Source organism: Aotus nancymaae, unplaced genomic scaffold (genome assembly GCF_030222135.1).
Source record: "Aotus nancymaae isolate 86718 unplaced genomic scaffold, 86718_ANA_hifiasm-v0.15.2.pri h1tg000028l, whole genome shotgun sequence".
Classification (NCBI taxonomy): Eukaryota; Metazoa; Chordata; class Mammalia; order Primates; family Aotidae; genus Aotus; species Aotus nancymaae.
In genome coordinates, this window is record NW_026988441.1 from 6,740,953 (window position 1) to 7,018,338 (window position 277,386).

The window sequence follows — 277,386 nt, forward strand, 5'->3', positions numbered from 1 at the left end:
GGATATCTGGGGTCTACAGGGTCAAAGTGAACACGGTAGCCGCTCCTACTCTGTGTCTTTTGGGCCTGGGGTGCTCCCAGCACCATCCTCACCTGTCCCTGGCACTCTCCTGTCAAACGTCAGGACCAGCCAAACCAGCTGTGCCAGTCGGGCATCCCCCAGGCCCCCCCATGCTCTCCCTTCCCTGCTGTGGCTTCAGGGAGCCTGGGCCCAGCCCGAGGGTGGCGCACGGGTGGGGAGGAGGTGGGATTACGTGGGAGAACAGGACGCCCCAATCCCTGCTTCATCTTTCCACCTCCCACCCTCCTCCAGCTCATCCCTGTTCCGTTCTTCCTCCTCCTGCCCCAGGCCAGGGCACTGCCCCCACTTCCTCCTTGGGCCTCAGTCCTGGAAAACAGGCTCTATGACACATGCACCGGCCCTTCTGGCCGCCGGGTCCCATGCATGCACGTTCCTTCCTTCAGCAGCTCCTCCCCAGCACCTGCTGGGTGCCAGACACCGTTCCAGGCGCGGGAGACACAGCGGCAAACAAACAGTGAGAATGGACGGCGGTGGGGAGAACACGCCCCCCAGAGATGTTCGGGTCCTAACCCCGGAACCTTCGAACACGTCACCTCCCACTGCAGGTGTGATGGAGTGAGGATTTTTTTTGAGGCAGTCTCGCTCTGTCTCCCAGACTGGAGTGCAGTGGTGCAATCTCAGCTCACTGCCACCTCTTCTTCCTGGGTTCAAGCAAATCTCTTGCCTCAGTCTCCTGAATAGCTGGGATTACAGGCACGTGCCCCTATGCCCAGCTAATTATTTATTTATTATTATTATTATTTTTTGAGACGGAGTTTGAGTCTGGTTGCTCAGGCTGGAGTGCAGTGGCGCAATCTCGGCTCACTGCAACCTCCGCTTCCCAGATTCAAGCGATTCTCCTGCCTCAGCCTCCTGAGTAGCAAGCTACCACACTGGCTAAATTTTTTTTTTTTTTTTTTTTCCCAGACAGAGTCTTGGTCTGTCGCCCAGGCTAGAGTGAAGTGGCCGGATCTCGGCTCACTGCAACCTCTGCCTCCTGGGTTCAAGCGATTCTCCTGCCTCAGCCTCCCCAGTAGCTGAGATTACAGGTGCGTGCCACCATGCCCAACTAATTTTTGTATTTTTAGTAGAGACGGGATTTCACCATGTGGCCCAGGCTGGTCTTGAACTCCTGACCTGAAGCGATCCACCTGTCTTGGCCTCCTGAAGTGCTGGGATTTACAGGCGCCCAGCCATCACTTTTATAATATTTATCAAACACTTTCATGGCCTATACTCAGTAGCTGGCACGGTGCCAAGAGCTCTGCACAGCTACGCACTTCAGCCTCATGATGATCTTATGAGTAGACGCTATTACTATCTCCACCTTACCAATGAGAAAACCCAGACACAGAGCACTGATGTCACTTGCCCAAGTCAAAGCTGGTGGAGGGCAGTGCTGGGACTAGAACCCAGTGGCCTGGGCTTCTGATGGAGACATGAACTGGATTCAAGGATAAAACGTTTTGGCTGGGCGCGGTGGCTCACACCTGTAATCCCAGCACTTTGAGAAGCTGAGGTGGGCGGATCACGAGGTCAGGAGTTCGAGACCAGCCTGGCCAATATGGTGAAACCCCGTCTCTACTAAAAATACAAAAATTAGCTGGGCATGCTGGTGCATACCTGTAATCCCAGCTACTCAGGAGTCTGAGGCAGGAGAATCCCTTGAACCCAGGAGGCGGAGGTTGCAGTGAGCCAACACCACTGCACTCCAGCCTGGTCGACAGAGTGAAGTTCTATCTCAAAAACATTTTGCACCTTTCCTAGCTCATAATAAATGCTTAATGAGCAGTAGCTCTGGGCCAGTAACTAAAGGTTGGGCATCAGAACTTCCAGGGCAGGTTTTTTTTGTTTTGTTTTGTTTTTTTTAAAGACAGAGTCTTGCTCTGTCGCCAAGCTGGAATCCAGTGACGCCATCTCACCAGGCTGGAGTGCGGTGAGGTGATCTGGGCTCAATGCAACCTTCACCTTCCAGGTTCAAGCGCTTCCCCTGCCTCAGCCTCCCGAGTAGCTGGGACTACAGGCACGCGCTAAGATTTTGTATTTTAGTAGAGACGGGGTTTCACCATGTTGGCCAGGATGGTCTCAATATTCTGACCTTGTGATCCACTGCCTGGGTCTCCCAAAGTGCTGGGATTACAGGCATGAGCCACTGCGCCCACCCTTTGGCTTTTATTTATTTATTTTGAGACGGAGTTTCGCTCTTGTTACCCAGGCTGGAGTGCAATGGCGAAATCTCGGCTCGCCACAACCTCCGCCTCCTGGGTTCAAGCAATTCTCCTGCCTCAGCCTCCCGAGTAGCTGGGATTACAGGCACGCGCCACCATGCCCAGCTAATTTTTTTGTATTTTTAGTATAGACGGGGTTTCACCATGTTGACCAGGATGGTCTCGATCTCTTGACCTCGTGATCCACCTGCCTCGGCCTCCCAGAGTGCTGGGATTATAGGTGTGAACCACCACGCCTGGCCTTATTTGCTTATTTTTAAGGCAGAGTCTCGCTCTGTCGCCCAGGCTGGAGTGCAGTGGTACGATCTCAGCTCACTGCAACTTCTACCTCCCAGGTTCAAGCAATTCTCGTGCCTCACCTTCCTAAGTAGCTGGGATTATAGGCACGCACCACCATGCCCAGCTAATTTTTTGTATTTGTTTTAGTAGAGATGGGTTTCACCATGTTGGCCAGGCTGGTCTTGAACTCCTGGCCTCAAGTGATCTGCCTACCTCAGCCTCCCAAGGTGCTGGAATTACAGGTGTGAGCCACCATACCCGCCCTAAATATAATTTTTTTTTTTTTTGGAGATGGAGTCTCACTATACAGCCCAGGCTGCTCTTGAATTCCTGGGCTCAAGCAATCCTCCCACCTCAACCTCTTAAGTAGCTTCCTCCCAAGCACCTACAGATGTGGATAAATTTCTAGGAAGATTCCACCAAAATATTTGTATGATTACCCCCGTGGGTACGAGGAGGGTGATGGGGACACTTATTTCTTTTCATCTGCCCAGAAGTTTGTTTTCGTTTTGGGGTTTGTTTTTGAGATGGAGTCTCTCTCTGTCACCCTGGCTGCAGTGCTGTGGCGGGGTCTCAGCTCGCTGCAACCTCCGCCTCCCGACTTCGAGCAATTCTCGTGTCTCGGCCTCCTCAGTAGCTGGGATTACAGGCACCTGCCACTACCGTGGGGAGATGGGCTTCATGGCCAGACTCCAGGCCTCTGGGGGGGATCAGAGACCAATAGCCGGGGAGGACTGAGTCCAGCTCGGCCGTAGAGACCCTCACCCCGGCGGCGCGGAAGGCATTAAGAAGCAGACGCCAGATAGAACAGCAAAGTGGGACCATCCCGGGGGACCAACAGCCTTACCGAGCCGAGTCCGGGCCGAGGGCCTCGAGCAGACGCTGACCCAAGTAGTTCTTCTCTCTGAACAGGTGATGACCGTTAACAGCAGGTGTTCGGCGTCTTCTCATAGACCCAGGATAAACGAGGTGGGCGGCCGGTGCCTGCTTAGCACTGATCAAGGAACAGCCAGAAAGCTTTCTCCACGGGGGAGCCCCGGGCAGGGCCACGGAGCCCGTGCTTAAAGAATTGTTGTAACCTGCGTACGACAGACGTACACTGTTCTGCTACTTTAGAATGCCCAAGTAGTTTTCCACCGGGGGGGCAACCAGGTTTCCCTTGCCATGGTTCTTAGCAAACAATATATTTTATCATCACTCAGCATTTCTCAGCAGGGGAAGGGCCAGGGTTTGGGGTGGGGCAGAACAGAAGGGAACCCCATCTCTGCTGAGCCCACTGTGCACCAGATCCTCCACCCCGCAGCTGAAAAGCGTCTTCCTCAGTCCTCACAACGGCCCGAGGAAATGGGCGCCATCTGCAGATGGGAAGACCAAGGCGAGATGAGCCTGTGAGCCTGGCTTTAGGCCCCACGGCGGGAGGCGCTGGAGCTGGGATTTGAACCAGGGCTGTGACCTTCAAACTCTCACGCCCAACCATATCTGGCCGTCATCTCGTATCTGTGTCTCTCCCTGTCCCTTCTGCGTGTCTCTGTCTCCTTTGGGTCTTTGTATCTCTGTTTCTTTTGAGTCTCGATGTGTCTCTGTCTCTGCTCTCTGTGTATCTCTGTCGTGTCTCTCAAGGTCTCTGACCCCGTCTCTGCCCTCTGTGTATCTCTGTCATGTCTCTCAAGGTCTCTGACCCTGTCTCTGTCTCTGCCCTCTGTGTATCTCTGTCGTGTCTCTCAAGGTCTCTGACCCCTGTCTCTGTCTCTACCCTCTGTGTATCTCTGTCGTGTCTCTCAAGGTCTCTGACCCTGTCTCTGTCTCTGCTCTCTGTGTATCTCTGTCGTGTCTCTCAAGGTCTCTGACCCCGTCTCTGTCTCTGCTCTCTGTGTATCTCTGTCGTGTCTCTCAAGGTCTCTGACCCCTGTCTCTATCTCTGCTCTCTGTGTATCTCTCGTGTCTCTCAAGGTCTCTGACCCTGTCTCTGTCTCTGCTCTCTGTGTATCTCTGTCGTGTCTCTCAAGGTCTCTGACCCCTGTCTCTATCTCTGCTCTCTGTGTATCTCTGTCGTGTCTCTCAAGGTCTCTGACCCCTGTCTCTGTCTCTGCTCTCTCTGTATCTCTGTCGTGTCTCTCAAGGTCTCTGACCCCTGTCTCTGTCTCTGCCCTCTGTATCTCTGTTGTGTCTCTCAAGGTCTCTGACCCCTGTCTCTGTCTCTGCTCTCTGTGTATCTCTGTTGGGTCTCTCAAGGTCTCTGACCCATGTACATCTCAGTCCTCTCCTGGTATCTCCCCCGCCATCCCCCCCAGCCCGCTCCGCCCTCTCCCTCTCTCCCCAGGGCTCCCGCCCTGTCTGAGGGGCTGTGGTCCCAGCTGTGCCTCTGTCCGTGTCTGTTCCAGGGTGCCCCTGAAGCATCAGCCCGTGAGGGCGAGTTTCTGTCTGCCGGTCCCCAGTGGTGGCCTAGTACTTGGATCGGTGCCTGGCAGGCGGGAGATGCTCAGTAAATATTTCTTGAATCAATGAAGGAATTAATGAATGAACTCCCTGAAATAGATAAGATCAGTTCCATTTCCCAAATGAGCCACGTAGGCTCCAGGTGGGAGCCCACAGGCCCAGAACTGCTGAGAAGGTTCCGGTGTGGGCTTAGCACTGACCCCCTGGAATCTGCCCCCAGCTGAGCACCAAATGCCAGGACGTGCCCATCACTGCTCCTCCCCACCCTCGGTGCCACTGTACTCCAGCCTGGGTAACAGAGACTTCATCTCAAAAACTAATAATAATAAATAAATAAATAAATAAATAAGAAAAATGTCCGGGCACGGTGGCTCACGCCTGTAATCCCAGCACTTTGGGAGGTTGAGGCGGTGAGCGGATCACCTGAGGTCGGGAGTTGGAGACCAGCCTGACCAACATGGAGAAACCTGGTCTCCACTAAAATTACAAAGAATTAGCTGGGCGTGGTGGTGCATGTGGGCAATCCCTGCCACTCGGGAGGCTGAGGCAGGAGAATCACTTGAACCCGGGAGGCGGAGGTTGCTTGAGCCGAGAACGTGCCATAGCACTCCAGCCTGGGTGACAAGAGGGAAACTCCGTCCCGCCACCCCCCAAAAAAAGGAAGAAAAAATAATAATAATACAGGCTCAAAATGGAAAACCTGACAATTGCAAAACAGTGGGAGAGGAGGACGTGCAGTCTCTGTGGAGGCCACGGGGCAGGTCTGCTGACATTAGATATGGGCCCCTTTGGTTCCTGAATTTCCACATCTCCAAATCTCCCTAGAGACACACGTGAACATGAACTCAACGATCTTCACTGCAGGGCTATTTATGCTTATCACGGGAAAGAAGCTGGAAACAACGCAGATGCCACGCATAAGGGAAAAATTAAATAAACCAAGACACAGCCATTCTCGGACATGCAATGGAGCCGATTTTCTTTTTCTTCCGAGACAGAGTCTCGCTGCTTCCACGCTGGAGTGCAATGGCATGATCTCAGCTCACTGCAACCTCTGCCTCCCGGGTTCAAGTGATTCTCCTGCCTCAGCCTCCTGAGTAGCTGGGACTAGTAATCAGTGCCTGGCCAATGCAGCTGATTAAAGTGATCAAACCGAGGCCAGGTGAGGTAGCTCACATCTGTAATCCCAGCATTTTGGGAGGCCAAGGTGGGAGGATCGCTTGAGGCCAGAAATGGGAGACCAGCCTGGACAACATAGTGAGATCTCACTGCTACAAAATCAAAAAATTAGCTGGGCACGGAGGCAGGCGCCTGTAATTTCAGCTATTCAGGAGGCTGAGGCAGAGAACTGCTTGAACCCTGGAGGTGGAGCTTACAGTGAGCCGAGACTGCACCATTACGCTTCAGCCTGGGCGACAGAGCTAGACTCTGTCTCAAAAAAAAAAAAAAACCTAAATAAATTAAAAATAAATACGTAGGGAAAATTTACAGAAAAAAACTCTGTGAGGAGACACATCCCACAGATAAGCGTGTGTCCCCCCGCAGCGGCCACGTTTTCCCACCAGTGACAGCGCTCTGACACGTCTATTTCCAGGGTTCCAGGCTTTATCTTTATGAAATTGTGTGGTTAGCATCCTGTTGTTGTCCCACCAATTTCACATGTGTATATGAAAACTTACATTTCCACTACGTGGACATATAGAAATAAAATCCCCTCTCTATATATAGAGAGAGGAGGTGCTACTGCGTACCAGTTCCGTGGGTTTCTACATCCGTGGATTCAACCAACAGTGAATCAAAAATATTCGTGAAAAAAATTTTGTCTGTACTGAATGTCTACAGACTTTTTTTCTTGTCATGATTCCCTAAGCAATACAGCAGAACAACTATTTACGTAGTATTTGCACTGCGTTAGGCATTCCGAGTAATGTGAAGATGATTGAAAATATATAAGAGGAGGCTGGGCGAGGTGGCTCTTGCCTGTAATCCCAGCACTTTGGGAGGCTGAGGAGGGTGAATCACTTGAGGTCAGGAGTTCGAGACCAGCCTGGCCAACATGGTGAAACCCTGTCTCTATTAAAAATGTAAAAATTAGTCGGGTGTGGTGGTGTGTACCTGTAATCCCAGCACTTTGGGAGGCCAAGGTGGGTAGATCACCTGAGGTCAGGAGTTCACAACCAGCCTGGTCAGCATGGGGAATCCCCGTGACTAGTAAAAATACAAAAATTAGCCCGGCATGGTGGCGCATACCTGTAATCTCAGTTACTTGGGAGGCTGAGGCAGGAGAATTGCTTGATCCCAGGAGGCAGGGGTTGCGGTGAGCTGAGGCCACACCATTGCACTCCAGCCTGGGCAACAAGAGCGAAACTCCATCTAAAAAATAAATAAATAAACAAATAATAAAATAAAAATACAAAAAATAGCCAGGCATGGTGATGCCCACAAGCTAGCTACCCAGGAATCTGAGACAGGAGAATCACTTGAACCAGGGAGGTGGAGGTTGCAGTGAGCCAAGATTGCGCCGCGGCACTCCAGCTTGGGTGACAGAGCAAGACTTCATCTCAATCAATCAATCAATAAACATACGGGAGGAGAGGCGCAGGTTCTGTGCAAACACTATGCTGTTTTATATCAGGGACCTGAGCATCCTCAGGCTTTGGTATCTGCAAGAGGTCCTGGAACCAATCCTCCATGGATTTCAACAGATGATCATATATCATTTTATATCCTGCTGTAATACACATGATTTTTTTTTTTTTTTTTTTTTGAGGTGGAGTCTCGCTCTGTTGGCAGGCTGGAGTGCAACGCTATGATCTCGGCTCACTGCAACCTCCGTCTCCCAGGTTCAAGCGATTCTCCTACCTCAGCCTCCCTAGTAGCTGGGATTACAGGCACGTGCCACCACGCCCAGTTAATTTTTGTATTTTTAGTAGAAACAGGGTTTCACCATGTTGGTCAGGCTGGTCTCGAGCTCCTGAACTCAGGTGATCTGCCCGCCTCAGCTTCCCAAAGTGTTAGGATTACAGGAGTGAACCACTGTGCCCAGCCGTCATAAACATAATTTTTAACGCCTGCCTAAGGTTCTTCAGGGGCCCGTAACCTACTCCCCCAATTCCCTATTAGTGAACATCTGGTCCTTTTGCAAGTGCTTGTTGGGATAATCATGCTGCAGACAAGCCTCTCTGCATTTTGGACCCATCTCCAGGACTGCAATCCCTGACTGGTCTGAGGAGGTAAACTCTTTTTTCTGAAGATGATTTTTTCTCTCTTTCCATTTTATAAAAAAAGAAAAATCACATCCGTGTTTACATAGAAAGTTCGGAAATTACAGATAAGTAAAAGATGAAAAGAAACGCCACTGGCAATTCTATCACCATCCTTCCTTGTAATCAATTTTTTTTTTTTTTTTTGAGACAGAGTCTGGCTCTGTCACCCAGGCTGGAGTGCAGTGGCGCGATCTCGGCTCACCTCAACCTCCGCCTCCTGGGTTCAAATTCTCCTGCCTCTTCCAGAGTAGCTGGGATTACAGGCATGCACCACCATGCCCGGCTAGTTTTGTACTTTTAGTAGAAACGGGGTTTCACCACGTTGGTCAGGCTGGTCTCCAACTCCTGACCTCAGGTGATCCACCTATCTCGGCCTCCTAAAGTGCTGGGATTACGGGCATGAGCCACTGCACCCAACCCATTACAAGCAAGATTACTTGTAATCTTAAAGTTACAAGTAGGTTTTCTCTGTTTTGTGTTGAGGGCACATTATCTGAAGCACTTTTGCATCCTGCGTATTTATACTTTTTATTTTATTTTATTTTTGAGATAGAATGTCACTCTGTTCCCCAGGCTGAAGTGCAGTGGTGTGATCTCGGTTCACTACAACCGCCGCCTCCTGGGTTGAAGCGATTCTCCTGCCTCAGCTCCACTAGTAGCTGGGATTAAGGTGCACACCACCACACCTAGCTAATTTTTGTATTTTTAGTAGAGATGAGGGTTCACCATCTTGGCCAGGCTGGTCTCGAACACCTGACCTCAGGCGATGCACCTGCCTGGGCCTCCCACCGTGCTGGGATTACAAGGGTAACCCACCATGCCAGGCCCTGCATATTTATACTTAATTTATCATAAAACTTTTTAAAATTGTATCTAAAGTAATTACATGATATTCTACAATACTGCTGTTCTGTACTTTACAAAGCCTTTCTCTAGACCTTATTGTTAGAAATATATAAAGTTTTTGCCGGGAGCAGAGGCTCACGCCTGTAATCCCAACACTTTGAGAGGGCAAGGCGGGCGGATCGCCTGAGGTCGGGAGTTTGAGACCAGCCTGACAAACCTGGAGAAACCCTGTCTCTACTAAAAATACAAAATCAGTCGGGTGTGGTGGCGCATGCCTGTAATCCCAGCTACTCAGGAGACTGAGGCAGGAGAATCGCTTGAACCTGGGAGGCGGAGGGTGCTGTGAGACAAGATCATGCCATTGCACTCCAGCCCAGGCGACACGAGCAAAACTCTGTCTCAAACAAACAAACAAAAAGTTTATGATACAAATATTCAAGCTATTTGTATTATTTTTGCTGTTACAAATAGTGCTATAGAGAAAATCTTCGTGCGGAAGCTTTTGTGCACATCATATATTATTTCCTTAGAACAAGTCCCAGAAATGGAATTACTCGGTAAGAGTACCAAGCTGGCATCTAGAAAAGTTAAAATAATCTCCACTCATTCACACTCACGGCATCCTCGCTGGCACTGAATTTAAGCCTTTTAGAGAGCTTTGCTAATTTGGTAAGTGAAGAGTTGACTCTCATTTTCATTTATGTATTCACTCATGGAGTCCACAAATAGTTTTCTGAGCACCTGCTATATGGCAGGCTGTCTTCTAGGTGCTGGGAGACAGGACTGAGCAAGGCAGACGCAAGCCCTGCTCTCGGAGACCTCATTTCCCTTTCCCCTTTCCTTCCCTTCCCTTCATTTTCCTTTTGGTTTTGAGACAGAGTCTCGCTCTGTTGCCCAGGCTAGAGTGCAGCGGTGTGATCTTGGCTCACCACAACTTCTGTCTCCCGGGTTGAAGCGATTCTCCTGCCTCAGCCTCCCATACAGGTGTGCGCCACCATGCCTGCCTAATTTTGTATTTTTTAGTAGAGACGGGGGTTTCTCCGTGTTGGTCAGGATGGTCTCAAACTCCCAACCTCAAGTGATCTGCTCGCCTCAGCTTCACAAAGTGCTGGGATCATAGGCGTGACCCGATGCACCCGATCAAGGCTAATTTTTGTATTTTTTATAGAGATGGGGTTTCACCATGTTGGGCAGACTGGTCTCAAACTCCTCACCTCGTGATCCACCAGCCTCGGCCTCCCAAAGTGCTGGGATTACAGGCTTGAGCCACCGCGCCCTGCGGGGACCTCATTTTCTAAGGGATGAGAAGAGAGGAGATGGTCAGTAAACATACAGACAAATAAGTGGACTTGGTTACTTCAGAGGGTAACGTATGCTATTAGGTCAGTTACTGCTGGGCCGGGCGCCGCGGCTCCCACCAGTAATCCCAGCACTTTGGGAGGCCGAGGTGGGGGGATAATGAGGTCAGGAGATGGAGACCATCCTGGCCAACATGGTGAAACCCTATCTCTACTAAAAATACAAAAATTAGCCGGCTCACTGCAATCTCCTTCTCCCGGGTTCAAGCAATTCTCCTGCCTCAGCCTCCCTAGTAGCTGGGATTACTGGTGCATACCACCATGCCCAGCTAATTTTTGTATTTTTTTAGTAGAGACGGGGTTTCACCATGTTGGCCAGGCTGGTCTTGAACTCCCGACCTCAGGTGTGTGGCCTTGGCCTCTCAAAGTGCTAGGATTACAGGCATGAGCCACTGCACCCAGCCTTCCTTCTTCATTATTTTTTGGCATAACAGTTCTTCATTTTTTTTTTTTTTTTGAGACAGAGTCTCGATTTGTTACCCAGTGCAGTGGCTCGATTGGCTCACTGCAATCTCTATCTCCCAGGTTCAAGCGATTCTCCTGCCTCAGCCTCCAGAGTAGCTGGGATTACAGGTGTGTGCCACCATGCCCGCCCAGCTAATTTTTGTATTTTTAGTAGAGACAGGGTTTCTCCATGTTGGTCAGGCTGGTGTCGAACTCCCGACATCAGGTGATCCGCCCACCTCAGCCTCCCAAAGTGCTGGGATTACAGGCATGAGACACAGCACCTAGCCTCTTCCTGGAATGTTAAATCAGTCTTCCTTAGGCCGTGCCCAGTGGCTCACACCTGTAATCCCAGCATTTTGGGAGGCTGAGGCAGGCGGATCACCTGAGGTCAGGAGTTCAAAACACAGTTTTTTCTCACTCTGTGGCCCAGGCTGGAGTGCAGTGGCACAATCATAGCTCACTACAGACTCGAACTCCTGGGCTCAAGTGATCCTCCTGCCTCAGCTTCTCAAATAGCTGTGACCTCAGGTGCGTGCCACCATGCCCCACTCATTTTTAAAAAAAAAAATTTATAGAGATGGGAGTCTCACTATGTTGCCCAGGCTGGTCTCAAACTCTTGGAATTAAGTGATCCTCCTGCCTTAGCCTCTCAGAGTGCTGAGATCACAAGTGTGAACCACCACACCCAGTCTTAAACTCAATTCTTAATCATATTTCCAGTTTCTCATTGTTTAAGGTAGACTTAGGTGTTATCTTCATTTCATACAACTCGAGGGACAGAGAATTTGAGTAACTTACCCAAAGCTACCCAGCCTTGGAGGCACACTGGGATTCAAATATAGACAGCCCAGGCTCTTAACCATTGGATAATTCTGTTTCTAAAAAAGTCTTTGAGTCTAAATTGTTATCTTATTTGTTTTCTGGTCAATTACATTTTTTACGGTTTTTATTGGGTTATACTGTACAAACCTAAGACAGCACCGCGCCTGCAGTCCCAGCTACTCAGGCGGCTGAGGCAGAAGAAGTGCTTGAACTGGGAGGCAGAGGCTGCAGTGAGCTGAGATTGCACCACTGCACTCCAGCCTCGGTGACAGAGTGAGACTCTGTCTCAAAATAGAAAAGAAAAGAAAAGAAAAGAAGAGGCTGGGCGCGGTGGCTCATGCCTGTAATCCCAGCACTTTGGGAGGCCGAGGCAGGCGGATCACTAGGTCAAGGGATCAAGACCATTCTGGCCAACATGGTGAAACACCGTCTCTACTAAAAACACAAAAATTAGCTGGGCATGGTGGCGTGTGCCTGTAGTCCCAGCTACTTGGGAGGCTGAGGCAGGAAAGTCGCTTGAATCCAGCAGGTGGAGGTTGAGTGAGCCGAGATCGCGCCACCGCACTCCAGCCTGATGACAGAATGAGACTCTGTCTCAAAAACAAACAAAAAGGCACCACATTTCAGAAGTGTACAGCTTGATGAATTAATTCCAAATGGACACATCAGTTATCCTGCAACCAAATTAAAAAAAAAAAAAGAACATTCCCAGCCTCCCAGGAGCCCATCTCCATCCCTCATCCCAGAAGTCCTCATTCCCGTTCCCTTCACCCCCAAGATAACCATACCTCCTACTTCTCAAATCCGGTAATCACGCCTGTAACCCAGCTCTGAATTCCAAAGGCATACTTAGAAGATATCTTTGTCGAGCCAGCAGAGGATTGTTAGCATGCATCACGCTCTTTTCCCTTTGTAATAAAGGTAAAATAAACCCCACAACTCTGTATTCTCTGCACTCAAAGAGAGCGAGGATCTTCGTCTCATTTAAATTAACAGCAGATGTGCAAACACACAAGCACAAAGCCGGAGGTGACATTGGGGTGACCGGCTGGACGCATCAAGGCAGCGAGGTCACTGGGAACAGAGCAGTGTGGTCCCCCAGGGGCCGTCAGTAGTGTCATTGGTCACTGGGGAACATTTCAGCCACAGCTTTGAAAGATAAATCAGAGTGTCCCAGACAATTGGGGCTGGATGAGTTTCAGTTATTTATTTTTATTTTTATTTTTTTTTGAGACTGAGTTTCGCTCTTGTTACCCAGGCTGGAGTGCAATGGTGAGATCTCGGCTCACCGCAACCTCCGCCTCCTGGGTTCAGACAATTCTCCTGCCTCAGCCTCCCGAGTAGCTGGGATTACAGGCATGCACCACCATACCCAGCTAATTTTTTGTATTTTTAGTAGAGACGGGGTTTCACCATGTTGACCAGGATGGTCTCGATCTCATGACCTCATGATCCACCCGCCTCGGCCTCCCAAAGTGCTGGGATTACAGGCGTGAGCCACCGCGCCCGGCCCGAGTTTCAATTATTTTAACTGCATGTGATATCAGCCCCAGATTGCCGCAGACAGACTCCAAGATGCCGACCAATGATTCCCGCCACCCCGTGGTCACATCTTTGTGTAGCCTCCTCCCTACTGAATCAGATGTGGCTTATAGGATCACAGGAATGTAACAGAAGTGACAGTAAAAGAAATCTGAGACTAGGTCACAAAAGGCATTGCAACTTCCACCATGGTATCTTGGATGACTTGCTTTGGGGGAAACTGGCTGCCATGTTGTCAGGACACTCAAGCAGCTCTGTGGAGAGGTACCATCTCACCAGTTTTATTACTGTACTATCATTGCACACCTTTTTCTGGGCATGTGTGTGCCTCAAAAAACATCTTTGAAAGGCCATGCATCGTGGCTCAAGCTTGTCATCCCAGCCCTTTGGGAGGCCAAGGTGGGTGGATCACCTGAGGTCAGGAGTTTCAGACCAGCCTGGCCAACATGCTGAAACCCTGTTTCTATCAAAAACATAAAAAATTAGCCGGGCATGGTGGCGCTTGCCTGTAATCCCAACTTCTCAGGAGGCTGAGGCAGGAGAATCACTTGAACCCAGGAGGCGGAGGTTACAGTGAGCTGAGATCACACCATTGCACTCCAGTCTAGGCAACAAGAGCAAACTCCATCTTCAAAAAAAAAAAAAAAAAAAGCATCTTTGTGGCCAGGCTCCGTGGCTCACACCTGCAATCCCAGCACTTTGGGAGGCAGAGGCAGGCGGATCGCTTGAGTTCAGGGGTTTAGGACCAGCCTGGCCAATATGATCAAACCTCGTCTTTACTAAAATACAAAAATTAGCAGGGCATGGTGGTGCATGCCTGTAGTCCCAGCTACTCAGGCAGCTGAGTTACGAGAACCACTTGAACCCGGGGGATGGAGGTTGCAGTGAGCCATGATCGCACCACTGCACTCCAGCCTGGGCAACAGAGGGAGACTCCGTCACCAAAAAAAAAGAAAAAGAAAAAAAAAGCAGCTTTGGTTTGTTGTTGCTTTTGTGGTTTTCTTTTTTTCAGAACGAGAATGAGCTCTTCCATTGTCGCCTGGGCAGGAGTACAGTGGCACGATCACAGCTCGCTGCCACCACAAGTTCCTAGGCTTAAGGGATCCTCTTGCCTCAGCCTCCTGAGGAGCTGGAACTACAGGAAATGTTCCCACGCCCGGCTTGTTTTCTCCTTATGTAAATTGTATCACACTATTCTCATTGTTCTGGGACTTGATTTTTTTTCACTTCACATTATATCTTGGAGCTTTTTCTTCCCAGACCATCGTGTTCTTTCTCTTTTTTGGGTTTTTTTTTTTTTTTTTTTTTTTTTTTTTTTTTTTGAGACGGAGTCTCACTTTGTCGCTCAGCGTGGAGTGCAGTGGCATGATCTCAGTTCACTGCAACTGGCATCTCCCGGGTTCAAACGATTCTCCTGCCTCAGCCTCCTGAGTAGCTGGGATTAGAGGCACACGCCACCATACCCAGCTAATTTTTGTATTTTTAGTAAAGACGAGGTTTTACCGTGTTAGCCAGGATGGTCTGAACTCCTGACCTCGTGATCCACATGCCTCAGCCTCCCAAATTGCTGGGATTACAGGCGTGAGCCACCGTGCCCAGCCTTCTTTTTTTTCTTTGTTGAAACGGGGTCTCACTCTCCCAGGCTGGAGTGCAGTGGTATGATTTTGGCTCACTAAAACCTCTGCCTCCCTGCTTCAGGCAATTCTCCCAACTCAACTTCCCTAGTAGATGGGATTACAGGTGCGCGCCACCACACCAAGCTAATCTTTGTATTTTTAGTAGAGATGAGGTTTCATCATGTTGGTGAGGCTGGTCTTGAACTCCTGACCTCAAGTGATCCACCTGCCTTGGCCTTCCAAAGTGCTGGGATTGCAGCCGTGAGCCACCACGCCCAGTTTTATAGTTTAGTTTTTTTTTTTTTTTTTTTTTTTTTTTTTTTTGAGACGGAGTTTCGCTCTTGTTACCCAGGCTGGAGCGCAATGGCGCGATCTCAGCTCACCGCAACCTCCGCCTCCTGGGTTCAGGCAATTCTCCTGCCTCAGCCTCCTGAGTAGCTGGGATTACAGGCATGTGCCACCATGCCCAGCTAATTTTTTGTATTTTTAGTAGAGACAGGATTTCACCATGTTGACCAGGATGGTCTCGATCTCTTGACTTCGTGATCCACCCGCCTCGGCCTCCCCAAGTGCTGGGATTACAGGCGTGAGCCACCGTGCCTGGCGTCCCCCTTTTTTTTTTTTTTTTTTTTGAGACAGGGTCTCGCTCTGTTGCCCAGGCTGGAGTGCAGTGGCGCGATCTCAGCTCACTGCAACCTCCGCCTCCTGGGTTCAGGCAATTCTCCTGCCTCGGCCTCCTGAGTAGCTGGGATTACAGGCACGCGCCACCATGCCCAGCTAATTTTTGTATTTTTTAGTAGAGACGGGGTTTCACCTTGTGACCAGAATGGTCTAGGTCTCTTGACCTCGTGATCCACCCGCCTCGGCCTCCCAAAGTGCTGGGATTACAGGCGTGAGCCACCGCGCCCGGCCCCCCCTTTTTTTTTTTTTTTAAGAGACAGGGTATCATTCTGCTGCCCAGGCTGCAGTGCAGTGGTACAATCATAACTCCCTGCAGCCTCCAACTCCTGGGCTCAGGTGATCCTCCTGCCTCAGCCTCCTGAGTAGCAGGAACTACAGGTGTGCACCGCCATGCCCAGATGATCTTTTAATTTTTATTTTTGTAGAGCCAGGGTCTTACTATGCTGCCCAGGCTGGTCTCAAAGTTTCCAACTTTGCACCAAAGTGCAAAGTGCTGTGATCACAGGCATGAGGCATCGTGCTTGGCCTCAAACTGTACTCTTGAGATCCATACTTGTTATTATATGTAAATTATACCTCCATTAAAAGTGAAATAGGCCAGGCTGCAGTGGCCCACACCTATAATCCCAGCACTTTGGGAGGCCAAGGCAGGCAGATCACTTGAGGTCAGGAGTTTGAGACCAGCCTGGCCAACATGCTGAAAACCTGTCTCTCCTAAAAATACAAAAACAAGCAGGATGTGGTAGTGGGCACCTGTAGTCCCAGCTACTCGGGAGGCTGAAGCAGGAGAATCACTTGAACTCTGGAGACAGAGGTTGCAGTGAGCCAAGATCGCGCCATTGCACTCCAGCCTAGGTGACAGAGCAAGACTCTGTCTCAAAAAAGAGAGAGAGGCCGGGCGCGGTGGCTCACGCCTGTAATCCCAGCACTTTGGGAGGCCAAGGCGGGTGGATCACGAGGTCAAGAGATCGAGACCATCCTGGTCAACATGGTGAAACCCCGTCTCTACTAAAAATACAAAAATTAGCTGGGCATGGTGGCACATGCCTGTAATCCCAGCTACTCAGGAGGCTGAGACAGGAGAATTGCCTGAACCCAGGAGGCGGAGGTTGCGGTGAGCCATTGCACTCCAGCCTGGGTAACAAGAGCGAAACTCCGTCTCAAAAAAAAAAAAAAAAAAAAGAGAGAGAGAAGAAGAAAGAAAGAAAGAGAAAGAAAAGGAAGGAAGGAAAGAAAGAAGAAACAGGTTAAGAGACAGAAGAGGGAAGGGTCAGGGCTGCTGCCTTGGTGGCCAAGGAAGTAATCTCTGGGGAGGTCACACGTGGGCAGAGGCTGACTGAAACAAAGACGTCAGGCAGGTGCAGACCTGGGGAAAGGGGAGTCCCCAGAGAACAGGGCACTGAGTGCAAAGGGCCCGAAGCTGCTTCTCGCCTGTGAGGTGTTGGAGGAACAGGGAGGAAGCCAGTGTGGCTGGAAGGGAATGAACAAGGGGAAATGAACCAGAGAGCAGGGCAGAGAGACGCGGAGGGGTAGGTCATCTAGAGTCAAGTGGGCCATGGGGAGGATGCCGCGCTTCACTCCAAGGGAGACAGGAGCCCTGCAAGGGTGGGTTGAGAGCAGAGGAGGGACAGGAGCTAACTCGGGAGTTAAGAGGCTTCCCTGAGCTGAGCGTGGTGGCTCACGCCTATAATCCCAGCACTTTGGGAGACTGAGGCGGGCAGATCATGAAGTCACAAGTTTGAGACCAGCTTGGCCAACATGGTGAAACCCCGTCTTTACTAAAGATACAGAAATTAGCTGGGTATGGTGGCATGCACCTGCATTATTAATAATAAGAGGCTTCCCAGGCTGCCACAGCAAGAAGAGACGATGGTGTGAGGGGCAAGGGTGGAGCTTGTCAAGGAGGCTACTGCAACAGTCCAAGCAAACAATGACGGCGGAGGCAGAGGTGGTGACAGGTGGCCGGATTCTGGGAATATTTTGAAAGTAGAGTCAGCTAATGGGCTGGATGTGGAGGTGTGGGAGAAAGACAGCAATGACAGGGAGGTTTGGGCCGGAGCCAACGCACTGGGAGGCTGTAGGCAGCGGAGGTGCAAGTTTTTAAAGGTCCCAAGTGGTTCCACAGCTGCAAGCCTCCGTGCCCTCTGTGGCCCCTGCCTGGAACACCCTCCTCCCTGCTTGGCTCCCCATCCCCAGCCTCAGCCTCTCCCTGGCTCCCGGCCACAGCCGGGCGTAAATGTCATCCTCTCTGGAGGCTTCTCTGCAAGGGACCCTGGCTCAGTGCAGCGCACCCTTCTGTGTCCTCACGACCCCTTGCTTTTCCTCCTCCCTGCGATGGACAGTCCTAGTCCATGTGCTGGGAACTTGTGCTGAGTGGGCGACACCCAAGGGACAGGGGAGTGGTCTTGGCTTGAATCAGTCATCAAATGCACCTGCAGGAGATAACCTCATTCTTTCCTTCATTCAGCAAATTTGTTGTTGTCGCTGTTGTTGAAACAGTCTCGCTGTCGCCCAGGCTGAAGTGCAGTGGCGTGATCTCGGCTCACTGCAACCTCCACCTCCCAGGTTCAGGCGATTCTCATGCCTCAGCTCCCCGAGTATCTGGGACTATAGGTGTGCGCCACCATGCCTGGCTAATTTTTGTATTTTTTGTAGAGATGGGGTTTCGCCATGTTGGCCAGGCTGGTCTCAAACTCCTGATCTCAAGTGATCCTCCCACTTTGGCCTCCCAAAGTGCTGGGCTTTCATTGCAAGTTAATGTATAAACCTATTTTTATAAAAATAACTATTCAGCCAGGCGCGGTGGCTCACGCCTGTAATCCCAGCACTCTGGGAGGCTGAGGCAGGTGGATCACAAGGTCAAAAGATCAAGACCATCCTGGCTAACATGGTGAAACCACCCCCCACCCCGTCTTTACTAAACATACACAAATTAGCTGGGCATGTTGCCACATGCCTGTATTCCCAGCTACTTGGGAGACTGAGGCAGAATAATTGCTTGAACCAGGAAGGTGGAGGTTGCAGTGATCCGAGATCATGCCACTGCACTCCAGCCTGGCGACAGCGCGAGACTCCATCTCAAAAATATAATAATAAAATAAAATAAAATATAAAAGTTTTATATATGGGCCAGGAAGAGTGATTCAGGCCTGTAATCTCAGTGCTTTGGGAGGCTGAGGCAGGAGGATCGCTTGAGGCCAGGAGTTCAAGACCAGCCTGGGCAACATAGGGAGACCCCATCTCTACAAAAATAAAAATTTAAAAATTATCCAGGCATGCCCCTGTAGTCCCAGCTACTCCAGAGGCTAAGGTGGGAGGATTGCTTGAGCCCAGGAGTTTGAGGCTGCAGTGAGCTATGATTGCACCACTGCACTCCAGCCTGGGCAACAGAGCGACACCCTGTCTCAAAAAAAAAAAAGTTTCATTTTCTTTACACTCAGCATGCACTCTGCTATGGATGGAGCTCTAGTTTATTCGATTTCGTTAAAAAAAAAATGCTGGTTGCCACCGAGGATTTTTTTGTTTCTTTCTTTTCAGAGAGTGACTTTGTTTCTGAGACTACCGAGAATCTTGATGTCACCCCTGCTAATGGCTGGGTGCTCACGGTTTGAAAAGCTCTAGGGAACCCTCTGTTACTCCGTAGACAAGCCCCACCCCATCCCCACCCTGGCTCAGAGGTGCCTGGCAGGGCTAAGTCCTGTTGTGCAATTATTCCACTCCTGGCTGCTTTTCTTGAACCCCCGAGACTCCCAGAGGGGCAGGGAAAGCGTCTCATTTGCTTCCTGCTGCGCCCCCAGCTTCTGGCTCAGGGCCTGCTTAATCACATTGTGGGCGCTTAATAAACGTTTGTCGAGTGAATACATGAACAACAAACGAGCTGGGGCCAGAGTCAGGACTGCAGCCCCGCCTGTGCCGCTCCCTAGGATAATTCAGTCCACATCACTTCCAAAGACCCAGACAGCGGACCCTCCCTCGGCCCCTGCGACCCGCATCTAGATACTGCTTAACCTGAGCCTCCTTGCTGGGTCGGCCAGGACTACATTTCCTACAAGTCTCAGGGGCAGGACTACACCTCCCATAAGCCTCTGCTTCCGCCAGGTTCTGTGCCCTTCAGCCACCAGGGCAGCGAATTGCGTCTTTTCTCACTCCCCGCCCCCCGATTCCATCCCCTCCACCCTGAAGCCCCGGCCGTGCGCCCCCTCCCTCCCGCGATGAGCCTGCCTCAGTTTCTCCAACGAGACACCCAGAGGGCAGCCCCTTTCCCCTTCCCCGGAGCCCCACGATGTGGAGGGCTGCGCTCTGCAGGGAGTGTGCACTGCCCGGCCGGTGTGCACCACGGCTGCGCATTTTGGTGGAAAGCCCTGGGCCCCTACTGGGGGTTGGGGTGGGGGGCTGGGTCGCCTGCGCCGAGTGTTGCTGAGGCTGCGTCTTGGGTGCGCAGCTCCGGCCCAGCCTCACCCAGGGGGACGCCTCGCAGGTGCTCACGGACGATGGAGAGGTCCGCGCCCAGGGTGGGAGTCCGCGCTTCCGGGTGTGTCTGCAGCTCGGGGCGCTGGAGGGTGGGATGTGACCCCCAGACGGCGGCGGCCTGGCACGTGATGTATGTGTGTCCTTGTCTGATGTGTCGGTGTCCCCGATGGACCGGGTTCCAGTCCCAGCTTTGCCACTCCCAGGCTTGTGTGCCTTGGGGCAGGTGACTGCCCCGCGCTGTGCCTCAGTTGCCTCATCTGTACAATGGGCATGATTTAAAAATACCTATCTCAGAGGGCGGTGGTGAGGATTGAAAGGTAATTCTGTACGTGTAAAACGCTGCGGACGATACCTGGCACAGATTAAATGCTCATGAGAATAAATACATTAAATAAACTATGATCATGTATCTTTTGTATGAGGCAAGTGCTTGTGGTTGTGTAATGTCTGTGTAACCTCACGGGAAACGTGGGTATTTGAGATCCGTGTGTCTGTGCGTGTCTGTGTTGTGGGTGTGTGAGTCTTTGTATGTTATGTGTGCCGGTGTGTTTATGTATGTGATGTGTGACTGTGGTGGGGTTCTGTGTCTTTGTAACCTTGTGTGAAAAGTGTGTGTATTTGTGTTGTGTGTGTCCATGGCTGTTTAGTTGTGTGATATGTGCATCTCTGTGTGTCTGTGTATTCAATCTGTGTGCCCATGTCTGTGCTTATGTATAATGTGTGACTGTGCATATGTGCATGTTATGTGTATCAGTGTGTGATGTTTATGTGTTATTTCTGCAAGTGATTTATGTAGCCCTGTATGTATGAGTTGTGTGTGCCCATATGCATGTATATGTAATATGTCTGGTGTATCCACGTGAGTGAAGCATGTGTCCGTGTGAGGCATGTTACGTGTCCATGTACATGGCATGTGTTATGTATTTCTGTGTGCCCATGTATGTGATGTGCCTGTTTGTGTAGCGGCTGTGTCTGTGTCCATGTTAGTTCATGTGATGTATCTGTGTGACATGCATGTATGTGATAATTGCGTCTGTGGGTGTTCTTTGTTGCCCATGTGTCTAGGGACTGTCTGCGTGGCTGCGACTATGAGTGTCAGCATGTCACGGTGGTGTCCGTGGGGATCTTTGTCTGTGGCGTGTGCGTCTGTGGATGTGGGGCTTTACTTTGTCTGGGGCATGTGTGGGTCTTTGTGATGCTTTGACGTTCCTGCGTGGCCGGGTGCATCTGTGCTGGAAGCGGGCCTGCCTGTGCGTTTCCAGTGCGGCCGTCCCTGCGTCTTTGTGTGTGACGTGTACGTGTCCCCGTCTGCTGATGGCTGTCCACCTTTGTATGTGATGCGCTTGTCTACGAGGGTCCCTGCGCCTGCGACGTGTGTCAGCTGTGTGTGGGCTGCGCGTGCCTGACAGCTGCATCTTGGCGTGTAGCACATGTGTCCATACTGGTGGCATGTCACAGCGGTGTCCGGGCCAGGCACCCGTGGGCCCTGCCCCCCCCGCCCCCCCTCAAGTGTGTGCTGGTCCCTGTCTATCCCTCCCCCTCCCCTTTCCTCCCCTCCCTCCTGGCAGCCAATGCTACGGGGGAGCCAGTTGCCATGACGACGCTCCATCCTCCCTCCTCCCACCCTTCCTGTGACAGGCTCTCTGCTCCCCCAATCCCGGCTGCCCTCGGGGGCGGGGCCCTCTTTCTCGCCCCCCCCATCCTACCCTCTCCCCCCCACCCCAGCAACCCCGGCTCCCCAGCTCCTCTCCTCTGTCCGCCTCTCCATCCCTTCATCCGTCTGTCCCTTCAAAGAGGGGGAGGGGGGTACCTGAGCCAGCAAGCAGCCCCTCCCTCCCCCTGTCCTGCGTCTCCAGCCCCTCTCCTGGGCCGGGAGGAGGCCAGGGTCGCGCGGGTCCCCATGGCTGGGGGCTGAGGGCCCGCCCCCCCCTCCTCCCCAGCCGCCACCACCTCCACCTCCCTGCCATCCTCGACAAGATGCCTGCCCCCGGCGCCCTCATCCTCCTTGCGGCCGTCTCCGCCTCCGGCTGCCTGGCGTCCCCGACCCACCCCGGTGAGTCTGTCGGGCCATCAGTCTGTCCGGCTGCCCCCACCCCCGCGGCAGCCTCGCTGTCTGCCCAGGGGTCTGTCTGCGGGTCCCGGCCCGTCACCTGGTGCGCGTCTTCCCGCAGCCCAGTCGGGCCCGGAGCGGCGGGGACGGTGCCTCTGTCAGCAGGGCCTGTGGGAGGGAGGCTGGGGGCTGGGTGGGGAGGGGGCTCCGTTTGGGCAACGTGTGTGTATGCGTCCACGCATGTGTTTGTGCAGGTGTGTGCAGGAAGCCGGGGACGGACAGGGCCTCTGGGAGAATTGGGGGCAGAGGACAGGAATACTATTTCTAAGGGGGACACAACACGGGAGGCTGTCTCTGGCTTCTGGAGAGACCCCGGGCTTGCGGAGTTCCCTTCTCGCGGTCTTGTGCTGGGGATAGAGGACATCGGTGTGCACCAAGCGTCCCTAAAAAAGACAGATCTCAACCCCACAAACTGGGAGGTTCCAGCATGGGGCAAGAATCTTCTCCCAGCCTGCAGCTGAGAGCTCGTTCTCCTCCCCAGTGAGGGGTAATGGGGCTGTCCATGGGAGCGTATTTTAAATTCTGCAAGTTCCAAGCTTCACTATTACTCCTCCTTCCCTCAGCCCTCACTGGAATTCATCCAAGCCTGGGGTGAGAGGATGGGGTGGGATGAGGTTGGGGGGGGGGTCCCTGTTTGGGACGAGGAGACCCCACCCCCAATCCAACCACTTGGGAAGGCCCCAAACTACAACTCCCACAATGCCTTGGGACACTCTGCACCTCTGCCAAGCGGCCCCTGGTCGTAGAGCATCATGGGAGTTGTAGTCCAAGACGTGCTGGTACGGGAGGGGGCCATGATTCCAGGATCTAGGGACTTGAAGCTGGGACCCCAGCCCAGCCCTGTGCCCACAGATGGATTCGCCCTGGGTCGGGCTCCTCTGGCTCCTCCCTACGCTGTGGTCCTCATTTCCTGCTCCGGCCTGCTGGCCTTCATCTTCCTCCTCCTCACCTGTCTGTGCTGCAAACGAGGCGATGTCGGCTTCAAGGTGAGGTGCATGAGGGGTTTCAACTTGGAGAGGAAGACTCCAACAAGGCCTTTACCCCCAAGCCAGGTGGTTAGTGGGGAGAGGGGGGCAGTCAACCTGAAAACACCTTCTAGCTTGAAGCTATGGCAAGATCTGGAGCCTTGGGATGGAGAAATGGGGGATGGAAATTGGGCCGGGACTGGGGGACAGTTACGAGAATGAAGGGGAAACAAACTTGAGAGAAAGATGATGGCGTGTCTCTCAGCCCTGCGTTCTCCCACCCCTCCTCGTCCCTCCTGGCCCTAGGAGTTTGAGAACCCTGAAGGGGAGGACTGCTCCGGAGAGTACACTCCCCCGGCGGAGGAGACCTCCTCCTCGCAGTCGCTGCCTGATGTCTACATTCTCCCGCTGGCTGAGGTTTCCCTGCCAATGCCTGCCCCGCAGCCTTCACACTCAGGTACTGCCCCACGCCATGACCAGAATTCCATGGTGTCCAGGAAAGGCCAGAAGATGTTGAGTGTCTTCCTTCAGGGCTGGGGCGGCTGACAGCAGGGACGGCCAATGGGAAATGTATAGGTGGGAGTCCCAGAATCTTGGAAGCAGCCTACGGGGAGGCAGACAGAGATCATCTTGGTAGAAGCCCTCGCTTAATCCAAAACCAGATTTGAGGATTCTTGTGGGGCAAGCAGTGGTGAGATCAGCACAGAGCACAGTCTCAGAGGCAGCCAATGGGAGGCTGAAATCACATCGTAGGAGCTTGGGATGCCAAAGAGAAGGACTGATTGGATGCTGGAGTCTTGTGAGCAGCCAATGAGGAAGCTGATATTCTGACATGGAATATGGGTGGCAGCCAATGAAAAGAGAGTGATGTCTGCTCTGACCCCAGTCCCCACTGACTTGGGTTGTGTTGGTGGCACTCAGGAAGGGGGAGAGGCTCAGAGACTTCCCACTCTTGCCCTCCCCAGACATGACCACCCCACTGGGCCTTAGCCGCCAGCATCTCAGCTACCTGCAGGAGATTGGGAGTGGCTGGTTTGGGAAGGTGAGTGGGCTGCGGAGGGGAGGCAGGGCTCCATGGATCCCGGGTTGTCCTGTTCTGTGTCCACACCCCTGCTCTCACCACTTCTCATCTGTCCCTCGCCTGCTCCCCGTGCCCCCTCAGCCTGCCATCCCCGCTCCCACCTGCCCCATCCCGACATCTGTCAGTCAGCGCCTCCCTCCTCACTCCATTGACCACTCGGCCGCGCCACCCGGCTCTCCACGCGTCCGTCCGTCTGTCCATCCTTCCATACGTCCCTGCGTCCATCGGACTCTGGGCCCGTGAGTGTCTCACCCCATGTCTGGTGGGGGTCAAGGGTGGTGGGATGTGAAGGAACAATCTAGAAAGGAGCCGGGGGTGGGGAGCTGCGTGGTGGAGTGGAGCTAGTCCCAGGGGACGGGGCTGGGGAAACTGCACTCGCTGACTCCTGGGCGCTCCTTGACCAGGTGATCCTGGGAGAGATTTTCTCCGACTACACCCCCGCCCAGGTGGTGGTGAAGGAGCTCCGAGCCAGCGCGGGGCCCCTGGAGCAACGCAAGTTCATCTCGGAGGCACAGCCGTACAGGTACTGGGGGCTTCTCAGGGGGTGTGCGCCTTGTCCAGGTGACATTCAGGAGTGGAAGGAGCACTGTATGGGGTCAAACCTGGAATGTACCTCTTCCCAGCTGTGCAGCTGTGGCAGGAGAACTTCCCCCCCTGAACCTCAGGTTCTTCCTCTGGACCGAGTAAGGGGTGGGAAGTGAGAGGCAGGATGGTAGAGGAGCGGGGAGCACAGAAGCTGAGCTAGAGGCCTGCTCCTCTCCACTCTGAACCTCCGGATCTTCATCTGTAAAGTCAGTCCAGGAAGCCCTAGTGTCCTCCTGAAGGGGGCAGCTGAGAGGATGTGAGATCCCCATGTTCAGTGCTGGGTACCGGCTGGTTCTTCCCTTCCCCATTACACTGACCAGGTCCCCAAGTCGGTGTGCATGCAGGCCACTGAGGAGCTCTGTCCCTGCTCTGCTTGGTCTGTTCTCCACTCTAATTGCTTCTAGGATGGGGTCTAGGTAAACATTTGCCAGATAAATTCCTTGCGAGGTAGTGAGTTCCCTGTTTTGGAAAGGGTGTGTTCGCAGAGACCCCTTATCAGAACAGTTGTAAAGGTGGGCTTTACCTTGAGACACACTGGATGTTGGCACTCCCTTGCTCCAAACCCTCCCATGGCTCCCTACTGCCTACAGGACACATCTGCTCTTCCTGACAGCCCACAGGCCCTTCACAGTCTGACGCTGTCCCCTTCCTGCCACTGTCCCCCTCACTCCAGCCACCCTGGCCTCCTCACTGACCCTCACCATGGAAGCCTCTTCCCTGCCTAGTGCCTTGGTCCTTGCTATACCTCTCTCTAGAATATCACTTCTTGCTCACCCCCAGCTGTGAATGGGGCCCCTTTCCTTCCTCAGGTCTCAGCTCACAGAGACCTTCCCTTAATCCTCCCCTCCTTCCAAAGAGGGTCCTGGGACGCTCTGCCACATCACGGCGCGTGTGTTTTCTTCATAACCCGTATCCCAGGTTGTCACTATATTATCTCCTGATGTGCTTATTGCCTATCTCTCCCTAGACCTGTGCTGGCAACCACTGGCCGCCTATGTCGGTCAGATTTAAGCTAAGATGGGCACAGTGCTGCGTGCCTGTAGTCCCACCACTTCAGGAGGCCAAAGCAGGAAGATCGCTTAGGCCAGAAACTGGAGGCTGCAGTGAGCTATGATTGCACCACTGCACTCCCCCTGGGCAACAGAGCGAGACCCTGTCTCTATATAAATAAATAAATCAAATTTGAGCTAATTAAAATGCAATGACATTTAAAATCCTCATCATATCTCAAGTGCTCGATAGCCACCTGCAGCCAGTGGCTCCCTGATAGGCAGGCCTGGTCTAGAACATTTCCACCTTTGCAAAGTTCTGTGGACAGTGCAGGTCTATACTAGCAGCAGCTCAGGGTCCGTCTTGTTTCCCAAGCACAAGTTCTGTTGGCTCTCAGCAGGCGTTTGCTGATCGAGCCCCAGACCCGAGATCAAATCCCAACGTTGCCATCGTTACCAGCTGTGTGACTCTAGGCAAGTCACTTCACCTCTCTGAGCCTCTGTTTCCATCTGGATCAAATAGGGATCATCATCCTGCCTAGCAGGTTGCTGGGGGGATTTGACAGCAGAGCGGCCAGCCTTGGCCAGATTCATGGGTGGTGTGCAGTGAATCCTGGCTTCTTTCTGCACCAGCCATCCCAAGTCTCCCATGCTGGGAGCTCCAGCCACTGTTCAAGCCCGGCACATGGCAGGAGCCTCATGAACACTTTGTTGGGGCTGGTGCAGTGGCTCATGCCTGTAAACCCAGCACTTTGGGAGGCAGAGTTAGGCAAATCATGAGGTCAGGAGTTCAAGACCAGCCTGGCCAACATGGTGAAACCCCGTCTCTACTAAAAATGCAAACATTAGCCAGGTGTGGTGGTGGGCACCTGTAATCCCATCTACTCAGGAGGCTGAGGCAGGAGAATCATTTGACCCCCGGAGGCAGAGGTTGCAGTGAGCCGAGATCGTGCCATTGCTGTCCGGCCTGGGAGACAGAGCAGGAAAACAACACCACTTTGTGGCATGAGTCTTCTGCCAAGCAGGAGCAAGAGGCCCTGCTCTCCCGAGAAGGACACACAGCGTGACAGCAGAGCCTGGTTACACACAGGCAGTAGACGGCCGAGTACTGGCAGTGACCTCACACCACACACGTGACTCTGCCTCCCTCCAGGCCCCCAGTGGGAAAATAACTAGTAAGTTCCTGTGCACCCACTCCTGTCCGGACTCTGGACTGCAAGCCTGAAACGTCTCACCCTCCTGCAGACCTCCAGTCCTTCTCTCTGCATGTGTTTATTGAGCATCTATTAGTCTAGGCACCCGGGACATCAGGCAGGAAGAAGACACACCAAATTCTCATCTTAGGAGAGCTCACCCCCTAGTGGAGAAGACACACAATAGATAAATGAAGAAAAAAAATTTTTTTTTCCAAGGCTCACTGCAGCCTTGACCCCCTGGGCTCATGATCTTCCTGCCTCAGCTGCCTACATAGCCAATCTGCCTGGCTAATTTTTTTTATTTATCTATTTTTTTTTTTTTTTTTCAGATGAAGTCTTGCTCTGTCACCCAGGCTGGAGTGAACTGGCACAATCTTGGCTCACTGCAACTTCCGCCTCCTGGGTTCAAGGGATTCTCCTACCTCAGCCTCCCAAGTAGCTGGAATTACAGGTGCACGCTACCATGGCAGGCTAATTTTTTGTATTTTTAGTAGAGATGGGGTTTCACCATGGTGGCCAGGCTGGTCTTGAACTCCTGACCTCGTGATCCATCCATCTCAGCTTCCGAGTGTTGGGATTACAAGTGTGAGCCACTGCGCCCAGCCTGGCTTTTTTTTTTTTTTTTTTTAATTGTAGAGATGGAGTCTCACTGTGTTGCTTTGGCTGGTCTCAAACTTCTAGGCTCCAGCGATCCTCCCGCCTCAGCCTCCTAGAGTGCTGGCATTTCAGGCAAGAGCCACCATGCCAAAGCCAGAAATGCATCTTAAAAAGAGAAACTGTCAGAGAATGATAAGTACCATAAGGAAATGAGGGAGTATGTGACAAAGATAAGGGCCACCTTGGACAGGACCATCAGGGAGGCCGGGTTGACTTGGAGGAGTCAGCCATGCAAAGCACTGTGGGAAGTGCGTTCCAGGCAGCAGGAACAGGAGGTGCAAAGGTTGTGAGACAAGAAGTTCATGGAGAGTGAGCAGCCCTGGAAATGCAGTTTGAATGCAGAGTGAAAGCTGGACTCGGTGGCTCATGCCTGTAATCCCAGCACTTTGGGAGGCTGAGGCCCAGGGATCACTTGAGGTCAGGAGCTTGAGACCACCGTGGCCAACATGGCAAAACCCCAGTCTTTACTAAAAAATACAAAAATTAGCCAGGTGGCAAGGCGTGGTGGCTCAAGCCTGTAATACCAGCACTTTGGGAGGCCGAGGCAGGCAGATCACCTGAGCTCAGGAGTTCGAGACCAGTCTGATCAATATGGTGAAACCCTGTCTCAACTAAAATACAAAAATTAGTCAAATGTGGTGGCGGGCGCCTATAGTCCCAGCTACTCAGTTTCCCTTTTACAGATGAGGGAAACTGAGGCAGGGAGTATCGAAGTGATTTGCCTGAGATGACACACCTAGGAAAGTGGGAGTCAGGGTTCAAACCCCTGAGCCTGACGCTTTCCCACAGCATGAGGGTAGAGCAGGGGCATCCAGCCCAGCACTGGGGGGCAGCAAAGCTTCCTGGGGAGATGCTGATGCAGAGGCCCCGGGGGGCCAAGAGAACTCGATGAGAGGAGGGCATTCTGCAGGCCGGGCACAGTGGCTCACGCTTGTAATCCCAGCACTTTGGGAGGCCAAGGTGGGCGAATCGCCAGAGGTCAGGAGTTTGAGACCAGCCTGGTAACATGGAGAAACCCCATCTCTACTAAAAAGACAAAAATTAGCCGGGCGTGGTGGTGGGCACCTGTAATTCCAGCTGCTTGGGAGGCTGAGGTAGGAGAATTGCTTGAACCTGGCAGGTGGACGTTGCAGTGAGCTGAGATTGCACCATTGCACTCCAGCCTGAGTGACAAGAGCGAAACTCCATCTCAAAAAAAAAAAAATTTTTAAAGGAAAGAAAAGAAAGAAAAAAGAGAGAGGGAACTGTAGGTGCAAAGGCCTGGGCCTAAGCAAGGGCCTGCAGGTTGGGAAAACCCACATGGGCTGAAGCTGACCCCTGGCCCAGCCCGAGGGACAGGAAGGATCAAAGTGCCAGCGCTCTGTCCTGGGGTGCTGGGGAGCCACAGAGGGTAGTGTGCAGTGAAAAGCAGGTCAGGGGCAAAGGGAAGGAGGGAGACTGGAGCCAAGGAGGCCAGGAGGAGGCTGGGGGGAGGAAGAGGAGGAGACCGAGAAGAGTCGGGGGCAGGAATGAAGATGGAGGTGAGGTATAAGGAGAAAGGAGAGGTACAGGGGTGCCTGGGTATCTGGCCCCAGGAGCAGGTCAGTGAGGGCCATCCAGACAGAGACGGGGGCGAAAGAGCAAGACTCTGTCTCAAAAAAATAAATAAGTAAATAAAAAATAAAAGGAGTGGAGGAGTGGGGTGTGGTCAAGGAGAGAGACTCTGAGGTGAGGAGACCGAGATCCAAAAGGTAAAGTGGTGCGCGGGCTCACACCTGTAATCCCCACACTTTGGGGGGCCGAGGAGGGTCCATTGCTTCAGGTCACAAATTCGAGACCAGCCTGGCCAACATGGAGAAACCCCGTCTCTACTAAAAATACCAAAATTAGCTGGGTGTACTAGCACGTGCCTGTAATCCTGGCTACTTGGGAGACTGAGGCAGGGCTCCCGCCCAGGTGACAAAGTGAGACTCCATCTCAAAAAACCAAAACAATAAAAAAGGGTGGAGGCAGCAGTTTGGTTCAGCTGGGAGACTGGGTCGGCATGAAGAGGAAGGGGCTGCCTCCCCGACCCGTCACATCCTCACTCCGCAGGAGCCTGCAGCATCCCAATGTACTTCAGTGCCTGGGTCTGTGCGTGGAGACGCTGCCGTTTCTGCTGATTATGGAGTTCTGTCAACTGGTGAGGGTCTTGGGTGGTTGGGGAAGAGCAGAGTGGGGAGCTGGATGGGGCGGGGCCAAGCCTGATGCCCTTGGACTTTGTCGTCAGCATCATCATCATCATTGTAGATGATGCGTGGCATGTGCCAGCATTTCTTGAGTGCTGTCTGTTCTGGGCGCTGCCCTGAACAAGCAGGCAAGATGGACTCTTATTACCTGCTTCAAGCAGCAGGGGAATCTGAGGCTCAGAGGGGCTACCTAGTGCCAACAGAGGCCACCCCATCCTTGGGGCAGATTCAGTGGAGGTGTGAGGGGCCAGTGGTGCTGACCTTCCTTGCCTCCCTCCCAGGGGGACCTGAAGCGTTACCTCCGAGCCCAGCGGCCCCCTGAGGGCCTGTCCCCTGAGCTACCCCCTCGAGACTTGCGGACGCTGCAGAGGATGGGCCTGGAGATCGCCCGCGGGCTGGCGCACCTGCACTCCCACAACTACGTGCACAGGTGGGAGGGCCGGGGAGCCGCGGGAGGAGCTACTAATGGGAAGGGGGAAAGAATGGAGGCTGCAGAGCAGGGGTTAAAGTGAGGGCGGACGCATGACTGGCGGACACAAAATAGGAATGAACCAAGGGGGGTCTGGAGGAGGAGGGGCCAGGGGGGAATGGGAGGAGCCAAGTGAGAGGGAGGCAGGGTCAGGTGATGAGGGGAGGGGCCAGGAGAGGAGGAGGAGGAGGAGGAACCAGGGGATGGGAAAGGGTCAGGAGAGAAGGAAGAGGAGCCAGGAGAGGAAGAGGGACCAGGAGATAAGGAGAAGCCAGAGGAGGGAAAGGAGGAGCCAGGGGAGAGTGAGGGGTCAGAAGAAGAGGAGAAACCAGGGGAGGGAGAAGGTTCAGGAGAGGAGGAGGAGCCAGGAGAGAAGGAGGGGCAGGAGATGAGGAGGAGTCGGAGTCGGGGGTGGGGGGGAGGGGCCAGAAGAGGAGGAGGGGCCAGGAGAGGAATGGAAGGAGCCAGGTGAGGGGGATGCAGGGTCAGGTCGTGAGGAGAGGGGCAGGGAAGGGGAGGGGGAGGAGTCAACAGAGAAGGGTCAGATGAAGAAAATGAGCCAGGGCAGAGGAAAAGGAGAGGAGGCTTGGAGGAACCGGGGGAGGGGAGAAGACAAGACAGCAGGGTAGAATGAAAGCAGTCAGAGTGAAGAGGCGGAGTCGAGTGAAGGGGCGGGGCCAGAGTGAAGAGGTGGGGCCAGAGGCAAGGGCATAGCGTCATGGGGCGGGGTCATGTGAGGGGCGGAGTCAGATGGAAGGGGCATGGTCAGGGGTGGCATAGGAGGGCTGTCCCTTCGCCCACCTCCTCGCGTTCTTCCCGCAGCGACCTGGCCCTACGCAACTGCCTGCTGACCTCGGACCTGACCGTGCGCATCGGAGACTACGGGCTCGCCCACAGCAACTACAAAGTAGGGCTGCCCTCCGTCGGGATGGGAGCTATGGGGTGCCCTGACCTGCCTGACCCTGCCCTGGCTTCCCAGGAGGACTACTACCTGACCCCAGAGCGCCTGTGGATCCCGCTGCGCTGGGCAGCGCCCGAGCTCCTCGGAGAGTTGCATGGGACCTTCATGGTGGTGGACCAGAGCCGTGAGAGCAACATCTGGTGAGGACCCTGGGCCACGGGGTCGAGGCAGGCAAGGAAGGTGGAAGGGTTACTAGATGCCACCGGTTCTACAGATGGGGAAACAGGCCCAGGCGGGTCAGGGCTGGGCTGACATCTCTCTGCTCTCCACAGGTCCCTGGGGGTGACCCTGTGGGAGCTGTTTGAGTTTGGGGCCCAGCCTTACCGTCACCTGTCAGACGAGGAGGTCCTCGCCTTTGTGGTCCGCCAGCAGCATGTGAAGCTGGCCCGGCCGAGGCTCAAGCTGCCCTACGCAGACTACTGGTGAGGGCTGGCCCATCCGGGGCTCTGGGCCTGCCACACCCCACCCAAGATGGTTCCACACCCCCACCTCATTTCCCACAACACCCACATCCTGTTTGCCCTCCATACCCCTGAAGAGTGAAGTGGGGATGTCCCCATCCTCTCTGCCAGCATCTGCTACTTGGAGGGGCACACAGGCAGGGGGTGGCGGAGCTGTGACCTGAACCCGCTTCACCCTAAGAGATCCCTGCTTCTTACCTGATTCCAGAACTCACAGCCCAAACGAGGACACCACACACACCAGCTGCTCCTCACATCTGCTGCTGTGTCCCCTCTCCCTCCAGGTCCCTGTCACCCACTCTCTATGGGCATCTTCCCCCGACCCCTGCTTCTCTGGGTCTTAATACCCAACCCCCCAGCCCAGTTACCTCCTCTGAATCTCTGCCCTCTTCTGTCCCCGCTTCTTCCTGGATCTCTGCCCCACTTCCTGGGTCTCTGTCTTCCTCTCTCTGGGTCTGTCACCCCTCTTTCTGGTTGTCCCCTCCCTGGGTCTCTACCCTGTTCACTCTGCCCCACCTCTCCCCAGGTATGACATACTTCAGTCCTGCTGGCGGCCACCTGCCCAGCGCCCTTCTGCCTCTGATCTCCAACTGCAGCTCACCTACTTGCTCTCCGAGCGGCCCCCCCGGCCCCCACCTCCGCCACCCCCACCCCGAGACGGCCCCTTCCCCTGGCCCTGGCCCCCTGCACACAGTGCACCCCGCCCGGGGACCCTGTCCTCCCCCTTCCCCCTGCTGGATGGCTTCCCTGGGGCCGACCCTGATGATGTGCTCACGGTCACCGAGAGCAGCCGTGGCCTCAACCTCGAGTGCCTGTGGGAGAAGGCCCGGCGTGGGGCTGGCCGGGGTGGGGGGGCGCCTGCCTGGCAGCCAGCGTCGGCACCCCCAGCCCCCCACGCCAACCCCTCCAACCCTTTCTACGAGGCGCTGTCGACGCCCAGCGTGCTGCCTGTTATCAGTGCCCGCAGCCCCTCCGTGAGCAGCGAGTACTACATCCGCCTGGAGGAGCACGGCTCCCCTCCTGAGCCTCTGTTCCCTAACGACTGGGACCCCTTGGACCCAGGAGTGCCCGCCCCTCAGGCCCCCCAGGCCCCGTCCGAGGTGCCCCAGCTGGTGTCCGAGACCTGGGCCTCCCCTCTCTTCCCGGCCCAGTCCTCAGCGTCAGGCAGCTTCCTGCTGAGCGGCTGGGACCCCGAGGGCCGGGGTGCCGGGGAGACCCTGGCAGGAGACCCTGCCGAGGTCCTGGGGGAGCGGGGGACCGCCCCGTGGGTGGAAGAAGAAGAGGAGGAAGAGGAGGGCAGCTCCCCAGGGGAAGACAGCAGCAGTCTTGGAGGTGGCCCGAGCCGCCGGGGCCCCCTACCCTGTCCCCTGTGCAGCCGAGAGGGGGCCTGCTCCTGCCTGCCACTGGAGCGGGGGGACGCCGTAGCAGGCTGGGGGGGCCACCCTGCTCTTGGCTGTCCCCACCCCCCCGAGGACGACTCCTCGCTGCGGGCAGAGCGGGGTTCCCTGGCCGACTTGCCTATGGCCCCCCCCGCCTCGGCCCCCCCCGAGTTTCTGGACCCCCTTATGGGGGCGGCGGCGCCCCAGTACCCCGGGCGGGGGCCACCTCCCGCTCCCCCCCCCCCCGCCGCCACCTCCTCGGGTCCCCGCGGACCCGGCCGCGTCCCCCGACCCCCCTTCGGCCGTGGCCAGTCCCGGTTCAGGCCTCTCATCGCCGGGCCCCAAGCCGGGGGACAGCGGCTACGAGACCGAGACCCCTTTTTCCCCCGAGGGAGCCTTCCCAGGTGGGGGAGCGGCCGAGGAGGAAGGGGTCCCTCGGCCGCGGGCTCCCCCCGAGCCACCCGACCCAGGAGCGCCCCGGCCACCTCCAGACCCGGGTCCGCTCCTGCTCCCGGGGCCCCGGGAGAAGCCGACCTTCGTGGTTCAAGTGAGCACGGAGCAGCTGCTGATGTCCCTGCGGGAGGATGTGACAAGGAACCTCCTAGGGGAGAAGGGGGCGACAGCCCGGGAGACCGGACCCAGGAAGGCGGGGAGAGGCCCCGGGAACAGAGAGAAAGCCCCGGGCCTGAGCAGGGACCCGACAGCCCTCGGCAACGGGAAACAAGCCCCAAGCCCGAGCCTCCCAGTGAACGGGGTGACAGTGCTGGAGAACGGGGACCAGAGAGCCCCGGACATCGAGGAGAAGGTGGGCACCGAGGAGAAGGCGGCGGAGAATGGGGCCCTGGCGTCCCCCGAGAGAGAAGAGAAAGTGCTGGAGAATGGGGAGCTGACACCCCCAAGGAGGGAGGAGAAGGCACTGGAGAATGGGGAGCTGAGGTCCCCAGAGGCCGGGGAGAAGGTGCTGGTGAATGGGGGCCTGACACCCCCAAAGAGCGAGGACAAGGTGTCAGAGAATGGGGGCCTGAGATTCCCCAGGAACACAGAGAGGCCACCAGAGACTGGGCCTTGGAGAGCTGCAGGGCCCTGGGAGAAGAAGCCCGAGAGTTGGGGGCCAGCCCCCACGATCGGGGAGCCAGCCCCAGAGACCTCTCTGGAGAGAGCCCCTGCACTCAGCGCAGTGGGCTCCTCCCGGAACGGCGGGGAGACAGCCCCTGGCCCCCTTGGCCCAGCCCCCAAGAACGGGACGCTGGAACTCGGGACCGAGAGGAGAGCCCCCGAGACTGGGGGGGCGCCGAGAGTCCCAGGGGCTGGGAGGCTGGACCTCGGGAGTGGGGGCCGAGCCCCAGTGGGCACGGGGACGGTCCCCGGCGGCGGCCCCGGAAGCGGCGTGGACGCAAAGGTCGGATGGGTAGACAATACGAGGCCACAGCCACCGCCACCACCACTGCCACCGCCACCGGAGGCGCACCCGAGGAGGCCGGAGCCAGCGCCCCCGAGAACCAGGCCGGAGGTGGCCTCCGAGGGAGAGCCCGGGGCCCCAGACAGCAGGGCCGGCGGAGACACGGCACCCAGCGGAGACGGGGACCCCCCCAAGCCCGAGAGGAAGGGCCCCGAGATGCCACGACTGTTCTTGGACTTGGGACCCCCTCAGGGGAACAGCGAGCAGATCAAAGGTGAGGAGGCTGCGGGACACAGTCAGGGCCGAGGTCCGGCTGTTTCTAAGGCGTGCGGCGGGTGAGCATGGGTAAAGATGTCAGGTCAGGCTGGCAGTGATGAATGCAGGCCTTGGAACCCGCACCACCTGGGCTCACATCCTGGCTCGGTCCCCTCCCTTGCTCTTTGGCCTTGGGCAAATGTCCTTGCTGCACAGTGCCTCAGTTTACCTATCTGCCCAAAACGGATGTCAGGGATAGAAGGGTTGCTGTGAAGGTTAAATGACTTAGGAAGCCCAAAGCACTACACCAGGGCAGGGATTTGGTAAGCACCTGCTCTGACTATTGTAATTCATTTAGACAGGGGTCTCATGCCCACAGGGGCCAGACGACATAGGGAAATGGATGAAGCATGCTGGGGAGGCAGAGTGGGGCTTCAGAAGAAAACGCCCTGTGTAGACACAGCAGCTGCTTCTCAGGAATGTGCACCTGGTGCTGGCGAATCTGCCACTTTTCCCTTTTTTTTTTTTAAGACGGAGTTTCACCATGTTGGCCAGGGTGGTGTCGAACTCCTGACCTCAGGTGATCCGCCTGCCTTGGCCTCCCAAAGTGCGTGAGCCACCGCGCCCGGCCACTTTTCCCTTTTAAACCAGACCTCTAGTTTTTGTTTTGATGGTTGCAGCCAATTCAAAGGAAGCCTGTCTGGGTGGCTCAAAGGCCCCAGGCGGCCAGCATGTGCTGTGTCGTTTAAACTTTCCAATAAGCTGGTCAGGCACAGTGGCTCATGCCTGTAATCACTGCACTTTGGGAGGCCAAGGCAGCAGGACCACTTGAGGTCAGGAGTTTGAGAGCAGCCTGACCAACATGACGAAACCCCATCTCTACTAAAAATACAAAAATTAGCCAGGCATGGTGGTGTGCACCTGTGGTCCCAGCTACTTGGGAGGCTGAGGCTCGAGAATCGCTTGAACCTGGGAGGTAGAGGTTGCAGTGAGCCAAGATAACATCACTGCACTCCAGCCTGGGTGACAGAGCAAGACTCTGTCTCCAAAAACTTTCCAATAAGCTAAGGCATCTAACCAGTGTGCCAGGCCTCCTGTGTGCCAGGCCCTGAGCTGCCCAAGGCTGGGACCCAGGGAGCTTCAGACGCAACGCCACCACCATGGAACTAGTGAGCTACAAGGCAAAGAAATCCCTTTTCTGAAAATTGAGTTTTGATAGGAACACAAAAAGTGTTTTGCCACAGAGGAAACTATTTAAGATAAACAAAGGGTAAAAGTAAACAGCCCTTGTTGAGATGTGGACATAGGAAATACAGTTCCAGCAGGATCTCTAGGAGGTGCAATTTCCTTAAATACTGGTATGAAAAAGCCGGGCATGGTGGCTCATGCCTGTAATCCCAGCACTTTGGGAGGCTAAGGCAGGTGGATCACGAGGTCAGGAGTTCAAGACCAGCCCGAGCAACATGGTGAAACTAAAAATACAAAAATTAGCTGGGGGTGGTGGTGGGCGCCTGTAATCCCAGCTACTCAGGAGGCTGAGGCAGGAGAATTTCTTGAACCCAGGAAGACAGAGGTTGCAGTGAGCCGAGATCTCGTCAGTGTACTCTAGCCTGGGCAACAGAGTGAGACTCCATCTCAAAAAAAAAAAAAAAAAAAAACTGGTATGAAAGTTATAAGTGGCTGAGTCCTGTTTTATATTGGCAACCTCACAGCCACACTTTAGGCAAGAGGAGCCTGTAGCTCAGTGGGCAAGGGTCAGGAAGCAGGCTGGACATAGGACATTTCTTCCTTAAAGCCTGTGGTGTTTGAACACTGTCATTTCCTTGAGATTGTTGTAGGGAGTTTGTGACCAGCTGTATCAGGAAACAGTGCAGGCAGCGTGAAAATGTTGGGAGATGAGCAGCTAAGATGCCTCAGAGGATCCGGGTTGGATTAGGATTGCTGAGAAGAGGCAGAGAATGGCCTGCTTTTTTCCATCAAGTGAACTCTTACTCATCCTTCAGGACCCCACCCAAATTTGCCCTTTTCAGGAAGTCTTCCTGATTTTTAAAGGTTGTCACCGTGACCTTTATCTGGGTACTCACAGCCCCCAGAAAAACTCCCTTTATGCTGCATCCCCCATAAATCCATCATCCTGAGGTGTCTGGTCCACAAAAGCATGAAGGAGGTGGTCATCAAGGGGGGGACAGTGTTCTAGACAGAGGGCACTGAGATGGGCACTGGCTCAGCATGTTTAGAGAATAGCAAAAGGTAGTAAAACTTGAGTAGAGAGAATGAGGACCAGAGAGGGACCATGTGCATTCATCTTTCTCCCTGCGGCACCTCAATCCTCCTCTTGCCCCTGCCATCTGCCAGAACAGGGCCATTCACTTATGCAGTAATGGAGGGATAAGTGATCCCTGTTCATCTGCCAGTGAGGAAACAGGCTCAGAGAGGCAGATCTGGCCAGGTGCAGTGGCTCATGTCTGTAATCCCAGCACCTTGAGAGGACCAGGGAGGCGGATCGCTTGAGGTCAGGAGTTCAAGACCAGCCTGACCAACATGGTGAAACCCCATCTCTACTAAAAAAGACAAAAATTAGCCAGGTGTGGTGGCATGTGCCTGTAGTCCCAGCTACTCAGGAGGCTGAGGCAGGAGAATCGCTTGAACCCGGGAGGCGGAGGTTGCAGTGAGCCGAGATCGCACCACTGCATTCCAGCCTGGGTTACAGAGCGAGACCCTGTCCCTCCCAGCCAAAGAAGAGAGATCTGTTTGCCCAGTGACACACAGCAAGTGAAGATAAGCTTGAGATTCCAGGCCAGGTTTTCTCCTCCAGGGACCTCAAAGTTCTTCCATCCCAGTAGGCTAAAATTGGAGAGTCTTGGGGCAGGAAAGGGGTCTGGAGATGGTTAGACACCCCAAATTTGGCAATCAAGCGCCAGAGAGAGGAAGTAACTTGGTCATTGTCACACAGCAGGTAGCATTCACACATTAATCCTACAAATAGTGACCGAGTACTTCTATGTGCTTGGGGCCTGGAAATGAGGCTATGAATGAGTCAGACTCAGTCTCTGTTCTTTAGCAAGGCAAACGCACCACCACAGAAGTATAATTACATGCTGAGAAAATCTGCTCAGGAAAGGTGCTTGGTGGATGGAGTGCAGAGTGGGTGCTCGTGACCTCCTGGGAGATTTCTGAAGGTTTTGAAAGCCCGAAGCTAGGGGATGCGCAGGACTTGTGTTAGAAAAGAGTCCAGGCTGGGTGAGGTGGCTCACACCTGTAATCCCAGCACTTTGGGAAGCTGAGGAGGGTGGATCACGAGGTCAGGAGTTCAAGACTAGTCTGGCCAGCATGGTGAAACCCCGTCTCTACTAAAAATATAAAAAATTAGCCATGCATGGTGGCACACCTGCATAGTCCGAGCTACCTGGGAGGCTGAGGCAGGAGAACTGCTTAAACCGAGGAGGCCCAGGTTGCAGTGAGCCGAGATGGAGCCATTGCACTCCAGCCTGGGAGACAGAGCGAGACGGTCTCAAAAAAAAAAAAAAAGAAAGAAAGAGTCCAGGCTGGGCGCGTTGGCTCACGCTTGTAATTCCAGCGTTTTGGGAGGCTGAGGTGAGAGGACTGCTTGAGGCCAGGAGTTTGAGACCAGCCTGGGCAACACAGTGAGACCCCTGTCTCTTAAAAAATAAAAAAGAAAGAAAAGAAAAACAAAAGGGAGTCCAAGCAGATGGAACGCACGTGCAAAGGCCTGTAAGTGTGAGGAATGGTGTGGTGGCCCATGTGGCTAGATGGAGGTCAGGCCAGAAGGAGGTGGGGACAGAGGCCAGAGAGGCCAGCTGGGCCCGGGCACGCGGGCCTGGTGGGCTGTGGGAAGTTGGGGCTTAAAGCCGTTGGCATCGGGGAGCTCTGGGAGGTTGAACACTGGAGAGGCCCTTTCCCACCCTGCCTGGAGAAAGGCCCCGGTGCAGCCCTTCCGAGGCCCAGATTGTGCGGGGGACTTTTACCTGAAGCCACACAGCTAGGTGGGAGGGCCTGCCTCAGTCTCCTCGGGACAGGGGCTCACCGGGTCTCTCCCCTCGCAGCCAGGCTCTCCCGGCTCTCACTGGCGCTGCCGCCGCTCACGCTCACGCCGTTCCCGGGGCCGGGCCCGCGGCGGCCCCCGTGGGAGGGCGCGGACGCCGGGGCGGCTGGCGGGGAGGCCGGCGGGGCGGGGTCGTCGGGGCCGGCGGAGGAGGACGGGGAGGACGAGGACGAGGACGAGGAGGAGGACGAGGAGGCGGCGGCGTCGGGCGCGGCGGCGGGGCCGCGGGGCTCCGGGAGGGCGCGAGCAGCCCCGGTGCCCGTCGTGGTGAGCAGCGCCGACGCGGACGCGGCCCGCCCGCTGCGGGGGCTGCTCAAGTCTCCACGCGGGGCCGACGAGCCAGAGGACAGCGAGCTGGAGAGGAAGCGCAAGATGGTCTCCTTCCACGGGGACGTGACCGTCTACCTCTTCGACCAGGTACGGAACCCGAGAGGGCGCGGATGTGGGGGCGCGGCCTGGAGGGAGCCTGGCCTAGAGCGGGGTGGGGCCTGGAGGGAGGTCGAGCTGGAGCGGGGCGGGGCCTGGAGGGAGGTCGAGCTGGAGCGGGGCGGGGCCTGGAGGGACGCCGAGCTGGAGCGGGGCGGGGCCTGGAGGGAGCCTGGCCAAGAGCGGGGCGGGGCCTGGAGGGACGCCGAGCTGGAGCGGGGCGGGGCCTGGGGCGGGGCCGAGCTAGAATGGGGCGGGGCCATGAGAGTGCGCCCTGGGCCTGGGGCGGGGCCTAGACGAAGGCTGCGCTTAGACTGAGGCGGGGTCTAGAGCAGAGTTTGGAACTGGCCGAGTCTAGAGACGGGGCGGGGCCTGGAAGGAGACCACGCCTAGGATTGGAACAGGGTCTGAAGGGGGCCTGAAGGGAGACCAAGCCTACGGCGCCACAAGAGGAGGCCTGGAGGAAGTCTAAGGCTGGAGTGAGGGCGGAGCCTAGGGCGGGGCGGATAGAGCAAGGCGCGGGCAGGCCCTGGAAGGTGAAGGCGAGGTCTGGGGAGAGACTGATCAGGGAAATGGGGCAGGACTAGGAAGATGGAAGGAGACTTTGAATGTGAGGGCAGGGCCTGGCAATGGGGCAGGTTCGGGAGGACGGGCCGAGACTAGAGCTGGGGTGGGACCTGGGGCGAGGGCGGGGCTTGTGATGGGGGCGGGGTCTAGAGGGCGGGGAGAGGCCTGGAGTGTGAGAGTGAGGGTGAGTCTGAAATGAAAGAGGGGAGTACTGGGTAGTCAAGTATGGGATCCTGGAGCGGCTCGAGAGGAAGTGTTGAGAAGAAGATTGGGGTGTGGCCTGGATGGTGTGAGCGGGGCCTAGTGAGAGTTTGGGCATGGTTTGTTGAGTAGAGTTCTAGTGTCTGTAGGGCTGACTCGCTATGGAGCAAATCTTACCCACTAGGGAAGGGTCATGGCTAGGCTGCAGGTGGGCTTCAGAGATGCAGCGGGCAGTCTTAAGGTAATTGGGGTGGGGTCAGGGATGGGCAGACCTAACTACTGGGACTTGTCTTTAAAGAGATGGGTTGAAAATTTTGTTAAGAGTTAGGCCACGGCCAGTCGCGGGTGGCTCACACCTTTAATCCCAGCATTTTGGGAGGCCGAGGTGGACGGATCACCTGAGGTTGGAAGTTCGAGACCAGCCTGACCAACATGGAGAAGCCCCGTCTCTACTAAAAATACAAAATTAGCCGGGCGTGGTGGTGCGCGCCTGTAATCCCAGCTACTCGGGAGGCTGAGGCAGGAGAATTGCTTGAACCGGGAGGTGGAGGTTCCAGTGAGCCGAGATTGCGCCGGTGCGCTCCAGCCTGGGCGATAGAGCGAGACTCCGCCTCAAAAAAAAAAAAAAAAGGCCAGTCGTTGTGGCTCACGCCTGTAATCTCAGTATTTTGATTACAGCATTTTGTGAGGCCAAGGCAGGAGGATCGCTTGAGGCCAGGAGTTCGAGACCTGCCTAGCCAACATGGCAAGACCTTGTCTCTTAAAGAAAAAAAAAGTATCTGGGTGTGGTGGCGCGCACCTGTAGTCCCAGTACTCAGGAGGCTGAGATAAGAGGATCACTTGAGCCCAGGAGGTCGAGGCTGCATTGAGCCGTGATCGCAACACTGCTCTCCAGCCTGGGTCACAGTGAGATTCTGTGTAAAACAAAAACATAGGGGATGGTGTTGAAGAGAAAAAGGGAGGGTGAGTGGTGCTTAGGGACTGCAGCCTTGTCTAGATGAACCTGGGGCGGGCGTACCCGGCTGAGATTATGAGAGGAATGGAAGCAAGGCCAAGAACTGGGGCCTGGGCGACTGAAGTGTATTCAGAGGGGTGAGACTTGGAGGGCGGGAGCAGGTCTACTTCTGAGGGAGGGCTCGAGGGCAGGGTCACAGCGTCCAGCACGGGATGCGCTCAGGATGGGGTAGGGGTTGGGAGGGCCACGGGAGCCGGTTTAGATCTCAGAGATGGTGGGACTGATGGGGACGGGGTGGGGCTTACGGAGATCACTTTGAGTTAGGGGATCCGGTGGAGGCCGCGCATTAAGGAAACAGGAGAGAATCCCTGCTGTGGGCTACTTAGCTGTGTGTAGGGCTCCGCTGTCAGGTAAGGAGCCTCGGGCCGGGTTGATGTTAAGGCTGGCCCAAGGCTTCGAAGCCAGATCAAGAGTTCCACCCACCTCTCCAGAGAGTGCGAGTCAGTGATTACAAACTGGGATTCCTAGATCCCCAGAAATATTAGCGGGTTTTGTTGCTTTTGGGGGATGCAGTAAATGGGACATGACGGTTTGTCCCCTCTGGCTTCCCCCTAACCTGCCTTCACAGGAGACGCCAACCAACGAGCTGAGCGTCCAGGGCCCCCCCGAGGGGGACACGGACCCGTCAACGCCTCCAGCGCCCCCGACGCCTCCCCACCCCGCCACCCCCGGAGATGGGTTTCCCAGCAACGACAGCGGCTTTGGTGAGGGCGGGGCCTATAGGACGGGAGGGGGCCGGAGGGGGCGGGACCCATGGGGCGGACGGGGCGGGAGGGTCTTGGTCGGGAGGGGCGGGGCCGGAGGGCGGGAGCGCCGCAGGTGCCTGCGGTCTGACTGAGGTCTTCCTTCCCGCCGCAGGAGGCAGTTTCGAGTGGGCGGAGGATTTCCCCCTCCTCCCCCCTCCAGGCCCCCCCCTGTGCTTCTCCCGCTTCTCCGTCTCGCCTGCGCTGGAGACCCCGGGGCCACCCGCCCGGGCCCCCGACGCCCGGCCCGCAGGTATCATGTTCAAGGCCTCGGCCCTGCCCCTCCTCTGCCCGTCTCTGTGCCTCTATGTTCCACTGCCAATTTCTTGTGACCATCTTTGAATGTCCCTGCCTCTCTTCCCAGTCTCTTCTCTCTCCTCTCTCAGTCGTCAGACACCCCACCCAGCTCTGGAACCAGTACAGACCAGGCGGTGTCCATCAGACGGTCGTAGGCAGGCCGGCCGCCCCCACCCCTGAGCCTCAGTTTCCCCTTCTGTAGGGATTCCCCCCACCCCCGACTCTTGCCCATCTTTGTCCCATCTCCGGGCTCAGACTCCGGCCTGGCACTTGCCAGATCCTAATCCCACCTCCGTTTGGGGAACACGGTGCTCAGAGGCAGACCAGGAGAGAGGAACCCAGCGTGCTCAAAGCCGGCTGGTGTGAACCAGAGCAGAGAGGACACGGCTGGGGTTAGGGAGCAGTCACAGCGGCACCGCCTGGACTCTGCAGTGCCTCACCACAATTTAACCCATTTAATGTTCAGTTCGATCCCATGGGATGGATTCTAGTCTCGTCCTCATTTCTTTTCTTTTTTTGATACAGAATCTCGCTCTGTCGCCCAGGCTGGCATGCACCACCACACCCAACTAATTTTTTTTGTATTTTTACTAGATATGGGGTTTTACCATGTTGGCCAGGCTGCTCTCAAACTCCTGACCTCAAATGATCCTCCCGCCTTGGCCTCCCAAAGTGCTGGGATTACAGGCGTGAGCGACCCGGCCCGCCCAGTCTCACCCCCATGTTACAAAAAAGAACACCGAGGCATGGAGAGAAGTGAGGAGCCAGGATTCAAACCTGCAGCTGCTCAGCCTCTGAGCCCGCGCCCTCGCCAGTAGTGAACATTGGTCTGGTTTCTTTCCTGGCATTTCACATGTGCCATATCGCTAATCCTCGTGGCCACCTTGGGAGAGGGGTCATGTCACCCAACTCTTGGTAATGCTCAGGCCACTCTCAGGGAGAGGAAGGCACAGGCAGGTCCCAGCGCAGGACTGGAACAGGACTGGGCCCTCTGCTGCCCCCTGCTGCCGAGCCAGGGGACACCACAGGATACAGAGCTTGTGCCCAGCCTGACAGGGCAGGTGGTGCTCCCGGATATCCGAGCTAAGGTAGAAGGTGCCACTGCAGAGTTTCACTCCTGCTTCCCCAGTCTTGCCTGAGTCCAGATATTGTCCCTGCCATTTATCAGCTGTGTGACCTGGGCAAGTCGCTTTCCCTGTCTGTGCTCATCTGTAGAGTGTGAATGATAACAGGATCTAAGTCATGAGATTGCTGAGGGGATTAAATGGCTTAATCCTCCCGCGTATGCAGCACAAAGCTTGTTCATGCAGCAGCGGTCTCTAACCATTAACGATTAATTTTGAGATGGAGTTTCACTCTTGTTGCCCAGGCTGGAGTGCAGTGGCTCAGTCTTGGCTCACTGCAACTTTCACCTCCCGAGTTCAAGCGATTTTTCTGCTTCAGCCTCCTGAGTAGCTGGGATTACAGGTGCTTGCCACCACACCTGGCTAATTTTTGTGTTTTTAGTAGAGATGGGGTTTTGACATGTTGGCCAGGCTGGTCTTGAACTCCTGAGCTCAGGCAATCTGCCTGTCTTGGCCTCCCAAAGTGCTGGGATTACAGGCGTGAGCCACTGCGCTTGGCCCCATCAGCTATTATTATTATTAACTATGATTGTGCTTAATTAAGTTGATGTTTGCTGAGCATCCCCTGTGTGCAGGCGCTGTGCTGGGCACAGGGGATTCAGTGTGGAGCAAGTGTGAGCCTGGTGGCCCTGCCCACAGACGCTGACAACACACTGCCATGACAGATGAGTAACTGCAAACTCAGGCTGGCAGGAAAAGCAGATGACAAGAGCAAAGGACTTTGTTTCCCCCTTAGAAGTGTCATTAACTGGGGACCAGAAGGGTTGCTTGTCATGAACTAGGCAAAGGGGACGGCGTGCTGGCAGAGGGGACAGCTTGCACACAGGGCCTGAGGCAGGAGAGAGCTTGGCCCGCTCAAGGAACAGAAGGAGATTGGTGTGGCTGGGGGTTACATAGCGAGCATGGAGGGCTGGGGAGAGAGGGAAGAGCAGAGCATGGAGGGCTGGGGGTGCACTGAGGAGCTGGGACTTTGTCCTGGGGGTGCTAGGGAGCCATGGAGGACTATCAGCAGGGGAGGGAAGTCAATGTTGGGTGTAGGAAGATGCTCTGGGGCCACTTGGGGCCAGAAGAAGGGCAAGAGTGGGAGCTGGGAGGCTGGGGAGAGGCTGGGGAGAGGACAGTGAGCCAGGGCCATGCGAATGGAGAGGCTGGACAGGGCAGAGTCAAGGGCAGGCGGGATGGTGCTGGGGCTGACTCTTCCTTCACTTGGCTGCATCCTCAGGCTTCACTCTGAATGTCACTTCCTCCCTGAGGCCACCATCGAAGGGTCTCTGTGAGGACAGGGTGGGGCGAATTCCAGGGTGTGGGGACACCGGCCAAGTGGTGAGTCAGGGCTGAGCTGGCAGGGCCAGCAGGCCAGGATGACCTCACCTTTAATCACCAGGAGAGAAGACAGAGGGCGCAATCGTGGGAAACCCCAAATCCCTTCACTCAGTTGACAAATATTTCTGCGGCAGTGTGATCTGCGAGCTGCTGAGCCTGTCTGGCTCCCAAGACCATGGAGTGGGGCCCTGAGGCCGATCCTCCCCTCTGCCCTGCTCAGCATGGCTCTGTCCACTTAGTAAAGGTTTACTGGGTGCCGAGAGATGCCACATGTCCTCCCAAAGTCTCCATGAAGCATGAAGGTCATGCTTTCCATTTAAAGAAGAGGGAAACTGGCCAGGTGAGGTGGCTCACGCCTGTAATCCCAGCACTTTGGGAGGCCGAGGCGGGTGGATCACCTGAGGTCAGGAGTTCGAGACCAGCCTGACCAACATGGTGAAACCTCGTCTCTACTAAAAATAAAAAAATTAGCTGGGCATGGTGGCGCATGGCTGTAATCCCAGCTACTTGGGAGGCTGAGGCAGGAGAATTGCTTGAACCCGGGAGGCGGAGGTTGCAGTGAGCCAAGATCAAGCCACTGTGTTCTAGCCTGGAGACAGAGCAAGACTCTGTCTCAAAAAAAAAAAAAAAGGGAAACTGAAGCTCAGGGACGGGGAGTGAAGACTGACCTGACCAAGGGAGCATGAGGGAGCCTGATGTAAGACCCTCAGCGAGAACCTGCTCCTCACGGACCTTTGTTTTCTGGTCTGTGCAATGCATGGGGCTTTCATTCCACTTGCCTGGGGAGGCCAGAGCTAGAGTCATGGGGATGTTTGGTGGGAGTTTCTGGGGAGAGTGCTTTGACCAGGAAAAGGAGTGCTTTGTGCCAGGGGGATGCTGGAGACTCAGCAGTGACCACAGCCCCTGTTGTCACTGAGCTTACATTCTACAGGAACACGCTAGACAGGAAACTCTCAACAAGGACGGGCTAGGCCGAGTGCAGTGGGTCACGGCTGTAATCCCAGCACTTTTAGGAGGCCAAGGTGGGTGGATCACCTGAGGTCAGGAGTTTGAGACCAGCTGAGCCCACATGGTGAAACCCTGTCTCTATGAAAAACACAAAAATTAGCTGGGCGCGATGGCCAGCATCTATAATCCCAGCTACTCAGGAAATTGAGACAGGAGAATTGCTTGAACCTGGGAGGCAGAGGTTGCGGTGAGCCAAGATTGCACCACTACACTCCAGCCTGGGCAAGAGAGCGAGACTCCGTCGCAAAACAAACAAGCAAACAAATAAAAACCAAAAAAAACCAAGGACAGGGTCATCCCAGAGTGAGAACCGCAAAGCCATCAGAGGAAATGAGCAAGAAAGGCTGGAGCATGCAGGGGTGACTGCCTGACTCAGAATGGTGGGGGGGGCCTCTGTGGAGGAAACATTGCAGCTGGGGTCTGAGTCACATGGCAAGAGTGTGCCGGGCAGCCGGAACAGCACGTGTGAAGGCCCTGGGGTCAGACCGTGCTGGGAGCACTGGAGGAAGAGCAGGAGGCCCAGTGGCTGGAGCAGAGGGGAGAAGAGGGGTAGGTGAGGACAGAGAGGGCCCAGAGCAGATCTTTCCAGCCACAGTGGGTGAGGGCTTTGCTTTTCTGCTGAGTGACATAGAAGCCATGAGGCTGTCCCCCTAGTAATTTCATTTCTCTCCTCTGTCCATCCTCAGGCCACGTGGAGAATTGATTCCCCGAAGACCTGACCCCCCTGCACCCCCAGAAGAGGGGTTGAGAATGGAATCCTCTGTGGACGACGGCGCCACTGCCACCACCGCAGACGCAGCCTCCGGGGAGGCCCCTGAGGCCGGGCCCTCCCCCTCCCCCTCCCCCACCATGTGCCAAACGGGAGGCCCCGGCCCCCCGCCCCCCAGCCCCCCAGACCGCTCCCCTGACCCCCCTGACCCCCTCGGTGCCAAATGAGGCAGGAATCCCCCCACCCCTCCCTAGAGAGCAGCCTTTCTTGGAACTGAACTGAACTCTTTTGGGCCTGGAGCCCCTTGACAGCGGAGGTCCCTCCTCACCCACTCCTGGCCCCAAACATGGGCCACAGGCTTCGGGGACCCGGACCCCCCATCTTGCGTCTCCCCTTTCCCTCCCCAGCCCGGCCCCTGGAGGGGCCTCTGGTTCAAACCTTCGCGTGGCATTTTCACATTATTTAAAAAAGACAAAAAAACAACTTTTTGGAGGAACACGGGGCCTGTGCGTGTTTCCCGAGGTGAGGAGGGGGCGCTGCAGGGAGCGAGTGCGACGCTGAGAAGTTCCCATCCTCCCAGGGCCCGCGTGGCAGATGGGACATCTCTGCTCAAAGGCGGAAACTGCGCAGGGCGAGGCCCCAGCTTCTCTGCTACTCCGGATCCCCGCTCTGCGCCGGCTGTGCCCCGCCCAGCCTGGGCCGCTGCAGCAGCACTGCAGGCTCACAAGGCCACAAGGCTGAAGCAGGAGAATCGCTTGAACCCGGGAGGCGGAGATGGCAGTGAGCCAAGATCGCGCCACTGCACTCCAGCGTGGGCGACAGAGCGAGACTCTGTCTCAAAGGAAAAAAAGAGGTCGTAAGGACCCACAGGGGTTGGGGAAGGTGCAGGCTGTGGTCAGAGCCATGTTGCTGCAAGGTGGCCCTCGGTGCTGGCCAGACATTATCCCAGGGCCGGGGCTAGCGGGGCGGGGGCTCAGAAATGACCTGCTCATGCCCACACCGGATCATGACCACGGCCCACACACAGGTCGGCACTGCCTGTCCCGTGAAGGTCAGGGTCTACACCTCCCCGCCCACCATGGTGCTGCCTCAGTTTACCTATTTTTCCATGTGACCGCCCACCTCACTGACATCCTCATCTCTTGCCTGTACCCTCACTGCACCTCTCTGTGCGCCCCACCCTCGTTTCCATCCTTCTGGCTCCCTGTATCACCCTGCCCCAGTTTTGGTCTCCATCTGATCTGGAGTTTTCCCGTCTCTCCATCTGAATCTCTTCTCTCAGCCTCCTCCTCCCTGTCTAATTCTATTTTCATGTCTCTGTCTTGAGTTCCTCCCTGCCTCCACAGTTTTTGTCTGTGTCTCCCTGTCACCTCCTCTTGTCTCTATTATGTCCTTCTGCCTTGTGCTTTTGTCTCTTTTTGTTCTGAGACAGAGTCTCGCTCTGCTGTCCAGGCCGGAGCGCAGTGGTGCGATCTCGGCTCACTTCATTCCTCCTGGGTTCAAGCGATTCTCCTGCCTCAACCTCCCAAGTAGCTGGAATCACAGGTGCCTGCCATTGCGCCCGGCTAATTTTTGTATTTTTAGTAGAGATGGGGTTTCACCATGTTGGCCACGCTGGTCTCGATCTCACGACCTCAGGTGATCCACCCGACTCGGCCTCCCAAAGTGCTGCAATTACAGACATGAGCCACCACGCCTGGCTGTCTCTATTTCTCGTTCTCGGTTTCTCCAGGATTCTGTTTCTGCCTCTTTTTCCCTCTGACTGGGTCTGTCTTTGCGGCTCTGATCTCTTGGCCTGAACCTGTCCCCCACCACCTGGATACCAGGATCACTGGTGTATTTGAGGGATGTGGTTTGGGTGTGGGAAGAGGGAAGGAGCAAGGGGTGGGAACCCAGCCCCTTCCCTCTGTTACGGAGGCTGTAGTGTAGACTCTGGCCCAGGAGTTAAGGTGCTGGTGGCATTAGAGTCACGTGTAGGTCCTGTGGGGTTGGGGAAAGGGACAGTGAGAGGATAAGGTTTTAGCTTCTTCTCAATACCGCCCCTGCTGGGAGACTCAGTGGCGCCTGATGTGATTTTTGAGACACCTGCCACAGGGTGGGTGCCGCATGAACCACGCCAGGAAGAAGGTGAGAGCTGGACTTTGTGGGGCTGAGGGAGGAGGGGCTGGGGGCCTGGACTCCTGGGTCTGAGGGAGGAGGGACTAGAGGCCTAGATTCCTGGGTCTGAGGGAGGAGGGCTGGGAATCTGGACTCTTGGGTCTGAGGGAGGAGGGGCTGGGGTCTGGACCCCTGGGTCTGAGGGAGGAGGAGCTGGGGGTAGGACCCCTGGGTCTGAGGGAGGAGGGGCTGGGGCCTGGACTTCTGGGTCTGAGGGAGGAGGGACCGGGGACCTGGACTCCTGAGTGTGAGGGAGGGGCTGGGGGTAGGACCCCTGGGTGTGAGGGAGGAGAGGCTGGAACCTGGACTTCTGGGTCTGAGGGAGGAGGAGCTGGGGGCCTGGACTCCTGGGTCTGAGGGAGGAGGGGCTGGGACCTGGACTTCTGGGTCTGAGGGAGGAGGGACCGGGGACCTGGACTCCTGAGTGTGAGGGAGGGGCTGGGGGTAGGACCCCTGGGTGTGAGGGAGGAGAGGCTGGAACCTGGACTTCTGGGTCTGAGGGAGGAGGTGCTGGGGGCCTGGACTCCTGGGTCTGAGGGAGGAGGAGCTGGGGACTGGATTTCTGAGTCTGAGGGAGGAGGGGCTGGGGTCCCCAACTCCTGGGCCTGAGGGAGGCATGGTTTGTTAGTTATAACAAAGTGATATAACTGCATAGGCTGATATGACGAAGTACCTCAAAATGGGTGGCTTAAATCACAGAAACTGATGGTCTCCCAGTTCTGGAGGTCAGAAGTCTGAGATGGTGTGGGCAGGGCTGGCTGCTCCTGAGGCCGTGAGGGAGGATGAGTCCCGGCCTCTCCCTGGCTTCTGGGGGTGTGCTGGCAGCTGTGGTTTTCCTCGGCTTGTAACGGCATCACCCCCACCTCTACCTTCACCTCCACATGGCGTTCCTTCTGCGTGTCCGTGTCTGTCCAAACTTTTATAAGGACATGCATCCTATTGGATTAGGGCCCACATGAATGACGTCATCTGAACTAATTACATCTGCAGTGACCTTATTTCCTAATAAGATCACATTCTGACATGCTGGGGGTTAGAATTGTAATACTAAGTTTTTGTTTGTTTTTTTTCTGTGTTAGGGACACAATTTGACTCGTGCTGAGTCCATTTTTATTGCTCTCACAGAAGACCCGAGGCTGGGTCTTTATAAAGGAAGAGGTTAATTTGGCTCAGATTCTGATGGCTGGAAGGTTCAAGATGGGGCAGGTGCACTCAGTGAGGACCTCCCTCATCCCTGAGGCTCTGTTGTTTTTTTGTTTGTTTGTTTTTCTAAGACCAAGTCTCGCATTGTTGCCCAGGCTGGAGTGCAATGGCACAATCTCGGCTCACTGCAACCTCTGCCTCCTGGGTTCAAGCGATTCTCCTGCCTCAGACTCCTCAGTAGCTAGAATTACAGGTGCCTACCACCACACCTGGCTATTTTTTTTTTTTTTGAGACTTAGTTTCGCTCTCGTTACCCAGGCTGGAGTACAATGGCGCGATCTCAGCTCACCGCAACCTTCGCCTCCTGGGTTCAGGCAATTCTCCTGCCCCAGCCTCCTGAGTAGCTGGGATTACAGGCACGCGCCACCATGCCCAGCTAATTTTTTGTATTTTTAGTAGAGATGGGGTTTCACCATGTTGACCAGGATGGTCTCGATCTCTTGACCTCGTGATCCACCCGCCTCAGCCTCCCAAAGTGCTGGGATTACAGGCGTGAGCCACCGCGCCCGGCCTGAAAATTTTTTTTTTTTTTTTCACTTTTATTAGACATGGAGTTTCACCATGTTGGCCAGGATGGTCTCAATCTCCTGACCTCATGATCCAGCCACCTGGGCCTCCCAAAGTGCTGGGATTACAGGCGTGAGCCACCGCGCCCGGCCCATTGAGGCTGCTTCTGCTGCTGGGGGAGTGAAGGGAAGCGGCTATGTGCACAGAGACCACTTGGCGCTGGAGGAAGCAAGGGAGAGAAAACCAAATTCCCAGATTCCCAGGGGTGAGAACTCACCCCGCAAAGGCAGGCATTAGTCTCGCCATGAGGAATCCATCTCCAGACCACACAGCTCCTATTAGACCCCACATCCCAACACCTGCCACACTGAAGCCTGAATCTCAACATGAGTTTTGGTGAGAACAAACGATATCCAACCCATAGCCGCCTGGAAGAACTAGGCTGAGGCCGGGAGTGGGGGCTCATGCACTTCGAGAGGCGGAGGCCTGAGGTCAGGAGTTCAAGACCAGCCTGGCTAACATGGTGAAACCCTGTCTCTACTAAAAATACAAAAATTAGCTGGGCATGGTGGCAGGCGCCTGTAACCCCAGCTACTCAGGAGGCTGAGGCAAAAGAATTGCTTGAACCTGGGAGGCAGAGGTTGCAGTGAGCCGAGATCCTGCCACTGCACTTCAGCCTGGGGGACGGAGTGAGCAAGATTCCATCTCAAAAAAAAAAAAAAAAAAAAAAAAAAGAAGCGGTCTGGGAGCTTGGGTGTCCTGGGTGAGGAGGGGCCCGAAAACCAGAATTCTCAGTCCCTGGGGGAAGAAGGATTGTGGGCAATACTGGAGGTCAATGTGAAGTGACTGCAGCCTGGCTGCAATGTTTTCCAGGCATCTCCAGCTTAATTTGGTCAAAACAGAATGACTGATTTCCCCTAAAAGATCCCCTTTCGACCACCTCAGTCATGGGACTGTCATTCACCAGCTGCCCCAGCTCTCAGCAAGTCCTGCTGGCTCCTCTTTGAAGGTTCCTGGAGTGGTCCACCGTTCTCCACCTCCACAGTCCCGCTATCCTGCATCCCCAATCCAATTACGTCAGGCCCCTGCTTCCTGGCCTTGCACGGCTTCCATCCTGCTATGAATTCAACTAGAGGCCCTCGCGGGGCGCCAGGCCCCACGCGATCGGCCGCTTGCCTCTGCCCTCCCATCCCACCGCACTCCCCTCCTCGCCACGAGCAGGCTCCGCGCCTCTTCCTGCCACGGCACCGGCCGCCCTGCACGCCGTTTATCCGAGGAGGCGACAGGAAAGGGTGACACAGTGGCGGGACCTGCTGTTTACCCCAGGACCTCATCTCCCACGACCTTCTTGGGTCGATGACTCCATTTCCCTGGCACCTGTGGGAAAGAGAAGTCGCGAATTCTATTTTCTCATCTGGGAACTCCATTTCCCACCAGCCCCCGGGGCCGCCACGGTCAAAGCCTCTTCCGCACCCTTCACGAAAGTACGGGACCCGACTAAGATAAAGAAGGCAAACGCCGCTACGGAGTCTCGGGAGACTGCGACACCCGGGAAACCTCGGGTTTGGCTCTCCCGTGGCGAGGGAGCCGCACAGCCTACCAGGAACTGCAGATCACCCTCCCGCGGAGGGGCGCAGGGTCCCTGCGTTGCGAGGCCCTTCACGCTGGCGGGTGCCTGTGGCCAAAGACGGGACCGGGATCCAGGCCCGACATTCCAAAGCGCCGCACCCCTTCGGAGAGCTCAACAGCGAACACAGCGGGTGGGACTACAACTCCCGGCACGCCCCGGGGCTACAGGCGACTCTCCCACCCGCGCGCTGGTCCCGGACCCTGCCGGGAGTTGTAGTTTTTTGGTTTTTGTTTTTAATTTAAGGAGCTCTTTGTCTTTAAAGGCCGGCGTGAGAGAGTGACATGGGGCCTCCCAATCGCACTCTTCTCGGGATCCACGAGCCCTTGTTCTTTGGGGACACCACATATTCCCCAACTAGAGGGCAAAAGGGCACTGGCCTTAGCCCAGGATTCAGGGGTACCCCACAAGTCAAGACTTCACCTTCAAAGAGGCAGTCCTCACATTTCTTTGGCTGTCAGGAATCCCAGGAAAGACGTTCAGAACACAGGTCCTCAGCCCTATCCTTGACACAAATTGTCCTCCAGAGGAGGCTGATCCTTCGGGGACAGAGAAGCCTTGCCCTCTTGGCCCCATCCAAGGCTGCCCAGTCCACTTCGGGACAACCCATCAGCAAGGCCCTTGAACTAGCTGTGCCCAGCACATGACCCACCTCCTCCCAACTCATCCTCCCCTGACCCTCCCTGAGGTGGTCGCATTTATAGTTCTTCCCGCTCCAGGTTGTCCTCAAAGCCCAGGCCCAGCTCACAACCTCATCAGCTTTATCTCCTGCCCCTCAAAGACCTCAAGCCCAGTGAAAGCAAAGACGGGAACTAGCTGACAGCTAACTGGCTGAGGGCTGTCAAGAAACTTCTAGAATGAATGCTAGACCTTGACCCAGAACCTCTGCATCCACCCTGCTAAGAATTCCATCCCTGACCAATTCCAACCCCAGACTCCCACCGTATTAACCTTCTCCCTTTACTCCACTCCTGCTGGGCTCAGGATGAAACAGAACAGACCCACCCGGGACAGGCCCTGGGGGCCGCACCAAGCAAGCGCCCACAGAGACAGGCGGGTCCAGGCTGCTGTCTAGGGGGAACAGGCTGCCTCCACCAAGAACCTCAGTTCTGTCATCCCCAAGAAATGAGGGGATCAGCAGGCTGAGTGGTTAAATAATTAATAAGATTACCAACAGTGTGTTAATTACAAAGAACAGAGAGGAGCTAGAGGTGGTGAATTTTCCAAACAGGGAACCAGGATCCATAGCCCCAAGGCCCAGGGGTCCGGCCACCCAGGCGGGGCAGCTCCGTAATAAATAATGGAGTTGGGGGCGGGGGTCAGGGCTGCTCCTGCTTCTTCTTGACTGAAATCCGCTTCTTTCTCGCTGCCAGCATCTCATAGAAGGGGTCCACACTCACAGCTGCCCTGCAGAAGGGAAGGGATCCCAGGATGAGGGCCAAGGAGTCCAGGCTCCCAGCCCCTCCTCCCTCAAACCCAGGGGTCCAGGCTCCCAGCCCCGCCTCCCTCAGACCAGGGGTCCAGGCCCCCAGCCCCTCCTCCCTCACACCCAGGGGTCCAGGCTCACTCAATGGACTTGATCCACTCATCCTTCTCCTCCTGCGTGGGGGCTGAGATCCGGTATACCATGTGGTTTCCCTCCACCACCCGGCCATCCGCCTCGGTTTTGCAGGCTTTGATCAGCTGCCCCTTGTTGTTGGGGATGTAAAGCTCAAAGCAGTTCTGGGGATGAGAGGGGAAGGGCGAAGGTGAGAGCCAGCCCTGGGCAGAGGTGGCCTGCCCTCGCAGGAAGGTGAACAGAGAGGGTCTCACCGGTTTCCGGGGGTCATCCACCTCTCGGATGCTCAGGTTCTCCAGGGGGATGATTCCTCGGGGCTCCTTGTCCTGAAGAAGCAAGTTGGATAGAACTCAGACTTCCAAATCCTCACTCCACTCTGCCTCTCTCAGCCCCACAAGGCCAGGCTCCCAGCCCCTCCTCCCAGGACCCCAAAGCCCAGCCCGGGTCACCCTCACCGTCGTGTACTCAAAGTAGTAGAGGCAGTTGTCTGTGAGGATAAACCAGCGCCGCTTCCACGTCTTCACCCGGCCCCCTGAAAGGGAAGGGGTGGGAGGGGGCCTGGGCTCAACGGAGGGGGACAGGGCCTCTGGGAGGTGGGAGGGGCGTAAGAAGCAAAGCAAGAGCGGGAGAGGCGGGGCTCCTGGGGCCTAGGACAAAGCCGCTGCGTCGGGGGAGACAGACAAGCAGGGACAGGCGTGTTGGGGCTCCAGGAATCGTCCACCCCCAGCTTGGGGCTCCACTTTTCTGTTTGTCAGCCCCCTCCTGCTGTGGGCCGGAGGCCAAGGCAGCCCCCTCCCCTCTCTAGTGACGGGGGACAAGGACAGATCGTGTACCTACCTCCTGGGGCAGACAGCGAGAAAGCAGGCAGGACCAGGTGCAGGAGAAGGGAAGGCGGGAGAGCGGAGCACCCCAAGAGCCGCAGGCGACAGAAATAGGGTGGGTGCGGGGCGGGATGTGCAGGGGGTGGGGCAGAGAGGCAAACACGGAGACAGAGAAACAGGCAGAGGGAGGGGAGGGAGAGAGAGGGAAGAAAACCAGTTACATCCACATGAGGGGCGGATGGCCGGGGCCCCTCCCTCCCGGAGAGGCCAAGGGCCCTGAGCACCAGGTGGAGGCCTGGAAAACCCCTTGCATGGGCAGAGGGCCCCAGCCCACCCCCTAAGGTCTGTCCCAGGCCAGGAGGGTCCTCCCTTAACATGGTGAAAGTGCCTCTCCCCTGTAGGTGGGAGGAGGCAAAAACCCCAGTCTTTGGTCTGAGGTGGATGTGGGGGCCCATCTCAGCTCCTGCACAAACTGGCTGTGTGACCTCAGGATACTCTCTTGGCCTCTCTGGACTCCAGCCTGGAGACTCACTTGGGCCCATACCTTCCTGTGGCAAAAGGACCCGCTCCTGGCTTCTTCATGGGCCCAGGGTTAAACAGTGAAAGTCGTAATGGCTTTTATTAGCCATGAAGTAGGAACTGCGGTCGCCCATCTCCACTCCTGCACTGCCCCTTTAAGGAAGGGACGCCCTCTCTAACTGGCGTAATGGGAACAGAGGCCCTCTGGCCAGAGATGCCCCTGGGGCTGGGCAGCCTTAGATGGGGCCCAGAGTCAAAATGAGGAGTGAGCCTCAATTTACTCATCTGGGAAATGGGAAAGGTTGCAGCTGACAGGAGCGTTTTTTTTTTTTTGAGACGGAGTTTCACTCTTGTTGTCCAGGCTGGAATGCAACGGCATGAACTTGGATCACTGCAACCTCCACCTACCTCCTGGGTTCAAGCAATTCTCCTGCCTCAGCCTCCCAAGTAGCTGGGACTACAGGCGCGCGCCACCACGCCCGGCTAATTTTTGTATTTTTGTAGAGACAAGAGTTTCACGATGTTGCCCAGGATGGTCTCGATCTCTTGACCTCCTGATCCGCCTGCCTTGGCCTCCCAAAGTACTGGGATTAGAGGCGTGAGCCGCCGCGACCAGCACAGGAGCAGTTTTGAGGGAAGCAGTTCCTTGTGAGGCTAGCGCCTTCCTGCTTCTCTTTCTAGCCTGCTCACTGCCAGGGAACCTCAAGGACTCTCAATTTCCCCCAGCACGGTCTGCCTCCCTTGGATCCAATACAGGGATGGGGACTGGGGTTGGCTGAACAGTGATTTGCACGTTTTATTTTTATTTGAGAGAGACAGGGTCTTCTGCCGCCCGGGCTGCGGTGTAGCGGCACAATCACGACTCACTGCAGCCTTGACCCGGGCTCAAACAATCCTCCTGCACCACCAGGCCCAGCTAATTTTTTAATTTTTTTGTAGAGATGGGGGTCTCATTATATTGCCCAGGTTGGTCTCAAAGTCCTGGCCTCTAGCAATCCTCCTGTCTTGGCCTCCCAAAGTGCTGAAATTACAGGAGTGGGCCACTGCGCCCAGCCTGACTTGCATATTTTACATTTACCAGGAAACCCTGGCATCTGCTGAGGTGGTGACGCCCTGGTTTAAGAGCACAGTTCAGGCCAGGTGCAGTGGCTCACACCTGTAATACTGACACTTTGGGAGGCCAAGGTGGGCAGATCACGAGGTCAGGAGTTAGAGACCAGTGTGACAAACATGGTAAAACCCCGTTTTTACTAAAAAAAATACAAAAATTAGGCCAGCATGGTAGCACATGCCTGTAATCCCAGCTAGTCAGGAGGCCGAGGCAGGAGAATCACTTGAACCTGGGAGGGAGAGGTTGCAGTGAGCCGAGATCGAGTCACTGCACTCCAGCCTGGGCGACAGAGCAAGACTCTGTCTAAAAAAAAAAAAAGCACAGTTCCACATGGGGAGGCCCCCAAGAGGCAGAGGCCAAAGCTGCCCTGTCCAGTCCTCCATCCGAGAAGCCTGGCCTTGACCCCTTCCCTGAGCTGGAAGCTTCCTCTGGATTCTCCTGCTGTCCCAGGAAGCCTCCATTGTTGCACTGGACTGTAACTTCTCAGATCCGTCTCTCTGGAGCAGCTGTGCCCACTTCTCTGTTATAAGCCACATCTAACACGCAGGTGGCACCTGCTGTTACCAGGCACCGATCCAGGCCAGTGGCTCTCAACCTCGCCTATACATTGGGAGCTCCTGGGGAGCTTTAACCATAACTGATGGCCCTCCTGCCTCTGAGAGCCTGACTTCAGAAGTCTGTGGCCTGGCCACTGGAGTTTTCCAAGTGCCCAGACAAATCTCGCGTGCAGCCAGGGCTCAGAACAACTCCAATCCTCGTGCTAGCTCCTCACTACGCTACCATCCTGTCTGATCCAGGCTAACCGACCGTGAATGCACCAGTGCCACATGTTATGACGAAGACTCCCCTCTCCATCACTGCTGGGCCTCCTGACTCATCTGCACCAGCCCTGGTTATTCCCTCCGCAGCCAGGAGCCAGAATCTGGGATAGATTTCCTCGCTTGTTGGGTTCTTTTCTGCCTGTGGGTGGCATTTCGGGAAGGATGGTGCCTGGGACAGCCAGGGCTCTGGGCCTGATGCCTTGGAGTGCAGGGTCAGTCCTGCCTGGGATCCTGGGAATTCTTCAACTATTGCCAAGGGGAATAACAGGTTCCAGAGGCGGGTCTCACTCAGGCTGTGTTAACGCAGTGGAGAGAAGCCAGAGTGAACTCTCCCCCACAAAAGGACAGCATCACCTGCCTCTCACTGCCTCCTCAGCTCAGCTCAGGGCCTGGCACAAAAGGGCTCCATGAACATCTGTGGGTAAAGGGAAGGGGCTGGGAAGTACTTACTACAGGCCAGGCCCAGCGCACAGAAATGATTTTATTTTCAGCCCCATTTTTTGGGTGTGGAAAACTGAGATTCAGAGAGATCGAATCATTTGCCCCAGCAGGTTTGTGTGGAAGCTGAGTCCAGGCCCAGGCCCACTAACTTCCCCCGAGGAGGGACCAGCAGGGTCGGGAGGGCACGTACCCAGCTTCAGGAGCCAGCCCTCCCGGTCTGGGTTGAAGAAGGTGTGGGTCAGGTCGTTCCCGTCATCCTCAGGAATCTTGAAGGGCTCATTTCGGATGCTGTCGTAGAGGTTCTGAGGAGCAAAGGCTGTATCAGCCACTCCAGGCCCCCAGGACCCCCCCAAGGTTACTCAGGGTCGGGGGACCAGCAAGACCCGGGGTGGGATGACTCATGGTGGGGAAGAGAGAGGGGCAGGCTGGGGAGGGGGCTAGTAGAAGGCAGAGAGGTGGAAGGAGGCCAAGGTGGGAGAGGAAAGAAGAGATGCCCAGGTGACAGGTGGAGAAGTCAGCTGCATCTTCAGAGAAACAGACAGATGGGGAATGAGGCCAACTGAGAGCCGGGAGGTGCGATAGCCAGACAAAGACAGGCCAGTAAAGTCAGGGCCAGTGCCTGAGACAGTCAAGAAAAGAAACAACGAGAGAGAGAGAGAGAGAGAGAGAGAGAGAGAGAGAGAGAGAGAGAGAGAGAGAGAGAGGAGAGAGAGGAGAGGGGGGGGAGAGAGAGAGAGAGAGAGAGACAGACAGACAGACAGAGAGAGACAGAGAGAGGGGAAAGATCACGCACAAGCTGGCATGATCACGCCATCTGGGGGGGTGAGGGCAGACACCAGTGACCCTGGGCAGACAGCTCAGGCACTAGGAGACCACAGGTGGGGCAGGGGTGTCTGTGGCAGGAAGAGGGACAGGACTGAGGGGCAGGGAATAGGGACTGACCCTGAGCAGCTCCTCAGGCAGGTCCCCGCCCTCGTTGATGCCCCGGTTCATGGCCACAAAGCGCTCCAGGCCCGGCTTGTCGCGGACATTGGGGTTGTGGAGGCTGGTGTTGAGCATGATGACAGCAAAGGACAGCACATAGCACGTGTCTGCATAGGACAGGGCAGGTGGTGACAACCCAGGCATGTCAGCCCCCAGCGCCCCCCTCCCCAGGACCCAGGATTCCCGTCTCCCAGCCCCCTCCCTCCCTCAGACCTAGGAGCCTGGCCCCGTCTCCTCTTTCCCAGGACCCAGGAGTCGGGGCCACACCTGTGGACTGGAAAACCCCAGGGTTGCACAGGCAGTATCGCTGAGCAAAGGCCTCCATCATCCGGTCAATTTTCTGGGCCTCTCCGGGGAGGCGAAAGCTCCATAGAAACTGCCTGGGTTGGGGAGGGGCCAGGAGTGAGTGCCAGGGCTGGCAGAAGCCCATCCCCACTCTCGGCCCCTGTGTGAGGAACTGGTCCATGAGGAATCCCAAACTTCCGGCCTCAGCAGTTGGGTCAGGTATGGTCACATGATCCAATCTGACCAATGGGCACTGGCCATGGGAGTGTCGTGGATTGCTACAGAAATAGCCTCTTTCTGCTAAGTTTGCTGGACAGGTCTGGGGTTGTTATCAGGTAAGAGGGTCTGCAGAGAGCAATGCTGACACAGTGGTGAACACGAGACAGAGAAAGTTACTTTCTGCCACTATTTTGGCTCCTGGATATAGCTATGCCTGAAGGAGGCCATAACCCTGGACTCTGATGGTACAGGATGCACTCAGTTCCCTAGTTTTTGTTTCTGTGTGTTTTTCCTTTTTTTTTTTTTTTTTTTTTAAAGATAGGGTTTCACCATGATGGCCAGGCTGGTCTTGAACTCCTGACCTCAAGTGATCCACTCACCTCAGCCTCCCAAACTGCCAGGATTACAGGTGTGAGCCACCGCGCCCGGCCTGTTTCTGTGTTTTTCTTGAGTAAGGTTTGTTGCTTGTAACTAGAAAAGCCCTGACAGGTACATTCCTGCCCTTCCAAACCCCTCCCCCTCACTCACCTGAGGGCCTGCACCAGATTGAGGTCAGTGAACTCATGCAGATCCACAAAAGCATGGAGTACTGCCAGGTTCAGCTCTTCCCTGGAAGGACAGGACAGAGTCACATGCAGTTTGGAGAGGACAGGGCAGGAGTGGGCAGGAAGCAGGGCCCTGGGGAAGCTGTGCCCCCTCTTCAGCACCACAGCTGACCTCTACAGAGGGTGAAGCTCCCCACTGAGCTCCCACACAGGCCTGGCCCTGGGGTGGGGGATGCTCAGAACACACTCTTGGGAGGAATACCTGCCCTGGGAACCCTGGTTAGGCCGGACCTTTGCACAGTTGGGAGAAACGCGGCAAGCACATATACCACTGACCATCACCTCTCTCAAATGATCCCCACACTCCCCAGATATCCAGACACAGTCCCCACAGCCCCCAGACATCCAGAGATGCTTCCCACACACCCCAGATCTCTATAAATCCCTGATTCCCAAATGTCCACAGATGGCCTCCAATCATCTGATTCTAGTCCAGTCCCATGCACCCTAGGCTTCCAAATGACCCCCACAACTCCTAGGCGTCTACAAGGGCCCAATAGTCCCCACAGCTCCCAGCTGACCACACAGTGCCCATGTACAGCCATGGTCCACCCATGGTTCTCACGCTCCCATGATACTTGAGAGATGTTCTCCACTGTTCAGATATAAATGAATGCCTCTCCAGACCCCCCCCGCCCAGGGAATTCCAGAAGGTCCTTGCATCCCCAGATGCTCTCAGTTGGCTGCAGACTCCCCTAACCCCTGTGTCAGTCCATTCTGTCAGTCTGAAGGATGATCTGCCAGAGCCTCTCTGATGTCCCACCTGTGAGCTGCCAGTGTGAGGGCAGGAGCTGGGCACAGGGGGCGGGTGGGAGGGAGGGGCCCCACGGAAGCTGAGTGGTGGCCATACCTCTCCCCCAGGTAGTCCCCGATGGCGGTCTTGTTCAGCCCCTCGCCCTTGTACAGGAAGCGGGCAATCTCCTCGGGTGTGTTCTGCAGAAGTTCATTCTCCACCAAAAACTGGATGCCCTGGTGGTGGGGACAACAAGGTCTCAGTGCTGAGGGCCAGAAAGCCACTCCCCTCACCTCCCGGGGAACCTCAGCATCCATACCTACCCCCACCCTCAACAGACCAGGGCCAGCTTCATTTTCAGCCTTCTCACAGGTCCTTAAACAGCATTCTTCCCGACTCATAGCATTTGCACCTCATGGCCCACCCTTTCTGCCTTTGCCTGGTTAACTGCAGCATCAACAACAGGGTCTGGCAAGGAACAGGTGCTCAATACATTTTCTTTCTCTTTTTTTTGACAGTCTCACCCTATCTCCAGGCTGGAGTGCAACGGCGCCTCGCAGCTCACTGCAACTTTCATTTTCCGGTTTCAAGCAATTCTCCTGTCTCAGCCTCCTGAGTAGCTGGGACTACAGGCATGCACCACCACACCTGGCTAATTTTTTTGTATTTTAAGTAGAGATGAGGTTTCACCATGCTGGTCAAGATGGTCTCAATCTCTTGACCTCGTGATCCATCTGCCTTGGCCTCCCAAAGTGCTGGGATTACAGGCGTGAGCCACCGCGTCCAGCCTTTTTTTTTTTTTTTTTTTGAGACCTGGTCTCGCTCTGTTGCACAGGCTGAAGTGCAGTGGCGTGATCACAGCTTACTGCAGCTTCTAACTGCTGGGCTCAAGGGATCCTCTCACTTCAGCCTCCTGAGAAGCTAGAACTATAGGCATGAACCAACACACCTGGATAATTTATTTATTTATTTATATCTTTTCTAGAGATGAGTTATCACTATGCTGCCCAGGCTGGTCTCAAATTCCTGCTTCAAGCAATCCTCCCGTCTTGGCATCTCGAAGCACTGGAATTACAGGCATAAGCCACTGAACCAGCCAATAAACGTTTGCTGAATGACTGAAAAGGGTTCCAGTTGCTTCAGGAAACAATAACGTGACAACCTGTTAGCAGATGCAGTCTCTCCAGGGCTGTGAACTCAGAGCCCAGGCTAGACTGAGGCTTGTCTGAGTCTCTGTGCTATGAAGACCTCTCTGTTACTGCCATATCTCACTCTGAATTGTGCTACTGGTGTTCGGGGAGTGCTGGGCAGCATGTGATTCTTCTTTCGGTCTCTAGCATCATCCTAGACAGGATCAGGCCCTCAAGAGGCTTCGGAAAATGGGTGTTAAATGAGTATGTGAACAGGCTGGGCATGGTGGCTCACGCCTCTAATCCCAGCACTTTGGGAGGCTGAGGCAGGCAGATCACCCGAGTTCAGGAGTTTGAAAACAGCCTGGCCAATATGACGAAACCCTGTCTCTATTAAAAATACAAAACTTAGCTGGGCATGGTGGCGGGAGCCTGTAAGCCCAGCTACTTGAAAGGCTGAGGCAGGAGGATTGCTTGAACCCAGGAGGCAGAGGTTGCAGTGAGCCAAGATCGCATCACTGCACTCCAGCCTGGGTGAAAGAGCAAGATAATGTCAAAAAAAAAAAAAAGTAAGTGAACAAAAGACTTTCCTGAAGCTGGTGAACACCTATTCATCCTTCAAACCCGACCTGAATGTCTCCTCCTCAAGGAAGCCCTCCCTGACTCTACCAGCCTGCCTCCTCCCAAAGTCCACTACCCTGATACCTCCATCATGGCACCAGTCAACCCTCGTTTGTGCATGTCACTTTGTCCACAGCCCCTACAAGACTCGAGCTCATCTTGGGACTAGAAGAAGTGCGCCCATACAAGTAGACAGTGTAAGACAACCCTCCCGGCAGGGGACGCAACTAGAGAGTCACGAGGGCTGGAACACTTGCTAATGTTCAGAGAACAAATGGACAGCCAGTCTCTGAATCCAGGGATTAGGACCAAGTCTGTCCACCTAGAATAGACCCAGAGCCATCATGCTTCTGGAACCCGGAGGTGCCAGAAGTTCCTGCCTGGACGTCTGCCCAGCTGGTCCCAGTCCTGTGGCCCCAAGCACCTTCTTGGGGTCCATGTTGAACTTCTTCCTGCCCATTGCCATCTTCCGGTTCCGCTGCAAGGTCTTACTGCGGGAGCAGAGAGCAGGGTAGGGGGCGGAAGGTCAACGCCTGGACATCCCTGGCCTCGGTCAACCCCACGCCCCCCAGGTCGTCCGCCCCAGCCCTCACCTGCCCTCATTGGCCTCCAGCCCCTCCACTTCGCTCATGGCTTCGCTGAGCTCCTCCCGCAGGCGCTGAATCTCCACCAGCAGCTCCTGCTTCCGCCGCCGGATGTTCTCCAGCTCCATCCGCTCCTCCGGAGTCAGGTCTGGGGGTTCTAGGGGTCAGGGTCAAGGTTTACAAGTCAGTGCTGGGGGCCGTGAGCCGGAATTCCTGCAGTCTGGGGGCGGAGAGAGCTCGGAAAGGACGCATAATGGGCTTCCTATGTCTGGACTGAAGAATGGGCTGGGGGCCTGGATTCCAAACTCTCGAGTCTTGGGGGAGGAGTGGACTTGGGGCCCGGATTCCTGAGTCTGAGGGAGAAGGGGAATGGGTGCCTGAGCTCTTAGGTCTGAGGGAAGAAAGGGCTGGGAGCCGAATTTCTAGGTCCATTACTTGGAAGGGGACTGAGGCCTTGGTTTTCTGACTCCATTCCTGGCGAGGTGGTAGCTGAGGACTTGGGTGTCCGGACTCCTGGGTCCATGAAAAGTCACTACAGCCAGGGGAGCTGATGACAGCTCGAGAAGAGTTGGGAAGGTGGGGCGGGACAACGACGGCCCCCGCCCCCCAAGATTTCTCCCCTCCTGGCAACCCGAGTGCCCCTCCCCGGCAAGCGCCGGGCTCGCCCGCCCCTCCAGCAGGAATGGTTCCGCCCCGGCCGCGCCTCCACCGCTCCATCCCGCCCCTCCCGCCGCCACCGGAAACAGGCTCAGCCCAAACAATGGCCTGGAACACCCCGCTCTCGGGTCCAGCCGGAAGCCCGTCCAGCGCCCCACAAAAGCGGCGCGACGAGGCTACGACGGGACCCAAAGCCTCTGGGCGGCGCGCGCCAGGAGGAAACGTTCGCGGCAGAACGTTCAGGAGAAAACGCTCTAGCAGTTCCCATCCGACCCCGCCCCTCCCCGACCTACCATAGACGCCGTCCTCCATGGCGGCTAGGAAGGCCCGCGGGGAGTCCGGGGCGGTCCCGCCGGTCGGGCCTGGATCCGCGTTGGCCCGCGGGCTCTGATGAGCCCGCTCAAACGCCCCGGGAGCCACCGCCGCCTCCTCAGCGCCAGTCCTCAGCGCTGAAAAGACTCTCCCTTCGTCTCCCAACCGCCCCTTCAGTAGGGACCGCCCCTCTTTTTGACACCGTCCAATCCACAGTGGGCGCTTTCGTCCTCCCCGCCCTCGACACCAAAGGATCGTCCTCCAGGGCCAAGAGTCGCACAAAAAGCTGATGTAGGTATGTCCGGCCGGAGGTAAGACGGCCCGCGGGACCAATCGGAGTGCAGTCAGGGCAGCAGGCCCCGCCTCCAAAACAAACAGACAGCCCTTGACAGGCTTGCTCTCCAATGAGAAGCCTCGGAAAAGTGTTGTGTGGAGGCGGAGCTACCCGGAACAGACATGACGGCGCCTGCTCAAAGGCCTTGGACACTGGGAGACTAGGTCAACCGAACCCCGCCTCTAAGGGGTGGTACTTTGTTAGTCTTGTTGCCAGGGGGCGGGGCTACAACTGTGGCTTGTTTTTGTAAGCCACACCTCCTAGCAGCCCATGCTGGCTTCTGACCGCAGAGGTTGCCATGCAACGGGGAGCAGCTTTTGGCCTCTTTTGCATTTCTTCTCCGGGTACTTTCCTCTCCTCTCAGTCCCTTCTAATCTTCAAACTCCTTACCATCATCTATGCCCTCCCCATTCCCCTCAGCCTCTTCAGAGTCATGGAGTGGTGAAACGAAAGATTTATTCTTTTTTTTTTTGAAGTGGAGTCCTGCTCTGTCACCCAGGCAGTGGCGCGATCTCGGCTCACTGCGACCTCTGCCTCCCGGGTTCAAGCAATTCTCCTGCCTCAGCCTCCTGAGTAGCTGGGACTACAGGCACATGCCACCACGCCTGGCTAATTATTTTCGTTTTTTTTTTTTTTTTTTTTTGAGACGGAGTTTCGCTCTTGTTACCCAGGCTGGAGTGCAATGGCAGGATCTCGGCTCACCGCAACCTCCGCCTCCTGGGTTCAGGCAATTCTCCTGCCTCAGCCTCCTGAGTAGCTGGGATTGCAGGCACACGCCACCATGCCCAGCTAATTTTTTGTATTTTTAATAGAGACGGTGTTTCACCATGTTGACCAGGATGGTCTCGATCTCTTGACCTCATGATTCACCCGCCTCGGCCTCCCAAAGTGCTGGGATTACAGGCGTGAGCCACCGCGCCCGGCCAATTTTCGTGTTTTTTTTTTTTATAGAGACAGGGTTTCACCGTATGGGTCAGGCTGATCTTGAACTCCTGACCTTGTGATCCACCCGCCTCGACCTCCCAAAGTGCTGGGATTACAGGTGTGAGCCACTGCGTCCGCCCAAGATTTACTTTTTCTAAATGCTATGCTATTTGGTGTCATGGAGAATGGAACAGGGGAAGGTCAAATTTAGTGAAAGCATAGGCTCGGCCTTCCTGGCGCCTTCTGCTGCTCAGACTCCTCTCTCATTCCTCCAAACTCCTCCCCTCAGCTTAGTATCATCCTCCTAATACTCCTCCCTTCCACAAGCATCCTCCCCCTAAGACAACTCCCCTTTCCTCAGCATCCTCCCACCTCTCTGATTCCTTTTCCCACCTCAGAAGGCCTGTTCTTTCTCTCTGGCTTCCCTCACTTCACCGTCCTCCTCATCCTCTCATACCCTTGCCCCCGCCTTTTTTGGGGGAGTATGGAGTTTCACTCTTGTTGCCCAGGCTGGAGTGAAGTGGCACAATCTTGGCTTACAGCAACCTCAACCCGCCAGGTTCAAGCGATTCTCCTGCCTCAGCCTCCCACGTGTGGGGGGGACCGGATAAGAGCCAAGGCAGGAGTCCGAAGCCTCAGCCTATTCCCATAGAAGTAATGAAGAAGAAAATAACTAGAGATATAACCATAGTAGTTATTCATAGGTGATCTTAGTTATTCATATGTGATCTTAGTTATTCATAGGTGATCTTAGTTATTTTACTAATGACTCTCAGGTCGCAAAGTGTGAACCTGGGGTGACATTGTGAAAGGAATGACCCTAAGGCAAGATGCTTTAAGCCGTCTGTCACACCCGTGTAAGGGCTGCTGGAGGGTCCCTTGGCTATTCGGCAGCACCAGCGCTGGGAAAGCGCCCGCTGCTGCGGAAAGAGATGTTAGAGATGTCTCCTTCCCCCGGGGAGTTAGGAGAAAACGCCACTCCTCCAAGCTCTTGCGGTAGGCCTGGCGGCTGTCAGGTAGGCCCGCAGACATCCAGGGGCGTAACTGTCTCTATGTGATGCTGTGCTTCAGCAGTCACGTTCCATGTCCACTCTCATGTTCCGTTTCTGCACCTGGTTCCTTTTTTCTTAGAAGAGATAATCGGCAAAAGTAATATAAATGTTTATGCCTTTGTTCTTTCTTGACAACTATGGAAAAGTGCTGACGCATTATGCTCCTTACCCCATCTCGGCTACTAGAAAGTCTTGGGCCCCCACCTGTATGACACATGATGTGCTTGACCCTATCACTGACCACCAAGGCCACGCCCTACCTACCCTGCCCCCAGCTTTATACTCAATAAAGTCAGAGTGTGCGGACACTTGGGGCCACTGCTGGACTCCACGCTTTGGTTGGCAGTGGACCCCTGGGCCCAAACTCTCTTTTCTCTATCTCTGGGTCTTGTGTCTTTTATTTCTACAGTTTCTCCTCTCCACATCAGCAGAGAGGGGCTCAAAGGATCCTATAGGGCTGGACTCTACACCAAGTAGCTGGGATTACAGGCACCCACCACCATGCCTGGCTAATTTTTGTATTTTTAGTAGAGTCAGGGTTTTGCCATGTTGGCCAGGCTGGTCTCGAACTCCTGAACTCAGGTGATCCACCTGCCTCAGCCTCCCAAAGTGCTGGGATTACAGGCGTGAACCACCACGCCCAGCCACCCTTGCCCTTCTTAAACTCCCCCCTTCTTTGAGAGTCCTTCCTCCTCTAAGGCCCCTTCCCCTGCCCCAGCCTCTGGGTCCCGTTACTTGGAATGGGGTCAAGGGCCTGGGTGAAATGGGGAAGCCAGGCACCCCTGTAAAGAGAAAAGCTGTCATGGGGGCTGAAGTGGTGTCTGGGCCTTGTCCTCATTCGCTGTCCCTGGGCTGGGCAGGTTGGGACGGATTCGGGGCCAGGACCTGGTTAAGCTGTCGGATTAGACATGGAGGCTCTTAATCCCCTCACTGACCTTTATGAGTGGCCGAGGCCCTGCGCTCCTCAGTGGAAAACCAGGCTGGGCTTCCCTGCTCCCACCCTCCTTCCAAACAAAACCCCCTCCGTGCCCCTTCACTTCCAACTTAACATCCTTTCCCAACCCTGCATTTCCATGGCCCTCCACCCCCGTCCCTTCCTACCCTAGACACCTGAGCTGAAAGGAAAGCCAGCCAATTAATCCCATCCGGTTATTACATGGGGATTCTGAAGGATAAAGGGAGATGGAGAAGCCGGAGGGGGCACCTGGGTTGATGCAGCACTTGTGAAGGCTGAATGCCAGTGACGGTGGCTGCCCTCGGTCCAGAATACAGGCTGGGAACACGTCCTCCTCCCTGTCACTGGCTGCCTCTGCAGCTGGCTCCCAGCCTGTAGGGTACTTAGGTAGATGGCAGCATGGGCAGGGGGCCAGGTCCCAGGACCCATGCTCGAGAAACACATTCGCAGACACACCCACTGGGGCTCCTAATTCTTTAATCTGGGGGACAGGTCTCCCCCTAAAACACTCACTCCCTCATAGTGGGAAGAACCTTGGTGTCCAGAGCACCTCTTCCTTCCCAGGTCCGCAAACTGGGCCAGGGAAGGGACTCTGGCTGTGAGTCACAGCCCATGCCTACCCTTGCCCTGTGATTCAGACACCTGAGTTCAGAGCCAGCCTCCCCGAGTGTCTTCCATCCCAACCTCCCCCGGCCGTATGATCGAGCACTGGGGAGAGCAGGGAAATCCCCAGGACTCAAATCCCCATCCCACCCTTGGTGAGGTGAGGACTCGTCCTGCTGGAAGGGCCCCTGAAGGACTTTACAGATGGGGAAACTGACATGAAGCAGAGTCCGACGGGACACAGTAGTTGGGGCAGCATTGGGATTTATAGCAAAGCTTCTTGGGCCCTTGAAAAGGACCTCATTCCAATTAGCTAGTGCTCCATTTTTAAGCCTGTTGTAGGGACCAGGGGAAAAAATAGATATCTGTATTTATATTATATATATATATAATACACATATATGTATAACATCTTTAAGAAGTAGACACATGGCCGGGCACATGCCTGTAATCCCAGCACTTTGGGAGGCTGAGGCGGGTGGATCATCTGAGGTCGGGAGTTCAAGACCAACCTGGCCAACATGGCAAAACCCCGTCTCTACTAAAAATACAAAAATTAGCTGGGCATAGTGGCTCACATCTGTAATCCCAGCCACTTGGGAGGCTGAGGCAGGAGAATCGCTTGAAGCTGGGAGGCAGAGGTTGCAGTGAGCTGAGGTCGCACCTCTGCACTCCAGCCTGGGTGACAGAGTGAGGCTCTGTCTCAAGAAAAGAAAAAAAAAAATAGACACATATCACTAGGTGCAGGGTTCCAGAGCATTCTAGACTCACCAGCCCTGGGCCTCCCCTTTCCTTTATCCACTGATCAGCCCTGTGCCCTCCAGGGTCTGGCCTGAACCCTCACCTCCTAGGTCAGCCCAGAAATGCTGCTTCTCAAGTCCTGAGTCCACTTCCTAGCACTGCCAAGCACTCCACCTGGAGGTGACAAGAACTTCCAGGCTTTGGTCATGGACAACCCTGGATCCCCGGAGCCTTACTTCCTTTTGGCATTACAGAACCACAAGACGTCATCTAGAATCATCGAGATTCTCAACTCCATTGGGCAAACTGGAACCAGGAAAGTCTCAGACATCCAGAATGGCCCCTGCCTCCGCGACTCTGTGATCAGTCTAGACCCACAGAATCCTGATTCCCTTTAGACATTCTAGAATGGCACTTAAAAAAAAAAAAGCCACCCTGTGGATCCTTTAGAAACATTGCTTACTCTCTTGGCTGGATGCTCTACAGCCCAAAGACGAAGTCACCTTATGTCAAGAACTCCTAATCTGTCACTTTAGCCTTTCTGAACCCACAGACTCACCCATGTTTTGTGCATTCTAGAAACATGACTCTTGTTTCTGGAGCAGTTCAACTCTCCAGGTCCAACCTGTCCTAGAATCACCAGTGCCTGCTTCTGTGGTCAAGCTAGACTCACAGAATCTCAACCAATGGGCTTTCTGGAACCACAGGTCTTTGCTTCACTTGCAGTCACCATTTTTTTTTTTTTTTTTTGTCTTTGGTCAACCAAGATGATCTTGAATGCCTTGGGCATTCCATAACCTTCCCTCCTAGGTGGTCTACAACCAGTGTTTTGCTGCTCAGTTGGCTGAGTTGAGAAGCAACACTCCCTTGAATCTTAGGTGAATCCAGACCTACAAACCCTTGATCTGTGATGCTGTCCAAGAACTACCAACTTGCTCCCCCAGAGGTGGTCTATACCACTGGTTTCTCACCCTGGTAGCAATCCATTTCCACCCATACAGAGGAATCTAGAACCACCAGTCTTTTCCTCTTGGGTGATCCAGAATTCTGGTGAGACTCAGGAATTGGGCTCATAAAGGGGTCTCAGGAGGGAGCACAGAAGCAGAGGAATTAAGGTCCAGTATGTCCATGGTGGGTCACCAGGCACAGCAGAACCTTACCACCTAGTCATTTACCCAGCAGGCCTGTTGGTCTTCGAGAACACGTGCCCCCATCCCAGGAGAGAACCCTATCTCTCCATCTTGCTACCTCAGGGAAGGGGGCACACATGGGGAAGGGGACAACAGTTTGCATCACGGAGGCAGGGTCAGCGCCAGGGTTGGTGTGAGAACTCGGGGGCTGGCAGCCCCATCTTCTGTCTCCTCCCCATTCCCTTCCTCGGCCTCATCATCCTCATCTTCCTCCTGGCAGCAGCTCAGAGCAAGTTCATTCTCATAACAAAATGCAGTCAGAGAGCCAGGGAAGCTAGACTTGAGGCTGTGGGAAGCCTGCTCTGCCCGTTCATCCAGCTCCTTAGCACTGCAGACCGGCGTCCCTGGGACCTCGTAAGTGCGATGGAAGTGGCGATAGTCGACCTCATACTGGGAGCCACGCTGGAAGAGAACTGGCTCAAAACGATGGCCCCAGAGCAGTTCACCAGGGAGGTAGGATGAGCGACACTGTGTGGTCATGGCTGTGGCCTCAACCATCCCCTCGAGGATGACCACCAGCTCAAAGTCAGCCCTGGCCAGCTCAGCGCGTCCTAGCTCATACAGAGGACTGGACGAGTCGATCTCATGGACGATGGTGATGGGGGACACGAGGAAGATACGATCGGTGCCTCCATCAAAGCCCACATCCACATCCTGGTGGTCCAGCGGGATGTACTCACCCTCTGGGGTCACACGAGGCTGCAGCAGGAGGCAAAGAGCCAAAGAAAAGAGAGCAAGGAGCAGAGACAGGCAGAGATGGAGAGAGAGAGAAGAGATACAGAGAAAGAAGGCAAAGACCACAGGAATGAAGGAAAGGATGAGAACACGAATCCAGAGATGGGGCCGGCAACCCAGAGAGAGAGGAAGTCAGAGACACAGGGGAGGGCACAGAAACCCAGCGAGAGGGAGCCAGAGACCCAGGAGGGGAGGATGGAGGTCCAGAGAAAGCATGGGATGGGACAGACCCAGAGATAAAGGGAGAGGAAAGAGACTCAGGGTTTGGGAATAGAAAATGGGAAGATGGGCGTGGCAGGGGAAGAGAAGGAGGAGAGAGGGACAGAGTGATATTGGCATAGACACAGAAATCAGCAAGACAGAGATGAAATCAAAGAGACGATGGAAAATAAGGATGACATCCAGCAGAAAATTGGAGGAGAGGGAGAGAAAAATGGCTTTTAGTACGTGGCCAGAGAAAGATAAACCAGATGACAAGAACAGGGAGTTAGGATGACCGGGGTCCAATGCTCTGCAGCCACCGCTGCCTCGGGCTTATCCCTGGGCCCTCCGCTGAGCTATCCCAGCTGCCAGCCCAACTGCAAGCCCCTCCCTGGCATTGTGCGTGTGGGCACGCTTTGTGGGGGTCTGGGTATGTTGCCCCTGCCTATGAGCTGGGTCCACAGCCACCTCCCAGGCCATGTCACTGCCCCACAGACTTCTGCAAGAGCCAGTGTCCCTCCTAGTCATGAATCCTAGCATCTCAAAGTGTCAGGTAGGAGACAGAAGTGGGAGGTGGGCACCTATCCTCCTCTTGTAAGTCTCTCCAGGAGCCCCAAGTAGAGGAATCCTAGAGGCAGCTGAGAGTTGCAGCTCCCACCACCCCCAATCCTCTCCAAGTCAAGGTTCAGCCCAGAGTTCTAAAGTCACTTTATGGCCAGGTGCAGTGGGTGACGCCTGTAATCCCAGCACTTTGGGAGGCCAAGGCGGTGGATCACCTGAGGTCAGGAGTTCAAGATCAGCCTGGCCAATGTGGTGAAACCCCGTCTCTCCTAAAAACACAAAAATTAGCCAGGCCTGGTGGCAGGCATCTGCAATCCCAGCTATTCTGGAGGCTGAGGCAGGAGAATCGCTTGAAACCAGGAGGCGGAGATAACGCCACTGTACTCCAGCCTGGGTAACAGAGCAAAACTCCATCTCATAACAAAATAGTCACTTTACTTGGGCAAGGGCAGCTGCTGGCCCAGAGTTTCTTGGGAACGGAGATGTTTGAGCAATCTGACCACAATTCTAGGAACACTAAGGCCCCTTCCTCAGGGCGCAGGAGGGAGCCACCACCCTATGGGCCAGTGGGAGGTGCAGTTTCAGAGGGCAGGAGGCTGGTGGGACACAATGGGCCACTGAGGCGGATTCTCCCACAGATGCTGCAGGACCCCATGCCTAGAAGCCTGGAGAACTGTGCTCCACAGTGATGAGCTGCACGCATCCTGGGGCCTGCCTCTCCCAGGGGCCTCAAGTCATGGGCTCCCATCTGTGCCACAGTGTCTGGTGGGAAGTGCACACCTGAGCAATAGAACGGTCACTCATCTCCCCTCCGCCCCCCGCCCCCCCGCAAAACTGCATCTCAGACCACCCCATCTTTGGGCAGGTCCCTTGACTCAGATCCCTCTGGGAATTACAGACCAGAGCCTCCATAGGCCAGGCGTGGCCCTCTCGGGTCTAGACTCCCCACAATCCCACAGGTGGCCCATCCTCAAGCCACAGGAAGCTCTGTATGCCGCAAGTCCAGGCCTCCAGGAAGAGCTGGTCACAGACCTCTCTCTTGAGTTTACCTCCCCAGCCGCTCAGCAACCCCTCCGCAGTTCACAGGCCCCTGCCCCAGAGGCTGCTGGGAGTTGTAGTTCACGCCCCCTCCAGGACCACACACCCCTCGCCCCCGGGCTTACATCTCCCACAATCCGCGAGGGCTCGCGGAGGGCCACGCCCCGCCTCCCCTCCGCACCTGCAGCAGCTGGGCCCGCACGTGGGCCTCCACCAGGTGGCTGCGGCGCAGGTTGCCGACGCGCCACATGAGGCAGAGGCGGTGGTCGCGCAGCGCCACGACGGCGTTCTCGCTGAAGACCAGCGTCTCGTTGCGCTTCTTGGGTTTGGCCATCTTGGCCATGACGGCGCCCACGACGAAGGCGTCGAGCACGCAGCCGGCGATGCACTGCAGCACCACGGCGGCCACGGCGGCCGGGCACTCCTCGGTGACGCTGCGCACGCCGTAGCCGATGGACGTCTGCGTCTCCAGCGCGAAGAGGAAGGCGGCCAGGAAGCTGGCCACGTGCGAGAAGCAGGGCGCCGGCGGTGGCGGGGCGGCCAGGTCGCCGTGCAGCGAGGCGATGAGCCAGAAGGTCAGGCCGAAGAGCAGCCAGGAGGCGAGGAAGGAGCAGGAGAAGAGCAGGCACATCCAGCGCCAGCGCACGTCCACGCACGTAGTGAACAGATCGCTCAGGTAGCGCGCGCCCTGGCCGCCCAGGTTCACGAAGCGCACGTTGCAGTGCCCGTCCTTCTTGACGAAGCGACCGCGGCGCCGGCCCACCGGTGACTGCACCGGCGCCGGCGCCCACCCGTTGCGGCACAGCCCCGGTCCGGCCTCCTCTTCATCGCCAGCCCGGCTGTCTCCCGAATCCAGGACGCCGCTGAGGCGGCGTAGGGCCCTGGCCAGGCCCATTGGGCGGAGGGACCCCCTCCACTTGGCCTACTGGGGGGCGGGCGCCCCCAACCTGCTGGAACAAGAAACCGGCAAAAACGTGAGGTGCTCCAGGAATGGGTGAGCTCATTGGCCAGGCATGCTCTCCCATGGGGCTTAGTGTCCTCATCTGTCAAATGGGTGGAACTATACTATTTTTTTTTTGGAAATGGAGTCTCGCTCTGTCATCCAGGCTGGAGTGCAGTGGCTCTCACTGCAACCTCCACCTCCCGGGTTCAAGCGATTCTCCTGCCTCAGCCTCCCAAGTAGCTGGGATTACAGGCGCCTGCCACCACACCCAGCTAATTTTTTGTATTTTTAGTAGAGACGGGTTTCACAGTGTTAGCCAGGATGGTCTCAATCTCCTGACCTCGTGATCTGCCCGCCTCAGCCTTCCAAAGTGCTGGGATTGCAGGTGTGAGCCACCACAGCCAGTTTCTACCTTCTTTTTAAAAATGTTTTATTAATTTAATTTTTGTTTTATAGAGACAGGGACCTCGCTATATTTCCCAGGCTGGTCTCGAACTCCTGGCCTTAAACGATCTTCTCTCCTCAGCCTCCAGAAGTGCTGGGATTACAGGCATGAGCCATCTCACTTGGCCCATACTCACCTTCCAAGTTGGAAGATGCAGGATAAACAGCAATAATACTATTAGTAGATACTTGTATAACAATGGGAAATACTATAACAATATTATAGCAGGTGCCACAGTAATTACAGCACGCATTTATACAGTGCTAAATTTACTGAATTTATCATTTGTGTCATATCAATTATGCTGTTTATACAGTCTGGAGGTTTTTTTTTTTTTTTTTTGAGATGGAATCTAGCTCTGTTGCCCAGGCTGGGATACAATGGCACAATCTTGGCTCACTGTAACCTCTGCCTCCCGGGTTCAAGCTATTCTCCTGTCTCAGCCTCCTGTGAAGCTGGGATTACAGGCATGCCCCACCATGCCTGGCTAATTGTTGCATTTTTAGTAGAGATGGGGTTTCATCATGTTGGCCAGGCTGGTCTCAAACTCCTGACCTCTGGTGATCCACCGCCTCAGCCTCCCAAAGTGCTGGGATTACAGGCGTCAGCCACCTCGTTCGTCCAGTTTGGAGGCTGTTGTAAGCACTTTACATGATTTTACATATTAGAGCCTCAGAGCAGGCCTATGAGGCAGACATCATTATCCCCATTTTATAGATGAGGAAACTGAAGCACAGAAAGTTTAAGTAACTTCCCCAAGACCACAGCTAAGTAAACTGGGATTTGAGTGCTAGTCCAGCTCCAGAGGCCATGCTCATAACTGTAAGGTGTAGCTGCTTCTCTGCTCGGAGAGATGCCTCAGGGCTCTGAGGTCAGCTGTGGTTCAAGAACAGGCTCACAAAGTAACAAAAGGAAAAACTTACATCAACTGAATTGAATCAGTGTAGGGGGAACCCCACAAGTGCCCTGGCAAGGGTCTGAAGCCTCAGCCTGCTCTCATATAAATATTGATTTAGAAAAGAATTAGAAATGTAGGCACATAGTTATTCCTTTATATAATCACATGTAATCTTATAGTTATTTATAATCATAAAGATATATACTCAATATAACCTTTAATTTTACTAATGACTATTGGGTAATGAAGCATGGAACTGAGGTGACATCGTGAACAAAGTGACCCTAAGGCAAGGTGCTCTAAGCCCTCTGTCACGCCCACATAAGGGCTGCTGGAGGGCGCCTCGGCTGTGCGGCAGCCCCAGCGCTGGGAAAGCGCCCGCTGTTTCGCCAGCTATGGAAGGAGATGTTCAAAATGGCTGAGATGTCTCCTTCCTGGGGAAGTTAGGAGGAAACTCCACTCCCCCAAGCTCTTGTGGCAAGGCCTGATGGCTGTCAGGGAGACCCGCAGACATCGGGGGCTTAACTGTCTCTATGTGATGCTGTGCTTCGGCGGTCACGTTCCATGTCTGCTCTCACGCTCTGCTTCTGCACCTGGTTTCTCTTTTCCTTAAAAGCTAAGAATTAACAACGGTAACATAATCTTAGTGTCCTTGATATTTGTGACAAATATGGGAAGAGCGCTGAAACATTAGCTTTTATCCTCGCCTCAGCCACTTGAAAGTCCTGGGCCCCCTATCTTCAAGACACGTGATTTACCTGACCTACCACTGACCACCATTACCTCACCCTACCTTCCCTGCCCCCTGCTTTGTACTCAGTAATAAGAGCGTCCGGGCACTCAGGGCCACTGCAGGTCTCCGCGCTTTGGCTGGCAGTGGACCCCCGAGCCCACATTCTTTTCTCTATCTCTGTGTCTGCGTCTTTCATGTCTGCAGTCTCTTGTCTCCGCACCAACAGGGAGGGGCTCACAGAACCCTATAGGGCTGGACCCTATTAATCAGAACTAAAAAACTTTTTTTTTTTTTTGAGACGGACTCTCAGTCTGTCACCCAGAATGGAGTGCAGTGGCACACTCTTGGCTCACTGCGACCTCTGTCTCCTGGGTTCAAGGGGTTCTCCTGCCTCAGCCTCCTGAGTAGCTGGGATTACAGGCATGCACCACTACACCTGGATAATTTCTGTATTTTTAGTAGAGATGGGTTTTGCCATGTTGGCCAGGCTGGTCTTGAACTCCTGACCTCAGGTGATCCTCCCGCCTTGGCCTCCTAAAGTATTGGGATTACAGGCATGAGCCACTGCACCCGGCCAGAACTAAAAAACCTGTGTGCTCCCAAAGACACTATCAAGAAAGTGAAGAAAGGCCAGGTGAGGTGGTGCACACCTGTCTAGCGCTTTGGGAGGCTGAGGCAGAAGGATCACTTGAGCCCAGGAGTTCATGACCAGCCTGGGCAACATAGCAAGGGTCTTCAAAACATAAAAAATTAGCCAGGTGTAGTGATGCAAACCTGTAGTCCTAGCTACTTGGAAGGCTGAGGTGGGAGGATCACTTAAGCCCAGTAGTTTGAATTAAGACTGCGCCAGTGCACTCCAGCCTGGGTGAAAGAGCAAAACCTTGTCTCACAAAATTTTTTTACAAAAGGGCAAAGACGACCCACCAGTGGGAGAGGATACTGCAGTTGCAAATCATGTACTTGATGAGGAACTTGTATCTAGACTATATAAAGAGCCCTTGCAACTCAACAATGAAAAGATAAATAATGCTTTTTTTTTTTTTTTTTTTTTGAGATGGAGTCTCGCTCTGTCACCCAGGCTGGAGAGCAGTGGTGCAATCTCGGCTCACTGCAACCTCTGCCTCCTGGGTTCAAGAGATTCTGCTGCCTTAGCCTCCAGAGTAGCTGGAATTTTAGACTCGCACCACCATGCCCAGCTAATTTTTGTATTTTTAGTAGAGATAGGGTTTCACCATGTTAGCCAGGCTGGTCTTGAACTCCTGGCCTCAAGTGATCTAACCACCTAAACTCCCAAAGTGCTGGGATTACAGGTGTGAGCCACTGTGCCTAGCCCAAATAACCCAATTTAAAAGTGGGCAAAGGGGACCAGGCACAGCAGCTCATGCCTATAATCCTAACACTTTGGGAGGCCAAGGCAGCTGGAACACTTGAGCTCAGGAGTTCGAGACCAGCCTGGCCAACATGGTGAAATCCTGTCTCTACTAAAAATCCAAAAATCAGCTGGGCCTACTGGTGCATGTCAATGGTTCCAGCTACTCCGGAGGCCAAGGCACAAAAAAACCAGCAAAAAAAGTGGTCAAAGGATCTGTACAAACATTTCTCCTAAGAAGGTATACAAATGGCTAATAAACATATGAAAAGATGCTCCACATCATTAGCCATCAGAGAAATGCAAGTCAAAACCACAAGGGAATACCACTTTGCACCCACTTAGAATGGCTATAATAGGCCGGGTGCGGTGGTTCACGCCTGTAATCCCAGCACTTTGGGAGGCTGAGGTGGGCAGATTCCTAGGTTAGGAGTTCGAGACCAGTCTGGCCAACATGGTGAAACCCCATCTCTACTAAAAATACACAAAATTAGCTGGGCATGGTGGCACGTGCCTGTAATCCCAGCTACTCAGGAGGCTGAGGCAGGAGAATCGCTTGAACCCGGGAGGCGGAGGTTGCAGTTAGCTGAGATCGCGCCACTGCACTCCAGCCTGGGCAACAGAGCAAGACTCTGTCTCGAGAAACAAACAAAGGCTATAATAATAATAATAATAATAATAACAAAAAGTGTTGGCGAGAAGGTGGAAAAATTGACACCCTCTTAACGCTGCTGGGGGGAATGGAAAATTCCAGCTGCTGTAGGAATCGGTCTGGCAGTTACTTAAACGGTTAAACACAGAATTACCACATCACCCAGCAATTGCATTCCTATTTATGTACCCAAGAGAAATGAAAACAGATGCAAAAACTTGTACACAAATGTTCACAGCAGCATTACTCATAACAGCCCAAAGGTGGAAACCCAAGCATCAGCCAACCGATGAATACATAAAATGTGATATATTCATCCAAAGAATGGACTTGACAATAAAGAGAAATGAAGTACTGATAGATGCAACAACATGAATAAACCCTGAAAACATCATGCTGGCCGGGTGCAGTGGCTCACGCCTGTAACCCCAGCACTTTGGGAGGCCCAGGTCGGCAGACCACCTGAGGTCAGGAGTTCGAGACTAGCCTGGTCAACGTGGTGAAACCCTGTCTCTACTAAAAATATGAAAATTAGCTGGGTGTGGTAACATGCACCTATAATCCCAGCTACTTGGGAGGCTGAGGCAGGAGAATTACTTGAACCCAGGAGGTGGAGGTTGTGGTGAGCTGAGATTGCAACAGTGCACTCCAGCCTGGGCGACAAAGCAAGACTCCATCTAAAAAAAAAAACCAAGAAATTGTGATGGCTGCACAATTGTGTACACACTAAACGCCACTGCATTGTACACTGTAATGAATGCATCACATGTGAATTAGATTCCGATGAAGCTATTATAAAATAAATAAATGAAATGGGCTCATGCCTGGCCCTCTGGTCTTTGGCAAGTCTTTCTGAGTGATCAGCGTCTTTCTAAGTGATCAGGAAGGGCCTTTTATCATGTAGACCCAGAGCCCAATCCTGGCTTAGTTGCTCACCCGCTATGTGCCCTGGGATCTCTGGCTTCCTTTTCAAGAGACTCAATTTGGTCAGCCATTTACTAGGTGTGTGACCGAGGACGGGTCACATCGTTTCCTGAGCCCCAGCTCTCTCATCTGTGAAATGCAGGTGGCCTGGGGGCTGGGATGGTGGCTCACACCTGCAATTCCAGCACTTTGGGAGGCCAAGGTGGGAGGGTTGTTTGAACCGGGGAGTTCGAGACCAGCTTGGGCAACCTAGCGAGAACCTACCTTAAAACAAAAATTATCCAGCCACAGTGACACAACTACTCTGGAGGCTGAGGTGAGAGGATCACTTGAGCCCAGGAGTTCAAGGCTTCAGTGAGCTATGATTGCACCACTGCACTGCAGCCTGGGCAACAGAGCAAGATCCTGTCCCTTTAAAAAAAAAAAAAGAGGCAGGCGCAGTGGCTCATACCTGTAATCCTAGCACTTGGGGAGTCCAACTCGGGAATTCAGGAGGATTGCATGAGACCAGGGGTTTGAGACCAGCCTGTCTCTAAAAAAGAAATAAATAATAAAAATAGGCTGGGCGCGGTGGCTCACACCTGTAATCCCAGCACTTTCAGAGGCCGAGGTGGGCGTATCACGAGGTCAAGAGATCGAGACCATCCTGGCCAACATGGTGAAACCCCGTCTCTACTAAAAATACAAAAATTAGCTGGGCATGGTGGCGCACACCTGTAGTCCCAGCTACTCGGTAGGCTGAGGCAGGAGAATTGTTTGAACCTGGGAGGCGGAGGTTGCTGTAAGCTGTGATCGTGCCACTGCACTCCAGCCTGGCACCTGGCGAAGAAGCAAGACTCTGTCTCAAAATAATAAAATAATAATAATAATAAATAGCTGGGTGTGGTGGCTCACACCTGTAATCCCTGCACTTTGGGAGGCTGAGGCAGGCGGATCATGAGGTCAGGAGTTAGAGACCAGCCAGGCCAAGATGGTGAAACCCCATCTCTACTAAAAATACAAAAATGAGACGGGCATGGTGGCGTGTGCCTGTAATTCCAGCTACTCAGGAAGCTGAGGCAGGAAAATGGCTTGAACCCAGGAGGCAGAGGTTGTTGCAGTGAGCCGAAGTCGTGCCATTGCACTCCAGCCTGGGCAACACAGAAAGACTCCGTCTCAAAAAAAAAATTATAAAGGAAGAAATGGAGGGAATCCCAGCAGCCTGTCAGGCTGGAGGAAAGGAAAGGGCAGGATGTGGACCCGCACACCTCATTGGCTTCAGGGTTAACTAAGGTTAACCAGCACTTGGCCCTGTGGTGAGGAGACTTCCCAGGAACTGGCTGGATTAGGACAAACCATACTGGGGTTACAGAATTTGCATATCAATTCCACCAACATTCACCAAGCGCCTCTGTACCACGTGTCCATGTCCGTTGTGCCAGGACCTGGGGATCCTCATGGGGTTGTTGGCAGGGCCTGGCACACTCCATTTGGGAAGACCATGAGACGATGTCACATTTGGCACCAACTGGGTCTCCCCAAGCCGTGCACCTCCTGCTTGCAGCCACCTGGGCAGCCTTGCCATTCCGGGTTCATTAGGTCCACTTGACAGAGGGAAAGCTGAGGCTGAGTGAGAGGGGACCAAGCCTGGCTGTGCCCAGTGCCCGAAATGTACCCACCCCATCCTCAGCTGTGTCTCAGCCTCGCCAGCCCTGCATGTCAAAGACTGTTCTCCCGAAAAGGGGACGTAGGCTCGGTGCCTGGGGGACAGTCTGGAGGTCAGCATCCAGGACCTAGCGTCTATAAATGCAGCGCTGCCTGGCCTGGGGATCCCCACTCTGCGCTGGTTCCACCTTCAGGAACCCACTCCCCCACAGGCTGGGGGAGGCGAGCAGGCACTGATGCTGACCTGTGCTCCCCTGTCTCCCAGCCTGGGCCTCGCACCCCCACTTGCCCATCTCTCACCAAAGCCCTTTGATGAAGGGACCCGGCTATTCACAGAAAAGCCAACTGAGGCTCAGGTCAGTCCCTTGTTGCAGGCCCCTCAGCTAGCGGGGAGAGGGGTGGTAAAACCCAGCCTCCCACCCAGGCCTCCCTGGAGCCACAGCCTGAGTGCCAAACCACAGTCTTCCTGAACGCACTCTGGCTTCACACACACCCAGTACGTCCGGGGCCTCGAGATGAGCCCCCACTGGACCCCTCAGACCCCATGCTCACCTTGACTGCTCAGGATGCCGGGAGGTGAAGATCATCACCCCCTTTCACAGTCAGGAAACAGGCTCTAGGAACGCCATGAGCTGGCCAGGGCCCCACCCCCAGTGCCAGGGGGAATGCTGGTTGGGTCCTCAGCCTTTCTTTCCTTTCCAGAACTCTGCCCCTGAAATCCTCTGGTCCCACCTCAGCCCTGTGAGGCAGACCTGTGTCTACCTCCCAAAGCCGACGGGGACCTTCACCAGGGGGCTGTCCGCGGCCAACATGGTCCAGCTCCCAGGCTGGCTGCTACTCAGGCTCAGGGCAGCCCCTCCCCGGCAAAATCAGGGCGGGAGGGAAAGCTGACCTGCGAGAGCAGCTTAATGTTTCCATATAAAGGAGACACAGGGCTTAAGGTGCTTCAACTTCGTGTCAAAGTCACTGTCTAATCTGAGGCCAAGAAGCCCCGCCCCAGGCCCCGCCCCCACCCACACAAATCAACATATTCTCACTCTTCCCAAACCAGGGTGTTCCCCTCCACTCCCCACCTACCAGTGGAGGCTGGAAGGCAGGTTGGAAAGCAGAGACTGCAGAAAGACAAGGAGGTGCAGAGACAGGGAGGAAGAGGGGTGTTGAGGGGGTACCCTGAGAAAAATACAAGGACCCAGCAGAACAGGGACCCTGAGAGAGGGGGACAGAGACCCGGGGGGGGGGGGACAGAGACCCAGAGGGAAGGGGACAGAGACCCAGAGAAAGAGGGGGACAGAGACCCAGAGAGAAAGGGACAGAGACCCAGAGAGAGAGGGGGACAGAGACCCAGAGACAGAGGGACAGAGACCCAGAGACAGAGGGACAGAGACCCAGAGAGAGAGAGACAGAGACCCAGAGAGAGAGGGGGACAGAGACCCAGAGAGAGAGGGACAGAGACCCAGAGACAGAGGGACAGAGACCCAGAGACAGAGGGACAGAGACCCAGAGAGAGAGAGGGGGACAGAGACCCAGAGAGAGAGGTACAGAGACCCAGAGAGAGAGGGGGACAGAGACCCAGAGAGAGAGGGACAGAGACCCAGAGAGAGAGAGGGGGACAGAGACCCAGAGAGAGAGGGGGACAGAGACCCAGAGAGAGAGGAGGACAGAGACCCAGAGAGAGAGGGACAGAGACCCAGAGACAGAGGGACAGAGACCCAGAGAGAGAGAGGGGGACAGAGACCCAGAGAGAGAGAGGGGGACAGAGACCCAGAGAGAGGGGGACAGAGACCCAGAGAGAGGTAGACAGGGCAATTGGGGAAAATGAAAAGAGAAAAAAATGTTTCAAGAAATGATGACATGGGGAGGTGAAACTGTGAAGGCAAAGAGAGAGAGAGACAGACAGCAGAGAGACAAAGACAGAGAAGCAGAGGATGGGAACCAATGAAAAAATGGCGATGGAGTGGGAGGTGGAGGCACTGAACCTGGGGGGTCAATTCTCCCGGCGCTGAGCCTGTTGCTGATGGGCAGACAGGGCCTCCCTGAGGGGGCCAAGCTGAGGACAAGGATGCTGGAGCAGGGGTGGATGGGGGAACGCAGCAGAGCAGGAGGGGCTGGCTCAGCGGGGCCTTGCGTGGAGGCACGTACCTGGTGGGGCGGCCCACCCCCATGCCCTCCGCTGGGGGCAGCCTCTGTGGGTCCTGAGGGGCTGTGGTCTGTCCTTGGCCCCAGGGGCCGTGAGCCGGCAGCCGACCTCGGAGTCCACAGATGATCAGAGGCCTGGACGGAGGGGGGCAGGGGGTGGGGCTAGCTCAGAGCCGCAGAGGGGGAGCCAGGGAGGCCGGCCAGGCAGGGCGGCTGGGCCGCAGCCCAGGCAGGCTGGACAGGAGACAGCAGTGGAGGGGAGAGACAGCAACTGGGGGGGCAGGGAGACTGGCAGTGGGGGACAGGAGACTCTGAAAGTGGGGGACACAGAGAAGAAAGAAACGTGAGATCATGAAAAAGGGGAGGCAGAGGGAAGGAGAAATGGGGGCTCCCAAGTTACCGGAGAGGAAGGCTTCGGCAGCTGGGAAGCAGGGATGAGGCCCCTTTTACTGAGCCGGAGTGAGTGCGAGATGGAAGGACACTCAGAGAAGAAAGGAGCCGGCGGCACCAGGTGGGCGGGCGGAGGGTTGGGCAGCTGGTGCCAAATTCTTCCCCGCCCTCAAACTGCCCCCCGTTTTCTCATGGGGCTGTGACCAAAGGACCAGTCTCAGCACACGCCTCAGACCTCTTCCTGGTCGTTTACTGCTGCCCAGGAGCCCGGCTTCCTCCCACACAGTACCAGCCTCTAGTCAGGGAGGAGAAGAGGGGCCGCACGTAGTCCCCACACTGGGAAATCCTGGCCAAACCCAGCTGTCGGGAAGACAAGGGACAGAACCAAATTGTGTTGGAGGAACCCACACCTCATATTTGATGCAGCCACTGCATCACTGCACAGGCCCCGAGTTCCCTGCTGGGAACCAACAGACAAAACTGGGTCCTGAGCAGGGCGCAGCGGCTCACGCCTGGAATCCCAGCACTTTGGGAGGCCGGGGCAGGCGGATCACTTGAGGTCAAGAGTTCGAGACCAGCCTGGCCAACATGGTGAAACCCTGTCTCTACTAAAAATACAAAAATTAACCGGGCGTGGTAGTGGGTGCCTGTCATCCCAGCTACCTGGGAGGCTGAGGCAAGAGAATCACTTGAACCCGGGAGACCGAGGCTGCAGTGAGTCGAGATCGTGCCACTGCACTCCAGCCTGGGCGACAGAGCGAGACTCCGTCTCAAACTAGTGAAAAACTGGGTTCTGGGGCAGAGGTAAATGGGTCACGCTGACAGGAAGGAATCTACCGACAAGCAGGCCACACCAGTCTCTGGGAGGGAGTGGCCTTACAGAGCCCTGGTCAGACTGAGTTCTTTGGTGAGAGGGGTCACGGCATCACACCCAGGCCTTCTAGAGAACAATCTGTCAAACAGAATCCTTCATGGCAGCCCACGGACTGGCCAGTCCCAGTCAACAGACCTGAAGGAACCCCTTCCCGGGGAGCCCAACTTGACAGCAGTTTCCAAGCAGAAACAAGAGCAGCAGAGCCACTGGGCGCCTCAGACACTGATGGTGCGGAAGATGGTGAAGCCCGACAGCGCGGTGCTGACGAGGAGCCCCGGGCACTGCGGGTGCCAGTGCAGCTCCTTGAGCTCCGTCTCGCCCTGGTGCACGAACAGCAGCTGCTGTGGGAGGTCGGCCAGCCCGGGGTCAGCCTCTGCATCGCCCGCCTCAGGGTCCCGCTCCACTGCCAGGTCCCACTGTGTGATCTGGTTGTCTGCACCCGAGGCTGCGAAGACCCCGCTGTCCTGGGGGTGCCACTCGACGGAGGTCACGGGGGCCACGTGCTGCTTGAAGGTGGCCACGGGGGAGCCGGACTAGAGGGACAGAATGGGAATGATGGCTCTGAACGCCTCAGCCTGACTCCTGGGGGGCGGCCCAGGCAGAACCCTAACCCCTCTCCAGACTCAGGGTTCAGCCAGGGCCCCACCCCTTAAGCCCTCACAAGCCCAGAGTCCAGGAAAGGGACACAGGGTAATTCTGGATGCTAAGAAGGCTGACCAGCCCAGGGGCTGCTGGGAACTGGGGTTCACCTGCAAAGAAGCCCTTCTGAAACTTGGGTCACAAAATCTGAGAGATGGCTCACGCCTGTAATCCCAACACTTTGGGAGGCCAAGGGAGGCGGATCACCTGAAGTTGGGAGTTCACGTGAAACCCCATCTCTACTAAAAATACAAAATTAGTCAGGTGTGGTGGCGCGCGCCTATAGTCCCAGCTAGTCAGGAGGCTGAGGCAGGAGAATCGCTTGAACCCGGGAAACAGAGGTTATAGTGAGCCGAGATCACGACATTGCACTCTGGGCAAGAAGAGCGAAACTCCGTCTCAAAACAACAACAAAAGCAGGGCATGGCTGTGCCAGAGCTCCCCCGGCAGAGCCCACAAAGGCCTCAAAGGGGGCAGAAGCACAAGCCCCGGAAGCCGACCCAAAGGAAGACTAAGACTGACAGCACTTTCACCACAGCACAGGCCCCGCTGAACCAGCCTCTCTCTCACGAGGAGAGGCAGCTCTGAAGTTCAATGGTCAAGAAGCCTGACCCTGTGCCCTGGTGGGCCAGGGGGCTGGAATCCATCTCTAGGCTCCTCCCCAGGGCTGGTGCTATAGAAATGATCAAACTGGAGGGGGAAAAGGAGGACATCATGGCAGCCCAGGAAGGCAGAGCCACACAAAGCTGTGGCTTTGTCCAGAGGGATGCCAGACGCTGCTGCGCCTCCTGCCCAGCGCCTCTCCCAGCTCCACAACGTCAACCCCTGGCTTGGCTGTCATGTCACACCAGCTCTTGTCCTTTCCGTGCCTCAGTGCTCTCCTACCATGAGCGAGCTGGGCCCCGATTCTCAGTTGCATCTACAAATCTACAGCTCCCTGAAGCTCTCAGCATGTGTCATACAGACAGCTGTACTTCTCCCTGTGGGCAGATGGGAGCCGTAGTCTCTGCTGCCCCGGCCCTTCCATCTCGTCAGCTGTTCCCCTGGCAGAATGAGTGACCCCGAGTGGAGAGGCAGCACCCTTCCTCTTGCTGAGCCTCAGTTTCCTCATCTGGACCATGAAGAGGCGGAAGTCTAGTTCTAAGGGCTCTCCCAGCTCTGGGTGTATGAAACCATTCAAGGAGGAAAAATCCTACAAACCCCAGGGCCTGCTGGGAGCAAGCTTCTCCAGCCCCCAGGTATCAGGCTGGGAAAGTACCTTGAACTGCCGAAGGTCCCAGATCTTTAGGGCCCCATCATCCCCACCACTGAGCAGGAAGGGCTCCCGGCGGCTCCAGCTGATGACATTGACATCCCCGTCATGGGCGGTGGCTGTGGTGAGCATGCAGGCCTTGCTAGGGACTGCCCGGATGTCCCAGATGCGAATGGAGGCGTCGGCTGAGCAGGAGGCAAACACCTGGGTAGGGCGGAGTCTAAGTGGTCCCGATGCCCTGCAGCCCACAGCCCACGGCGAAGCCCAGGCACCAGTGGTGGGGTACTCTCTTTCACTGTCCCCTTTCCTAGCACCTGGCATGGAAACTACATCTCCGCCAGGCTCCCAGCTCTTTTCCCTTGGACCCAGGATTCTAGGTCCCTGGCACGAACCCCATCAGAACTAGATGAGCAGACCCCCAGCCCTCCCTCACCGTGTCCTCGGTCGGTGACCACTGCAGGTCCTCCACAGAGCGTGTGTGGCCCACGAATGGCCGCTGGTCCACGTGCCAGGAGCCGCCATCCGTGGGTGTCCAGAGGTGGATGTTCTTTTGACAGTCACCGGTCAGCAGGCGACCTGGGGAAGGGAGTCAGGAAATGACCGTGCCCCTACTGCCTGCAGTTCGCTCCCCTCCCTGGAGTCTAAGTGCCCCCGCCTCGATGCAGACCCTGCTCCCCCCACCTCCGGGGGACTCCTGAACACCGCAGGGACTCACCAGGCACCCGGTGGGACCAGTCAAGGGCAAAGCCCTCGCCCATGTGCCCCGCAAAGGAGAAGATGGGCTTCATTTGGGCCTGCTCATCCCGGAGGAAGGCTGCCAGGGCCTGGGGGTCCTCCACCACCTGTAGAAGCCGCCGCAGTGCAAACACCTCCACCTGGCCCTTCTCTGACCACACCCCAGCCACAGGTTCTTCACCCAGCCATGACACCTGCAGAAGAGCGAGGGGGAAGGCTGATGTGAAGCAAGGGAAGAGGAGGATCAGGGTACTGACTGCCAGCTCCCCATATCCCAGAGAACCAGAGGCGCAGTTCCTCAGATCTCCCAGGGCAGGGACTACAGCTCCTAGAAACCTCTGTGGGAAGGAAACCACAGCCTGCCAAACCAGCATGGTAACTGGGACGGCTCTCCACGGGGTGGGGATGGGGGGATGGGAGTGGGTGGGAGAGCTGAGGTGGGAGGACAGAGCTCCAAGATGCCTGGGAGTCGAGGCTGTAATTCCCGCCAGCCCATGGGAGTGTGTTCAGGCTCCTGGTCTCTGTAACCCTCTAAACGCTGGAAGGCCACAGGCTCAGTCCTTGGATCTCCTTGCCTCTGTGTTTGTTCACTAGGATACCCAGTCCAGCCACAAGGTTTCCAGTTACCCACTAGCCCTGAACTCTCTCCTGGGCTCCAGATGCTTATTGCACTGACGCTTCAAACTTTTTTGTTTTCGAGACAGGGACCGGCTCTGTTGCCCTTGAGCAAGACTCACTGCAGCCTCAACCTCCTGGGCTCAAGTGCTCTTCCTACCTCAGCCTCCCAAGTAGCTGGAATTATGGGTGAGCACCATCACATCTGGTTTTTAACATTTTTTTGTAGCCAGGCGTGGTGGCTTACGCCTGTAATCCCAGCACTCTGGGAGGCTGAGGTGGGCAGATCACCTGAGGTTGGGAGTTCAAGACCAGCCTGACCGACATGGAGAAACCCTGTCTTTACTAAAAATACAAAATTAGCCAGGTGTAGTGGCATGCACCTGTAATCCTAGCTACTTGGGAGGCTGGGGCAGGAGAATCCCTTGAACCCGGGAGGTGGAGGTTGCAGTGAGCCGAGTTCACGCCACTGCACTCCAGCCTGGGCAATGAGAAAAATTGTCTCAAAAAAAAAAAAAAAAAAAAAATTTTTCGTAGAGATGGGGTCTCACTTTGTTGCCCAGGCTGGTCTGGAAATCCTGATCTCAAACAATCCTCCTTCATGGGCTTCCTAAAGTGCTGGGATTATAGGCATGAGTGCTCAGCCTTGACCATTCAAACTTTTTTTTTTTTTGAGACAGAGTCTCGCTCTGTCACCCAGACTGGTGTGCAGTGGCGCGTTCTTGGCTCACTGCAACCTCTGCCTCCCAGGTTCAAGCAATTCTCCTGCCTCAGGCTCTGGAGCAGCTGGGATTACAGGTGCATGCCACCATGCCGGGCTAATTTTTTGTACTTTTTGTGACTGGGTTTCACCATGTCAGCTAGGCTGGTCTCGAATGCCTGATCTTGGGTGATCCGCCACCTCAGCTTCACAAAGTGCTGGGATTATAGGTGTGAGTCACCACACCCAGCTGGATTTTTCTAAAAACTGAAGGAGGTTGGGTGTGGTGGCTCATGCTTGTAATCCCATGGCTTTGGGAGGCCAAGGCAAGCGGATCACTTCAGGTCAGGAGTTTTAGACCAGCCTAGCCAACATGGCAAAAACCTTGTCTCTATTAAAAATACAAAAAATTAGCTGGGTGTGGTGGCAGGCCCCTATAGTACCAGCTACTTGGGAGGCTGAGGCAGGAGAATGACTTGAATCCAGGAGGCGAAGGTTGCAGTGAGCCAAGATCGTGCCACTGCATTCCAGACTGGGCAACAGAGTGAGACTACATTTCAAAAAAAAAGAAAAAAAAATGAAAGACACGAGGAGGTGTTGGGAGAGTTATGGACATAGAGAATGGGTTGGGTGTGTTTCAGAGAACGCAGAGCAGGCTCCTGGGGCCATGCCTACCCGAACTCGGTTGATGCCACCATAGTGGGGCACCATTGCCAGCTCCAGCTGAGGCTTCCGTTCTTCTTCATCCTCTTCATCTTCCTCCTCCTCTTCATCACTGCCCTCTGAGGGTGTGGGCTTAGTCCCATGCAGATTGTGCATCCGAAGGATCATCAGTCTGGGAGAAAGTGGGGGGTGAGTTAGGCACTAGATTCCAGAATTCTTAGGAAGGAGACAGGCTGGAAACCCAGACTCCTGGGTCTGGGAGAGGCAGCAACTGGGAGCCCTAATTCCTGGGTCCTGAGGAAGGGGCTGGAAACTGAGCCTCCTCGTCCTGGAAAAGCCTCGGGTCTTACCTGTTGCTCTGGGCGCTCTCGGCCTGGGTACCAGCACACAGGTAAAGTGTAAGAGGAAGCTCTGTCCGGCTGTCTCCCAGGTGATCCCGGACTATGTCAAAGCTGAGACAGGGGGCGCCTGGGGATGGAAGGAGGGGTTTACTGGACAGTTAAGACTGGCCAGTGAGATCTCAGTCCCCACCTCCCTCATGGATCAACCGCCTCCGGTGTGAAATCACCTCTCTTAGAGCCCAGCCTTCTCTTCCCGAGCATCTCTCAGGTTAAAGGCTCGAGATCTGGCCGGGGGCAGAGGCTCACGCCTGTAATCCCAGCACTTTGGGAGGCCAAGGCGGTCGGATCATGAGGTCAGGAAATCGAGACCATCCTGGCTAACAGGGTGAAACCTCATCTCTACTAAAAATACAAAAAATTAGCCGGGCGTGGTGGCATGGCTGTAGTCCCAGCTACTCGGGAGGCTGAGGCAGGAGAATCACTTGAACCCGGAGGGCGGAGGTTGCAGTAAACCAAGATCGCGCCACTGCACTCCAGCCTGGGTGACAGGGAGAGACTCCATCTCAAAAAAAAAAAAAAAAGGCTCGGGATCAGCCACCTCAAGACCCTGGAGTTCGGACTCTCAGCCCTACCAGTCTGCGCTCGGTGGTATAGTACATAGGCCTCCTCGTCCATGACCAGCTCCTCCCCTTCGCGTAGCGGCGGCCCCCGGCCGGGCAGGTAGACCTGGGCGGGGCCCTCGGAACTCGTGTCGCGGGACTCGGCCTCCATGGGTTCCCCGGTTTCACACGTGCGCCGCCGGCCCTTGCGCGCCGCCATCTTCGAACCCTCTTACCGCCGACGCCCGGTAAGAGCGTCACTTCCGGGCTTCGCCTTCCGTCTAATGAGATCCACCGCACTGCGCCGTTACCTTGGAAACCTCCGGGACCGCTAATTAGAGAGGGTAGTGCGTAAAGGCGGGAGAACTCAGGTAATGGCGCCAGCAAGAGAAGCCTGAGGAACGAAGAAACTGCATCTTCGCGTAACTTTGGGTGCTGTTCCTCGCGGTAGTGGCAAGGGCTTCTGGGAGTTGTAGTTCTAAGGGCGGCTTGTTACGCCCATCTTCCACTTTGATTCCCAGAGCGTTCTTTCTACTTAATTATTCATATATGCAAATTTGCTCTCTCACTGGCAAAGAGACCGGGTTTCTGCTCCCTGAGGACCCATAAGGCCGGTTTCTTCTCCTCTCCCTGTTATGATGGCTTTAACTTATTTCAAAAATGCCTTCCTGTAGACAGTATGGATATTATCTGTAAGTTAGGCGGTTCAATCTACCCTCTAGGGGCAGTCAATTGCCTAACTAGACATTTACATTGCAGCTCCGGTCAGCAAGCACTTAATCAGATAGTCCACCCTCTGGGGGCAGCTATTACAAGTGATTCGACTCTCTTTACCGTCCATCAGCACCAGTGGTTTGGCTAATTGACATAATGAAATGTTAGAAATAGATTCTCATTGGTGAGATTAACAGCATTCAAGATAATGCGAATTGGCTGGGATATGTCAGACACTCTCCTAGCCTGCATGAACAGGATATTAAGAATCTAGCAAGCCTTGGTGCCTATAGCCATAGGAAATAAAACCATACCTTTGATCCTAATATGTTTTGTCTCTAGGATCTTTCTCACCACTCTCTTGGGGTCTCTATCTGCCCCAGTACCCTCTCGATTTCTCTTTTCAGGGTCTCTTCCCACTGCCTCTTTCTTGGTCTTTGTCTTCCCGCCTCCTTTCAGAGTCTCTGTTCTCTCTAACAATATCTCCTCTTCCCGTGGGAATTTTGTGTTTCTGTTTCCCCCAGAGAAGTTGAGGGGGGCTAACAGACACGGAGCTCAGGCTTGGACTGAGGAGGCATAAAAACATGGTTTATTCCAAACACTGCAATGTGGAATAGAAGAGTGGGAAGGGAGGTTGGTGAAGTGTGGACTCCCAGACCCTCCCCTCCGCAACCCAGCCCCAGACCAGGCTGGAGATCTGGGAAGAGGAGGCTTTTTGGAGGTCTGCTGGGTCATCACTGAAGGGTCGAAAATAAGGGTTGGATTTGGAGAGGATGTGGTTGGTGGCAAGTGGGGTGGTCGAGAGGTGCGGCAGGTTGGGAAGTTTTGGCTTGAGGGAGGTTGGGTTCATCGCGGTGCAAGGGTTGGCGGGGCTTCAGTTGGGGACGTGTCCTAGGTCAGAGTAAGGAAAAGCGCCCGAGGGTTGAAGAGGAGGAGGGGGTGTCACGGTTTGATGTCAAGGGTCACAGTCTGGTCGGGGCACCGTCTGGGGTTCGGGTCACAGTTTGGGGTCAGGGGTCACAGTCTGGTGTCAGATGACCATTTTAGGAGTCGGATGTCACAGTCTGGGTCAGGGGTTTCTGTGTGGCGGGGCCAAGGTCTGGGGTCACAGTTTGGCGAACGCGTCTCACAGTTTTGAGTCCTGATGGATGAAAGGTTAAAAACGGGCTTCCCCGGAGGCGTGGCTGAGGCCGGGGAGCTGCACAGTGATGTGGGGGCCACGGCCCCGGGCATGGAGGTGGGACGCGGGAGTGGCGTGACCCCCCACCTCCCGCCCCATCTGGTGACGTTAAAAAGCCCTTGTCGGGTTTAAAAAAATGTCCGGTGGGCTCCGAGGCCCCCGCCCCCTCGCTCTCAGGCTGGGTAATAATTGGGGGACCAAATCCTCTTCGGCTCGCGGTTCCTTCAGAACGAGGGGGCACAGGACGCTGCTCCAGGCGGGGTCCAGCCAGTTCCACTGCTTTCCTTCCCAACCCACGCGGGTCCTATCCACTGCGGGCGCCCCCTCGGGCCGTGGCCTGCGCTGACCAAGGGGGCGGTGGGGCCCCCGGGGCCGCGTCATACCTCGGACTCGAGGCTGGAGAAGTGCGCCGAGCCCCTGCGGGTGCCCAGGTCCCCGCCCCGGTGTCTCCGGTGGGACACTGTGGGCAGAGGCGGCCCCCAGTGTGCGGCGTGCGGGCACCTGCGAGAGTGGCGGGAGGGCCCGGTGAGCCTGCGCGCCGAGGCGGCGCGGGGGCACGAGCTGAGGTCCTCGAGCGAGCGCGAGGTGGGCGCGGGCGGCGGGAGGTCCCAGCCCCCCGCGGCGCGCCGGTGCCGGTGGTGGTGGGGTGCTGGGGCGGCGGGCGTGCGGTGGGAGGCCCGCGGGCGGTGTGGGTGCGACCGTGGACACCCGCAGCGGGCCCGGCGTCGGGGCGGGGGCCCGGCGGCCCAGGGCGGAGGCGGCGGCGCCCACCAGCCGCCGTCCAGGCCGTCGTGCGAGCAACTGAGATGGCGCGGCGGCGGCAGCAGCTCCAGACTGGCGCAGTGGCGGCAGTGCCAGGCGGCGGGACCGCTGCGCGGGGGCAGGTAGTCCCAGCTCCCGGCGCGCCAGCCCCCGAGCTTGTCGACCGACCAGTAGCGGCCGGGCGGGGGCCCGAGGCGCTCGGCGTATGGGTAGGGGAAGTCGGCGAACCACCAGGGCTCCAGGCCTCCCAGCGACGCGCCGCCCAGGCTCTCCGAGTCCTCCGAGTCCGACGGCGACGGCTCGAGGTCGAGGTAAGGGCAGGGGGGCGGCGCGGCGCGGCATGGGGGCGGCGCGGCCGGGGCTCCTCCGCCCGCGCCCCCCGCGCCGCCCGCGCCCCCCGCGCCAGGTCCCAGCAGGGGCTGGCTCTCCGGATCCGAGCGTGGCCACCGCGCGGGCGCCGGCGGGCTCTCGTCCTCGAAGGCCAGGCGGCAGAGTGGCGGCCCGACAGCGGTGGCCGCGGCGGCGGGGGGCGCGGGCGGCGACGGGAAGCCGGGGAAGGCGCCGGCGGGGGGCTCGGCGGGCTCCTTGTCGCGCACGATGGCGAAGTAGGAGGGCGGCGGCTTCTGCGGGGGCTGCGCGGCCGGCGGGGACAACGGGCGCCCGGCCGCGCCCCGGGGCGCCGCGCGCGCCTCGCCTAGGCCCAGGCCCAGGCCCTGCGGCTCGATGGGGCCGTAGTAGCGGTGGAAGCCGTCGGCCAGGCCCGCGCCCCCCGGCGGCCCCGCGCCCTTGGTCCGGCGCCAGCGGTCCACGGGGGCGCGCTCGCGGGGCACGAAAGGCGCGGGCCCAGGCGCCGGCCGCGGCGCGGGGTACGCGGGGCTGGGTAGGGGCTGCGGCGGCGGCGGGGGCTTGGCGGGCGGCGGGGCGGCCTCGGCGCTGCAGCAGCTGTACATGCCCTGCGGGCCCGGGGACAGGACGAGGTCAGCGCGGGGTGCCCGGGACGCCTGCCTGCCTCCCCACTTTCCCTCCACCCCCGTGCCTCCCTCCTCTCCATTTCCCCGCCTGCTTCTTTTTTTTTCTTTTCTTTGAGAGGGAGTTTTGCTCTGTCTCCCAGGCCGGAGTGCAGTGGCACGATCTCAGCTCACTGCAATCTCCGCCTCCCGGGTTCAGGCAATTCTCCTGCTTCAGCCTCTGGAGTACCTGGGATTACAGGCGCCCCCCACCACGCCCGGCTAATTGTGTTTTTAATAGAGATGGGGTTTTGCCATGTTGGCCAGGCTGGTCTTGAACTCCTGACCTCAGGTGATCCGCCCGCCTCGGCCTCTTGAAGTGCTGAGAGTACAGGCGTGAGCCTCCGCGCCCAGCTCCCTGCCTGCTTCTCCTGCCCTCTTGCCCACTCTTCCTATCTCGACCCGCAACTCCCATCTCCGCCCGCTTTACCTTCTTCCTTCCCCCTTCCATCTCCCCGACATCTCCCCCTTTCCGCCTCCCTCTCCGCCCCGTACCCTGGAGAAGGCCAGCAGGAAGTCCATGCGGTGGGTGGGTCCCAGGCAGTGCCGCAGCCGCCAGTAAACCAGGTGCTCCCAGGCGAAGACCAGCAGGGACAGGCCCATGGCCACCAGGAGCATGTAGAAGACGCCCGCCATGTTGTCGATGTCCAGCTTGCTGCTCATCACCTCGATTTTGTCATTGTGGCAGATCCCGGAGAGCCACAGCCGCTCCAGCATCTCGATCTCATCTGGGGAGGGGCGGTCAAAAGTCACCTGCTATGAGCACGCTTTGATGACCCTCGCCGGTGAGGTGGGAATGTAAGCCCTTCCTTAGCCCCTTCCTCCCTCAGACCCTGGTGTCCGGGTTTTCGCCCATTTCTTCCCCGGAACCCAGGGGTCTCGCCCTCCCCTTCTCCACTGTAGAAATCCCTGCGCGAAGCCGCACCATCCCCCAGGAACTGCAGCAGCGCCAGGTCGATGGGCCGCTTCCAGCGGGAGCCCTTGTGCAGGGCGATGCCATAGCCTGTCGTGGCGAAGACCTTGCCGGAGCCGATGGTGACAAGCTTGCAGCCCTCGTCCTTGCGGGCCATGTAGTTGAGCACCGCAGCATCATAGATGAAGGCGTCCAGCTTCCTGCGGGGAGGGGGAGTGGAGGGCAGGGTCAGTCTCACCCAGATGCCCTCACTGCCAGGCCTGGAACCTCCTCACCTCTAACCTCCAACTGCTCCAAATCCTAACCGGCCCTGAGCTCTTGAGCAAATCATTGCACTTCTCTGTGCCTCAGTTTCCACATCAGAAAAATGGGCATGGCAGCAGTATCTCCCTTCAGAGTTTTGCAAAAGTATGTTTTGTTTTGAGATGGAGTCTCGCTCAGTCCAGGCTGGAGTGCAGTGGCACAATCTATCTCAACTCATGGGAACCTCCGCCTCCTGGGTTCAAGCCATTCTCTTGCCTCAGCCTCCCGAATAGCTGGGATTACAGGAACCTACCACCACACTCAGCTAATTTTTGTATTTTTTAGTAGAGACAGGGTTTAGCCATGTTGGACAGGCTGGTCTCGAACTCCTGACCTCCAGTGATCCGCCTGCCTCAGCCTCCCAAAGTGCTGGGATTACAGGCGTGAGCCACCGTGCTCGGTCCAGAAGTATGTATTTTAAGACATAGGGTCTGGCTTTGTTGTCCAGGCTGCACCGGAAATCCTGGGCTCCAGCGATCCTCCTCTCAGCCTCCCCAGGAGCAGGGACTACAGGCAAATGTTAGATAGTATCTTATGCAAAGGAGGTGCTGGAGAAGTGCTAGGTGTGACTGTTAATGAAATAGTTACTCCTTTAGTCCTCACCATAGCCCACCAAAGGTTCCATTTACTCTTGCATTTTAAAAAAAGAGGATTGAGACTGGCCATGGTGACTCACGGCTGTAATCCCAGCACTTTGGGAGGCAAAGGTGGGTGCATCACCTGAGCTCAGGCGTTCCAGACCAGCCTGGCCACCACGGTGAAACCCTATCTCTACTGAAAATACAAAAATTAGCTGGGTGTGGTGGTGGACACCTATAATCCCAGCTACTCAGAAGGCTGAAGCAGAAGAATTGCTTGAACCTGGGAAGCGGAGGTTCCAGTGATTCAAGATCGGGCCACTGCACTGCAGCCTGGGTGAGACAGAGAGATGCCATCTCAAAATAAATAAATGAAGAGGAGGCTTAGAAGGGGAAATGGAAAAAAATAATAATGCGAGTGAATGGTCACTCATATTGTGCCAGGCATTGTTCTATGTAGTCTAAGAACTCGTTTTTGTTTTCCCTGAGACAACGTCTCACTATGTTGACCAAGTTGGAGTTCAGTGGCACCATCATGGCTTACTGCAGCCTTGACCTCTTGGGTTCAACCCATCCTTCTGCCTCAGCCTCCTGAGTAGCTGGGCTACCGGCACACACCACCATACCCGGCTAATTTTTTTTTTTTTTTTTTTTTTTTTTTGAGACGGAGTTTCGCTCTTGTTACCCAGGCTGGAGTGCAGTGATGCAATCTCGGCTCACCGCAACCTCCGCCTCCTGGGTTCAGGCAATTCTCCTGCCTCAGCCTCCCGAGTAGCTAGGAAATACAGGCGCGCGCCACCACACCCAGCTAATTTTTTGTATTTTTTGTAGAGACAGGTTTCTCCATGTTGCCCAGGCTGGGCTCTGACCCCTGGGCTCAAGTGATCCTCCTGCCTTGGCCACCCAAAGTGCTGGGATTACAGGCATGAGCCACTGTGCCCAGCCTCATTAATTTTTTTCCTTGAGACTGAGTTTCGCTCTTGACTCCCAGGCTGGAGTGCAGTGGCGTGATCTCAGTTCATTGCAACAACCTCCATCTTCCAGGTTCAAGAGATTCTCCTGCCTCAGTCTCCCAAGTAGCTGGGATTACCGGCATGCGCCACCACACACAGCTAATTTTGTATTTTTAGTAGCGAAGGGGTTTCACCATGTTGACCAGGCCGGGACTTTAACTCCTGACCTCAGTTAATCCACCCACCTTGGCCTCCCAAAATGCTGGGATTACAGGCGTGAGCCACCTCACCTGCCCTAGGCCCTGATTTCTAAGACTTGGTGGGAAGAGGAGCAGGGCTGTGGAGTTAGTTCTCATGGATGTATTTACCGTGGGACATACCGCTATCACTCTCATTTACAACTGCTGTCATTTTACCTTTATTTCTGTGGTTGTTTGATTAATCTCAACCTTCCTCATGAGACTGCAAGCCCCTCAGGGTCACAGTTGCTCTCGTTCTCAGCTGTGGCTGGGGTACAGTTCCTGGCACATAGGATGGGGTTGATAGATATTTGCGGAATAAATGAATGAGTGAATAAATGAATCCACATAGAGGAATACTGTGTAACTCTTCTGTGGTATCAGATAAATGCTTATGATCTGACAGGTGAGGTATGAGGTATATTTTATATTATTTTTATATTTTTTATTTTATTTTGTTTTTAGAAACGGGGTCTCTGTCTGTTTTCCAGGCTTATCTCAAACTCCTGGGCTCAAGCAATCCTTCTGCTTCAGCCTCCCAAGTAGCTGGGATTACAGGCGTGCACCACCACACCCGGCTAATTTTTGAATTTTAAGTAGAGACAGGGTTTCGCCATATTAGCCAGGCTGGTCTCAAACTCCTGACCTCAGGTGATCCACCCACCCTGGCCTCCCACACTGCTGGGATTCCTCCAGTTGAGCCACCTCGACTGGCCACATTTTATGTAATTTAACTAATTTGGACAAGCACAGTTCTGGGAAGACAAGATAGATAAAGACAAGCGTCAAGGCCGGGCGCGGCGGCTCACACCTGTAATCCCAGCACTTTGGGAGCCCGAGGCGGGTGGATCACGAGGTCAGGAGTGCAAGACCAGCCTGACCAACATGGTGGAACCCCGTCTCTCCTAAAAGTACAAAATTAGCTGGGCGTGGTGGCGTGCACCTGTAATCACAGCTACTCAGGAGGCTGAGGCAGGAGAATTGCTTGAACCCAGGAGGCAGAGGTTGCAGTGAGCCATGATTGCACCACTGCACTCCAGCCTGGCGACAGTGAGAATCCATCTCAAAAAAAAAAAGAAAAGAAAAAATAGCAGCTGGATGCTGAGTGGCAGAGAAGCCAAAGGATCTTCCAGGCAAGAATACTTAACCTCCAGTTTGAGTGGTTAGCTTGTCTGTTGATGTAAGTCCTCTGGTGTCCCCAAACCTTCAGAAAAGCTCTGTCCACACACTCACAGGCTCACATATAAATGCCTTGTGTGTGTGGTTGGTTGCGTGGAAATCAGAGAAAAGGACTAAATTAGTCCATACACTCTAAAGTGGGGGACAGACAGGGAGTGGATTCCCCAAATTGAATGTATCTATAGTGGAAGCAGACTTGGGAGTGGAGGCTGGGCGCGGTGGCTCACGCCTGTAATCCCAGCACTTTGGGAGGCCAGGGTGGGCAGATTACCTGAGGTCAGGAGTTAGAAACCAGCCTGACCAACATGTCGAAACCCCGTCTACTAAAAATACAAAAATTAGCCAGGTGTGGTGGTGGGCGCCTATAATCCCAGCTACTCGGGATGCTGAGGCAGGAGAATTGCTTGAACTCGGGAGGTGGAGGTTGCAGTGAGCCGAGATCAGGCCATTGCACTTCAGCCTGGGCAACAGAGAGAGACTCCGTCTCAAAAAAAAAAAAAAAACCACTTGGGTGTGGAGAATGTGAAGCTCCGGAGAATTAGCAGAAACCTGGGGAGAGCGATCATCATCCCACGGCTGGAGAATGCGGTTTGAATTAATATATAGATCCTAACAGGGAGTTCCCAGCTGACATCTGGAGACAAGGATGGGCGAGAAAAGTACCGCAACTGCCGGCAGGCACTTCTGCCTAGTAGGCCAACTGTAATTTTTCTCCATGTTTCTCTTTGTTTAGGAAAATGCCCTTGGGGGCGAAAGGTGAATTGCTATTGATGTTTAAATGGGAAAAAAATGGAGTTTCTAGAGTTAGACTGAGGGGGAGGAATGGAGGAGCTGGGACTGGGAGAAGATGGAAGGAGGGTCTCCAGGGGTCCTTAGAGGACAAATGGGAGTGGAAGGAGAGACTCAAGTTGCAGTTTGGAGAAAGCTAAAAATCAAGGCTTCCAGTGGTGGAAATAGTTGAGAGATTTCAGGGAGAGGAGTGCTGACAGCATTCACTTTCAATGGTTTGCTCAGTTGTTCTGGGATATACTGCCTCCCTCCCCTCTCGCATCCACCTCACCATCCCCTCATGGTCCCTAAATGTCTATTAAAACTCAGCCATGGGCGTGGTGGCTTGCCTCTCTAATCCCAGCACTTTGAGAGGCTGAAGTCGGCGGATCACCTGAGGTCAGGAGTTTGAGACCAGCTTGCTCAACATGGTGAAACCCCCATCTCTACTAAAAATACAAAAGATTAATAGCCGGGCGCAGTGGCTCACGCCTGTAATCCCAGCACTTTGGGAGGCCGAGAAGGGTGGATCATGAGGTCAGGAGATGGAGACCATCCTGGCTAACATGGTGAAACCCCATCTCTGCAAAAATACAAAAAGTTAGCTGGGCGTGGTTGCACCGCCTGTAGTCCCAGTACTGGGGAGGCTGAGGCAGGAGAATCACTTGAACCTGAGAGGTGGAGGTTGCACTGAGCCGAGATCCCACCACTGCACTCCAACCTGGGTGACAGAGCAAGACTCCATCTCAAAAAAAAAAAAAAAAAAAATTAGTTAGCCAGCCATGGTGCCGGGCATCTGTAATCCCAGCTACTCAGGAGGCTGAGGCAGGAGAATCGCTTGAACCATGGAGGTGGAAGTTATAGTGAGCCTAGATTGCACAACTGCACTCCAGCCTGGTTGACAAGAGTGAAACTCTGTCTCAAAAAAAAAAAAAAAAAGCCATTCCAGAGGCCCTGGCTCATGCCTGTCATCCCAGCACTTTGGGAGGCTGCTTGAGCCCAGGAGTTCAAGACCAGCTTAGGCAACAAAGGGAGACCCCGTATCTACAAAAACTTTTAAAATCAGCCAGGTTTGGTGGTGTGCGCCTGTCTTCTCAGCTACTTGGGAGGTTGAGGTGGGAGGATCGCTTGAGGGAGGAGGTTGAGGTTGCAGTGAGCTATGATTGTGCCATGCACTCCAGCCTGGGTGACAGAGCAAGACCTTGTCTCAAAAAAAAAAAAAAGAAAGAAAAAGAAAGAAAGAGAGAGAGAGAAAGAAAGAGAAAGAAAGAAAGAAAAGAAAGAAGAAAGAAAGAGCAGCTGGATGCTGAGTTGCAGAGAAGCCAAAGGATCTTCCAGGCAAGAATATTTAACCTCCAGTTTTGTCTCAAAAACAAAACAAAACAAAACAAAACAAAAAGACCTCCGTCATTTCCTACAGCGTTTGGGTGTAGGTTTGGGAAAAATTAAAATTCCCTGTATCCGTCCTTTCTTTCCTGTTTGTTCCCACTCTGACACCAGGCGGATTTTAACATTTGAGTCAGCACCTTCCCTTTTCAGCTCGCCACCCTCCCCTGGCTCCCCTCGTCACTCAGAGTGACTTGAGTCATCTTGAGCTTTGAGGCCCCTCCTAACACGTCTGCCCTCATCTTCCAAGCCCCCCATCGCTCTAGCCTGTGAGATGCACCTGGACCTTTGCACTGGCTGTTCTGCCTGCTGTAACATTCTTCTCCCAGATTCTGTCTTTGCAGCTTGCTCCTGCCCCAGGGCCTTTGCACTGGCTGTTCTGCCTGCTGGAACATTCCTCTCCCAGATAGCTGCCTGACTCGCCCTCTCACCTTGAAACCACCTTTGCAAAATTATAACTGAGGAAATTGTGACAGTGAAAGAAATCAGACCTAATTGACTCCATCTTGCTTCAAACCCTTAACGTCCTTGTTCATTCCTGGACATAGACCACACTAACTTGGGGAAGGACTTTAGTTCATGGTTTGAAACAAAATTGGTAATAGCCCTTTCCCGAAAAGACCCCTCCTTGCCTTGGGACCAGTCTGCCGTTGCAGGACTAACAAATTAGCTACAAGAGCCGGGCGAAGTGGCTCATGCCTGTAATCCCAGTACTCTGGAAGGCTGAGGAGGGCGGATCACCTGAGGTTGGGAGTTCAAGACCAGCCTGATCAACATGGAGAAACCCCATCTCTACTAAAAAAAAAAAAAAAAAATACAAAATTAGCTGGGTGTGGTGGTGCATGCCTGTAATTGCAGCTACTTGGGAGGCTGAGGCAGGAGAATCGCTTGAATTCAGGAGGTGGAGGTTGTGGTGAGCTGAGATCACACCATTGCACTCCAGCCTGAGTGAAACTTTGTCTCAAAAAAAAAAAAATAGCTACAAGATTAGAAATTAGAAATTAAATTTAGGGGTCATGCAGCCTCTGGCTCCCCAGATTGCTCCTAGGAATAACATCACTATTATAAAACCTAAGATGAATGCTTTAGGTATTTTACAGACCCTACACTCGATGGATCAATTGACACCATGCAGACAGGTAATCTGGCTCATCCAGTTCTACCACAGCACCCAGGAACAGAAAACAGCAAGAAAAACTCACTTCGACCCCCTGTGATTCCATCTCCAATCTGACCAATCAACACTCCTCACTTCCCCAGCTGCTACCCACCAAATTATCTTTAAAAACTTTGATCCCCAGGCCGGGCTCAGTGGCTCACGCCTGTAATCCCAGCACTTGAAGGCTGAGGCAGGAGGATCACAAGGTCAGGAGTTTGAGACCAGCCTGACCAATATGGTGAAACCCCGTCTCTACTAAAAATACAAAAATTAGCTGGGCAGGCATGGTGGCATGCACCTGTAATCCCAGCTACTCAGGAGGCTGAGGCGGGAGGCAGCGGTTGCAGTGAGCCGAGACTGTGCCGCTGCACTCCAGCCTGGGCAATAGAGTGAGGACTGTCTCAAAGAAAAAACAAAAAAAAATTCTGATCCCTGAATGCTCAGGGGGACTGCTTTGAGTAATAATAAAACTCCGGTCTCTCACACAGCCAGCTCTGCGTTAATTACTCTTTCTCCATTGTGACCCACCTGTCTTGCTAAATCATCTCTGTCTAGGCAGCAGCAGGCAAGGTGAACCCACTGGGCGGTCACAATCTCTGTCAGGTGTTTGCTCCAAAGACACCTTTCTGAGCACCAATTTGATACTGCAGCCTCCAGCCTCCCACCCTGGCTTCCAAAATGCATTCACCCTGCCCTGTTTTTACCCATAGCATGTATCCCCTTGGAATGCACTATAGAATATTCTCATTCATTCTGTGCATAGTACGTCTCCCTTCCCTGGAATTTCAATTCCATGAGGGCAGGGACTTTGCCCGTCTGATTCACCATTGTATCCACAGACAGGGTCTAGAGCAGGGCCTAGCACACATTAGGTGCTTATTAAGAAGTGGCTGAGGCTAGGTGTGGTGGCTCACACCTGTAATCCCAGCACTTTGGGAGGCTGAGGTGGGCAGATCACCTGAGGTTGGGAGTTCAAGACCAGCCCAACCAACATGGTGATACCCCATCTCTACAAAAATACAAAATTAGCCAGGTGTGGTGGCATATGCCTGTAATCCCAGCTGCTTGGGAGGCTGAGGCAGGAGAATTGTTTGAACCTGGGAGGTGGAGGTTGCAGTGAGCCAATATCGCACCATTGCACTCCAGCCTAGGCAACAAGAGCGAAACTCGGTCTCAAAAACAGAAACAAAAATTAGCTGGGTGTGGTGGCCCTTGCCTGTAATCCCAGCTACTTGGGAGGCTGAAGCAGGAGAATCACTTGAACCAGGGAGTCAGAGGTTGCAGTGAGCTGAGATTGCACCACTGCACTCCAGCCTGGTGACAGAGCGAGGTTCCATCTCAAAAAAAAAAAAAACAGAAAAGAAAAGAAGCAGCTGAATGAGTAACTTCAGACTGGTCCAAGGGAGGCCTTCCATGGGCTAGACATGAGCTGAGAAGTAGGATTCCATTAACGTGGAAAGGATGCCAAGAAGGCTTTCTCCATGGAAAGAAGTAAGATGAGAACAGTGTGTACTGTTAGTTTGGAATGTGTGTGTGTCAATGCATCCATATTTTAATTGATCCAAAATAAATAAAAAATAATGCTTACATTAGGGAAAAGGGCCTTGATACTTCCTTTTTTTTGCCCCTCTTGAGTGAGTGAAAAATTGAACATCTCTCATGGAATGGGCTGTAAGAACTGACTGGGAGGAGAAGCTGTGTTTCTCTGTTTCCTTTTAGGATGTGCACTTCCTTTTTTTTTTGAGATAGAGTCTCACTCTGTCACCCAGGCTGGAGTGCAGTGGCGTGATCTCAGCTCACTGCTACCTCCACCTCCCTGATTCAAGTGATTCCCCTGCATCGGCCTCCCAAGTAGCTGTGATTACAAGCATGCGCCACCATACCCCGCTAATTCTTTTGCATTTTTAGTAGAGATGGGGTTTCACCTTGTTGGTCAGGCTGGTCTTGAACTCCTGACCTCGTGATCCACCTGTCTTGGCCTCCCAAAGTGCTGGGATTACCGGTATGACCCAGTGCACCCAGTAGGACCTGCATTATTTCTTCCACCCCACCCCACCCCGCCCTTGGGGTTACTTGCCGAAGCAGTAAGGCGAGCCCACGTTTGGCCTGTGAGCTGGCCAGAGCCCTGGAGATGCCTCTCCCTTGTGCCTCACTGAAAAGATGGCATTTTCTAGTGCTGTCCTCTGTGGCAACCACTAGCTCACCACACGTGGCTATTTGCATTTAAATTTTTTTTTTTTTTTGAGACAGAGTCTCTCTCTTGTTGCCCAGGCTGGAGTGCAGTGGTGCTACCTCGACTCACTGAAACCACCACCTACTGGGTTCAAGCGATTCTCCTGCCTCAGCCTCCCAAGTAGCTGGGATTACAGGCACCCACTACCATGCCCAGCTAACTTTTAATATTTTTAATAGAGATGTGGTTTTACTATGTTGGCCAGGCTGGTCTCGAACTCCTGATATCAGGTGATCCACCTACCTCAGCCTCCCAAAGTGTTGGGATTACATGAGCCAGGATCACATGAGCCACCACGCCCCACTTGCATTTAAATTTTAATAAAAAATGAAAAGTCGGTTGGGCTCGGTGGCTCGTGCCTAGCACTTTGGGAGGCCAAGGTTGGCGGATCACCCAAGATCAGGAGTTTGAGACCATCCTGACCAACATGGAGAAAACTTGTCTCTACTGAAAATACAAAAATTAGCTGGGTGTGGTGGCACGTGCCTGTAATCCCAGCTACTTGGGAGGCTGAGGCAGTAGAATCGCTTGAACTGGGGAGGCAGAGGTCGCAGCGAGCCGAGATTGTGTCATTGCACTCCAGCTTGGGCAACAAGAGCGAAACTGTCTCAACAAACAAACAAACGAACAAAAAGAAAAGTCCAGTTCCTGGCCAGGCATGGTGGCTCACACCTGTAATCCCAACACTTTGGGAGGCCAAGGTGGAGGATCACTTGGTCCTAGGAGTTCAAGACCAGCTTAGGCAACATAGTGAGACCCCCATCTCTACAAAAAGGTGGCACATACCTGTAGTCCAAGCTACTCGGAGGCTGAGGTGGAAGGATTGCCTGAGCCTAGGATGTCAAGGCTGCAGTGAGCTATGATTGCATCACTGCACTCCAGCCTGGGGAACAGAGTGAGACCCTGTCTCTAAACATAAATAAATAAACAAACAGAGAAATGAAGGAGAGGGAGACATTGTACATAAAAGAATTTAAGAACATTTAAGAAATTTTCTCAGAACAAACAACATGAGGATAAGACTGAAAGACCCAGCAATGAAAACAGATCAGCGGCCGCTTGCAGTGGCTCATGCCTGTAATCCCAGCACTTTGGGAGGCTGAGGCAGGAGGATTGCTTGAGCCCAGGAGTTCAAGACCAGCCTGAACAACATAGTGAGAAACCATCTCTTAAAAAAAAAAATGAAAAGAAAGAAAGCAAAACAGGCTGAGCACGGTGGAACACGCCTGTAATTCCAGCAATTTGGGAGACTGAGGTGGGTGGATCACCTGAGGTCAGGAGTTCACAACCCGCCTGACTAACATGGTGAAACCCTGTCTCTACTAAATACAAAAAAATTAGCTGGGCATGGGGGGCTATGCCTCTAATCTGAGCTACTTAGGAGGCTGAGACAGGAGGTTGCAGTGAGCTGAGATCACGCCACTGCACTCCAGCCTGGGCAACAAGAGCGAAACTCCATCTTAAAAAAAAAAAAAAGGCTGGGCAAGGCAGCTCACACCTATAATCTCAGCACTTTGGGAGGCCAAGGCGGGCAGATCATGAGGTCAGGAGTTCAAGACCAGCCTGGTCAACATGGTGAAACCGTGTCTCTCTAAACATACAAAAATTAGCCAGTTGTGGTGGCACACACCTGTAATTGTAGCTACTCAGGAGGCTGAGGCAGGAGAACTGCTTGAGCCCAGGAGGCAGAGGCTGCAGTGAGCCGAGAACACGCCACTGCACTCCAGCCTAGGTGACAGAGTGAGACTCCATCTCAAAAAAAAAGGAAAATAGATCAAGGCATGTCACTGAAAAATGTCAGTCCACCAAGGAAAAGAAACAACAGATTACATACAAAGACATAGGTATCAGAATGAGCTTGGATTTCTCTACGGTAGCATTGGATATTAGAAAACAATAGAGTGAGTCTTCCAAATTCTGAAAGAAAATAAGCCCTAATCCAGAATTCTATACCCAGCCATACTGTCCATCAAGTACAAGAACAGAAAAAAGATTTTTCAGGTTTGCAGTGTCTCCAAAAATATGCCCCCTATATGCCTCTGTCAAGGAAGCTCAAAAGAACAAGGAAGCAAAACCCAAAAAGAGTTAGAATTTGTGCTACAACAGGAACCAGAAGAGATGAAGGGATGAAGGTGAAAGGTAATCCCAAGATGGCGTCTATGCCCCAGGCTGGAGCAGGCTAGAAGGCCACAAGAGCAACTTCTTCAATAAGATGAAATTGACAAGGCCAGGCACAGTGGCTCACACCTGTAATCCCAGCACTTGGAAGGCCAAGGTGGGCAGGTGACTTGAGGCCAGGAATTAGATAGACACCAGCATGGTCAATGTGGCGAAACCCCTTCTCTACAAAAAAAAAAAATGCAAAAATTGGTTAGGCCTGGTGGTGCATAATTGTAATCCCAGCTACTTGGGAGGCAGAGGCTGCAGTGAACTGAGATCTTGCCACTGTGCTCCAGCCTGGGTGACAGAGTAAGACCCTGTTTCAAAAAGAAAAGAAAAGAAAAGAAATTAACAAGAGTATTTGATACTTCTGAACATATTAAGAAGAGATTCAGATAGTTAACAGAGAATTTGGGTTTGAATTAGTTAACCACAAAGAAAACTCAGCCATGAAGCAACTGACAAAAGAAAGAAAAAGCAAAAAGACAAAAAGACATTTACTAACCTCAAGAAAAATAGACCAGGCACTGTGGCTTACACCTATAATCCCAACACTTTGGGAGGCTGAGATGTGCAGATCGCTTGAGCTCAGGAGTTTGAGACCACGCTGGACAACATGGTGAAACCCCATCTCAGCTGGGCTCTGTGGCTCACGTCTGTAATCCCAGCACTTCTGGGAGGCTGAGGTGGGTGGATCACTTGAGGTCAGGAGGTTGAGACCAGCCTGGCCAACATGGTGAAACCCCGTCTCTACTAAAAATACAAAACTTAGCCGGGCATAGTGGTGCACACCTGTAGTCCCAGCTACTCGGGAGACTGAGGCAGGAAAATTGCTTGAACCTGGGAGGCGGAGGTTGCAGTGAGCCAGGATCACGCCACTGCACTCCAGCCTGGGTGACATAGCTGGACCCTGTCTCAAGAAAAAAAAGAAGAAAGAAAAACAAAGAATTGTGTAGGAGAGGAAAGTAATCACGGTTTACTACTGTGGCAGCTGTGAGAGCATTTACATAGTCATAACATGTAAACACTGAATATTCATCTAGTCAGAGTCACAACGTGGGAGGCTGAATTGATTTAAATAAGAGTCTGAGTATGTCTTCCATAGTGAGAAGCGGATGGAAAATGCCTAAAATTGAAAAATCAAGAGGTAGTCATACAAACATGGTATTTAGAGATAGGGAGATAAATCGCAAAATGATAGAATAAACGAGGTGAAGGTAGATTCCTCTGGGGTGACAGAAATGGAGGGTGCCATTTTTTCCCTTAAAGATAAAATTCCTGCTGGGCACAGTGGCTTGTGCCTGTAATTATGGTGCTTTGGGAGGCTGAGGCAGTAGGATCACTTGAGCCCAAGAGTTCAAGACCAGCCTAAGCAACATAGTGAGAAACCCCAACTCTACACACACACACACACACACACACACACACACAGACACACACACAAATTAAAATTAGGCCGGGCCAGGTGGCTCATGCCTGTAATCCCAGCACTTTGGGAGGCCGAGGCGGGCAGATGTGTGCCTGTGAATTGGCAATTTGGGCTCAGTAGGATAATTTCTTTAGCTAGTTTTTGAGTAAGTTGAAATTGTTAAGTTTGAGACCAGCCTGGCCGACATGGCAAAACCCTGTCACTACAAGGTTACAAAATGCAAAAAGTAGCTGGGCGTGGTGGTGGACTCCTGTAATTTCAGCTACTTGGGAGGCTGAGGCAGGAGAATCCCTTGAACCCAGGAGACGGAAGTTGCAGTGAGTGGAGATTGCGACCCTGAACTCCAGCCTGGGTGACAGAGCAAGACTCCATCTCAAAAAATTATAATAATAAAATAAAATTAGGCTAGGCGCAGTGGTTCACGCCTGTAATTGCAGCACTTTGGGAGGCCAAGGCTGGCGGATCATGAGGTCAGGAGTTCGAGACCAGCCTGACCAACATGGTGAAACCCTGTCCCCACTAAAACTACAAAAATTAGCCGGGCGTGGTGGCACGTGCCTGTAATCCCAGCTACTTGGGAGGCTTAGGAAGGAGAATCACTTGAACCCAGGAGGTGGAGGTTGCAGTGAGCCGAGATCACGCCATTGTATACCAGCCTGGGCAAGAGTGAGACTTCATCTCAAAAAAAAAAAAAAATTTAAATAAATAAATAAATAACATTAGTCAGATGTGGGGGTGCACACCTGCAGTCCCAGCTGTTTGGGAGGCTGACCAGGGAGGATCACTTGAGCCCAGGAGCTTGAGGCTGCAGTGAGCTACGATCATACCACTCCAGCCTGGGCGACAGAGTGCAAACTTGACTCCAAAACTACACTGAACTAAACTAAAATTCTTGTGTTGGACTCTCCAAACTATGTGGATGGAGAACTCTGATAAATATAGAACTAAAAATTAGGGAAAAAAGTAACAAGGGATACTGGGGAAAAAGAATTCAGCAGAAGCAGGAAATCAGAGCGAGAGGTGACAGAAACACAGGGGTGTCCTTTGTGAATCTATGAAGCTTCTGGGCAGGAGGACCAAAGGAGTGATTCTTGGTTGCTCAGTGCACATGTCAGGCAGTGTAGCCTAGTGGTGAGCACCTGGGCTGCCAGGGTTCAAGTCCCAGCTTTACCACTCAGCAGCTGCAGGAAGCTTGCTGTTACTCATGTTTCCAATAACACCCACCCAAGATTTTTATGAAGCGTTCTGGGTTTAGTTGTGTCCCCTCCCCAAATTCACACATTGGAGTCCTAGCCCTCAGTACCTCAGAATTCTACCTTATTTGTAGATAGGGCCCCACAGAGGGAATCCACTTACAATGAGATCATTAAGGTGGGTTCTAATCCAGTATGACTAGTGTCCTTGTAAAAAGGGGAACCTGGCTGGGTGAAGGGGCTCATGCCTGTAATCCACGGACTTTGAAACCGGCCTGACCAACATGGTGAAACCCCGTCTCTACTAAAAATACAAAAATGTGCCAGGCGTGGTGGCACATACCTGTAATCCCAGCTACTTGGGAGGCTGAGGCAGGAGAATCGCTTGAACCCAGGAGGCGGAGGTTACAGTGTACCAAGATTGCACCATTGCACTCCAGCCTGGGCAATAAGAGTGAAACTCCATCTCAAAAAAAAAGCGGGGGGAACTTAGCTGGGGGCAGTGGCTCACATCTGTAATGTGGGAGGCCAAGGTGGGTGGATCATCTGAGGCCTGAGTTCAGGAGTTGGAGACTAGCCTGGTTAGCATGGTAAAATCCCATCTCTGCTAAGAATACAAAAATTAGACGGGGCCAGGTGCAGTGGCAGGTGCCTGTAATCCCAGGACTTTGGGAGGCCGAAGTGGGCAGATCACCTGAGGTCAGGAGTTCGAGATCAGGCATGGCTGACATGGTGAAACCCCATTTCTACTAAAAATTAGCCGGGCGTGGTGGCATGTGCCTGTAGTCCCAGCTACTCAGGAGGCTGAGGCAGGAGGATCACAAAACTCCGCCTCAAAAAAAAAAAAAAGAAAAAAGAAAAGAAAAAATTAGTTGGGTGTGGTGTCGGATGCCTATAATCCCAGCTGCTCAGGAGGCTGAGGCAGGAGAATTGTTTGAACCCGGAGGGCAGAGGTTGCAGTGAGCTGAGATCCTGCCACTGCACTCCAGCCTGGGCAAAACTCCATCTCAAAAAAAAAAAAAGAAGAAGAAGAACTTTGGCCACAGAGACACACACAGAGGGAAGATGATGGGAGCGGTACAGGGAGAAGACAGTCATCTATGAGCCAAGGAGAGAGGCTGGACAGCCCCTTCCCCCACAGCCCTCTGAGGTAGCCAGGAGGATGCCTAGCCTCCAGAACCGTGCATCAAAACACTGATTTGATTAATTTTTTGCAAACTGATTGTGAACTTAAATGAGTTAGAAGAGGACTTGATATATAATAAACATCATGGTAAATTAAAAAGACAAGGAATGATCCCAAGCCCTGAAGGATACAGAACAAGTAGGAGTCTCTTGCACTGCAGATGAGAGTGTAAACTGGTACAACCACTTTGGGTTATTGTTTTGTTTTGTTTTGTTTTGTTTTTTTGAGAGGGAGTCTCACTCTGTCGCCCAGGCTGGAGTGCAGTGGTGCGGTCCTGGCTCACTGGGACTGCTGCCTCCGGATTTCAAGTGATTCTCCTGCCTCAGCCTCCTGAGTAGCTGGGATTACAGGCGCCCGCCACCACACCTGGCTAATTTTTGTGTTTTCTTGTAGAGACAGTGTTTCATCATGTTGACCAGGCTGCTCTTGAACTCCTGACCTCAAGTGATCCACCTGCCTCAGCCTCCCAAAGTGCTGGGATTATGAGCCACCGCACCTGGCCGTACAGCTGCTTTGGAAGATGTCTGACAGTATCTATTATAACTAAGCATACTCTTCCTATCACCAGCCAGTTCCACCCATGGGAATACAACCAAGGAAATGAATGTGTATGTCCTGCAAACCCTTGTACAAGAATGTTCATAATAGAATATTCATAATGGATGCGGTGGCTCACGCCTGTAATCCCAGCACTTTGGGACACTAAGGCAGGTGGATCACGAGGTCAGGAGTTTGAGACCAGCCTGACCAACATGGTGAAACCCTCTACTAAAAATAAAAATAAAAATAAATAGCCGGGCGTGGTGGCGGGTGCCTGTAAATCCCAGCTACTCAGGAGGCTGAGGCAGGAGACTTGCTTGAACCCAGGATGGTAAGGTTGCAGTGAGCTGAGATCGTGCCAATGCACTCCAGCCTGGGAAACACAGTGAGACTCTGTCTCAAAAGGAAAAAAAAAAAGGAATATTCTGCCAGGCATGGTGGCTCACACCTGTAATCCCAGCCCTTTGGGAGGCCAAGGTGGTTAGAGTGCCTGAGGTCAGGAGTTTTGGGCCAGCCTGGTCAACATGGTGAAACCCCATCTCTACTAAAAATACAAAAATTAGCTGGGCATGGTGGTGGGGCACCTGTAATCCCAACTACTTGGGAGCCTGAGGCAGGAGAATCGCTCCAACCTGGGAGGCGGAGGTTGCAGTAAACCGAGATTATGCCATTGCACTCCAACCTGGGTGACTGAGCAAGACTCTGTCTCAAAAAAAAAGGAATGTTCATAACGGGCAAATACTGGCAATAACCCGAATGTCCACCAGCAGAATGAAAGAATTATGGTACATTTATATAATGGTATACTCAGTGGTATTCAGCAATGAAGGAACAATCTGGTTAAGCCAGACAGAAAGGTATTACATGCACTGTTTGATTCTGTTTAGAGGATGGTCAAAATCAGGCAAAACTAATTTATGTGATATTCTATGGTGACTGGAGGGGCAGGGGAAGCTTTAGGAGAAGCTGGGACATTCACCATACCTTCATCTGGACCTGGTCACACGGATGTCTATGCGTGTATAAATAATGACTTGCATGCTTTTTCTACCTCACTGTACCTCACTGTATCTATGTATATATCTCAATAAAAAAAGATGAAAAATATCTATAAAAAGACACGGGATGAGGCCTCAGCTATTTTTACTTATTAAAGGCTGGTGATGTGGCTGACATTTGTATGGGGAAAAAAATACAGGTATCCTGCTTTCTCTGAGCTCAAAGAGGGGACAGATTTGGGTTCATTTTGAGAGATGGGGCTGGTCTTTCTTGCTAGCCACATTCTCCCCACCTGTTCTCCAAAACATGGGAACCAAGTAGATTCAGAAAGTGGGATCAGCTGGATTTGGTGTCTTACACCTTTAATCACAGCACTTTGGGAGGCCGAAGCAGGTGGATCACTTGAGGTCAGGAGTTCGAGACCAGCCTGGTTAACATGGTGAAACCCCGTCTCTACTGAAAACACAAAAATGAGCCAAGTGCGATGGTGCGTGCCTGTAATCCCAGCTACTCAGGAGGCTGAGGCAGGAGAATTGCTTGAACCCGGGAGGCGGAGGTTGCAGTGAGCCGAGATTGCATCACTGCACTGCAGCCTAGGCGACAGAGTGAGACTCCATCTTAAAAAAAAAGGGAAAGTGGGATCCCCCACCTCCCCACTGAGAGTCTGAATTCTTACTCTCTGACTGCAGGGAATGAACAGCATGGAAGTGTGAGGTAACCCTGTAGGGGTAAAAGAGGGAGGTGAGTCTGTTCACAGCCATCCCTGCCTTCTGAGGAGGGTGTAAGTAGGGATGAGAGGTGGCATCCTGCAAAGGCACCCTGCTGTGCCAGAGAGAGAGAGAGAGAGAGAGAGAGAAAGAGAATATCTGGAATTCTCAGGGTTTTTCCTGGAGGGAATGGCTACGGAGGAAAATAACGGAAGAAGGGGGAAGGGGGAGAGATGAGTCAGCAGGCTGGCTGGGGAGAATGCTCTGGGTGAGTAAAGGAAGTAAAAAAGTCCCAGGGGCCTGGGGGGCCGGTTAGGCCCTTTTCTGTTTTCTGTTCACAATGTTCACTAGGAAACTTTCTGCGTTTGGGTGATGTCGACCTGGGCTGTCCAATGCGGCAGTGACAAGCCACTAGGGCTGTGGATCACTTGAAATGTGGTCACTCTGGACAGAGATGTGCTGTGAGTGTAAAATGCACACCAATGACCGGGCGCAGTGGCTCACGCCTGTAATCCCAACACTTTAGGAGGCTGAAGTGGGCAGATCACCCGAGGTCAGGAGATGGAGACCAGTCTGGCCAACATGGCGAAATCCTGTCGCTACTAAAAATACAAAAAGTAGCTGGGCATAGTGGTGGGAGCCTGTAATCCCAGCTACTCGGGAGGCTGAGGCAGGAGAATCGCTTGAACCTGGGAGGTGGAGGTTGCAGTGAGCTGAGATTGCACCATTGCACTCCAGCTTGGGCGACAGAGTGAGACTCTGACTCAAAAAAAAAAAATTTTTTTTTAATGCACACCAATTTCAAAAACAGCACGTGGGAAAAAATTATGTAAAAGGTCTCAACCTTGTTTGTACTGATTACGTGTCAAAATAATATTTTGGACATAGTTAGGTAAAATATATTATTAAAAAGTGATTTCACCTACTTTTGTTGTTGAGACGAAGTCTCGTTTTGTTGCCCAGGCTGGAGTACAGTGGTGCGATCTCGGCTCACTACAACCTCTGCCTCCCGGGTCCAAGCAATTCTCCTGCTTCAGCCTCCCTAGTAGCTGGGTTTACAGGCACACGCTACCATGCCCAGCTAATTTTTGTATTTTTTGTAGAGATGGGGTTTTATCATATTGGTCAGGCTGGTATTGAACTCCTGACCTCAAGCAATCCACCTGCCTCTGCCTCCCGAAGTGCTGAGATTACAGGAATGAACCACCTATCTTGGCCTTGCCTGCTTCTTTTTTTTTTAGACCAAGTTTCAACTCTTATCTACCAGGCTGGAGTGCAGTGGCATGATCTAGGCTCACCGCAACCTCCGCTTCCCAGGTTCAAGCAATTCTCCTGCCTTAGCTTCCCGAGTAGCTGGGACTATGGGTGCATGCCACCACAGCCGGGCAAATTTTTGTATTTTTAGTAAAGACAGAGTTTCATCATGTTGGCCAACCTGGTCTTGAACTCCTGACCTCAGCTGATCCGCCTGCCTCGGCGGCTCCATTGTGCCCAGCCCTTGTTAGATCTTTTTATGTGGCCACTAAAACCTTAGAATTACACTGTAGCAGGTAATTACACTGCAGCAGGTGCAGGTAGAAATACACAGCTCTGCATTCATTCCCAGTCTTCAGTCCAGAGTCTCGCTTATCACCAATGCGGATAAAGATTAAGGGAGGGGTGGGTTCCAATTCTGGCAAATAGGGCCTGGAACTGAGAAGACACACTCTGGCCAGTGAGATGGTCCAGAAAGTGAATTAAATTCTGCAGAGAAGAGCTAGAAGCCAGGGTGACCCTGAGAACCCCAGGAATTTGCAGAATTCTCAGGAAGAGGGGGATGGCACCAGCATCATTTAGATCCAGGGCGGGAAGACCCTGAATGACATCAGGGCGAAGGGAAGCAAAGGAAGAGATGATGAAGGGAAGAGGTACAAGTGAGAGAAAGAAGAGAAGGAGGAAGAGGAAGGACTAAGGGACGATTTTTATGTGGCCCCTAAAAGAAGGCAAGGAGGGGAAAGAAAGTAACAGAAAAGATTTTAAAAACAGAGTTCTAGCTCTACAATCCCGTATGACAGCCACTAGCCAGACGTGGTTACGGAACTCTTGAAATACAACGAGTTTGAATTGATGTGTGCTGTGAGGGTAACTATACACTGGATCCCCTGCCAAAAAGTACTGATAAAAATACAAAACATCTTATTAATTTTTAAATTGATTGCATGTCAAAATGATAACATTTTGGAACTACTGGAGTACATAAAACATATTTTGAAGGCCAGGTGTGGTTGCTCACACCCGTCATCCCAGCACTTTGGGAGGCCAAGGTGGGCGGATCACCTGAGGTCAGGAGTTTGAGAGGAGCCTGGTCAGCATGATGAAACCCCGTCTCTACTAAAAATACACACACACACAATTAGCCCGCAATCCCAGTTACTCAGGAGGCTGAGGAAGGAGGATTGCTTGACCAGGAGGCAGAGGTTGCAGTGAGCCAAGATCTCAACATCACACCTTGGGTGAGAATGAGACTCCATACCTGCCCCCGCCAAAAAAAACATGAATTTCCACATGGCTACTACAAAGAATATTGTAAATGACACAGGCGGTTCCCCCGCTCTGCTGCAGAAAGAGAGAAGGAAACTCCTCAAACCACTGACATCAAGGAAGGGGGAGGGAGGGTTCTTCATTTTGACAATAAGAAAGCGTGGCAAACAAATCATCTAATGAAAGGGAGAAACGGGAAGTGAGGAAGGAAAAACTTCATTCCCCAGGCAGCAGAACGTGAAGGAAGACCACGGGTGCCGGGCACAGGGGTGCTCTCCAGATGGGGGAGCCCTGGGAAGACGGCTGAGGGGCTCTCAAGCTTCAGAGCTGACAAGAAGGCAGGAGGCAGGTGAAAGAAGGGTGACTGGAGACGCCCGTGAGGCTTTTCTTGCCCACAGGGTCTTCACACCTTTGAATGCGGAAGACGCAACTGGGGGGAACCACGTGACTGTGCTCTGCCCCCACCATGCTGCTGATTAGTCCTGGCATGGATACCTGAGCCCCAGCTGGACCAATCAGATCCTCACTATGAGGGGCTGTAACACAGAACCGTTTCCCAGAGCCACTTGATGGACTGGAGGGATTGTTGACCCCATAGAAGGGAGGCAGAAATTTGGGCTCACGAGCACGTAAGGGGTGTAGCTCCCATTGGAACCCAAGACTATCTGGTTCCTTTTTTTTTTTTTTTTTTTTTTTGAGACAGGGTCTTGCCCTGTCTCCCAGGCTGGAGTGCAATGGTGTGATCTCAGCTCACAGCAGCCTCCACCTCCCAGATTTAAGTGATTCTCCCGCCTTGGCTTCCGGAATAGCTGGGATTACAGGTACGAACCACCATGCCTTTCTAATTTTTGCATTTTTAGTAGAGATGGGGTTTCGCCAAGTTGTCCAAGCTAGTCTTGAACTCCTTACCTCAAGTGATCTGCCTGCCTCAGCCTCCCAAAGTGCTGGGGTTGTAGGTGTAAGCCTCCACACCCAGCCTCCATCTGGTTCTAAACTCACTGCTGTTGGGCGGGGTGGTGGTGGTGGTAAATTAAAAAAAATAATAATAAAAATAAAAATAATAAACTCACCACTGCTAAGCATCCCCAGGATGCTATTGGGAACTCCCAGGCCATGGGGCATCCTATGGGGAGATGTAGAAAACCGTCCTCCAGAGAGAAGGGAATTAGATGAGGTACAACTTGGAAGCAAATAGAACTGGACAGAAAGATGGCCAGAGATAAACTCCCTCAGTGGCAAGATCTGAGATACTTTAAGGGATATTTATAACATCTGTGTGTTTTCCACCTCCCTCCACCAGAAGGGAAGCTTCAAGTTACCAGGGACCTAGGCATCTGGCACAGAGCCGAACACATCAAAGGAACTCGGTAAGTACTTGTTGAAGTAATGAATGGATGGATGAAAGCGTAATGTAAAAAATAAAATTATTTTTCCCATTCTGTGCTGTGTCTCAACATCTCCGTCTATAAATCTACAAATTCAGTACCTACCTTAGACCTCAGGCTAGGGGGTGTTGTTCTGGGACCCATTTTTTGGGGGGCGGGGATGGAGGCTCACTGTCACCCAGACTGGAGTGCAATGGCACGATCTTGGCTCACTGCAACCTCGGTCTCCTGGGTTCAAGTGATTCTCCTGCCTCAGGCTCCCGAGTAGCTAGGATTACAGGCGCTTGCCACCACTCCTGGCTAATTTTTTGTATTTTTAGTAGAGATGGGGTTTCACCATGTTGGCCAGGCTGATCTCAGATCCCTGACCTCAAGCGATCTGCCCGATGGGTCCCATTTGTTGAGATTCCGTCTGCCCCATCAAGGAGCGGAGTATCTGGGGCCAAGGGCCAAGGGGTTGTCCCCACCCCGAATCCACACCTGCCTTAGAGATTATGTTCTGGGGCTCTGTGGTGGACAGAATAATGTCTCTCCCCACCAAAGATGTCCATACCCGAAAACCTGCAACTTGTGAATATGTTACCTTACATCACAAAAGCGATTTTGTGGGTGTGATTAAGTTGAGGACCATGACATGGGGGATGACTCTGGATTATCTGGGTGAGCCGAGTATAATCACAAGTGTCCCTATGTGTTGTTTTGCTGGAATTGATGGTGTGACAAGTGGAAAATTTTAAAAAGTCTGTGACAAAACCCACCTCATGTTAATGATGCTTTAAAGAGGAGGGTAAAGGAGGAAGAGGCAATTGTTCCAAGGGACTCAAGTGGGGCAGAGAGACCAGCAGTTACTGGAGGGGAGATAAAGAAGAGGTGACTGGGCAGGGCGCGGTGGCTCACGCCTGGAGTCCCAGCACTTTGGGAGGCTGAGGCAGGCGGATCACTTGAGGTCAGGAGTTCGAGACCAGCCTGGTCAACATGGTGAAACCCCATCTCTACTAAAAATACGAAACTAGCTGGGAGCAGTCCTGTAATCCCAACTACTCAGAAGGCTGAGGCAGGAATATCACTTGTACCCAGGAGATGGAGGTTGCAGTGAGCCGAGATCACACCACTGCACTCCAGCCTGGGCAAAAATTGCAAAACTTCATCTCAAAAAAAAAAAAAAAAAAAAGATGTGACTGATAAGAAAGTGCTGAAGTCCTGAGTATCAGAAATGAGAGGATTGCAAGGAAAGCACAAATAGGACACACAGATCGGAGACAAGAGACCACGTGTCCCCAGAAATTGAGAGAGAGAGAGAGAGATTGAGGATAGAACACTAGAGAAGAAAAATGTGCTAGAGAGAAAAGGCTAGGTGGCAAAATACAGACTCCACGAGGTCAGGACTCATAGACAGCTTGGCTACCATATGTCCATTTACAGCCTCTTCCTTGGCTTTTTTCTAAACAGAGGCTGGAAGGCTGACACTCAATTTCCCAGCTTCCCTTGCAGCTAATAGTGGCCATCTGAAACAGCCAGAAGTCTCTGTGAAAGGTGTACTTTCCCCAGTAAAAAGGCAAACACTTGCCAGGAGAAAATCCTCCACTCTTTTTTTTTTTTTGAGACGGAGTCTCACTCTGTTGCCAAGGCTGGAGTGAAGTGGCACAATCTCGGCTCACTGCAACCTCTGCCACCCTGGTTCAAGCGATTCTCCTGCCTCAGCCTCCTGAGTAGCTGAGGTTACAGGCACCTGCCACCGTATCTGGCTAATTTTTGTAGTTTTAGTAGAGATGGGGTTTCACCATCTTGGCCAGGCTGGTGTTGAACTTGACCTCATGATCCACCCGCCTTGGCCTCCCAAAGTGCTGCGATTACAGACACGAGCCGCTGCAGCAGGCAGTATCCTCCACTCTTGCTTCCACTGCTTCCCTGCAACTACTGTGCTCCACGGAGGGCAGCCCCCTTTTCATGACCATGAGGAAACCAAAATGAGCAAGAAGGTCTATGCTGCAAGCTCAGTGGAAGAAAAATGTGGAAAGAGTTCATTCAGATTTTTAAATTTTTGAGACAGAGTCTCACTCTGTTGCCCAGGCTGGAGTACAGTGGTGTGATCTCGGCTCACTGCAACCTCCACCTCCTGGGTTCAAGCAATTCTCCTGCCTCAGTCTCCTGAGTAGCTGGGATTACAGGCGCCCGCCACCACGCCCCGCTAATTTTTTATATTTAGGAGAAACGGAGTTTCACCATGTTGGCCAGGCCACCCACCTCGGTCTACCAAAGTGCTGGGATTACAAGCAGATTTCAGATTGCTAATGGCATTTTTTTTGAGACAGAGTCTCATTTTGTTGCCCAAGCTGGAGTGCAATGGTGCAATCTTGGCTCACTGCCACCTCCGCCTCCTGGGTTCAAACGATTCTCCTGCCTCAGCTCTCTGAGTATCTGGGATTACAGGTACCCGCCACCACGCCCAGCTAATTTTTGTATTTTTTAGTAGAGACAGGCTTTCACCTTGTTCACCAGGCTGGTCTCAAACTCCTGACCTCATGATCCACCCACCTTGGCCTCCCAAAGTGCTGAGAGTTCAGGCATGAGCCACCGAGCCTGGCCTGTTAATGGTATTTTTAAGCTATCATGCCAGCCCTGGACTTCTTATTGTGAGAGATAAAGAACCCTCTGTTAAAGCATTCCTAGCTGATGTGGGGAACTGACCTATTTTGTTAACTATTGTTATCCAGTGTAGGAACTACGCCTGGCATAAAGCTGGTGCTCTTAAATATTTTCTTCTTTCTTTCTTTCTTTTTTTTTTTTTTTTTGGAGACAGGGTCTAAGGCTCTATTACCAGGGCTAGAGTGTAGTGGTGTGACCATAGCTTACTGCAGCCTCCATCTCCTGGGCTCAAGTGATCCTCCCACTTTAGCCTCCCAAGGAGATGGGACTACTGGTGCACACCATGATGCCTGGCTAATTTAAATTTTATTTTGTTCGCCGGGCGTGGTGGCTCATGCCTGTAATCCCAGCACTTTGGGAGGCTGAGGTGGGTGGATCACCTGAGGTCAGGAGTTCCAGACCACCCTGACCAACATGGCAAAATCTCATCTCTACTAAAAATACAAAAATTAGCCAAGTGTGGTGGTAGGCACCTGTAGTCCCAGCTACTTGGGATGCTGAGGCAGGAGAATCACTTAAACCTGGAGGCAGCAGTTGCAGTGAGCCGAGATCAAGCCACTGCACTCCAGCCTGGACGACAGAGTGAGACTCTGTCTCAAAAAAAATTTTTTTTTTTTTTTTTGTTGAGTCAAGGGGTCTCACTACATTTCACAGGCTGGTCTCGAACTCCTGGCCGTAAGTGATCCTCTCATCTTGGCCTCATGAAGCTTTAGGATTACAGGTATGAGCCACTGCATCTGGCATGAGAAATTTTTTTAGGCTGGGCATGGTGGTTCACACCTCTAATCCCAGTACTTTGGGAGGCTGAGGCAGACAGATCATCTGATGTCAGGAGATCAAGACCAGCCTGACCAAAATGTGAAACCCCATCTCTACCAAAAATACAAAAAGTAGCTGGGCATAGTGGTGCATGCCTGTAATCCCAGCTACTCAGGAGACTGTGGTGGGAGAATTGCTTAAACCCCAGGAAGGCAGAGGTTGCAGTAAGATGAGATCAAACCACTGCACTCCAGCTTGGGCGACAGAGCAAGACTCTGTCTCAAAACAAACAAAAACAACAACAAAAAACACAAAAACAGAAATCAGATCATACCCTTCCTTCCTTAAAGTCTCCACTCCCCATGGCTTCTCACTGCCCTTAGTATAAAGTCCAGCCCTGACCTTGGCCTCATGCCTGGAATCCTCCCCTCGTCTAGCCTCTCATCTCAGCTCCTAGCCCTTCAGCCACACAGGCCTTCTTGCTGTTCCTCCATTAAACCAACACCACACCCACCTCAGGCCCTTTGCACACCCTGTTCCTTCTACCTGCAAGGCTCTGCTTCCATAAGTCCGCCTGGCTAGCTCTTGCACCTCCGACAGGGTTCTGCACAAATGTCACCTCCTGAGAAACCTGCCCCAAACACCCAGGTGAAAATATCCCAGCCTAGCCGCCCTCTAGCTCACCATCACTTTCTGAAAAGATCTTGATTTTTCTGTCTGCATGTTTATTGTTCATTTCCCACCATTCAACCTACGAATCAGGTCTATTTGTTCACTGCCTGGCGTAGAGTAGAGAAGAAAAATACACACAGAAGGACTGAGTAAATGCGGGACAGGGAGAGAGTTACTGTCCTCATTCTTGTTGGAATCATGGGCTGCACTTTGGGGCCTGAACTGAACATTTTTTGTTTCATTTTGTTTTTGAGATGGAGTCTTTCTCTGTTGCCCAGGCTGGAGTGCAATGGCACGATGTTGGCTCACTGCAACCTCCACCTCCCAGGTTCCAGCAATTCTCCTGCCTCAGCCTCCCAAGCAGCTGGGATTATAGGCGCGCACTATCATGCCTGGCTAATTTTTATATTTTAAGTACAGACAAGGTTTTACCATGTTGATCAGGCTGTACTCGAACTCCTGACCTCAAATGATCTGCCCGTCTCGGCTTCCCAAAGTGCTGGGATTATAGACGCCCACCACCACACGCAACCTAATTTTTGTATTTTAAATAGAGACAAGGTTTCACCATGTTGGCCAGGCTGGTCTCGAACTCTTGACCTGAGGTGGTCTGCCAGCCTCCGTCTCCCAAAGTGCTGGGATTACAGGCATGAGCCACTGTGCCTAGTCTCTGAATTTAACTTCACCCCTATGATTTGGCAAAGGGATGTAAAAAGATAAAAAATGCAATCCAAGGATTGATTCCAGTGAGTTCAGTCTAATGATAATGATAATATCAGCAAGCACCTACAGTGTGCCGGGCACTGTTGTAAATGTTCTGAGTGGATTAACTAGTTTAATTTTTTTTCTTTTCTTTCTTATTTATTTATTTCTTTGAGACGCAGTTTTGCTCTTGTTGCCTAGATTGGAGTGCAATGGCACAATCTCAGATCACCGCAATCTCTGCCTCCCGGGTTCGAGCGATTCTTCTGCCTCAGTCTCCCGGGTAGCTGGGATTACAGGAGCCGGCCACCATGCCTGGCTAAACTAGTTTAATTCTTTTTTTTTTAAACTAGTTTAATTCTTATAACGACCTTATGATCACTACAACGGAGATACTCTTGTTATCCTCATTTTACAGAGGAGGAAGCAGAGGTTCAGAGAGGCTTAGTAACTTGCTGAAGGTCACAAAGCCAAGAAGGGGAAGAGCAAAGACTGGAGCCCTGGCAGTCTCACCCCGGAATCCAGAACTACTGCATCCCTGAAAATATCCCAGGGACCCTGCTCCTGGGAGGAGGAGTCCACTTCCACCCTCAATGACCTCCACCCTCCAAGCTGACCCACCCAGGGCTGACCTCTGGGGCTGAATGAATGAACCTTGACCCCTTGCCATCTTTGAGCATCCTCAGGTCCCCAGTGGCCCCACCTCCATCCCCGGCCCCCGAGTCTGCGCTGACCCTGCCTTGAGCTGAGTGAGTGCTTCCTCTACGCGGGGCTGGTTGTAGCGCACCATGTAGCTGTGCATATCGGGGTAGTTGCTGCGGATGTTCTTCTCCGTGGACCCGTTGGGCACGGTCCCGAACTTCAGGGGCGGGTACTGCTCCTGGGGCCTCTGGAACTGGGGCAGAATGCGGAGTGATTAGGGCACCCTCCACAGGGATGTGCCTAACATGAATCCCCCATTCTGAGAGACATCCGCTATCTGGAAGACACCCCAGTCCCAGAAGTATTCAGTATTTCTCAAGACTTGCTCACTACATTAGGAAATGTGCTTTCACTGGCACTCAGCACACACAGTTGCAGACACATAATCCAAAAGGTCACGAGAAGCCTCCCTGAGGCCCCTGATGTGCCAGGAGTTAAGCCTTCACTTAGTGAATCACAGGAGGTCCTGGGGGGAGAGGCTGGCATGGCAGGGGCTGTTGCTATTTACCAATCTGTTCAGAAATAGTTCGCTGTTTTAACAACAGATGTAGCCAGATGGGTGTGTGCTGGCTCAATGTCAGGTGTGTATATGACTAAAACAAGTTTTATAAAACCGAACGCACTACATAAGATGCAATCAACTATTATTTTCTATTCTTCTCCATTCCATTAAAAAATGCTTATTGTTGGCCGGGTGCGGTGGCTCACACCTGTAATCCCAGCACTTTGGGAGGCCGAGCAGGTGGATCACTTGAGGTCAGGAGTTCAGAGACCATCCTGGCCAACATGGTGAAACTCCATCTCTACTAAAAATACAAAAATTAGCTGGATGTGGTGGCACATGCCTGTACTCCCAGCTACTCGGGAGGCTGAAGCAGGAGAATCACTTGAACCCGAGAAGCAGGGGTTGCAGTGAGCTGAGATCTCACCACTGTGCTCCAGTCTGGCAACAAAGTGAGACTGTCTCAAAAAAAAAAAAAACTTATTGCAACCCATCAAACTGATTTCTTGAGTCTCTAATAGGCCATGACACCTGGCTGGAGAATCACTTTAGTCTCAAAGTGTGCTCTACAAACCGCCAGTCCCTCAGCAAACCGTGATTGCAGTGAGGTGCATACAGGAATGGAGGGAGTGGGCATTTAGAGAGCGATTTGACAGGATCGTTTTTCTTTTCTTTTTTTTTTTTTGAGACGGAGTTTCGCTCTTGTTGCCCAGGCTGGAGTGCAATGGCCAATCTCAGCTCACCACAACCTCCACCACCTGGGTTCAAACAATTCTCCTGCCTCAGCCTCCCGAGTAGCTGGGATTACAGGCATGAGCCATCACACTCGGCTAATTTTGTATTTTTAGTAGAAACAGGGTTTCTTCATGTTGGTCAGGCTGGTCTCCAACTCCCGACCTCAGGTGATCCACCCTCCTCAGCCTCCCAAAGTGCTGGGATTATAGGTGTGAGCTACTGTGCCTGGCCGACAGGATTGTTTTTCGTCTGTTGAATCTAATAATAAAACTGTGGGTTTGACTTTTTGTTTGTTTGTTTGTTTGTTTGTTTGAGACAGAGTTTCACTCTTGTTGCCCAGGCTGGAGTGCAATGGCCAGTCTTGCCTCACTGCAACCTCTGCCTCCCAGGTTCAAGCGATTCTCCTGCCTCAGACTCCCAAGTAGCTGGGATTACAGGCACCCGCCACCACATCCGGCTAATTTTTTTTTATTTTTAGTAGAGACGAGTTTCACCATGTTGGCCAGGCTGGTCTCAAACTCCTGACCTCAGGTGATCCACCCACCTCGGCCTCCCAAAGTGCTGGGATTACAGGTGTGAGCCACCGTGGCTGGTTGGGTTTGACTTTTGTCTGTCTTGGTTTTAGATCTTATTTTACTTTTCTAATAATTCATTTCCACTGAATTTCACAAAAGCATTGGTCTGCAATGGACTAGAATTTTCAAAAATGAATCCTTCCTCACAGTTTGAGAGAAGCACCGGTTCTAAAATATCCCATTTGGCACAACTGCCCCTAGAACATTCAGGGACACCCCTTCCCCTAGGAATATTTTAAATAGCTCATGGTGAACCGTGTTCTTTCTCCATCCACAACCTTCCATTCTACCATTCTGGAATTCTCCTTGGGAAGAGACCCCTGCCGCCACCCCCTACCCCCCAAGAATCCTCTGTAATCTACCACATGCCAAGCTCTGTGACCTCCAGCCCCAGCCCAGCCCTGGACTCACACACACCTTGCGGTCACTGAGCCCGGACACGGTATCCACGTACTCCTCCTGGATCATGAAGGCGGCCAGGTTGGCTGTGTAGCTGGCGAGGAAGATGACGGCGAAGAAGGCCCACACCAGCACCATGATTTTGCTGGTGGTTCCCCGGGGGTTCTCCACGGGCACCGAATTATTGAACACCAGGGCCCAGAGCAGCCAGATGGATTTCCCAATGGTGAAGGTTGAGCCACCAGGGCCTGCAGGGGGCCAGGACGCGGACATGGACCCCAAATCCCTTCGCAATAAGGGAGCGGAAAAAAAAGAACTACAATTCCCAGTGGCCCCCAAGGACTCTGGCACCTCGAGATGCCCTAGCTTGACCCCCAGGGGCCTGCTGGGAAATGTAGTTCTCTCTCTGTGGTTAGGTAGCTCCGCGGCAGGCGGATGGAGGAAGGGGGACTCACGCTTGCCAGTGGACAGGCTGCGGTTGTAGCCGACAGGACTGAGGTACTCGAAGATGAAAACAGTGACGGCAACCACAGTGAGGCACATGACGAACATCATCACCCACACGGCGGGACTGTAGGGCTCTGGGGACAAGGGAGTGCGTGGTCATGGCTCAGCCAAGCAAAAGACTCAGGATCAGGCTGGGGCGGTGGCTCACGCCTGTACTCCTAGAACTTTGGGAGTCTGAGGCGGGAAGATCACTTGACGCCTGAAGTTCAAGACTAGCCTGGCTTGAACATAGTGAGACCCTGTCTCTACAAAAAAAAAGAAAGAGAGAGAGAGAGAGAGAAAGAAAGAAGGAAGGAAAGAAAGAGAAAGAAAGAAAATTTAAAAACCCTAGGGTACTACAGCAAGTGAACGAGGTGCGGCCCAGATCTGACCCCATCCTATTCTGGTCCTTTCTCTGGTTCTCCATCTCCAAGAGTCTTATGGCCCACCCAGACCCCTAGGAGGCAGCTATTTTCAAAGAGAGCCATGGTAGGCATTTCTGTGGTTTCAGCTACCAAACAGAAACTGTCTCCTAAATGTTTCCTGAGCCACAGGCCTGAGCCTCCACCTACCCCAGCCATCCCCCTAGGCCATTCATCATGTCCCATGCTGAGCCCAGACCAGCGCCCATGTTCCCCAAATCGGGGCCTCACCATCCACCCAGTCACAGGCTTAAACTCCATTTGCCGTCCTCCCTCCCACTCCCTTGCTGGCCACAGCCTGTCAGTCTCCAACCCACGCTCCCGCCCCTGATGCTACTTGGGCCTCTCCTCTCCATTCTCATGGCCAACAGGTCTGAGGCCTCATCTCCTCCCACCAACCATCTCCCCAGCCTCCAGAGCTCCTGTCTGTCTCCTATAGCCCATCCCCCACACAACGCAGAGATGACCTGGCCCCTCTCCTGCTTACAGCTCTCCTCGGGCTCCCTAGCACCCCTAGGACAAAGTCTCTGCCACTCAGCCTTGTCACACTGTCCTCTCCGGCCTGATCACTCTCTGAAGCACCCATGCTTTAACTACTCAGAACTCACAGGTGGCCGGGCTCGGTGGCTCACGCCTGTAATCCCAACACCTTGGAGGCCAAAGCAGGAGGATCACCTGAGGTCAGGAGTTCAAGACCATCCTAGCCAACATGGTGAAATCCCATCTCTACTAAAATACAAAAAATTAGCTGGGTGTCGTGGCGGGCGCCTATAGTCCTAGCTACTCAGGAGGCTGAGGCATGAGAATCGCTTGAACCCAGGAGGTGGAGGTTGCAGTGAGCCGAGATCATGCCACTGCACTACAGCCTGGGTGACACAGCAAGACTCTGTCTCAAAAAACAAAAAAAACAAAACAAAAGCCGGCGTGGTGGCTCACGCCTGTACTCCCAGCACAATGTATTGTTGGGGCTCACAAAATGATATTCCCAAAGCATGATATTTGTCAGGTGGAATATTGGAACTAAAGGAGATTAAAGGTCTCATAGGCGGTCAGGCGTGGTGGCTCACGCCTGTATTCCCAGCACTTTGGGAGGCCAAGGTGGGTAGATCACAAGGTCAGGTGTTTGAGACCAGCCTGGCCAATATAGTGAAACCTTGTCTGTACTAAAAATACAAAAATTAGCCAGGTGTGGTGACAGGCACCTGTAGTCCCAGCTACTCGGTAGGCTGAGGCAGGAGAATCGCTTGAACCCGGGAGGCAGAAGTTGCAATGAGCTGAGATCGCAAAACAAAACAAAAAAAAACCTCTCAGGTGGCTGAACCAGTGACACCCTCTGTTCCTTGTCTCCTAGGTTTCCCTGCTAGAGGTAACACCCTGCCCTGTCCATCAAACAACCTCCCATTCATGTGTCCCCTCCTCACATTTAATGACCGTGTGTCGTCCCTGGGAGCTCACCAACAATCAACCCAAATCACCGTTTCCTTGAGATTAGGACCAGGTGATTCAACTTCCCAGGGCCAAGTGTGAGCTGCCAGGACTGCCCCTGTCACAGCAAGGTCAGCACCCTGGACAGTCACTGCGGCAGCTGCTGACACTCCTGTCACCGCTGCGGGGCAGCTTGGTGGGGCATAAACAGGACCTTGTCACTCCCCTGCAGTGTGCTGCCTGCAAGCAGGGACCCCACGTGGTGCTTCTCAGTATGCCCTGCAGAGACCTCGGTGCAAAGAGGAGGCCACAGGAGACACTGTTGGGCAAAATAAACAGAAAACAAAACACAAAGGAAGGGATGGCTCTTATTCCAGCCCCTCCCCTCTCCTGGAAGCTCTGCTCAGACTTCAGAGAGCAAGTGGAAACTGGCAAGAACAGTTGCCCTTGGCCTTGTGCTTCTCCAGCTCAGAAATGGGCCCTCTGCCCAACCCATCTCAAAGCCACCAGCCCCGCTGGTGGGCAGCTCCCTAACCACACCCTGAGTCTGTCTACTGTCACTTCCTACTGCACACCCTCACTCTGTCTCCGGCGTGGACCTTGCAGTAAAATTCCCACCAGCCACTTACTTCCACAGAGAGGGATTTTTTCTTTTTTTATGTATTTATTTATTTATTGGAAACACAGTTTCACTCTTCTGCCCAGGCTGGAGTGCAGTGGTGTGATCTTGGCTCACTGCAACCTCTGCCCCCTGGGTTCAAGTGATTCTCATGTCTCAACCTCCTGAGTAGCTGGGATTACAGGTGCACGCCACCACGCCCAGCTAATTTTGTATTTTTAGTAGAGACAGAGTTTCACCATGTTGGCTGGGCTGGTCTCAATCTCCTGACCTCAAGTGATCCACCTACTTTGGCCTCCCAAAGTGCTGGGATTACAGGTGTGACCACCACGCCTGGCCTCATTTTGTCACCCAGACTGGAGTGCAGTGGTGTTATCCAGCTCACTGCAACCTCTGCCTCCTGGGCTTAAGCCATCCTCACACCTCAGCCTCCTGAGTAGCTGGGATTACACAAAGCTAGATACTTTAAAAACCTATATCTGAGTATATATCCCCCACACCACATTCTGTAGTTAAAACTCTTGTCCGGGTGCAATGGCTCATGCCTGTAATCCCAGCACTTTGGAAGGCCGAGGTAGGCAGATCCCCCAAGGTCAGGAGGTCAAGACCAGCCTGGCCACCATGGTGCAACTCCCTCTCTACTAAAAATACAAAAATTGGCCAGGTGTGGTGGCACATGCTTGTAATCCCAGTTACTTGGGAAGCTGAGACAGGAGAATTGCTTCAACCTGGGAGGTGGAGGTTGCATTGGGCCAAGATTGAGACACTGCACTCCAGCCTTGGTGACAGAGTGAGACTCTATCTTTAAAAAAAAAAAAACAAAAAAAACAGAGTTTATCTTCTGTCTCCTTCACAAGAATGAGAGATCCTACAGGACAGGGATTTGTGTCTGCCTCATTTACCACTGTGTTCCCAATGTGGAGTCCACCGCCTGGCACATAGTAGGTGCTTAGTAAATACTGATGGGTGGCCGAGTGCGGTGGCTCATGCCTGTAATCCCAGCACTTTGGGAGGCCAAGATGGGCAGATCACGAGGTCAGGAGACCGAGGTGGGCAGATCACAAGGTCAGGAGATCGAGACCATCCTGGCTAACACAATGAAACCCCGTCTCTAATAAAATACAAAAAATTAGCTGGGCGTGGTGGTGCACACCTGTAGTCCCAGTTACTCAAAAGGCTGAGGCAGGGGAATCGCTTGAACCTGGGAGGCGGAGGTTGCAGTGAGCTGAATTGCGCCACTGTACTCTAGCTTGGGTGACTGAGTAAGACTCTGTCTCAAAAAAAAAATTACAAGGTGCTGGTACTGTGCTAATTTGTTCTCTTCATCTCATACCTAGATACAGGGAAACACTTGGGTTTTGTGGGGCCTGAAGCTTGGACAATTTGGAGGGCTCTCGTTGAGAGAATTCAACCTTATAAATACAAAACCAGGTGCAGGGCTTGGAAGGTGCAGTGCAAGAGAAGGCTCTGGGGCTCAAGCTTCTTTAGCATCTTGATAAAATGTCTTCTGGGTAGGGAAATTATTTCTTCCATCTTGCAGATTAGGAAACTGAGGCTCAGAAATGATGTCACTTCACCAAAGTTGCACTGTGAGTTCAGTACCGATGATACCGGGAACGCAGGTTTTCTGACCCCAGGGCCCACACGGTTGGGGGTGGCTGCTTTGCCTAGGTCTCGCTCCCTGTCCCAGGGCCCCAGCTTACCGAGGAAAGCGGAGGGGGACACTGTGCCGTTGCTGCGCGCCACCATGACGCTGATGCCTGTCTCCACGAAGGGGACGGAGAAGTCCACGATCTCGGAGCGCTCCTCGTTGATGGTGAGGGAGCCGATGGCCATGTCTGCGCGCTGGTAGAACACCTGGGGTGGGGGTGATGAGAAGTGGGCGAGGGAACCCGGCTCAGGCTGGCAGACTGACATGGACAGCGGGCAGAGACGGGCCCCGGGAGCAGACCAGTGACAGGGTGAGGGAAGGGGCTAAGAGGGATTGCGGGGTGGGTGAGGAGGGGGACGCAGAGTGGGGCAGGGAAAGGCAGAGGTGAGAGATGGGGAATAAGATTGGGAATTGGTAGCCTGCGTCCTATCCCGCTGCTTCCAGCAAGTCCTCAAGGCCTTGGTCCATACCTTCCCAGCCCCACCCGCTTCCCCTAGGATTCCCACCCTCCTAGCCCCTCCTCCTCTACCCCAAAGTTCCTCCTCCCAGCCCCGCCCCCTTCCTCTAGGAGCCTCACCCTCCTAGCCCCGCCTCCACTGCCCCAAAGTTCCTCCTCCTAGTCCCGCCCCCTTTCTGTGGGAATTCCACCCTCCTAGTCCCACCTCCTCGACCCCAAAGTCCCTCCTCCCAGCCCCGCCCCACCGTGGGAGTTCCACACTCCTAATCCCACTTCCTCCATCCCAAAGTCCCTTCTCCCAGCCCCGCCCCTTTCCCCTAGCAGTCCCACCCTCCTAGCCCCGCTTCCTCTGCCTCAAAGCCCCTCCTCCAAGCCCCGCCCCGATACCACCTGACCCCGCCCCTTGTTCCAAGACCTGTCCTTCCCGTGGCCCCGCCCCAGGTCCAGAATCAGGTGTTCCCTCAATTCCGCCGAGCCCCCGCCTCAGCGTGCCCGCCTCTCCGCTTCTTTTTTTTAGGGGGACGGAGTCTCGCTCTGTGGCCCAGACTGGAGTGCAGTGGCGCGCGATCTCAGCTCACTACAACCTCTGCCTCCCGGGTTCAAGCGATTCTCCTGCCTCAGCCTCCCGAGTAGCTGGGATTACAGGGGTGCACCACCATGCCCGGCTAATTTTTTGTATTTTAATAGAGACAGGGTTTCACCGTGTTGCCCAGGCTGGTCTCGAACTCCTGACCTCAGGCAATCCACCCCCCTCGGCCTCCCAAAGTGCTAGGATTACAGGCGTGAAGCCACCGCGCCTGGCAGTGCCCGCCTCTTGACTCCGCCCCGAAGACTCCCCGCCTCCCGTCCGCCCCTCACCTCCCCGATCATGCCATTCCAGACGCCATCGATCTTCTTTCCGTGCTTGCCGTTGGTGACCAGGTAGAGGTCATAGCTGAAGCCGATGGTCTGCGCCAGCCGCTTCAGAATGTCGATGCAGAAACCCTTGCAGCAGCGCTTTTCCGGGCGGGGAGCATCCGGGGGAGGGCTGCGGGGATTGACCAGGCTTGGGGAGTTTGGGGACCCCCTCCTTAGACTCTCCCATAAAGAGAAGGTATGGAGGAACGGACAGACAGCAGCTAAAACTATGGTTAGCGCTTTCAGGGGAAACTGAGGCTCAAAGAATTCTGGGGTTTGTCCGAAGTCATCAAGCTGGAGGGCTTTGTGGGTCCTGGGTCCCAAGAGAGGAAGAGACTGGGGGCCAGGACTACTGGGCTTCACTGGAGGAGGGTTTTGGAGCCTGAACTCCTGGATCCCAAGCTGTCACCTGTGTGTCCGGTTTAGCTGGCTCCGGCAGGGGACGGAATCTCGGATGCAGGTGCCACTGATGGGGTCTGCAGGCTCCACGATGACAAATGGCCTCTCCTCCAGCGTGGCCACTGTGAGGTGCTGCGTGTCGTCCACTGGCTGCAGGAAGCGACCATAGCGGGACCACAGCGGGTACTTGAGGCGGAGCGTCTGCTGCTCCCAGCTGCCCACCTTGGCCAAAGGGAAGAAGAGACAGGCTTCCTGGGGGACTTCCCATGGTGTCCTCCTCCATCAGACTTAGGTGTGTGGGCAGCAGCTTCCTCCAAGACCCCGTAGCCCCTCCCACCTTCAGACCCTAGGACCCCAGAGTCCAGGCTCCCTGTCCCCTCCACCTTCGTAGTCCAGGACCTCAGGCCCCACCCCCTGCCAGGATGCAGGAGTCCAGGCCCTCTACCATGCCTGTGGTCTGGGCTTCGACTCACCACCTCCCACGTCCTGTCTCTGGTGAGGGAGATGACCACCAGGGAGGGGTTCACTAGGAAGCCATCCTCATTGAAAGAGTAATCCCGGTTATCCCAGGTGATGTTCATGAAGTACCTGCCCAGGAGGAAGGGCAGGGGACATGCTGGGGCTTGGGCTGGACCTTGGCAGCTGAAGGAGAGAAAGTCCCCTTCCTACCGACCAGCCCCAGCCCCCAGCTGAAATCTCTCCTCCTTTACCTCTAAGGTCTCAAAAATGCAAATATACCCCTTCCCTGCTCAGCACCCTGCCCTTGGCTGCTCAATGCCACCAGGCCCCCAAGGTAAGGTCCCAGAGTCTCAGCCTGATGTTGAGGCCCTAGAGTCCCCTTTTATTCTTTTTTCCTTTTTTTTTTTTTTAAAGTAGAGATGGCGTTTGACTGTTTTTTCCATTTTTTGAGATGGAGTCTTGCTCTGTCGCCCAGACTGGAGTGTGATCCTGGCTCACTGCAATCTCTGCTTCCTAAGTTCAAGCGATTCTCCCGCCCCAGCCTCCTGAGCTGGGATTACAGGCATGCACCACCACACCTGGCTATTTTTTTTTTTTTAGAGACGGGTTTCTCCATGTTGGTCAGGCTGGTCTCAAACTCCCAACCTCAGGTGATCTGCCCACTTCGGCCTCCCAAAGTGCTGGGATTACAGACATGAGCCACCTCGCCCGGCATTTTTTTTTTTTTTTTTGAGACAGTCTCGCTCTGTCACCCATGTTGGAGTGCAGTGGGGTCATCTCCGCTTACTGCAACCTCCGCCTCCCAGGTTCAAGCAATTCTCCTGCCTCAGCCTCCTGAGTAGCTGGGATTGCAGGTGTGTGCCACCACACCCAGCTAATTTTTGTGTGTTTAGTAGAGATGGGGTTTCACCATGTTGGCCAGGCTGGTCTCGAACTCCTGACCTCAAGTGATCCACCCACTTCAGCCTCTCAAGGTGCTGGGATTACAGGTGTGAGCCATCTCGCCAAGCCTTTTTTTTTTTTTTTTGAGACGGAGTTTCACTCTTATTACCCAGGCTGGAGTGCAATGGCGCGATCTCGGCTCACCGCAACCTCCGCCTCCCGGGTTCAGGCAATTCTCCTGCCTCGGCCTCCTGAGTAGCTGGGATTACAGGCACGCGCTACCATGCCCAGCTAATTTTTTGTATTTTTAGTAGAGACAGGGTTTCACCATGTTGACCAGGATGGTCTCGATCTCTTGACCTCGTGATCCGCCCACCTCGGCCTCCCAAAGTGCTGGGATTACAGGCGTGAGCCACCACACCCGGTGCCTTTTTTTTTTTTAAGTAGAGATAGGGTCTCACTATTTTTACCAGGCTGATCTTGAGCTCCTGAGCTCAAATGATCCTCCCACCTCAACCTCCCAACGTGCTGGTATTATAGGTGTGGATCACTATGCTAGACCCCTAGAGTCCGTTTTTGTTGTGACTCTGCCTTCCTCTGAAGCCACATCTCTGAGAGTTTCCCACTCTCAAACTCTTTGCACCCAGAATTCTTCGTTTTCCTCTATCAACTTTGGAAGCAAGGTTATCTCCCAAACACGTCAAGTGATTTCGTATCTCTAGGCCTTCGCAAATGCTGTTCTCTCTGAAAACTCTTATGCCACCCCTATGTTGACCAACTCATTATTATTATTACTATTACGATTCTTTTGAGACAGGGTCACACTCTGTCACCCAGATTGGAGTGCAATGGAGTGATCCTGACTCACTGCAACCTCCACCTCACAGGCTCAACTGATCCTTCCACCTCAGCCTCCTGAGAAGCTGCTGGGACTATGAATGCGCACCACCACACCCAATTAATTTTTGCATCATTCGTAGAGACGAGGTTTCGCCATGTTTCCCAGGCTGGTCTTGAACTCCCGAGCTCAGGTAATCCACCTGCCTTGGCCTCCCAAAGTTCTGGGAGTACCAGCGTGAGCCACCGTGTCCAGCCATGACCAACTCTATGTGTCTTAAACACTGAGCTCAAATGTCTCTTCCTCTGGGTTGAAGTGCCCAGGGCAGGGAATGGCAGGGGGTGTCCCTGGACTCCTAGATATCTTCGCTATGCAACATCGCCCTGTATACTTTCACTGTCTCTCATCATCCACCCAGTCACTGGGCTAGACTCTCATCTGCCTTCCTCCCTTCCCCCACCCAGCCCATGGGTCCCCAAGTCTCCTGCTTCCTGCCCTGGGGCTCTCGCTGCCCCATCTTCTTCTGTGGCTCCCCACAGCCCTCCTGGGCCCTCATCCCAGCTTCCAATCTCTCTTTTGAGGCGGAGCGTCTGCATTCTGTTTCCCACCAGGACACAGAGGGGTCTTTCTACATCCAAACTTACTCTACTCATCTCCCGCTCATAATCCACCCCTGGCTCTCCAGTGCTATGGAACATGCAGGCGTCTCAACCTGGCATTGAAGGCAAAGGCCCGGGGCCACCCACCTCCCAGCCTTGTCACTCAGATTCCTTTTTTAATTTTTTTGAGATGGAGTCTCACTCTGTCTCCAGGCTGGAGTGCAGTGGTGCGACCTGAGCTCACTGCAACCTCTGCCAACCAGGTTCAAGAGATTCTCTTGGGATTACAGGTGCACGCTACCATGTCCAGCTAATTTTTCTATTTTTAGTAGACACAGGGTTTCACCATGTTGGCTAGGATGGTCTCGATCTCTTGACCTCGTGATCTGTCTGCCTGCCTCAGGTCTCGATCTCTTGACCTCGTGATCTGCCTGCATGCCTCAGCTTCCCAAAGTGCTGGAATTACAGGCATGAGCCACTGCACCCGGCCTGTCACTCCAGCTCCTAATCCTGTGGCTTTCGTCTGCTCTGAACTATGGTGGTCCCCCCAATCTACCCAAGGTTTTCTCCCCTGTGGGCTATTTCACATGCTGTTTCCCCAACTGGAATACTGTTTCTGGTGAACTCCCCACTACTCTTAGAATCAAGTCCAGGCTGGGCGCAGCGGCTCACATCTATAATCCTAGCACTTTGTGAGGCTGAGCAGGGGCAGATCACTTGAGGTCAGGAGTTTGAGACCAGCCTGGCCAGCATGGTGAAACCCTGTCTCTACTAAAAATACGTTTGCCAGGCATGGTGGCCAGTGTCTGTAATCCCAGATATTCAGGAGACTTGCTTAAACCTGGGAGGGAGGTTGAGGTTGCAGTGAGCTTAGATCTGGCCACTGCACTTTAGCCAGGGCAACAGAGCGAGACTCCATCTAAATAACAAAACAAAACAAACAAACAAACAAAAAAACAAAAAGTTCAGGTGCGGTGGCTCACGCCTGTAATCCGTTTGGGAGCACTTTGAGAAGCCAAGGCTGGTGGATCACCTGAGGTCAGGAGTTCGAGACCAGCCTGGCCAATATGGTGAAACCCTATCTCTACAAAAATATAAAAATTAGCTGGGTGCAGTGGCTCATGCCGGTAATCCCAGCACTTTGGGAGGCCAAGGTGGGCAGATTACGAGTTCAGGAGATCAAGACCATCCTGGCCAACATGGCAAAACCCCATCTCTACTAAAAACACAAAAAAATTAGCTGGGGCTGGCGGCGTGTGCCTGTGGTCTCAGCTACTTGGGAGGCTGAGGCAGGCAAATCACTTGAACCCAGGAGGCAGAGGTTGCAGTGAGCTGATATGGTGCCACTGCACTCCAGCCTGGTGACAGAGTAAGACTCCATCTCAAAAAAAAAAAAAAATTAGCTGGGCATGGTGGCACACATCTGCAATCCCAGCTACTCGGGAGGCTGAGACAGGAGAACCGCTTGAACCCGGGAGGTGGAGGTTGCAGTGAGCCAAGATCATGCCACTGCACTCCAGCCTGGGCAACAGAGGGAGACTTCATCTCAAAAACAAATAAACAAATAAATAGTCAGTGTGATGGTATTGCAAATTGGGAGGCGGAACCTTTAAGAAGCGTTTAGGTCATGAGGGCGCCAGTGCCTTCACGACTGGACCAATGCCGTAGTTGCAGGAGTGGGTTTTCTTGATCTTCCTCCCACTTCTCTCTTTGCCCTTCTGCCATGTGATCCCCTCCGTCATGTAATGATGCCGAAAGAAGACCCTCACCAGATGATGACATCTTGATGTTGGACTTCCCAGCCTCCAGAACCACAAGCCAACAAATTTCTACTCATTGTAAGTTACCCCGCCTATGACATTCTGTCATAGCAACACAAAACAGACTGAGACAAGGCAGTTCCAGCCCCAGGGCCTTTGCATCTGCTGTTCCGTCTCCCTTCACTGAGATCTTCCAATGCGTGGCTCCTTCTCTTTATCCATTTCTTTTTCCTTTATTTATTTAGTTTTTTGAGACAGAGTGTTGCTCTGTCACCAGGCTGGAGTGCAGTGGCATGATCACTGCTGACTGCAACCTCTGTCTCCCCAGTTCAAGTGATTCTTCTGCTTCAGCCTCCTGAGTAGCTGGGATTACAGGTGCATGTCACCACACCTGGCTAATTTTTGTACTTTTTAGTAGAGATGGGGTTTCACTGTGTTGGCTGGGCTGGTCTTGAACTCCTGACCTCAAGTGATCTGCCACCTCAGCTCCCAAAGCACTGAGATTACAGGTGTGAGCCACTGCACCTGGCCTACTCATTTTTAAAATTTTAATTAAAAAAAACTTTTTAGGACAGTCTTACTTTGTTGCACAGGCTGGACTGCAGTGAATAGATTACAGATCATTGCAGCCTCGATCTCCCAGGCTCAAGTGATCCTCCCACCTTAGCCTCCCAAGTGGCACACACCACCATGCCCAACTAATTTTTAAATTTTTTTGAAGAGATGTTCTCACTATGTTACCCAGGCTGGCCTGGAACTCCTGGCCTCAAGCAAACCTCCTGCCTCAGCCTCCCAAAGCGCTGAGATTACAGCCATGAGCCACAGCCTGGACTATCCATTTTTTTTTAACCTCCAAATTTCACCTATTCAGAAAGGCCTTTCCTGACCACAGCCCCCTACGCATTTCTTATCACATTCCCCATTTGATTTTCATAACAGAAGTTATTGTCTGCTTGATATTTTCTTTATGTATTTGCTCATTGCTTTTCTCCTTTATTAGATTGTAAGCTCTGTGAGAGCAGGGACCTTATTTAACACTATATATACTCTGTGTCTAAAGCAATGCCTGGCACATAGCAGACTTTCTTTTCTTTTTGAGATGGAGTTTCGCTCTGGTTGCCCAGGCTGGAGTGCAATGGCATGATCTTGGCTCACTGCAACCTCAACCTCTTGGGTTCAAGTGATTCTCCTGCCTCAGTCTCCTGAGTAGCTGGGATTACAGGCATGCACCACCACGACCAGCAAATTTTGGATTTTTAGTAGAGACGGGGTTTCTCCATGTTGGTCAGGTAGGTTTCGAACTCCTGACCTCAGGTGATCCACCCACCTCAGCCTCCCAAAGTGCTGGGATTACAGGTGTGAGCTACTGCACCAAGTCATAGTAGACTTTCAATAAAGGGCATTTCAATCAATAAATGAATCAATGAGCAGTTCATCCCTCAGGTCACAGCTCAGATATCTCTTCCTAGAAACCTTCCTGACTCCCAGGAGTTCCAGACCATCCTGGGCAACATGGTGAAACCCCGTCTCTACTAAAAATACAAAAATTAGCTGGGCGTGGTGGCGCACGCCTGTAATCCCAGCTACTCAGGAGGCTGAGGCAGGAGAATCACCTGAACCCGGGAGGTGGAGGTTGCGGTGAGCCAAGGTCGTACCACTGCACTCCAGCCTGGGCAACAGAGTGAGACTCCATCTTAAAAAAAAAAAAAAGAAAAAGAGAAAAGAAACCTTCCTGACTCCACAGGCTGACCTGTGACTTGTGCGCTCTGGCGTGGAAGGCTGATTGAGGCTAATACATTTCCTCTCTTGGGATGACATTTTGGTATGAGATCTGGAGGGATGGGTTGTGGCCAACAAGAGCTGAAATTATGAGGGAGCAGAAATTCTGGGTGAAGAACTGAACAGCCTCTGGGAGAGGCAAGCCTGAGAAACAAAGAGAAAGGGAGAGAGAGGGAGGAGACAAATAGAGGGAGGGAGGGAGAAGGCAGAGTAAGAAAGAAAGAATCAGCCGGGTGCAGTCGCTCACTCCTGGAATCCCAGCACTTTGGGAGGCCGAGGTGGGCAGATCATTTGAGGTCAGGAGTTTGAGACCAGCCTGACCAACATGGTGAAATCCCGTCTCTACTAAAAATAAAAATAAAATTAGCCAGGACTGGTGGCGCATGCCTGTAATCCCCCCTGCTCAGGAGGCTGAGGCAGGAGAATTGCTTGAACCCGGGAGGCGGAGGTTGCAGTGAGCCAAGATCCCACCATTGCACTCCCGCCTGGGCGACAGAGCGAGACTCCATCTCAAACAAAACAAAACAACAACAACAACAAAGCAGAAAGAGCTGAAAGAGTAGCTGGCCCCAGGCTTAGCCTCAATTTCTGACTTCTGCGTTCCTCTGCTTATTTTTCCAATAAACCTCCTTTTTCCTAAGGAAACTCGAATGAGACTCTGCTTCATGCAACCGAAAATGTCCTGGCTTAGCCAGTGTTCCTCCCCATGCCCCCGCCATGCCCGTGCGACCTCCATTACTGCAAGAATCACGCTGCGTTGCCATTATCCCCGTCCCTGTCTGCCACCCTTACAAGACCCTGTGTTCTTTGAAGGATAAGTCCATGGTCTTATTCATCTGTGTTCCCAGCGCCCAGCATGAGCCCTAGTTCCTAGCGGGTGCTCAGTAAGTATTTATGAAGAAGGGATGCTTTTCTCACCCTCTTTGAGGGGATCCTGATTCCCAATCCACCAGTTCTCAATTCTCCTCTCTTAGGTCTTCTTACCCACCCATCACCTCTTCCCAAATTCACCTCATCCTCATTCAGGATTAAAGGTCTCTCCTTTCACTGTTCTGTCACCAAACTCATCAATTTTTCCATTCCCAGAGCTTCCTATTGTTGAGATGCTGTTTTCCAACAAACTCTGTTCTCCTCTTCTAAAATAATAGTGCGTAAGTTGGGCACACACCTGTCCAGCTAGGGCTGACATTTCCCAGCCTTCCTTGCAGTTGGCCCAGGCCATGTGCAGGAGTGATATTCAAACTATCTAGCAATTGGCAACGCATGGGCGCTAGCCAATCAGAATGGAAGTCTAGCCAATCGGAATGGACGTCTAGTCAATCAGAAGAGACGTCTAGCTAATCAGAATAGACATTTAGCCAATCCCAATAGACATCTAGCCAATCAGAATGGACACCACTGTCAACAACCAGTAAGCCAGCCCTGACCATGTGACTACCTTCTCAACAATAAGATGTGAGGCGTGTCCCTTCTGCCTCACTTACTCAAAAGGAAAGTGCTTGCTGTCCACTTCCTCTCTTCCCCTTCTCATGAGCTACAATTCAGACATGACCACGACCTGGTTTCGACCATGCAGAGAAGACAGAGCAACAAGGTGGGAGGATCTTGGGGTCCCTAAATGATCATATGGCTCAGCAGTCTCCTGATAACCAGGAATGCTCATCTCTGGGTTGTTATGTGAGAGAGAAACAAACTTCTGCCTTATCTGGGCCACTGGATTGTTGGGTCTTTTTTGCTACTGAAGCTCAGCTCATAGTCTAGGTATTTCGGTGAATCTAAAATGCTATCAATTATAAGAGGTACCACAAAGAAAGACAAAAGTGCTGCCAATTAAGCCATGATAACGCCATCAATTATAAGACACATCTCGTTTTCAAAGACCTAAAAATGTGAAAATTATGTATCTTAGAGTCATGAAATACAGTAATACACTCACTTTATCTCAGATGCTTTTTCCAAATGACTTGATTTAACCTCGGAAAAGACACCCAATTACACCTACTTTACATAAAAGAAAACTGAGTCTCGAAGAGCAGATGTGACCCATTTGAACCACTCATCCAGTGAGTACTCCGGGTAGCTAGGCTCTGGGAGGAGCCCACCCATGCCCCTCCCATTCCAGGCCCACTCACCTGTGGAGACTCTCGCCGCGGTGGGTGCGGTTCTGGGCGCGACAGTCGTGACCGAGCTCAGGAAGGAAACCATAGTCACGCAGCAGGGCCTGGGCGCCTCTGGCCACTACGGCCACGCCAGCTGCCACTCGCCGAGCCAGGTCATCCCGCCAGCCAGCCGAGCGCACTGCAAACAGTCCGGCAGGCAGCGGGGCGCCTCCTGGCAGAAGGGGAGGCTCGCCAGGGGCCCCAGAGCCCCCGCCTCCAGCCAGCTGGGGTCCCACCATGAACCAGACGTAGCCAGACCCAGTGAGGCCAGCCTCCTCAGCGGCCCGGAACACGGGCTCGGCCTCCTCTCGGGCGCAGAAGAGCAGGCGAATCTGCGCGCTGACACTGCGGAGCTGGGCACTGAGCACCGCCTCGCCCGCCCCAGGGTCCAGCGTCAGCGCCCCGCGGTGCTCCCAGCCCACCAGGCTGCCGTCGGTCAGCACCTCGATGTAGGACAGGAAGGCCCGGTGGCCAGGGGCACGCGTGGTCACCGCTACAAAGGACGTCCAGTCGTACTCCTCCAGCACCTCGAAGATGACCTGAAGCTGTTGCTCGGTGGAGGAGCCCAGCTGCAGGAAGGTGGAGCCCTTCTCCTGCCGCGGAGGGAGGAGAATGTCAGGCCTCCTGATGTGGGGACCTCAACTCTCAGCAACGGATAAGGCGACCACAGCTCCCAATAAGGCAGACTGACTAGATAGGTTCATTAAACCCATCTTCTTGTCCTGCCGGGGCACAGAGCTAGAGCTGGATTCGCTTTAGCTACTTGACTGAGTTTTTCTAGACTCATCCATAAAACCTTATTTATTTATTTATTTGACAGAATCTTGCTCTGTCACCCAGACTGGGGTGTAGTGGCATGATTTCAGCTACTGCAACCTCCATCTCCTGGGTTCAAGTGATTTTCCTGCCTCAGCCTCCCGAGTAGCCACCACGCCTGGCTAATTTTTATATTTTTAGTAGAGACTGAGTTTCGCCATGTTGGCCAGGCTGGTCTCGAACTCCTGACCTCAGGTGATGCACCCACCTTGGCCTACCAAAGTGCTGAGATTATAGGCGTGAATGCCTGTAATCTGCACCCGGCCTGGATTTTATATAAATGAGAAACAACCTCCTGTTGGGTGATCCACTGATATTTGGGGTACATCTGTTCCAGCAGCTAACATCACTGTCATTAATACAACCAGCATCCAGTAAAGTTAACTACAGCCCCCAGCAGCCACTGAGAGGGACTGGATCCCTGCAGGCAGTGAGGAGACTACATCTCCCAGCATGCAATGTGAGTGCTGCCAGTATTTCCCAACTGGAAGAAGCTTTGGCGAGTGTACTTTCCCTTCTTTGGTTTTCCTCCTACCTTCCTTCCTGTCACCTCTTCCTCTGCCTCCTTTACTGGCCCCTCTTCCTCAGCTAGAATTCTAAATGTGGGAGTGCCTTAGTGTTCTCTTTTCTTCTCTGTCCTCTCTCCCTGGTGATTTCAACCAGGCCCATGAGTTTTAATACTGTCTCCCATGTTATCCAATATGATGACTGCTAGCCACTCATAGCTATTCAAGTTTAAAATAATTAAAATTAAATAAAATTGGCCGGGCATGTTGGCACACGCCTGTAATCCCAGCACTTTGGGAGACCTCGGAGGGCACATCTCTAGGTCAAGAGATCACAACCATCCTAGCCAATGTGGTGAAACCCCGTCTCTACTAAAATTACAAAAATTAACCGGGCGTTTGGCACGCGCCTGTAGTCCCAGCTACCTGGGAGGCTGAGGCAGGAGAATCTCTTGAACCCAGGAGGCAGAGGCCACAGTGAGCTGAGATCGCCCCACTGCACTCCAGCCTGGGCGACAGAGCGAGACTCTGTCTCAAAAATAAATAAATAAATAAAATTTATCCTGAATCAAGGACCAGAGGAAAAAAATATTAAATAGAATTTTAAAGTTAGTTTTCTGGTTGCACTAACCCCATATCAAGTACTCATCAGCCACATGTGGCTTGTGGCTCTCATATTGGACAGAGCAACTATAGACCACATTCATCCTTGCAGAAAGTTCTATTGGACAGTGCTGGTTATGCTAATGACTCCTGTCCTCAGTCACAACCTCTCGTGTGAGCTCCAGACAAACCTATCCCCCTGCTGTTTTTTGTTTTGTTTTGTTTTTGTTTTTGTTTGAGACAGAGTCTTCTTCTGTCATCCAAGCTGAAGTGCAATGGCGCAATCTCTGCTCACTGCAACCTCTGCCTCCTAGGTTCAAGCAATTCTCCTGCCTCAGCCTCTCTAGTAGCTGGGATTACAGGTGTGCACCACCACACCCAGCTAATTTTTGTATTTTTAATAGAGACGGGGTTTCACCATGTTGGCCAGGCTGGTCTGGAACTCTTGACCTCAAGTGATCTGCCTGCCTCAGCCTCCCAAAATGCTGGGATTACAGGTGTGAGCCTGCGCCCGGCCCCTATCCCCCTCTTTCTTTATTCAATATCTCCTCTTGGATTTCCAAGAGGTGTCTCAAAATTAGCATGTCAAAACCAGAATGCTTGCTCTTTCCCCTATCTCAAATTTGTTCTATTTTCTCTCTCTTTTTGTAAAGGAGTAAAGAATGTAAAGGAATAAAAAGCAGCTGTCTTGGTGGTGCATGCCCATAACCATAATGCCAGCTACTTGGGAGGCTGAGGCAGGAGAATCTGTTGAACCCAGGAGGCAGAGGTTGTGGTGAGCCAAAATCGCACCATTGCACTCCAGCCTGGGCAACAAGAGTGAAACTCCCTCTCAAAAAGAAAAGAAAAGAAAAGAAAAGAAAAGAAAAGAAAGAGCAGTGGCCTTCCCCACCCCCCCTTATTCACCCTGATGCTCAGGCCCCGAATCTAAATCATCGTTTCCCTCTTTTTCCCTGACACTCACATCCAGCCATCTCCAAGTCTTCTTAGCTCTACGTTCAAACAGCTCCAGCTGTCCGCTTCTCACTGCCATCACTGTCACAACTCTCATTGTCATCACTGTCTTGTCCAGGTATCTACAGCTTTCTCACCCATCTCCTCTGTCTTCCTTTCTTTTCTTATCTTTTTTTTTTTTTTTTTGAGATGGAGTCTCGCTCTGTCGCCCAAGCTGGAGTACAGTGGAGAGATCTTGGCTCACTACAACTTCCACCTCCTGGGTTCAAGCGATTCTCCTGCCTCAGCCTCCTGAGTAGCTGGGATTACAGGCATGTGCCACCATGCCCAGCTAATTTTTGTATTTTTTATAGAGATTGGGTTTAGCCATGTTGGCCAGGCTGGTCTGGAACTCCTGACCTCAGGTGATCTGCCTGCCTCAGCCTCCCAAGGTGGTGGGATTACAGGTGTGAGCCACTATGCCCGGCCCATCTCTGTTTTCAATCTTGCATTTTCCAGTCTCTTCTCCAAACAGCAGCCAGAGCGATTGTTTCAATATACTAATTGGATCCCATCCCTTCTCAGTTGAAAACTTTCCAATGATTCTACCTCAGAATCAAAGCCAAAGTCCTCACCGGGGCCCCAAGGCCCTGCATGAACTGGCCCTGTTGCTTCTCTGACCTCATCTCCTGCCACTCCAACCCCCAATGGGCTCCAGCCACACTCCCTTCTTTCTCTTCCTCAAATACATCAAGCTCCTTCCTGCTTCAAAGGCTTTGTCCTTAGTTGTTGCCTCTCCTGGGGACACTTTTCCCCAGCTCCTCCACGCCAGACCTCCACCTGACACCCCCAGCTCAGGTGTCCCTGCCTCAGGATGACCTTCCCTGACCGCCACCGATTGAAACTCCATCCTCAGTCATTACAACATCCCGAAGACTTCCTCCGGGAGGCCAGATTTTACTGTTACTGGTTTTGTCTGTCTCACCATTAAAATGCAAGCTCTATAAGGCAGGGACCTGGTTTCTCTCTCTCTTTTTTCTCCCTCTCTAGAACTGTATTCCCGAGGAATTAAAACAGTCTGGGCACAGAATCGGCTCTCAATAAATCTTCCTGTAATGCAATAAGAACAGCAAGTGGGCTTTCTCCCTAGGCGCATGCCTGTGGGAAAATGTGTAGGGGATATCACAGTTGTCCTGAGGGAATGAGGTCTTTTTTGTTTTTGTTTTGAGATTGAGTCTCACTCTGTCCCCCTGGCTGGAGTGCAGTGTCATGATCTCAGCTCACTGCAACCTCCACCTCCTGGGTTCAAGCGATTCTCATACCTCAGCCTCCTGAGTAGCTGGGATTACAGGTGCCCACCACCACACCTGGCTAATTTTTGTATTTTTAGTAGAGATGGGGTTTCACCATGTTGGCCAGGCTGGTCTCAAACTCCTGACTTCAGGTGATCCACCTGCCTCGGCCTCCCAAAGTGCTAGGATTACAGGCGTGAGCCACCGCACTTGGCCAGAAATGAGGTCTCATTGTAACGAACGAGAACCTCTTCCTTCAGCAGGTGGAGGTGTGCTGAGGGGACCACATTCCCAGTATTCAATGGGGCACAGATGGAGCTGTGAAGACCACTCTTTCTTCCATCCAGTGACAGAGAGGGGACTACGTTTCCCAGAATGCTATGGGCATACACCGAGCTGACCACAGTGCCCAGTGGACAATGAAACAGAGCGGACCACACTTCTTAGCAGCAATGAAAGCAGGAGGGACCATGTCTTTGAGTATGCCTCGGAAGTGGCAGTTAAGAAATAAGTTCGCCTCCCAGGGCATCTGCCTACGCATCTCTTTAAAGTACCATGCCAAGGAGAACAAGAAAGTTGGACAGAGGTCCTTCCCAGAACGCTCTGAACAGGAGAGGACTACGAATCTCTGCATACAATAGTGATGCAGTCACACAACCACCGGGCGCACAGCAGGGAATGGGCAAATTGAAGGAAGCTCCACCCACTCAGGTGGCTCCATCCTCCGGGTTGCACTGGCCCCACTTCTGGAGAGGCCCCGCCCCTTCTCAGGCCCCACCTCCTAGCTGACCCATTCTTCTCAATCCACAGATCAGGCTTGGTCCAGTTCCCTCCTTCTCTACCAGAGGTCCGCTACAACTGCCCCTTCTGTGCTCTTGAGAGTCAGGCCTTTCTCCAGGCTCCGGCCAGCTCCAACCTCTACCATCCCTTCCCCAGCAGGCTCCTGGCTTTGACCTCTCATTGGCTGGGTCCGCCTCCACCGTAAGCCTTCATTCTCCTGCCCATCCTCTGGACTCTCGCTTTCCACACCTCACAGTGGGGTATGTCCCTTCTCAAACCCTACTCTCAGGACTGGCTTCCTCTCCAGACCCACCCCTTTATTAGAATGCTCAGGCCCCGCCTCCTCCCTGGCCTCGCCCCCAACTGGCTAGCCCCTCCCCCTTTCCTGACTCATTCCTCTGACTGGCCTCGCCCTAAACCTCCATTTTTGCTTCTTGGTTCTTCCACTTGCCCATCCTCCTCTCTGTAATGACTCCTCCCCTTTTCCGACTCCTCCTCTTAGAAGATGGCTCCTGCATCCCTGGCCGACCTCTAGACCGTGCTCAACCGGCCGACCCCTCCCCAAACTCTGTCCTCGGTATCTGATACCTCTGATACTTCCTGGCTCCCACGTCTCCACAAGACTCGCCCTTTTCTTTCTGAACGCCATTCATTTTCTTTCTTTCTTTTTTTTTGAGACTAAGTCTCACTGTGTTGCCCAGGCTGGAGTGCAATGGCTCGATCTCGGTTCACTGCAGCCTCCGTGTCCCGGGTTCAAGCAATTCTCCTGCCTCAGCCTCCTGAGTAGCTGAGATTATAGGCGCCCGCCACCACGCCCGGCTAATTTTTGTATTTTTAGTAGAGACAGGGTTTCGCCATGTTGGCCAGACTGGTCTCGAATTCCTGTGACCTCAAGTGATCCTCCGGCCTCTGCTTTCCAAAGTGCTGGGATTCCAGGCGTGAACCACCGCGCCCGGGCCCATTCCTTTTCAATTGACTTCTTCCCGCGCTGATCCTAGAGCCCACCTTTCCCTCAGATTTTGCCATCTGGGTTGGTACCTTTTCGACTCCAGTCCGTAACCCTTCTCTTGACTCGCCTTTTCCACAGTCCCTTACCTACAATGAATGGGCCCACATCCTCCCTATACTATGATCATGGAGGACTGGCCTCTTTCTGACCCTGAAGGCCCGTCTTACCCTATAGACCAGCCCCCTCCAAGTCAGCCTGGTCTCTTACCTAGCCCGAAGCCCTGCCTGCCGTCTGGGCCCGCCTTGTCTCAGACGCGGACCCATAGAACTGGCCCCGCCCCCTCCAGGCCACGCCCCCTCTGGCTGTCCCAGACCCGCCCCCCCGGCTTGCCCCGCCTCTCCCGTGGCCCCGCCCCTGCCCCGGTCGCGCGCACCTTGGGCGTGAGCACGAGCGCGGCGCCGCCGTGCACGGCCACGATGGGCAGCGAGGTCTGCGCCGAGAGGAAGTCGAGGATGGGCGCGACGGCGGGCGCGCGTGAGTCGTCCTCGAAGACCACGCCGTGCACGCGCAGCCCCGACAGCAGGTCGCAGAGCTGCAGCACGAGGCTGCGCGGGTCCGAGCCGTTGAGCACCAGCGCCACGGGCCGCACGTCCAGGCCCGGGCTGCGCACGGCGGCCGCCACGGCGGGGCCCAGGCGCGCCGCCTCGGCCGCGTACGCGGGCCCCGAGAACACGAGCGCCACGTTGAGCGGCCGCGCCCCGCCGGGGACCCCGCCGGACCCACCGGCCCCACCCGGCCCCGGCGCCTCCTCCGGGAACGGGCTGGCGCAGGCCAGCGCCAGGAGCAGCAGCATCTTAGCGGGGCCCCGAGGGCCGCGGGGGCCACCGGCGCCGCGCATCGCCTGCGGGCCCCGCGGGGCGGCCTCTGAGCGCCCGGGAGAGACGGGGAGGAGAGGGAGGCACAGACGGGGAGGCGCAGAGACAGGGAGACGAGAGAGAGAGACGCACAGAGGAGGAGATGCAGCGAGGGACAGGCGCAGAGAAGGGGAGGACAGCGAGCGGTCGGGGTGATGGAACAGAGGGAGAGACACGCGGAGGACGAGAGAGATGGAGGGGAGAGAGACAGAGAGGGAGAGACAGGCAGAGACCCGGGGAGAGGCAGGCACAGCAGAGGAAGGTGGAGGGGCGAGGTGAGAACAAACGCCAGGCAGAGGAAGAGGTGAAACGGGGAGACGCAGAGATAGGGCGATACAGAGATAGGAAGAAGTGGAGTATGGGATTGGGGGAGACGTAAAAAAGAGGGTGGATGATGGGGTCAGGGGAAGATACCGAGGTAAGGGGGGAGAGAGAGGGCAAGAGACAAGATAGGGATGGGGAGACCCAGAGGTGGGATCAAGATAGGAGCAGAGACCCAGGGAGACGGGGAGGGAAAGAGCGCCAGGAAGAAGGGGAGAGACGGAAGAAGCAACGGAGACAGGGAGAAGACAGACAGAGAGGATGGAGTGGCAGAAACGGGAATGAGGGAGGCCCAGGGAGAGGATGATAGAGGCGGGGAGAGATGCAGGAAGGCGGGAGAGATAAGCGAGACAAGAAAGTTGGACAGAGAAGAAGACAGAAAGCCAGCCAGGAAGAGGGAGACAGAGACTCCAAGTCCACCAAGAGACACGCACACATAAGGGATGGGGACACGGAATTGAGATTGAGGGAGGCAGGCAGAGCGGAGTGCAAACAGGAGGACAGAAATAGCGAGGCAAGGCCAAGATCGGGACCCCCACCAGGGAGGTGCCCAGCACAGACATGAAAGTAAGGCGGGGAAGGCGATTGGCAGGAGGGAGCAGAAATAAAAGCGAGGAAAAGGGAGAGAAAAAACGAGAGAGGGAAAAGGGGTCAGGTGTGTGGGGAGAGAGAGAGAAAGAGAAATTAGTGGGGCACCCCGAGGAGAGAAAATGCCCACATGACCTTACCCTTCACCCTGACTACAACCCCTAACCCATTTTGTCCCCTTACTCCTGTTCCTGTCCCCTCATTCTCAAAGCAAGAGAGTCATGGCCCCTGCTGGGATGTGGAGTTGGGGAGCACAGCTGTGGAGAGCTGGGGGCAGGGGTCCCTGGCACCCAGCCCGGATCAATTTGGTAAATTAGAGGAAATACAGTCTCTCTTCCTGGGCCCCCTGTTGAATACTAGCCGCCTGGGGTGGTGGGCTGGGATCCAGTCTCCTGGGTCCTGCCTGGGACTGAAGGAGGAGGGCACTAGGGGTCTGGACTCCTGGTTCCCAGAGGAGGACTGGCGTCTGCACTAGGGCCTTCCTGAAGGGGTGAGGGTCCAGACGGGGGAGGGTTCTATCCTGGCTGTCAGTCAGGCTCCTGTCCGGTTGCCATGGTAGCGAAGGCCTCGTCCACCCCACAGACTGCCAGGGTGGGGGAAAGGCCCACACCACCTCCCCTGCCTTGAGGCCACAGCCCTTCCCCTCTGCCCACCACCTCACCTTCCCAGATATCCCGGGCCCCTGTCTCCCCAGGGAAGGGGATGGGGGCTCCTAGTATGCCCATCCCTCCCCGATCCTGGCTCCTCTTTGCCCCTCCTCTCCCGTGCCCTTCCCCAAGCAGCTGGCTCAATCAGTGCTCAGAATAACCCCCCCACTCCGCCCCAAAATAACCCACAGCTGTGGCCTGGCCCCCGCGGGGTTAACACTCTCGCTCCCCTCCCTTCCCACTGGCTGCTCACCCTCCAGCCCCTCCTCTGCCTCTCCTAGACCCACCCCTACCTGGCTTCTGCTCTTAGGGACCTTGGGTCCCGCTCCCTGCTGAGGTCCAGGAGGGCAGCCCAGGCCCCACCCTTCTCAGGGGGGCTGCATGCTCAGTTCCTTCCCATAGGGATTAGGGAGAACAGCCTCCCTGCTTCAGGGACTGACGAGGGGCATCCCCAGTCCTCCAGGACTCTGAAGACCCAACCCCCAGAACCCACGCCCGCAGGGATCACAGAGTCCAGCCCCTCAACAACCCCCCCCATCTCCACTTCCTCTTGAACCTCCGTTTCCACTTCCATCTGCACTGGGCTAAAGTCCTCGACTCCTGTCCCCTGCCCTGTCAGGGACTCAGGAGACCGAGCTCCCAGCCTGTCCTTCCTCAGAAGCCCTGTGACTGAGCTTCCAGCCTGTCCTTTCTCAGAAGCCTTATCCCCTATCTCCTTCCATAAAGACCCAGGAGTCCTGCCAGCAGCCCCTTCCTCCCACAGCCCTTGGAAGTCTGGGCGTTCAGTCCTGTTCTTTCCCAGGACCCAGGAGGCCGGACCCCTCCTGCCCCAAGACTGTGGAACTCCAGTGCCCAGCCTCCTCTCCCCACAAGAACTGGGAGTCCAGGTCCCCAGCTCCTCTCTTTCCCCAAAACCCAGGAGTTGGGGTTCCTGCCCCTCTCCCCACTTAAGGATCCCCTTTTGGTTTCAAACTCTATCATTCCCAACCTCCTGGGTGCTCCCCCCAGCTCCAGCCTCCCTAGTCACCCCATTTAGATCCTGTACATAGCACAGCCTGTCCCCAAGTGGGGAGGAGGAGGAGGGTGCCAGAAATTCCTAGGGTGTCCCTGTCTTCATTGCCCCCCAATACAGCACCCAACACAGAAGGGAGGAGAGGCCACTTTGATCAACAGCTCCCCCCCACAACCTCGAGTTGTGCTGCAGACGGCGTCCTGATTCCTCCCCCCACACCCCCCCCAGCACACACACACAACACCCATCTCTCCCCACCCGAATCCTGATGCTTGGAAGAGGCTGGAAGGGTGTTCCAGAACCTTGAGGAAGGGGTGGGAGCCTGGGGCGAGGGGTGCTGGGGGCCTGGATGCCCTCAAGGTCCTTGGCAGGGGTATTAATAGCAGACTCATAGCTCTGACATGGGAGGCGAGAGCGAGAAGAGAGAGGGAGAGGGCCAGCCAGCGATAGGGGACACTGATGCAGGGAGGGGGTGCAGAGAGAGGGTGAGATGAGAGGTGGAGGGACAGGGATATGGGGCATCAGGTATGTGGGGCTGGGGAGAGGGAGCAAAGTGTCAGAGAAATGGGGGGTGGGAAAGGTCTGAGGTATGGAGACCCAGGAAAAAGGGGCTCAGAGAGAGAGAGAGAGGGTGGAGAGAGTCCCTGAGGGACAGGGTAGCTAGGTGGGGGCCAAGACCCCTGCCCACCATTCCACCCCCTCCCTCCATGAGGCTCCTGGCCAACTTCCCCCGTCCTAGATTTGGGGGTCCACATTCCCACCACCACCCCTGCATCCCCTGTCCCCGCCTTACCTTTTCATGACCCTGTTCTGTGGGGGGGATTGTGGGGGGGCCAGGACCGGAACCCGGCGTCCAGCGACCCCAAGATTCCGAGTAGGACTCAGAGAGCCGGTGTGGGGGGGCAGGCCCCGGGGCGGCAGCAGTGGTGGTGGCGGCGGCAGCGGCGGCCGGGACCTCCTGTCTGTCCCTGGCTCTGTCTCTCCTTCCTCTTCCTTGGTCTTGTCCTGCCCTGTCTGTCCCCCAAGGTTGCGGCCACCTGGACTAGGCGAGGACGTGGCTACACATGTTGCTTTGGAAGTTGGGCCCCGGACACTGCGGAGGCTGTCGGGGTGTCCTCTTGCTGCCCCGACCCCATGGGGATCCCCCCTCCGCCCACCTGGGGTGCCCCCCTCTGTCGCTTCAGCCCGGGCTCCTCCCCACTTTCCATGTGTCCAGTCCCGCCTCTCTCTGGCTCATTCGCACCCCTGCTTTGTGCCCTCAGCCACCCCCCCCCAACCTCCAGCGTCTGTGTCTGTCTGTCTGTCTGTCTGTTTGTCTGGGTCACCTCTGAAGCTGGTGGCTGGTGTGTGTGTGTGAGGAGCGGGAGATTGCCTGCCTGGAGAAATGCCTGCTCCTTCCTCGCTTGGCCACCTCCAGACCCCCCCTCGACGCCCCCACTCTCAAACACAGGCAGAAACACACACATACACTCATGCACACACGCACGACCTCACTTCCCTGGGATTCCCCCTCAACACCCCCAGAGCTTGAAGAGGGACACACACACAGGGTGGGGGTCTAATGGGGGCCAGGCTGCCACTGCCGTTAGGGGCTGTTTGGATAGACAAGAGGACACAGGCAGCCGGGGACGCCCAGACGCCTGGCCGGACGCAGGCAGGAGACACAGAACCCAGGTACACACCACTCATCTGGGTTTGGGGGGCTGGGGTGGGAGGAGTAGGGGGGCCCACGACACCCAGGCAGGCGGCTCAGTGTCGGTACAGACAGACCCCTCCCTCCCTCGGCCGCCGCAGCCCTTACAGACACACCCCCCCTCCACCAGCCAGCCTGACACCCGGACACACAGATCCTCACCGGGCAGATGGCAGATGCTCGAGAGACCCCTGGGGGCCGGGCGGACCCACCCGGGCGACACCCCCGAGCCGGGCACCGGTGGCTGCGGGAGGCTGCGGGCGAGGGTGGCGGCGGCGGCCGAGGCTTGGAGGAGCCGGAGCGGGAGGGACTCGCACACTCGCTGTATTCTCGCACACACACACACACTCGGGATGCGATTAACATTCAGTCCCCGTCCGCCACTGCCGGGAGACCCATAGCCCCCCCTCCTGGCCTCCCTGGGGACCCCTCCTCCTGCCAGGGCTTGGGGAAGGGGCCGCCCGCCGCCCCAGCTACCAGTCTCTGCCTTCCTCCTGGGACAAGGGAGTGAGGAGCTGAAAATAAAAAGGAAGGAAGAAGTCAGGCTTGGTGGGGGGCAGGCAGAGGCGCAGAACCCGGTATGGAGACATCAGCTTCAGAGCTAGACTCCAGGGCTGGGGGTGGCTGCCCTCTGCCCGCTCCCTGCCTTGAGGCTCTGGAAACAGAAGACCTTTCCCTGACTTCAGGGTTCGCCATACTAAGACCCAATCTGTCGCTTTTATTGCCCCAGAAGGCCAGGCCTGAAAAACAAGGTCTCCACCCTGGAGCCAGGAGTCCCGCCCCCCAGCCCCTCCTCCCTCAGACCCGGCAGTCCCTTCTCCACGGGGACCCAGGAATTTGGGGCCCCTCTTCCAAGTCTGACTCTCCCCCAGTGTAAGCCATCCTCAGGGACCCAAGACTCGTGGATGTCACCCTTGGGCACCCAGTCCTTCCAACCCTCTGAAGAAACCAACATGCCTGCACCCCTTCCTTTACTGAGGGACCCTGGCCCCCATCACCTGTGGGTACCCCTCATCCAGAAGGGAAGCAGCATCTGTCCCCTCCTAGATGCAGGAGTCCAGACCACAGGCTGTTCCCCCCACACCATTCCCCTCCTGCTAGAGGGCTGGGCCTGGCACTTTTGTAAAGCTACCGTGCACATGGAGCAGGACACCTGGGGAGGGGATGGGGCCTGGACTCCTGGGTCTGAGGGAGGAGGGGCTGGGGGCCTGGACTCCTGAGTCTGAAGGAGGAGGGGCTGGGGATCTGGACTCCTGAGTCTGAAGGAGGAGGAGTTGGGGGTCCTGGACTCCTGGGTCTGAGGGAGGAGGAGTTGGGGGTCCTGGACTCCTGGGTCTGAGGTAGGAGGGTGTGAGGGTGGGAGAGGGGGTGTGTGTGGGCAGGGCAGAAATTCTGGAGCAAGGGGGAAGCCAGGGCCAGGGGTTCCCGAGGTAGTTTGGGTCAGAGTTTTGGCCTTGAGCCTCCTAGGTGTGGCTTTTGTTTCCTTCATCCTCAAGGTCTGGGAGAGCATGGTGAGGTGCACATTCTTGAAAAGAGAATTGGGGCCTAAATTTGTGAGTCGTAAAGGGAGAAAGAAACTGTAGATCTAGATTCTTAAGGTTAGGAAGTTTGAGCCATACATGGTGGGGATGGGACCCTAAGTTCCAAGGAACAGGGTCCTAGGAAAGAGGTGGGCTGGGGGCCTGGACTCCTGGGTCTGAGGGAGGAGGTGCTGGGGCTCTGGACTCCTGGGTCTGAGGGAGGAGAAGATGGGGGTCCTGGACTGCAGGTTCTGAGGGAGGAGGAGATGGGGGCCTGGACTGCTGGGTCTGAGGGAGGAGGTGCTGGGGCCCTGGATTGCAGGGTCTGAGGGAGGAGGGGCTGGGGGCCTGGACTGCAGGGTCTGAGGGAGGAGGGGCTGGGGGCCTGGACTGCAGGGTCTGAGGGAGGAGGGGCTGGGGGCCTGGACTCCTGGGTCTGAGGGAGGAGGGGCTGGAAAGGCTGGATTCCTAGGTCTGAGGGAGGAGGTTGGGGTCCTGGATTTTGGGTCTGAGGGAGGAGGGACTGGGGTCCTGTACTCCTGGGTCTGAGGCAGGAGGGACTGGGGCCTGGACTCTTGGGTCTTGGGGAGGAGGTGCTGGGGCCTGGATTCCTGGGTCTGAGGGAGGAGGGGCTGGGGCCTGGACTCCTGAGTCTGAGGGAGGAGGGGCTGGGGCCCTGGACTTCTGGGTCTGACGAACGGGCTGGACCTTGAGTCCTGGGTCTAGGGTAGGAAGTGGGTGGGATATCTTTCTTGTCTTCTGGGGGATTGGCCCCAAAGGACCTGCGAGGGGCAGAAGCTGGCAGCTGAGCCTCCGGGTCCTGCTCAGGCTCAGAAGGCAGCCTCTATATCCCTGCTGGGGCTGAGGGTGGTGTACCGGACTCCATACCTTCCAGAGACACAGACTGCCTGTGCGATCCGGTGCCGGATTTGGCACTTTCCGAACCATGCGACCATCCCAAGTTCCTAAGGGGTAGCCCCTAAGGGGTAGCGCCGCGACGACAAGGCAGGAGATGGGCGATAGGGGGCGCTGGGGATCCGGGCCCCGCCCTCGGGGGCGGAGCCTCCCCGGCCGGACTCCTCCCCCTCCCGCTCTCCTCCCTCTTCCCGGGTCCTGCTAGGCCGCCAGCTCCAGCCTCTTCTCCCCCCTCCCAGAGTCCCCTCCCCGGAGCGGAGCGCACCTAGGGTCCCTCTCCCGTCCCCCCAGCCCAGCCGCCCGGCCAGACCAGCAGCCTCGGGGGGCAATCCCCCGCCAGCCCGCCTCCCTCCCGCTCAGCCCTGCCAGGCCCCCCCAGCCATGAATCTCTTCCGATTCCTGGGAGACCTCTCCCACCTCCTCGCTATCATCTTGCTACTGCTCAAAATCTGGAAGTCCCGCTCGTGTGCAGGTGAGAGGCCCACCAGGGCTGGCGAAGGAGAGAGATTGCGGGTGGGGACTGGGGGGCGTCCCAGGACTCAGGAAGGGTTTGGGGGCACTGGGGCACAGGTTCCTCCCCCCACTGCTTGCTGGGGACCTCTCTTCCACGTTCTGGGTCGCCAGGGGATCAGCTTCCTCCCCCAGACTGGCGGGGGTGCATACAGTTTGATGTGGATGTCTTTAGGTCCCCAATTCAGCCATCCCCAGCCCCAATCCGGGCAGCCCGAGGGTTCAGGGACCGGGAACAGGGAACCATGGCAGGCAGGGAGGTGGCTGTGAGTTGGTGACGTGGACCGTGGCGGCCAGGAAGGGAACGGGAGGGAGGTGACCGGATCGGAGGGCTGAGGTCAGGGTAGGTTCTCCCTAGGCCCCACCTCGGGTCCAGACTTCAGGAGGACCCTGAGGGGGCAAGGGGTGGGCATGAGGCCTAGTCTGGGACGGAGCCTCGGGCTGGAGTAGCTTCGGAGGCCTGGGCTGCCCCCTGGCTGTGGGCCTTGGGAAAGAGCCCTGTTCAGGCGGGGCGGGCTGGGGAGGCCTCCGGGGACAGCTGCACTCCAGAGCTGCATCCAGGCTGGTCCCGGGCGCTGTGCCTGAGTTTATTGCCCATGCAGCCCATCTCCAGCCTCCTCTCTCCCTCGCTCTCTCTCTCTCTCTCTCTCTCTCTCTCTCTCTGGACCACAGGAATTTCAGGGAAGAGCCAGGTCCTGTTTGCTGTGGTGTTCACTGCCCGATATCTGGACCTCTTCACCAACTACATCTCACTCTACAACACCTGCATGAAGGTAGAGGCTCCACTCCACCTCTCTGGAAGCCCCTGAGGCAGAGGAGCCGGTTTGGGTCCCCGACTCCTAGGTCTGAGGGAGGAGGTGTTGGGGGCCTGGACTCCCAGGTCTGAGGGAGGAGGTGTTGGGGGTCTGGACTCCCGGGTCTGAGGGAGGAGGTGTTGGGGGCGTGGACTCCTGGGTCTGAGGGAGGAGGTGTTGGGGGCCTGGACTCCCGGGTCTGAGGGAGGAGGTGTTGGGGGCCTGGACTCCCAGGTCTGAGGGAGGAGGGGCTGGGGCCCTGGACTCCCGGGTCTGAGGGAGGAGGGGTTGGGGCCTGGACTCCCGGGTCTGAGGTAGGAGGTGTTGGGGGCCTGGACTCCTGGGTGTGAGCACTGGGGCACAGGCCCTAGCCTGTGAGTTGAGGCCCCTTCTCATCATCCCCTTCCTCAGGTGGTCTACATAGCCTGCTCCTTCACCACGGTCTGGATGATTTATAGCAAATTCAAAGCCACTTACGATGGGAACCATGACACATTCAGAGTGGAGTTCCTTGTTGTTCCCACGGCCATCCTGGCGTTCCTGGTCAATCATGACTTCACCCCTCTGGAGGTAGGTGCCTTGCTGTGACTCCTTATTTGGGGGGATGGCTGTGGCAGAGTAGCTATGACAGGAGACCCTCTCACAGGCCTCCCTTTGCAGAGGATGCCCAAACTGCCTCATTTTAGGACGCCTAAGTTCAGTGGATGGGCTCTGGGTCAGAGGAAATTAATGCAACAGCAGCAGGGCTTGTTGTATGTCAGTCGCTGCCCTAAGAATTTCCTGAACATTAACTCATCACTTTTCTCAACAGCCCCATTTTACAGATGAGGAAACTGAGGCTTAGGGATTCTTTTTTTTTTGGAGACAAAGTCTTATTCTGTCACCCAGGCTAGAGTGCAGTGGCACAATCTCAGCTCCCTGCAACCTCTGCCTCCCGGGTTCAAGCAATTCTCCTGCCTCAGCCTCCTGAGTAGCTGGAATTATAGGCGCATATTGCCATGCCTGGCTACTTTTTTTTGTACTTAAGTAGAGATGGGGTTTTACCATATTGGCCAGGCTGGTCTTGAACTCTTGTCTTCAGGTTATCCACCTGCCTCGGCCTCCCAAAGTGTTGGGATAGCAGGCAAGAGCCACCGCGCCCAGCCCCAAATCTACTAGTTTCTATTAGCATGATCCTGGGCATGTGACTTGACCTCTCTATACCTGGGTTTCCTCATTTGCAAAGTTGTGATCAGGTCATTGTGAGGATTTACTGAGATTTTGTAGCACTGCCTGGTGGCGAAACACACAAGGACTCTGGAATCGGAGTGTAAGGATTTGGAGCCTGCCTCTACCACGGAGCAGGTATGAGATTCTGGGCAAATCACCTAACTTCCCTGTGCCTCAATTTCCTTGTCTGTAAAATGGAGATAATCGGTTCCTATGTCATAGGGTTCAAATGAGAGGTTGGTATTAATAAAGCACAGTGGGCCAGGCACAGTGGCTCACACCAGTAATCCCAGCACTTTGGGAGGCCAAGTCTGGTAGATCACTTGAGGTCAAGAGTTCGAGACCTGCCTGGTCTACACAGTGAAACCCCATCTCTACTAAAAATGCAAAAAATTAGCTGGACGTCGTGGTGGGCGCCTGTAATCACTGTTGCTTGGGAAGCTGAGGCAGGAGAATTGCTTGAACCCAGGAGGCAGAAGTTGCAGTGAGCTAAGATTGTGCCACTGCACTCTAGTCTGGGTAACATGAGTGAGACTCTGTCTCAAAAAATAAAAAGCACAGTGTCTGGCATGAGGTAGGAAGTGCTATGTCAGTGTTCAATGACTGAATGTTTAGTCCCATCTCTGATACTTTTTCTTCTTTCTTTTTTTTTTTTTGAAATGGAGTCTCACTCTGTCCCCAGGCTGGAGTGCAGTGGTGTGATCTTGGCTCACGGCAACCTCTGCCTCCCAGGTTCAAGCAGTTCTCCTGCCTCAACCTTCTAAGTAGCTGGGAATATAGGCTCTTGCCACCACACCCAGCTAATTTTTATATTTTTTTTTTTTTTTTTTTTTTTTTTGAGACGGAGTTTCGCTCTTGATACTCAGGCTGGAGCGCAATGGCGCGATCTCGGCTCACCGCAATCTCCGCCTCCTGGGTTCAGGCAATTCTCCTGCCTCAGCCTCCTGAGTAGCTGGGATTACAGGCACGCGCCACCGTGCCCAGCTAATTTTTTGTATTAGTAGAGACGGGGTTTCACCATGTTGACCAAGATGGTCTCGATCTCTTGACCTCGTGATCCACCCGCCTCGGCCTCCCAAAGTGCTGGGATTACAGGCTTGAGCCACCGCGCCCGGCCAATTTTTATATTTTTAGTAGAGATGAGATTTCGCCGTGTTAGCCAGGATGGTGTCGATCTCCTGACCTCGTGATCCACCTGCCTTGGCCTCCCAAAGTGCTGGGATTACAGGCCTGAGCCACCGCACCCATTTGTTTTTTTTTTGGTGTTGCTGTGTTGCCCAGGCTGGAGTGCAGTGGCATGATCTCAGCTCACTACAACCTCCGCCTACCGGGTTCAAGCAATTCTCATGCCTCAGCCTCTTAAGTAGCTGGGATTACAGGCATGAGCCACCATGCCCAGCTAATTTTTGTGTGTGTGTGTGTTTTTAGGAGAGACATCGTTTTCCATGTTGACCAGGCTGGTCTTAAACTCCTGGCCTCAAGTGATCCGCCCACTTTGGCTTTCCAAAGTGCTGGGATTATAAGAGTGAGCTGCCGTGCCCTGAGTAAGGAAAATATTCTTTAAAAATTCAGATATCATAGAATAGATAAAAATGCAACAGACCAGCCCAGGGAAGGTGGCTCACGCCTGTAATCCCAGCACTTTGGGAGGCCAAGGTGGTCGGATCACCTGAGATTGGAAGTTCGAGACCAGCCTGGCCAACCCGTCTCTACTAAAAATACAAAATTAGCTGGCATGGTGGTGCATGCCTGTAATCCCAGCTACTCAGGCGGCTGAGGCAGGAGAATCGTTTGAACCTGGGAAGTGGAGGCCTGGGCAACAAGAATGAAACTCTGTCTCAAAAAAAAGCGACAGACCTTCCATCTCTCCCTAAGCTGTGGCTGTTCCCTAAGGGTAACCCCAGGGGTAAGAGTTGAGCGGGCATCAATTTAATGGGTATGTTTCCCAGCAGCCTCAACTAACCTGGCTTGCATAGAGCCTCCCTGGAGGATTCTGGATGATTCTGGGAGCAGATCCTAGACTCTGTCTGCATCAGTGGAAATCTGGACACGTTTCTTATCCCTTGGGCCTCAGTTTCCTCATCTGTATGATGGGGATGACAAGAGTACCTACCTCATGGGGCCAAGGCTTAGGCCAGTGCCTTGGGTGTCGTAAATGCTGGAAAAGCATGCGTTGTTATGAACACGTCCTGGTGCTCCCTACTTGCCTCCTGGAAACCAAGACAACCGAGCAGCCACCCCTGCCACCTGACTTTGCTCTCTGAGGGGAGGTTTCAGTGTGCCTGCAGCTCCAGGTGGAACTTTCAGGGAGCTGGGTACTGAAAAGGGGCTGGCAGATGTCTGCAGTCTCTTTTTCCTGTCCCATGATGTCCTGTCCTGACCATGAATGGTGGTCGTCACTGCTCCCCAAATGGTGGCCTGTGCTGAGCGCATGGGGACCCCTTTATAGATGCTCACTCCGATGTCCTCACTCACTCATTCATTCAGGAACTGTCCTTGGTGCCAGGGCCTCGGAGTGAACAAGAAAAGTGGGATCCCAACCCCCATGGAGCTCAGTTTCTGGTGTGAGTCACCAGGAAGGAGTTAAGGGGGTGATGTGACAGTCCTGGGGGAAGAATGGCCAGGGAGGGGCCCTCTCAGGAGGTGACCGACGAGCTGAGGCTGCAAGGATATGGAGGAGGCAAATGTGTGACATTGTAGGGGTGGAGCTTTTCCTGCTTTGGGAACAGCAAATGCAACTTGCCACAATAAACGGCATGTGGGCCTGGCATGGTGGCTCACGCCTGTAATCCTAGCACTTTGGGAGGCTGAGGGAGAGGACCCCCTGAGGTCAGGAGTCTGAGACCTGCCTGACCAATGATGTGAAACTCCGTCTCTATTAAAAATACAAAAATTAGCCAGGCAAGGTGTTACGTGCCTGTAATCCCAGCTACTCAGGAGGCTGAGGCAAGAGAATCACTTGAACTCAGGAGGCAGAGGTTGCAGTGAGCCAAGATCACACCATTGCACTCCAGCCTGGGTGACAGAGCAAGACTCCCTCTCAAAAAAAAAAAAGAAAGAAAGGAAAAAGAAGGGAAATTTCCAAGACAAGATCGCACCCCAGCCTTCCATTCAGAGAGGCACAATTACGAATGTTCATGAGCAGGGACTACGAATCCTTGGTTCAAATCATTGCTCTGCTGCTTGCTGGCTGCATGGCCTTGGGCGAGTGTCTTACCTTCTCTGGTGTGAGTTTCCGCGTCGGTAGAATAAGTGTGCTAAGCATAGGATCTCCTCGCTGGGCCATGGCGCTGATTAAATCAGAGATACCAGTAACAGGCAGAGCTGTGGCACGTGGTGGTGCCTGGATTGCCTTCCTTCTCTCTCCACCTTCGCTGCCCTGTAACTGCAATGTGTTCCTCTGCCTTCTCACCCGCCCTGTCCCCTCCCACCTCATCCTGTCCCCGGCCTCTCCGCAGATCCTCTGGACCTTCTCCATCTACCTGGAGTCGGTGGCCATCTTGCCGCAGCTGTTCATGGTGAGCAAGACTGGCGAGGCGGAGACCATCACCAGCCACTACTTGTTTGCGCTGGGCGTTTACCGCACACTCTATCTCTTCAACTGGATCTGGCGCTATCATTTCGAGGGCTTCTTCGACCTCATTGCCATCGTGGCAGGCCTGGTGCAGACAGTCCTCTACTGCGATTTCTTCTACCTCTATATCACCAAAGGTAGCCGGGATGTGGGGAGGGGCTGGAAGGGAGTCTCCTCTTCCCTCAGCTCCTGCTGTCCCTGGGGCCTGGGGTCTGGGGTCTGTCTCCTTACCTCTGTATTAGGCAAGGGAGGGAGGGTCTCTTCTCCTGGTTTCGGGGGTCGCAGGCACACCATCCTCTTAGGAATTCAGACCGTTAGCCTCTGCCTCCCTAAGGACTAAGGAGTTTCTGTCCTTAGCCCCTGTGTTGCTTTGAGTGGAGGCCAGGCAGGGCAGGGACTCAGGCCCACTGAGGTTCATTCATTTATTCAATGAACAAATGTATTGAGTACTTTCTGTGTCCCCAGCCAGGTGCTAGGCTCTGGGGATCCAGCAGTATGAGAAAAGATAGACAAAGGCCTCCTCTTCCTTTTTATTCTGGTGGGGGAGATGGTGAATGGACAAGTAAACAAAGAGAATTGGCCGAATGTGGTGGTTCAGGCCTGTAATCCCAGCACTTTGGAAGGCCAAGGCAGGTGGATCACTTGAGTCCAGGAGTTCCAGACCAGCCTGAGCAACACAGCAAGACCCTGTCACTATAAAAAATAAAAAAATTAGCCAGGCATGGTGGTGAATGCCTGTGGGAGGCTGAGGTGGGAGGATTGCTTGAGCCAAAGAGGTCAAGGCTGCAGGGAGCTGTGTGCCACTGCACTCCAGCCTGGGCACCAGAGTGAGAGCCTGTCTTAAGAAAGAGGCCAGGCGCGGTAGTTCATGCCTGTAATCCCAGCACTCTGGGAGGCTAAGGCAGGAGGATCAGAAGGTCAGGAGATAGAGACCATCCCGGCTGACACAGTGAAACCCTGTCTCTACTAAAAATACAAAAAATTAGCCGGGTGTGGTGGTGGGTGCCTGTAGTCCTGGCTACTTGGGAGGCTGAGGCAGGAGAATTACTTGAACCAGGGAGGCGGAGGTTGCGGTGAGCCGAGATCACGCCACTGGACTCCAGCCTGGGTGACAGAGCGAGACTCTGTCACTATTGCCGGTAGTGAGAAGGGGTAGGAACGAAATCAACCAGGAATGCATCTGTGAGTCCTGGGGGACCTCCCTCCCTGAGGATCTGCCCATCTAGCATGCAGGCCCTGCTCTGCCTGTGGGAGGCTGTCCCCTCCCTGTGGGGCCCCAGCACTGATGCCCTCCTTGTTTTTTCTCCTCACAGTCCTAAAGGGGAAGAAGTTGAGTTTGCCGGCGTAGCCCTGGTCCTTGCCATCTCTCTCCTCGGCAGCGGCGGGAGGCAGAGGAAGGCAGAGGACGATGAAGAGCTTTCCCATCCAGGGGTGACTTTTTTAAGAACCCACCTCTCGCGCTCCCCATCCCGCCTCCTGCCGGGTTTCAGGGGGACAGTGGAGGACCCAGGTCTTTGGGAGCTCAGGACTTGGGCTGTTTGTAGTTTTTTGCCTTTTAGAGAAGAAAAGAAAAAAAAATCTTTCCACTCTTTAGTTTTTGATTCTGATGACTCGTTTTTTCTTCTACTCTGTGGCCCCAATTTTTATAAACTGTTTTTGAGTGTCCCATGGGCCGGGGCAGGGTCCAAGATCTTTTCCCTTCCCCAGGCCCCTCGGCTCCCTCCCAGATCCCACCCCCAGCCCCACTGGTTGCCAAACACTAAATCTGCCGACACCCATCTGCCCCACCTCCTGCCATGGCCATGAACCACAGCTGCCCTTAAATTTCTAGGTTGGGGATAGGGAGAAAGGGAGGCCCAGGAAGGTCTCCCTTGATTTTTTTCATAGTAATATTTTCCCCCAGAGTTTGAGTTTTTTGGTCTTCTGGTTTTATGGCAAATTATCGGGGCTCAGGGCTCACATTTGGGAAGTGGGCTGGCCCGAGGGCCACCGTGGCTCTCACGCCGTGTTTTTGTACAGAACTGACGGTTGATTCTTTGTTCTCTTGAAATAAACAGAAGAAAATGAAACCTTTCTTTTGCTGCTCCTTGGCTCTCTTTCTCTGGTGTTTGTAGGGTCCTTGCCCCTGCCCCTTTTCTGCTTCCGATTTTGCCTCATTGACCATCTGCAGGCGACGAGGCCTGGGAGGAGGAGGAAGAAGAGAAACTGGGTACCCCAAGACTTTCAGCTGTGCAATTCCTCACGGTGCTGCTGGGGAAGAGATTTTGGAGAGAATCTCGAAGAGTCTTCTTACCTCGGCACAGAACTTGTCTGATGGTTCTCGAAACCCTCAAGGTTGCAGAGGATCTTCAAGAGCATCGGCCACGTGTGGTGGCTCACGCTATGGTCCCAGCACTTTGGGAGGCCAAGGCAGTTGGATCACCTGGGGTCAGGAGTTCCAGACTAGCCTGGCCAACACAGCAAAGCCCCATCTCTACTAAAAATACAAAAATTAGGCCAGGTGCGGTGGCTCACGCCTGTAATGCCAGCACTTTGGGAGGCTGAGGCAGGTGGATCACCAAGTCCGGAGTTTGAGAGCAGCCTGGCCAGTATGGTGAAACCCTGTCTCTACTAAAAATACACAAATTAGCTGGGCATGGTGGTGCTTGCCTGTAATCTCAGCTACTCAGGAGGCTGAGGCAGGAGAATCACTTGAACCAGGGAGGTGAAGGTTTCAGTGAGCCTAGATCATGCCACTGCACTCCAGTCTGGGCAACAAGAGTGAAACTCTGTATCAAAAAAAAAAAAAAAAAGGAATAGGTCTCCATCCTTTAAAAACCAGATTTTCACATTAAAGTCTAGAATCTAGATTTCTGGCTTCTCTTAAAAATAAATCCATCAGTCTAACAATGCCGGGTCCTCGTTTCTGGGTGGCAACAGATGGCTGGATCTGAATGGATGGGACGCAGCTCTTTTCACCACAGCCCCCAGGACTTGGCTGCAGGCTTGTTACCATTTATTATTGGGCTGACGCCGTGTGGTTATTTTTGTTTGTTTGTGGAGTTAAAAGGGAAGTGAAATATTTTCCTTGTCTCTCTCCAGATTGGCTTCACACCTGGCCTATTTTCTTCACTTATGTTACCTGCCTGGCTCTTGCAGGCTTTTGGATTTTTGACCCTTGACCAAGTCAAGCTTCCTAGATGTCCTCTAAGACCTTCCTAAACTCTGTGTAACCGCCTGCAGCTTCCCTGTAGGCTGGCTCTGGAAGCTTGAGGAGACCGGGAGCTGGCGTTTCCTGAGCACTTGATATGTGCCAGGCACTGTGTGTGACGCAGATGGACTGCTGCCACCCTCACGGTATCCCTACAGAGAGGGCACTTTGTGGACGAGGAAACAGGCTCAGAGGGGTGAGTGGCAAAGGTGGGCTTTGTACCTGGGCTTTGTGATGCCAGAGCTTGTGTGTTTAACCAACACTGGGTAGTTTTTCGGTTGTTTTTTTGTTTGTTTCTCTTTTTTTTTGAGACAGAGTCTCACTCTGTCATCAGGTTGGAGTGCAGTGGCGTGATCTCGGCTCACTCAACCTTTGTCTTCTGCCCCAGCCTCCCAAGTAGCTGGGACTACAGGTGTGCACCACCACGCCTGGCTAATTTTTGTGTTTTTAGTAGAGACGGGGTTTCACCATGTTAGCCAGGATGGTCTTGATCTCTTGACCTCGTGATCCGGCCGCCTCAGCCTCCCAAAGTGCTGGGATTACAGCTATGAGCCACCGCACCTGGCCTTGTTTCTTCCTCTTAAGCCAAGGGACCTTCTGCTTAGATTTGTGCCGAAAGCCCAATATGGAAAACACAGGCGCGGGGCCGCTCGCTTGCTGGGTCTGACTGGGGAAGGGGGTCGTATTGCTGCCTGCTCAGCCCAAGGCATCTCTCTCTCTTTTTTTTTTTTAGAGACAGGTCGTACTCTGCTGGGCAGGCTGGAATGTTGTGGTGCTATTTTCTCTCACTGCAACCTCTGCCACCTCAGTTAAAGTGATTCTCCTACCTCAGCCTCCAGAGTAGAGATCCTGTCTCTAAAAAAAAAAAAAAAAAACTGGTCCAATTTAGTTTTATAGCCAACGCAACTTGGGCCCAGAGATAGTAAGTGATACACCCAAACTTACCCACTGGGACACCTAGCGCCCAGAGTCCTCCCATTTCTGTGTCGGAACACTTCCTGTCCCACTGCGCTGCTGCTGTCTTCTCTCTATGCCCAGCGAGACCACAGTTACTTCTACACCTCCAGGTACAGGGCCAGCCATGCAGGAAGCCTCCAAAAAAGGACCAATGGACTCCAGCGTTGACTCCTAGGTCTCACACCCTTTCATCCGCTTTGTGAACTAGCGCTCTGCAGGCCACTATTGTCCCAGGCAGGTGTGTTTTGTTTGGCCTGCCCAACATTTGTGTTTATTTTGCTTTTGTTGCCCACCGATTTGACTTTTTTTTTTTTTTTTTTTTTTTTTTGAGATGGAGTCTTGCTCTATCGCCCAGGCTGGAGTGGAGTGGCGCAATCTCACTGCAACCTCCGCCTCCTGGGTTCAAGTGATTCTCCTGCCTCAGCTTCCGGATTAGCTGGGATTATAGGTGTACGCCATCATGTCTGGCTAATTTTTGTATTTTTAGTAGAGACTGGGTTTCACCATGTTGGTCAGGCTGGTCTCAAACTCCTGACCTCGTGATCTGCCCACTTTGGTCTCCCAAAATGCTGGGATTCCAGGTGTGAGCCACTGTGCCTGGCCTGATTTCATATTTTAAAAGCCCCCACAAAATGGATGTCCAAATTGTTGTAGAAAAACTGGAGTTTCTATAGCTACCCTGTCCGGTGGGGTAGCCAGTAGTTATGTGGGACTGTTGAGTCCCCGAAACCTGGCGAGTCCAAACTGAGGTGTGCTGTTGATGTAAATACACCATGGATTTCAAAAACTTAGTACCAAAGACTGTAAAATGCCTCACTAATAATTTTTACATTGATTACAGGTTGCAATGATACTTTGGATATATTGACATAAATAAAATAGTAAAATTAATTGCACTTGTTTCATTTTACTTTTCTTTCCTTTTTTGAGATGGAGCCTCATTCTGGAGTGCAGTGGAGTAATCTTGGCTCACTGCAACCTCTGCCTCCTAGGTTCAAGTGATTCTTGTGCCTCAGCCTCCCAAGTGACTGGGATTACAGGCACACCTGGCTAATTTTTGTATTTTTAGTAGAGACGGGGTTTCACCATGTTGGCCGGGCTGGTCTTGAACTCTTGTCCTCAAGTGATCCACCTGCCTCCACCTCTCAAAGTACTGGGATTACAGGTGTAAGCCACTGCAGCCAGCCTTGTTTTACTTTTCTAACTGTGGCCACTAGACTATTTTAAACTGCCCTTGGGTGTCGCATCAGATTTCAGGTGGACAGCATTGTTCTAGAAACCCCAGGCTGGCCAGGAGTGGTGGCTCATGCCTATAATCTCAACACTTCGGGAGGCCAAGGCAGGAGGACTGCTTTAGCCCAGGAGTTCAAGACCAGCTAGGGCAACATAGTGAGATCCCATCTCTTCAAAAAAATTGAAAAATGAGCTGGGAGTGGTGGCACACAACTGTAGTCCCAGCTACTTAGGGGCTTGAGGCAGGAGGAATGCTTGATGCCAAGAGGTCAAGGCTATAGGGAGCTATGATTGTACCACTGTACTCCAGTCTGGGCTACAGAGGGAGATGCCATCTCAGGAAAAAAAAAAAGAGGCCCTGTTACCGAATGTGTGCAGAGTGAAGGCTGCCCCTCCTGGACATAGCCCTGTCCCCCCCACTCCCTTAGTAGGCGATTCACCTGCTGGGGTCACCTGCCTGGCTCCTACAGGTAGGAACGTCTGTGGCCTGTGCATTAGTCTCCCACTTACCACTGGGTTTCTCCTAGAATAAAAACCTCTCCTCCCTGAAGATGGTCTTTGAACTATTTGAAGACAAGGATCTGCCTTGAATCTCGTTCACAGACTCAGCACCCTCGTTCACGGACTCCTCATACAGTGTGGATTTTAGTCTTTGGTCACCGTGGGGAGTGAGAGGGCTTGGGCTTGGGCTTGAATGACAGGGCTGGGTCCCATTGTTGGCCCTTCCTCTTCGTGTTTTCTCCACAGGTGGAAGCATTTTCTCTCTCTGAACTTTTGCTTCCTCGACTGTAAGATGGGGTACCTTGCAGGGCGTGGTGGCTCACACCTCTAATCACAGCACTTTGGGAGGCCAAAGCGGGCAGATCACCTGTGGTCGGGAGTTCAAGACCAGCCTGACCAACATAGAGAAACCCTGTCTCTATTAAAAACACAAAATTAGCCAGTCATGGTGGCGGGTGCCTGTAATTCCAGCAACTTGGGAGGCTGAGGCAGGAGAATCGCTTGAACCTGGGAGGCGGAGGTTGCTGTGAGCTGAGATTGTGCCACTGCACTCCAGCCTGGGCGACAAGAGTGAAACTGTCTCAAAAAGAAAAAAAAAAAGTGGGGTACCTTGTGCCTCCCTCCCCTGGCCAGTGTGGGGACTCCAGGAGTAATGGCTTGACAGGACTTAGTGTGAAACAGGCCTCGAAAAAGTGCTTCCCTCCTCTCACCACCTCCAATCCATCACTACGAAGGTGGTGCCTCAGTGATGGTGCCAGGAGGTGGTATGGAAATGTGACCCAGTGCAGAGACCCCAGAGGTGAACTAGTGGGACTCTTTCCCACCCTTGTCACTCAAGGGACCAGAGCGGAACAGACATGAGAAGAACTGAAGGCTGTTTTCAGAAACCCTTCTGGAGGGAGGATTCTCTCTTTACTGATGTGGATAAGGATATTTAATTGTCAGGCATCATAGCGAGGTGGGGGCCCTTTGGAGTGGTCAGACCGGGGGACAAGGTAGAGCTGGCATAATTCAGGCTGTTGGGGCCAGCAGTGGGCGCGTTCACAGGGCTGGTGGCAGAGGGCCGGGAGAGGGTGGTTAGCACCACGCCGCCCTCATCCAAAGAGCACTTGTATGGGACTGCAGCATCGTTTCGAAGGTCCTGGAAAGCCAAGTAGGCCTGGAATATCTGTGGGCAGAAAAGGGCGTGCTGAAGGCTGACTTGGGCTGGGCTGGGCAGGTCAGGAGAGGGATTGGGCTGGGGACCAGCCTGGGAGGAAGACAAGGGTCCCGGTATTTGAACTGCTCACTGCCCAGGGGCCCCGGGCTGAAGCACGGGCCCTGATGCTGGGTTGTGGCTGCTCAGAAGAAGGGGCACTTGGAAGGGACCAGCAGAGTCTTGGGGGAGCCCCCCTACCCCTGACTCCCAGGGGAGCTGAGTGAGAGCAGGAATGTTCTAGTCCTTTCAACCCTGCCCTGCAGAGGATGCCCCTCCCAGGGAGGGGTGGTACAGGGGTTTGTCCTCACCCAGGCAGGAATGGAGAAGAAGGTGAAGGCAATGGCCGCCTGGGCACTGCTGCTCCCCAGGAGGAACTCTTTGGGTGGTGAATGCTGCCACTGGTTGGTCAGGAAGCAGAAACCCATGAACCAGACAATTACCCAGAGAACTGTGGCATCACAGGGAGAGAAGAGGGGCAGGGGGAAAGCTCGCTCAGGCAGGGCTGCTGAGGCATGAGAAGGACAGGGCTGGTGGTCTTGCTGCATGACCTCCCACGAGTAATTGAAAAAAACATTTTTTTTGGCCGGGCACGGTGGCTCACCCCTGTAATCCCAGCACTTTGGGAGGCCAAGGTGGGCGGATCACCTGAGGTCGGGAGTTCGAGACCAGTCTGACCAACGTGGAGAAACCCCGTCTCTACTAAAAATACAAAATTAGCCGGGCGTGGTGGCGCATGCCTGTAATCCCAGCTACTTGGGAGGCTGAGGCAGGAGAATCGCTTGAACCTGGGAGGCAGAGGTTGCAGTGAGCTGAGATCACGCCACTGCACTCCAGCCTGGGCAGGAAGAGCGAAACTCTGTCTCAAAAATAAATAAGTACATAAATAAATAAATAAAATTAAAAAATTGTTATTAGCTTCTATGTTGACACATCTCCCACAAGTTATTCTCCAATCCCTCGAAGCCCTCCCTAGAGTGAGTCGCTGGAGTAGAGCTGCGCTAATACAGGAGCCACTGGCCACATGCAGCTGTTTAAATTTCTATTCATCAACACAGAATTTTAGGCTGGGTGCAGTGGCTCACGCCTGTAATCCTAACATTTTGGGAGGCTGAGGTGGGCGGATCACTTGAGGCCAGGTGTTCGAGACCAACCTGGCCAACATGGCAAAACCCTGTCTCTACTAAAAATACAAAAATTAGCTGAGCATGATGGCAGGTGCCTGTGGTCCCAGCTACTCAGGAGGCTGAGGCAGGAGAATCGCTTGAACTCTGGAGGCAGAAGTTTCAGTGAGCCGAGATCATGCCACTGCCATCCCACCTGGGCGACAGAGTGCAACTCTGCTTTACACACACAAAAAGAAAGCCCAGGTATAGAACATTTCCACCCTCACAGGGAGTTCTCTTGTACAGCGTAGATTCAATGACCTTCGAGGGCTCTCTTGGCCCTAAGTCACTGGGACTGGCCTGGTGGGGAGGAGGAGCGGCGGGGGCAAGGAGTTGAGATCAAGCTGACTGAGAGGAAGGAGGTCAGGCCCCAAAGAAAAAGGACACACATTTTGTACTTGACATGTGCCAGGCTCCACTGGGAGTGTCTGGTAGTGGTTACGAGGCAAGACTTTGCATTGAAGTGTGTGACCTGCCATTCAGCAGCTGGGTACCCATTACATCACCTCATCAAGCCTCAGTTTCCTCCTCCGTAAAATGGGAATATGAACAGGACTTACCTCCTGGGATGGTTCTGAGGACTAAAGGAGAGGAGGCACTTGGAGCCCTTCCATCTGCACCCGCCCCGTGGGAGGCACCCAGTAGCCGTCGGCATTACTATAGGCCTCCTTTATCTCCTTTCATCCTCAGAAAGCTCCTGCCAGGTAAGGGATTTCATCCCAGCTTCTACTGATGCTCAGAGAGGGAAAGAGAGCTGCACAAGCCCACAGGGTGGGGAGGCGCTGGGGCGATTTCCAACCCAGGTCTGTCTGGTTCCATGCTCTGAACCCCGCTTCCTGCCACTGGGTGGTGGCCTTTCAAGAAATGTTCTGTAGGCCGGGCGCGGTGGCTCAAGCCTGTAATCCCAGCACTTTGGGAGGCCGAGGCGGGTGGATCACGAGGTCAAGAGATCGAGACCATCCTGGTCAACATGGTGAAACCCCGTCTCTACTAATACAAAAAAAAAAAATTAGCTGGGCACGGTGGCGCGTGCCTGTAATCCCAGCTACTCAGGAGGCTGAGGCAGGAGAATTGCCTGAACCCAGGAGGCGGAGATTGCGGTGAGCCGAGATCGCGCCATTGCGCTCCAGCCTGGGTATCAAGAGCGAAACTCCCTCTCAAAAAAAAAAAAAAAAAAAAAAAAAAAAAAAAAAAAAAAGAAATGTTCTGTGAATGAGGGAAGTGAATGCGAAGGAAGCACGGGGCAGAAGGGAGGCTGCTAGAATTTTCCTGGGGGTCAGAAGAGGTGACCCTTACCCGGGTCTGAGGGAGGAGTAATAATTCCCCAGGGGAGACAGCAGGTGCCAGGGCAGTGGAAAGCTCTGGGCCATGTGTGGTCAGATGCCTCCTGCTGGGAGGACAGTCAAGGTGAAGGCCGGCTGGGTGGTGAAGGGTTGTGCCCGGGAGGCCCTGGGGAGCCTGGAGGGCTGTGAGCAGGAGGAGGGGCAGCTCTGGGCCGGGGGTCCTGGGGGCTCACCAGCCAGGACGAAGTCCAGGAGCTGGAAGGCTGTCCTGAAGCGGGTGCCAGCGATGCGGGTCTCCTGGGTGTCCAGGACGAGGAAGGCCAGGCAGCTGAGGAAGGCCAGGAAGCCGGCTCCCACAGCGAAGCTGCAGGCCACGTTGTTGCTGTTGAGAATGCAGTGGAGCTGCGGAGACTCCACCTTGTTCTGGTAGCCGTCAGTCAGCAGGGAGGAGAAGACGATCAGGGAGAAGACCTGTGAATTCCCCAAGGCCAGAGAGGAGCTCAGCCTCTCCCCAGAGCTGCTCCTCCTTCCTCCCTGGTGCTGTGGTCTTTCCACACACCCAGTCACTGGGCCATCTGGGCCCCTCCCTCCTTGTCATTGTCACAGTGTCAGAGCCCTCAGCTTCCTGCCCCTTGTCCCCTCTGCTCCATTCTGGCTCAGGCCTCGTCCCTCGCCTCCCTCGGCCCTCGCCCCAGCCTCCTCCCAGCCTCCCTGCCTCCAGTCTCCTCCACCTCAGCCCACATACCCCACGGTCCCAGGGGAGTCTTTCCACATCCTGCCCCTCCCTGCCCATAGCCCTCATGGCTCCCCAGTGCTTCAGGACTGACTCCTACCCTGAAGCCTGGCCTTGAAGGCCCTGCAGAGTCTCCGCTCCCCTCACTCTTCCAATTTCATCTCTCCCCACTCACCCCTGCCTCCTCCACACTCTCCTTCTGCCACCAAACCCAGGTACCCACAAAAAATGCTTGGCATTGTGCCCGGGACATGGGAAGAGCTGAATCAGTGTTTGCAGTCGTGATTATTGTCTCTGCCTCTCAGCTCTTCCCTCTGGGGTGGTTCCGAGGACTAAATGAGAGGAGGCACTTGCAGCCCTTCTGTCTTCGACTTCTGTCTCCTTCCTCCTGGCCTCACTAATTCCGATTCCTTTTTTTTTTTTTTTTGAGACAGAGTCTTGCTTTGTAGCCCAGGCTAGAGTGCAGTGGCGCAACCTCGGCTCACTGCAACCTCTGCCTCCCGGATCCTGGTTCGAGCAATTCTCTTGAACTCCTGACCTCAGGTGATCCACCCGCCTTGGCCTCCAAAGTGCTTGGATTACAGGTGTGAGCCACCATGCCCAGCCCAATGGTTCAAGCAATTCTCCTGCCTCATCCTCTCGAGTAGCTGGGTTTACAGGCACACGCTGCCATGCCCAGCTAATAGAGATGGGGTTTCACCATGTTGGCCAGGCTGGTCTTGAACTGCTGACCTCGTGATCCGCCCAACTCGGCCTCTCAAAGTGCTGGGATTACAGGCGTGAGCCACAGCACCCAGCCACGCCTGATTCCTTTCTTACGTTCAAGTTGCAAAACAGTCTAAGCACACAGAAACGCTCCAAGAGAAACATAAGAAACACCTGGGGCCGACTGCCCAAACTAACACATGTGGACATTTTCTTGTTTTTTGGCTTCAGGATTTTGTTTTAGACAAATACGACACTGATCTGGTAACCCTGACCCTCTGGTCTGTGCATGGCGCACCGTCTGCATCCATGCCTGTCTTCTATGTGTATTTGCTAAATAAACCACGGAAACACTCTACACGCACTCACCCTGGTCATCCTTACGGCCACCCTAGGACACAGGCCCTTCTCACAGCCCTGTGTCTCAGATAATGGAACTGAGGGGCAGAGAGGATAAGGAGTTGGCTGAACCCAGTTAGCTGACCAATGGCAGGGCAAGGTGACTCATGCCTGTGATTCAGGCACTTTGGGAGGCTGAGGTGGGAGGATCGTGTCAAGCCAGGAGTTCGAGACCAGCCTGAGCATCAGGGCGACACCCAGTCTCTACAAAAATGTTAAAAACAAAAATAGCTAAGGCCAGGTGCAGTGGTTCACACCTGTAATCTCGCACTTTGGGAGGCTGAGGTGAGTGGATCACAAGGTCAGGAGTTCAAGACCAGCCTGGCCAACACAGTGAAACCCTGTCTCTACTAAAGATACAAAAAATTAGCTGGGTGTGGTGGCATGCGCCTGTAGTCCCACCTACTCGGGAGGCTCAGGTGGGAGAATCGCTTATACCTGGGAGGCAGAGGTTGCAGTGAGCCGAGATTGTGCCATTGCACTCCAGCCTGTGTGACAGGGTGAGACTTCGTCTCAGAAAAAAAAAAATAGCTGGATGTGGTGGTGTGTACTGGTAGTTCCAGCTACTTGGGAGGCTGAGGCAGGAGGATCACTTGAGCCCAGGAGGCTGAGGCTGCAGTGAGTCATGATCATGCCACTGCACTCCAGCTGAGGTGACAGAGCAAGACTGTCTCAAAACAAACAAACAAAAATCTGGGCACAGTGACTCACATCTGTAATCCCAACACTTGGGAGGCCAATGTGGGAGGAATCGCTTGAGCTAAGGAAACCAGCCTGGACAACAGAGTAAGATCTAGTATCTCCAAAAAAAAAAAAAAAAAAATTAGCTTAGTGTGGTGGCATGCACCTGTAGTCCCAGGTACTTGTGGGGCTGAGGTAGGAAGATCACTTGAGACCCATAAGTCGAGGCTGCAGTGAGCCCTGATCGTGCCACTGCACTCCAGGCTGGGTGACAGAGTGAGACCCTGTCTTAAAAAAAAAAAAAAGTCAGCTGGTCAGTGTGTGTCAGAGCCTGGATTTGAACCAAAGCAGCCTAGCTCCTGAGTCTGCCCTTGACCCCTTGCTCTCCTACCTCACACTGGACCAGGTATCTTGAGGGCAGGGGCTCCTATCAACGAAATTCAGTGAACATTTGAAGTCCCAGTGATTTGTCCCAGATGGTCACAATGCAGCAGGGCAGCTCCGTGCCAGACAAACACAAGCTGTTATGTACATGGGGGGTGAGTGGGGCGTTGATCTAGAAGGGCTTTCTGGATGAGGCAGTGCTTACGAGGAGTACTGGAGGACAATAGGGAACCACAGAGGGCTGTAAGCAGAGGACGGGCAGGGGCAGCTCTGGGTGCAGGTGTAGAAAGATCCTCTGTGTGAAGATGGGTTGGAGGGGGTGAGCCTGGAATCTGGGAGGCCAGGGGGTAGGCTGGGGCCTGGTGTTGGGGAGAGAGTCAAGGCGGAAGCCAGATTGAGGGCTGGATTTAAGGTGAGCTCTGTACTGGACCTTAAAGAACAAGGAGTTTCTCGGGCAGACAAGAGGAGGAGGGGCATTCCCAGCTGGGCGAACGGCATATGGAAAAGCCAGATGTCGCAGCGCCAGCAACTTCAGAGATAAGAGAGAAACTCAGTGGAGGGTTTTGGTGTGAGATGAGGCTGGAAAAGTGGGTTGGAGCCAGACCCTAGGAGGCCTGGAACACCAGGCCCAGGAGCCGGCCTGGGAAGCCATGGAATGCATTCAGTGTTATGAATGGAAGGATTCTGTGCGGGGATCAGCCAGGGTCAGACCTTAGGATTAGAGGCACCCTCTGGGGTCATGTGACTGATGGATTGGAGGTAGGCAAGACAAGAGGCCAACACACCTGAGAGGAGGCAGGGAGGCCCAGGTGAGAAACGCTGAGGCCAGAGCCCTGAGGAATTCAGTAATATTTCACATGTAAAATAGGACTTGGTGATTGATTGGAACTGGCAGTGTTGATGATATGGGCTGGGGTTGGGGGTGGGTAGTCCAAGGGAATCAGAGTGTTGAAAATCTTCACTTCAGCCTCGTGTGGGGATTCATGCCTGTAATCCCAGTGCTTTGGGAGGTTGAGGTAGGAGGATCGCTTGAGCCTGTGAGGTCGGGACTGCAGTGAGCTGTGATTTTGCCACTGCACTCCAGTCTGGGCCACAGACTGATACCCTGTCTCAAAAAAGAAGGAAAAGAAAATCTCCCTTTCGTTAGACTTGGAACTCTTTCTGGACAGGCTCCACGCAGGACTCCTCTCTCTCTCTTTTCTCTTTCTTTTGAGACAGTGTCTGACTCTGTCTAGCAGGCAGGCTGGAGTGCAGTGGCATGATCACGGCTCACTGCAGCCTCGATCTCCTGGGCTCAAGCGATCTTCCTACCTCAGCCTCCTGAGTAGCTGGAACTACAAGTGCGAAACACCAAGCCTCACTAACGTTTACTTTTTTGTAGAGACAGTACTGCTATGTTGCACTGGTGGGTCTCAAACTCCTGGCCTCAAGCAATCCTCCTGCTTCAGCCTCCCAAAGCATTAGGATTACAGACGTGAGCTACATTGCCTGTCCTCCACACCTTTTTTTTTTTGAGATGGAGTTTTGCTCTTGTTGCCCAGGTTGGAGTGCAATGGCGTGATCTCGGCTCACCGCAACCTCCGCTTCCTGGGTTCAAGCAATTCTCCTGCCTCAGCCTCCCAAGTAGCTGGAATTACAGCCATGTGCCACCATGCCCGGCTAATTTTTTGTATTTTTAGTAAAGATGGGGTTTCTCCATGTTGGTAAGGCTGGTCTTGAACTCCTGACCTCAGGTGATCCGCTCGCTTTGGCCTCCCAAAGTGCTGGGGTTACAGGCATGAGCCACCGCACCCAGCCGCCCGGCCCCTTCTCTCTGTCCCCAGCACCCAGCACTAGACTGGACTTCAGCAAATGTGTGTTCAAACAGTGAATGACTTTGGCTTCGTCTTGGCTCTTGCCCTGCCCTTCAGAGTGGAGATGGAGGAGGCAAAGAACTGACCCCTAAACTCCTCAGCTTCCATCCATCCTCCCTTCTCCTTTGCCTTAATTGCCTTCTGTGAACAACAACAACAGCAACACCCTGACTCCCTGTTTGTGCCTCGCCCTTTGGCAATAACCAAGGGTATTCACATCCATCATCTCACTGGATCTGCACAGCGACCCTGGGAGGGAGGCTGTAAGATGATTCTCCCTTGGAAGAACTGAGTCTCTAGAGGGGGAGTGTCTTGCCCTGCTGGTCTGAGGCAGAGCCAGGTGGAGGATGGGAAAGCACATCGATCATTTTTGAGCCCATATTCATTTTGCCTGCGTTACCTCCCTGGAACCTCACACCGGCCCCACGTGGGGGAGGTTATTGATTCATTTCTGTTTCACAGGTGATAAATCGAAGCCATTATGGTGGCGTGGAAAGAGCCAGACGCGTCTGACTGTGCCAGCTGTATGGCCTTGGGCAAATCACCCATCTCTTGGAGCCTCAGTTTCCCAGCCTGTTTCTATGATGAAAAGGAGGAATGTAGGGGTAGGGGCCTGGCTCTAGTAGGTCCTCAGGAAAATGGTCATTCTTGTGATTTGCTCAGAGAGGGTAGGTGTCCTCTCAAGGTCAGTAAGCGGTGGAAGGGGGATTGGAATCCAGCCCTCCTGACATTTAGGTGGGGAGGCTGGCTGTCCACTGACCTCCAAAACACTGGGCTGTGGCATGAGCCCGGGGCACTGGAAATTTGAGGAGCAGGGGCTCATATAGGCTGGAGGGACCCTCTCCCTCTGAAGCCTCAGTCCAAACTCCTTCCATGCCCTCCCTGGCCTGTCCCGAGGGAGGGAGCAAAGATTCATCAGTTAAGGCACCAGCTGGCAGGCGGCAGCGAGGACAAGAGAACCAGCTGCCCAGAGACTCCCTACTGAGGAGCCAGGCCAGGGGGGAAGGAGGAGAGGGCGGGCGGGCGGATGGAGGCGGCGGGCAAAGTCCATGACCAGAACGTCTGGCATGGTTGGCGGCTCTTCCTTCCTTTTCCCCGCACCAGTCCACACCAGCTGAGCTTCCTTCTCCCTTGCCACCCACTCTGCCTTCTGAGGCTTTCCTGACAGGTGGGTGGATCAGAGTTGGACTTGCTCGCCAGCTGGGTGATGTCCTTGGCCAAGTCACTCAACCTCTGTGAGCCTCAGTTTCCCGATGGGTTAAACAGGGATCAGAATGCCTGTGTCACAGGGTTGTGATGAGTAGAGGAGCTAACGTTGGCGAAGGATCCAGTGCTGGGATGTGGTTTGCAAGAGTCCCCTCTTTCCCCGGGGGAGGACAACGCACACAAGTCCCGATTATCCTAGGCCCTCTTCTCACTCACAAGTAATGACGTGTTTTGATAATAATCCCTATTTAAGGCCAGGCGCGGTGGCTCACACCTGTAATTCTAGGGCTTTGGAAAGCCAAGGTGGGTGGATCATTTGAGGTCAGGAGTTCAAGGCCAGACTGGCCAACATGGCGAAACCCCATGTCTACTAAAAACACAAAAATTAGTCGGGTGTGGTGGCGCACGCTGGTAATCCCAGCTACTTGGGAGGCATGAAACTTGCTTGAACCTGAGACGTGGAGGTTGCAGTGAGCTGAGATTACACCACTGCACTCCAACCTGGGTGACAGAGCAAGACTCTGTCTCAAAAAAATAAATAAAAAGAAAAGAATAAAAAATAGGCTAGGTGCAGTGGCTCACACCTGTAATCCCAGTACTTTGGGAGGCTGAGGTGGGCCAATCACAAGGTCAGGAGTTTGAGACTAGCCTGACAAACATGGTGAAACCCCATCTCTACTAAAAATACAAAAATTAGCCAAGTGTGGTGGCATGTGCCTGTAATCCCAGCTACTCAGGAGGCTGAGGCAGGGGAATCACTTGAACCCAGGAGGCGGAGGTTGCAGTGAGCCGAGATGGCACCACTGCACTCCAACCTGGGTTACAGAGCGAGACTCAGTCTCAAAAAAAAAAAAAACAAAGTCACTAAGGAAAGATTACTTGCCCTGCCCATGCTAATCAGTTTACAGGCATTAATTTGTTTCATTTTCACAACCATCCTTTCTAGGAGTAGTGTATTAGGATCTTCTTTTCACAGATGAGAGCATGGAGACATTCAGAGAAATCAAGTAACTTGCTCAAGGTCACACAGACATAGGGTGACCATGCAGGCCATCAAACAAAAGGGGCACTTTTGAGAATGAAAGGTGCATGGCTGGGCGCAGTGGCTCATGCCTGTAATCCTAGCACTTTGGGAGGCCGGGGTGGGTGGATCACCTGAGGTCAGGAGTTCAAGACCAGCCTGGCCATAATGGTGAAACCCCATCTTTAAAAAAAAAAAAAAGAGAATGAAAGGGGCTGCTACTGGTAATTATGCCAGGCCTGGCCGAGGTATAAACTGGGCAGTATGCCACTTTGCATGGACAGCACGTGGCTGAGCCAGGATTCCAGGCCTGTTTGTTCATTCTCCAACCTGAGGCTCTAGAAGGGGCCGAGAGGAGATACTCTGGATTAGGAATCTGGGAGTGGAGACCCTGGGTTTCAGCTGGGGAACCCCACCTACTCCCAAGACCTCGATCCAGTCTCATCATCTCCCGGGGCCTCAGTTTCCAATTCTGTTAAAGGAGAGCAATGGAAGCAGCATAGGTGAAAGCTCAGAGCCACAGCCCCAACCCTTCATGTACTGAAGTCCAGAGACGAGCAGTGATTGGCTCAAGATCACACAGCAAAGTCTAGGCTGAATGAGGATTTGACTCCAGTGGCCAGATTCTTCGGGAATGTGGTGATGATGAAATGAACGCTGGCATAGTGCCCAGCACACAGTGACCACCCCACATCTGGTACTTCAGGTCTGCATTCCGCATTCTCTTCCTAGAGGCCCCAGCCCCTGTTCCTCTCCTCCTCCTCTCTCAACTGGGAGGTGGAAAATGAATGGGCTCTGGCATCTCACAGATCTGAGTTTGAATCCTGCCCCTCCCTGCCATTTACTGCATGACCTTAGCCAATGCTATCTCATAGAAATGAAAATGTTAGGCCGGGCGCGGTGGCTCATGCCTGTAATCCTAGCACTTTGGGAGGCCGAGGTGGGTGGATCATCTGAGGTCAGGAGTTCAAGACCAGCCTGGCCATCACGGTGAAACCCCATCTTTAAAAAAAAGAAAGAAAGAAAGAAAGAAAATGTTCCATATCTGTACTAATTTTTTTTTTTTTGAGATGGAGTCTCACTCTGTCACCAAGGCTGGAGTGCAACCTCCACCACCTGGGCTCAAGCCATCCTTGAGCCTCAGCCCCCTAAGCGGGGGCTGGGACTACTGGCTTGTGCCACAACGCCTGGCTAATTTTTTTTTGAGACAGAGTCTCGCTCTGTCGCCCAGGCTGGAGTGCAGCAGTTCAATCTCGGCTCACTGCAACCTCCGCCTCCCGGGTTCAAGCAATTCTCTTGCCTCAGCCTCCTGAGTAGCTGGGATTACAGGCGCATGCCACCATGCCCGGCTAATTTTTATATTTTTAGTAGAGACGGTGTTTTACCATGTTGGTTAGGCTGGTCTCGAACTCCTGACCTCGTGATCTGCCCACCTTGGCCTCCCAAAGTGCTGGGATTACAGGTGTGAACTACCACACCTTGCCTATACTGTCATTTGAGAGTCCCCAGCTACATGTGGCTATTGAGCATGTAAAATGTGGCCACTGTGACTGAAGAATGGACTCTTTTTTTTTTTAGAGACAGAGTTTCGCTCTTGTTGCCCAGGCTGGAGTGCAATGGCACAATATCTTGGCTCATGACAAACTCTGCCTACTAGGTTCAAGTGAATCTCCTGCCTCAGTCTCCCAAGTAGCTGGGACTAAGGCTCATGTCACCACGCTTGGCTAGTTTTGTGTTTTTAGTAGAGACGGAGTTTCCATGTTGGTCAGGCTGGTCTTAAACTCCCGACCTCAGGTGATCCACCCACCTCGGCCTCCCAAAGTGCTGGGATTCCAGGCGTGAGCCACTGCACGCGGCCTGGACTCTCATTTTTAATTAGTGCAAAGGGAGGTAGCCACATGTGGCTATGGCTACCCCACTGGACAGCTCAGATTTAAAAAATTTACTTAGGCTGGGTGCAGTGGCTGACACCTGTAATCCCAGCATTTTGGGAGGCCGAGGTGGGCAGATCACTTGAGGTCAGGAGTTTGAGACTAGCCTGGGCAACATGGGGAAACCCTATCTTTTTAATCCTTTAATCTCAGCTACTCTCGAGGCTGAGGCAGGAGAATCGCTTGAACCCAGGAGGTGGATGTTGCAGTGAGACAAGATCAAGCCACTGCACTCTGGGTGACACAGTGAAACTGTTTATTTCTTTTTCTTTTTCTTTTTTTTTTTGAGATGGAGTCTGGCTCTTTTGCCCAGCCTGGAGTACAGGGGTACGATCTCCACTCACTGCAACCTCTGCCACCCAGGTTCACTGGATTCTCCTGCCTCAGCTTCCTCGGTAGCTAGGATTACAGGTGTGCACCACTATACCTGGCTAATTAAGATTGTTTTGAAAAAAAAAAATTACTTAAATTTTCTGAGCCGCAGTTTTCTTATCTCAGAGACAGGACTCGCGGCATCTACTCTGAGGCCTGTTCCTTACTACAAGAGTCCATAAGTGCCTCTATAGCACTGGGCCCACAGTGGGGTGCTCAGGTAAAGGTGGCGTCAGCATTTGGTCCCTGTTGCTTTGTTTCCCCGTCTGACCCCTTCCTTGCCCCCCTCCTCCCGCACTGTGTCTGGGAGTTGAGAGTTCCTGGCTCCTGTCACCCAGGGGCACAGGCTGGCCAGGGGAGGGCCTCACCCCCTCGAAGACCCGAATGATGGTCTTGGGCCTCTTCAGAAAGTGCACGGCTTTGCTGTTGGCCAGGTCCTGGAGGCTTTCTGGGATGTGCATGGCAGCTGCTCTCCTTTGGGGGCACTGGGAGGTGGGAGCCGGGGTGCTCGGCACTGTCTGCTGGACGCTGCTGTCTGGGGCTCCAGGCCGGCCCTGGGCTCGGCTGCTGTGGGATGACACAGATGGAGGATGCCAGTCAGGGGCGCAGGTGGAGGGGCTGTTGGGGGGTCCCAGGATTGGGGGATGTGGGGTAGGGATGTAGGGGGGAGTCCCCAGAATGGAGTTGTGTGAGGTGAGGGGGCTGCTGGGCCTCTTAGGAGTCAGAGTGTGGGGTGAAGGGGCTGCCAGGGGCCCCAGAAGTGGGGGACATAGGATGGGGGTGCAGGTGGGTTGCAGGGAATGGGGTTGTGTCTTGAGGGGGCTTCTGGGAGCCCCAGGAGTGGGGGGCATAGGATAAGGGTATGGGGGGGTCCCAAGAATGGGGTTGTGTGGGGTGGTAGGGTTGTTGGGGGTTGGAGAGGTGTCGGTGCAGGGTGAGAGAGTTGCTGACGCCGAGTTGAGGTGTGGTTTAAGGGGTTTATGGATGATTTCAGAGAGGTGAGGGTCTGGGGTGAGGGGGATTCTGGGGGTTACAGGAGTGGGGGGGACTAAGTGAAGGGACTGCTTCATGTTCCAGAAATCAGGAATGTGGGCTAAGGGGACTGTGGGGTGAGAGGGCTGCCAGGGGTCTCAGAGGTGGAGTGCAAGGGAGGGCTGGCATATTTGGGGACTACATCCTGTGACCCAGGAGCAGAAGGGGTTGCAGAAGGATGGGGTCCCTCTGTGAGAGGACACAGGTGGGATTTTCTGGGGACTAGGGGGTGCCACCATTGAGGTCAGAGCCCCTGGGAGGTCTGAACCCGAAGAATCCCTTTTAGGTTTAGGGGTGACAGCATCCATCGTGGAGAACCCAGGTATCAGGGCATATTTCAGCCTTTCCCTGTCATTTGGGGCTGTTTCCCAGAACAGGGGCCTCCCTTTCGAATTCAGCTCAATTTTCATGAAAGTGCACTTCCTCAAGCTGGGAGTCGGGACCTCGGATTTGCGGGGAACCTTAGAATGAGGCCAGGCCTCGGCACTGGGCTACCTTCTTAGTATCGCAGTCTCCCCTTTAAGGACCTGGAATAGGAGTGCTGGGGTTTGGGGGTGACGACGCCTGACAAAGGGCCGCCCCTTCTCTAGAGAGCCAATCTGCGTCATCTGGGGGCCCAGCCTTCCTTCCGCCTGCCCACCCCTTCTGGTCCCTCCCTGGCGTCACCTCAGCCTTCTTTTAGTTCCGCTTTTTCCCGCCTTTTCGCTCCTCCACAGATGATTGGCTGCTCTCAAGTCCCGCTCCCTCCCTCTTTCCGCCTACTCAAGAGCTGACACGAGCGGGGGCGTGGCCTCGGCGGACGTTGGGCTGCGCGCCGTTGGCTGACTGCGCGCGGGAGCTCTGTCCCGCCCCACTCCTCCGGGGAGCCTCGCGCCCACTCCGCCCCTTCCCTTTGAAGCAAGCGGACAAGGAGACACTCCTGCGGCGCATGCGTCGCGCCCAAACGAGGCCTGTAATAGAGAAAGAGAGGCAGCTGGTGCATGCGTAGTTGAGATAGCGAGTCGTCGGGGAGAATGGACAGCGCGCATTGACCCAGGCTCTGCGCATGCGTTTTACTGCTGGCTGAAGCCGAACCTCGGGAGCCCAGGACACCCTTCTGCACATGCGCAGGAGGCTCAATGACAGTCAAGCTTTGGCTAAGGTGAGGGAGAGAGCAGGGGCTTGCATGGCCAGGGAGGGTGGCCCTGCACCCGCTAGGTAACCTTCCCGAGCATTTCCTGTTCTCTTAAGATCTACCTTGCTGTCTAGACCCCGAAGAAACGTTGTGCCACTACAAGGTCTCTGGGCCTGCAAAACGCCCCAGAACCTAAGACCTCTGACCCCTGTCTGGGACCCAGGCCAACTGAGCAGTGTGGGAAGGGGACGGGCAAGAGGGGCTTCGAGGCGAGCGGATGAGCTCTGCGCCCTGCCTGGGTAGGGATGGCTTCTGGAGGGTGGGACGTGGAGGTGGAAAGGTCGCTTTTCCTCTAGATGGCCTTTTGACCCCTGCCCATTTCCCTCTGTTTAGGCTCCAGGGAAAGGGTCTAGCCATGCTGCATATGACCCGGGGAGTCTGGGGGTCCAGGGTCCGAGTATTGCCACTGTTGCCCGCGGCCCTCGGGCCCCCCCGGACCATCTCATCGCTGGCGGCCAAGATGGGGGAGTATCGCAAGATGTGGAACCCCACAGAGCCCCGCGACTGGGCCCAGCAGTACCGCGAGCGCTACATTCCCTTCTCCAAGGAGCAGCTGCTCCACCTCCTAATACAGGTACCGCCCGTCCCGGGTCCAAGAGCCTGGGGACTACGACTCCCAGCAGGCCTCGCGGCGGCAGGGCCTTAATTGCTGTAGAGAGCTGCCCTGGGGCCTCCTGGGAGTTGAAGTTCCCGGGTCCCTTCGTGTTCCCTAGTGGGCGGGAGTTGATGAGCTGGAATGGTGGAGCCAGGCCTCCGAGATGCAGATGCAGCATCCATTCCGACTCTGGCTTGTTCTGAGTACTTAAACAGGCACCCTCTGGGGCATGGTTTTTCCCTCTGTAAGATGGGTATAGTAATCATCCTCACGATTACTATTTCTGCTGCCTGATAATAATTGTACCTATAAAGTCACAATGCTATAATTATAATTGTTATCACACGATTTGAGCTATGACTCTACGACACTGTGCCAGGCATTTTTCATGTATTGTTGAATCATCAGTAACAGAGATACCACCATCATCCCCAATGAGATAATAGAAGCAGATGAAAGGAAGGTAACCTACCCAAGGCCACAAGCATAGTGGCTTAGATTTGAACCAAAGTGGTCTGACTCTAGAGCTGGCTCAGGACTAGGCCAGCTCTAGAGTCAGACTAGGCAAGTGAGGCATTTGCTTGACCCTGAGAGTGAGTTCCCCATTAAATTTTGCACCCTAGGGTGCCACATTTACCTCATTCTAGTCCTGGTCTCACTCACTCCAGAACCTGAGCTCTTACCACCACCATCGTCATCATACCTGTCATTATTGAGGATGGTCATCCATTCATTTATTTTTATTTTATTTATTTGTTTATTTGAGACATCTTGCTCTGTCACCAGGCTGGAGTGTAGTGGCGTGATATCGGCTCACTGCAACCTCTGCCTCCCGAGTTCAAGTGATTCTCCTGCCTCAGCCTCCTGAGTAGCTGCGACTACAGGTGCACACCACCATGCCCAGATAGTTTTTGTATTTTTGGTAGAGATGGGGTTTCACCATGTTGGCCAGAATGTTCTCAATCTCTTGACGTCATGATCCACTCACCTTGGCCTCCCAAAGTGCTAGGATTAGAAGTGTGAGCCACCACGCCTGGCCTTATTTATTTATTTTTTTGAGACAGTCTATCACTCTTGTCCAGACTGGAGTGCAGTGGCACAAACTCAGCTAACTGTAACCTCTGCCTCCTGGACTCAAGTGATTCTCCTGTCTCAGCCCCCTGAGTAGCTGGGACTACAGGTGCCCACCACCACGCCTGGCTAATTTTTATATTTTTAATAGAGACAGACTTTCACCATGTTGTCCAGGTTGGTCTTAACTCCTGGCCTCAAGTGATCTGCTCACCTCGGCTTCCCAAAGTGCTGGGATTACAGGTGTGAGCCATCACACCCAACCATCATTCATTCACTTAACATGTATTTATTGAACACCTACTGTATGCACTCAATTCTAGACACACACACAAATATGCACACACAAGGATTTGCAAGCAAATACACACACAAATACATGCTTACACAAATACACCAAGATGTGTACACAAATATACACAAACAAATGCACATGCACAAATATACACACACAAATATGTACACATACATACACAAACACATGCACACACAAATATATGCATACAAAAATACACAAATATACACACACATAAATACACAAATATATGAACACATATATAAACACGTGTATATAGGACACCTGTAATCTCATCAAATTCTCACTGTAGCCCTCTGAGAAAGAGGGTGTAATCCTCTGTTGCTGGTGAGGAAACTGAGGCTCAGAGAAGTGAAGACAATTACACAGGACATTGAGATAGGAAACATAAAGAAGTGGTTCAAGGTGGGGCGCGGTGGCTCACGCCTGTAATCCCAGCACTTTGGGAGGCTGAGGCAGGTGGATCACCTGAGGTCAGGAGTTCGAGACCAGCCTGGCCAACATGGTGAAACCCCAACTCTACGAAAACTATAAAAAAATTAGCCAAGCGTGGTGGCGTATAGCTGTAGTCTCAGCTACTCGGAAGGCTGAGGCAGAAGAATCTCTTAAACCTGGGAGGCAGAGGTTGCAGTGAGCCGAGATCACGCCACTGCGCTCTAGTCTGGGTGACAGAGCAAGGCTCCATCTCAAAAAAAAAAAAAAAAGCACAAAAATTAGCTAGGCATGGTGGCAGATGTCTGTAATCCTAGCTACTCGGGAGGCCAAAGCAGGAGAATTGCTGGAACTCGGGAGGTGGAGGTTGCAGTGAGCTGAGATCGTGCCACTGCACTCTAGCCTCAGCAACAGAGTGAGACTACATCTCAAAAAAAGCAAAAAGAAGTGGTTCAATGTGTGCTCTGGAGGCAGGCCTAGATTGCAGTCACCTCCCACAGACACTGCAGCCCTTAGCAAGCAACTTTCCAGAGCCTCAGTTTCTCCTTCTGAAAAATAGAGGTTATAATTCCATCAACCTGTGGGGTATGGTGGCTCAGCCTCCCAGGGCTTTGGGAGGCTGAGGCAGGAGGATTTCGATACCAGCCTGGGAAATATATAGTGAGATCCCCACCTCTACCAAAAATTGTAAAAAATTAGCCAGGCATGGTGGTGGGCACCTGTAGTACCAGCTACTCAGGAGGCTGAGATGGGAGGATCACTTGATCCCAGGAGGTTGAAGATGCAGTGAGCTGAGATCATGCCACTGAGCTCCAGCCTGGGTGACAGAATGAGACCCTGTCTCAATATAATAATAATAATTCCATCTCCTTTAGAGGATCATATTACACTGTCAGACAGTTCCTGGAATTGTGTGAGTTTTGGCTAGGAAGTGTCAAAGGAAAAACTTGAACCTCTAGCTTTTTAAACCCAATATAATTTTTCAGTATATTCGGCTGCCTCAGTTTGAATACAATTGATCAGCTCCCTCCCAACCGAAACAAAACTTTTTTTCTTTTTCTTTTTTTTTGAGATAGAATCTCGCTGTTGTCTACTGTGGAGTGCAGTGGTGTGATCTTGGCTCACCGCAACCTCCGCTTCCCTGGTTCAAGTGAGTCTCCAGCCTCCACCTCCTGAGTAGCTGGGATTACAGGTGCACACCTCTACGCCAGGCTAATTTTTGTATTTTTAGTGGAGAAGATTTCACCATGTTGACCAGGCTGGTCTCGAACTCCTAAACTCAAGTGATCCACCCACCTCAGCCTCCCAAAGTGCTGGGATTACAGGCATGAGCCACCATGCCCGGCCCCAGAAGAAAATTTAAAATTCCAGAGCCCTGATTGTATAGATAGGCTGCCTGGGGAAAGAATTCATCCCCTCGGGGAAGGGGAAGAGGCCTACAGAGAAGTTTTGCTTCCTGAGGTAACAGGAATTCCACTCGAGTCCAGCAGAGAAGGCGGCTTTGGAGGCGTTCTCGGCCCACGTGGACTTCTGCACCCTGTTCCACTACCACCAAATCCTGGCCCGGCTGCAGGTGAGGACGGGGCCCCTCCAGCCCTGTGGTGCTTGTTCACTCATCGGCTCATTCAGCAAATTTCCCTGACACCTTCTTGGAGTCTGACCCTTATTCTAAGTGCTGGGGATTCAGCAGTCAACAGGACAGATGAAGTGACACTCATGGAGCCGACATTCCAACTGAGGAGACAAGGAATTAAATAAATATAAAATATGGCCAGGCACGGTGGTTCACACCTGTAATCCAGCACTTTGGGAGGCTGAGGCGGGTGGATCACCTGAGGTCAGGAGTTTGAGACCAGCCTGACCAACATGGAGAAATCCCATCTCTACTAAAAATACAAAATTAGCTGGGCGTGGTGGCGCATGCCTATAATCCCAGCTACTCAGGAGGCTGAGGCTGGAGAATCGCTTGAACCTGGGAGGTGGAAGTTGCAGTGAGCTGAGATCACACTATTGCATTCCAGTCTGGGCAACAAGATCAAAACTCCGTCTCAAAAAATATATATATGTATATATGATGCCTGGTGGTGATAAATGCCATGAGCAATGAAGCAGAGTAGTGAGATAAAGAGGGATGAGATGGGGCCTGTTTCAGACAGGGTGGGCGGGGAAGGGCTCCGGAGGAGGTGACAAGTGGACTAAAGTCTTAGTGAAGAAGGGGACCCAGCCTGATGGATGCCTGGAGAGGGAGGATGTTCCCAGCAGACGGAAGAGCAAGTGCAAAGGCCCTGAGGTGAGCGGAGGCCTGGAGTGTTGAACAGTGAGGAGGCCACTGTGGCTGCAGGAGAGTGAAAGAGCAGGGAGGGTGTGATATGAGGGCAGAGGAGATGGGGACAGATCGTACTGGGCCTTGTGGGCCACTGTGAGGACCTTGCTTTTTTTTTCTTTCTTTTTTTTTTTACAGCTCCAAAAAAGTCATCAATTCTGAGCTTGCTTTGTCTTGTTTTGTTTTGTTTTTGAGATGGAGTTTTGTTCTTTTGCCAAGGCTGCAGTGCAGTGGTGCGATCTCGGCTCACTGCAGCCTCCACCTTCCAGGCTCAAGTGAGTCTCCTCCTTCAGCCTCCCCAGTAGCTGGGACTACAGGTGTCCACCACTTCGCCCTGCTAATTTTCATGTTTTTTTTTTTAGAGATGCGGTTTCACCATATTGGCCAGACTGGTCTTGAATTCCTGACCTCAAGTGATCCACCCGCCTCAGCCTCCCAAAGTGCTGGGATTGCAGGCCTGAGCCACCGCGCCCGGCTCAGGACCTTGCTTTGACCCTGAGTGAGCCAGTAGCCATTGGGGGGCTCTGAGCCGAGGAGATATGTGAGCAGCGGATTTAGGTGTTAACAGGATTTCTCTGGCTGCGGTGTAGGGAACAGACTGTCAGAGGCAAGGACATCTATTAAAGAGTCTATTATATTTGTCTGGGTGAGAGATAATGGAAGCTCCGACAAGGGTAATAGCGGTGGAAATAGTGGAAAACGCTCAGATGCTGGTGGTGTTGGAAGGCGTCAGTGTTTTGCTGATGTGCTGGCTGCGGGGGTGTGGTGGGGAGGAAAAGAGGGGAGTCAGGGTGTGTCTCCAGCGGGCCGGCCTGAGCCTCCCAGAGGATGGAGCTGCCATGTACTGAGGTGTGGAAGACGGTGGTGGGATGCTGAGAGAGAGCTGCAGGGAGGAGTAAGGGCACAGTTCTGGGCTTAGGAATTTGAGCTACCTTTTATTTACTTATTTATATTCTTATTTTTTTTTAGACAGAGTCTCACTCTGTTGCCCAGGCTGGAGTGCTGTGGTACAATCTCGGCTCACTGCAACTTCTGCCTCTTGGGTTCAAGCGATTCTCCTGCCTCCGCCTCCCGAGTAGCTGGGACTACAGGTGCATGCCACCGTGCCCGGCTAATTTTTATATTTTTAGTAGAGACAGGTTTCACCATGTTGGCCAGGCTAGTCTTGAACTCCTGACCTCATGATCTGCCCGCCTTGGCCTCCCAAAGTGCTGGCGAGTAGCTGGGATTACAGTCATGCATCACCATGCCTGGCTAATTGTTGTACTTTTTTTTTTTTTTGCAAGCAGATAAAGGCTCGTTTTATTTTAATGGCTGATCTATGTAATCACGGAGGCCAGTATGTACAGACAAAGGGGGAGCTTTTATTTCTTGGTTTCTTCCTCCTTGGGCAAAGTCTTGATGATCTCCTCCTTTTTGGCCTGGAGGCGCTCTTCACGGCGCTTGCGTGCTTCCTTGGTCTTAGACCTGCGGGCCTTAGCCTGGTCAGCCAGGAGCTTCTTTCGGGCCTTGTCTGCCTCAGCTTGTGGATGTGTTCCATGAGAATCCGCTTGTTTTTGAACACATTCCCCTTCACCTTCAGGTACAGGCTGTGATACATGTGGCGATCAATTTTCTTAGATTCCCGGTATCTTCTGAGCAGCCGGCGCAGAATCCTCATTCTCCTCATCCATGTGACCTTCTCTGGCATTCGGGCATTGGCTGTACCCTTATGCTTACCTATGCCCATGTGCCTGCCCTTCAGGCGGGCCAAGGTGTTTTTCCGGCAGCGAGCCCGGGAATGGACCGTCACAGGCTTGCAGATGATCAGCCCATTTTTGATCAGCTTCCGGATCTGCTGACGCAAGTTAGCATTGGCGATTTCGTTGGTCTCATTCGGGTCCAACCAGACCTTCTTCTTGCCACAGCGGAGGCCACTAGAGGCGAGCCTCTTCTGAAGCCTGAGCATACTCATGGCTGTGGCCGCAGCAGCGAAAGGAAAGAGCCAATTGTTGTACTTTTAGTAGAGATGGGGTTTCAGCATGTTGCCCAGGCTGGTCTTGAACTCCTGACCTCAGGTGATCCGCCCACCTCGGCCTCCCAAAGTGCTGAGATACAGTTGTGAGCCACCGCTCCTGGCCTATTCTTTTTTAATTAAAAAAATTTTATTGGCCAGGCGCGGTGGCTCGCACCTATAATCCCAGCACTTTGGGAGGCCGATGCGGGTGGATCACGAGGTCAAGAGATCGAGACCATCCTGGTCAACATGGTGAAACCCCGTGTCTACTAAAAATACAAAAATTAGCTGGGCATGGTGGCGCATGCCCATAGTCCCAGCTACTCGAGAGGCTAAGGCAGGAGAATTGCTTGAACCCAGGAGGTGGAGGTTGCGGTGAGCCGAGATCGCACTCCAGCCTGGGTAACAACAGCAAAACTCTGTCTCAAAAAACGAAAAAAAAAAAATTTTATTTCACTTTGTGAGGCCGAGGTGGGCAGATCACGAGGTTAGGAGTTTGAGAGCAGCCTAACCAACATGGTGAAACCCCATCTCTACTAAAAATACAAAAATTAGCCAGGCATGGTGGTGCGAACCTGTAATCCCAGCTACTCAGGAGGCTGAGGCAGGAGAATCCCTTTAACCTGAGAGGTGGAGGTTGCAATGAGCCGAGATTGCACCACTGCTCCAGCCTGGACAACAGAGTTAGATGATGTCTCGAAAAAAAATGTTTTATTTCAGTAGTTTTTGGGGTATATGTGCTTTTTGGTTACGTGGATGAATTCTACAGTGGTGAATTCTGAGATTTTGGTGTGCCCATCACTAGAGCAGTGTACACTGTACCCAGTGTGGAGTCCCTCACTCTCGTCCCAACCTCCCTCCCTGAGTCCCCAAACTCCATTATATCACTCTCAATGTCTTTGCATCCTCCTATCTTAGCTCCTACTTATAAGCAGGAATATAGACTATTTGTTTTCCATTCCTGGGTTACTTGACTGAGAATAATGGCCTTCCAGCTCCATCCAGTTACTGTAAGAGACATTATTTTGTTCCTTTTTGTGGCTGATTAGTATTCCACGGTGTATATAGACAACATTTTCTGTATCCATTGAGCTGCCTTTTAGAAAACCGTGTAGAAAGATGGACTTGAGTATGTGGATCTGGAGGTGAAGGGAGAGGTCTGGGCTGAGAAACTGCTCTGGGAGGATCTATTAATAGATGGTACTACTGTGGGGTGCAGTGGCTTACACCTGTAATCCCAGCTACTCAGGAGGCTGAGGCAGGAGAATCACTTGAACCTGGGAGGTAGAGGTTGCAGTGAGCCGAGATGGCGCCACTGCACTCCAGCCTGGGCAACAGAATGAGACTTTGTCTCAAAAAGCAGAACAAAACAAAACAAAAACAAACCGAAAAAGGCACATGGGGCAGAATCCAGGACAGGACCAGGACAGAATCCAGAACGGAATCCAGAATCCAGACCAGGCATGAGCGTCCAGCTGTCGTCTCCCGGTGGAGTCAAGGATGGCACTTAATTCTCCCAGCAAGATGTGTGACAACGCACAAGAAGTAATGCCAACCAGGGACCCTCCTGTAAGCCTGTGTGTCCCGGATTTTTACTGGGGGCCAGTCACATATGCATGGTGGCTGACCTTGGACTCTAGCCCCTCCAGAGGTCAAACTGATACCAACTGTCTCCAGGCCTGACCACAGATCACAGCATCAGCATAGGGCATCCAGTGTGGCCCCAGGTAAACGAAGACAGTCTTATCCGTCAGGACATTCCAAGGACTTAGAGCTTCCATCCCAGAGGGTGGTCAAGGGCCGGTCCTTGCTGTGGAATGTGCGGGGTTTGGCCAACCCAGGCCTGCTGCGTTCACCCCTGGCTGCTTCCCACCACTGCCTTCAGCAGCTCCCCTCTTTGCTTTGAATAATAACGACCACAGCAAAGCAGCCATCACAGCCCCTCAGTTGCTGAGCGCTTGCTGTGCCTGGCTTATTGACTCCTTCCTGCAGTGCGGAGAGGCAGCCGCCATCAGCCCATTCACACAGAGAGAAACCGAAGGTCTCAGAGGGCCCGTGTTGTGCGCAGGATCACACAGTTTGTAATTGGTGGAGTTGAGATGGAGCCCTATCTGCCTGCCTTCAAGCTCTTCCACAGGATACCTGTGGGCTCTGGAGCCACGGTTGGTTTTTCTTTTTCTATTTTTTTAAAAGTAAAAAAATAAATAAATAAATAAAATAAAAGTTAAGCCTGGGCTTGGTGGCTCATGCCTGTAATCCGAGCACTTTGGGAAGCTGAGGCAGGCAGATCACTTGAGCCCAGGAGTTTGAGATCAGCCTGGCGAACATGGTGAAACCCCTTCTTTACTAAATATACAAAAATTAACTGGTTGTGGTGGTGGGTGCCTGTAGTCCCAGCTACTCAGAAAGCAGAGACAGAGAATGACTTGAACCACGATAATCACTTGAACCTGGGAGGTGGCGGTTACAGTGAGCCAAGATCACGCCACTGCACTCCATCCTGGGCGACAGAGCAAGACTCTAAAAAAAAAAGGTAAAAACAGCACATTTTATTATAGAAGTGTTTAAATAACATAGAAATGTAGAAAGAATATAAGTGAATAAGCATATATCTCCCAGGCAGAAGATTTTAAACAGAGGCAGGGGCAGGGGAGAAGTGGCAGGGGTGCGGGTAAGGCCCCTGGGTGACCATTTGCTGATGACCTAAGTCCTTTGAAAATTTGGCCTGAGCAGGGAAAGGAGCAGCATAGCCCCAGTTCAAACAACGGCTTTGTTGTTCACTCCTGGTGCGGGTGACCTTGGTGGTGACCTCTCTGTGATCCTTTCTCCCTGATTCATTCATTCATTGAGTTTGCTCAGTAAATATTTATTGAGCACCTACTGTGTCTCCCGAATGGCTGGAGGCTCTGGGGCAAGTGGAGAGAGTGACAGTTGTGCCTCAGAGGCTCTGTTCTAGTGAGGAAGAGACCAGCAATGATGTAAAGAGGAAATCTGGCCAGGCAGTGACCCACCTCAGTTCTCCCAGCACTTTGAGAGGCTGAGGTGAGCGGATCACTTAAGGTCAGGAGTTCGAGACCAGCCTGGCCAATATGGTAAAATGCCATCTCTACGAGAAATACAAAAATTAGCCAGATGTGGTGGTGGGTGCCTATAGTCCCAGCTACTCGGGAGGCTGAGGCAGGAAAATTGCTTGAACCTGGGAGGCAGAGGATGCAGTGAGCTGAGATCATACCTCTACACTCCAGCCTGGGGCAGAGCAAACCACAATGTAAAAACAGCTACCTGTGACATAAAAAAAAAAAAAAAAAGAAAAATTCTGGGTGCGGTGGCTTATGCCTGTAATCCCACCACTTTAGTAGGCTGAGGTGGGTGGATTACCTGAGGTCAGGAGTTCGAGACCAGCCTGGCCAACATGGTGACACCCTGTCTCTACTAAAAATACAAAAATTAGCTGGGTGTGGTGGCACATGCCTGTGATCCCAGCTACTCGGAAGGCTGAGGCAGGAGTAACACTTGAACTCAGGAGGCAGAGGCTGCAGTGAGCTGAGACCATGCCATTGAACTCCAGTCTGGGTGACAGGGCAAGACTCTGTCTCGAAAAAAAAAAAAAGAAGTGAAATGTATTGAAAGGTGTTTCCCCATGGAGGCCCTGAGCAGGGAAGTGTCCTGATCTATGCATCTATCCTGGCTTCCTGCAGCTGCCAGCCACCCTTGGTGCTCCTTGGCTTGTGGATGAGTCATTCTAGCCCCTGTCTCCATCTTCCTGTGGCCACTTGCTCGGTGTCTGTGTGTGTCCTTTTCGGTCTCTTAGAAGGACACTCTCACTGGATTTAGGTCCCACCCTAATTTGGTATGATCTCATCTGTATCTTTACCTTAATTCTACCTGCAAAGACCCTATTTCCCGATGAGATCATATTCTGACGTTCCAAAGGGACCTACATTTTTATTTATTTTTTTGTGATGGAGTCTTGCTTTGTTGCCAGGCTGGAGTGCAGTGGCACGATCTCAGCTCACTGCAACCTCTGCCTCCCGGGTTCAAGCGATTCTCCTGCCTCAGCTTCTCGAGTAGCTGGGACTATAGGTGCACAGAACCATGCCCAGCTAATTTTTGTGTTTTTAGTAGAGACGGGGTTTCACCATATTGGCCAGGCTAGGCTTGTCTCAAACTCCTGACCCTGTGATCCACCCGCCTTGGCCTCCCAAAGTGCTGGGATTACAGGTGTGAGCCACCATGCCTGGCCTCCACACACACAAAAAAATTTAATTAGCTGTGCATAGTGGGACGCACCTCTGGTCCCAGCTACTCAGGAGGCTGAGGTGGGAGGATTGCTTGAGCCTGGAAGGTCGAACCTGCAGTGAGTCATGATGGCAGCACCACACTCCAGCCGGGGGACAGAGCTAGACCCTGTCTATAAAAAAATAAAGTATGTGGAGGGAGGTGCAGAGGTTATATGCAGATATGTCATTTTGCATAAGGGGCTTGAGCATCTGTAGGTTTTGGTATCCGTGGGACATCCTGGAGGTGATCTCCTATGGATACCAAGGGATGACTGCATTTTTTTTTGAAAACTTAATAAGGAGAAAAGGAAAGCAAGGGAGGGGGTGTTTTGCTGTTTCAGGTAAAGGGGTCAGGAAGGCCTGACTGAGCAGAGGACATTTGAGCAGAGACCTGAAGGAGGCGAGCCATGTGATCTGAGGGAACCGCATGTGCAAAGGCCCTGCGGCAGCAGTATGCTTGGTGTGTGGAGGAAGAGCCACGAGGCCCTCAGGACTAGAGCCCAGCGAATCAGAACAGCCAGGACGCCTGCGGGGCTAGAGCCCGGTGAACCAGGGGAAGAGAGCAGGAGGTGAGGGCAGAGGGAGGGGGACCTGGCGCCAGATCCTGCAGGGACCCCTGGGCTGTGGTGAGGACTGTGAGTGAGCGGGTGGCTAAGTGGAGTGTTGAAAGCAGACTGGAATTGCTGTAAGTGCTAACGGGCGCCCTCTGGTGGGTGCTTTTGGAACACACGGGATGGGGACGGGCGGGGAGAACAGCTTCCCGGGCCAGGGAGGAGGGTGGCTGAGACCAAGGGCTGAGAAGCGGTCCGATTTTGCATCTGTTTTGAATGTGGTGCCATCAGGATTTGCCAGTGGTTGGATGTGTGGGAAAGAGAGGACTCCAGGATGACCCCCAGGATTTGAGCCTGAGCACCTGGAAAGATGGAGTTGCATCTTTTGAGATAGGGACGATGGTGAGAGGAGCAGGTTTGGGGCATCGTGGGTTTGAGAGGATGGCCTTGCGGAGGCGTTGAGAGGCCTGCGGGGCATCTGTATGGGAGCCTTGAGTAGACGCCCAGCCATGTGAATCTAGAGCTGAAGCGAGTCATCTGGACTGCAGTTGGAAATCGGGGAGTCCTCAGTAGACAGATGGCATGTGACAGCCCCAAGGGAATGCTTGAGAGTGGAAAATGGCAGCCGTAATCGCCACGAAGACCCAGTTAAGTCATTCATTTTCTTGTGTGTGTGTGACGGACTCTCTCTCTGTCTCCCAGGCTGGAGTGCAGTGGCACAATCTCGGCTCATGGCAACCTCCACCTCCTGAGTTCAAGCGATCTCCCGCCTCAGTCTCCCAAGTAGCTGGGATTACAGGCACCTGCCATGATGCCCAGCTAATTTTTGTATTTTTAGTAGAGATGGGGTTTCATCATGTTGACCAGGCTGGTCTTGAACTATTGACCTCAAGTGATCTGCCTTCCTCGGCCTCCCAAAATGCTGGGATGACAGGTGTAAGCCACCATGCCCAGCCCTAATTAAGTCATTCCTTTAGCAGATGTTCGTTCGAGGCCTGGTGCCAGGTGCTGGGTCTTCACTGAGAAGCAAAATCGGGCCTGCATCCTGCACTCTGGAAGCTGAGTGTGGGTGGTGGGGCTAGTCATGAACCAGATGCCCTTCCCAGTGATGGTTAAGTTCAGACCAGGAGGGCGAGGGGCACGGTGCTGTGCAGGAGGGTAACAGAGTGGACCTTGACTTCTATACTGGGGTCTGTGTGCAAATTAGAAAAAGGTGCGTCTTTCTCTAGCCTGGCACTGTCTGCTATGGTAGCCATGAACTTCATTCAATTTAAATGTCAACACTAGCTGTTAAAATGTAACACAATTTTGCTGGGTGCAGTGGCTCACACCTGTAATCTCAGCATTTTGGGAGGCTGAGGCAGGCGAATCACCTGAGGTCGGAAGTTCAAGACTGACCAACATGGAGAAACCTCACCTCTACTAAAAATGCAGAATTAGCTGGGTGTGGTGGCTGGTGCCTGTAGTCCCAGCTACTCGGGGGAGGCTGAGGCAGGGGAATCGCTTGAACCTGGGAGGCGGAGGTCACGGTGAGCGGAGATCGCACCATAGCACTCCAGCTTGAGCAACAAGAGCGAAACTCCATCTCAAAAAAAAATTTAACGTAACTAAACAGACTTAAAAATTTTGTTTCTCAGCGTATTGATCATGTTTCAGGTGCTCCGTAGCTACCTATGGCCAGTGTCTGACCTCACTGGACAGTGCAGCTCTAGAACATTTTCCTCCCTGCAGGGAGATCTAGTGGATGGTGCTGTTGTGTCCCTTGATTTCCATCTGCAGGGCGGCTGTCATGATAAATGGACAGGTCTACCCTTAGATCTGGTACCTTTGTGCAGTGCACATCCTACCCAACCACACAGGATGGCCCTGCTCAGTTTGATGAGAGGAGGAAGGGTTCTTTTTTTTTCCTTTGAGACAGAGCCTCACACACTGAAACACTCTGTCGCCCAGGCTGGAGTGCAGTTGGTGCGATCTCAGCTTACTGCAACCCCTGCCTCAGCCTCCAGAGCAGCTGGAATTACAGGCACCCACCACCATGCCCAACTAATTTTTTTGTATCTTTAGTAGAAACAGGGTTTCACCATGTTGCCCAGGCTGGTCTTGAACTCTTGGCCTCAAGCAGTCCTCCTGCTTTGTTCTCCCAAGGTGTTGGGATTACAGGCATGAGCCACCGCCCCAGCCAAGGCTTTTTGACGGTGATAATGGAGCTGGAAAATGACAGAGTAAGAATTCAGTAGCGAAAAGGGAAAGAGACAGGAAGGGGATAGGGAGAGTCTTCCAACAGCATGTGCAAAGTCTCTGTGGCTTGAGGAACTAAAACCAATTTTTTTTTTTTTTTTGAGACAGAGTCTCGCTCTGTCACCCAGACTGGAGTGCAGTGGCGTGATCTCTGCTCACCACAACCTCTGCCTCCCGGGTTCAAGTGATTCTTCTACCTCAGCCTCCTGAGTAGCTGGGATTACAGGCACATGCCACCACACCCAGCTAATTTTTTTTGTATTTTTTTAGTAGAGACGGGATTTCACCATGTTGGTCAGGCTGGCCTTGAACTCCTGATCTTGTGATCCACCTGTCTCGGCCTCCAAAAGTGCTGGGATTACAGACGTGAGCCACCGCACCTGGTTGGTTTGTTTTTATTGTTTTCTTGAGACAGGATCTTCTCTGTTGCCCAGGCTGGAGTGCAGAGCTGTGATCATGGCCCACTGTAGACTGAGTCTCCTGGGCTCCAGCAGTCCTCCTGCCTCAGCCTCCTGAGTAGCTGGTACCACAGCTGTGCACCAGCATGCCTGGCTATATATATATATATATATATATATATATTTTTTTTTTTTTTGGTAGAGATGGGGTCTTGCTGTGTTGCCCAGGCTGGTTTTAAACTCCTGGGCTCAAGCAATCCTCTTACCTTGGCCTCCCAAACTGCTAGGATTACAGGCATAAGCCACTGCGCCCAGCCAACCTAAAGCCAGTCTGGATGGTATGGAGTGACTGAGGGGGTCTGTGGTCCTCTGAGGCCTTGCGGGCTCTACTGTAAAGCGTGGTCCTGATTCCAGAGGGGAGTAGAAACCTTGGAAGGGTTTTAGCAGGAGATTGACAAGGTCAGATGTGTAATTCTGGTTACACCACTTCCTGGCCGTGTGGCCGTGTGACTCGGGCAATTACTTAACCTCTCTGTGCCACCGTTTCCATATCTGTAAATGAGAGTTTCACACTGTAAGAATGTGCCTGTAACATACTTCAAACCGTGGCTGGCACATGATAAGTGCTATGTAAATGTGCACTATTATCATTGATGATGATGGTCGTTACTGTTTGACAAGCTCTCCCTGGAAGCTGTGTAAAGAACCAATTGGCAGGGGATGGGGTGCGTGATGGGATTTGGGGAGAACATAGAGAAGGCTGTTGGGCTCACCCAGGCTGGACGAGATGGCGGTGGCTGGCAGGCACTGAGATGGGGCCGGTGGGGAGGAGAGAGCTGGGTGAAGTGCCGGTCTGCTTGGAGGTGGAATCGGCAGGATTGATTGTGACAGGGAACGGAGCAGCAGGGATCACGTGCGATGTCCAGGTTTCTGGCTCAAAGCCCTGGGACGATGTGAAGTTTCCAGAAGAGAATCTGGCTGGCAGTGGACATTTGATCGATGCAGGTTTCTTTCTCCAGCTTTCCAACTGCAGCTCAGCCTGGGAATGGAATTTCTCAAGGTCACTCTGTAAGTCCCAGAACTGCTCGGCCAGCCTAGGCTGGAGGATTTGGGCACAGCCTGAGGACTTACTTCAGAGGAGGATTTTCTTGGCTTGATTCTTTCTCTTTTTCTTTTTTTTTGAGATGGAGTTTCACTCTTGTTGCCCAGGCTGGAGTGCAATGGCGTGATCTCGGCTCACCGCAACCTCCGCCTCCTGGGTTCAAATGATTCTCCTGCCTCAGCCTCCCAAGTAGCTGGGATTACAGGCTTGCGCCACCATGCCTGGCTAATTTTTGTATTTGTAGTAGAGATGGGGTTTCTCCATGTTGGTCAGGCTGGTCTTGAATTCCCGACCTCAGATGATCCGCCTGCCTCGGCCTCCCAAAGTGCTGGGATTACAGGTGTGAGTCACTGCACTCAGCCTTCTTTTTCTTTTTCTTTTTCTTTTTTTTTTGAGACAGGGTCTCGCTCTGTCTCTCAGGCTGGAGTGCAGTGGCACAATCATGATTCACTGTAGCCTCAATCTCCTGGGCTCAAGTGATCCTCCTACCTCAACCTCCCAAGTAGCTGGGACCACAGGCATGCACCAGCATGCCTTGCTAATTTAAAAAAAAAAAAAAAGGACAGTGTGGTAGCTCATGCCTGTAACCCCAGCACTTTGGGAGGCCAAGGCGAGTGGATCACGAGGTCAGGAGTTCAAGGCCAGCCTGACCAACAAGGTGAAATCTGGTCTCTACTAACTACAAAAATTAGCCGGGCATTGTGGCAGGCACCTATAGTCCCAGCTACTCAGGAGGCTGAGGCAGGAGAATCGCTTGAACCCAGGAGGCAGAGGTTGCAGTGGGCTGAGATAGCGCCACTGCACTCCAGCCTGGGCGACAGAGCGAGACTCTGTTTCAAAAAATAATAAATAAGAAAGTAGCAAGAGTAAAAGTTGGGGAACAGAAGTCCTGGGTAATTGTTTAAGGGAGAGATGAAGGTGGCTTCAGTGAGAAGACAGGAGATAGAGAGGAGGGTGGATTCAAGACAGATTCAGGGGTTTAGCAAGTGAACTTGCCAAAAGATTGGATATGGGGGTGATAAGAAGAGAATCTGCTAGGCACGGTGGCTCACACCTGTAATCTCACTTTGGGAGGCTGAGGTGGGTGGATCACTTGAGGTCAGGAGTTCGAGACCAGTCTGGCTAACATAGTGAAACCATAGTGAAACCCCATCTCTACTAAAAATACAAAAATTAGCTGAGTATGGTGCTGTGTACCTATAATCCCAGCTACTCAGGAGGCTGAGGCAAGATAATTGCCTGAACGCAGGAGGCGGAGGTTGTGGTGAGCCAAGATTGTGCCTCTGCCTACAGCCTGGGAGACAGAGCAAGACTCAAAAAAAAAAAAAGAAAAAGAAAGAAGAAGAAAAAAGGACTGAACAAGGTGGCTCACAGCTGTAATCCCAGCACTTTGGGAGGCCAAAGTGGGCAGATCACATGATGGTGAAACCCCTGTCTTTACTAAAAATACAAAAATTAGCTGGGCGTGGTGGTGTGCATCTGTAATACCAGCTACTAGGGAGGCTGAGGCAGGAGAATTGCTTGAACCCAGGAGGTGGAGGTTGCAGTGAGCTGAGATTACGCCATTGCACTCCAGCCTAGGTGACAGAGTGAGACTCCATTTCAAAAAAGAAATAAATAAATGAAAGTATCTGGAAAGGATAGTGTCTCCACAATCCTTCCTTCATGCAGTGACCTAGCCCATCTTTTTCTCTTTGACTCTCCTCTTAGGCCTTGTATGACCCCATCAACCCTGACAGGGAGACCCTCGATCAGCCATCACTGACAGACCCCCAGCGTCTGTCCAATGAGCAGGAGGTGCTTCGGGCTCTGGAACCCCTGCTGGCCCAGGCCAACTTCTCCCCGCTGTCTGAGGACACCCTGGCCTACGCGCTGGTGGTCCATCACCCTCAGGATGAGGTCCAGGTACCTGACTCCCCAGGAGTATGAAACTCCCAGGAGGCCTCTGGGGTGGGGCAGAGCCTCTGGGAGGCAGGGGCTGCTGGGAGTTGTAGTCCTGAGCCCAGGACACTGGCCCCCGTGCTGCACTTTGTGAATTCAAATAAGGTGCTACTTTTGGCCAGGTGCAGTGGCTCATGCCTGTAATCCCAGCACTTTGGGAGACTGAGGCGGGCAAATCACCTGAGGTCAGGAGTTCAAGACCAGCCTGGCCAACATGGTGAAACCCCATCTCTGCTGAAAATACAAAAAATTATCTGGGCATGGTGGCAGGTGCCTGTAATCCCAGTTACTGGGGAGGCTGAGGCAGGAGAATCTCTTGACCCCTGGAGATGGAGGTTGCAGTGAACCCAAATCACGCCACTGCACTCCAGCCTGGGTAACAAGAGCAAAACTCCCTCTCAAAAAAAAAAAAAAAAAGAAGATGCTACTTTTTCAGGTCATTTCACTGCCATCTGTTGGAAAAGTTTCATATGATATGGCTCTCTTAGGACTAGAGACTTTAGTGCCATCTGCCAGAATTGTAATAATAATCTAATACAAGGCTGGGTTCAGTGGCTCATTCCTGTAATCCCAGCATTCAGGAGGCCAAGGCATGAGGATCACTTGAGCCCAGGATTTCCAGACCCGTCTAGGCAACATAGGGAGGCCCCATCTCTACAGAAAATACAAAAATTAGCTGCACCTGGTGGTGCAGGCCTGTAGTCCCAGCTACTTAGGAGGCTGAGGTGAGGATCGTTTGATCCCAGAAGTTTAAGGCTGCAGTGAGCCGTGATTTTGCCACTACCCTCCAGCCTGGATGACAAAGCAAGGCCCTGTCTCAAAAACAAAACAAAACATAACATAACAAAACAAAACCCAAACCCCAGAAAGCACGCAAAATGCTAACAAAATTATGAAAAATACTAAAAATGGCCGGGCGAGGTGGCTCATGCCTGTAATCCCAGTACTTTGGGAGGCTGATGTGGGTGGAACACTTGAGGTCAGGAGTTTGCGACCAGCCTGGCCAACATGGCGAAACTCCATTTCTACTAAAAATACAAAATTAGCCAGGTGTAGTGTGAGCATCTGTAGTCCCAGCTACTCGGGAGGCTGAGGCACGAGAATTTTTTGAACCCAGGAGATGGAGGCTACAGTGAGTTGAGATTGCACCACTGTGCTCCAGCCTGGGTGACAGAGTGAGACAATATCTCAAAATAAAAATAAATACAAAAATACTAAAAGCTCCCAAAGTTTTACATTTTAGTGATTTTAAAATGCGCTTTTTCCAAAGTCATGTTTTGTCATCTCTGAAATTGGGATGTGATTTACAAGTGACGGTATGACATCATTTAATTGGCAGTGTATTTTTTTTTAGTTGCTTTAGATTCTAGGAAATATAGTTATAAAGATGACTCCTACTCGAATGGCGCTGTGTTAGATGGTGTGCCCTTGTGCAGTGCACAATGTGGACAACCATATGTGGCAGCCCCGCCTAGACACTGAACTGCACGGTGATAAGTGGGAAAACGGGGTAAATTATCTCGTGGCAGGGCATCTGATTCTGGTATCCTGCCCTCAGCACCCCTGTCCATGTTCAGCTGTCACTGCTTCCTTCATCCCCCTGGCAGGTGACAGTAAATTTGGATCAGTATGTCTACATGCAGTTCTGGGCCCTCGGCCAGCGAGTCGGGCAGATGCCCCTGAAGTCCAGCGTGGGCTCCAGGCGTGGCTTCTTCACCAAGCTACCCCCCGCAGAGAGGTGAGGTGGCCCTTGTTCCCCAGCTGCAGCGAGAGGGAGCAAGGTTAGAGTCAAGAGGGGACTGACAGGTCAGTGTCTGGTTTGGGCATGTGGGCCCCGGGTGGGAAGTTGAGAATCGGGAGGCATGACTCATCCAAATGCTGCCTTTTCTTCCCAAGGGAAAGTGAGTACTGCACTCGATTCCCAGGGGAAGAGAAAGGGTGGGGACAGTTCTCCCCATTTTCCAGTAAGGAAAACCGAGGCTTGGAGAGGGGGTGGTCCACGTTCTGAAGCTGCGGCGCGGCCAGAATTCCGATGAGCAACCTAACCTCCACGTCCAATACCAGGGATGGATCGCGTGATCGAACCGATCCCCTGTGGTTGGTTGGACACAGCTGATTTCTGATTTCTTCCCCACGATGACTGAGTCACTTTTAACATGGTTGTGCGACTGTAGACCCAGAACGCGCGTCCTGGGGTCGGAGGCCTCCCAGGGCAGCCCCGATCCTGCTCCTGCCTCTGTCTCTGTCGCTCAGGAGATACTTTAAGCGGGTGGTGCTGGCGGCCCGGACCAAACGGGGACACCTGGTGCTGAAGAGCTTCAAGGACACGCCGCTGGAGGGCCTGGAGCAGCTGCTGCCTGAGCTGAAGGTGCGCACACCCACCCTGCAGCGCGCCCTGCTCAACCTCACGCTGCTGGTCTCTGGCGTGGCCATCTTCGTCAACGTGGGCATGGTGGTGCTTACCGACCTCAAGGTGGCCACCTCGCTGCTGCTGCTGCTCTTCGCCATCTTCATGGGCCTGCGGGCCTCCAAGGTGAGCGTGCACCCGCCGAGCCTCCTGCGGCCTTGCACTGTGGGGACCAGGTCAGGCCACCTACAGTTGTCTGTTTTGTGCATTTGTTCCCGGTCATGCTGTCCTCCCTCCCTCCCTCCTTCCCTTCTCTCCCTCCTTCCCTCCCTCTTTTCTTCCCTTCCTTCCTCTTTCCCCTTCCCCCTCTGCCTTCCTCCCTCCCTTCCTTCACATTCTTCCTTGTTTTTCTCCCTTCCTTCCCTTCCCTCCCCCTCCCTTCCTCCCTCCCTCCCTCCCTTCTCTCTCCCTCTCCTTTTCCCCTTTCCCTTCCTATATCCCTTCCCTTCATTCTTCCCCTTCCTCCCCCCTCCCCTCCCCTTCCCCATTCCCCTTAGTTTCCCCTTTCCCTCTCTCTCTTCCTCCCTTTCTTCCTTCTCATTCCTCTTTTCCTTCCCTTCCCTCCCTCTCTCCATCTCCTTCCTCCTTCCCCTTCCTTCCTGCCCTCTCCTCTGCTCCGCTCCTCTCCCTTTCCTTCCCTTCCCTACTTCATTTACTTAACACCCGTTGGGTGGGTTTCTTAATCTTTCCAAGCCTCAGTTTTCTCAGGGTTGAGAGTGTGAAATGGGCGTCTGTGAGAAGCACCGGCTCATGGCACGGCTACATAAGAGTTGACAGCTGCTCACTGAGTGCCAGCTTTAGGGGCGCTTTAGTGATGTAGTGAAGGGGGTGTGTTCTGGAGTCAGACTTCCTGGATTTGAATCTGACTCTACTGTCTTCTGGCTGTGTGATCTTGAGCAAGTTGCTTATCCTCTCTGTGCCTCAGCTCAAACATCTGCAAAGTGGGGATGATGATAGGACCTAACTCATAGGGGTGTTGCGGGATTGAATGAAAGAACATGCACACAGTGCTGAGAGCAGAACCTCCCACACGGCACAGGAAGTACTATGTGAGAGTTAGCTATTACCAGGATGATGATTATCATTGCCAATTGGGCTGTTGGTTCCAAGTCACCATCCTGACTGGGTATCATTATCACTTGGGGAAGCTGGCTGACAAATGCAGCCTCCTGGGCACCAGTCCTAGTGGATTGAATTGGAAAGTCTGGGACTGGGGCCCAGGGAACTATATTTTTTAACAAGCTCCCTTTTGATTCTGCTACACGTGAGTGCTGGGCTGCCTTGAACAGTTGCACAGGTTGTTCACCATCCAAGAATTCATGGCTGGGGGGCCAGGTTGGGGCTGACACCCAACTTGCGCTCCATTTGCCAAAACGTGTGTCTTGTCTCGAGCCTGAGTCGGCCCAGAGGGGAGCTGCCTTGTACTGACTCTCCCCAGGGTTGGCACTGGCCCCAGGAGTGTAGACTGGTGTGAGGCATCTGCTGTACCCGATCATTCACCTGCTGGCTCATTGGTTTTCAAGCTGTTTTCAGCCACGCTGACAAGCTCTGAGGAAGGCTGGTGATAAATCCCACAGATAATAGCCAGGCTGCGCCGCCTGAGAGGGTGCTGGGATATTCAGCCAACAGAGGGGCTGGGGAGAGAGCAGTTTCTGCCTGGGACCAGGGCTCAGGCAGGATCTGAGGAAAGCTCTGGGAGAGAGGGGTTGAGCTTGGTGGGGAAAGAGCCCTTGAGCTCAGCCTGGCGTATCTCAGGGGGCTGGATCCAGCAAGCAGGGGAGAGGGGAAGGCCCCAGAGGGTGGCAAGGGCCTCAAATACCCAGAGCAATGCCTGCGGCTTTATCCTCGGAGCAGCAGGGAGCTGTGGAAGGGGTGTAAGCATGGAGGGACAGCTGTGACTGGGGAGGACAGGGGGAGGGCCAGATGAGAGGCAAGGAGGCCGGTGTCTCTGGGGAGAAGACACTGAGTCCCAGCCTACAGAGACCCTCTGCCCCACCCCTTGGTGGCCCCAGGGGGGCTGTCAGGCTCTGAAAGACCCCATTTCAAACCCAGTTCACAACAGGCATGGTGACACATGCCCGTATCCTAGCTACTCCGGAGGCCAAGGTGGGAGGATCGCTTGAGCCCAGAGTTGGAGTCCAGCTTGGGTAACATAGTGAAACCCTAAATCCAAAAATAACAATGAGAAAGCCCAGTCGGCGAGTTAATTTAGTGCATTCATGAGGCATTTCCCCACATCCTGGGCTGAGGCCCAGCCTTTACATGCAGGACCTCCGCCAGGTGCAGTGACTTGCGCCTGTAATCCCAGCACTTTGGGAGGCCGAGGTGGGCGGGTCACATGAAGCCAGGAGTTCAAGACGAGCCTGGCCAACATGACAAAACCCTGTCTCTACAAAAAATACAAAAATTATCCGGGCGTGGTGGTACACGCCCGTAATCCCAGCTACTTAGGCTGAGGCAGGAGAATCGCTTGAACTTGGGAGGTCGAGGTTGCAGTGAGCCGAGATTGTGCCACTGCACTCCAGCCTGGTGAAAGAGCGAGACTCCACCTCAAAAAAAGAAAAAAAACAGTGGGCCTTCTCAGACTTACTCCTTTCTGGTTCCCCTCCTGCACTCCCAGATAACTGTGTTCACTGCAAGCCCCTCCCCTAGGCCCTAAACCCTGCTCCTTCTGTTACCTGATGCACCCAAGCCCTCTCCGTGTGCAGCAGCACGTTCTCACGAACCCAGAGTGCAGCTGCCCCAAACTCCCTGCTCCTCTGAAGTTCCCCATCTCACCTCAGAACAGGCACTCAGAGACCCCCTGCAGGATGTGGGATATGGAACGCGGGGTGCGGGGTGCGGGGTGCGGGGTCTTTTCTTCCAGGATGCAGGGCTCCTCTGCTTCTGTAGTTTCCACATGAGCTCTCTACTGTCCACAATCAGATCAACCTGGACGTTCCAGGCTCTGGGCTGGGCCCCTCCCTCTCACCGTAGGCCAAGCACAGCATCAACCCTGACACCTTCTCTTCTGGGTTCTGCATCTGTGGATGGCCTGTCGTCCCCCCAGTCACTGGCTAGACCCCCAGCATGCCCTTCCTGCCCCACCTGGGTGCCCCCACCCCTGGCCTCTTCCCGGCTTCCAGTGGGTCCCTTCCAGCCCATTCCCCACTCGACCCAGAACTGTCTTGCCCCTCCCCTGGGCACAGTCTGGTGCCGGGGACCCTGCTTCCCAGCCTCACTGGACACAATCCTTGCCCTCGAATCTGTGCCTCAGCTCCTCCTGCGTGTTTGTGGCGCCTCCACCCTGCCACCCCTTGCTCTCTGCCTTTGCCTGTGCTGTTCCCTTGGAGTGAAATATCCTTCCCTCTTGGGCTGGCCAGTCCCTGCTCACCCCTAACCCTCAGCTCAGAGGCTGCCTGCTCTGGGAAGCCTTTCTGGATGTCCCAGGCTGTGGTGATGGCCCTGTAGGCTCCTCCATACTCTGGGCTCCACTGTGAAGCTCCTTAGCTCAGCACAGAGCAGGCCCCTGGGGCAGCCTGGGGAAGGTTGTTGAATTGGTGCCCCTGAGATGCAGCGGCTGGATTCTGCCCTGGAGGGAGAGGCACAGGATCCCAGGGCAGCATCTGCTCATCCACAAGGTGATGTCCATCCTGAATCTTGAGGATGAGGCAGTGAACGTTTTCCAAGAACACACCAGGGGTGCCTTGGCCCTTCCCCCTGTCCTCCCCTGTCACAGCTGTCCCTCCGGCCCGGAGGCCTGAGAGAGCAGGGCCTGTTCAGGGTAAACTGGCTTATTCACCTTAGGCCATTCATAGGGGAGGAGCAGGAGGTGACGGGGAGAGCCTCATGCACTGAGCCACAGAGGTTGGACTCTCTGAGAGCACTGGGAGCCATGGGAGAATCTCGAGGAGGGGAGGGGCAGGGCCAGCTCCGAACCTGTACACAGACAAACTGGACGGGGGAGCCTGAGGCCAGGAAGGAGGCTGGTGTGATGCAGGGGAGGACAAAGTCTGAGCCAAGACTGAGCCGGGGAGCTGCAGAGGAGGGGAAGGGCAGAGAGAGTCAGGGGACAGCAGGATGGGGCTGGGACTGGCAGATTGGCAAAGAGGGAGCAAGCTCTGGCCTGTGACTGAGTAGATGGAGGGGCTGCCCAGGACATAGATCCCAGGCTAGGAGGAGCTGGTGCTGTGCTCACTCACTGTGGGCCCTGGTGAGTGCTGAAGGGACCCTCCAGGGCAGGGGGACCCCTCTCCAGGGAGACTCTGGCTTCATCTGTGTGCCATGGAGTGACCTGCTTCTTTAATTAGAATTCAGCTCCGTCGGCCTGGCAGATACAGACATAAACCAAATGTGTTTTTCATAGCACCACGGTCCCTAATGCACGCTACTCCTGCATCTTGCCCTCAACCCAAGAAATGGCGATTCGTTCCAATGCAGGCACATAAACTGGCCGTGCAGACCTTATAAGAAGACGGTACAGTCCACTTGCAAGTGTGTCATTGATACCATGCAGGCCATTTCAGCGATTTTCTGGGGCATGCTGACTTGAAAGACATTTCATCTCAGGCCTCAATATAAGATGGGAACACTCGGCTGACTGCAGAGGCTCACACCTGTAATCCCAGCACTTTGGGAGGCCGAGGCAGGTGGATCACCTGAGGTCAGGAGATCAAGACCAGCCTGACCAACATGGAGAAACCCATCTCTACTAAAAATACAAAATTAGCCAGGCGTGGTGGCACATGACTGTAGTCCCAGCTACTCGGGAGGCTGAGGCAGGAGAATCGCTTGAACCTGGGAGGCAGAGGTTGTGGTGAGCTAGGATTGTGTCACTGTGCTCCAGCCTGGATGACAGAGTGAAACTCCATCTCAAAAAAAAAAAAAAAAAAAAAAAGATGGGCGCACTCTCTGGGCACCCAGCACAGGGTGTGGATGACTGTTCCATAGTAGCTGATGTTTGGTGTTTCTGAGGGGCCAGCTTCTGTCTCAATGTTTTCTTCACTGTGTATTGGCTTCCTGAACTCTCCCTGGCATCGGCACTGTTTTACAGACAGTGCTGCCCCAGGACTTAGGTCTTACTGAGGGCTCGCAGCTGGTAAGGGCATACTGGAGTCAGGCAGCCAGGCCTGCCAGCTAGAGGATCCAGTGACCCTGAGCTCATTTTGTGGCTGAATGGAGGAATCTGGGTACAGGTTTTCTTTTCTTTCCTTTCTTTCTTTCTTTTTTTTTTTGAGACACAGTTTCACTCTATCGCCCAGGCTGAAGTGCAGCGGCACAGTCTGGACTCACTGCAATGTCTGCCTCCCGGGTTCAAGTGATTCTCCTACCTCAGCCTCCTGAGTAACTGCAATTACAGGCAAATGCCTCCACACCTGGCTAATTTTTATATTTTTATTTATTTATTTTTTGAGACAGAGTCTTGCTCTGTCACCCAGACTGATCTCAGCTCACTGCAACCTCTGCCTCTCGAGTTCAAGTGATTCTCCTGCCTCAGCCTCCCAAGTAGCTGTGATTACAGGCACCCTGCCACCATACCTGGCTAATTTTTTTTTTTTTTTTTTTTTTTGTATTTTTAGTAGAGACGGGGTTTCATCATGTTGGCCAAGCTGGTTTCGAACCCCTGACCTCAAGTGATCTGCCCATCTCAGCCTCTCAAAGTGCTAGAATTACAGGCATGAGCCACCATGTCAGGCCTAATTTTTGTATTTTTAGTAGAGACGGGGTTGGGGTTTCACCATGTTGGTCAGGATGACTTAACTCCTGACCTCAAGCAATCTGCCCTCCTTGGCTTCCCAAAGTGCTGGGATTACAGGTGTGAGCCACCATGTCTGGCCTGGACACAGGTTTTCAGTGAGAGCCCAGAGGGCACTGATGCCCTTATTCCTTACCAATACCAATGATGAGAACAGGGCTCCGAGCAAGGACAGTAATGGGGAAGGGGGCAGCCAGGAGACAGCGGGGCCCAGACTGCTCTTCCCCCCACCATCCTTCCCCTCTCCTCTTCTCTTTACAATTTAATTTTTTTTTTTTTTGAGACCAGGGTCTCACTCTGTTGCCCAGCCTGGAGTACAGTGGCATGATCATGGCTCACTGCAGCCTCAGCCTCCTGGTTTCAGGCAATCCTCCTGCCTCAGCCTCCTGAGTAGCTGGGACTACAGGTGTTCACCATCACACCCAGCTAATTTAAAAAAAAAAAAAATTTTTTTTGTAGATACAAAGCTTTTACCATGTTGCCCAAGCTGGTCTTGAACTCCTGGGCTCAGGCGATCCTCCCCACTTGGCCTCTCACTCTTGGGATTATAGGCATGAGCCACTGTACTTGGTCTGCAGTTTAATATTTTAAATTGTTTTTTTTTCATTATGGAAAAGTTCAGACAAATACAGAAATAGAATAATATGATAAACTCCATTAGCCACACCCAACATCAACAATTAGCAATAGTCAATCAGATTTCCCCTAAAGACCCTACTCTCCCACTCTTGGATGGTTTATGGTTTTGAAGCAAATCCTACCTAGACTTACCTGGAAATACTATTATGTCTCTAAAACATAAGAATTTATTGTAACAAAATCTTTTTTTTTTTTTTTTTTTTTTTGAGACAGAGTCTCACTCTGTCGCCCAGGCTGAGTGAGATGGCATGATCTTGGCTCACTGCAATCTCTGCCTTCCGGGTTCAAGCGAATCTCCTGCCTCAGCCTCCCCAGTAGCTGGGATTACAGGCCTGTGCCACCACACCCGGCTAATTTTTTTGTATTTTTAGTAGGGACAGGGTTTCACCGTGTTAGCCAAGATGGTCTCGATTTCCTGACCTTGTGATCTGCCTGCCTCGGCCTCCCAAAGTGCTGGGATTACAGGCATGAGCTACCGCACTGGGCCTGTAACAAAATCTTTCAAAGCTTAAACTCCTATCATCTGCAAATTTTTTGAGCAAATCCATTAATACGTGGCTCAGATGAGCAAACCAGTACAATGGTTGCTAAAAACTGTTGGCCAAATGGGGCTGGTGGTCTCCTAGCCACTGGAACCCGCGAGGGCACGTGTGTTAAAAATACAGATCCCTGGCTGGCACCTTGGGTCACACCTGTAACCCCAGCACTGTGGGAGGCTGAGGAGCGAGGATCGCTTCAGGCTCGGAGTTTGACACCAGCCTGGGCAACACAGGGAGAACCCCATCTCTACAAAAAATACCGGGCTTGGTGGCACACACCTGTAGTCCCAGCTACTTAGGAGGCCTAGGTGGGAGGATCGCTTAAGCCCAGGAGTTCAAGGCTTCAGTGCGCTATGAGTTGCCTGGGAATAGCCACTAACTCCAGACTGGGCGACAGAGCGAGACTGTGTCAGTAAAAAGAAAAAAAAAAAAGAAAGAAAGGAAAGGAAAGAAAAACCACAAACAGATCCCCCGACTGAGCTCTGGGAACCCTTACTGAAGAAGTCTGGGTAGGACCTCCTCGCCTCCCCAGGGGAGTATGTGGCGTGGGTGACCCCGGGGGCTGTGTATGGGTGGGGGCGCATTCCGAACCGAGCCCACAGGGCACTGTCCCCCTGCAGATGTTCGGGCAGCGGCGGAGCGCGCAGGCGCTGGAGCTGGCGCACATGCTCTACTACCGCAGCACGTCCAACAACTCCGAGCTGCTCAGCGCCCTGGCCCTGCGTGCGCAGGATGAGCACACCAAGGAGGCGCTGCTGGCTCACAGCTTCCTGGCCCGGCGGCCAGGGGGTACGCCAGGCCCACTCGAAGGTAGGACGTGGCCTTGAGACCCTGCGCCCAGGGGCCACACCCCCGCGAGGCCCCACCCCAGCGAAACACGTCCCCACCCCCACTTCCAACGGGTGGACCTGACGGATTTGCGAAGAGATCTGGCCTCAGCAGATAGGACCTCCGAATCCAGCCTCCGATCTTGGTCCCTGATGTGACCGCCCTTTCCTGACCTCAGCCTGGTTGGGACCCTTGGCTCAATGGCACGGCCCCCTCCTGGCACTCTTTCCTCCACCTGAGCTCAGGTGGAGCTCCCTACGAGAACCTGAGCGCTCCCTGTGTGGGCCCCAGGTGGTCCCCTTCCCTACAGAAGCCCCCACCTTCCCTGCCCAAAAGCCTCTGACTTGTCTCCGGACGAGAGCCCCAGAGCTGGGCCTTCTGACCCTCTCGAGCCTCCCCAGTCTTGTTCCACTCCCCTCCAAGCTTCAAGTTCACCCCTTGACTTCTAAACCCAGGCCCTTCCTATTCTTTGCCCTACCCCTCCTCGCTGATACCCCGTATCTTCCCCGATCTCAATGTGACCTCGGAACACCTGCCTCTCCCCTTGCAGAGACCTCCACGTGGCTCCGGTCAGAGGTGGAGAACTGGCTTCTAGCCAAGTCAGGCTGTGAGGTGGCCTTCAACGGAACTCGGGCCCTGGCGCATCTGCAGGCCCTGACCCCCAGCATGGGATTGTTCCCACCCCCAGGTTTCCCCAAACTAGACCCATTGGCTCCAATCACTTCCGAACCCCCGCAGACCACACCCAGCAGTAACAACTCCTGAGTAGAATCTACCTCCCTGCCCAGTCAGCAGGCTAGGAACTAAGCCCCGCCTCCTTCACGACAGTCTGTCAATTACGGTTATTATACTTTTTCACTCCAACTTCTAATAACTGACAGGTAATTATTTTTGCTACACTGTGTGCTTAAGCAAAGCAGCCAATCAAAATAGCCAGCAGTTGCTAAGTTGCCCCCGCCCCTTCGATGAACAGCCAATCAAAGCGATTTAGCTCTGCTTCTGTTTCATTTCTTAGTCCCACCCTCACCATAAACATCCGAATGTGGGTTGGCTGAGGAGCTGGGGTGTCTGCTTATCACAGCTGCTCGACTCTCGCTTCTGCAAACCGCCAGGTAGGCTTGTTAAAACCATGCCCTCCCAAGACTATATATCATTGTCTTTTTTAGCCCTCTCCAGGCAAACTGCCCATCATGTGCACCAAGGCCGTTTAGCCCCGCCTCCTGGCAAACGGCCAGTGACAGCTGCTGGGTTCCATCAACCTTGGGCAGCCGGTTGTCGCTGCAGGGAAGCAACCAATAAGAATTTCTAAAGGAAACCTGATCTTGCTATCAATTGCTGCTGCTTACATGGCAGGCCAGCTGGTCAGCTGCTGATCAGGGTGTCTAGGCTGAAAGGGTTAGGGGACCTTGTGCTAGGTAGGTGAACCAGAAACCACCCTTGCCGCCAAGACTCGCTCCCAACCTGGCTCCCCAGCAATCTCAGGTGCCTTCCTCGCCCAGGTACTTCACCCTTTCTACAGAAACTACCTCGGTCTGGATCTCCCCACCAGCAGCAGCCCGTGCAATATTTATTGGTCTGTCAATTTCTCCCGTGTCTCTCCTCTCCCAAAGTAATAAATCATGTTTAATAAGTCTGCATGAGGCTACTCTCAACACACGGCCTTTAGGATAACCCTGCTCTGTAGGAGCAGTTAAAAAATTATTTTAAAAACTATCTGGATGAGTGGGATGGCTGCAGGAGTTGGAGGGAAGGAAAGCATTTGGATCCTGGAAAAAAGGGAGGGACTCTAACTAGGTCTTGGGGTCCCAGACAGAGAAAGCTATAGTCCTAAAGAGATGCTAGGTTTGAGGTTGGTGAAACAAAGATGGTCACAGAAGAGGATTTTTTTTTTTTTTTTTTTTTTTTTGAGGCAGAGTTTCGCTCTTGTTGCCCAGGCTGGAGTGCAATGGCACGATCTCAGCTCACTGCAACCTCCGTCTTCCCGATTCAAGCGATTCTCCAGCCTCAGCCTCCAGAGTACCTGGGATTACAGGCATGCACCACTATGCCTGGCTAATTTTCTATTTTTAGTAGACATGGGGTTTCTCCTTGTTGGTCAGGCTGGCCTTGAACTCCTAGACCTCAGGTGATCCGCCACCCGGCCTCCCAAAGTGCTGGGATTACAGGCGTGAGCCACCGCGCCAGGCTGGAAGAGGATCTTAGAAGGACCTGATTCCTGAGGAGTCCCAGGACCTGATGAACAGAGGAGATAGGGTAGTCACGTACAGTTGTGCAGATTTTTTTTTTTAGAGGGAGTCTTGCTCTGTCACCCAGAGAAGGGAAGGCCCAGGCTCTTAGATCTGTGGGAGGGAAGAGGTGCCTGGGTCGGGGCTCCTGTGTCCTCGGGAGGAAGGGATTGGGGGCTGGGAGATGGGCATTCTGAGGGCTGAGCAGCTGGTAGTGGGGACCCTGTTAGGTTCAGGAGAGGTCATGCGTGCGCAGCCTGGGTCCCGGGAGGCGAAAGGAAGGAAGGAAGGAGATCAAAGGAGAGCCCGCGGTTAGTTTTATTTTCTGGAGGGCGCGCGGCGTGGGGCCGGGAGCGGGTGGGGGCGGCCGGGCGAGGCGGGGCGCTCACTCCCGCTTCCGCAGGTGGATGTAGATGATCCCGCTGACCAGGGCGAGGGGGAAGGCCACCCAGGCCAGAGCGAAGCAGTAACCGAAGCTGCCCCCTCGCGGGTGCTTCGCCAGGATCTCCTCGGCGTGAATGGCGTAGATCAGGGCCCCGGTAAACACCGCCACGCCTGGAGAAGACGGAAACCGTGCATCACGCAGTACCCCTCCCCGCCAGGAAGACTACATTTCCCAACATCCCCGGGGGGCAAAGAAGCGCCGGAGGCCGAGTGGGCAGCACCGCTGCCTGCTGGGAGTTGTCGTTCTCTCCCCAGCGCCGTGCAACTGCAGGGCGGCCTTGGGTGACTGATTTAATAATCTCTCTAGGTCGCATTTGCCCTTCCGTAAAATGGGACTATAATATCTCTCTGTCCATCCAAAGAATATTTTTGAGTGTGTTTCTATAAGCCAATAGTATATTAATAAAGCAACAGAGAGGCTTTGCAGGAACCTAGGGGGATGCTTTCCAAACTGAGGACTATGATTAAGTTAGCCCATTGCGCTTGAAGTCAAAATATTGAAAAATAAGCAAAACTCCCTGAAGTGTCTGATGCACAATATGCACGCGAGAAACAGCAGTTGGTTGACATAAATACCATCACTCATGATTCAGAGATCTCTACTGAGGTGCTAATTAGCTTATCCCCCCACCTCACCCCCAATTCCTGGGATTGAAACTATTTACCTGTTACCAAGACTACGAAACTCCTACCCCAGCCCTGGCTCCCTGAAGCCCTAAGTTCCCTAATGACTCATAAGCACAAGCCACAACTATCATTAGCCACTGAAAACTACAAGTCCCAGCAATCCCTGGGGGCAGAGAGGTAGCCCACAGAGGCACCTCCTGTGGCTCCTGGGGTGTTGAAAATTGTTTTCTTCTACAACAGGCCCATTCTCAGGGCCCCCAGCATCCTGACGCAGCCCACTCCCTTCTGCTCAATTATTGGGGGGTTGGGGTGGGGAGGGGCAGTGCTCACTGGTGCAAAGCTGGCAGAGGCCAGTGGCATAGAAGAGGCCTCCTCGTCGCATGGTGTAGAGCTGGAACATGAACAGGATGAAGGACAGACAGCAGAGGATGAGGGAGAGCACCATGAGAACCTGCACCGCCTTCAGCCAGCCTGCAGTAAGGAGGACACAGAGGGGGACGTCACGGTGGGTCCAGAGTTCCAGTTCCACCTGCTTGCTCACCATGTGACCCTTCTCTGCCCCATCCCTGCTCCCCTTTAGAGCCATACAAGCTTGGATACTTAGATGTATCACTTACATTGACCTTGAGCCCTGTGACCTTGCTAAATTCTCTTCTCAGTTCTAGTAGTTGCTTTGCAGATTTTTTTTTTTTTTTTTTTTTTTTTTTGAGACCAGGTCTTGCTCTGTCATCCAAGCTGGAGTGCAGTGGCACAATCATGGCTCACTGCAGTCTCATCCTCCTGGGCTCCAGCAGTTCTCTCACCCCTTCGTCCCAAGTAGCTGGGACCACAGGCACAAGCCACCACACCTGGGTAATTTTAAAATTTTTTGTAGAGACAGGGTCTCCCTATGTTGCCCAGGCTGGTCTTGAACTCTGGGGCTCAAGTGATCACCCCTCCTCAGCCTCCCAAGGTGCTAGGATTACAGGCATGAGCCACTGTGCCTGTCCACTTTGCAGAATTTTAAAGGATTTTCTACATAAACAGTATGTTTAGTGGGAATAGAGACACTTTTTCCTATTCATTTCCCATGACTTTTATTTCTTTTTCTTACCTTGTTGCATTGGCAACTCCAGCAAAACGTTGAATAGAAGTGGTGAGAGCAGGCCACATGCTTTAATCTTAGTTTTGCATTAAATCTTTCACACAGAACTTTACATAGATGCAGCATATCTATAACTTTACTTTAGAACTCCAATGCACCTGACCCCACCCCTTTAAAACCTTTTTTTTTTTTTTTTGAGATGGAGTCTCACTCCTGTTGTGCAGGCTGGAGTGCAGTGGTGCGATCTTGGCTCACTGCAAACTCCACCTCCTGGGTTCAAGTGATCCTCCTTCCGCAGCCTCCCGAGTAGCTGGGATTACAGGAGTGCACCACCACGCCTGGCTAATTTTTGTATTTTTAGTAAAGTCGAGGTTTCATGGTGTTGGCCAGGCTGGTCTCGAACTCCTGACCTCAGGTGATCCACCTGCCTCAGCCTCCCAAAGTGCTGGGATTACAGGCATGAGCCACTGCGCCCAGCCCCCTTTAGAACCTTAAAGTGGTTTCAGCCCCATCCCCTGGGAACTTGGATAAATTGGTCCCAGGCATCCATTCAGAGCACCACCCCCATCTCCTTAGAGCTTTGGAAACATAATCTAGTCTTCTCAGAATCTTGGGAGCTTTCTTTCTGTTCCTTAAACCTATAGCATGCCGTCTCACCCTTTCTGAGTCAGAGGAGGAGGCTTTTATCTATATGGCCTCTTCAAAACAGGAGGTACTGGCCGGGCACAGTGGCTCACGCCTGTAATCCCAGCACTTTGGGAGGCTGAGGCAGGTGGATCACCTGAGGTCAGGAGTTCGAGACCAGCCTGGCTAACATGGTGAAACTGCCATCTGTACTAAAAATACAAAATTGGCCAGGGATGGTGGCGCACACCTGCACTCCCATCTACTCGGGAGGCTGAGGCAGGAGAATCGCTTGAACCTGGGAGGCAGAGGTTGCAGTGAGCCAAGATAGAGCCACTGCACTCCAGCCTGGGCAAGAGCAGCAAAACTCCGTCTCAAAAAAAAAAAGAACAAGAGGTAGGTACATCCACACAGGCGGGACATGCATCAGCCCTAGGCACTCAGCCATTCAGGCCTGGACCCCGCCCACTCCATCTTTGAGGGCTTCCCAATTCTCTATCCTATGAGGACACTAGGGGTTTTTCCCTTCCCCTTTGCAGACCAGTCCCGCCCCCTCACCCCTCACCATTCTCGCTGACGTTACTGCAGGCCCATGTTTTGGTGTCGTTGTTCCACGTGCAGTCATACCAGAGATTCAGGGACTCTTTCCCAGGGAGAGTCCACCAGGACTGGGATGGACAGAGAATGAAACAAGGGGCAGGGTTAGGAAAGGAGAGGGGACAGGGTCAGGGAGACTGTGGGGAGGGTTAGGAAAAGGGCGAGGTTTCTGGGCTGGGGCGGAACTGGGGAGAGCTAGGATTTAATGTGAAAGGGGGTGGGGTCAGAACAGGGAAGAGGCATTGGAGGTGGAGCTAAAAGGGTCAATCTGGTGGCTCAGGCCTGTCATCCCAGCACTCTGGGAGGCCGAGGTGGGTAGGTCACTTGAGGCCAAGGGTTCGAGACCAGCCTTGGCAACATGGTGAAACCCCATCTGTACTAAAATACAGAAAGCCAGGCATGATGGTGGGTGCTGGTAATCCCAGCTGCTTGGGGGGCGCTGAGGCAGGAGAATCACTTGAACCCAGGAGGCCGAGGTTGCAGTGACCCGAGATCGAATCACTGCACTCCAGCCTGGGGGACAGAGTGAGACCCTGTTTCAAAATAAGTAAAATAAATACTAGGTAAAAGGGGTGGGGTCAGAGTGTTTTTAGAGGAGGGGCGTGGTGGGATTGTGCAGGGGAGCAGAAGGGCCCTGAGCTCCAAGTAGGCTTACCTTGTCCAAGGTGGCCACGAAAAGCAGGATGAGAATGAGGATATGAAGGGCTGAGACCACCAGCAAAAGGAGCGACATGGCTGCAGTGGAAGCCTGGGGAGGGGGAGCAGGGGACAGAGTCTCAAGAGGTTGGTACAGGCCAGGCACAGTGGCTCATGCCTATAATCTCAGCCCTTGGGAGGCAGAGGCAGGAGGATCACCTGAGGTCAGGAGATGGAGACTAGCCTGGCCAACATGGTGAAACCCCATCGCTACTAAAAATACAAAATTAGCTGGGCGTGGAGGCGCGTGCCTGTATTCCCAGCTACTCGAGAGTCTGAGGCAGGAGAATCACTTGAACCCGGGAGGCAGAGGTTGCAGTGAGCAGAGATTGTGTCATTGCACTCCAGCCTGGGCAACAGAGCAGGACTCTGTCTCAAAAAAAAAAAAATATATATATATATATATTGGCAGAAAGGTAGGTGAGATGTCTCCTGATGGAGGAAGGGCTTCGGTGCAGACTCCTGGGTCTCTCAGGGAGGAGGGGGCTGGGGCCTGGATTCCTGAGTTCTTCATGGGCTGCAGGGGTGGAGAGGGCCAGAGATGGACTCTTGGGGTCCCGGAATGAGGAGGATTAGCAATGTGGCTCTTTTCTCCCCAGAGCCCTGTCTCTGGGTACATACAGGCCAGATAGTGAACATTCAAGTTGAGACCCCCACCTTGTACCCCGATGTATCAGGAGTGAGGAGCTGCCCCCAGCGACAGGCATCCTTGATTCACACCACTCCTCTCCTGGGGTGAGGGGAGGAGGGGGACCTGGTGAGTCATCTAGTGACTCATCCCACCCCCCTGCCTCTAAGCACCAGGGAAACCCCAGCCCCTGGCGACGTCCACGAGGTCCTCACCCCACCCTGCTGCCAGACTGGTGCCTGCTGGACATCTTCTGGAGGAAATGGATGGGATTCGCGCTGGGGGGAAGAGAGGCCTGAGAAGAAGGAGTTAGCTTCCCAGGACCCTTTGGTGCCCAGGAACGGAAGAACTAGAGGTCTCCCAGACTTGGGGTGTTGTCATGCAATGCCCTGATCTTAGGGCCCTCGGAGGAGAGTGGACACCGCTCAGGAAAAACTGCAGGAAGTTTTCCCGTGGAGGGCTCTGCGGGACCCCAAAACTTTGCCCAGCCCCACCCCTTCCTATATCCCCATCTCAAGTACTAGGAGATCACTTATTAAGTTACAAGGATTTCCAAGAGTGAGGGGATCTCTCCCAGCTTGGGGGTGTCCTTCCCAAACTGCTACATTCCCAAGTAAATTAAGAAGTCTCAGGCCGGAATAACGGACTGGAAACTTACCGAGAGCCGCGAAAAAAGTCAGAGCTGAAGTCGGAGTCTCGTCCCTCGCTCGGGCCTCCGTGCCCCGCCCTTCTCCTCCCTCCTTCCACCCTCCCGAGGCCCCCCCCCGCCTCCCTAGCCGCCTTCCTCCCTCCCTCGCTCTCCCCTCCAATCCGGAACCCTTTCTTTCTCGCTCGCTTTCCTTCTGCCTCTCTTCTCTCCCTCCTGCCCTCACTTTCTGGGCCTCCTCTCTTGCTCCCGTTTTTCTTTCTCTCCTCCTCTTAATATATACTGACCCTTTTATACCCACCCTCACCGCACCCAGCTGAGGTCGGCTGCCAGTGGGAGGGCCCAGGCACTCCGGTTCCTCTTTCTTTGGGCCCCCACCCAATCCCCCCAGACAGTCATCATCTGGGGCTCCCTCCCAGGGTTGAGATGAGAGACTCCTGGAATGGGGCCCTCGGGTGGGGCAAGCGTCAGGAGTGGGAGGGCCCGATTCTTAGGACCCTTGGGTCTTGAGGTCTTGTCCTGGGACGGGATGTCTGCTTTACCTGATGGAGCTTGGCTGGAGAGGAGTCTGGGAAAGGAGGCCAGATTTCCGTGGCATGGATGGAGATTGGGCTGGTGAAGTTGGCCCTGTGGTGAGGGTCAGAGGATGGGAGGTGAAATTTGTGAAACTCGGCAATGCAAGGTGACTCACGCCTGTAATCTCAGCATTTTGGGAGGCTAAGGCGGGCGGATCACTTGAGCCCTGGAGTTCGAGAGCAGCCTGGCCAACATGATGGAACCTCGTCTCTACTAAAAATACAAAAATTAGCCGGGCATGGTGGCCTGCGCTTGTAATCCCAGCTACTCTTGGGACTGAGGCAGGAGAATCGCTTGAATGTGAGAGGTAGATGCTGCAGTGAGTCGAGATCGCACCGCTGCACTCCAGGTGGGCAACAGAAGGAGACTCTGTCTCAAAAAAAAAAAAAAAGAAAAAGGAAATATGTGAAACTCTGGAAGGGGGAGGAGGTGGAAGTTAAGGATCCCAGCGCCATCATTTCCTGGCTCAGTTACCTTAATCCAATTCTTTCACCCATTTGCGTTCCAGTATCTTAGTCTATGTCGAGAGAATAATAACACTGACAAAATACTAATACTGATAATAATAATTCTGATACTTATGCTGAATGAATAAGGTAATACCAATACCAGCACACTCCCACACCTAACCTGTTCCTTACTTCATCAAACATTTATTGGACATCTACTCTGATCTGGGAGTTAATAATGAAAGCAGACATGAGCCCTGCTGGTATTATAGAGTTTGTCTTCTGGGAGAGGGAGACAGACAAAAGAAAACATAGCAGTGATGAAGATAAATTTCAGATAGGGTAAGTGCCTTGAAAAATAAATAGAATAGGCTGGCGAAGTGGCTCACTCCTTCAATCCCAGCAATTTGGGAGGCCGAGGCCGGCAGATCACCTGAGGTCAAGAGTTCATGACCAGCCTGGCCAACGTGGTGAAATGCTGTCTCTACTAAAAATACAAAAATTAGCCAGGCATGGTAGCAGGCGCCTGTAGTCCCTCAACTACTGGGGAGGCTGAGACAGGAGAAATGCTTGAATTCGGGAGGCGGAGGTTGACTGTGCTACTGCATTCTAGCCTGGGTGACAAAGTGAGACTCCATCTCAAAAGAAAAAAAAGAAAAGAAAAGAAAAATACAATATTAAATCAAATAGAGTGATGGAGATAATGACGGGATGTGGGGGAGACTACTTGAAACAGGGTAATCAGGGAAGGCCTCTTGGAGGAGGTAACATTTGAGCTGAGACCTGAAGACCAGTCATTTGAACGCAGGGGTGGGGGAGCTGCGGGGCGGGGTGGGAAGAGGAAGTACAAAAGCTCTTAAAGCTTTTGAGAACAAGCTCAGGTTGTTTAGGGGCAGACAGAAGGGTCAGTGTGGCTGGAGCACAGGGAGGCAGAGGGAGTGGTGAGAAGGGAAATCAAAGAGTGCCCTTGAGGACTAGGGGAGGAATTTGGATTTCATTCTCAGTGAAGTGGGAAGCCATTAGGTTTTATCAGAAGTGTAGTACGAGAGATTTTTTGTTGTTGAGATGCAGTCTCGCTCTGTCATCCAGGCTGGAGTCAAGTGGCATGATCTTGGTTCACTGCAGCCTCTGCCTCCTGGGTTCAAATGATTCTCCTGCCTCAGCCTCCCAAGTAGCTGGGATTACAGGTGCTCGCCACCATGCCCAGAGAATTTTTGTATTTTTAGTAGAGACGGGGTTTCACCATGTTGGCCAGGCTGTCTTGAAATCCTGACCTCCAGTGATCTGCCTGCCTTGGCCTCCCAAAGTGCTGGGATTACAGGCATGAGCCACCACGCCTGGCCCCAAAGGTTTTATGTATACTATTATTTTTATTTATTTTGCGGATACTAGGGTCGGGGGGGTGATGACTACTACATACATGAATCTCTTGGGAGGGGACCAAGTGTCCAGGACTCTGATTAATTGAGAGCAGGGGAATTCAAATCCTGGATCCAGGGAAGGGAAGTGGATGATGGATGGGATATCTGGGTATCTGATGGGGCCAGAGCTGGGTTTGGGATAGCTGTTGGTGATTTGGTCTCCCTGAGGGGGTGAGGGATGGACAGTTCAGTGCCTGGCTGGGTACCCTGAGACCTGGAAGCTGGGATACCAATATAGCACAGATTCCAGAGCCACACTGGTTGGACTAAAAAATCCAAGATGTTTTACTCATTGGCTGTGTGATTTTGGGCAAGTTACTAATAACTTCTCTATGCCTCAGTTTCTTCATCTGAAAAAAGAGATAATAGTAAATACATTGTAGGGTAGTTCTCAGGGTAGTGCTTGGCCCACTGTAAGTACTGTATGTGCTCCTCATATCAGGCATTAGGGGGGACCCTGATTCAGGATTTCTAAGAGTTGGCGAAGGGGCAAATTCTTGGGTCCACTGGGTCTCAAGGCTAAAGCTGGGAATCCAAAAGGAGGGTCCCTGGGGTAGGAAAATAAGTAGTTCCAAACTTAGGTGCCTAAGTGGGACAGAGACTGGGGGTCTGCACTCAGATCCCTAAGGAAGTTGCAAAGTCTGGGTCACTGAAGGAAAAATTAGGGGCTGGGGAGCCATGTGTTTTTGGGGTGCAGGGAAAGGGGGCTCCACCTTCTTGGGAGGAGTAGGGGTAGCCAGGGGCTAGGAAGATGGAAACTTGGGCCGGAGAGGTGAAAAACACGAGTCTAGGACTCAGAATCAAGTTCCCTGAGTGGAATCGGCGCCAGGCTTGGGTACTCTGGGGATATTACGGGGGTCCCCACGGTAGGGCTATGTAGAAGGGGACAAATCAGGGGATCTGAGGGCAGCGGAGGGATCGCCCCTCCTGGGCCTCGGAGATTATGAGCTGAGCCGAGCGAAAGCGGGCCGCTTCCTCCCACAGGAAACCGCAGGCGTCGGGCACACCCAGCCTGCAGGGAGAGGCGCTCACTACCCGCCCGCCTGCCGGGGAAGGCCCACGTGGGCAACAGCCGCCGCGGAGGGGGCGTGCCTTACAGAGCGAGTGGGTGTAACCAAGAGGGGGCGTGGTCGGCAAGCGGGGGCGGCACGAGCGCCCGAGGCCCCGCCCACTTCCGACTCTCAGCGCGCGGACGCGGTAGGCGGCGAAGGGATTTTGGCGGCTTCCCAGGAAGCCGTTGATCGCGCTTGCGTAGTGAACTGCTGAGGGTGTGGTGAGCGCTACTTCTCCTCACAACTCGCGGCTTCGGCACCGCCTTCCTTCCTGTGAATCCTTAATCTAATGTGGTATTAGCTTAAGACAGGCAACTCTCGGGCTCCGTCTCGAAGGACCTCGGCCTGGCTTCAAGGACTTCCATAAAGGTCCCCGCAGGCTCTTTCAGCTCCCGCCGCTTCCAGGCCCGCGGTACTCCTGAAACCTCAGCCTCGAGCTCCCCAGGACCATTCCAACCTCCCCCAGGCCGTCCAGGCCTGAGGGCCTCCCGATTAGCCCACTCTTCACCGCCCTCTCACCAGGCCCCACGTAAGGCCTTCCAAACCCGGCCCTGGCAACCCGCCCCTTACGGGGACGCCCCTCCTCTCGCCAGCCCCGAGGCCCCGCCGTTTACAGGTGTCTTTGCCCCTGCCCTCGTCAGCCCGGAAGCCCCGCCCTTCACAGGTCCCCGTGCCCCGCCCCCCGGTGTTCTTCCCACTCTCCTCCCAGGTTTCAGCCCCGCCCATCATAGCTCCTTACACCCCGCCCCTCGCAGGGCTCGGCAGCCCACCCCTCACAGGCCCTCCCGGCTCCGCCCCTCGCAGAACCTCCCCGCCCATTAGTTCATCCTTTTTTTTTTTTTTTTTTGAGAAGGAGTCTTGCGCTGTTGCCCAGGCTGGAGTGCAGTGGCGTGATCTCGGCTCACTGCAACCTCTGCCTCCCGGGTTCAAGCGATTCTCCTGCCTCAGCCTCCCGAGTAGCTGGGACTACAGGCACGCGCCACCATGCCTGGATAATTTTGTATTTCTAGTAGAGAAGAGTTTTCACCATGTTGGCCAGGCTGGTCTCGTACTCCCGACCTCAAGTGATCCGCCCGCCTCGGCCTCCGAAAGTGCTGAGATTATAGGCGTGAGCCACCGCGCCCCACCTCGCCCATCAGTTCTAAGTCCGCGGGAACCCTGCAGGTCTAGCCTCGCAGCCTTCTCTGCTCCTCCTCCCATAGTTTCTCCCACAGCCTCGGTCCCTCCCCGGCTGCTGTCCTCAGGCCTCATTGGTCTCTTATCTCCCCAGTAACCAGACCACAACACTGAGCTTGGAGTACCAAGAACAGATCAGGCCCGTCAGCAGGTAGGGCCCCCGACTCCCCCAACCCTGCCCAACCCCCCTACAGCAGGCCCGGGGTTCCCCCTCCCCTTCGAGCCAACAGCCCGACCTCGGATATCCTGAGAGCCCAGGAGACCTGTCCCCTTCCAACCTCGCACCAGAGTCAGAGCCGAGACGCAAGACCCTCAGTGTGAGAGATGGGAGGACGGGAGAGGCGTGGGAGCAGCCTGAGATAGGTCTCCCTCCAACCCTTCTTGGAAGAATGAGGTCAGCGCAGTTCTAGGGTCACCCCCTTGCAATTCCAGTGTCTTGCAGTTCATCGGCCACCCTTCTTTGGGTCCTCGCCCGCCTGCTGTCTGAAGGGTCTATGTCCATCCCTACAGGAGGCCAGCCCTTTTTGGCCAGGATGCCTTTGGGACGCTCGGCAGGGAGTGCCCGATCCGAGGAGGGAAGTGAGGCCTTTCTGGAGGGAATGGGTAATTAATTCATTCTTTGTTTCTTTAGCCCATTTCTTTTCCAGCCCTTAGCTTTCCCAAGTTCCAAGTCCTATAGGGAGGGGGAGACTGTCTGTCCAGGAGCGCCCTGTGGTGGGAACAGATATGCGCCCTAAGGGAGGCAGGGTGGGCCAAGTGTGGGCAGTGGGGCAGGCTGGAGACTTCAGGCAGCAGGAGAAGTTTGAGTGGAGCCCAGCACTCCCCGTAGGAATTGCCAAAGGGAGAAGGAGGGAAGGGTATTTCTGCAGGGATAACAGAATGTAGATAGAGCAGGCTTTCTCAAACCTGGGTACTGTTGACTCTTGAGGGCTGTCCTGTGTGTTGTAGAATGCCAAGAAGTGTCCATGGCCTCTGGATACTCTGGTACTCACTGGATACCAGTAGCACCCTCCCTTCCCCACAAGTCGTGACAATGACAAATGTCTCTAGGCTGGGCGTGCTCGCTCGTGCCTGTAATCCCAGCACTTTGGGAGGCTGAGGAAGGAGGATCACTTGAGCCCAGGAGTTTGAGACCAGTCTAAGCAACACAGTGAGACATCATATCTACAAAAAAATAAAATGAGCCAGGTGTGGCATACACCTGTAATCCCAGCTACTCGGGAGGCTGAGGTGGGAGGATCACTTGAGCCCGAGAAGTGGAGGCTGCAGTGAGCTGAGATTGTGCCACTGTGCTCCAGCCTGGGGGACAGAGCGAGACCCTATCTGGAAAAAATAAGTCTCTAGACATTGCCAAGTGTTTTTGGAAGGCGCAATCACCCTCCAATTGAAAACTACTGGGCCTTTGGAGGTGGGGCATGTGTGGGCAAGACTGGAGAGGTGGGTAAGCTCAGGTCACTTGGGGCCTTGGATGCCAGGCTGAGGGGCTGAGACTGTCCTGTGGGTACTGGGGCATCATGGGAGGCCTGTGAGGGGTACAGGCAGTTGTGGGTGGGGTAGGATCAGCTGTGGGTGTAGAGAGACTCTCTGGGACTGTGGGGGAAGGCCGGAAGTTGAGAGAAAGGCTGGAGTGATGGTCCAGGTAGAAGAGGATGAGGCTGAGCCCAGGGGATGGGCTGAGAGAGGGAGGAGGCAAGAGGATGGGGCTGAGGGCTGCTGATGGTGGGGCGGAAAAGGAGGGAGGGAGCAAGAGCTTTCCCAATTCTAGGTGGCGTGCCCAGGTCCCAGAGGACCCAGAGGCCTTCCAGAAGTGCCCTCTGGTGGGATGGGAGTGGCTTTTAGGGGAAAAAATCCTGAATTCAGTTTTGAGTATGGAGGGATGAGGAAGCTCGAGGGATCCCATAACTGAGGTGCAGTCCTAGAGGGCTGCTGGGGGCAGTTCAGTTGCAGTTGGTGAGACCCCAGAGGGAGCAGAATTCCCGGTCCTTGGCTGGAAGGAGCTGGTGGCCAGGATCCCTGTTGAGTCCCTTGGCTGGCCCTGTTCTCAGTCTATTGGGAGCTGAGTCGACTGCAGCGACAGTGCAAGGTGATGGAGGGGGAGAGGCGGGCCTACAGCAAGGAAGTCCACCAGCGCATCAACAAGCAACTGTGAGCTGGGCGCCTGGGCTCTGAGCTGGGGAGGGAGGCAGGCTGGACTTCTGGGTCTGAGTGGGAAGCGCAGGAGTGGTGTGTCCCGCCTTTAGTGATGCCGAGTTCTGCTCCCTTGCTGGCCCCTCTTCCACCTCCCTGCCTGGGTAGTGAGGAGATCCGGCGCTTGGAGGAGGTACGCACAGATCTGCAGGTGCAGATCAGCGCAGCCCAGAACCAGGTCAAGCGGCTTTGGGACAGCGAGCAGCTGGAGAACATGGACCGCCTGCTGAAGGGCCAGGTCCAGGTGCAGGCGGAGGTCGAGGAGCTGCAGGAGCAGACCAGGGCCCTGGACAAACAGGTGGGTTCTGAGATGGGTTTCTGCAAAACCCACTTACACAGGCAAGTGTTGTAACCTCCCTGAGCCTTAGCTTCCCCATGTGAAATTAGGCCTTGAGGCCGGGTGCGGTGGCTCACGCCTGTAATCCCAGCACTTTGGGAGGCTGAGGCGGGCAGATCACTTGAGGTCAGGAGTTCAAGACTAGTCTGTCCAACGTGATGAAACCCCATCACTACAAAAAATACAAAAATTAGTCAGGCATGGTGGCATATGAATCCCAGCTACTCAGGAGGCTGAAGCAGGAGAATCGTTTAAACCTGGAGAGGCAGAGGTTTCAGTGAGCTGAGACTGTGCCACTGCCCTCCAGCCTGGGTGACAGAGTGAGACTCCATTTCAAAAAAAAAAAAAAAAAATCGGGGTGATTGAAAGCATCCATCTGGTAGAGTTGTGCTCAGTGGAAATGTAGATGTTTGCTGCTTAGCACAGTCCCAGGCATTCAAAGAGCGGACTGTGTGGTTAAGCAGGAAAGGGTCGCATGCTAGAGTCACTGAAACCTATGTTAGGGTCCTGGGTCTGACATCGGAGCTCTGTGACCACGGGCAGGCAGGTTTTCACCTCTCTGGGCCCTAGTTTCTTCATCTGCAAGAGGATGGTGGCAACACCGCAGTCTAGACAGGTTGTGAATCCCATCTGTTTCAGGACCTTGCTATTTGACCTTGCAAACAATGTGATTTTTCTAGGCCAGTGATCTGTCAAGTTTTTATGAGCATGACTCATGAGGTGTAGTTCATATGCACCAAGATGCATACTGATGTAAACACACACATATATAATAATATATCTGAAACAGAAGTTTCAGCAAATAATATTTTTTTCTATGTGGGATTCATTCTGCTAAATGCTGGTCTACTCTTCATTTTAAAAACCCTGCTTGTCATTTGGGCACAGTGGTGCGTGTCTTGAGGCTGAGGGGGCAGGAGTGCTTGAGCCCAGGAGTTTGAGTCTTCAAGGAGTTATGATTGCCCCATTGCACTCCAGCCTGGGCAACAGAGAGAGATCCACTTTCTTTCTTTTCTTTTTTTTTTTTTTTAGATGGAATCTCACTCTGTCACCCAGGCTGGTCTCAAACTCCTGACCTCAGGTGATCCACTCACCTCAGCCTCCCAAAGTGCTGGGATTACAGGCGTGAGCCACATTCCCTGGCCTAGACCCCCTTTCTTAAAATCGCATCACTGTACTCTGGTCCGGGTGACAGAGTGAGACTCTGTCTCAAGACAACAGCAACAAAAAGCAAAACGCAGTGATACGGCCACAGGCAAGGAATCCACAAGTCAAGGAATCCTGCCTGCAGAAACTGGCAAAGGCAAGGAATGAAAAGACAAATTCCAGACTGGGAGGAAACATCTGCAAAGCATGTATCTGACAGAGAACTTACATCCAGAATGTATTAAGAACTCTCCCAAACTCCACTAAAAAGACAGACCTTACCAAGTGTTGGTGAGGATGTGGAGGAAGGAGAATTCTCGTGATGGGAATGTAGAATGGCACATGCCTCTTGGCACACAGTTTGTTTTTTGAGATGAAGTCTCGCCTATTGCCCAGGCTGGAGTGCAATGGCATGATCTCAACTCACTGCAACCTCTGCCTCTTCAGTTCAAGCGATTCTCCTGTCTCAGCCTCCAAGTAGCTGTGTACCACCACGTCCAGCTAATTTTTTTGTATTTTTAGTAGAGATGGGGTTTTCACCATATGATTCAGACGTTCCACTCTTAGGTGTTTACCCAAGAGAAAAGAAAACACATGCCTGTACAATGAATTGTTCATGAAGGTTCATAACAACTCAACTTTATTTGTAAAATCAAAAACTGAAACAACCCAAATGTCCATCATTGGGTTCTTTCAGTCCCTTGGCTGAATGGACAAGCAAACTGTGCTCTATGCATGCAATGGAATACGACTTGTGAATAAAAGAAATGGACTATTGATACAACATGGGTGAATCGCAAAATAACTATTCAGTGTGAAAGAAACTAGATACCCTTTTGATCCCCAAAAGAGTCCATACTATACAATTCCATTAATAGAAAATTCTAGAAAATGCAAACCAATCTATAGTGACAAGAAACGGTTCAGTGATTGCTGGGGGAAAACTTGGTTGCAGGAAGAGAATGGGGTGAGATACTACAAAAGGGCACAAGGAAACTTTTCGGGGTGATGGATATTTTCACTATATTATGTCAAAATGTATCAAATTGTACACTTTATTTAGAGATGGAGTCTTGCTCTGTTGCCCAGGCTGGAGTGCAGTGGTGCAGTCTTGGCTTACTGCAGTCTCCACCTCCCAGGTTCAAGCGATTCTCCTGCCTCAGCCTCCCGAGCAGTTGGGACAACAGGTGCCCACCAACATGCTTGGCTAATTTTGTATTTTTAGTAGAGACGGGGTGTCACCCTATTGGCCAGGCTGGTCTTGAACTGACTTCAGGTGATCTGCCCACCTTGGCCTCCCAAAGTGCTGGGATTACAGGCATAAGTCACCATGCGTGGCCCAAATTGTACACTTAATTGTAATCTATTCTTCAATAAGGCGATTATTGGGGCAGGAGGATTGCTTGAGCCTGACCTGGGAGGTGGAGGCCATATTGAGCCATGATGGTGCCACCGTATTTGCCCTGGGTGACAGAATCAGAACCTGTCTCTTAAAAAAAAGAAAAAAGGAAAGAAAGAGAGTAAATTTTGTTGGCATTCACATGCAGTTGAAAGAAATAATGCAGATATGCCCCTTGTACACTTTGCTACATTTTCTCACAGTGTCAACATTTTGGGTGTTTCTTTTTCTTTTCTTTTTTGCGATGGAGTCTCACTCAGTCACCCAGGCTGGAGTGCAGTGGTGCAATATTGGCTCACTGCAGCCTCCACCTCCCAGGCCAGACTCAAGTGATTACCATGCCTCAGCCACCCGAGTAGCTGGGATTACAGGCATGTGCCATGATGCCCAGCTAATTTTTGTATTTCTAGTAGAGACGGGATTTCGCCATGTTGGCCAGGCTGGTCTCAAACTCCTGACCTCAGGTGATCCACCCGCCTTGGCCTCCCAAAGTGCTGGGATTATAGGCGTGAGCCGCTGTGCCTGGCCAACATTTGGGTATTTGCCTTTTATCACAACAACTGCTGAAAATCCAGTCTAACAAAGATGTGACATCATGAAAAGGATGATAGCGCCCCCTCATGCTGAACTTGTGAACTACCTTGAGCTAGTAGTTCATGTGGTATCTGACCATCTGACCAACATCAAGGTCTTCCTAAAAAATTTAAAACATCCCAGTGGCCCGGCGTGGTGACTCATGCCTGCAATCCCAGCACTTTGGGAGCCTGAGGTGGGTGGATCACGAGGTCAGGAGTTCAAGACCAGCCTGGCCAACATGGTGAAACGCTATCTCTAAAAAAGAAAAAAAAAAATCCCCATGGTGATTCTTAAGTTTGCTGCAGCCTTCTGCAATATCTTGGTGCATGAATTAGTTTGTTAGGGCTGCTGTGACAAAGTTCCACAAATTGGGTGGCTTGTATAACACAAATATGTTTTCTCACAGTTCTGAAGGCCAGAAGTCCAAGGTCAAGGTGTAGGTTTGGTTCCTTCTGAGTGGTGTGGGGTGAATATGTCTATTCCATGCCTCTTTCTTTGCTTCTGTCGGTTTGCTGGCAATCTTTGGTACTCTTCACTTGGAGACGTGTCACCCAATCTCTCAGCTCACTGCAGCTTCCGCCTCCTAGGTTCAAGCAAGTCTCCTGCCTCAGCCTCCCAAGTAGCTGGGACTACAGGCGCCTGCCACCACGCCCGGCTAATTTTCGTTTTTTTTTTTTTTTTTTTTGAGACGGAGTTTTGCTCTTGTTACCCAGGCTGGAGTGCAATGGCGCGATCTCGGCTCACTGCAACCTCCGCCTCCTGGGTTCAGGCAATTCTCCTGCCTCAGCCTCCTGAGTAGCTGAGATTACAGGCACGCGCCACCGTGCCCAGCTAATTTTTTTGTATTTTTAGTAGAGACGGGGTTTCACCATGTTGACCAGGATAGTCTCGATCTCTTGACCTCGTGATCCACCCGCCTTGGCCTCCCAAAGTGCTGGGATTACAGGCGTGAGCCACCACGCCCGGCCTAATTTTCGTATTTTTAGTAGAGGTGGGGTTTTGCCATATTGGCCAGGCTGGTCTCAAACTCCTGACCTCAGGTGATCTGCCTGCCTTGGTCTCCCAAAGTGCTGGGATTACAGATATGGGCCACTGTGCCTGGCCAACATATGAGTTTTTATGGGACACGATTCAACCCATAACAGAGCACAAATTGAAACACAGTGTTAAGCAATTCATTTATCTATTTAGTTTGCACGTTTTATTGAACATCTTTTGTCTCGGACACAGAGAAAACACAACTCTTTGTCCTCCTGGAACCCCCAGTTTGCTTGGAGAGACAGAGCACACCCCAATAAGCACAGATGAATACAGAAATGAGGACAGATTGGAAGTTGGTTTGAGGCATAAGCAGACCCAGGGATTCTACTGTCATCATTAGAATGTCTAATGTTCATTCTCAGCATCTCTCCAACTCTCCTCTTCACTTCTGCCCACTGGCCCCATTCTCCCAGGATCCTTCCTGTGGTGGGCGCTATGACAGCCGAAGTCCTGGCATCTCATCCTTCCATCTCATGTGCTCCCCCAAGACTATCAGGAAAGGAGTCAGGGCCGGGCACGGTGGCTCATGCCTGTAATCCCAGCACTTTGGGAGGCCGAGGTGGGCAGATCACCTGAGGTCAGGAGTTCAAGACCAGCCTGACCAACATGGGGAAACCCCATCTCTACTAAAAATACAAAAACTAGCTAGGTGTGGTGGTACATGCCTGTAATCCCATCTACTTGGGAGGCTGAAGCATGAGAATCACTTGAGCCTGGGAGGTGGATGTTGCAGTGAGCCAAGGCCACGCCACTTCACTCCAGCCTGGGTGACAGAGTGAGACTCTGTCTCAAAAAAAAAAGGAAACGAGTCAGGCTGGCTTCATGGGGTCACAAGCCTATCTCTAGGCCAAGCCCTGTGAGTATCTAGAACTGAGTCATGTGGCTGAGAGGGTGATACGTTGTTGTTGGAAGGCCCACCAGAACCGCATGGAGGACTGGATACAGTCAGCGGAAGGGTACATGGGATTCTGGGGCGATAGGGACAGCTGATTTCTGCCATGCGTAATGACTCATTTTCCCTCGGCCATTCAATCTTTCCCACGTCCAGGCAACCATAAATGGGTACCATCCTCTTTCTTCTAGATCCAGGAGTGGGAGATGCGGATCTTTACCCATAGTAAGAATGTCAGGTCCTCGGGATTCATCCGAGATCAGAAGGTCAAGATCCAGCGAAGGATCAGGATCCTGGAAGACCAGTTGGACAGGGTGAGAGTCAACATTCTGGTCCCTCGGCCTGCCTGAATTGTGGGGTTAGGGGAAGAGCTGGGCATGGTCGTTGGGTTCCATAAATGGCGGACAGTGTGTGCACATGTGTGTCGGGTTGCAGGATTCTGGAGGGATGGAGGTTCCCAAGGAAAGGAGACTGATGGGTCCTTAGAGGGGAGTGGACATTGCTTTCAGCAACCCTAAAGAACCCATGTTTCTCAGGAAACAGGCCAGCCCCAGCTCTGATAAGTGCCTCTTCCTCGGCTGAACTTGGAGGAGGGAGACAGGCCACTCTTCCAACCGCCTTTCTATTCCCAGGCCACCTGTCACTTTGACATCCAGCTGGTGCAGAACGCGGCCCTGCGTGAGGAGCTGGATCTGCTGCGGATCGAGAGGAACCGCTATCTGAACATGGACCGCAAGCTCAAGAAGGTCAGCTGCCGTGACATCCAGGGGAGGAGAGAGGGACACCTGCCTGGGTCTTCCCCACAGCTGTTTCCCTACCTGCTCCAGCACTCAGGCCTCAAGTATGGAATTGACTAGAGCTGTAGGCTTGCTTTAGTCCAGAGGGCATGGAGGCCTACGAGGAAAGTAGCCTCATTTATAGTTGTAGAAAGCAGAGTGTCATCCTGAATATTATCACCCAGGGCAATCTATGAGCAAGCAAGACCATTTATTATAAATTCCATGGGTATCTGAACCAGCCCTGTCCCCTCTCTTTTGACTTTTTTTTTTTTTTTTGAGATGGAGTCTTGCTCTGTCCCCCAGGCTGGAGTGCAGTAGTGCGATCTCGGCTCACTGCAGTCTCCACCTCCCATGTTCAAGTGATTCTCCTGCCTCAGCCTCCTGAGTAGCTGGGACTATAGGCACCCACCACTGAGCCCAGTGAATTTTTGCATTTTTAGTAGAGATGGGGTTTCACCCTGTTGGCCAGGCTGGTCTTGAACTCCTGACCTCATGACCCACCTGCCTCGGCTCCCAAAGTACTAGGATTACAGGCGTGAGCCACTGTGCTCGGCCCTTTCTTTTTTCTTTTGAGATGGAGTCTCGCTGTGTCGCCCAGGCTGGAGTACAGTGGGGCGATCTCGGCTCACTGCAGCCTCTGCCTCCCAGTTCAAGCGATTCTCCTGCCTCAGCCTCCCAAGTAGCTGGGACTACAGGCGCCTGCCATTATGCTTGGCTAATTAAAAACATTTTTTTTTTCAGTAGAGATGGGGTTTCACCATGTTGCCCAGGCTGGTCTTGAACTCCTGACCTCAGGCAATTCACCTGCCTTGGCCTCCCAAAGTGCTGAGATTAGAGGCTTGAGCTACTGTGCCCGGCCTTGACTTTAATTTTGGAATAATTTCAAGTTACAGAAAAGGTGCAAGACTTGTACAAAGAACTCCTATATATCCTTCACCAAGTTTGATCATTTGCCACATTTACTCTTTCTTTCTCACCCCTCTCTTACTATGCGTGTGTGTAATTATCATTTTGGTGAAAATAATTTGTTATCCTGATTGCTGAACTGTTTGATGGTATGTTGTAGGCATTATGCTCCTAAGTACTTTAGTGAGCATTTCCTAAGAACAATGCCATTTTCTTACATAAACACAGTGCTGCCTGCGTGCGGTGGCTCACGCCTGTAATCCCACCACTTTGAGAGGCCAAGGTAGACAGATCACCTGAGGTTGGGAGTTCAAGACCAGCCTGGCTAAGATGGTGAAACCCCGTCTCTACTAAAAATACACACAAAAAAATTAGGTGGGCGTGTTGGCGCGTGCCTGTAATCCCAGCTACTCAGGAGGCCAAGGCAGAGAATTGCTTGAACCCGGGAGGCAGAGGTTGCAGTGAGCCAAGATCACGTCATTACACTCCAGCCTGGGGTGACAGAGTGAGACTCTGTCTCAAAAAAAAAAAAAAAGGAAAAAGAACATACAGTGCTGTTACCAGGTCAGGGACATTAACATTGTTAGAATTCTAAACAGACCATATTTCAAGTTTGCTGGTTGTCTCAGTGATGTCCTTTACAGCAAACTTGATTTTCCCACTCTAGGCTCCAGTCCAGAACCCCACATTGCATTTGGTTGTTCTGGCTTTGTTCATCTGGGTCAGTCCCTTGACCTTTTTTTCTCCATGATATTGACATTTTGGAAGCATCCAGGCCAGTCATGTTGTACAATGCTGGTTTATCTGTGTGTTTTTGTTTTTGTTTTTTTTGTAGACGGAGTCTCACCCTATTGCCCAGGCTGGAGTGCAATGGCTCAATCTTGGCTCACTGCAACCTCCGCTTCCTGGGTTTAAACGATTCTCCTGCCTCAGCCTCCCGAGTAGCTGGGGTTACAGGTGCCCACCAGAATGCCCAGCTATTTTTTTTTTTTTTTTTTTTTTGCATTTTTAGTAGAGACAGGGTTTCACCATGTTGGCCAGGCTGGTCTCAAACTCCTGACCTCATGATCCACTGCTCTTAGCCTCCCAATATCTGATCTTGATTCATGATTAGATTTGGTGTCTGCGCTTTGGGTGGAATGTCACAGCAGTGATAGTGTGTCCTTTGTATGCATTATCCCCGCACCTGAGTTCGGTTTGTCCCATGACTAGTGTTGCCAGGGAGGGCCTGAAGGCTGGGGACTGGGCTGCCAGTCCTGCAAAGCGAGTGGGGACTTGCAGCATCTCCTCCAGGCCCGATCATGGCTGCCAATGGACCAATCAGTAAGCACCCTTTCTCTGGAGAGAGCTAGGAAGCACACGTGTTTTAAAATTCTATTTATTTTTTGTAGAGATGGGGTCTTACTATGTTGTGCAGGCTGCTCTCAAATTTTTGGGCTCAAGCGATTCTCCCACCTTGGCCTCACAAAGTGTTGGGATTACAGGCATGAGCCACTGCACCTGGCTGACATATTTTACAATGTAGGTTCACATTGATACCTCTGATTCCATTCCAACACCAGCAGCTTTTTCCTGAGCATTCTTCATTTCCTCTTTCTAGCTCTCTTCTCCCACAGTGGGAACCCCAGCTCCCAACCACATCAATATACTTACTCATTTGCTCGATCATATGGTACATACACACAGGAATTTCAGAATTGCTACAGCTATACCCCCGCCTCCCACGCCTGATAAATAGGGTTCGGGATTTGTTTGCAGTTTGTTTTGTCCTCTGAGAATATGAGTATTTATATATCTTTTTTTCTTTTTCTTTTTCTTTTTTTTTTTTTTTGAGATGGAAACTCTCTTTGTCACTCAGGCTGGAGTGCAGTGGCCATGATCTTGGCTTACTGCCAAGCCTCCACCTCCTGGGTTCAAGTGATTCTCCTGCCTCAGCCTCCCTAGTAGCTGGGATTACAGGTGTGCACCACCCCGCCCAGCTAAATTTGGTAGTTTTAGTAGAGACCGAGTTTCACCATGTTGCCCAGGCTGGTCTTAAACTCCTTACCTCGGGTGTTCCATCTGCCTTAGCCTCCCAAAGTGCTGGAATTACAGGCATGAGCACCCAGCCTATCTTTTCAAATTATTCTATTCAGAAGTTACTTGGATTAATTCCTTTATTTGGTCTTCTGTATAATGATGATTATTATTGTCATTTTTTGAGATGGAGTTTTGCTCTCGTTGCCCAGGCTGGAGTGCAATGCCGTGATCTCAGCTCACTGCAACCTCCACATCCCGGGTTCAAGTGATTCTCCTGCCTCAGCCTCCCGAGTACCTGGGATTACAGGCATGAGCCACCACGCCTGACCTATTATTATTCTTTTTTTTCTTTTTTCTTCAGACGGAGTCTTGCTTTGTTGCCCAGGCTGGAGTGTAATGGTGCCACCTCAGCTCACTGCAACCTCTTCCTCCCGGGTTCAAGCGATTCTCCTTCCTCAGCCTCCCAAGTAGCTGGGATTACAGGTGCCTGCCACCATGCCCTGCTAATTTTTGTATTTTTAGTAGAGACTGGTGTTGACCATGTTGGTCAGGCTGGTCTGGAACTCCTGACCTCGTGATCCACCCACCTTGGCCTCCCAAAGTACTGGGATTACAGGTGCGAGCCACTGTGCCTGGCCTTTATTATTATTCTTAAATATGGTTAAGTTCATTTGCTCCCATTTGCATTCTGTTTTAGTTTTCACTCCTCACTTTATTGATTTAATTTCCTTTATGAATATATAAAACATTAACAAGGTTCTCAAATCAAAACTATTCCAAAAGGTCTCCTAGAGAAACGCCATTTCCTCTCCATCTCCTCCAACTAATTTCTACCCAGCCCCCGGTTACTAAATATTTTCTTAGTTTTTGGTTATCTACAGAAAGAACCTTTTGATCCAGCTTATCAGTTTGACTTCATACCTCTTTAAAATCTCTTTCATGGGCAGTTGCTGATGAGGAGGGTCCACATTTGGAAGCCTCAACAGCTTCACTCCTTATTGGAGAAAGCATGGGGGCCAGAAGGAAAGATTCTGAGAATGGGGTTGTAAGAAGTGGCACTGATTTTTTTCCTCCTCCCCCGACAGAAGATTCACCACCTGCAGAACATGGTCAGCACCCTTATCCTCTCCTCTACCTCTGCCTATGCCGTCAGGTAGGGACTGCGGGCATCCTGGGGTGGTGGGACCCAGATGACTCAGGACGCACCATCCTGGGGTGGTGGGACCCAGATGACTCAGGACGCACCTTTCCATAAGACAGTGGTGGGAAGCTTCAGGACTTAAGAAATACACATCAGAACCTACTTTTCCCCCCATTATATGCTCCTGTTCTCTCTCTCCCATCAGTTCCCCAGCTCCACAGGCAAGGTCCTGTTCTCTTTCTTGGGCATGTAAATCAACCTCTACTGACCACGTCTAGCACATAAGAATGCATCTAGTGGCCATGCTCTGTGCCTCACGCCTGTAATCGCAGCACTTTGGGAAGCCAGGGCAGGTGGATTGCTTGAGCTCAGGAGTTTGAGACCAGCCTGGCCAACATGGTGAAAACCCATCCCTACCAAAAATACAAAACCTTAGCTGAGCGTGGTGGCAGGTGTCTGTGGTCCCAGCTACTTGGGAGGCTGAGGTGGGAGGATGGCTTGAGCCCTGGGGGCAGAGGTTGCAGTGAGCTGAGATTTCGCCACTGCACTCCAGCCTGGGCAGCAGAGTGAGACTCCGTCTCAAAAGAAAAGTGCATCTAACATATAAGAATGCAGAGAGAATTAAGATGTGCACATATAGGGCAGCAGGGGTCCTGGAGCCTGCAAGCATCTGGCGAATTTGTTATTTGTCAGTATTGGTTGCAAGGGACAGATATTTTCTCGGGCCAGCTTCAGATAAAGAGACACGCTGTAGGGAGTTGAGGGGCCGAAGCTGCTTTAGGTGTTGGCTTCTCTCTGCCTCTCTCCCCATCCCTGCCTCTTTCTCAGCTTCGCCCTCTTCTCCTCTTGCTCCAGATGCTTTTTCCCTTGCACTGAGTTCTTCTCTGGCTTTTGTTGCCTCATGGTCCCTGACGGACATCAGTGATGGCCCAAGTCTGCCTTAGGGTCTCTGTGATTTCTTTCTCTCTGTTAAAATAAACATGACAAAGTTCACCATTTTAAAGCGTACAGTTTAGCAGCATTTAGTACATTCACAGGGTTGTGCAGCCCCATCACTTCTATCTAGATCTGAAATATTTCCATCACTCCCAAAGGAAACTGTACCTGCCACCGGAAGTGTAGGAATCCTCGGTGCTTAGTCTTACTTGGGAGAAAGAATTCTGCCAAGTGACTGATTTAGCCAACAAAGAGAATGTATTGAAGGCAAATAGGGAGCAGAGAGTTTACATAGACAGAGGCGGTGCACTCTGAAGGATGAGGAGAGCAGGCTGTTGAAAGAAAGTGAGCCGGCAGCACTCCGACAGTTTTGTTGGCTTTTTTTTTTTTTTTGAGATGGAGTCTTGCTCTATCGCCCAGGTTGGAGTGTAGTGGCATGGTCTCACCTCACTACAACCTCCATCTCCCAGGTTCAAGCAATTCTTGTGTGTCAGTCTCCTGAGTAGCTGGGACTACAGGTATGCACTACTACCGCCTGACTAATTTTTGTATTTTTAGTAGTGACGGGGTTTCACCATTTTGACCAGGCTGGTCTCGAACTCCTGACCTTCAGTGATCCACCCTCCTCGGCTTCCCAAAATGTTAGAATTACAGGTGTGAGCCACCGTGCCCAGCCTGTGTTGGCTTCTTAATATGATGTTGGACTCTTGTTTGAAGTTCTTGCTTCTGTCTTTTTTTTTTTTTTTTGAGCAGGAGTTTCACTCTTGTTGCCCAGACTGGAGTGCAATGGCACGATCTCTGCTCACTGCAACCTCCGCCTCCTGGGTTCAAGTGATTCTCCTGCCTCAGGCTCCCAAGTAGCTGGGATTACAGGCATAAGCCACCATGTCCAGGTAATTTTTGTAATTTTAGTAGAGACAGGGTTTCTCCATGTTGGTCAGGCTGCTCTTGAACTCCTAACCTCAGGTGATCCGTCTCCCTCAGCCTCCCAAAGTGCTGCGATTACAGGCATGAGCCACTATGCTCGACCTTTTTTTTGAGACAGAGTTTTGTTCTTATAACCCAGGCTGGAGTGCAGTGGCGCAATTTCAGCTCACTGCAACCTTTGCCTCTTGGGTTCAAGCGATTCTTTCTCAGACTCCTGAGTAGCTGGGATCACAGACGTGCACCACCAGGTCTGGCTAATTTTTGTATTTTTAGTAGAGACAGGGTTTCACCATGTTGACCAGGCTGGTTTTGAACTCCTGACCTCAGGTGATTCTCCTGACTCGGCCTCCCAAAGTGCTGGGATTACAGGCTGAGCCATCATGCCTGGCCAGGTCTCTGCTTTTTGTGACCACAGGGTAACTGCAACCTGATTCAACCCCATTCCTGTGACCCTAGGCTGGACCTGCCCATCCAGGACACCAGCTGACTCCGCCCCATCCCCCACAACCTCAGGCTGACCCTGCCCATCCCCAGGACCCCAGGCCGACCCCAGTCCAGCCTCTAGCCATCCTGACACCAACTGATCCCCCTAGGGAGGAGGCGAAGGCCAAGATGGGCTTGCTGCGGGAGCGCGCGGAGAAGGAAGAGGCCCAGAGCGAGACGGAGGCGCAGGTCCTGCGGCGGCAGATCTCGCACCTGGAGCAGCTGCACCGCTTCCTCAAGCTCAAGCACAACGACCGGCAGCTGGATCCTGACGTCCTGCAGAAGCGTGAAAAGCGGGGTGAGGCTGGGGCTTCTGCCTCCTTATCTCAAGGGCAAGGCCGCCCCAGGGGGCACTGCACTTTGTTCGCCCGGGCCCAGGAGGTCCCTGTGCTGGAGGCCACCCAGGAGGCTGACCTGCTGCTCTCTCTTCCCCCAGCCCGGGAGGTGGCCGAGGGCCTCCGGAAGACCTCCCAGGAGACACTGGTGCTTCGCTTCGAGGACGCTCTGAATAAACTGTCCCAGCTGACCGGGGAGAGCAACCCCGACCTGTTGGTGCAGAAGTATCTGGAGAGTGAGTTGGGGCCCTGGGCGGAGGAAGGAGGCCCATGGGCCCGGGCACCCCCTGAGTCCAGTACAGGCGGCCTTGGCTCTGGCCCTGGGAACTCTTCCACCTGTGCCGGGGAACAAGGTATCAGGCCTGGGACTCGCCACGTGCGTCCACTGGCATCTTACTGTGGCCCTGTCTCTGCCCTCTCCCCATCTCCGTGTACTTGGTGTCCCCCTCATCCCTCTCCCACCCCTGGCTCCCATCTGATCCCCTTTTTCTGTGTTTCTGTCACTGCATCTCTCTGCCCACCTGTTTCTTTGGGATTTGCTATGTGTCTGTCTCTCCTCTCCTCTGCCCCTCTTCACTCCTGGGCCCGGGGTCACTCTTCACATCCTTCCCTCAACCTGTCCCTCTCTGTTTCTCTCCTCCCGCCTGCATCTCCCCATCTCCCTTGATGTTTCCTGATCTCTGGCTTTCCCTCTCTGCCTCGTGGTGTGTTTTTGTGGCCCCTGTGCCGTATCTTCCCGTGCCTGTGTCTGTGACTCCTCTCTGTTCATTTCTCTGCCGTGGTCTCTGTGTGACCTTCCTCAACCTCACTTTCTCTGGCCTTTTGTATGCCTTTCTGTCTCTGCGTCTCTGTCTCCCTCTCTCTGGGCCCCACCTTGCCCACCTCTCCCAGTTGAGGATCGAAACTTTGCTGAGTTTAACTTCATCAATGAGCAGAACTTGGAGCTGGAGCATGTGCAGGAAGAGATCAAGGAGGTGAGTGAGGCCTGCCCTCCCCATCACCTCCTGTACTTTCTGCCCCTCCCCTCCCTCAGCCCCTCTCCTGCCTCTTCTTCCCAGTTCTGCACTCCCAAACTCCTGAGGCTGCCATCCGGCCCAGTATTCAGCCCTGTCCCCACAGATGCAGGAGGCTTTGGGGAATGCACGTGCCAGTGAGGATGACCGGCATTTGCTGCGGGAGCAGCAGCAGAAGGAGTTGCAGCAGCGTGTGGACAAGGTGCGCTCAGAGGCCGAGCGCCTTGAGGCCCGCTTCCAGGATGTGCGGGAAAAGCTGGAGAAGCTCAAGGCTGGTGAGCACCCATGGGCTGCCCCTCCCAGGCCTGGCTTCTTCACTTGGAAGGATGCCATCATCCCATGGAGGGCCCAGTCCTGGACTGGCAGCTTGGAGGCATTGCATGGACGACCTGGTCCACTTGTTTATCATTTGTCCTGTATCTGTCCATCCATCCATCCATCCATCCATCCATTCATCCATCCATCCAGGATCTATCCCTTCAACTGACCCATATCCATCCATCCATCCATCCATCCACCCATCATCCATCCATCCAGTGTCTGTTCCTCCAACTATCTTATATCCATCCACCCATCCATCCATCCATGACATCCACCCAGCATCTATCCCTCCAACTGTCCCATATCCATCCATCCATCCATCCATCCATCCATATGTCCACCCAGGGTCTGTCCCTCCAACTGTCCCATATCCATCCATCCATCCATCCATCCATCTGTCCACCCAGGGTCTATCCCTCCAACAGTCCCATATCCATCCATTCATCCATCCATCCATCCATCTATCCATCCAGGGTCTAACCCTCTAACTGTCCCATATCCATCATTTATTCAGGATCTATCCTTCCATCTGGCCCATATCTATTCATCCATCCAGGATCTATCCCTCCATCTGTCCCATATCCATCCATCCATCCATCCATCCAGGGTCTGTCCCTCCAACTGTGCCATGTCCATCAATCCATCAGGATCTATCTCTCTATCTGTTCCATGTCCATCCATCCATCCAGGGTCTATTTGTCCAACTGTCTCATCTATCCCTCCAACTGCTCCACATCCATCTGTTCATCCATCTATCTGCAATGACATTTGACTTTTGCTGGGCACTTATTGTACCTTATTCTACTTATTTCACAAAACACTAAAAAATAGATGCTATCCCTCCAACTGCCACTATCCATCATCCACCTACCCATCCATCCATCTATCCAGTATTCATCCACGGATCACCCATGTACATGTATCTGTCTATACATGCCTAGTAGTGGGACTGCTGGGTCATAGGGTAGGTATATGTTGATACTTATTAGAAAATGCCAAACAGTTTTCCACACTGGTTGTAAGATTTTATGCCCTTGCCATGTGAACATATGAGAGTCCCGGATGCTCTGCACCCTCTCCACCACTTTCTACTGTAAGCCATTTTATTTTTTTATTTTTTATTTTTTGAGCCATTTTAATATTAGCCATCTAATGTGTGTGCAGTACTATCTCTACTAATTTAATTGGCATTTCCCTGGTGACTAATAATATTGAGCATCATATTGGCCATTTGGGTATCTTTTTTTTTTTGAGACGGAGTCGTGCTCTGTAGCCCAGGTTGGAGTGCAGTGATGTGATCTCGGTTCACTGTAACCTCTGCCTCCCCGGTTCAAGCAATTCTCTGCCTCAGCCTCCCAAGTAGCTGGGGTTACAGGCTTGTACCATCATGCCTCGCTAATTTTTGTATTTTTAGTAAAGTTGGGGTTTCACCATTTTGGCCAGGCTGGTCTTGAACTCCTGACCTTGTGATCTACCTGCCTCGGCCTCCCAAAGTGTGGGATTACAGGCATGAGTCACCATGCCTGACCTGTAAATATTTTCTCTTATGCTATAGCTTGGCTTGTCAGTTTTTTGGTGATGAACTGAAGTTTCTTAGTTTTGAGGCGATCTAATTCATAAAATTTCTTTTTGTAGTCAGTGACTTTGTGGCCTGCCTAAGAAATTTTTGCCTGTCCTGGGGTTACAAAGGTTTCATTGTTTGAGCTCCCACATTGAAGTCTGTGACTTATGTCAAATTAATTTGTATGGATGGTATGAGGTAGGGATCTAGAGTTTCCTTTAAAAAAAACTTCTTTTTAAATGGATGAGAGGTCTCTATGTTTCCCAGGCTGGCATCGAACACGTAGTCTCACTTCCTCAAGCGCCTGGACAACTGTCCTGAGCCACCACGGCTCTCCCCTCTTTTGCTCTTGTTGCCCAGGCTGGAGTGCAGTGGTGCGATCTCGACTCACTGCAACCTCTGCCTCCTGGATTCGAGCAATTCTCATGCCTCAGCCTCCCAAATAGCTGGGATTACAGGAGCCTGCCACCATGCCTGGCTAATTTTTATATTTTTAGTAGAGACAGGGTTTCAGCATGCTGACCAGGCTGGTCTCGAACTCCTGACCTCAGGTGATCTGCCCACCTTGGCCTCCCAAAGTGCTGGGATTACAGATGTGAGGCGCCGCACCTGGCCTTAAAATTTTTTTTTAATTTTTTTAAATTTAGTTATCTTTTGAGAGGAGTTTCATTCTTTTGCCCAGGCTGGAGTGCAGTGGTGCAATCTCGGCTCACTGCAACCTCCGCTTCCCAGGTTAAAGCAATTCTCCTGCTTCAACCTCCCTAGTAGCTGGGATTACAGGCACTTGCCACCATGTCTGGCTAATTTTTGTGTTTTTAGTAGAGACGGGGTTTCACCATGTTGGCCAGGCTGGTCTTAAACTCCTGACCTCAAGTGATCCGCCCGCCTTGGCCTCCTAAATTGCCGGGATTACAGGCATAAACCACTGTATTTTTTTTTTCTTTTTTTTCTAGGTTGATGAGATGAATCCTCCTGAAAAAAAAATTTTTTTTTAGAGGTGGGATCTTGCTATGTTGTCCAGGCTAGTCTTGAACTCTTGGACTCAAGCCATCCTCCTGTCTTGGACTCCCAAAGTGCTGGGATTACAGGCATGAGCCACCATGTCTGGCCGTTTTTTTTTTTTTTTAATCCTTTCTGTGGGTATCAGTTGCATCCACCTGTGTGTCTTCCCATCCTTTTTTAAAAATTATTATTATTTTTTTAAAAAATTCGAGTGCCATGGAGTGACCTTCACTCACTGCAGCCTCCCTCTCCTGGGTTCAGGCAATTCTCCTGCCTCAGCCTCCTGAGTAGCTGGGATTACAGGCACGCACCACCATGCCCAGCTAATTTTTATATTTTTGGTGGAGACAGGGTTTTGCCATGTTGGCCAGGCTGGTTTCAAACTCCTGACTTAAGGTGATCCATTCGCCTTGGCTTCCCAGAGTGCTGGGATTACAGGTGTGAGCCACCGCACCCAGCCCCATCTTTCTTATTTTTGGGGACGTAGCCATGCAGAGCACTGAGGAGTCAGGCTGTCCTGATTTTTTTTAAATTTATTTTTATTTTTAATGTTGTTTTGGGATGGAATCTCACTCTGTTGCCCAGGCTGGAGTACAGTGGTGTGATCTTGGGTCACTGCAACGTCTGTCTCCCGGGTTCAAGTGATTCTCCTGCCTCAGCCTCCACAGTAGCTGGGACTACAGGCGTGTGCTACCACTCCTGGCTAGTTTTTTTGTATTTTTAGTAGAGGTGGGATTTCATGATGGTGGCCAGGTTGGTCTCAAACTCCTGACCTCAAATGATCTGCCTGCCTCGGCCTCCCAAAGTGCTGGGATTACAGGTGTGAGCCACTGGGCCCAGTCTGTCTTGGGTTTGAATCTCATCTCCACCAACTGTGAACCTTGGTGTGTGGCTTCCTCCTTCTGAGCCCCTCTGGGAATGGGGATGGCAGTGCCTACTTTGCAGCGTTGTCATGGGAATTAGAAGGGATGATGGATGGAGAGAGGTGGAGTGTGGTGGGGAGTGAGCCGGACAGCCAGCTTGAGGCACAGTCGGAGCCCTCATATGGGCAGGTTCTCCTTCCCTCTGTCGTGATGGCTGTGCCGAGCCCTGTGCTAGGTGATGTGGGCACAGTGGGGAGAGGCCCTGGAGGGGACTGACATGGGCACTGGGCACTCATCACTCGGGCTAGGGTGGAGGACACCCAGGCACTGGGGGCAAGAGGAGGCCCTAACTCAGTCTTCGGTGCAAGACCATCATTTGTGGGGCCCAGTGCAGAATTAGGGGCCCCTTGTTAAAACATTGTCGAGACTTTCAAGATAGGAACCCCTCACCACTGCCTGGGTCTCACACTTACGAAGCCGGCTCTGTGGGGGTGACTGGGAAGGCTTCCTGGAGGCAGTGACACTTGAGGCTGACTTTGAAGGACCAGCCAGGGAGAGAGGGATGCACAGCCGTGCCCTCCCCCTGGCTGGTTGGTTGAGCTCGGGTGAGTCCCTTCTGATCTCTGAGCCTTGACTGCAGTCTCTGTAGAATGAGGCAGTGGGGACCTGCATAGGGAGAGGGCTGGCACCGAGCCAGCGCCACCAGATCCCTGACAGAGGGCCCTCCGTGATGCAGGTATCCAGCTCCTCTTCACCAAGGCCTGTTGTGACAGCAGCATGATCGAAGACCTCCTTGGGGTCAAGACCAGCATGCGAGACCGGGACCTAGGCCTCTTCTTGAGCCTCATCGAGAAGCGGCTGGTGGAGCTCCTCACACTGCAGGCCTTCCTGGATGCCCAGGTCGGGGGCACAGGGAGCCAGGGTGGGGGCTGCAGGGAGCAGGGCAGGAGGCAGGCCTTGGGGTGGGCCCCAGCTGACCGCAGGCTCCACACTCTCCAGAACTTCACCTCCTTGGCCAACGCTGCCCTCCTGGTGCTGGGCCAGAACCTAGAGGACCTTCCGAAGAAGATGGCTCCACTTCAGCCCCCTGACAATCTGTGAGGCACAGGGCAGGAGGGGAAGGGGCTTCCATCGGAGCAGAGGGAGCACACAGGGTAGAGAGTTTTGGGGGGCTTTTGGGAACCGGCTGGTGGATGGGGCCCTGGGGGGTTAGAAGATGAAATGTGGCTGGGCACGGTGGCTCACGCCTGTAATCCCAACACTCTGGGAGGTGAAGGTGGGCGGATCGCAAGGTCACGAGTTTAAGACCAGCCTGGCCAACATGGCGAAACCTCATCTCTCTACTAAAAATACAAAAATTAGCCAGGTGTGGTGGTGTGCGCCTGTAATCCCAGCTACTCAGGAGGCTGAGGCAGGAGAATCGGTTTAAGCTGGGGAGGTTGCAGTGAAGCAAGATCATGCCACTGCACTCCAGCCTGGGCAACAGAGTGAGACTCCATCTCAAAAAAAAAAGATGAAGTGTGTGCTTCAAAGGAGCCAGAGGAGTAGGGGTTGGCGCCTGTGTGGGAAGATGGGGCCCGGGGTACCCCAGAAGGGGAGGGCACTCGGGGCTGGTGGGAGAATGGCTGAGGCTCCCTGAGTTTATCAGGAATGGCCATTGGCCTTTTTGAGGACTGAGAGTCTAGTCTTTTCCGGTTTTCCTTCCCCTCCCCAGAGAAGACCCCCCGGGTTTTGAGGCCAGAGATGACTACCCCATGAGCAGGGAGGAGCTGCTGAGCCAGGTGGAGAAGCTGGTGAGAGTGGGGCCCACGGGGGTGGGGCCAGGCCTCAGTGTGCGTCGGGGGGCCCAGCTCACCTTTCCTGCAGGTGGAGCTCCAGGAGCAGGCAGAGGCACAGCGCCAGAAGAACCTGGCTGACGCCGCTGCGAAGCTGGATGGCACCCTGGGCGTGGACCTGGCCAGCACCCAGAGGAACGGCTCCAGCACCGCCCCAGTGCCCTCCTTGCAGCCCCGTGCCATCCCCGGGTCCATCTTGAGCCACGGGACTAGCAAAGACCACAGCTCTCATGGCCGCGTCACTTTTGGCCCCCTCAGCCCCAGTGCGGGGCATTTGCCCAACCACGCCACCCACGGTGACCCCAGCACTGGCCACATGACCTTGGGCTCCACCAGTGCCTCGAGTGGGGGCCACGTGACCTTCAGACCTGTCAGTGCCAGCAGCTACGTGGGCTCCACGGGATACTTGGGGTCCAGCAGAGGTGGAGAAAGCGCGGAGAGGGGTGTGGAGAGCAGAGGCACTGCGTCCGAGTCCAGCGGAGGCCTCGGGTCCAGCAGAGGCCGTGCCTCCAGCACCGGCCCCAGCTCCTCCACCAGCAAAGACTCCCGGGGCTAACACGAGGGGCACTCAGTCCCCACCCTGCCCTGGCTCTCTGCAGGGTCTCTTGTGTCTCTGCTTCCCTGTTTGCCTTGTGGGTCTCCATCTTCTCCCAGTCCCAGGCCTGTCTATTTGCCCCCCACCTGTTTCCATCCGCCCTTCCTCACCGCCTCGTCTCTGTCTCCCCGTCCTTCTCTCTGCTCCTGACCCTGCTTTTCCTTCTGCTTCCCGACCTCCTGTTCTCTCGGCTTCCTGGTCAGTCTCTCCGTCTTGTCTCCATATCTGCCCCTTCCCTGTCTGCTGAGCCCTGACTCCCTGTGGGTCCCCCACCTCCCGCTTCTGGCTCACTCTCCTGTCTCCATCTTTCAGGCTCTCCGTGCATCCTGTGTCCCTGTCTCTGTAGCTCCTCACTCCCCAAGAGCCCTCCAGTACTGACAGGGGAGACGCCAAGACGCCAGGTTCAGCATGGCAAAATGGGAGTGTGGGAAATAAAGCATCTATGTGGAGAGCAGGCTTCAGGCATGGCTGCTTCATCCACCTCCGGCCTGGGGGCACATCTGTGACCCTGTCCTGATTCCCTGCCATTCATTCCTTCACTCAGCATTCTTTTTTTTTTTTTTTTTTTTTGAGACAGTTTCCCTCTTGCCACCCAGGCTGGAGTGCAGTGTCATGATCTCAGCTCATTTGCAGCCTCCACCTCCTGGGTTAAAGTGATTCTCCTCCCTCAGCCTCCTGAGTAGCTGGGATCATAGGCGCCCACCACCACTCCCGGCTAATTTTTGTATTTTTAATAGAGATGTGGTTTTGCCATGTTAGCCAGGCTGATCTTGAACTCTTGACCTCAGGCGGTCTGCCTGCCTCAGCCTCCCAAAATGTTGGGATTACAGGTGTGAGCCCCCACACCCAGCCTATTCATCCATTTTTCTGAGACCTCCACATGCCAGGCTCTTCTGGAGCTGTGTTGGTCACAGCAGGCTGGTCTGTGTGGGAGTCAGAGCTGCAGGTTCTCCGTGATCCTCATGCAGCAGAGGTTTCTCTCCTTTGTGGGCCAGCCAAGCGCTCTGCTCTGTATCACCCATGTGCCCTGGGCCCATGGCACAGCCATCATCTGGAGTGCTGCCAGCCCTTGGGCACTGGGAAGAAGAGAAGATGGCACAGCAGGCAGTGCCTCCTGAAGCTTGGACCTGATAGGACACCTGTCCCCTCTGCTCACACTCATTAGCCAGAGCAGGTCACCTGGTCACACCCAGCTTCAAAGGGGTGCCGGTCAGCACAGTCTCTGTGTGTGTCTGGAAGGAGAGAAAGGAAGGATTATTTATGGACAGGCTTAACGCCGGCCACAGGGTCACAGAGAAAAAGCTGACCCTGACCCTTTCCTGCAGCGGGACTGGGTGTAGGAGTGAGAGGGCTGAGAACACCATGGATAATTCTTTCCTGTAGTTGAGTCATGCCAAATGCCCTGTCAAGATTTAATCCATTGGTATCAAGCTATATAAAAACTTTTTTAAAAATTCAGGCTGGGCGGCCGGGCATGGTGGCTCACGCCTGTAATCCCAGCACTCTGGGAGGCTGAGGTGGGAGGATCACCTGAGGTCGGGAGTTTGAGGCCAACCTGACTAACATGGAGAAACCCTGTCTCTAGTAAAAATTCAAAATTAGCCAGGCGTGGTGGTGCACGCCCGTGATCCCAGCTACCCGGGAGGCTAAGGCAGGAGAATTGCTTGAACTCGGGAGGTGGAGGTTGCAGTGAGCCGAGATTGTGCCACTGCACTCCAGCCTGGGTGACAGAGTGAGACTCTGTCTCAAAAAAACAACAAAAAATAACAAGCAAGAAAACAAAGAATTGAATGTCATGTAGCCTTGTTGGGACTATGGAAAAGGAAGAAAGCCACAGGCTCATTCAGTCTTGGGAAGGTCTGGATGATCCTGCATGAACCAAAATGACTTGAACTTTATGTGCAGACACACCCCTGCCATCCGTCCCCAGCTGACTGCGTGCTGTATCATAGCCCTTCTCCAAAGCAGGGGTGGGATGCTCTGATTTCACTACAGATTTTCCACTTATGCATTTTTGGAATCAGCTTAGTGATTCCCCTTTGTACATAACCTTTATTTTTTGCTTTTCTGTTTTTATTTTTGAGACAAGTTCTTGCTTTGTCACCCAGGCTGGTGTTCAGTGGCACGATCACAGCTCACTGCAGACTCCACCTCCCAGGCTCAAGCGATCCTCCTGCCTCAGCCTCCAGAGTAGCGGGGATTGCAGGCAGGCATCATCGCACTGGCTAATTTTTGTATTTTTTTAGAGACGGGTTTTCACCATGTTGTCCAGGCTGGTCTTGAACTCCTCTGCTCAAGCAATCCACCTGCCTCCCCCTCTGAAAGTGCTGGGATTACCGGCATGAGCCACAGTGCCTGGCCTCTTTTTCTTTTTTCTTTTTTTTGAGATGGAGTCTCGCTCTGTCACCCAGGCTGTAGTGCAGTCACCCAGACACAGTCTCGGCTCACTGCAACCTCTGTCCCCCAGGTTCAGGTGATTCTCCTGCCTCAGCCTCCCGAGTAGTTGGGATTACAGGCCCCTGCCACTATGTTTGACTAGTTTTTTTTTTGTTTTTTTTGAGACAGGTTTCACCATGTTGGCCAGGCTGGTTTCAAACTCCTGACCTCAAGTGATCCGCCTGCCTCGGCGTCCCAAAGTGCTAGGATTACAGGCATGAGTCACTGTGCCCAGCCTCTTTTGCTTTTTAAGAAATAATTTTGTTTAATATTTAAAGCACTTGTATTAGTTAATGATTTGTGTTCAGCAATTTTTTTTTAATTTTTTTGGACAGTCTGACTCTATTGCCCAGGCTGGAGTGGAGCGGCACAATCTTGGCTCACAGCAAACTACGCCTCCTGGGTTCAAGAGATTCTTATGTCTCAGCCTCCTGAGCAGCTGGGACTACTGGGACTACAGGTGTGCCCGACCACACCCGGCTAATTTTTGTATTTTTCATAGAGTCAGGGTTTCACCATGTCGGCCAGGCTGGTCTTGAACTCCTGGCTTCAAGTGATCCTCCCGCTTTGGCCTCCCAAAGTGAAAAAGACATTTTAAAGTCTGAGCTCTAGAATGCCTTTAATTTACACGGTATAGTGTAAGAGAACAGCATGCGAGTGCGGCTTGATCTTACCTGCAGAAGTGGAGGAAGGACTGGATTAAATTTTACTCAATAGCAGCGAAATTCGGGGTATTTAGTCATTTTCCTCCTCCAGGAGTTAGGCAGAAATGGGCATTGCGACATCCAGGCTGTGGCCTTGGGCAAGTGTCTTCAGCGCTCTGAGCCCAGTTACTCCTCCTGAAATCAGAGCTGGCAGCGATTCCCGGACGCAGCTTTGTGTGGTAGGGAAGGCTCGCCCTCACTGGGAGGCAGTATGGGTGTGAACCGGCTCTTCATCATAGTCTCTGTCAAGTGAAAACACATGGGGATAATCTAGAACAGTGGAAAACCCTATCCCAGATCCTTAGAGAGTGAGGAAACCATTTTAAGGTGACCTGACCAGCATTTAAAAATAGGAATAGGCTGGGCATGGTAGCTCACACCTGTAATCCCAGCACGTTAGGAGGCCAAGGTGGGCAGATCACCTGAGGTCAGGAGTTTGAGACCAGCCTGGCCAACATGGTGAAACCCCATCTCTACTAAAAATACAAAAATTAGCTGGGCATGGTGGCGGTAGCCTGTAATCCCAGCTACTCGGGAGGCTGAGGCAGGAGAATCGCTTGAACCTGAGGGACAGAGGTTGCAGTGAGCTGAGATTGTGCCTGGGTAACAGAGCAATGCTCCGTCTCACCAAAAAAAAAAAAAAAAAAAAAGGAATAGAGTGGAATATAAAGCATCATGTAATACAGGGTGTTATTTTTAAAACTAAATTTTAAGTGAGCATGTTTATGGGGTGTGGTGTGATGTTTCAATACATATATAAATTGTACAATGATCAAATCAAGGTTATTAGCAAATCCATCATCCTAGACGTTTGTCATTTCTTTGTGGTGAGAACATGCAAAATCCTCTTTTCTAGCTATTTTGAACTCCATTATTGTTGACTATAGAGGGTGGTATTCTTTTGTAGTATGCTGGTGCAGCCAGGTGTGGTGACTCACGCCTGTAATCCCAGCACTTTGGGAGGCCGAGGCGGGTGGATCACGAGGTCAAGAGATCGAGACCATCCTGGTCAACATGGTGAAACCCCGTCTCTACTAATACAAAAAATTAGCTGGGCACGGTGGCGCGTGCCTGTAATCCCAGCTACTCAGGAGGCTGAGGCAGGAGAATTGCCTGAACCCAGGAGGCGGAGGTTGTGGTGAGCCGAGATCGCTCCATTGCACTCCAGCCTGGGTATCAAGAGCGAAACTCCGTCTCAAAAAAAAAAAAAAAAAAAAAAAAAAAAAAAGTAAAATGTATGGCCGGGCGCGATGGCTCACCCCTGTAATCCCAGCACTTTGGGAGACCAAGGCAGATGGAGCACCTGAGGTTGGGAGTTCGACTACCCTGGCCAACATGGTGAAACCCTGTCTCTATCAAAAATATAAAAATTAGCTGGGCATGGTGGCACATGCCTATAATCTCAGCTACTCGAGAGGCAGAGGCAGGAGAATTGCTTGAACCTGGGAGGTAGAGGTTGCAGTGAGCCGAGATCACACCACTGCACTCCAGCCTGGGGGACAGAGTAAGACTGTCTCAAAAAAGAAAAAAAAGTAAAATGTGGCATACAAAAGTTTCTGACCTCTTCCCCAAATAAACTACCTGCATGTAAGCCCTCCTTTCAGGCTCTCCTGTTCGGGGGTTCCCAAGTTACAACATTAAGAAGTCCCAGGAGCTGGGAAGAACCCTGTTGAGCCTTGGTTCAGGTCTGGGCTGAGGGCACTAAAGGATAGTCCTCTTCCGCCCTCTAGTGGTTGTAGGTGTCCAACTCCCTTCTGTTTTCCCTGGGTCTTCATCTCCTCCAGCCGTGCTTCCTGTTCTTGTTTTCTCATCCTGTCCCTTCAAAAACCTGCTTCTTTTTTGGCATCCTCAATATCCCGTTTCACCTGTGCCCTCACTGCTAGGTGGATGTTTTTAAAGAAAATTGGGAACACTGGGAGGCCGAGGCGGGCGGATCACCTGAGGTCGGGAGTTCGAGACCAACCTGACCAAGATGCAGAACCCTCCTCCTCACTAAACATACAAAATTAGCTGGGCGTGGTGGCGCATGCCTGTAATCCCAGCTACTTGGGAGGCTGAAGCAGGAGAATCGCTTGAACCTGGGAGGCAGAGGTTGCAGTGAGCCGAGATCTCGCCATTGCACTCCAGCCTGGGCAACAAGAGCAAAACTCTGTCTCAAAAAAAAAAAAAAAGAAAGAAAGAGAAAGAGATGGAGAGAGAAAGAAAGAAAGAGAAAGAAAGGGAAGGAAGGAAGGAAGGAAAGAAAGAAAGAAAGAAATTTGGGAACATTATATATTACTTCACCTGTAAAAATATCAATATCACTATGATGGCCAGGTGCGGTGGCTCATGCTTTGAGAGGCCAATGTAGTGGGTCGCCTGAGCTCAGGAGTTCAAGACCAGCCTGGGCAAAATGGCAAACCCTGTCTCTACAAAAAATACAAAAATTAGCTAGTGTGTGGTGCATGCCTGTAGTCCCAGCTACTTGGGAGGCTGAGGTGTGTATATATATATACACACACACATATATAAATCACTATGTATGTTTAAAAGATGAAGAGTTAAAAAATGCTTTACTCCCTTACAAGTAAAAGTAATCACAATTCACAAAATCATAAAATATTCTGTTAATGTCATTTCCTTGGTTCTTATTTTTACTTTATAGCTTTGCATAGTTATAAATCATCCATTGTAATAGTTTTCTGTGTTAATTCTTTGTTCATCTAATTTTTAATTCTTTGTGGCTGCTTACCTAATTTCCCCCGCCCCCACAATTTGAACCTTGTTGTTACTGTTGTAGAAACTAGGTCATTTTTTCTGTTAAATTTTCTTTGGTTTCAGTTTTGCCAATTACATCCTTGTGTTGTCATTTAACATGTTTTTCTTTCTTCTTCTTTTTTTTTTTTCGAGATGGAGTCTCCCTCTGTCACCCAGGCTCAAGTGCAATGGCGTGATCTCAGCTCACTGCAACCTCCACCTCCCAAGTTCAAGTGATTCTCCTGCCTCAGCCTCCCAAGTAGCTGGGATTACAGGTGCCTGCCACCATGTCCAGCTAATTGTTTTTTGTATTTTTAGTGGAGATGGGGTTTCGCCATGTTGGTCAGGATGGTCTCGAACTCCTGACCTCAGGAGATCTGCCTGCCTTGGCCTCTAAAGTGTTAGGATTACAGGCTTGAACTATGGTGCCTGGCCATTACTTAACATGTTTTCTAGCCTTTGAATTTCTTTTAAACTGGTGTTTAGATATGGAGGCTTGATCAGATTCAAGTTCACTTGTTCTTTTTTTTTTTTTTTTGAGACAGGTCTCATACAAGAAAGAATTCAGGGCCAGTCCGTAAAGTGAAAGCAAGTTTATTAGGAAAGTGAAGGAATAAAAGAACGGCTGCTCCATAGAGAGAGTAGCCCCCGAGGGCTGCCAGTTGCTCATTGTTTTTTTTTTTTTTTGCTTTTTTTTTTTGAGATGGAGTCTCACTCTTGTCGCCCAGGCAGGAGAGACAATGGCTCCATCTCGGCTCACTGCAACCTCCACCCTCCGGGTTCAAGGGATTCTCCTGCATCTGTCTCCCGAGTAGTTGGTATTACAGATGTGTGCCACCATGACTGGCTAATTTTTGTATTTTTAGTAGAGATGGAGTTTCACCATGTTGGCCAGGCTGGTCTTGAACTCCTGACCTCGGGTGATCTGTCTGCCTCGGCCTCCCAAAGTGCTGGTATTACAGGTGTGAGCCACTGTGCCCGACCTTGCTTGCCAAAAAAATTATAACCATTATAACCATTATAAAATTTAATTTAATTATAAATTAAGTTTATAAACCAATGAAAATTATAACCATTATAACAAAAAAAAAACCATTTTTATGGTTATTTCTTGATGATATGGTAAACAAGGGGTGGATTATTCATGCCTCCCTTTTGTAGACCACACAGGGTAACTTCCTGACATTGCCATGGTATCCGCGAACTGTTGTGGCACTGATGGGAGTGTAGCAGTGAGGACAACCAGAGGTCACTCCTGTCGCCATCTTGGTTTTGGTGGGTTTTGGCCAGCTACTTTACTGCACCCTGTTTTATCAGCAAGGTCTTTATGACCTCTACCTTGTGCTGACCTCCTGCCTCATCCTGTGACTTGAAATGCCTTCACCATCTGGGAATGCAGCCCAGTAGGTCTCAGCCTCATTTTGCCCAGCTCCTACTCAAGATGGGGTAGTTGGGATTACAGGTGCGTGCCACCACACCTGGCTAATTCTGTTTTCTAGTTGTGATGGGGGTTCACCATGTTGGCCAGGCTGGTCTCGAACTCCTGAAGTGAAGTGATCCACCTCAGGATGGAGTTGCTCTGGCTCAAATGCCTCTGACAAAATGCCTATGGAAGGCATGTGGTCTCCTGTAGCTAGGACACCCACAGTCTGTGGCGAGAGCCTGTCATCCCTCTGTCCCTTCACTCACCCCTTCCCTAGGAGTCTTTCAGTGCTGGGAACCGGCCCTGGCGTTCAGCTCCCCCACACCACACTCCCAGATTCCTCACTCTTCAGCCCTGACATCTGCATCTCCTCTGTACCAACTCTTGGTGTTTTCTCTCCGAAGACCTTGTCTAGGTATGTTGGTTTACCCAATATTTTGGTTTCTCTTAGTGGGAGTGGTGCTTCCTGGTTGTGTCCACTCAGCCATCATGACCCTTCTCTAGGCATGATTTTGAAAACATTGTTTTTTTGAGACAGAGTCTTGCTGTGTTGCCAGGCTGGAGTGCAGTGGTGCAATCTCGGCTCACTGAAACCTCCAACTCCCTGGTTCAAGTGATTCTCCTGCCTCAGCCTCCCAAGTAGCTGGGACTACAGGTGCGCACCACCACACCTGGCTAATTTTTGTATTTTAGTAGAGACGGGGTTTCACCATGTTGGCCAGGATGGTCTCAATCTTCTGACCTCGTGATCTGCCCCTCTCTGCCTCCCAAAGCGCTGGGATTACAGGCTTGAGCTACTCCTGTGTTTTGTTTTTTTGAGGCGAGTCTGACTCTGTCATCCAGGATGGAATGCAGTGGTGCCATAAATGGTTCACTGCAACCTCCACCACCCGGGTTCAACTGATTCACATGCCTCAGCCTCCCAAGTAGCTGAGATTGCAGGCACGCACCATCACACCCGGCTAATTTTTGTATTTTTAGTAGAAATGGTGTTTCACTATGTTGGCCAGGCTGGTTTTGAACTCCTGGCCTCAAGTGATTCACCTGCCTCGGCCTCCCAAAGTGCTAGGATTACAGGCATGAGCCACCACGCCCGGCCCTTTACTGTATTTTATTTTATTTATTAATTTATTTTTATTTTCTTTTGAGATGTATTTTTGTCCTGTCGCCCAGGCTGGAGTGCAGCGGTGCAATCTCGGCCCACTGCAATCCCCACCTCCCAGGTTCAAGCCATTCTCCTGCCTCAGTCTCCCAAGTAGCTGAGATTACAGGCATTTGTCACCATGTTTGGCCAATTTTTGTATTTCTAGTAAAGACGGGGTTTCACCACGTTGGCCACGCTGGTCTCAAACTCCTGACCTCAGGTGATCCATCTGCCTTGGCCTCCCACAGTGCTGGAATTACAGGTGTGAGCCACTGCTCCTTGCCCTTTACTCTATTTTTAAATAATTGTTTCCTCTGCTATGTATTAACTCCAGTGTCCTTAACCTATGCTGGCTAATACTTGTTGTAGAATTTTACGACAGCCTCATAACCTGGTTCCCTGCCTCCTACCCATTCCCAGCCCACCATTCCCAGCCCAGCCTCCATCATCTACACTGCTTGGAAGCATCAGCACCTGCTGTCTGCCTTTGCCTAGTTACCACTCGCTTTCAGCGTAAAGACTAAAAGATCTCGCCTGTCAGTTTTGGATTTCCAACTTCTAACTCTTGCCTGCCTCTAAAGTCTTGCATTTACTCTGGCCTTTGACACGTTTTATTTCCAGCCATATTAAACTACTTTAAGTTATACTTCTCCAGAGCAAGACGTGCTTCCCTTAAAACCTACTGTGGTTGGGCAGGATGATTCATGCCTGTAATCCCAGCTCCTGGAGAGGCTGAGGTAGGAGAATTGCATGAACCCGGGAGGCGGAGGTTGCAGTGAGCCGAGATCACACCTGCCATTGCACTCCAGCCCGGGGACAGTGCGAGACTGTCTCAAACAACAACAAAAAACCAACCAAACAAACTAAACCCTCAAATCATAGAAGACTTAAAAAAAATTGGCACTTTCTGTTGAATACTGATGAATCACAGAGTCTTACAATCTAACATTCAAACTTCCAAGGTACAAATCAAAATTACTTAGAATCCAAGGGTAAGCTGTGGCCGGGTGCGGTGGCTCTCACCTATAATCCCAGCACTTTGGGAGGCCGAGGTGGGTGGATCACTTGAGGCCAAGAGTTCCAGACCAGCCTGGCCAACATGGTGAAACCCCATCTCTACTAAAAACACAAAAAATTAGCTGGGTGTGGTGGTGCACACCTGTAATCCCAGCTACTCAAAAGGCTGAAGCAGGAGAATTGCTTGAACCCAAGAGGCAGAGGTTGCAGTGAGCCGAGATCATACCACTGCACTCCAGCCTGGGGGACAGCAAGATCGGTCTCAAAGAAAAAAAAAAAAAAGAAAAAATAAGAGAATTCATAGCCATCAGATGTTTCAGACAAAGGAGAATATTGCAGAATGAAACTTGGAAAATCAAGAGTGAAGGAAGAGAAGAGAAATAGTAACTATCTGGAAATATCTAATAGGCTATTTTCCTCATGAGTTACTGAAATAGCCAACGGGTTATATAAAACTTAATGGTTAGAAGTACAGGATATACAATCATTTCCAAGGCTTTTTCTTTTTCTTTTTTTTTTAAGATGTAGTCTCACTCTGTCGCCCAGGCTGGAGTTCGGTGGTGCGACCTCGGCTCACTGCAACCTCCGCCTCCCGGGCACTTGTAGCATAATGAATTTACATTATTCTAGTAATAACGGTAATAGGTAAAATGTTAAAGGGACAACAAATAGAAAACCAATACCATTAGTAAATACCCGAGTCTCTTTAATTGAGAGATTTTGTTAGCTTCCCTGCTTTTTGTGGTGGAACGGTGAGACTTCAAACAGAGTGTCCACAAAAATTGGCTTTCATGTTAATCAGGAGACTATCCCTTTCCAGATCTTGTCACCCATAAACACAACTGCCTTGAATTTCTTCACCCTGGGTCTTCAGGAAACGTGTCAGTGGATGAAACAGTCACATACTGAGCCATGATTAGAAATGATTTAAAAGTACCATTTTTATTCTCTTCAGATTTCTTTTGAGATGGAGACTTGCTCTGTCACTAGGCTGGAGTGCAACGGCACAATCTCGGCTCACTGCAACCTCCGCCTCCCTGATTCAAGTGATTCTCCTGCCTCAGCCTCTTGAGTAGCTAGGACTACAGGTGCGCACCACTACACCCAGCTAATTTTTGTATTTTTAGTAGAGACAGGGTTTCACCATTTTGGCCAGGATGGTCTCGATCTCTTGACCTCCTGATCCAACAACCTCGCCCTCCCCAGGTGCTGGGATTACAGGCATGAGCCACTGCGCCTGGCCAGAAGGTACAGTCTTTCTCTATAGATATTCTTGAGGAAAAGGCATTGGGATACAGCCAATGAGTATCTTCTAGGTTACGTATCTGTCCCGAAAGCCTGTGTGACGGGCAAATGTTACTCAGCCCTCCTCTGTTTTGGATACTGGAATCAAGGATGCATTTCTTTTTATCCATTTCCAATGAGAACGCTGGATTCTCTCTTGCAGACACTCGGACTGACTCCCTTTACAGTCTCCTGTCTAAGATGGTGCACAAGGTAAGGGTCCCTTTCACTAATGCTTCTGCAGAGCACCTCCAGGGCTGGGTCCCCTTTCTTCTTCACCATGTTCAGCAGGGCCCGGTTCTTGCTCTCTGGTGTCTTTTCGTGCTCCACCAGCTCCTTCTCATTCTCGGTGAGAACCTCACTGTCTTGGAGATCATCGAGCACCCCGTTCAGGTCCCCGATCCCGGCTTGGAGTTGCCGGAAATTCTCCTTCACAAAGGCCGCACCTGGACGGAAGGGGGAGTTGCAGACTCTGAGAATTGCTCTCTGATAGGATTTAGGATCTACATCAAACAAAGATTCATCATTCCAGGCTGGGGGTGGCTCTTTTTTTCGAGATGGAGTTTTACTCGTTGTCCAGGCTGGAGTACAATGGCAAGATCTCAGCTCACTACAACCTCTGCCTCCCAGGTTCAAGCGATTCTCCTCCCTCAGCCTCCTAAGTAGCCGGGATTACAGGCATGTGCCACCATGCCCGGCTAATTTTTGTGTTTTTAGTAGAGAAGGGGGTTTCACCATGTTGGTCAGGTGGATCTCGAACTCCTGACCTCAGGTGATCCACCCACCTCAGCCTCCCAAAGTGCTGGGATTACAGGCGTGAGCCCCTGCGCCCGGCCAGGGACAGCTCTTCATCTTGTGTCTGTTGCCTAGCCCACATTCATTTCATTTTGGTATTTTACTTCCGGTTCTTGATTAACTTTCTAGTCTCGTATTTACTATATCCCTCTCAAAGTTCAGTATAAAACTACTTTAACTTACACTTCCCCAGATGCAAGATATTCACCCCAAGAATTTGCTGTTGGTGCTCCTTGTGTGGACATCATTGTCCTCATGCCCTCCAAAAAGTAAATCGCACTTATTTTTCTCTGGCATCGCTCGTACTTTGTAAATGAGAAGGTTAGAAGGAACGGAGCGTTGCTTTGTGAAGCCAAAGCACTCAAGGCCTCTTGATACCAGATACATCCCCCTGGCTTTAGGGTAAACATTTCACCAACCTGAGGAGGCAGGAGGGGCTGATGCAGCATCAAGCTGGATGTCCACTACAAAAGAGGGAAGAATTGGAGGTGAGATACAATGAGTCCTGTGCCCTCCCTTAGCTTTTCTAGTCTTTCATGCGCCAACTAGAACAATTGAATTCCACATATTCTATAAGGCGGGGATCTTGTTTGGCACAATACACTACTGAAGCCCAGTTAAGTCATGTGCCACTCACTGCCCATTTAGGAAATGTATCAGAGAGAGGAACACATTTTCCCAATATTCTTTCTTTTCTTTTCTTTCTTTTTTTGACTGAGTCCTGTTCTGTTGCCCAGGCTAGACTGCAGTGGCCCAATCTCAAGGTAACCTCAGCCTCCCAGGTTCAAGCAATTCTACAGCCCCAGTCTCCTGAGTAACTGGGATTATAGGCATGTGCCACCACGTGCAGCTAACTTTTGTATTTGTAGTAGAGATAGGATTACGCCATGTTTGCCAGGCTGGTCTTGAACTCCTGACCTCGGATGATCTGCCCGCCTCAGCCTCCCAAAGTGCTGGAATTACAGGTGTGAGCACCATTCCCAACCCATGTTCCCAATATTTCTACGTGCAGGTGGATGTCTTAGGAACTCTGAGGGCTACAACAATATTATATCATAATGTCATAAATTATAGTGAAGATAAATGTGCTTTAGACATAAACTATCAACATTGAAAGAGTAAATTTTTATTCGTGTTGGTACCAGGACTTAAAAGTTGATAGAAGTTTTGACAATCGAAGCTACCAATTTGAAAATAATTGAAATGATATTTCCCAGGAGGCCTTCAACATGGTCTTACACTTTCATCTAAAACTCCTGATGTCTGGGGGAAAGGAGGCACAACCATGGAGCTGGTCTGCAGCTCTCTATTTCTGCAACCTTCGCCTCCTGGGTGCAAGCGATTCTCCTGCCTCAGCCTCCTGAGTAGCTGGGATTACAGGCAGGTGCCACCACACCAAGCTAACTTTTGTATTTTTAGTAGAGACGGGGATTGGCCATGTTGTGGAAGCTGGTCTTGAACTCCTGACCTCAGGTGATCTGCCTGCCTCGGCTTCCCAAAGTGCTGGGACTACAGGCATGAGCCACCATGCCAGGCCTGATCTGCAACTCTCTAGACACTATGAGGAGATGGGACTGTGAGAATTCAGTGAAAGAAGGAAGACCGGCTGACGACCACAAGGGCCGGATTAGCCAACACCATCAACGCTGTGACTTTATTGTCCCAAACTACTAAAATACATGAGCAGAAACAGGCAAAACCCATTTGAATTGCTCCAAAATATTCCACAAGGTACTCATGTTCCAGAAGAACTCATACGTCAAGTATCCCCTTATTCCTGGGTGTTCATGTTGGCTTCATTTTTCCCTCATTACCAATAATGCTTCAAAGAACATCACTGCATATAATTTCCCTTCATCTGTGTACTCTTACATCATAGTATAGATTTCTAAAAGTGGCTTTTTGTTCAAAGGATAGTTTTTTTTTTTGAGACAGGGTCTCACTCTGTCGCTCAGGCTGGAGTGCAGTGGTACAAACTCGGCTCACTGCAGCCTCCACCCTCTGGGATCAAGTGATCCTCCCACCTCAGGCTCCCGAGTAGCTGGAGCTACAGGCAGCTACCACCATGCCCAGATAGTTTTTGTATTTTTTGTAGAAATGTGGTTTCGTCGTATTGCCTAGGTTGGTCTCGAACTCCTGACCTCAAGCGATCCTCTTGCCTCGGCCTCCTAAAGTGCTGGGATCACTGACATGAGCCACCGAGACTGGCCACAAGGGGCAATTTCTAAATTAATATAAGTACGTATTACTACCTAAAAGGTTAAGGCAATTTACAGTTCCTATGCAAATGCTAACTTAATGTCCTTATTGAAATTTTCCTAATGTGTTACTGAAGATAATGACCTGCTCTGAAGACTGATTTCTGCATCATTGTAGGTATTCAAACAGGATGACATTTGCAAGTACTGGAGATACTTAAATGTATCCACAGAGATTCAAGGACCTATGAGGAGATCTTTGGTAACTTTTCTGGGAGTTTCTAAATTCCATGAAATTATGTTTCTGATGTTGAGTTTGTATGAAGGGATGAAACATTTTATAGGACTTTTCATCAGACTATCTGAACGAACATGACATCCCAAAATTAAGAAAGGTGAGTGTGGAATAATTTATTGAATTGTGCAGAAAATGGAATGAAGTAGTCTTTAGGTTTGTTCTGACTCTTAAAATCTCCTGTTTTTGGCTGTGCACGGTGGCTGACACCTGTAATCCTAGCACTTTGGGAAGTCGAGGTGGGTGGATCACTTGAGGTCAGGAGTTTGAGACCAGCCTGGCCAACAGGGTGAAACCCCATCTCTACTAAAAATATAAAAATTAGCCAGGTGTGATGGTGGGTGCCTGTGGACCCAACTACTTGGGAGACTGAGGCAGGAGAATCACTGGAACCCAGGAGGAGGAGCTTGCAGTGAGCCGAGATTGCACCACTGCACTCCAGCCTGGGCAACACAGCAAGAGTCTGTCTTAAAAAAAAAAAAAAAAAAAAAACCTCCTGTTGTTTACCCGCAGATGTGGGGGGTTTCCATTTCCATGGCCATCCCCATTCTCAGGCCCCTCGAGCATTTGAACTGCTATGGATAAACCACTGCCATCACTTCTGTTTTCATCACATTGGCAATACACTGACAATCGATTTTTTATCTGGGATGGAACCAGAAACAGGCTTTCTTCTTTGACATCCAATGGCAGAGGTGTATTTTCCCCTCACCAAAAATGCCAGCCTCACCTACTCACCTACCTGGCTTCACCACAGTCTTCCAGACCAAAGTCCCATGTCTTTTGTCAGTAATCTCAACTTGAATGGGTTCCTTCATCTGCCCAGCATAGAATTTCGAGAAGGGCTGGATTTCTCCAGGACTCCTGTAGGACAATTTCAACTCCTAGAGGAAATACAGCAGTTGACTTAAAGCAGTGGCAGGTGGGAAGGCCTGGCTCCCTATAGTGAACTGGCCAATGGAACGTACCCCTGTTTTCTGTGCAATGTCATGGCTGGTTGAGGGGAAAACAGAAGGAGAAAGGTAGATCTTTTTTTATTTTTTATTTTTTTGAGAAGGAGTCTTGTTCTGTCGTTCAGGCTGGAGTGCAGTGGCGCAATCTCGGCTGACTGCAACCTCCACTTCCTGGGTTCAAGCGATTCTCCTGCCTTGGCCTCCTGAGTAGCTGAGATTACTAATGCATGCCAGCACGCCTGGCTAATTTTTGTATTTTTAGTAGAGACGGGATTTCACCATGTTGGCCAGGCTGGTCTCAAAACTCCTGACCTTGTGATCTGCCCACTTCAGCCTCCCAAAGTGCTAAGATTACAGGCATGAGCCACCGTGCCCAGCCAGTAAACATTCTTTTAAATTTACAATGTTAGTAAATACTTTTATTTTATGAAAGCAAGAGCAACCTAGCTCTAAACACCCCATGAGCCAGAGAAAAATGATCTGAGCTGAGTACAAAAATCTTATGTGTTGGCTGGATGCGGTGGCTCGTGCCTGTAATCCTAGCACTTTGGGAGGCTGATGCGGGCGGATCATGAGGTCAGGAGTTCAAGACCAGCCTGGCCAACATGGCAAAACCCTATCTCTACTAGAAATACAAAAATTAGCTGGGCGTGGTGGCACATGCCTGTAACCCCAGCTACTCGGGAGGCTGAGGCAGGAGAATCACTTGAACCCAGGAGGCGGAGGGTGCAGTGAGCCGAGATCCCACCACTGCACTCCAGTTGGGCAACAAGAGTGAACCTCTGTCTCAGGAAAAAAAAAAACAAACTTTAAGGTTTTGCCTACCTGGTGTATTATGTTCTATTAAAATAATATGTAGGGATAACTTCAATTGTGCAGAAATATACAGTCATCTTTACTAAAGATTTTACTAAAAATACATAAAATGTGATGTGTAATATAAGATATATTTCTTCATTCAAATACCTTAACAAATACTTGTTAAGTAACTTAGCTAGGCAAGATGTCAGGTCTGCAGGGAACCTTAACAGCGAAGTGGAAACTTTGATTTAGAAACAAAATGCAGTTTTAATCACAAGGTAAGTGCCCCAAATGCTAAAATGTTACCTCTGCCTGTGTTAAGGTCTTGGAAATATGTAATTTGATTAAGACTGTAGTCCTGTATTTTCAATTTTTAAAATCTTTATATTTGTGATTTATGAAAATACTGCATTTTGCTAAAATTCTATTTGTTTCAAAAGTACAAAATATTCTGAAATCTGTGGTGTTAGGTTTGAATTCTACCAACCGTGGGTATTATTTCCAGATGAGCAGAATTAGACACAATATAGTAGGCACCAAAGTTCAGGGGTTCCATCGGGGGGGAAGTCTGTAGACGCACACCACGGAAGCGCTCTTCCTCATCATCTATTGCCTGAGGAGGAAGGGGCAGAAACATTAGAAAGCACACAAACAAGGAAACAAGCACGAATACTGGCATGAAAAGTGTTCTATAGATTAAGTAGCATGTAGAATATGATTCAATTGATGTAAAGACTGAGATGACAGGGCCGGGCACGGTGGCTCACGCCTGTAATCCCAGCACTTTGGGAGGCCAAGGCAGGTGGATCACCTAAGGTCAGGAGGTCAGGACCAGCCTGGGAAACTTGGTGAAACCCCATCTCAGATTGAGATGATAGATAATATTTATATCTTAATAAAATATACAAATAATTTATTGCTCCATAATTTTCACAGTGGATACACCTATGTATCTAACACAGATAGACAGATAGATGGTAGAGTGATAAACTAGATAGATACAAATATCCCTCTATGCAAAAAAGATATTAACATTTTGCTGATGGACATCTCAGAGCCAAAGGATTTCTTGTGAATGCAAACTTATCATAATTTCTTGTACAGTTTGATTTCGTTCTTACATTGTAGAGAGTTTAGCCAGCGGACTTATGAAACAGGGGACAAACGGGTTTCCTTTTGATGTGTCAGCAGAGGACTGGTAGCTTGGCTGTGTATGTGAACTCGTCTATGATGGGCAAGGGTAGAGATGTTACTTCGCTCCGTCACAGGGCTGCTGTGAGATGCTCGGCCACCTGAGCACCAGTGAGCAGATATAGAAGAGTGAGGTCCCCTCTGAGAGGCCTGAGCACCAGTGAGCAGATACAGAAGAGTGAGGTCCCCTCTGAGAGGCCCAGCGGCCGGAGCAGAACTGGAGACCCGAGAACAATCTGAGCAGCCACCAAAGACAGAGAATGGAACTCAAACAATAAGAAAACCTTTCGGAAATCTCAGGCACAACTCAACAGAGACTTTATGGGATGAGCGAGCAATAATTTAAAAGCAATGATAGTAGGCAGCATTATTAGTCCAGTTGTTACACACCCTTGGGGTAATGACTGGGAGGGGCTCAAGGGGGCCTCAGGGAAGTTGGTGATGTTCTGTGTCTTGCTGTCCGTGCTGGATACATGGGTGTGTCCACTGTGAAAATTAGGGAGCAATACGTTATGTGCATATTATATGAATTTAGAAACATCAGTGATATTGATGAAGGAAGGATAGGCAAAGCTGAAACCTAAGCTGGGCCTGGAAGACCCCCACCCAGGCGGCGCTGAAGGCATTAAGAAGCAGACACCCAGATAGAACAGCAAAGTGGGACTATCCAGGGGCCAACAGCCTTCCGAGCTGAGAGCCTCAGGGCCTGACAGCATTCCTGGCTGACGGCCTCAAACAGATTCTGATCCACTTACTTATTCTCTCTGAACAGGTGATTATTATTAACTAACAGGTGTTCTGCGTTTTCTCACAAAACCAAGATAAACTAGGTAGCCAGCTGGTGCCTGCTTACCACGGGTCAAGGACAAACCAGAAAGTATTCGCCACGAGGGATCCCCGGGGGCAGGGCCACGTAGCCCGTGCTTAAAGAATTGTTTTAACCGGTGCATGATAGACATATACTGTTTTGCTACTTTAGAATCCTCAAGCAGTTTTCCCCTTGCCGGGGGGGAGGAGGATGCCAGGTTTTCCTTGCCATCGTTCTTCACAGCAAACAATATAATTTTATCATACACTCAGCATTTCTCAACAGTAGACATCACAGCAGGAGCCTTATGAGCCAGAAGAAAATGGAGTCCTATTTTCAAACTGCTTAAAAAGACCGTGCCAATCACAAATTTTAAATCCTGCCAGAATAAGCTTCACAAATGAAGGAGAGTTTTTCCCTGACAAGTGAATTCTGACAGAATTTGTCACCATTAGATCAGTCCTATAAGAAACGCCCAAAGAAGTGAACATGGAAAAAAAAGGTCAATATTCATCATCATAAAAACACATGAAAGTATAAATCTCACAGGTCTTCTAAAACAATTACACGAAGAAGGAAAAGAAACCAAATGGGAACATGGTAGGGCTCCATCAAAACACGAAGACAGAGGGTAAGAAAAATAAGGAACTAAACAACTAGGTAACAATTAACATTATGATAGGAGCAAAAGCTCACGTATCAATATTAACCTTGAATGGAAATGGATTAAGTACTTCGCTTAAAAGATAGCGACAGGGAGAATGGATAAAAAACATGAACCATCTATATACGGCTTACAAGAAACTCACCTTACTGGTTAAGACACATACAGACTAAACGTATTAGGTTGGTGCAAAGGTAACTGCAGCTTTCGTTGTAATAGCGTTACTTTTAATGGCAAAAGCTGGTTACTTTTGCACCGACCTAAAAAGGTAGAAAAGGTATTCCATTTCAACATGAACCAAAAGTGAGCAGGAGTAGCTATACTTATCTTAGATAAAACAGACTTTAAGTCAGAAACAGTTAAAAAAAAAAAAAAAAAACCCTCCACAAAGGTCATTATATAATGATAAAAACATCAGTTCACAGGAGGATATAACAATTCTCAATATTTGTGTACCCAACACAAGAGCATCCAAATTCATAAGGCAAATATTACCAGACCTAAAGAAAGAGATACAATATTATGGGGGACTTCAACACCTCAATCACAGCACTAGACATACCACTGAAACGAAATCAACAACAAAAATCATTGTAATTAAATTGGACATTAGACCAAATGGACTAATAGATACCTACAGAACATTTACCCAACAATCACAGAACACACAGTCTTATCATTGGCACACGGAACATTCTCCAAGGTAGATCACATGTTAGGCTAAAGAAGAGCCTCAATACAATTTCACAAATGGAAATAAGGTCAAGTCATTTGAAAGCAATTGAAATTAAAGAACAAGCTTCTGAATGATCTTGGGTCAATGACAAAATGAAAATGGAAATTACAGAATTTTTTGAAATGAATGAAATTGAAACAACATTTCAAAACCAACTGGACACAGGAAAAGCAGTGCTAGGAAGGAAGTTTATAGTATTAAATGCCTACATGAAAAAAAAAATAAAGCACAGATGAACAACTTCATGTTGTACATCAAGGAACTAGAAAAACAAGAACCAGTGAGGTGGGCAGTTTGCAAGGTCAAGAGATGGAGACCATCCTGGCCAACATGGTGAAACTCCTTCTCTTCGAAAAATACAAAAATTACCTGGGCATGGTGGCACACACCAGTAGTCCCAGCCACTTGGGAGGCTGAGGCAGGAGGATCACTTGAGGTCAGGAGTTCAAGACCAGCTTGGCCAACCTAGCAAAACCCGTCTCTACTAAAAATACAAAAAATTAGCTGGGCTTCCTGGCTACTAGGGTTGCAGTGAGCTGAGATTGCGCCACTGCATTCCAGCCTAGGTGACAGAGTGAGACCGTCTCAGAAATAAAATAAAATAAAATAAATAAAATGTGGTGAGAGAATTTCTGTATATTATTTCTTCTGCCCATCCCACAATATCTCCTCTCTGAGAGCCAGAAAAGAAAGCTCCCTTCTCAGTAGTCCTGAATTTCTGCGGGGATTATTGCGTGTGGCTCAAAGTTCTGCACCTACAGGTGAACCTCAGGGAGAGTCATCTATGCTGCTTTCCATGAAAACTGTGCCTTGCCCTTTCTGTTCCACAAGGAACTGGAGGGGTCAAGGGGATAAGCTGGAAATAAAATTCTCATCTTCTCTGGTCTTCTAAATCACTCGGCTTACCTTCCTTATCAAGGCATCGCTGGGGACAAGGTACAAGTGGAACTTAATATCTTCAGGATGGAAGTGATAATACATCAATGTGTTGGCGATGATGGAGATGGAGAGGCGGGTCCCGCTGGCGATCCGCAGCAGGATGCCCATCAGAGAGAAGCTGGGGTTTTCCAGGACGGCATAAAAAGGCTCCACCCGGGCTGGATGCTCCAAGACCATCCCTTCATCTTTAAAATGGGCAACAAGGAACCAGGAGATGTCCACCTCACCTGCTGCAGGAGAACCACAAGAGCAGTGAGACAGGACGCGCCCCAGCAGCCCCCACAGCCTCCGCTCACCCCGCAGTACCTTGGAGGGAGATGAAGTGGGGGAGGTGGATTTCCTCGACAGCCTCCTCTGGCTCTGCAGTGATGTCAAACAAGGGGCCGGCCACCAGCCACTGTTCATGGTGCTGCAGGTCCAGGGCCAGGTGCTGACTCCAGGAACCAAATGCAATCCTCACCGTGGCCGCAGCCCTTACCACGAAACCGAGGCCTGTGGCTGACCACAGATACCAGCCAGCAGCAGGGAACTGAACGCTGAAAGGAGCCAGTGTGATGTCATGATGGGAGAACCCCAGGACTTGGATTTAAGCAGCGATGTGCAGAGAGAGGTGGTATTTGAAGTGAGCAAGGTTCAGGACCCATCTGGGACTTTCACTACGTTAGAAAATGCTGGGGAGTTCACTAACCTCTCTGGGCCCGAATTTCTCTGCACTCTGTATATGTCGAAATTAAAATGCCGATTTCACAGTGCATGAAATAAACATATTATTGATGAAATTTCGGCTATCATAAGGAATAGAGCCTACACACTTCCTTTATATCAGAACTGTTTTCAAATCATCAGCGTCTTCCATTCCTACCTGTATGTGTTTGCATTCTCATCAGTCAACTCAACATCCACATTTCCTTCAGGCCCCAGAAACTGAGGACTTTTATAATCTCGTTTGACCTCAAGATGGAGTTTAGGAGCACAATGGGAAACTATCTGATGCTCTTCTGAGTAAGCAACTCCTGAAAAGAAAATACTAGACATGTAAGAGGTAAGGAGTTGGAAGAGGCACGGCCGGAAGGACTCCTGGGGGCTGAATTACACAAGTGCTGTTGGGACAACCAATATCGAATGAGAACAGAGTGTGACTAGAATATGGAGTTTTGCTACTTTGAATCCAGACAAGGGAAGACACAAGAATGTTCTTTGTCATGAGTAAAAGTATACTCCAAATTCCATAGGGTTTTCTGGGAAGCCAGGCTGGACAGTTTTGGTGGTAGGCACCATTTGCTGAGGACTGGAATCAGTGCACCTAAATGTCTGCTGGTCCCAAATAGCAGATGACACCTTCTGCTGGTGAGGAAAGCCCAGGTTAGAAAAGGATCAAGCTCCAAAGCTGAAGAGGCGAATGGGCAAGCATTCTTCCTAGCTCCTGCAACTGTCCCCAGCCGCCAGGACCATCCGCTGGTTCCCCTGAGCATTTCCGTGCCCCAGCAGTGGGAGGCTTAAGTGACCCCATTTAAACTGCATGGTGCACCGTGGCCGAGGTAAGGAAAACCATTCCTGGTCTTCACTGCACAAAAGACCCTAACCTTACTTCTCCATGTAAAACCACAGAACATTTCCAGCAATCCATACGCCCTTCACTCCTCTCCCTGTTAGCCATTACCTGAATCTTGTTCCTCTGAAGATTCCTGATCTTCTGATACGCTGGAGGTTGAGATTCCCATGTTACAAAAATATTTTAAAAATCAAGAATTAGTTGATGAAAATGAAGACAGTGTTATTAAAAACTAGAGCTGCAGTGTCCAGTAGAGTGCCCACTACCCAGATGTGCTATTTACATTCGTATGAATTAAACGTAGGTAAACTGTAGTTCTCAGTTGTACTATCCGTATTTATGAATAGTAGAGCTAATGTTCTCCCTAGAGCCAAATGTGTCTTGCTATCTCTCTCTGTTTCATGCTGGTGTTCAACGTGGACTTAGCCAGCTTCTCTGGCTTAAATTGCTCCAATTGGTATCATATGATGTTGGAATCAAAGACTGAAGCAGTAATTAACTGTCGCGTGAAATGCGTGCATTTATATTCTAAGGTAATTCCAACCTTGGCCACACCTGGGAAGCTTTACAAACCACCCAATACCCAGGTCACAGCCCACACCAATTGAATCAGAAGTCTGGAGGTAGGACCCAAGCGTCGGCGCTTTCAAAGCCTCACAGGTGATTCCAACATCAGCCAACATGGACTCCATGATCTACAGGGTGAGCCAATGGTTTGTCAGGCCCCTGGGGAGAGAAATCTGCCCTAACACAGGTGATACCTTGGAGGAAGGCAACCAACTCCATTAAATTCTCTGCTTTGGGGTGTTTGAATGTGGAAAAAAATCAAGACTAGGGGAGTCAGAGGGCGAGACTCCCAGTCCCTAAGAGGGTAGATGATGAAATAGCAATTAAAAACAATGTTTATTTCTGTGGCAATAACAGTTACGGCATAACAGATGCTGCTGTGGAATCATGAAACATGGCTGGCTTTTCTGCTGACATTTCCTTAGGTTCCCTGGTCCTTCGATCTATTCCTTGCTATGTCTGTTTATTTCAACGTGAAAGAGACCAGCAGAGAAATCCACATGTGGATTAGGTTTAAAAAGAACAGGTACCTGGAGAAGCGGGATGAAGAGAAAGGCTCTACAGCGCTTTTCTCAGAAGGGTTCTGTGGGCAAGCCAAGCATGGAGAGACCCTTGGTCTGACATCCTAAGACTGGTTGCCGTCTGCAGCTGCACATTTCACCATGGATTCGGTGGCCACATGCAAAGCAGCAAGAGTAAACCTGCCATTGTATATTCTCTCTCCTGGTGCATGTGCGTGCTGCAGTCTGCCTGCTGAGGAGGGTTTAGAAGGTGGGAGGAGCCAGCGCAGAACTGCTGATCCCAGATCATGAGAACCAACGGTTCCATTTTCAGGGATCTTGCAAGCAGGTTGTTCAACACAACCCTTAGTCTAAATTAAACGATACAAACTAACATTTAAATAAATCATAACAGGAATACATTCTTAAAACATACCAATTTCTAGTATTTTCTACACTACATTTTTCTACTTTCCAGCAGTCTATGCTCTTGAGGTTATTTATGTCTGTTGTATCTGTGTGGTGAAAATGTGATGACGACTGCTGCAGGTGTCCTTCCGACGCCCTCGTCAGGGACTTCAGGTTGGTAGTTTGAAATCTGCCATGATGGAGATATTCACCCCTTGGAAACTGGCATATGCTACAAATAGAGGCATCCTCCCCTCCCAGGTGTTAAACCTCAGGACCACACTGCAGCCTTCGGCCTCATCATTAGCCAGTTCCTAGAGAATTAGGTTGGTGTTAGGCATTGAGTAATGATAGCTCAGCCAAAGTAACGCACTGGTCTTTGATTGCACTGTTCTTTGCCTTTTTGTGTATAGGTTCTCTAGACACCTCCATGGAATAAAATGTCATTGCTTAAGGTTTGATTTAAAAATTTCTGGAATTGTGTGGCAATAATGCTCATTCATTATAATATTTATTGAATATTAATGAATAATCATAAGCTCATTGATTATGGTCATTCATTATACACATTCATAATGAGTGAACATAAGCTTATTCTCTCTAATGACTTATGCAAAACATATTTTTAAATACTTATTCACCATTTGTGTATACTTTTGGCAATGACAAAATGTCTATTTACTACATCATTTTCACAATTGTGTTTTTACTTTTTTTTTTTTTTTTTTTGAGACGGAGTTTCGCTCTTGATACCCAGGCTGGAGTGCAATGGCGCGATCTCGGCTCACCGCAACCTCCGCCTCCTGGGTTCAGGCAATTCTCCTGCCTCAGCCTCCTGAGTAGCTGGGATTACAGGCACGCGCCACCGTGCCCAGCTAATTTTTTGTATTAGTAGAGACGGGGTTTCACCATGTTGACCAGGATGGTCTCGATCTCTTGACCTCGTGATCCACCCGCCTCGGCCTCCCAAAGTGCTGGGATTACAGGCTTGAGCCACCGCGCCCGGCCTGTTTTTACCTTTTTATTATAGTTTTCTTCAGCTTAAAATCAGAGGACTTTAAAATTTTTTTCATTCCTATGTTTTCCTTCTTTTTGGTTTAATTTTGCATTGTTTCCTCAACTATATTTTCAGAATGTCCACAACTAGTGTACAGAAATCCAATTAATATGTGCATTTTGATTTCATAGTCTACAACATTGCTAAATTTATTCCTTACTTTGAGTGGGTTTTTAGGAAATCGCTCAGGGTTTTTTTTTTTTTAAATGTGGGATGATGTCTTGGACTTTTAAAGACAATTATTTCTCTTCTTTGTGACCTTGGGTCCTTTTCTTTCTTTTTTTCTTGCATTATTTTCTGTAGCAAAATTCTGCAGGACAATGTTTAATAGAAAGGGAAAAAAATGAACCTGTGCATCCTGTTCCCATTCTTATGGGGAAGACAGTCTCGCTTCCCACTGAGTATAATGTTTACTGCAAGTTTTCTGTATATGTTCTTTATTAGGTCGTGGATGTTCTATTCAATTCCTAGCAATTTTTAAAATTTTAATTATAAAATGGATTTAGTCCAGTGTTTTTATTCTGTGTCAATGAGATGATTACATCTTAATCTTCCTTGATTTTCCTAGTATTGGATATTATATTAAATTCTTTTGAACAGCTTTATTGAGTATAACTGATCTACAAAAAAATCCCTCATCATTAAGATACTCAAGTTGATGAGACTGAATATAAACCTGTGATATGTTATTTCCTCTGATTCCAATGAAAATCACCTAAATTCCTCCTGATTCTCATGTTCCTCTGTGATATTGAGATATAGTGACCAACGCTGTCAGCTTTTCTCAAAAATAGTTTCCCTTACCTGGAATTCTCATCCTCAAGGGGTTGATGCAGTTGATGCTCAGGAGGAATGCCGGCCAGTGACTCCTCTGCTTCCGTCTGATCCTTGCACGTTAGGATATTCTGTGTGTTGTACGTCTCTTTCATAATTGGATAGCGTGATCTTTTAGATTCTCTAAAGAAACAGAATGGGATTTGCACTACAAATATAGGGTAGGCTCTGCAGGAAGATTTTATGTTAATAGCCATAGACCCCATACTTTGTCTTTAGGAAAATCTTTTCTCAGGCTCCCATGGCGCCATCTCACCTCTCGTTATATTCAATTTAACTGTCTTTCTGTCCCCCACTAAATACTGGTTTTTACATCCGGGAAGCAGACCTCAGTCAATTCTCAACACTCACTATTTGCTACAAGGTGTAGTTGCATAACAGGTCAACCTTGCTGAAAAATGTAGGGAAAAAAATGAGATTCCTGGTTTATACTCCACGTTCACCCATCATTTGCGCCAAAGAGAATGGAACCCTAGAATGACGGACTTAAAGCCCAGGACATTAGTGAGATTGGGCATGTGTGAGAACAGTCCATGGAACAGTGTTGTTCCTCCTTTGCCCTCTGCTTCCACCTGGTGAGGAGAGGCTGGGTAAAGACAAGCATGCTCAGAGGGAAGGAAATGATGCATACTGCACTTACTTCCTTCTTCCATCAAAGATCCTTATTCAGATATGGAACACGAAAGCCCTATGCTAGATCCTTTCCTCTTCTTCCTTCTCAAGGGCTGGGCTCTGGTCTCCTTTGGGTCGTGGGAATCAAGATGGGGTTAGAAGGGAGAGTCCATTGAGCCAAGGTCGTCACTGGCCAGTATGACAGCCACTAGCCACATATGCCTGTTTAATTTTTTTTTTTTCAATTTGGGAGCAGGTACTGTTTATTAACTGGCCGGATTAAAAATATAGGGCTGGGCACGGTGGCTCACGCCTGTAATCCCAGCACTTTGGGAGACTGAGGCGGGTGGATCATGAGGTCAGGAGATCGAGAGGTCAGCCTGGCTAACATGGTAAAACCCTGTCTTTACTAAAATTACAAAAAAATTAGCCGGGCGTGGTGGTGCGCACCTGTAGTACCGGGTACTTGAGGAACAGAGGCAGTCATATCGCTTGGACTCGTAAGGCAGAGGTTGCAGTAAGATGACATCACGCCGTTGTAATCCAGCCTGGGCAACAGAGCAAGACTCTATCTCAAAAAAATAAATATATAAATAATAATCATGATAGACACCTTAGTGTCTTAGTTCACTCTTCTAAGAAGCCTATTGATCTGGTCCTCCCTGCTGCCAGCATCTCCACCTTCTACAAAATGGGCGGTCTTTTTCTTCACTCCACCTCATGGAGAGGATAGTTTAAAGGGCCACAGGAAGTTGTTTCTTCAAAGCATTTTCCAGCAGTATAGATCTCAGGAATCTAATCCTCCATGCAGAGGATGCCACATGTACCAAGAGGTCGAGCAATGAGTGTTACCTGTCAAAGCAATTCGCTTCTTCTTGGATTTGCCATAACCACACTTGTAGATTAGTTCATTTACTGACTTCAGATCTGGGTCCCCCCATGCAATATATGGCTCTGCAATGCTCAGCATGTTAACTGAAGCCTTGTTGAGGTTCACAAAGGTCCCATCAGAGATCTGACGAAGGAGAAGAAGCTGCAACACCTTTTGGACCTTTGGGCTCACACCATTGACCCCTCTGGTCCTGATGACAAAGGCCAATTTGGGTTCTGCCGGCACACGGAAGTTGCCAGCTTTTCCTGGCATCCTCGCCATTTGAATGTCAGTTCTGACCATCTGCCTATATTCCTTGCGACAGTGCTTCGCTTTTTCAGAGATAAGCTTCCTCCCTGCCTTTCGAAGCACCTTTTGGGCAAACTTCTTTCTCCAGCACTTGATCTTCAGCTCTGCAACATTCCTTTACTTTTTCTCCCACCCAAGTACTAACCAGGCCCCGACCCTGCTTAGCTTCTGAGATCAGGAGATCGGGTGCATCCAGAGTAGTACAGTGGGAGACTCCTTACCTTTCCCTTAAGGCCTATTGGCAGAGCACAAACATCCTCTTCTGCAACACCCTTCATGGTTCCAGCCAGAAAAACATAAATTTTAATTTTAATTAGCTAATTAAATGTGCAAATCGGTTTCTCATTTGAACTACTAGCACATTTCAAATGTTCAGATGCCACCTGTGGCCAGTGGCTTCCATATTGGACAGCACAGGTTGGGAGCATTTTCATCCTGGTAAGAGCTCTCTACTGGACAGCACTGACTTGAGTCATCTGCAACAGTCCAGTTGGCCAAAAAGTCCGGCTTTGGGGTGTCTGGCATTGATTTAAACCAAACAAAGTGGTTATTTGAGCCCTACCATCCATGGTCTCCTGTGTGTAGCGCTGCCCTTGAAATATCCCCTGGAAAAGGGGTGGATGGACTCAGCGAGAGTGAGGAATTCCTGTGTTGATTAGCAGTACTTTCAACCTGTCAAATACCACCCGGAAATGCAATCTATACCTGAGCTAATAGCAATGTATCAATATCAATGCCCTGTTTTTAACAATGACTAGTCTTACTAAAAAGTATTGGCCAGGCGTGGTGGCTCATGCCTGTAATACCAGCACTTTGGGAGGCCGAGGTGGGCAGACCACCTGAGGTCAGGAGTTCAAGACCAGCCTGGCCAACATGGTGAAACCCTGTCTCGACTAAACATACAAAAAATTAGCTGGGTGTGGTGGCACATGCCTGTGGTCCCAGCTACTCTAGGAGGCTGATGCAGAAGAATCGCTTGAACTTGGGAGGTGGAGGTTGTAGTGAGCCAAAATCATGCCACTTTTGCACTCCAGCCTGGGTGACAGAGCAAGACTCCATCTCCCAAAAAAAAAAAAAAAAAAAAAAAAAAGAAATTTAAAATTATAACAAAAAAGAAAAAGAAAATAATATACTGATTTTATGCAATTAGCCAAAATGTCTCTGCTTCATATGAATTTATGCAAGAGAGAGAAACAAGATTCAAAATCTTCCATTTTTCGCCAAAGAATATATGTCTCCTACGTATGGAATATGATCTGAGGAGGAAAGAAAGCTGCTACTGTCACCTCTATTTCATTTTGCTGAAACATTCTGTCACGGGACGAGAAAAAATACTTCCTCTTTCTGAATCTGCATCCACACAGCCTGGGAAAACACAAATGGAGTTAGAATGTAAGTAGGTGGGAGGAGCCTGATGGTCAGACAGTCTCTTCACTGTGATGTGGTGTGAAGCAGCCCCTGATCAGGTGTCCATCTTTAGAGACGCCATCTCTGATGCCCATCCTATCATAAAAGCCCATTCCGCCACACTTTTGTTGAATTAACTCCATCTCTGTCTCCACTCAGGAGACAGTGATCTTATCTCAGCAGGCATGCCTCCTTTGATTCTCAATCCCTGATGGCACCACAGTCCATCACACTTGGTGACATTCACTCCAGGCTTCTGAAACAAGACCACATTCTTGTAAGCGTAGAAGCATAAGAAGGGCCCTACTCTTCCATCCATCACTGATCCTTAGAAGGAGGGAATGTTAACTTAATTGAGTCAAACTGCACAAAACTGGATGGACTGAACTTTTTAAAAGCAGAATCTCGGGCTGGGTGTGATGGCTCATGCCTATAATCCCAGCAATTTGGGAAGCTGAGGTGGGCATATCACCTGAGGTTGGGAGTTCAAGACCAGCCTGACCAACATTGAGAAACACAGTCTCTACTGAAAAAACAAAAAATTAGCTGGACGTGGTGGCATTTGCCTGTAATCTCAGCTACTGGGGAGGCTGAGGCAGGAGAATCGCTTCAACCTGGGAGGTGGAGGTTGCAGTGAGCTGAGATCGGGCCATTGCATTCCAGCCTGGGCAACAAGAGCAAAACTCTGTCTAAAAAAACAAAAACAAAAAAAACAAAGCAAAGCAAAGCAGAATCTCTTATTTCATGTAAGTCTATTATGAACAATGTAGACCAGGGAAATCTGCATTTAAAAGCATCTGTGGACATTTCTTAGTCGCTAAAGACGTATCAAAAAACTTAACCTCGGCCAGGCGCGGTGGCTCACGCCTGTAATCCCAGCACTTTGGGAGGCCAAAACGAGCAGATCACCTGAGGTCAGGAGTTTGAGACCAGCCTGACCAACATGGAGAAACCCCATCTCTACTAAGAATAAAAAACTAGCCAGGCGTGGTGGTGCATGCCTGTAATCCCAGCTATGAGGGAGGATGAGGCAGGGGAATTGCTTGAACCTGGGAGGCAGAGGTTGCAGTGAGCTGAGATAGCACCATTGCATTCTAGCCTGGGCGACGAGAGTGAAACTCTTGTCTCGGAAAAAAAAAAAAAGGAAAAAACCTTACTTAACCTGAGTATCAGTTTTCTAACTTGTAGAATAAGGATGCAATGCCATCATCACAAATCCTTGTGGTGATTAATTCTAGAAGGCTAAAATTACTTAGTACAAGACCTAATATACACTGGGTTCCAGAAAATAACTCATCACAGTTTCCTTCAACATTCCCTAGTCTATGGTCTTTTATGCATGCCATAGGATCTAGTCAGGTCAAGCTACTATTTGAATTAAAAAAAAAAAAACATAGCGTGGGTTATGAACAGTATAAATTTACATCTCACCATTTTAGAGATTGGAAAGTGCAAGACGAAGGCACTTGCAGATTTGGCAGCTGGTGAGGACCTGCTTCCAAACTCATAGGCAATGGTCTTTCTGTGTCCTCATGTGGCAGAATGGGAAAGGAGTTCTCCAGGGTCTCTTATATAATGGGATTAAGGTCATTAGTGAGGGCTCTGCCTTCATGACTTAATCACCTCTCAAAGGCCCCACCTACTAATACCATTTCATTGAGAGTTAGGATTATAACAATGAATGTTGGAGGGGCACAAACATTCAATCTACAGCAGATTCTGAATTGTGTACATAGAAATCTTTGGATACATTCATTTATTCTGAGTTCCAAGACTGTGCAAAATAGTGCATTGATTTGGCACAATTGAGATGTGTGAGCCTCGTGCAATTGAGGAGCTGCTAAAACACAGACAGGGGACAGCTTAGTGAGTCAGGCTGTACGGTTCTGTTCTGATCTGGGAGCTATGCTATGGGATTGTCAGGAGCATAGTCAAAGCCACATGACATACGCACCAGGGAGAGAGCTGGAAGAAGACTCATTTTTGCTCAGGTATGAAGTCACCATGGTCAGAGTCAGGGATGGAGAGAGGAGGTCTAAAAAGTACACCTGGGTTCTCATGGGGGTTTTCCCCTTCAGTCATGCAGAGATGAATGAGTGAATGAATGAATGAATGAATGAATTAAATGTAAGCAGAGCCTTAACCTGCAGAATGAGAGAAAATGTTTGCAACTCACCCATCTGGGAAAGGTTTAATATCCAGAATCTACAGGAACTTAAACAAATTTACAAGAAGAAAACAAACAAACCCATTAAAAAGTGGGCAAAGGACATGAACAGGCACTTCTTGAAGGAAGATAGTTATGCAGCCAACAAACATGAAAAAAAGCTCAACATGACCCATCATTAGAGAAATGCAAATCAAAACAACAATGAGATATCATCTCATGCCAGTCAGAATGGCAATTATTAAAAAGTCAAGAAACAATAGATGCTGATGAGGCTGTGGATAAATAGAAACCCTTTTCACTATTGGTGGAAATGTATATTAGTTGAACTATTGTGGAAAACAGTGTGGCAATTCATCAAGGAACTAGAACCAGAAATACTATTTGACCCAGCAATCCCATCACTGGGTATATACCCAAAGGAATATAAATCATTCTATTATAAAGATACATGCACACATATGTTTATTGTAGCACTATTCAAAATAGCAAAGATATAGAATCAACCCAAATGCCCACCAATGACAGACTGGATAAAAAAATGTGGCACACATACATCATGGAATACTAAGCAATCATAAAAAGGAGATCATGTCCTTTGCAGGGACATGGATGAAGCTGGAAGCCATTATCCTCAGCAAACTAATGCAGGAACAGAAAACCAAATACTGCATGTACTCACTCCTAAGTGGGAGCTGAACAGTGAGAACACATCGACACAGGAGGGGGAACAAAACACACCAGGGCCCATGGGATGAATGAGGAAGGAAGAGCATCAGGATAAATAGCTAACGCTTTCAGAGCTTAATATTTAGATGATGATGGGTTGGTAGGTGCAGCAAATCACTGTGGCACACATATATCTATGTAACAAATCTGCATGTCCTGCACATGTATCCTAGAAGTTAAAAGAAATGTAAGCAGATCCTTTTCCTCCAGAAAATATCCATGGTGCCCTGCAGCACATGAAAAATAATGAGATGCAGAAGAATGAGGCAACAAGAGCCCTCACAGAGCACACAGTCACTTACCATTTCCAAAGCCATCTCCAACACCCGAAACCCTTTTTTGAAGATCTCCTTCTTCCCATTTATCAAAAGGTGTATTTATTTCTCCACTATTTCTCTATTAACCCTGAGAAAAGAAAATATTACATTGAAACAAGTCAGAAGTGTAAGGTTTAAATGAGAGGCAACGGAGGCCAGTTATTGAAATGAAGAAATTTAATCGGCTCCCGGACAAGGTTATAAGGTCCGACAGGAGGGGTGGGGGGAATTGCGCAGACTCCTCTCAGACGTGGGTTTTATAGGGAGTGGAGGTGTTTGGTTGTAGGAGAGCAGGACATGGACGTGACAAGCTGCTATTGGCGGGTAGGCGGGATTTCCGGTGAGCGGGCAGCCCAGGGGGAGTGGGACCTGGATGGGACAAAATGCTATTGGGCAGGTTCTGGAGGGGCTTCTTTTGAATTTTGGCGGGGTTCTTTAACGGCGAGCTAGGTGAACTTGGTGCCGGGCGTGGAGTGGTGACCTAGTTTCTAGGAGCGGAGGGGGGATGGGCGTGTCTGAGCTCCCGGCGAGGGAGGGGTGGGGCGGGGCGGGGAGGGGGGGCGGTGTCTGAGCTCCCGGCGAGGGAGGAGGGGTGTGTCCGAGCTCCCGGCAAGGCGACCGGCCTTACAAGAAGGACCTTCACATAAATGCTAGCTTCCATATCTCCACAAGACAGATAAAAGTGTTTATTACTGGCTGGGCGCGGTGGCTCATGGGAGGCCAAGGCTGGTGGATCACGAGGTCAAGAGATTGAGACCATCTGGTCAACCTGGTGAAATCCCGTCTCTACTAAAAATACAAAAAATTAGCTGGGCATGGTGGCGTGTGCCTGTAGTCCCAGCTATTCAGGAGGCTGAGGCTGGAGAATTGCCTGAACCCAGAAGGCGGAGGTTGCAGTGAGCCGAGATTGCGCCATTGCACTCCAGCCTGGGTAACAAGAGCGAAACTCCATCTCAAAAAAAAAAAAAAAAAAAAAAATGTGCTTATTACCTAAGAGCCTAGGAAGTAAAACAATAAAGTAAAAAAAAATACAAAAAATGAACAAGAAAAGCGTGTATTACCCATTCAGGAGCCATGTATCACTGGCATCACGCCCAGTAGTGGTAGGCACTTAGGACAGAGGCCAAAACAGGGAAACTTGTAAGATAAAAAGTTTTTTGCGGGGCTGAGCGTGGTGGATCATACCTGTAATCCCAGAACTTTGAGAGGCTGAGGCGGGCAGATCAGGAGTTCAAGACCAGCCTGGCTGACACGATGAAACCCCGTTTCTACTAAAAATTACAAAAACTATCCAGGCATGATGGCACATGCCTGTAATCTCAGCCACTCAGGAGGCTGAGGCAGGAGAATTGCTTGAACTGGGGAGGCAGAGGTTGCAGTGAGCCAAGATCGTGCCACTGCACTCCAGCCTGGGTGAAAGAGCGAGACTCCATCTCAAAAAAAAAAAAAAAAGTCCATCATATTATGGTTTGCAATCAGGAAAAAAGGTGATAACAAACTAAATGTCCATCACTAAAAGAATGGATGCATTGATTATAATGAAATACCCTAGCTTGAGCTTGGTTATACTGAATACATTTTAAACAATCCTGCCAACTCCATTTTGCCCACCCTGAGCTATGTTTGCCCACTCTGAGTTATGTAGGGTATTCTGTTCCCAAAGCTTGTGGTCTGAGACACCTGCCATCTTTGTAACCCATTTTCTGGGAAACGGGGCCCACCGGCCCTGTACATCCTGTATCTGTAACTGTGTAACTGCTACCCCACATCCTGAGTAAAAAAACAATTTTAAGTAGAACTTTTTGTTAGGCAACCCCCCCCCCCCACCGCCCACTTCCCTTAACCTGCTCCTTCGGCTTCTGTAAACCGCCCCCTGAACTGAAACTGCTATAAAAACGTGGACCGCCCTTTGTTCTTGGCCGAGAGGTTTGAGCTCCAGCTGACTCTCGGACGCCGGCATAAAGGTGGACTCAACAAACTCAGTGCGTGGCGCTTCTGTTTAAACTCGCTCGGGTATAGCAATAACATGATCACTGCATTAATTCTGTAGCGCAGTTAACATGAATTGCTGAAACCACAGGTTAAACATTAACAAATATTCACAATATTGGTTAAAATTAAACCGCAGAAGAAATTGTACAGCGTTGACACCAAGCAAATACAATTTTTAAGTAATATGGAAAATGTTATTTAAACTATAAGCAAAATATGTGAGACATGAGGGGAGATTAAGACCTGTTTCTATGTAGTGGTACAGCTGAGAGGAGGAGGATGCATTCCAGAAATTTCATACGCTGCTTCAATTTTATTTAAAATATTTTATGTATTGCCTATATTATATGTTTTATTTTAAATAATGGGCAAGGATAATATAAACTCTGCAGAAGCATCATGTTTTCTCCTGCGCATGTTAAAGATGGTCCAGATGCTTGCACTAACCCCGTTGACCTCCCACAGCCAACACGGCAACCGGAAGTCTTGAGACCTTACTTCCCTCAATTCTCAGAAAGCCCTCCTCCTCCGTGAGCATTATCGGAAAAGAAGCTGAGAACTAGTGAAACTGAAGCCTAAGGGGATTCTCCCGTTTGTCTCATCCTCCCTAAAGTCACCACCTGCTGCTTTTCTGGAGCACTTACCAGGTGAGTTTCAGGAGCCCCAGGGTACAGAAGAAGCGGAGGCTTGCTAGGACACTGCCAGGCTGCTCTGTGTTCAGTTCCCCTTGGTCACCAAGAAAGGGCAACCCCAAAGGGAGAAGTTCATACAAAGCTGTCAGGAAGAGAAATAGGGCCCTCCCCTTGTTAAAGAAGAGGAAGCATGAAAAAAAACCCAGGAAGTTCTGCATCCTGTTAGAGCCTAATTTTTTTTCCAAGTTGCTTTTGCCAAGATGTGACTTTGACAACTTCAGCCACCTCTCTCATACTCAATTGTTTAAAGTTTCTATAATAATAATTGTTATACTAATGTTCATGTTGTTAATAGTAATAATTTTACATTGCAAGTGTAATACTTTCATATTAGAAGTGTCAGCCTAAACAAACATATGAAAGCTTTCTTTAAAAAACAACAACAGTGTTTATTTGGGAATAAAGCGTTGCAATTGGGAATATGCATACCATAGTAAACTATGTGTGTATTCAGGTGAGGAAGAAGAAAAGGAAAAATCAGTTAGATAGACAGCTAAGGATGGTTCTCAGAGAAGCAGACTGTCTGAAAAAAAATCACAGCTACAGGTAAAAACAGGGTAACCTGGGGAACATTCAGACTGCAGTGCACACGTAAGCAGGGAGATAAGCAGGCAAGGCCCAGCATAGAAGCCTTTGTTCTTCCTGTGACTAACGCATTCCCAGAAAAAAAGTTCCCTCCCCTTTTCAGATATATACACGGTGGGCTTCCTAGGAGCTTGTCTAGGGAAAACAAGCCCACAGTTATATACACAAGAGAAGCTATGCTTTGTGCTTACCTAGAGACATTCCACTGCTGCATAGATAGGGAGAGTATACAGATGGTTTTACAGATACTTAAATGGCTATAGAGATCAGAGGAGTTTCTGATAAGAGTTTTTGCATTCAACTGTAAAATCATTCCCCTCTCTGCTGTGGAGAGCTTTCTTCTTTTGCTTAGTAAATGCTCATTGCCACCTCACGCTTTGCATCCATGCTCCTTAATTTTCTTGGTCCAGAGACAACGAACTTGGATAACACCTGAGACAACAAACCTATTGACCCTGACCTGTTTCACAGGGACATAAAGGAAGGCAAAAATGGAGAGGATTGCATATTGTTTTGAAGTAATTAGCCTTGACTGCAGAGATCAATAATGAGGGTGACATACGTCTGAGGACAGGCAGTTGCTGGGCAGCTGTCCTTGCAGAAGTATTTTTTTGTTTAAGGTTGCAATTGGCTTTATGCAGCATTGGGGATATTGTAATTGTAAGGCCGGTCACCTCGCCGGGAGCTCGGACACCCCCCCACCCCACCGCTGGGAGCTCAGACACGCCCACACCCCCTCCCTCTCCAGGAGCCCACACATGCCCCATCCGCACCTGAAAACCACGTCATTACTCCACGCCCACTTCTGTACTCGGCACCTAGCCAGCCGTTGAAGAACCCCGCCAAAATGCAAAAGAAGTCTTGTAAATCTACCCAATAGCAGTCCAGTCTTGTAAATCTACCCAATAGCAGTCGAGTCTTGTAAATCTACCTTAGTATTCAAACCCTGCCTACCTGCCAATTGCAAGCTTGCCCCGCCCACGCCCTGCTCTCCCACAACCAATCAAACGCCTCCACTCCCTATAAAACCCCACGTCTGAGAGGAGTGAGTCCGTGCAACTTCTCCAGCCCCTCCTGTCGGACTGCAGAACCTCGCCTGGGAGCTGAATAAATTCGCATTGGATCTTCTTGTGCTGGTCTCAGTTTCCTCATTTTAAACTTGGCAATAACCCTTACAGTAATCTTTTTCATTATCAGGCACTCAAGTGTGAGACCACTCTCTTCATTGCCTTTCTGGCTCATTTGTCAGGAGTTTCTTAACTTTGGTGACTCCATTTTTGTTCTCACAACTTTCACATTTCTCCCTGTAATCAAGATCTTTCTCTGAAAAAAGCATTGATCAATCATTCTGTAATTTGATTTTTTTTTTTTAAGACAGAGTCTTCCTCTGTTGCCAGGCGCCAGGCTGGAGTGCAGTGGTGTGATCTAGGCTCACTACAATCTCCCCCACCTGGGTTCAAGCAATTCTCCTGCCTCAGCCTCCCGAGTAGCTGGGATTACAGGCACTATGTGTCTCTATGTTCTTCAGTTCTGCTCTGATCTTAGTTATTTCTTGTCTTCTGCTAGCTTTTGAGTTTTTTTTATTTTTGATTTTGCTCCTCTAGCTCTTTCAATTTTGATGATAGAGTGTCGATTTTAGACCTTTCATTGCTCCTCATGTGGGCATTTATTGCTATAAATTGCCCTCTGGACATTGCTTTAAATGTGTCCCAGAGATTCTGGTATGTTGTGTCTTCATTCTCGTTGGTTTCAAAGAACATCTTTATTTCTGCCTTCATTTCATTGTTTATCCAGTTGACATTCAGGAGCCAGTTGTTCATTTTCCATGAAGTTGTGTGGTTTTGAGTTTGTTTCTTAATCCTGAGTTCTAATTTGATTGCACTGTGGTCTGAAAGACTGTTATGATTTCTATTCTTTTGCATTTGCTGAGGAGTGATTTACTTCCAATTATGTGGTCGATTTTAGAGTAGGTGTGTTGTGGTGCTGAGAAGAATGTATATTCTGTGGATTTGGGGTTAAGAGTTCTGTAAATGTCTATTAAATTCTCTTGGTCCAGATTTGCATTCAAGTCCTGGATTTCCTTGTTGATTTTCTGTCTTGTTGATCTGTCCAATATTGATAGTGGAGTGTTAAAGTCTCCCACTATTATTATGTGGGAGTCTAAGTCTCTTTGTAGGTCGTTAAGGACTTGCTTTATGTATCTGGGTGCTACTGTATTGGGTGCATATATATTTAGGAGAATGAGTTCTTCTTGTTGTATTGATCCTTTTACCATTATGTAATGTCCTTCTTTGTCTCTTTTGATCTTTGTTAGTTTAAAGTCCATTTTATCAGACACTAGGATTGCCATCCCTGCTTTTTTTTTGCTCTCCATTTGCTTGGTAAATATTCTTCCATCCCTTTATTTTGAGTCTATGTGTGTCTTTGCACGTGAGATGGGTCTCCTGAATACAGCACAGTGATGGTTCCTGGCTTTTTATCCAATTTGCCAGTCTGTGTCTTTTGATTGGGGCATTTAGTCCACTTACATTTAATGTCAATATTGTTATGTATGAATTTGATCCTGCCATCTTATTACTGGTTGGTTGTTTTGCCCTTTGGTTGGTGCAATATCTTCATTGCATCATTGGTCTTTACCATTTGGTTCTTTCTTGCAGTGGCTGGTCCTGGTTTTTCCTTTCTGTGTTTAGTGCTTCCCTCAGGAGCTCTTGTAGGGCAGATCTGATAGTGACAAAATCTCTCAGCAATTGCTTGTCCATAAAGTATTTTTATTCCTCCATCACTTATGAAGCTTAGTTTGGCTGGATGTGAAATTCTGGGTTGAAAGTTCTTTTCTTTAAGGATGTTGAATATTGGCCCCCACTCTCTTCTGGCTTGTAGGGTTTCTGCTGAGAGATCTGCCGTGAGTCTGATGTGCTTCCCTTTGTGAGTGACCTGACCTTTCTCTCTGGCTGCCCTTAGTATTTTTTCCTTCATTTCAACCCTGGTGAATCTAACAATTATGTGCCTGGGGGTTGCTCTTCTAGAGGAGTATCATTGTGGTGGTCTCCGTATTTCCTGTATTTGAATGTTGGCCTGCCTTGCAAGGTTGGGGAAGTTCTCCTGGTGAATATCCTGAAGAGTGTTTTCCAACTTTGATTCATTCTCCCTGTCATCTTCTGGTACACTGATCAAGCATAGATTAGGTGTTTTCACATAATCCCATATTTCTTGAAGGCTTTGTTCATTTCTTTTCACTCTTTGTTCTCTTTTCTTGCCTTCTCGTTTTGTCATTGAGTTGATCTTCAATCTCTGATATCCTTTCTTCTGCTTGATCTATTCAGCTATTGAAATTTGTGTTTGCTTCACGAAGTTCTTGTGCTGTGTTTTTCAGCTCCATCAAGTCGTTTTTGTTCTTCTCTAAGCTGGTTATTCTAGTTAGCATTTTGTCTAACCTTTTTTCAAGGATTTTAGTTTCTTTGCATTGGGTTAGAACATGTTCGTTTAACTCAGAAATTTGTTATTATCCACCTTCTGAAGCCTACTTCTGTCAATTCGTCAGATTCATTCTCCGTCCAGCTTTGCTCCCTTGCTGGTGAGGAGCTGTGATCTCGTAGTGGAGGAGAGGTGTTCTGGTTTTTGATGGTTTCATTCTTCTTGAGCTGGTTTTTTCCCAACTCATTGGATTTATATAGTTTTGATCTTAGGTAGCTGCTTAGGGAGGCAGCCTTTCCTTTGTCTGCCTGCAGAAGCGTTGCTGGGCTGCTGCTGCCACGGGTTCAGTGGAGCTGCTGCATCTTTTATTTACTCAGGAAAGTTAGGCGGGCTTCTGCAATGGTGGCTGCCCCTCCCCCCGCCGAGCTGGATTGTTCCCATTGCTCTCTAGGTGAGAAACTCTTGCTTCAGAGTTTTTTTCAGTCTGCTGGGCTTTGTTGAGGGGAGTTGGGGAGGAAGGGGGGGGAGGGGGGAGAGGAGGAAGTGGGGGGTACTCGTCCTGCTGTATGGGCTGCTTCCCTGTTTTTAGTTTCCCTTTCCTCTGGGGGAGGCTGTATCCTTCTAGTCAGCTTTCTGGCTTTTGCATCAGCCAGTGCTTCCGCCTAGATCTACGCTGACAGTCGCCGGGC

The 277,386-nt window shown here is 52.3% G+C and overlaps 11 protein-coding genes and 1 pseudogene across 31 annotated transcripts; 4 read left to right on the forward strand and 8 right to left on the reverse strand.

Annotated features, from left to right (window-relative positions):
• Positions 1–21,998: 21,998 nt before the first annotated feature.
• On the forward strand, positions 21,999–46,287 carry LMTK3 (lemur tyrosine kinase 3). Its single transcript, XM_064381079.1, is given in 16 exon segments — positions 21,999–22,104; positions 23,014–23,147; positions 23,433–23,583; positions 24,092–24,168; positions 24,612–24,730; positions 29,708–29,795; positions 30,123–30,271; positions 31,133–31,217; positions 31,290–31,411; positions 31,544–31,693; positions 32,259–33,345; positions 33,347–34,784; positions 38,830–39,245; positions 41,606–41,741; positions 41,896–42,033; positions 46,219–46,287. Coding segments are annotated over 16 exon segments (4,383 nt in total). The 5' UTR covers positions 21,999–22,028; the 3' UTR covers positions 46,236–46,287.
• A 6,591-nt stretch (positions 46,288–52,878) lies between these two features.
• On the reverse strand, positions 52,879–63,162 carry CYTH2 (cytohesin 2). Of its 3 annotated transcripts, none has more exons than XM_012446662.3 (12): positions 63,118–63,162; positions 62,177–62,324; positions 62,008–62,074; positions 59,950–60,068; positions 59,023–59,103; positions 58,258–58,370; positions 57,949–58,097; positions 57,197–57,308; positions 53,749–53,825; positions 53,548–53,619; positions 53,303–53,457; positions 52,879–53,142 (listed from the first exon to the last, which is right to left on the reverse strand). In XM_012446662.3, exons 1-12 carry the CDS (start codon positions 63,134–63,136, stop codon positions 53,055–53,057), a joined length of 1,200 nt encoding a protein of 399 aa, XP_012302085.3. In that variant the 5' UTR covers positions 63,137–63,162; the 3' UTR covers positions 52,879–53,054. The 3 variants fall into 3 exon arrangements, with proteins under 3 accessions (XP_012302085.3, XP_012302084.3, XP_012302087.3); XM_012446661.3 differs by lacking the exon at positions 63,118–63,162 and adding an exon at positions 62,603–62,705; XM_012446664.3 differs by lacking the exons at positions 62,008–62,074; positions 62,177–62,324; positions 63,118–63,162 and having other exon boundaries at positions 53,749–53,827; positions 57,196–57,308; positions 59,950–61,983.
• Positions 63,163–66,861: 3,699 nt separating this feature from the next.
• Positions 66,862–80,099, reverse strand: KCNJ14 (potassium inwardly rectifying channel subfamily J member 14). Of its 2 annotated transcripts, none has more exons than XM_012446666.2 (3): positions 79,631–80,099; positions 71,652–72,417; positions 66,862–69,634 (listed from the first exon to the last, which is right to left on the reverse strand). In XM_012446666.2, exons 2-3 carry the CDS (start codon positions 72,363–72,365, stop codon positions 69,038–69,040), a joined length of 1,311 nt encoding a protein of 436 aa, XP_012302089.1. In that variant the 5' UTR covers positions 72,366–72,417; positions 79,631–80,099; the 3' UTR covers positions 66,862–69,037. The 2 variants fall into 2 exon arrangements, with proteins under 2 accessions (XP_012302089.1, XP_012302088.1); XM_012446665.2 differs by having other exon boundaries at positions 71,652–72,420.
• A 1,737-nt stretch (positions 80,100–81,836) lies between these two features.
• Positions 81,837–89,996, reverse strand: GRWD1 (glutamate rich WD repeat containing 1). Its single transcript, XM_064381080.1, has 7 exons — positions 88,056–89,996; positions 87,433–87,550; positions 87,095–87,254; positions 85,085–85,298; positions 84,803–84,945; positions 84,376–84,573; positions 81,837–83,011 (listed from the first exon to the last, which is right to left on the reverse strand). Exons 1-7 carry the CDS (start codon positions 88,240–88,242, stop codon positions 82,694–82,696), a joined length of 1,338 nt encoding a protein of 445 aa, XP_064237150.1. The 5' UTR covers positions 88,243–89,996; the 3' UTR covers positions 81,837–82,693.
• A 297-nt stretch (positions 89,997–90,293) lies between these two features.
• On the reverse strand, positions 90,294–142,816 carry GRIN2D (glutamate ionotropic receptor NMDA type subunit 2D). Its single transcript, XM_064381082.1, has 12 exons — positions 142,352–142,816; positions 136,013–136,632; positions 128,037–128,151; positions 127,574–127,785; positions 127,126–127,294; positions 125,863–126,016; positions 121,663–121,788; positions 121,226–121,455; positions 119,029–119,189; positions 92,611–92,798; positions 92,181–92,413; positions 90,294–91,631 (listed from the first exon to the last, which is right to left on the reverse strand). Exons 1-12 carry the CDS (start codon positions 142,814–142,816, stop codon positions 90,294–90,296), a joined length of 4,011 nt encoding a protein of 1,336 aa, XP_064237152.1.
• A 6,899-nt stretch (positions 142,817–149,715) lies between these two features.
• Positions 149,716–157,689, forward strand: KDELR1 (KDEL endoplasmic reticulum protein retention receptor 1). The gene is made up of 5 exons (XM_012446652.2): positions 149,716–150,000; positions 150,711–150,811; positions 151,244–151,402; positions 155,500–155,752; positions 156,929–157,689. Exons 1-5 carry the CDS (start codon positions 149,910–149,912, stop codon positions 156,961–156,963), a joined length of 639 nt encoding a protein of 212 aa, XP_012302075.1. The 5' UTR covers positions 149,716–149,909; the 3' UTR covers positions 156,964–157,689.
• Positions 157,690–162,378: 4,689 nt separating this feature from the next.
• On the reverse strand, positions 162,379–176,126 carry SYNGR4 (synaptogyrin 4). Its single transcript, XM_012446519.2, has 5 exons — positions 175,953–176,126; positions 174,794–174,992; positions 165,374–165,611; positions 163,003–163,142; positions 162,379–162,664 (listed from the first exon to the last, which is right to left on the reverse strand). The coding sequence occupies exons 1-5, from the start codon at positions 176,063–176,065 to the stop codon at positions 162,431–162,433; spliced, it is 924 nt and encodes a 307-aa protein (XP_012301942.2). The 5' UTR covers positions 176,066–176,126; the 3' UTR covers positions 162,379–162,430.
• Positions 176,127–176,371: 245 nt separating this feature from the next.
• On the forward strand, positions 176,372–205,658 carry TMEM143 (transmembrane protein 143). 5 transcript variants are annotated; one of them, XM_021668518.2, is made up of 8 exons: positions 176,372–176,598; positions 176,965–177,205; positions 180,514–180,618; positions 193,644–193,838; positions 195,482–195,612; positions 196,128–196,407; positions 203,814–204,003; positions 204,572–205,658. In XM_021668518.2, exons 1-8 carry the CDS (start codon positions 176,576–176,578, stop codon positions 204,784–204,786), a joined length of 1,380 nt encoding a protein of 459 aa, XP_021524193.1. In that variant the 5' UTR covers positions 176,372–176,575; the 3' UTR covers positions 204,787–205,658. The 5 variants fall into 5 exon arrangements, with proteins under 5 accessions (XP_021524193.1, XP_021524195.1, XP_064237153.1 ...); XM_021668517.2 differs by lacking the exon at positions 176,372–176,598 and adding an exon at positions 176,613–176,654; XM_021668520.2 differs by lacking the exon at positions 180,514–180,618.
• LOC110567821 (large ribosomal subunit protein eL19-like) lies at positions 182,653–183,344 on the reverse strand (annotated as a pseudogene).
• Positions 205,659–206,551: 893 nt separating the features above from the next.
• On the reverse strand, positions 206,552–211,855 carry EMP3 (epithelial membrane protein 3 (MAM blood group)). 2 transcript variants are annotated; one of them, XM_021668525.2, is made up of 5 exons: positions 211,605–211,855; positions 210,278–210,370; positions 209,591–209,693; positions 207,648–207,788; positions 206,552–206,801 (listed from the first exon to the last, which is right to left on the reverse strand). In XM_021668525.2, the coding sequence occupies exons 2-5, from the start codon at positions 210,353–210,355 to the stop codon at positions 206,632–206,634; spliced, it is 492 nt and encodes a 163-aa protein (XP_021524200.1). In that variant the 5' UTR covers positions 210,356–210,370; positions 211,605–211,855; the 3' UTR covers positions 206,552–206,631. The 2 variants fall into 2 exon arrangements, with proteins under 2 accessions (XP_021524200.1, XP_064237155.1); XM_064381085.1 differs by lacking the exon at positions 211,605–211,855 and adding an exon at positions 210,478–210,701.
• A 4,544-nt stretch (positions 211,856–216,399) lies between these two features.
• Positions 216,400–239,021, forward strand: ODAD1 (outer dynein arm docking complex subunit 1). Its single transcript, XM_012446675.3, has 15 exons — positions 216,400–216,417; positions 216,699–216,869; positions 218,312–218,411; positions 218,562–218,751; positions 224,036–224,158; positions 224,477–224,590; positions 228,634–228,701; positions 231,146–231,333; positions 231,472–231,606; positions 232,262–232,344; positions 232,490–232,658; positions 236,867–237,030; positions 237,130–237,227; positions 237,845–237,923; positions 237,997–239,021. The coding sequence occupies exons 2-15, from the start codon at positions 216,761–216,763 to the stop codon at positions 238,519–238,521; spliced, it is 2,145 nt and encodes a 714-aa protein (XP_012302098.2). The 5' UTR covers positions 216,400–216,417; positions 216,699–216,760; the 3' UTR covers positions 238,522–239,021.
• A 318-nt stretch (positions 239,022–239,339) lies between these two features.
• On the reverse strand, positions 239,340–272,793 carry CARD8 (caspase recruitment domain family member 8). 13 transcript variants are annotated; one of them, XR_002478157.2, is made up of 15 exons: positions 272,651–272,793; positions 270,000–270,102; positions 266,681–266,759; positions 265,616–265,666; positions 264,665–264,762; positions 263,573–263,725; positions 260,345–260,385; positions 259,547–259,697; positions 258,991–259,220; positions 258,652–258,914; positions 254,834–254,959; positions 253,335–253,476; positions 250,519–250,563; positions 241,671–241,942; positions 239,340–239,792 (listed from the first exon to the last, which is right to left on the reverse strand). XR_002478157.2 is itself a non-coding variant. In XM_064381093.1 (14 exons), the coding sequence occupies exons 2-13, from the start codon at positions 270,056–270,058 to the stop codon at positions 250,548–250,550; spliced, it is 1,413 nt and encodes a 470-aa protein (XP_064237163.1). In that variant the 5' UTR covers positions 270,059–270,102; positions 272,651–272,793; the 3' UTR covers positions 241,928–241,942; positions 250,519–250,547. The 13 variants fall into 13 exon arrangements, 12 of the variants coding, with proteins under 12 accessions (XP_064237163.1, XP_021524183.2, XP_064237156.1 ...); XM_064381093.1 differs by lacking the exon at positions 239,340–239,792 and having other exon boundaries at positions 241,928–241,942; positions 253,331–253,476; XM_021668508.2 differs by lacking the exons at positions 239,340–239,792; positions 241,671–241,942 and adding an exon at positions 248,706–249,750 and having other exon boundaries at positions 258,652–258,911.
• Between the last annotated feature and the right edge of the window lie 4,593 nt (positions 272,794–277,386).

Excerpts from the sequence above, each read along its gene's own strand:
- CARD8 (XM_021668507.2), bottom strand. The coding sequence starts at position 270,058 with ATGGGAAGAAGGAGATCTTCAAAAAAGGGTTTCGGGTGTTGGAGATGG. Across the intron at positions 265,667-266,680 it reads TTCAGCAAAATGAAATAGAG|GGTGTTGCAGAAGAGGATGT; the intron begins GTGACAGTAGCA and ends GGAACCATGAAG. Across the intron at positions 253,477-254,833 it reads ATCTGGAAATAATACCCACG|GAGTTGAAATTGTCCTACAG; the intron begins GTTGGTAGAATT and ends TATTTCCTCTAG.
- SYNGR4 (XM_012446519.2), bottom strand. The coding sequence starts at position 176,065 with ATGACGCAGATTGGCTCTCTAGAGAAGGGGCGGCCCTTTGTCAGGCGT. Across the intron at positions 165,612-174,793 it reads TCATTCGGGTCTTCGAGGGG|GTCTTCTCCCTGATCGTCTT; the intron begins GTGAGGCCCTCC and ends GGGAATTCACAG. Across the intron at positions 163,143-165,373 it reads CCTGGACTTCGTCCTGGCTG|TTCTCTGGGTAATTGTCTGG; the intron begins GTGAGCCCCCAG and ends GTGATGCCACAG.
- EMP3 (XM_021668525.2), bottom strand. The coding sequence starts at position 210,355 with ATGTCGCTCCTTTTGCTGGTGGTCTCAGCCCTTCATATCCTCATTCTC. Across the intron at positions 207,789-209,590 it reads CAGTAACGTCAGCGAGAATG|GCTGGCTGAAGGCGGTGCAG; the intron begins GTGAGGGGTGAG and ends TCCTTACTGCAG. Across the intron at positions 206,802-207,647 it reads CCTCTGCCAGCTTTGCACCA|GCGTGGCGGTGTTTACCGGG; the intron begins GTGAGCACTGCC and ends CGTCTTCTCCAG.
- KCNJ14 (XM_012446666.2), bottom strand. The coding sequence starts at position 72,365 with ATGGGCCTGGCCAGGGCCCTACGCCGCCTCAGCGGCGTCCTGGATTCG. Across the intron at positions 69,635-71,651 it reads TGCGGGCCCAGCTGCTGCAG|CCTCGTGTGACCCCAGAGGG; the intron begins GTGCGGAGGGGA and ends CTCCTGCTGCAG.
- TMEM143 (XM_064381083.1), top strand. The coding sequence starts at position 176,576 with ATGACAGTCAAGCTTTGGCTAAG. Across the intron at positions 176,599-176,964 it reads ACAGTCAAGCTTTGGCTAAG|GCTCCAGGGAAAGGGTCTAG; the intron begins GTGAGGGAGAGA and ends CCCTCTGTTTAG. Across the intron at positions 177,206-180,513 it reads TGCTCCACCTCCTAATACAG|GAATTCCACTCGAGTCCAGC; the intron begins GTACCGCCCGTC and ends CTGAGGTAACAG.
- ODAD1 (XM_012446675.3), top strand. The coding sequence starts at position 216,761 with ATGTCCATCCCTACAGGAGGCCAGCCCTTTTTGGCCAGGATGCCTTTG. Across the intron at positions 231,607-232,261 it reads GGTGCAGAAGTATCTGGAGA|TTGAGGATCGAAACTTTGCT; the intron begins GTGAGTTGGGGC and ends CACCTCTCCCAG. Across the intron at positions 232,659-236,866 it reads GCTGGAGAAGCTCAAGGCTG|GTATCCAGCTCCTCTTCACC; the intron begins GTGAGCACCCAT and ends TCCGTGATGCAG.
- CYTH2 (XM_012446661.3), bottom strand. The coding sequence starts at position 62,690 with ATGGACCCAGGAGTCCGGACACCCAAGTCCTCAGCTACCACCTCGCCA. Across the intron at positions 58,098-58,257 it reads TGGGGTTTTCCAGTCCACAG|ACACGTGCTATGTGCTGTCC; the intron begins GTGTGGCCCCGA and ends TGTCCTATGCAG. Across the intron at positions 57,309-57,948 it reads TGCCTGAGGAGCTGCTCAGG|AACCTCTACGACAGCATCCG; the intron begins GTCAGTCCCTAT and ends TTTGCTCCTCAG.
- KDELR1 (XM_012446652.2), top strand. The coding sequence starts at position 149,910 with ATGAATCTCTTCCGATTCCTGGGAGACCTCTCCCACCTCCTCGCTATC. Across the intron at positions 151,403-155,499 it reads ATGACTTCACCCCTCTGGAG|ATCCTCTGGACCTTCTCCAT; the intron begins GTAGGTGCCTTG and ends GCCTCTCCGCAG. Across the intron at positions 155,753-156,928 it reads CTACCTCTATATCACCAAAG|TCCTAAAGGGGAAGAAGTTG; the intron begins GTAGCCGGGATG and ends TTCTCCTCACAG.
- GRWD1 (XM_064381080.1), bottom strand. The coding sequence starts at position 88,242 with ATGGCGGCGCGCAAGGGCCGGCGGCGCACGTGTGAAACCGGGGAACCC. Across the intron at positions 87,551-88,055 it reads ATACCACCGAGCGCAGACTG|GCGCCCCCTGTCTCAGCTTT; the intron begins GTAGGGCTGAGA and ends TTCCATCCCCAG. Across the intron at positions 83,012-84,375 it reads GGGACCTTCGGCAGTTCAAG|TCCGGCTCCCCCGTGGCCAC; the intron begins GTACTTTCCCAG and ends CTGTCCCTCTAG.
- GRIN2D (XM_064381082.1), bottom strand. The coding sequence starts at position 142,816 with ATGCGCGGCGCCGGTGGCCCCCGCGGCCCTCGGGGCCCCGCTAAGATG. Across the intron at positions 128,152-136,012 it reads CGCGGCGAGAGTCTCCACAG|GTACTTCATGAACATCACCT; the intron begins GTGAGTGGGCCT and ends CCTCCTGGGCAG. Across the intron at positions 126,017-127,125 it reads GGAATGGCATGATCGGGGAG|GTGTTCTACCAGCGCGCAGA; the intron begins GTGAGGGGCGGA and ends CCCCCACCCCAG.